Genomic DNA, 267,975 nt, shown 5'->3' on the forward strand with positions numbered 1-267,975 from the left:
CATGCCCCTGCACTAAGGACCAAGCCCACACCCCAGGCATGTGCCCTGACGGGGAATCAAACTGTGATCTCCTGCTTCATAGGTCAATGCTCAACCACTGAGCCACACTGGCCTGGCCCTGGCTGACATCTTGATGGCAACTTTGTGAGAGGCCCCAAGCCTGCGCCTAGGAAGCTAAATCACTCATGAATTCCTGAACCACAGGAACTGTGAAATCGTAAATACTTATTGTAAGCCACTAAGCTGCAGGGTCATTTGCTACATAGCAATAACTAACGAATACAATCACACAATCCCAGTACAAAGGAAAACATCTTGAATTTCTTTAAAAATCAAAACGTTATCATATGGCTCTCTCTGTCCTTTTTGGCACATGCGTTGGAAGAACTAACCAGTCCACGCAGACCATCCACTCGTGTGTGCTCACCTGGCCAAGTTCTCATGACTCTCTTACATTAAACTGTCAATTCCTCTGACTTATGGCAAGTTAACTGCCTTTGGGCAGCTTTTCTACAATGCAATTCAAACAAAAAGGAACAGCATATGCCCTGGCTTGTCATAAAAATGAACTTCATGCACCAGTAAAAACTCGGCGACACCTCTTGGAGGTCAGGAGACCAGAGCCCACTGTGCTAGGTGGCTTCATCAGTAGCTGAACAAGGGCATCTTCACCATCTTTGAGCACAAAGCCCTCCTGCCCAGGCCCCTCTGCCTTCTCCTCTAGGCCTCTCCGCTGGCTCCCCGCTGCACCAGCAGGAGAGGAGCCCCTCCTTCCTCCGTGAAATCTGTTTGTGGTGCAGATCAGGGCAGTTAGGCTTTGCAGTGACAACACTTCGGCTCTGATTCTCTTAGTTCGGTCACCCTGGGTAAGCTACTTAACATCAGCGTGCCTGACCTTCCTCTTCTCTGCTGGGCCGGATACTAGCATTTTCCTCATAGAGCTGTTGATGGGACCGAGTGAGAAAGCTGTCCAGGGCTTAGCACAGTGCCCAGCATTTAGTATGTGCTCGTTTGTATTTCATGGTTAATCAAGAATAATAGCAACAATGGTAGCTGTGATTTTTCAAGGACTCACTGCATGCCTAGCATCCTTCACATGTAATATGAATATGTATATATATATATATATATATATATATATATACTCTTTTTTTTTGAGAGTATGTTTATTAAAGCTGGGGACAGTGAAACAAGAAAGGACTTAGGATAGAAGATGCACAGGGGAGAGCCCAGGCGAGTCGCTTTGCCTTTCTAGAAATATGGGAGAGAAGTGAGCCCAGGCAGGGCTGCCATTAGCTCACGGGAGTCAGGGAAAAGGGGGGCTTGGGGACAGGTTCAGGGGGTTAGCCCAGGACAAGCTTCCCATTGCGCCCCTGGTTGCAAGTCACTTGGGGTCCCTTAGAGTTTAGGAGGTACACACCCGTGGGGAAAGAAAAAGGGGGAGAAAAAGGCACGGGCATGCTCCCAGGAGGGAGGGCTTGCTGTAGTATATCATTTAAGCCTGCCAGGTAGGGCCTCTCAGTACGCCCACTTTAGAAATGAAGAAGTCAAAGCACAGAGAGGTTAAGTGCCTTGCCCAAGATCACACAGACTCGGGTGAGGAGGTGCCAGAATCCTCCCCCTTAACGATTCTGCTCTGCAGCCCCACAAAAGGAATGGAGGGAGGCCCCTGCAAACTCCAGGGACACCGCAGGGAGCAGAGGGAGAGATGGCACAGCAAGGGAACACACAGTCAAGAGAAGAGAGTTCCCGGAGTAGCAGAGACAGGGGTGGCATGGAAGTCCCCTGTGGGCATTGTCGCCTGTGTCTTGTCTGTAGCAGGAGCCTCAGGCCTCCTGTGCATGAGGCAGGGCTACTGCACTCTTCTCCACCAGCTGCCCAGCCAAGGTGGCCGGCCCCACAGTGGACAGCCTGCGGGGACCTGGACATGCTGAGAGCCTGCGGCTGGCCCTGCCTTGCCCTTCCTGAGCACCTGCTCTGGCTACAACACCGCAGTTGCTCATGGCAATCAGGTTCTGCGGGTGAGGAAAGTCCATTTGCAAAGATGACACAGCAAAAGATGTAACAGCGTCAAACAGGCCCAGCTTTGGCCCAGCATGGTCGCATTGTGCTCTTCTCACTGAACTAGGAAAGCAAATTCGCAGAACCAGCAGCGTCCACAGATCTGGGCCAGAGAAGGTCGGCTGGCTGCAGGCCCCCTTCCCCCTGGCTCTGACCTCAGGGAACCCCTGTGACTCAGGATAACAGTAAGAGCTGTAAAGGTGTCTGCGAGACGTGGGGCCCTCTGCTTTCTTTGGCTGAGGCTCAGAGAAGCTGAGTCTCTGGGCAAGGTGGCCCAGCTGCTGACCCTTTTGTTTGTGCAAAGGCAAGGAGCTACCTGCGTGGAAGGGGGATCACTGTGAGAAGAGGGTGGCAAATCCCCTGGACAACGTGGAGATTGTAACATTTTTCAGGAAGGCAGGGGAGTCTAGCATGTGGTTCTCAGTCCAGGCGATTTTGTCTCCAGGGGACATGTGGAAATGCCTGGAGACATTTTGGGTGTCACAACTCGGGAGGGAGGTGCTACTGGCATCTAGGGGTAAGGCCAGGCATGCTGCCGAACATCCTACAGTGCACCGGACACAAGTGTCGTCGTGCTGAGGTTGTGAGACCCGGGTCTTGCAGGTGAGAGGGCGTGTAGCCTCTGGAGCCTGGGGAATAACCAGCTACATAACCAGGAACGGCCCTTTACGTCCTCACTTTCCCCTCTGTAAAATTAGGGGTGCCTTTTCTGGCTCCCAGAGCTGAGCCAATGCTGGTTAGGTGCTTTTCAGGGGTAGGCACACAGTAAGTGCTCATAAGGTTGCTACTGTTAATTACCAAGGACATGCCCTCTGCAGAGGAGCACTGACAAGGTAGGCCGAGAGCTGGGCTACGAGAAAAGTCAGCCAAGTGCTTAAAAGGGTGGAGAGGCCAGGGGAGGCCTGAGGAGGCTGTGACGAAGGTGTTCTGGCCTTTAAGGCCTGCCCTGGTCTTGCTTCAGCCGACATTGCCCACCCCATCTGCCACTGCTCTATATGGTCACTGGACTTTTTCCTCCCTCCATAACCCCCACTCCCCAAGGACATCTTGCTCTAAGAAATGCCTTGGCCAGCCAGTGTGGCTCAGTGGTTAAGCATAGACCAATGAATCATTGCCGTAGACCAATTCCAGCATGTCATAATTTCAAGAGTTTCATCAAAAGGTTGATGAGACTTCGGGACTCAACAGGGTTGAATCACACATGTAGTCACCTGTTGGGAATGGCTAAAGGCATTTCCCCAAACCCGAATAGGAAACTGATTGTGGCTGCCAGACAGTTAAAGGGCATCTTAATCTACATGTTATTGCCTCCTACTGGCCAAACACCTGAACAGCCATAGGCTATTCCCCCATTCTGACAATGGACTCTGTACCCTTTGAAACCTTACCCTTTGAAGTGTATTATCTCCACCTTGCCTTAGGACAAATTGTGTTAATAAAAGCAAGGGTCCTAGACAAGGAGGCAGTCTTCAGTTCCTTTAGCTGAAGGTCCTTTGACCCCCCAATGCCTTTCAAAATTATATCTTGTCCCTGGACTCTTTATTAGTCTCTGGATTCTTATGTCATCTACGTGCAGCCTTTTCCAGATTCCTGAACCCTTCTTGAAGATTCCTGAACCCTTCTTGATGCTGGAACATAAACCCCGGCAAATCATGAGGTCACTGATTCGATTCCAGGACAGAGCACATGCCTGGGTTTTGGGCTCCATCCCCAGTAGGGGATGTGAAGGAGGCAGCTGATGGATGTTTCTCTCACATCGATGTTTCTATCTATCCCTCTCCCTTCCTCTCTCTCTCTCTAAAAAAATCAATAAAAACATTTAAAAAATAAAAACGAAATGCCTTGACCAACCCTTAAGAATCATGTCCTCCTCATGACAGACTGAATCAATATGATGGCTGCCGATATACATCTAGATACATACAATGATAGCCACATGACTCAAAAAAACACCTACATTTTCATTTACGCACATACACATATGCAACCTCCAGACACACTCCACACACACACACACTCAAAACCAAAACCCTAAAGGAGGTTAACCCTGCCTGAAACAATCCTTTCTTTTCTTTTGCTAGAAACTTTGTTTCCCTCAGTTTCTGCCTATAAAAACCTTCCATATTGAACAGCTTCTCCAGCTCCTCTCTACTTGCCAGAGGGGATACCACCCAATTCAGGACTGGATCAATAAAGCCAATTAGGTCTTCAGATGTATTCATTGAATTTCTGTTTTTAACAATAAACATGCATATACATACATGCTCGAGACACGCAAATGCACTCCAATACATCATCCCAAACCTTCAAAAATACATGGAAAAACCCGCCTGTCCCCTCACGGCACGCTCCCATTCATCGATTCATTTATAAACAAAAACATTGCTAAGGAAACTTTCTCGGGGCACCTTCCAAATTCAAACTTGTGTTACCGCTACTGGTGTAGCCCAACAAAATGCGCCAGCAGATCATTTCTCCCTTTAAATTTCCGCGTGTGGCTAGCGCTGTGCGCTTTCTCCCTCCCCTGCAAGCCCCGGGGGCGGGGGGCGGGGGGCACTCGGTCTTGCTCCCCTCTGTCGCTTTCTAACGCCCAGGCCCGTCCCCAAGGCCTCCAACGCGAGGTGCTCACTGAAGATCCGCGTCTAGAGGTGCGTTCCCAGTTTGGCTCAAACAAACTATTATACAAAATTTCTTAAAAATAAACAAACAAGGGTGAGTCCCCCAGCACTAATCCGACCAGGGCAGGGTGGGCCTGTGGGTGTGGCTAGAAACCACGTGCTCACCCGGGAACAAGGGGATGGGGATGAATGGAGTCCTAGCATTCTCCCCTCCCATCTCCGCCCCAGCCCCACCCACTGCGCGGCTCTCCGACTCGCTTCCCCTTCCCTCTCTACCCCTCCACCCCTCCCCGGGTCCCCAAACCCGACCCAGCCCACGGCAGCGGGAGGAGGGAGGCGGCGGGCGGGGACGGGGGCGGGGGCTTCGGCCCCCCTAGCAGCGCCTCCCCTCCCCCCTCCCTCTCTCCCTCCGACCTTCCTCCTCCCTTTCCCCTCCCTCCGCCCCCCCCGTAGGCCCCTCCCCGTCCACCGCCCCACCTCGCTCCTCTCGGCCCTCCCCTGGCTCCTCCCCTCCCCGCCTGTGCGCCCCAGGCTGAGTCATCGCTGCGGAGCAGGCAGTGGATCTGGCCCGCAGGCTGGGAGGGTGGGAGACCCGTCCCCGCCGCCGCGAACCAGGCCGAGCCCCTGCGCACGGCCCTCGCCGGGAAAGGCCTGGGAGGGGCGCGGTGGGGAGGGGTCACGCCGCCCCTCGGCAGCGGCTTTGCCGCATTCTACAAGAGCTGAGAAATTAGGGTGGCATCACACACACCCCACATTAGGGTGACTCCTAGGCCAGGCATCACAAACCGGCGGCCCACGGGCAAATCTGGCCTGCACCTGATCTTTATCTGGCCCACGGAGTGTTTTTGTTTTTGTTTGTTTTTAAGTGTTAACTAGGTGCCAGTATTTAAAAGCCTTACGATATTTGCCACGGTCTCCACTTCTCCCTCTTACTCACCGAGGCCACTGAATTCCCTTTATGTTAGCTGCCAAGCCCTTGAGCCAGTGATCCTAACCTAGTCCATCCTGTCCTTTCCTCACATGGGGATGGGGAAGCGGATGTGGGTGTTTCCCAAAGTCACACAACATATGGCCTTACTGCTTACAGCTTTTCCTCATCTATCTTTTCTACCAAACCATTTTGCTTCCCTGTTACGCAACCAGGAAAGGGAATTGTCTTGTGAAGCTGAGCCCCAGAAGACGATCTGGTGATCAGAGTGGGCCCCAAATAGAAGATGATTTGGAGCAGTAATTAACCAGGAGACGGGTCAAACAGCTTTGTCCTTGGGTGAGGGCAGATTCATACTAAGACACTGAACAGAAAGAGTCTACAGCAGCCCTTCTCTGGAGTTGATGGTAGCTTCTCACAGCCTTACCCTTGGAGTTGCAATAGAAGACAAAATTGGGGCAGGCGGAGCCCTAACTGGTTTGGCTCGGTGGATAGAGCGTCGGCCTGAAGACTGAAGGGTCCCAGGTTTGATTCTGGTCAAGGGCACGTAACTTGGTTGCAGGCACATCCCCAGTGGGGGGTGTGCAGGACACTGATTGATGTTTCTCTCTCATAGATGTTTCTAGCTCTCTATCCCTCTCCCTTCCTCTCTATGACAAATCAATAAAATATTTTTTTTTTAAAAAGTTGGGGCAGGTGGATAGGTAGGACAGTTGGCAATTCTGGCAAATTTGACAATAAGTTGTTTTCAAGTCACTGGAGACTGGGCCTTTGAGACACTTGTATAAGGGCTGCAAAGGCAGTTATTGTTTGAATTATTCTCTACCATAGTGTTTCTCAGCCTGTAATGTCTACACAATTCTTGTAAAATGCAGATTCTGACTTGGTAGGACTGGGGTAGAATCTGAGATCCTATATTTCTGACAAGCTTCCAGGTGATGCTAGTGCAGGAAGCCCTCAGACTCCACTTTGAGCAGCAAGACTCTGGACTCCTCCTGCCTTCTGTTTATTCATGAGGGTCATTGCTACTTGGCAACCAAAAGGAGGGACTCAGGTCCCACAGACCTGGGCATGGTTCCCAGCGCCCCCCCTCCCACTCCCCCCCACACACACTTAATGCCAGGAAACCTTGGGTAATCTACTCATCCTCTCTGCCTCAATTTTCTCAGCTGTTCAATTGAAATAAAATACTTCCTTCCTTAGTAGGATGGGGAAGGAAGAAAGAACCCGACATGTTGCCCCAGCGGTGTGACTCATGGTAGGTGTTCTGTAAAGGTAGTTTCTGTTGTCGTGCACTCTCTGTGGGAGTGTCCATGGGCAATGACACCCATAGCAACATGGTTAGGGAGGGGAAATACAAGACATTTCAGGATAATAATTGAACCCCTTCATGTGGCCTTCCAGGTCATGTATGGCATGGTTACTACCCAGCCCACCCCTGGTCACTTATTAGCTCCTTCGGCCATGGTACTTTCTCTCCTCAGAGGCCGGGTACATGCTGTTCCTCATACGCCTACCGCCTGGCCCCTTCCTATCCTTCAGTCTCAGCTCCTATGTCACTTCCTCAGACATGGCTTCCTTGATCCCCAAGTCTATAGAGTAAGGATAGAAGGATTTAGGAGGTATATTCTGGTAAGGAGAGCAGGGGACATCTCTTGAGGCTATATATATATATATATATATATATAGAGAGAGAGAGAGAGAGAGAGAGAGAGAGAGAGATATCACTGTTTTTATTTAGATTCTAAGTTTATTTAGAGCAACATTTTTGGGGGGCCCTAGGGGTTCGGAGGAACTAAACACTGGCCCAGCCACTCTACAAATTAGAAAAAGGCACAGCTTGGGCAAGCAAGTAGGGCCTGGATTTCAGGTCTCGCCTGCCCTCTCAGCTGGTTACCTTTGTGCAGTATACAAACTGTGCAACCTTGTGTGGCCGCCCTAGAGCTAATGCTTCCCCAAGCTGCCTCGTGAGCTGCTTAATCCTCCTGCCTGGATTAGGCTCCTTTTATAAACTTCCTTAACTCCATAAAACTCATCACAATTGGAATTATTCTTTCTTGGGAATGATTTATTTAAAATCAGCCCCCAGCACCAGCTTTAAATAACATCAAGGCAAGAACTATTCATCTTGTTTGAGGCTGTTTCCCCAGTGCCTAGCCTGGTGCCTGCAACAAAGCAAGTGCTCCACAAGTATTTGTTGCATGTTTCAGGAGCTCATGGTCTATTGGTGGAGATAGGACTCATGACTATGGTATGAGATGGACAGGCTCGGAGCTAAAATGTTGGTGCGGGCAGAACCAAGATGGCGGCATAAGGTACAAACCTGTACGTGCTGCCCCCCACAACAACATTAAAACCACAGCTATAAGACAAAACAGCTATCATCCAGAACCACGGGAAAGCTGATCGAGTGGAAGTTCTACAACTAGAAGGAAAGAAAAAAGCGCATTGAGACCAAGTAGGAGGTAGAGGCGCCAAGAACAAAGGTACGGAGGCGCGCTCGAGGCTGCTGCACCTTGGTGCGAGGTTTATTTCAATCGGAAGGGGACAAGCTCTCAAACGCACTGAACTCATTTACGGCGAGACGCTGGGGTCCCAGGCTCCTACGGGGAGAAACGGGACTGTCTTGCAGCGGGTCGGAAAGCGAGGGTGACTTTCTCACAGAGCTGCTCGCAGGGACCATTGTTGCTGTGGGGGCGTGCGCAGCACTTGGGGAGACGCGGAGTCAGAGTCGCGGGGTCGCTGAGGACACCATTGCTGTTAGCCCCGCCCTGGGGACCCTCTGAGACCCTGCCTCACTCAATTTACATCCCCTCCCAAGCTGTGCTTGGTGGCACAAAGGATGCACCTGTGCTTTTGCAGCCTAACAAACTGCAGCTGGATCAGAGAGCTCCAAAACTTCCAAACTCCAAACAAAGAGGAGAAATCTGTTGATATTGCTGTAGCCCCTGCTGGGTGGACCCACACAGTGGTTGACTTGGAGATCCAGGAGCCAGGGCACTCCAGGTCAGATACTAGGTTTCAACTCTTCTCATCTATAAGGGTCACACTCAAGAAGCAGACTCAGTGAGCACCAAAGCCCCACTGAAGCAAGTCTTACCGCATAAGGGTGTCTCCAGCACAGCAGTTCTTCTTATAGACACAGTGGGTCCTCACAGTCAGCCAAAAAATGCGAAGACAAAGAAACATGTCACAAATGAAAGAAATGGAGGAAAGCAAACTAATGGAGGACATAGAGTTCAGAACCACAGTTATAAGATTATTCAAGAATCTTCTACGAACCACCGAGGAACTTAGTGAGACCTTCAAGGATCTTAATGAGAATGCCAAAAAAATGGAAAAGGAACAGTCAGAAATTAAACATACACTGACTGAAATAAAGAATAATATACAGAGATCCAACAGCAGACGAGAAGATCCCAAGAATCAAGTCAAAGATCTGAAATACGAAGAAGCAAAAAACACCTATCTGGAAAAGCAAAACGAAAAAAGAATCCAAAAATATGAAGATAGTGTAAGGAGCTTCTGGGACAACTTCAAACGTACCAACATCCAAATTATCGGGGTGCCAGAAGAAGAGAGAGAGCAAGATGCTGAAAGCCTATTTGAAGAAATCATGACAGAAAACTTCCCCTACCTGATGAAAGAAATAGACTTACAAGTCCAGGAAGCGCAGAGAACCCCAAACAAAAGAAATCCAAAGAGGACCACACCAAGACACAGCATAATTAAAATGCCAAAGGCTAAAGACAAAGAGAGAATCTTAAAAGCAGCAAGAGAAAAACAGTTAGTTACCTACAAGGGAGTACCCATATGACTGTCAGCTGACTTCTCAATAGAAACCATGCAGGCCAGAAGGGAGTGGCAAGAAATATTCAAAGTGATGAATAGCAAGAACCTACAACCAAGATTACTCTACCCAGGAAAGCTTTCATGTAGAATTGAAGGTCAGATAAAGAGCTTCACAGACAAGAAAAAGCTAAAGGAATTCATCATCACCAAACTAGGATTATATGAAATGCTGAAGGATATTCTTTAAGGGATAAATACCACATGATCTCACTCATTTGTGGAATATAATGAACAACATAAACTGATGAACAAGGACTGATCCAGAGACGGATAGGCATTGATTGGACTGTCAGGCCTTGGAGGGAAGGTAGGGGAGGGTGGGGGTAAGTGGGAAGAGATCAACCAAAGGACTTATATGCAAGCATATAGGCCTAACCAATGGACATGGACAACGGGGGGGGGGGGGGGAGAGCGGGTAGGGGATAACGTGGGGATAAGGACACATATGTAATATCTTAATCAATAAAAATATATATAAAAAAATAATAATAAAATAAAATATTGGTGCTGTCCCAAAAAGGGAGATGTCACTTCTGGCTGAGGTCATCCAGGGATGCTCATGGAAGAGATAGTGTTTGGACTGGGCCTGACAGAATAGGTGGAGTTCATTAGACCCAGATGACTGGGAGGGTGTTCTTGGCAGTGGGAACAGCAAAGGCAGAGGTACAGAGGGAGAAAAGTTCAATGTGTTCCTCTGACAAGTCTCAAATTTGATCAGCAGACTGGCCAAATGTCTTTGGCGAATTAGCAACCAGTATTTAAAAATCAGATTTCACATAAAAATCCAGATTTCCTAATTCTCTTGGGGAAAAAAATTGGAAGATCTCACCAGGCAGTAATTGACTGGCACTGAGAAGTGACAGTCCCTTTAGAAAGTCTGTGCATGCTCCATTTTGCCACAGTCCCCACCTTTCCCCATTGTATCCTTCCACCCAGCTCTCTTCATTCATTGTTGTCCCTTCCATCCTAGCTGTGCAGCTGGCTAACAAACAATTTGGTTGATACAGGAGTTGTCAGGAAAGTTGGTTCAGATTCTACAGACCCTTAAATGCCAGACTAAGGAAGTTGGCCAATACCCACCCTGCAGGAAATGAGCCATTGAAGGTTTTTGAGCTTCTAGGTGCAGTAAGGCTCTGGGGGATTCTAAGAAGGTCCTCATGAGAACATGCAGAAGAGGCAGATAACCCACAGCCAGTGGGCTCGAATGCCAGGCTTGTTTTTAGATTGGTAGATAACAGGCCTCCTCAGCTAAGTAAGGTGATAACTGCAGGGACTTCAAGGGTCTTCAGCTCCACAGAGCACTGCCCACTGCTCCCCTGGCCCAAAAGAGGAACTTCAGGCCAAGGAAGCTAGTGATGTTCTAGAAACCAGAGGAGTGGGGAGCGCTGCATGAGGCTTTCCAAGAGAAAAAAATCATGGACTGACCCCTGGTTTGGAGGGACAGGGTGCCTGTAAAAGGCATAATTTTAATCTTAAGGGTTTCTGATTATTCACACATAATTGACATCTAAGTTGCTTTTGCTGAGCCTTGAATGTTTTCAAGCACATTTTTAAAAAATATATTTTTATTGATTGCAGAAAGGAAGGGAAAGGGGGAGAGAGATAAGAACGTCAATGATGAGAGAGAATCATTGATCGGCTGCCTTCTGCACGTCCCCCACTGGGGACCAAGCCCGCAACCTGGGCATGTGCCCTTGACCGGAATCGAACCCGGGACCCTTCAGACCACAGGCCGGCTCTCTATCTATCGAGCCAAACCGGCTAGGGCAGCACACTGTTTTTCTTTAAATATAATTGTAAGTTTTTTCTGTGTATAAAATAATATGTCCTCATTAGAAATAATTGGAGAATATAGAAAAATAAAGATGAAGATCATAATCACTAGTAAGTCTACCATCCAGAAGTAACACCATTGGCATGTTGTGGGTTTCCTTATCTTTATTCTTTATTGGTGTATCTGTATTTCTTTAAAAATATTTTTTTTATTGATTTTTAGAGAGAAGAGAGAGAGAGAGAGAGAGAGAGAGAGAACCATCAATCGGTTGCCTCCTATATGCATCCCGACTGGTGATCAAATGCATAACCTGGGTATGTGCCCTGACTGGGAATGGTGCACAGGATGACTGACACGCAGCCAACTGAGCCACACTGACCAGGGCAGTGCACTTAAACTTTTTCAAAACAAATTGGGGGTCATATTTCATATACAATTTATTGCTTTTTTTGATTAACATTATACTGTGAGTCTTTTACCACAGGGAGGTATTATGCATCTTTTTATGTATGTATATTGGCATCATTTTTCCAGGTTATTTAATATGCTTTGCTAAACATTTGCTGGCATGTTTCCTTCCATTTTCAATGTAGTCAGGGGTCTGACTTTTTTCATCCTATTATCACCCCCTATTTTACCAAAGAAACTGAGGGACAAAGATGAAGGGATTTACCCAGAAGTGAGTAGCCAGTAGCTAGTAGCGAGCTGAGGGCTTGAGTACAACTCCTAGGCCTCTGCGTCTCGGTGAGTACTGTGGGGAGGGTTACACAAGCTGCTCTCTCCTGCCCCAGCTACAGTTAGTTTAGATAGTGCCAACTGTGCTTTAGAGTCTGGGAATCAAAGTAGGCTTTAAACTGTGTGCAGTTACTCCGGGAGGTCTTCATGGAAGAGGCAGGTTTTATGCAGGATCTGGAAGGTTTGTCCAATTAATTTTTAGGTAAGTTAGTGACAGGCACCCAGGCCTACTGACTCCTAGGTTAATAATACTAGTAAAAACCAGCCTTTATCATGTGGCATGTGCCTTATTATGCCCTAGAATACTACTTATGTTATGTAATCCTTACATCTAGTCTTCATACTTATTTTCACCAATTTAGAAATGAAGAAACAGAAGCACAGAGAGGAAAGTGACTAGCTCAAGGTTGCACAGCTAATGAGTACCTGACAGAGATTTGAATTTAGGTAGCCTGGCCCCAGAGCAGGGCTCCCCCTGCCCCCACACTGGTTAAAGGTGGGGGTAGGGGTGGGGAGATGCACAGGACCTGTGGGGATGAGGGACTGTGGGACAACAGCCAGCCCTGGAGGGCGCCCAGAACCACAGCTTCCTTCTTCCGCAGGGTCCTTCAGAGAAGACTCCCAAAGTGTGCAAATATGAATAAAAAAGGAAGGATTCCCCTGAGAATTCTGCATCCCAGTAGCCAGTCCTCAGTAAATGTGTCTCGATTCCTTTTCTTTACCAAATAATATCCATCTTGAAAGAAGAGCAGTCTTGGAATCAACAAGCACCACTGGATTCTAGTCCTGCCTCTGCCAACATCTCACTGTGTGATCTTGGGCCAGTCACGTCCCCTCTCTGGGCCTAGGAAGATTAAAGCTGGTCCTTTCACCTGCTCTTTGCAGCTCACAATCCACAGGGTGGCCCACAGGGTGCCTTCGGGATGACGTGGATGGAAATGGAGCTGATCACAGTGGCTGGGGTCTGTGGGTGCTGCGCCCAGGACCCCAGCCTCTTTGAGCACTGGAAGGCTTGGGGGTGTCCAGTGGGGAAACCAGGCCCACACCCCGTCAGGTCCACAGGCTGAAGGTCTGTGCAGAGGTTTGAGGAGGCACTGAATTCCTCCTTGGATCTCTGTTCCCTGGGGCCCAGCTTGCCAGAAGGGGCGCCCAGCCTTCACCTGCTGGGGTTAGCAGGGAGAGTTGCTGACCCCAGCAGTTCACAACCCCAGGGCAGTCAGTGAGAGCCCTCAGGCACCGTGCCTACCCCTCCCGCCACTGGAATAACACCCAACTCCTTAGAACGGCAGGGGAGGCTTGCCTCCACCTTCACCCAACCTGCCTTTCCAACTCATGTGCTTTGATATCTTAATGAAGACTGTGAATTTCCAAGCAGAGGCTCAGGAGTCAGGCATTCAGATTCAAATCCAAGTTTTCCTGTTTCCAGCTATATGACCTTAGCCAAGTTACCACATATCACTAAACCTTGATTTCCACACCCTTAAAACAGGGGTGGTAGCACCCACTCTATAGATCCATGTGAGGAATTACATGAGTCATTTAAGCATAGTTCCTGGAATATAGTAAAGTCACCCTAAGTGCCTGTTATTATAACAATTCTCAGCCACATTTGCCTACCACCTCCTACTTCCTAAAGCTCATTACACTCTTTCCCAACACTGTCTGCGTATACCTAGAAAACCCTTCCTCTTCCCTTTTCTCTACTCCATAGGCTCCTACACACCCTTGAAAGCCCAATTCAAACACATTGCCTGTGAAGCCTTTTCCATCCTTCCCAGTTCCTTCCTCCTCTATCTGTCACCACCTTAACCCAAGAACTACATTTAGCATCACCAATGGTGGCACAGACAGCCAAGCATCACGCTTGCCTCCGAATAGGATGCAGTAGTCTCCACAGCTTCACCTATTGTGGCTTCTGCCAGAAATGTTGAGTCTGAATCTAAGCAGGCCGTTAGAGGAATTTCAGAGGATAGAGAAGCACGTTAAATAATAGAAGCCCAGAATCTGGGACAGTGTATATGACAAGTCATTAATGTTTCTATCTCTCTTTCCATCTCCCTCTCTCTGAAATCAATAAAAAAATATTTTTAAAATTGTTTAAAAAAAGAAGGTGGCAGTATTTCAACTTTTCTTATGGCTGAGTAGTATTCCGCTGTATATATTTACCACATCTTCTTTATCCAATCATCTATCAAAGGACACTTTGATTGTTTCTGTTTCTTTGATTGTCTCAGCCACCATGAATAATGCTGCAATGAACCGAAGGATGCATATATCTTTGCAAATAAATGTTTTCATATTTTTCAGGTAGATACCCAGAAGAGGGATTGCTGGGTCATATAGTAACTCTAGTCTTAATTTTTTTGAAGAACCGCCATACTGTTTTCCACAGTGGCCCTACCAGTTTATATTCACACCAGCAGTGAATGAGGGTTCCTTTTTCTCCACAAATTTTCCAACACTTGTTATTGCCTGTTCTGTTGATAATAGCCATTCTAGCAAGTGTGCAGGGATATCTCGTTGTAGTTTGTTTGTTTGAGTTCAGCACCATTTATTCCCTCTATGCCCTCTTCCACCTACCCCCGCCCCCTATCATTGTAGTTTTGAGTTGATTTCCACAATAGCTAGTGAAGTTGAGCATCTTTTCAGATATCTGTTGGCCATTTGTATGTCTTCTTGAAAGAAGTGTCTGTTCAGGTCCTCTGCCCATTTTTTTAAATTGGATTGTTTGCTTGGTGTCGAGTTGCTGAGTTCTTTATATAGTATTTTGGATATTAACCCCCTATTGTTTATAAATATCATCTCCCATTCCATCAGTTGCCTTTTTGTTATGTTGGTGGTTTCTTTTCCTGTGCAGAAGCTTTTTAGTTTGATAGAGTCCCATTCATTTATTTTTGCCTTTACTTCCCTTGCCCTTGAGATCAAATTAATAAAATCTTCTCTAAGACTCAGATCTGTAAGTTTAGTACCTATGTTTTCTTCTATGTAATTTATTATTTCAGGTCTTATATTTAGGTCTTCGATTCATCTTGAATTAATTTTTGACATGAGGACAAACGGTAATCTAGTTTCATTCTTTTGCATCTAGTTTTCCAGTTTTCCCAGCATCATTTATTGAAGAGGCTTTCTTTTCCTCCATTGTATGTTTTCGGCCCCTTTGTCAAAAATTATTTGCCCGTATACATGTGCTTTTACTTTTGGGCTCTCATTTCTGTTCCATTGGTCTGTGTGTCTGTTTTTCTGTTAATACCATGCTGTTTTGATTATCGTTGCTCTGTAGTATAATTTGAAATCAGGTAGTGTGATACCTCCAGCTGCATTCTTTTTTCTCATGATTGCTTTGGCCATTTGAGGTCTGATGATTTTTTGTTGTGTTTCTTTTAAAAATGGCATTGGTATTTTGATGGGGGTTGCATTAAATTTATATGTTGCTTTGGGTAATATGGATATTTTACCTATGTTGATTCTTCTAATCCATGAACACAGAATACCTTTCCATTTCATTGTGTCTTTTTCAATCTCTTTTAATAATGCTTTATAGTTTTCAGTATATGAGTCCTTCACATACTGAAAACTTAACATCCTTTGTTAAGTTTATTCCTAGGAATTTTATTCTTTTTGTTGTAATTGCAAAAGGAATTGGTGTTTTATTTCATTTCTTTTTCTGAAATTTCATTGGGGTCAACTGTATTTTCAGGTGTGGTTGGAAATCCAAGTATGCAGAGGGTTAACTTAAATTATATTCAAATATTCAGCTGTGCAGGTGGTCAGTGCCCAGAGCCCCTATATTGTTCAAGAGTCAGCTGTGTATAGGATTCAATACTACTGTGGTTTCAGGCAACTATTGGGGGTCTTGGAACGTATCTCCTGCACATAAGGGGGGACTATACATGCTATAATATTGATGAACCCTGAAAACATTACTAAATGATTTCAAGGAAATGTCCAGAATAGGCAAACTCATAGAGACACAAAACAGATTAATGGTTGTTCAGGACTAAGGATTGGGGAGTGATGGCTAAAGGGTACAAAGATTCTTTTTGAGGTGATAAAAATATTCTAAAATTGATCATGGTGAAGGTTGCACACTCTTAATATACTAAAAACAATTGAATTTACATTTTAAATGGGTGAATTTTATGGTGCGTAAATTATATTTCAATAAAACTGGGGGGGTGGGCAGAGGAAATATCGTATGCACCCATGAATCTGCCAAGCTAGTTGAGTGGAGGAAAAACGAGCGAAAGAATGAATGGCTGTTTCCCTTGCAGTTGACAAGAACCTACCATATTTCCAAAGTAGAAAATGAATTCTCTTGACAGTTTTATGGGCAGGCTCACTCCTAGCTCCCAGGAACCCATTAATGTACTAATAAGAAACCTGATAATTCAATAAATAACCCCTGAGGTTACCAGCGCCACATCAGAAGAAAAGAAATGCACAAATGATTTCTTTTGGATACAAATTATGGGATTGCAGAGCAAGGGGCCACCAGGATGTACTGTCCCCGGAGATCTATCTCACTGTGATCTGTTTCCACTTTGCAAACCTTGATGCATTTATCTGGGCTTATCTGACTATTTCTGCGTTTGTTTTTCTTCTCACCCTGGTCATTTAGAAGGACAGTTGTAATGAAAGTTCCAGGATAAAATAATTCATGAGGTTCTGTGGGAATAACTGGGAGGACCCCAACACTGCGGTGGACGTCCACCAACTGGCAGGCAAGGTGCTTGTTGAACATGCTGAATCCTGGCCTTGGCCCTGGAGATTCTGACTCAGGAGGACTAGAGTGGGGCCATGGAAACAGCATCTATAATAATAAAAGGCTAATATGCAAATAGATGAACAGAGGAACAACCGAACAACCAGTCATTATGACATGCGCGGAACATGACGGGCATTAGCTGCGGTGGGATGGTGGAGCAAGTGAGCTGAGGCGCCAGACCAAGGTGGGGTGCTGGTGGCTGTCATCGGGGTGAGCCTCTGGTGGATACTGAAAATTCTTTGCTCTCGTGCACCACAGTCCCGCCAGGGGCTCACACCTGCTGCTAGCGCCTGGCGCCAGGTGGGGGCACAGAGGATGAGCTGAGACCTGCCCCTGTGCCCACCGCAGCCTCGCGGCCCACAGTTGCTTTCAAAGTGCACGAATTCATGCACTGGGCCCCTACTTTCAAATAAAGTAACTGTGGTATCCCCAAAACAAGGAAGTCCTGGCAATCTGAGAAACACCTGAATGAAGAAGAAACAGCAGGAATTGAAATGTGTACAGGCAGAAAAGTGGGTTTAGAGATCATTGAACGTAATGGTTTTCATACTGTACCCCCTGGAACTCCTTTAGGCTCCATGGGACACTTGGAGGGGGCTGTGGAGTTGGTGGAGGGACAGAAGTGTAGATGGGTCTCCATTTACATTTGTTATCTAATGGGGCATTAATTTCTATTGCTTGAAAACCACTAATCTTGCCCTGTACCTCATATGCAAGTGGAAAAACTGAGGATTAGAGAGGAAAACATTTTCCCAGGGTAACAGGGTGATGGCACACTGAGGGCAGAACCTGGCTCTTCCAGCCCAGGGCCCCTCCCACAGGGAAGACCCGTTTTGGAGCCATCTCTTCGTTTCAGGGTAGTTTTTCCTCTCTGCCTCCAGCAAATCCCACATAAGACAGCAGGGCCCAGACAAGGTACAGGGAGTGAGGCATCCACATCAGCACATTCAGGGTGGTGCCAAAAAATTTAGTGATCGTGACAAATAACATTTTAATGCAACCTTTTAAAAATCAAAATTAATGCCGAAAAATTCACCATGAACAACATACCAATATTTTAAAGAAAAGTGACATCAGTAGTTCCGATTTTTCATTTTGTTCCAAGCTACAATGTGGTGTCCGTGACACAATTACGCATCCTGCTTTTATTTAAAGTTTTGGTGTTTTGTTTATCATAGAGTTTTTGCATTAATTTTGATTTTTAAAATTCTGCATTCAAGTATTATTTCTCTAGGGTACTAAGTTTTTTTGTGCCTCCCTTAATTTAGTACCTGAGGCAAGTGCCTCACTTGCCTCACCCTAATCAGGTCTTTTGGCAGAACGCTGAGTAATGCCCCGTTGCCTTCTGGGAATCCCTCCAGATTCTATCACAGAATTTGTCTGACAGAATTAATGTTTGTTTGGTCTTCCTGTGACATTGCCCTTTTCACCTGACCTGCAGAGAGGTTTGCAATAGGCAATGGAAATTTGTTTTGCTGACCCCAGCAACATTCTCCCTTCTCTGGGGACAGCAACCTTACATTGCTTGGGGAATCTTTCCTCCCCATCTGAGAAGCTGACTCCAATCCTAAAGCTGGAGGTGGGCATGTGACTCAGCTCTGCCAATCAGAGCCTTGTATCCCCTGGCCATATGATTGGTTCAGGGGTGATCATGTGATTCAGTTACAGCCAATGAGACTCAATTCTGAGGGTTTGGTATGAACTTTGGGGAAGGGAAACTTCCTCTTTTCTGTGGTAGCTGAAAGGATAGGATGGAAGCCACCTTGGGGGACTGAGTCTCTCTGAGACAGAAGACAACAGGTGGAGAGATGGATTGAGCTCCTGGATCCAGCTGAGCAAAAAGCAAGTCTACTCTCTGGACTTAAGGGATGTGTGGGCTAACTTTTGCCTAAGTCAGTTTGAGTATTGTCTCTGACATTGAGGTGATTCACTCCCTCTTGCCTGCAGTCTTGCCAGGTTGGCCCCAGGAGGTGCCTTGGTGAAGCCTAGCACCTATCACCAGACTTCCACCCTGAAGATCTTCATCCAAGTGGCGGCGTCCAAGGTGCCCTTCATCCAAGGGCAGCCTTAGAAGGCAGAGTATTGATAGCAATAACAACTCGAGGCAGCATTAGTGAGCATTAGTGCCATTGTCAGGTCCTGCAGTAAATATTTGCACATCCACTAACAACACTACAGAGTAGATTCTGTTTCAGCTTTAGGCTGAAATTCCGTATATCTATCCCCAGGCCAAACATCCCAAATCACCAACTGGAGGCAAAGGGAAGGCCCTGGTTATCTAGCGGATGAGCCTGCTTCCCACTGTACCTTGTCTCTTTTGTAAACAGACAGGCTTTCTAGGAGGCAAACTCTTTCTAAGACCAGCTGAGCCCACACCCTTCCATCTCCCCACTTTCTGATGACACTGTCGGCATCTTGAAGTAAAAAAAACCATAGGCCAGCTTCCTTGGGCCTGGTAGTGGGGCAGTGCAGGCCTCCAAGATTGGCAGGTGGATTGGCCCACTGACCATCTTTGCCATTTATGCTTATTGATTCATTCAACAAACATTTATTGAGTGCCAGCTATGTGCCAAATCCCATTCTAAGCACTGGGGATACAACTTGTGAACAATACTAGAGGTAGTCCCTGTCAGGGAGACACACATCAAACAAATAATTACACGTGCAATTATTTAATTACAAGTATGATAAGCACCAAGAAGGAAAAATTCAGGCTGTTATGAGAATGTGCAATAGAAGCATCTAAACCTGTCTAACTAAGCAATATATATATATATATATATATATATATATATATACACATATATATATGTATATATATATTTCTTGATTTCAGAGAGAAAGGGAGATGGAGAAAGAGAAACATTAATGATGAGAGAGAATCATTGATCGGCTGCCTCCTGCCCACCCCCTGGTCTTGTGCCCTGACTGGGAATGGAACCATGACCTCCTGGTTCATAGGTTGATGCTCACCTACTGAGGCACGCCGGCCAGGCACTAAGCAGCAATATTCATTTGACAGATATGTTCGGAGTGAGCACTCGGTCCTAGGTGCTGGGCTTGGTGCTGAGTGCTGGTCAGAGTGGGCAACAGGGCATAGCCCCTGCCCGCAAAGAGCTCACTGAGCTCCCTGTGCACAACAAATAAACCATCTGACCAGCTGTCCCTGCATCCTGCAGCCTGTGGGCAGCTGCCCGTCTACAGCTCTGACACCGCGCGAAAGAACGCTGTGCTGCCTCCACAGGTGAGCCAAGTAGACAGGGAGGGCAAACGTAGGTTTATAGTTGTGAGGACGTGAAGCACAGCACTTATTCTGTATTGTTATTTATTGGTTACTGTATTATTTTCCACAGCAACAAGTGTAAACTCACTTTTGCTGTATTTAACTGGTTCCACTTGCCTCGCGTTGGTCTTACCGTGCATTCTCCTGACCTCAATGGCTTTTGCTCTCTGCCGTGGGAAGAATGGGGACAAACGGTCACTGGCCTGCTGAGAATGTCCTGCCGGGCTCTGTAAAATGGCCTCGTTGGAAGAAGAAGGCATCAGTAAAGGGAAAGAACTGGGTGTGACACTCCCTGGGCCACATGGCTCTAGTGTGCTGGCGACAGGAGCGTGGCTTTGAAGGACAGACCTTTTGTGGTATTTCTGGCTGCCTGGCCCCCAGGGCGCAGACCAGAGTGTGGTGCCTGGCTCTCCACAGGGAACTTTCTAGACGGCTTTATTAGAGCATATGATGCTTTGGCTTCAGCAGCCAGAGACATCCGGCAATTCCGCAGAGCTGGGAATGGGGTTCTCACCAGCAGAAGTGAGCATGTGGGTGGTTTCAGACGCACGGCGTTTGGCTCTGTGCTCCTTAGAGCCAGCCTCCCTGCAGAACAAGGCAGCCAGAATCATTGGACCCCTGGGCCCTGATCCAGGCCTGAAACGTGACGGCATGGGGTGAAATGGGAAGGATGCAGTGGCCTCTGACTGAGTCCTCACTGGACTGAAGCACTTTGAGGATGGGGAGCGTTGACCCTTTTCTGTACCTGCAGAGGCTGACACCCTGGGGCAGGTGTCTTATATCATCGGCATCATAGCTCCAATATGTTGAGGGCATACTGTATGCTAAGCATTAGTTCATTTAAAACTCACAACAATCCTATGAGATAGGTTCTGTTATCCTCACTTTATAGGGAGCTGAGTGAGGCTCAGGTTGGTAGAGCAGCATTAGATTATAGAGCTGTGCTACCCTGTCACGTCTTAGCAAGGGCCTCAGAGAGCAGTCAGAGTAGATTGGGAGGGTGGCGAGGAGTCCCTTAAACGTGCCTGCTTGGGGAAGGGCTGGGATAGAAAGCAGCTAACTGAGCCTGGCTAGTGTGGCTCAGCGGTTGAGCATCAACCCAGGAGCCAAGAGTTCACCGGTTCAATTCCAGGTCAGGGCACATGCCTGGGTTGCGGGCTTGATCCCCTACAGGGCTGCCAGGTGCAGGAGGCAGCTGACCAATGATTCTCTCTCATCATTGATGTTTCTATCTCTCTCTTCTCTGAAATCAATAAAAATATATTTTTAAAAAAGAAATAAATAAATAAAGCAGCTAACTGACCTGAGACAAGCTTTCAACTTCACACAGAGCCTTGTCCGTCCTGGCTCTAACAAGTGTGAGGTTAACTATTTTAAGAGCAACATAGAATGTAGCATTTTGTCCTTTCGCTAAAGACTTTACTCTGCATTAATAATAATAAGAGTGAATAATCTACCCATTGAGGTCTTATTCCTTTTCTGTCACATGGTCTAGGGCAGTGGTCGGCAAACTGCGGCCCCTTGAGTGTGGCTCTTCCACAAAATACCATGTGCGGGCGCGCACGTACAGTGCGATTGAAACTTCGTGGCCACACTCAAGAGGCCAAAGAGCCGCAGTTTGCCGACCACTGGTCTAGGGCTTTATTTAATCCTTAAATTTCATTTAATCCTCACATCAACCTATGAAGTAGGTATTATTGTCCTTTTTAGGAAAGAGACTTTAAAAACTTGGCCAAGGTCACAGCTAGTGAGTTACAGAGCCAGGATTCAACTTAAGAATGTATAGCTCCAAGATCTCCTGATTCTCTTAGCATCAGCAACCTAGCTCGACTGTTGGTTTAGTTCCTCCGTGAACCAAATGTGTGCCTTGGCGAGTCATTTAACTTCTCCGGGCCTCATTTTCCACATCTCTAAAATGGGTATGTTGGGCTAGATGATGTGTTAGTCCCCCTCCAGCTCTGATATCTAGACTTTGAACCCCTTGAGGGACATCACCTCTGGTCCCCAACATTTAGCGGAGGGCCTGGCCCAGAGTGGCACCAGGTGACATCTGCCGAGCTACATCTATCCTGATGGAGCCCCAGCTCCTAGCTCCAATGTAAGTGCCCTTTCCAAATGTCTGCATTTTAAAACCTCCCATCACCCCTATGGTTCAAATTTCCAATGTACTATAATTTCTCCATTTTGGTATTTTTAATTGTTCCTATTAAAAAATGCTTCTAGTCCTAGCTGGTTTGGCTCAGTGGATAGAGCATCAGCCTGTGGACTGAAGGGTCCTGGGTTCATTTTTCATTAAGGACACATGTCTGGGTGGTGGGCTCAGTCCCCAGTAGGGGGCGTGCAGTGGGCAGCCAACCAGTGATTCTCTCTCATCATTGATGTTCCTATCTCTCCCTCTCTCTTCCTTTCTGAAATCAATAAAAATTTATTTTTAAAAAATGCTTCTAAAAAAAAGTGTTTTTATTGATTATTAGAGGCCCGGTGCATGAATTTGTGCACAGGTGAGGTCCCTCAGCCTGGCCGGCGACCGAGGCCTATCCGAGGGCTGGCCAGCTGGGGGAGGGTCGGCAGGAGGTTGACTGTGGGAGTGCACTGACCACCAGGGGGAAGCTTCTGCGTTGACTGTCTGCCCCCTGGTGGTCAGTGCATGTCATAGTAACTGGTTGGCCGGTTGTTCCAGTTTGGTCGTAACAGTGTCTTTGGCTTTTATATATATACGTAAGAGAGAGGGGAAGGAAGAGGGATAGAGAGGTAGAAACATCAATGAGAGAGGAACATCATTGATAGGCTGCCTCCTGCATGTCCCCTACTGGTGGTGGAGCCTGCAACCCAGGCATGTGCCCTGACCAGGAACTGAACTTGCAACTTCTTGGTTCCTGGGTCAGTGCTCAACCATTGAGCCACACTGGCCAGGCTATATGCCTCTTAATGGACTAAATTTTCTCTCTTTTTTTTTTTAATATATTTTATTGATTTTTTACAGAGAGGAAAGGAGAGAGAGAGAGAGTCAGAAACATCGATGAGAGAGACACATCGATCAGCCGCCTCCTGCACATCCCCCTGGGGATGTGCCCGCAACCCAAGCACATGCCCCTGACCGGAATCGAACCTGGGACCCTTCAGTCCGCAGGCCGATGCTCTATCCACTGAGCCAAACTGGTTTCGGCCTAAATTTTCTCTTGAGTATATATCCAGATATGGAATTTTTGGAACATGAGGTGTGCACAAATTGCTCTCAAAAGTTGTTTTATGAATTAACATTCCCACCAGCCGTGACAGCTACCCTTTCCCCATTTCCTTTTTAAAATTTGAGTTTGTCATAGTTTCAAAATTCTATTAATTGTGTAATATTTTAATTTTTCATGGTGGAAATTTTCAAGTATTTACACAATAGAAGAGAAAATAGTATAATGAACTTCTATGCTTCTATCATCACCTTCACAGTTATCAACTCCTTTCCAATTTTGTTCCCTTTATATTCCACCACCCATTATTTTTAACGAAATTTCAGATATCATGCCATTTTATCTGTAAGTATTTTAGCAGATATCTCTAAAAGATAAGAATTCCCTTTTTTAAACATAACCCCAGTACATCATGAAACACCTCCAACTGTCAGCAATAATCCCTTAACATTATCAAATTTTTGGTCACATTTCTCCAATTATCCTATAATCTTTATCTTTTTATATTTGAGTTAGGATTTGAAAAAGTCTATACATTGTGATTGGTCAGTATTTCTTAAGTGTCTTTTAATCTATCCCCTGGGTGTCATTCTCTTTCTCTCTTTTTACAATCTTGCCATTCATTTGTTAAAGAAATCAGGTTGGTTTTCCTGTTAGGCTTCCCCCCAGTTTGGCTTTGCTTGTTTCATCCCTGTGATGTAATTTCATGTGCTCCTCAGTCCCTGCATTTCCTGTAAATTGGTAGCGAGATCAAACTATGGTCCTTGGGCCAAAACCAGCCCCACTCTTTTTTGTAAATAGGATTTTATTGGAACACAGCTATGCCCATTTGTTTAACTATTGTCTGTGGCTGCTTTTTTGGTGCTACAACACCAAGTTGAATAGTTGCAACAGAGACTGGATAGCCTGTGAAGTTTAAAATATTTATTACCTGGCTGTTAGTGAGAAAGTTTGTCAACTGCTGCTCTCAAGGCTTGCTCAGATTCCCGCTTGATTTGTGGGACATGATTTCTTCCTAGGAGGTGGTGTTTAGTTCCATCAAGAGGCCCATTATGTCTAATTCTTTCTCCTTTTGTAATATTGTCGGTTAGATCAGCCATTTCATAAGGCGTTGCAAAATGGTGATATTCCGAGTCAAAATGGTGATATTCTGAGTCAGTCCTTCATTCCGTTTCATGTAGTTTGTTGGAATGCTTATGTAAAGAGCAGCTTCCTCTCATCTACTATTTGGTTGCCTGAGGCACAGTTTTTACAGGAAAAATAATAAACGCTCAATTGTTTCCCTTTATTGCCAGTTTTCAAAATAATAAGTTGATTTCCTAATACCTTCCAAGATGATCACTGAGGTTTTTGTTTATTTTCATTACTGCTGGGATTTTTTAAAAAAATAGTTTATTTATTTTAGAGACAAAGGGAGAGGGGGAGAGAAAGAGAAACATTGATAGACTGCCTCCAGCACACCTCCCACCAGGGATCGAGCCCAAAACCCAGGCATCTGCCCTGACCAGGAATCAAACCTTTCATCATACAGGAAGATGCCCAACCCACTGAGGTACACTGGCTAGGGCTACTGCTGGGATTTTTAATACTATATTCTGTTGTTTGGGATCTTGTTCTTCAGTGTGATAAACTCTTAAAACCCTTACCCTCTGTGAGTTTACACATGTCTCCAGAGTTGAGAAGTAGGAGGTTATGGCATTGTAGGCGCATGGGCTGGTTGTTGGGCTGGTATGCCAGTGAGCTCCAGATTTCGGTCTCCCTCCCTCAAATATGAAGATAAAGAAAGGAAGGGGGTGGGGGAAGGCAGAAGAAGGTAAAGGGCAGATAAATGGTGATGGAAGGAGACTTGGCGTGGTGAACACACAATACAATATACAGATGATGTATTATAGAATTGCACACCTGAAACTTATATAGAATTTTATTAACCAATATCATCCCAATATATTCAATTTTTTAAAAAAAAAGGAAGGGGAAATTTGCAAGAGGGGATCCTGGGCAAGTCAACTCATCTCTCTGAATCACTTCCTTATATATTAAAAAAAGGGGTGGTGGGCCCTGGACGGGGTGGCTCTGTTGATTGGGCATCATCTCACACCCAAGAGGTTGCCAGTTATATTGCCTGTGAGATTGCCTGGGTTGCAGGCTCCATCCCCAGTAGGCATTCCCAGTAGGGGACATGCAGGAGGCAGGCGATCAACATTACCCTCTCACACAGATGTTTCTCTCCCCCCACCATTCCTCTCTAAAAATCAATAAAAATATTTAAATAAATAAATAAATTAGGGGTTCAGGGACTAGACTACACTGTAGCCACAGCAGCTTGCTTTCTGTTCTTCCAATACACCTGCCCCAGGGCCTTTGCACTTGCAGTTCTCAGTACCTAAAACACTCTTGCTCCACTTCTTCCAATGATTAGTTCCTTATCATAATTCAAGTCTCAGCTTCAGGATCACCTCCCAGACCACATAATCTAAAATAGTCACCACCACCCCAATCACTTTGTCATATCAGCCTATTTCATTTTTTCATGGTGCCTATCTAATCTGATTACTTGTTTATGTCTATCTCCCCTCTCTCCAGAGTGCAAATTCAGTAAGAGTAGGGTCTTTGACTTTCTTGTTCACTGATGTATCCCTGGGAACTAAAATAGGCCTGGCACATAACAGTTGCTGAATAACAATGCCTGCTGAATGAAAGAATTTCTGCTACCAGCAGTTCTCAACCTGTGGGTTGCAACCTCTTTGGCGGTCGAACGACCCTTTCACAGGGATCGCCTAAGACCATCCTGCATATCAGATATTTACATTACGATTCATAACAGTAGCAACATTACAGTTATGAAGTAGCAACGAAAATAATTTTATGGTTGGGTCACAACATGAGGAACTGTATTTAAAGGGCCAGAAGGTTGAGAACCACTGTGCTAAACGAAAGGATGGATGGATGAGATAATCTCCAAAGTCCTTTTTTGATCTGAGTCCAACAAGATCCCATGAGTGTAGACTCACATACAAGCATGACTGTACCACTTTACAGATGTGGAAACTGAGTCATGAGTGACAGCCAAAGGCTTCACAGAGAGGAAGGTGGTGTGGTCCAGTAGCACTCTTCGGGAAGTCAAAAGCAGTAGACTCGGTTTCGGATCCTCACACCATCCTACTCTGCCCACCTTCCTTCCTAGAGCTGTGTGAACTGGACGAGTCGTTTCACGCCTCCAGGGATGCCTGGCCAATGTGGCTCAGTGGTTGAGCATCGCCCCATGAACCAGGAGGTCATGATTCGATTCCTGGTCAGGGCACATGCCCAGGTTGTGGGCTCAATTCCCAGTGTGGGGCATGCAGAATGCAGCCAATCAATGATTCTCTCTCTTCATTGATGTGTCTATCTCTCTCTCCCTCTCCTTTCCTCTGATATCTATAAAAAAAATTTTTTTGTAAAAAGCACACAGTTTCTCCATCCCAAAGAAAAGGTATACTAATCACTCTGGTCTAGAGTTCCTGTGAGATAGTGAAGCTCTGTGAACTGAACAGCATTAGGCACTGTGCAGAATGTTTTGCCTTTTCTTTACTCCCAGATTGTCCCTGGAGGTGGGGGTGAGGAAGGAAGCTCAGGACCCGGCATGGAGGAGGGGAGAGCCAGCAGGTTGCCATGGTTTGTTTACTCACCTGAGTCCCTGGCCTCCCCCTAGCCTAGCTGCTCTCACCTGCTCAGGTAAAGAGGTAGGGGGAGCTTGGCTCAGCCAATGGACTGCGATCATTCTCTTAAAGGCACCCAGCAGCTGGCAAGAAAACCAGCCATGCAACCTAGAGAGCTCCCTGGATGCCAGGAGGCAGCTGTGCAAGCTTCGGTAACTCAGCCCTCCATGGCCACCCTGTGACCCCTAGGGCCTGGTCAGCCCGGGCATGAGAGGGTGCTTGCCCAGAGAGGCCTTCACCTCACCCAGAGCTGCCCCTCCAGGAGGCCTCAGGCCTAGCTGCCCTGGCAGACACCCAGGGAGGAAAGACAACGTGGCCTTGGCAGCTGCCCGCCAGGAAGGAGCCCACAGGTGCCAGGGAGAAGACGCTTCCAGGTCCTGGCCCCCTCAGCAGCCCTGGTGAGTCTGGATGCTCTGGCTTCTTGAACCTCAGCAGAGCAGGGTGTGGTGGGGAGATCCTCTCCCGGAGGGGGAGGGGGCAGACACTCTGGGTGCTGGTTCCAGCCCTGCTGTGTCACTCCAGCTCTCAGCCTCGTGCTCCCCAAACTTCCACGTCAGCTTTCCCTTTTATTATTTTCCCTTGTCACACCCCCTGGTTCTGAAAGATTTTTGACTGCCAAGCTGTACCTGTTATGTAATTAGTCATTAATTGGTTTTCCCCCTTGTATGTTAATTGGGGCCTTATGATAGCCAATCAGTGGTTTCTGGTCATCAGGAGCAAACCATGGTAATACTACAGAGCTGATGTAAGTTTAACCAAAAGCAAAGAAATGTGGTGTTTTAGTCCGTATGTGAGATCTTATCTAGAGTCAATATTTGGTTTTCATTTGGCCTTTAGAAATATGAGAAATAGAGCACTTGTGGGTAATTTCCAGATTATGGGGACTCTAGGTCGGGGAACCCTACATCTAGCTTGCATGGTTTATGGGGGCACTGGGCAGAAATACTCCTTCACACCCCAAACCCAGGTTTGGTCTCTACAATGCTGCCTCACACATGAGATGTATTCTTGAAAGTGGAAGCCTTTGACCTGAAAACTTTCTATGTGGGGCTGGACTGCTCCCAGGAGTCTCCACACAGGATTCCTCCCACCTCTGACTGAGGCTGGGACCTGGGTGGGGGATCTGCTGTCTCCCTCAGGCCTCTGCTGGAGGGTGGCGGCCAGGGGTGATGGGAATAGGTAGGTGTGAGTGCAGGGCCTGGAAGCCAGGAGTATATGGTGGACACAGCTTGTGCTGGGAATCAGGAGATGGGACTTGACCTCAGGCAAGTTGCCTAACCTCTTTTTTTTAAATATATTTTTTATTGATTTTTTACAGAGAGGAAGGGAGAAGGATAGAGAGTTAGAAACATCAATGAGAGAGAGAAACATCGATCAGCTGCCTCCTGCACACCCCCCCACTGGGGATGTGCCTGAAACCAAGGTACATGCCCTTGACCGGAATCGAACCTGGGACCCTTCTGTCCACAGGCCGACGCTCTATCCACTGAGCCAAACTGGTTAGGGCTGCCTAACCTCTTTGACGTCAGTTTTCCCAGCTGTGAAAGAGGGGTGGTGTAATTTTGGCAATGCTTTCCTACCAAAATTATTCTTAGGGCCAAATAAAATAGTGTATTTCATGGAAGCTTAGATTCTACAGATTTTGATGCATCCAGATTCAAAAACGTTTTAAATTCACAAACATGCATTTTAGAATCGATGAAACAGAGTAATGGATGGTCAGTGTGACCTCCATGATAAAGAATTATTCTGATTCTGATGGAATCATGGCTGCTTAGTAAATTATTTTACTTTTTGAAATACCATTTCTTGGGACGTTTTGAAATGTAGACACATATAAACAGAAAGCAGGGGAAACAGCTCCCTGAGTAGTGGTATTTCCTAATGATTCCTTGAACTGAAACCCAGGCCTGGAATGCGGCCCTGATGCATGAGGCAGTATAATAGATGCTTAAAGCATGCATTTTAGAGTCAGACCGACTGGTCACCTGGGGTGTAAATCACTTTTCTGTTTCAATCTCTTCCAAATTCTGCAGTGGGATGGCGGGTGGGGGAAATGTCAAAAGTGCTGGCGGCCTGGTAGCCCTTGTTGTTAAGTTGTTAAGCGTAGGACAGGAACTCAGAACCCACCTGCACGTTCCGCTAGAGATTCCCAGATCTTGGAGACCAGAGTGGGCTGGATAAACCGATTCAGAGCAAGACACCTGGGTCGGTTTCCTCCCCATGTGTAAAATGGGGCCCCTCACACCCCTGCCACCATCTGGGGCAGTAGGAGGCTCCAGGGCGACGTTGGATGAGTAAGTGCTTTGGAATCAGCGCTGTTCCCCAAGTACATGAAGCTGGTGCTCCTTGCTTCCAAGGGCCAGTCCAGGTACCCAGCACCTTTCATTCAGTCATTTGAACTCCCCCGGCACCCTCACCCCCCGTTTTTTTCCTCCCCAGCAGCTCCCTGCTGAGCACATCAATTTCAGGGAACACTGGTTCCCAGGACTGTGACAGTGAGCCCCCTTCCCACCCAGTGGGGCTGTGGGAAAATGAAATGGAATAAGAATTAGAACAGAAGTTTCCCAGAGCCCTGACCGGTTTGGCTCAGTGGGTAGAGCGTCAGCCTGTGGACTGAAGGGTCCCAGGTTCGATTCCGGTCAGGGGCATGTACCTTGGTTGCGGGCACATCCCCAGGAGGAGGTGTGCAGGAGGCAGCTGATTGACGTTTTTCTCTCATCGATGTTTCTAACTCTCTATCCCTCTCCCTTCCTCTCTGTAAAAAATCAATAAAATATATTTTAAAAGAAAAAAGAAGTTTCCCAGGAACAGAAGAGGCAGCCACTCTTGCCCAGGGCTTTGGGCACATGGTGTGTGTGTGCATGTGCGCAGGGGCTAACAAAATTAAAGTTGAAAAATTCTAATTCTGTAAAGACCCCCGGGAGGCCATGTTAGCCAGCCCTCTTCTCTGGGGGAGGCCTCTCTTCTAACCAACACTAGAAGGTTGCAGCTGTACCCTTGGGGAGCCTCTTAAACATCTTTCCTTGGTAACCAGCCTTGGCATCTCAAAAGTCTCCCAAGGGTGTGGCAGGGTGTGTGAGAGCATGTTTGAGGGCATTGGGTGTCTGAGTTCCATGGACATGGAGTACCCACAGCTTAGAGAAAAATAAGTTTGAGATAGATGGACTATGGATTATTCCTCCAACCACCATGAAGCTTAGAGGCTGTTTGGTGGAGGAACTAGATTTACTGAGAACCTACTATGGGCTAATGATTCTGCTAAGTGTTGTAAATTCATGACTTCATTGAATCATCACAGTCGCCCATTATATTATTCCCATTCTCCAGATGGGAGCACTGAGGCTTAGAGAGACTACAAATCTTGAGTAAGATTGTTCAGTTAACAAGTGGCTGAAATGGGATTCAGATCTTTATGTCTAAATCCAGAGCCTGGGCTCTTACCAATCCCACCAGAAGTTGCAAATCAAGCCAAATGCTAACGTCTCCAGATACGTTTTCTTTGGCCTACATAGTGTTTTAACAGTTTAAAAATTTAGATGCTGACATTTAAAATTTTGACATTTGAAAATGGAATTTTTAATGTAAAAATCTAGATTCTGACTTCTCTTTAAAAACCAGAAGGAAGATGTGGGTCCATCTTCTCAGGTGCCAACAATCAACTTGAACTGATTATAAGCTGTTGCCTTTAAATGGGACGTGTAACCTCTAGTTTGCCACAGTCCCCATCATTCCCTACTACCTCCTACCCAGCCCACTTTCTGTTTATACCAGCCTGGCCCTGAGGGCCTGTGGAGACCTGGACCCTGGTCCTAATACTGGCTCACACTGGCTGTGACTTTAGGTGAGTGATGGCACCTTTCCCGGCTTTCGCTGTAACCTGGAGTAGTTAGCACTCTGAAATCGCTTCCCTAGAGACTTTCTGGGCTGCTTGGGGGAGAAGCCACAGTCTCCAGCACGTCCTCATCCTGGCCACCTGGCTGTGTGTGATCAGAGTCTGTGTGAATGACACGAGGAGTCGGCCAGTGCTATCTGTTAAATGGCAGACCCTCACTCGTCACCATCCTTCCACTGCACTGATGTCTGATGTTTACTTGTGACACAAAACGCTTGGGGACAGGTTGGGCCTGGTGTAAAGCCCATTCCCAACACTTTGATCAGAGTCTAACTTCCATGTGCCTCTGTTCATCTCTTCCAGGATGCTGATTGAGGTTTCAGCAGCATCTGAGGGTCCTATTCTGACCTCATTTTTGCTGTAGGTGCAAGAGAGAAAATCTACAGCCCAGCTGAGAATGTTCTCTCTTTCTCTGTTACACACATATACACACACTCATGCATATGTCCACATGCAAGCATATGGCTCAGAAATAGCCATGTTTTATAGGTCTTCCCATCTACCTAGTGTCTTAATTGGGTTCCTGAGATCAGATCTTTAGAGCCCTGGAATTGTAGAGACAGAAATGCAGATGGTGCCTTAGATGTAGATCATTTAGTTCAATAATAGCAAATACATTTCACTTTATTTGCAATTCCAATCAATTGGTAGAGTGTTTAAAAGGCTTCTGAAGCTACAAAGGGCATGGAATGATCATACGCTGAGCTCTATCATCGATGTCTACCAGGGGCATGGCAAGTAATTGTAACAGTACTCGTGCCAAAAATTATACAGAAATGAAAAATGGTCTGGGAATGGGAGATGACTTGTCCAAAGTCACTCAGCAAGGCAAGGCAGAGTAAGATCCAGAAGCAGGGCCTCTCTTGACCTTGAAGCCACTGGTGCTTCACTATATTAGCCCAGAGAAGGAAACTGAGAATGGGAAGAGAAATGACAGAAGCAAGACCAGGACCCAGGAGTCCTGGCTCCCCTAAGAAGCCTGGCTGGGCTTGGGCTGAGGAATTCTGTTGTGCCCCAGTAGGCTGAGCCCTGCCAGCCTAGCCTGTTGGCTTCTGCTCCACTTCTTAGAATCCCTTTGCTCCTGCCCCAGTTTCCTGTCTCATTTTCCTCGGGCTCAGAGAGTGCACATCGGAGCATGGGGCCCCAGGGATCCTAGGCCCTACATACCCTCTTTTAGGCAGGTTTCAGCAAGCTCCCAGCCCCCTCTGTTCTGAAAGAGAAGTCCTAGAACAGGGGATCTTAACCTTATTGATGTCATGGACTCCTCTGGCAATCTGGTGAAGCCAGTGGACCCCTTCTGAGTATATTTTTAAATGCATAAAATAAAATATATAGGACTACAAAGGAAGCCAATCACATCAAAATACAGTTACCAAGATTTTAAAAAAAAATTTTTTTTTAATCCTCACCCAAGGAGTATATTTTTTCCATTGACTTTTAGAGAGAGTAAGAGGGAGGATGGAGGGGAAGAGAGAAACATCTATGTGAGATAGACACTGCGATTGGTTGCCTCCCACTCTTGCCCTGACTGGACCAGGGGTCAAGTCTGCAACCAAGGTACATGCCCTTGACTGGAAATTGAACCCGTGACCCTTTGGTCCAAGGGCCTATGCTCTAACCACTGAGAAAATTGTCCCGGGCTCAAGATTTTTTAAAAATGTTTATGATAGACTAATATATACCTTCTTTATTAATACATTTGAAAAGAGATCTGGCAGCAGGTAGAATAACTTGTAATTTTAAAGTAATGAGGAGCATAGATGATATTTTGAGAGAACTAAAATGACTAATATGATATGAAAATATTGGTGATTTCTCCGGGTGACAGAGTCATAGGACCTCAATATTACTGTGGCCACTGCCTACATTCATTATGGAACATAGTATTTAACTTGAGTTAAAGGCTAGTGAAAAAAGAGAGAGAATTTTTTCCATCCAAGTCCCTGAATCCTATCTGCAGAGCAGGCTGAGAGTTCCTCACTCTAGGATGTTCAAGCGGGAGTCTGCTAGTCCAGAGGTTTGCAAACTATGGGCCATGGAACCCCGGGGATTCTGGAAGTGTCATGAAGGTGCGACACGTTGGGGGCAAGTGAGATACCTCTTGAAGCAGATACCTCTGAGTCTACTGCCTCTGCTTCAGCTGGAGCAGGTTCTTTTCTTTATGAGTTCATCTTCATAATTTATATAAGATCCCTTTGCCCCCACCCACCTCTTCATATAACACAAAGCAAAGCCGAGGTGGAGAGTAGTGACGGTGTTAGAGAGCAGCGATCTTCAACCTTGTTGGACATAAACTAATTACTGAAATTCTGCAGCACGCCAAAAAACATATTGGTTTTCTTGCCAATCTGACAAAAAGAAAAGGTAAAATTTTGATTCATTCATACTGGATGGCTGTTGTTGTGTTGGCTGTTGTCATTTTTTTATTTGACAATCTAAGAAGTCAGTGCCCCTGACTAGTCAGGTATTGCATGTGTTAAAAATTCTTGCCGCACGCCAGTTGAAATCTCTGTGCGAGAGGCACACTGCCCTTTGGTGGCTGGGGTGGGGCTGTGGAGGAGGGAAGGGAACATCCCACTACCTCTGCCTGCCAACCATTCAGGGAAGCAGCCTTCTAAGGCCCAGTGTGGGCCCACAAGTCAGGGAGGCCTGAATTCAAGGTCCTAGTTCTGCCACTACCTCGAGTTTCTCATCCCCTAAACAGAGATGATAATACACGGGTGTTGAGAGGACCAAATAAGAGGAAGTCATAAGCAGTATACAGAACTGTTGAAGGGATTTTAATGTATTTGTCTCCTTGCCTGAGACCCTTTCTAGTTCTCCCCAGAGTCTTCCCACCCATACCAACAAACCAGACGGGCCTGTGACACCACAACAGGGTAATCCCAGTCCATCCCAGTGATCCAGTCAGACTGTGGCTGAACAGCCCATTGGTCAGTCACCCAATCTGCCGTTGACCTCCTAAATCCTCCTCTTTGCTGCCCCTACCGCCATGTCATCTGTCTGGCCTGCATTTCTCTACCAGCCCCTGAGCTCTAGCTCGCTGTGTGCTCCAGTCCGATTCCATGGAGGCCAAAGTCTTTCTGACTAAAGTCCAGCCTCTAGAGCAGCCGTGGGCAAACTACGGCCCGCGGGCCGGATCCGGCCCGTTTGAAATGAATAAAACTAAAAGAAAAAAAAGACCGTACCCTTTTATGTAATGATGTTTACTTTGAATTTATATTAGTTCACACAAACACTCCATCCATGCTTTTGTTCCGGTCCTCCGGTCCAGTTTAAGAACCCATTGTGGCCCTTGAGTCAAAAAGTTTGCCCACCCCTGCTCTAGAGCATGGCAACCCAGACTCCAGGCATCAGCCTCCAGCCTCTCTCCCTTCTCCTCCAGAGAGGCTGCCACGCTCCTGTTGCTCGAGTCCCCCTTGTCTTCTGCACGAGTGCAGACAGGAGCGCCAGCCCCCGGAGCTGTGGGAAGAGGATGATTCAGGAAACTAGGCATGCTCCTCTCTCAGAGTCTGATGGAGCGGCCTGGAGAAGCTGGACATGCAGAGGAAGGGGGAAGGGCACATGGCATGGGGTTATTTTCAGAGATCAGCCAGTGGAGAGAGCTGGGAGGACCTGCACTGTGGGGGCTGGGGGGTGGGGTGGGAGGAATCTACCATTTGCTACATTTTATGAACCAGAGGCGGGAATCAGGTCACCAGGAACAGGTTACGGCCAAGCAATGGGGAATTCATAGAATCCCGGATTCTTAGAATGTCAGAGCCAGAAGGGACGATGGGTATCTTTCCTTTAGTCTGACTCCTCTCTGCTTCAGATAGAAAAGTAAATCCCAGAAAAGGGGAATGACTTGCCGAAGATCACATGACTTTGAGGCACAGCCTGGACTGCAGTGAACATCAGATTGTCTTCCCAATTTTCGTGTTCTGGGCTCTGCCCTCTGGATTCCCACTAGGAGACTAAATAACTGGTCTGAGACTGATTTACCAACAATAGGTTAATGTGTCACTCTGGGTAGTACAGTGCTGGCTCTTACCAGAGTTTGTCAACACCTTAACCCAAAGGTCCCCAGCTAGAGGACAGTGACAAGTTACAAGTGTGTCGAGATCTAGAGCCCTCAGGTATCAAGTGGCCAGGTGGAGCCTGGGGTAGCCACAGCCCCCAACTCTGATGGGACAGTGACCTTCAGGCTTCAAACAATCTCATTAATTTAAACCAAAGGGTATCAAATCATGTACTGTAATGGGAAAAGTTGGAAGCACTGTCTTAATCCCAAAGCATGAATAATTTTAAGGATGATGTGAACAAAGGTGGAGTGAGGGGGAGTCAGAAGACACAGTTCTAGTTCTAGCTGTAATATTTCCTTCTGACTTGTATATTCCAGAGGGAAAATAACATGAGGAAAAGTGAGAGTTACCATTTGTTGTGCCTCATTTAATCTTTCCAACAGTTCTGTAATTAGGCACTGTTATCAACTCCATTATACAGATGAGGAAACTGAGTCAGGGAAATGAAGAGATTTGGCCAAAACCCAGTACTAGGAAGTGGTGGAGCGAGGACTTGAAACCAAGTTTATCTTTCTCTGGATTTTGTGCTCTTATCTACTCTGCTATATGGACTTGTGTGGGAACTAGTGGGAGAGAAAGATTTGCAGGTTTTCAGCCCTGCTCCCTTGACATCAGAGCTAGGGATTCTCCATCCGCTCTAGATTACCAGGTTTCAGGAAGGCCTCAGCAGGAGGGAAGCAGGCCGTGGGTTCCTGAAGACTCCTAAGAAGTAAGGACTACCCCCACCCTTGCCTTCATGGCTGAGAGATTATCAACAGGATTTAGGGTGGGTATTCTGCATAGAGAGAACCATAATCCCCCAGAAGTAGAGCCTCCTGCCCTCAAGGGAGAAAAAGATGGTGAGATATCACTGGTTGCTGCACTGAAATACGATAACTGAAATTAAGAACTCAATAGATGGATATAGTACCATATGTTAGCACAGCTAAAGATAAAATTAGTGAACTGAAAGACAGGTCAGTAGGAAGTACCCAGACTACAGCACATATAACACAGAAAAGAATCATGGGGAACATGTGAAAATCTAAATATTTATCATTTAAGTCCAAGGTGGGGTGTAGTAATGGAGAGGAAGAGGAAAGGACGAGGGAGAAGAAGGAGGAGAAAGAGGAGGAGAAGAAGAAGAGGAAGAGAAAGAAGAAGAGGGAGACGAGAGAGGAGGAAGAAGGAAGGACATAGGATAGTAAGGGGAAGGGGGAAGAAGAAAGAGAAAAGAATTGAAGAGAAATGAAGCAATATTTGATGGTGGTCAACAATTTTCCAAAGTTGGTGAAAGACATTAAGCCACCGATTTAAGAATCACTTTGAAACCCAAGCAGAAGAAATAAAGAGAAACCTGAACTAGGGCCTACTATGGTGTAACTGCTGAAATCCAAAGATAAGGGGAAAATCTTAAAGGAGCAATAATAACACTGACAGGTGCTCAGCCGAAATAATGAAAGCCAGAAGGCAATAGAAAGATATCTTCAGAGTGACGAATGAAAATAAATAGTACGTGAGCATAGATAGTTCTCAAGTTTTAATGCATATGGAATCAGCTGGGCTGAGGTTGGGAGAGGAGAAATGTTCAAGTTTTAGATTCCCAGATCCCACCCCAGATATTTGGATTTAGCAAGCTCTGGGAGTAGAGTCAAGGAATCTACTCTCAAATAGTCTCCTGCCCTTCTGATGCTGTGGGTCTGTGGTGGATGGTTTGCAGTGATGGCCGTAACAGTTCCTCCCATTCCTGTACCCATGCCCATTTGCAGTGTGACTTTGCCATCCCTCCAGTCATGAGATAGAGTCCATTTTTCCTCCTTTTGAATCTGGGCTTGCCCTATGGCTTACTTTGGTTAATAGGTATCAGTTGAAGTGATATTATGGGACATCTAAGCCTTGGCCTCAAGAGGCCTTGCATTTTCACCATTCACCCTTTTGGAACTCCGCTGCCATGCCAAAAAAAAAAAAAAAACCCACAAAAGCTGAGCCTGTCCTGCTGGAAACATATAGAGAGAAAGGCACAGACAGCACCAACCTTGAGTGAGGCATGGATCTGCTATTTCTTTCTTTAGAGCTCTCTTTACTCCTAGTGAGCCAGCCCACTGAAACCAGGAAGCAAAAACCCTTTCTTGCTTTAATGTCTCTCCAGCTCCCTCTATGGACAAAACGGAGCATCCTGCCAGCTGGCCAAAAAACCCATAACAGATTTGTAAAGGGCCCAGATCCATTTTCCTAGAGCAGGCAAAAAGGGTAAAGCACAGGCCATCCTAGACCACCCAGTGCATCCGTCTCAATGACTCCAACCACATGAGTGACCTTAGGTGAGACTAGCAGTGCTATCTAGCTGAGCCCAGCCCAAATTGCCAAGTCACAGTTATGAGCAACTAGATGTCATTGTCTTTAAGCCCTAAGTTTTGGGGTAGTTTGTTTATACAAAAAACTGTTAACGCCAATGTTGCAGGCTGGATTGTTTTCCACTTCCCACTTCTGAGACTTTTTCTGTGCTGTTCCTTCTGCCCAGAGTGACATTCCTGCCCCCTGTGCCTGATGGATGTATTTTCCTTACAACAACTTAACAGTTTCATTGACCAATATATAGCACATATATAAAAAGTGCACAAGTCATAAATGTATAGCTTGATACATTTCTCCAAGTGCTTATACAGCTGACCCCTGAACAACGCAGGGGTTAGGAGCACTGACCCCTGCACAGCTAATAGCCATGTATAACTTTTGACGCTCCAAAGACTTAACTATAGTCAGCCCTTTGCATCTGTGGATTTAACCCACCATGGATCAAAATGGTATTTTAGATCCACAGTTGGAAAAATACAGTTGGGAATGTGAAAATACTGTTTTCCCTTCGCAGTTGATTGAATCTGCAGGTTGCAGAAAATCTGCAAATCCAAAGGGCTAACAGTATTTAGTAAGAAAATTCATGTGTAAGTGGACCAGTGCCGTTCAAACTTGTATTGTTTAAAGGTCAGCTGTATGGTGTGACCTACAATCAGATACCTCCCCCCACATTCCCTCAACGTCCTTAGCCATGTCCCCAAGGGTATGCACTGTTCTGACATCTTATACCATGGTTAGTTTTGCATTTTGACATCAGTGGATGTAAAAGTTCTCTTCTGTGGCATTTTTTCTCTCTCAAAACCCTATTTGTGAGATTCATCCACATTGCCACATGTAGCTCTAGTTTATTTTCATCACAGTATAGTTTGCAGTTTTGTGTATATAACTCAATGTATTTATCCATTCTATTGACCAATACTGTAGTCAGGTTGTTTCCAGTTTGGGGCTATTACAGAAAGTGCTGCTTGCACATGCCTTTTTGGGAACATATGTACGTATGCATCTCTGTTGGTTACTCTAGGTAAGTTAAATTACTGGGTTAAGAGCACTCTTATGGTATATTAAAACTTTTAAAAAATCAAAATATAAAATGACATGCATAGAGTAACAACCACCATGTGAGAGGAGAAAAAAACTAAATACCTATGCATGGCGTAAAAGGATATTAGAAAAGAAAAATAAAACAAAACGTTGACATGGCTTATGGATCAAGGAAATAGGAGTGATTTTTCCTCTTGACCTTTTGTCTTTCCAAGTAATTATGTAATGACCATGTATTACTTTTATAATCAAAATAAACATTTAATCCTATTGATCTCCAAAGTTCTTGCTCAAATGCCACCTCCCAGTGGCCTTACCGTAGCCAGATCACCGTAGCCAGCCAATGTCTGGCTTCATTTTTATACTCTCTAGAGCAAAACCACGTTGCAGCAGCAGCAGCACAGTACCTTACCTGGGCAAGGTGCTTGCAAAACGTCTGATCCTTTGCCCATAGTCACAGAATTTTAAGCAGCAGACATTTCTCAAAAGAGCACTCCAATTTACTAGTAATAGAGCAGGAATATGAACCCGGATTTCCAGCTCCATTTTCAACTTGAAAACCACTGACGCTGAAGAGGTTAAGCAGTAGGCCCGTTGTCACTCAGCAAATCGCTCGTTCAAGAAAGAGGAGCCTGGTGCAAAGCATATCATCTAGCAAGTATATTTTGAACAGAGCCAAGAGTCGGGGTGGAGATTAAGATAAAAGCAGAAATTTGGAAACCTCAGCTTTGCATTGCTGACTGCGTAACTTGGAGCAAATTAATTTACCTCTCTGAACTTCAGTCTCCTCTCTGTCACATTGGAAAGAGGGGAGGAGACTAATTTTCAGGATGCAAATAGGGTTTGACTCTGATTGGGTGGTGGGGGCTGCCTAGAGTGCTACGTTGAGGATGATCTTGAGGACAAGTCTGGCCTTCGTGGGGAGGAGTCCTATAATTGATGGATAATGTCTGTATGAGCAGGGGATTTTAAAATGGTATTATGTTTATTAGATTATTTATTTGTTTTTCCTGGACAAATTGCTCTTCAAGACCTTTTCCAGCCCTCTGTTCAGAATTCTCAGGTTTAGATCTATTCATGTGTCTGGTGGGCATACCATCCCATAGACAATTATCTGAATTCCAAAGGGGAAGGAATTGTAATTATCTTCTAAAACTACAGACTTTGTCTCCAGCAATGTATGTGATCTGTATTTAAATAATCTGTAAGACACTCAGAGATCCTTGGTGATGAAAATGTCTGAATATAAAATGTTAATTACATAGTTGTAAATTCTTTTGTGATAAATCATATTATTACAGTTTCCATATTTGATAGCCCTTCCTGTCTGCCCATTGTCCTCCCCTCAGGTTGGAGTTGGTCCGGGGAGGTGTGTCCTGTGGTTGTAGTGTGCGGTGCAGTTAGTACACAGTTGAAGATGAATGTCCTGAGTACAGTCCCACAATCCCAGACCACTCCTACTCCCCAGGCTTGTGTCAATCATGAGCTGTCTGGACCCACCTGGAATGTTACATGACTTGGGATTTCTAAAGGAAGGGTGTCTTATCTTTAAAACAAATATTCTAAAGCCATCAGAGAGCAGTAGGGGTGCTGTTTGAACAATGTACGTAATATATAAGTTACATGTTTATAGTTTATGAAGGGAGCCACGAACAAGATGGCAGGTAAGTGCGTCACATTGGTTGAGCATAATAGCCAGGCTGTCAGCAACACAGGCTTTGGGATCAGACTGCCATGGATGTGAACATAGCTCTGACATATATAAATGAATTTGTACCATTTACCCTCTGCAGAATGGGTTTAATAATAGTACCTACTTCAGAGGGTTATTGTATGAGATAATTCATGAAAAACACAAGTGCCTGGCAGAGATTAAGCTTGCCCTAATATTACTGTTATTATGTTAAAGTCAATTATTAGCAGTGATTTCTAATTATTCTATATAATTAAGAGGGAAAATGCAAATTGACTGTCACTCTGCCACAAAATGGTGGCGCCCACAGCGGGGAGGGGGAGTTTTCTGTAACACAAGATGGCTGACCCACAGCAGAGGCTGAATTCCTGTAAGGAGCCTTAACGAGCTATGGGCAGGGACTTGAGGCTGCGCACCCCCCCTATACCCCCGTGGGGCTTGACAGGGGACCTCAGGCCATGCCCCCTTCCCGGCAGGGCTTAACAAGGGTGGGACCAGCCAGGTTTGGATCTAGCCCAATGAGGGGGTGGCGCTGACTGGGTCTGGGTCTCATGCAATTTTGAGACGCACGTGGGTGGGCGGGGACTTGACTCGTCCTGTGGTGCGCCCCAGACTCTGACAGGAGGAAGATTCTCATATACATTTTACTAATTTCTTTCATCTCTGACACTTCTATTATAGAGACAGGGCAAATAGCAATATTAAAATATTTCCTCTAATTAATCCCCTTTTAATGTGCACAAATTTCGTGCACTGGGCCTAGTATAGAAAATAAAACCTGAAAATATGAATTCAACTTACGTAGATTTTGTGGATATCAAGACAGGCTTGCATGGGCTAAAGGTTTTGTTGTTGTTTTAATAAGTAACAAAATGCACCCTTACAAAAACGTTAGAAAACACAGATTGGCAAAAAGAACAAAATCAGTACTCAGAGATAGCCACTGCTAATCGTTGGGGGCATATCCTAATGTAATAATGTACATATGTCAGAACAGAAATGACATTTGACAAAAGTAGAATCATACTATATAGGTTGTTTTGTAATCAGTGGTTTTTCAATGAGTAAAAGGAAGTCTACAGGCAAATGTATTCGTTTTTTGTTTTTAACTTTAATAAAAGACACCCAACATAAAATTTACCTTTTTAAAGTATACAATTAATGTGTTAATTTTATGCATATTGTTACAAAACAGATCTCCAGAGCGTTTTCATCTTGCAAATCTGAAACTCCACGCCCATTAAACAGCTCCCTCTTCCCCCACCCCCCAACCTCCGGCAACCCTCATTCTACTTTCTGTCTCTGTGAATCTGACTATTTTGTATAATCTGACCTTGATATAAGTGGAATTACACAGTATCTGCTGTTTGTGACGGACTTATTTCAGCATAACGTCCTCAAGGTTCATCCGTGTTGTAGCCCGGGGCAGGGTTTTCGTTTTTTAAGGCTGAATAGCATTTTATTGTGTGTGTATACCACAATTGTTCAGCCGCTCACCCACTGATGGACTTTTGGGTTGTTTCCACCTCTTGGCTATTGTGAATAACGCTATGAACATGACTGTGCAAGTATCTCTTCAAGACCCGGCTTTCATTTCCTTTGGATATATACCCAGAAGTGGGATTGCTAGATCATGTAGTTCTTTTTTAAAAAAAAATTTTTGAGAAAGATACATACTGTTTTCCATAATGGTTGCACCATTTCACATTCCCACCAACAGTGTACAAGATCCAATTTCTCCACATCCTCACCAATGCTTTTCTTTTCCTCTTCCTTTTTTTTTTTTATAGTAGCCATCCTAATGGTTGTGAGGTGAACAAATGTATTGTTTTAACACAATCCTAGAGAGAATGTTCAAAACCCTCAAAAGAACAAACCCCTTTGATACCAGGAAGATGGAATCTTCTTTTTTATTATAAATGACTAACACATTTTTTGAATCTTACCAAAATTTAATCTCATAAAGCATAGTCTGCTTTGTGGATAAGCCTCCCCCACTACGGTCACTCCAAATTTCAGGGTGTCTGCTTATCAAAGGACAGTTAGTTTGCAATGAGCCCGGTTCCCAGGTTATGAAGGCATTTCGGGGCCCCGGAGCGCGAGCCAGGCAAGGTTCAAGTGAAAACCCCTCTCTGGAGCCCTATTCTAGGTCCTGCTTCTGCAGTAGCAGCTGGGGAAAGTAAAGGGTGGTGTGGGTTGTCCCTGGTTTCCCCTCCCCACTCCCATGTTAAATGTTTGCAAGCACAAATCTAAAGTTGTAACAAAAGAATCGAATTTCCTTAATAAAGAATTGAATTACCAAAAAAAAGGAGCTCACCCTTCTCCAAAGCCAGCCTACCTCCAAACATCTCTTTTTGATCTGCGCTTTTACGGGTTTCCCGCCCTGCCCGCTCCTGTTGAATGGGGTGTTCTCTGTTGTTCCAGCTTTCCGGCTCTGTTCCAACACCCACCCCCTCAGCCCTCCCCCTCAGGGACCCTGAAATTCCCTGATTCCACCCGCACACTGGTTCCTAGGGACCCTCAGATCCTTGTCTCCCATTCCAGGCCCTCAGGCAACCTGTTCCAGCAATCTGCTCAGGGAGTTCAGTGAGTGCATGTGTGCATGTGTGTGTGTGTGTGTGTGTGTATGTGTGTCTGTCTGTCTGTCTGTCTGAGGTGGGATACTATAACCACCATTCCCTTAGCAGTCTTGGTTACCATATGTGCATCTCACCCTACTGAATACAACTCTGTTGTAGAAATTAATTATTTTTTCTTTTTCTTTTTTTAAAATAAATTTTTATTGATTATGGAGAGGAGAGGTGAGGAGAGGAGAGGAGAGGAGAGGAGAGGAGAGGAGAGGAGAGGAGAGGAGAGGAGAGGGAGAGGGAAAGATACAGAAACATCAATGATGAGAGGGGCCCTAACCAGTTTGGCTCAGTGGATAGAGCGCTGGCCTGTGGACCGAAGGGTCCCAGGTTTGATTCCACTCAAGGGCACATGCCCAGGTTGCAGGCTCGATCCCCAGTAGGGGATGTGCAGGAGGCAGCCAATGAATGGTTCACTCTCATCACTGATGTTTCTATCTCTCTCTCCCTCTACCTTTCTCTCTGAAATCAATAAAAATATATTTTTAAAAAATGATGAGAGACTGTCAAACTACAGCGGGAAGGCTGGGGAGGGTTCAAGGGTGTGAAGGGGGGGGCGGGTAAGGGATCAACCGAAGGACTTGTATGTATGCCTACGAGCATAACCAATGGACACAAGACACTGGGGTCATGGGAGGCTAGGGGAGGGTCAAGGGGGAAAAAAAGGAGACATATATAATACTCTTTGTAATACTTTAAGCAATAAAACAATTTAAAAAAAGAATAAATAATATCAAAATAAAAAAATTAAAAAAAATGATGAGAGGGAATCATTGATCGACTGCCTCCTGCACACCCCCTCACGGTTCATAGGTCAGCACAACCACTGAGCTACACTGGCCAGGTGAATTATTTTTTCTCACCAACTAACCTCTATATGCCAACCAGCATCTAATCTGGACCTCTGAAGAAAAGCAGGATATTCTCATGCCCACAGAAACACTGAGAGACTATTCTGGCTCCAAAGTGCTGCCGTCCTCAGCACAATCCTTAAACCCTTTAGATTATACATTACTTTTGCCCTAAATGCTGACCTCAGACACTGACCCTCTCATGAAATAGGACTCTGCCATACCATTTTATCACTTCTTTAAACTGAGCTAAATTTATAGCTTTTCACTGTCCAGCTCAATGAGTTTTGACAGATGTAAACCCCTCTGAATTATAAGATTTTGATACAAAATTAGCTAATTTAGATAAATTGAAAGATCCATACAACTGTTGGAAAGAGAATGGAGTTTGAAGTCAAGACAACTGGTTACCTAGCCTAGCCTCTGCCATTAACTAGCTGTGTGACTTTGGGCAAGTACCTTCCCCTCTCTGGACCTCGGTTTCTGATCTGTGCAATGAGAAAGCTGACTCTAGGAGCCTCCTCCAGCCTGAGGTCCACATGACATGACGGGCATTGAACAAAGGTCACACAAGACTTCCTGAAATTATGCAGCACTCCTATGTTCTGCTGACATTTGCAGAGTGAATGCACCTCACCCAGATCCTTCTAATCAAATTCCTGAAGGAGAGAAACTGAAGAAATAATAATTGTAACAATAAACAAAGATGGCAGAAATCAGCCAAGCCAAGCCCTGCATCCTGTAGGAATGTACCAAATGCTTACAAATAAACCCTTCCCAAATGTTTGCCCCGGTACATTAATGAAAGGAGCTTCTGAAGGGATTAGCTTCAAATTCACAACAAGTACCAAAAACACACTGTTTGCCAAATAGGTTGAGTTTAGCCGTTTTGCTGTTTGGAAGCTAATGCGCCTTGCTAAAAGAGGAAAGGATTTCTCCAATAAAATAAGATGAATCCCTCATATTTATATCACAGTGTTTACTTTTAAAAGCCTTCTTGTTCCATTCCTCACCTGATCTATGCATGGGTTCTATGGTAAAAAGCAAAACAGGGATATGTGCTCCTTTTTTCAGGTGAGGATCCTGAGGCCGGGAAAGAAGTGAAGTGAATGTTCTCACAGTCACTAGTGAGCTTACGCTTCTGAGTTCTCAGGCCTGTGTCTTTGGGCTGGATCCCACCACTGTGTTTTTACAAACCAACCAACCCAGAGAACAGAGGCCAAGAAGATCTGAATAAAATAATAAAAACAATAAGAACACTCATAGGCAGTAGTTAATGGTAACGGACATTTACTGCCTTCCTGCTAGGTATTTTCACTTGTAATACTCCCAACAGCCCAACAAGTGTTCCCCTCTTTTACAGAAGACGAAATCGAGGCACAGAGAGGATGCCCGTCTTGCTCAAGCAAACACAGCCAATAGGTTGCAGAGGTGGGATTCCACCCAGGCCGCCTGGCTCAGAGCCCAGGCCCTTTGCCCTATGCTGCACTGCCTCATGTTTCATGATGCTGCTGATTAAAGAACTTTCTAAACAAAGCTATTCATTGGCGAGGTGAGCCGCCAGAGAAGCAGTGAGGCCCTGACGGAGCACTTCAAGTGGATCACTGCTGGGCAACGTTTAGAGGGAAGTTAGGCTTAAGGCAGAGAGCTGGCCCACCATCCTGGAAGGTCCCTTCTAACCAGAGATTAGAGGATTTGGTGAAATGTCTCAAAAATTCCAGTGTTTCAGTTCAGGACAGTGACAAATCCTCCTCGCCCTTGGGTTTCCAGGTTGAACACCCTCTCCCAGCCCACCCTTCCTGCCAGCTGGGAGAACAGAATGGGTCATCCTGGAAATCTGACAGCGCGGTCCCTAGCCCGGGGACTGGGGACAGGGAACAGCAGAACACTAAATTACAGAGTGCCTGCTGCCTGATCAAATCAATGCACTGTGTGCAGTGCTGATGGAGATACAACTCAGCAGGCTCACTCCCGGGTCTGAGGCCCAGATGTTAGTCACAGAACCACAGTCAGAGCCCCAGGGGTTCTCAGCAGCACCGCCTCCAACCACCTCATTTCACACATGGGGAATACGAAGGCCCAGAGAAGGAGAGCAACTTGCCAGAGGATACACAGCATTCAGTCCACAAAATATTAAGTACCTACTGTGCCAAGCACTGTGCTTAGGACTGGGGACACTAAAGAGTGAACAAAATAGCCACAAGCTCAAGTTTCGCAGAGATTATACATTGTTGCAGAAATGGGCAAAAAGCAGGTAAACACATAAAATCAGAGATTCTGATCTGATATGAGGGACATGGAGAACATGAGGCAAGTTGATAAAGGGAGGTCTCTCTGAGAAGGGGCCATTCAAGCCGTTGAAGGATGAGAAGTATATGGTATTTGTGTGTGTGCATGTGTCGGGGGCTATGGCCCAGAGCCCTCAGGCTGGGATGAGCTCCATGTGTTTAAGGAGACAGCACATGGCAAGGATTGGGGAGAGGAGAAGAGAGGGGAGGTCGGAGGAGGGTGAGTCTGGAGCACAGAGGGTTTTGTGGGCAAGGAAAGAGGTCTGGAGTTTATTCTTGTTGCAATCTGAAGCTACTGGAGAGGTTTTGCAGAATAGTGCCCTGGCATGCAGGAGCAAATCACTGAACTTCTGTGGGGCTCAGTTCTTCAGCTGCCAACTGGGACAATCCCGTTTGTCCTGTCTCCATGAAAACTCTTTGAGAAATGTAATGTGATACAAATAGAAGGTGGGCTGCTGTGAGGTAAGACATACCATAGGTGCTTAATAGACGACACTTAACTGTATGGAGGGGATTTGCAATGATGTGGAGAAAGCACTCAGAATATAGAGTTGGGGGGGGGGCAGCAAAATATAAAACTGCTGAATGTGCAATATGACCTCAATTATGTAAAATATACATAGAAAGAAAGGCTAGAAGAAAATACTTCAACATATTGCCAGTGATTGCCTCTGAGTTGTGGCTTTTTTTGTTTTATTAATCCTTACCCGAGGATATTTTTCCATTGATTTTTAGAGAGAGTGGAAGGGAGGGGGAGAGAAACATCAATGTGAGAGAGACACATCAATTGGTTGCCTCCCACATGTACCCTTGACAAGGGCTGGGGATCCATTCTGCAACCAAGGTACATGCCCTTGACCAAACTCAAACCTGGGGCACCGAAGCCGGTTTGGCTCGGTGGATGGAGCGTCGGCCTGCGGACTGGGGGGTCCCGGGTTCGGTTCCGGTCGGGGTCATGTGCCTGGGTTGCGAGCATGTCCCCGGTGGGGGATGTGCAGGGGGCGGCTGATCGATGTTTCTCTCTCATCGATGTTTCTGACTCTCTATCTCTCTCCCTTCCTCTCTGTAAAAAAAAAAAAAAAAAAAAAAAATCAAACCTGGGACTCTTCAGTCCCCAAGCTGATGCTCTATCCACTGAGCCAAACCAGCCAAGGCAGTTGTGGGCTTTTATGTGGGTTTTGCTTAGCTAGACAACATTTTTTTTTTTTTGGCCCAGCTGGTGTGGTTGAGCGTCAACCTATGAACCAGGAGGTCACGGTTCGATTCCTGATCAGGGCACATGTCCAGGTTGCAAGCTTGATTCCCAGTAGGGGGCATGTAGGAGGCAGCGATCAATGATTCTCTCTCATCATTGATGTTTCTATCTCCCTTCTTCTATTTTTTAAAAAAAGTTATTGGAAATTAAAAATATTAAAAATATTTTGTTTGCTGAAATTAATATATTTTAATTTTATATTTTATCATTTAAAAGTACAGTGGAACTTCATTTCTCGAACATCTCCCATCTCGAACAATTCGCTTCTCAATCTGACAACCCTTTCATGCTGGTATCTATAGAAGTCTCTCAGGTGCCAAACAAAGGAGAGAATGCGCAAATATTAGTCAGTTTACCACTGTTAAAATCTCAGGATATTGTGCAGTGAATATTTTTTTTTTTTTGCTTTTGTTGCTGCTTATAATTATTGTTAAATTTTCATTTTTTACTGTACATATCCTTTCCTTTTTGTCAAATTTTCATTTACATTTCATGTCCTTTTTTTAAAAAAAATATATATTTTATTGATTTTTTGCAGAGAGGAAGGGAGAGGGATAGAGAGTTAGAAAAATCGATGAGAGAGAAACATCGATCAGCTGCCTCCTGCACACCCCCTACTGGGGATGTGCCCACAACCAAGGTATATGCCCTTGGCCGGAATCGAACCCGGGACACCTCAGTCCACAGGCCAACACTCTATCCACTGAGCCAAACCGGCCAGGGCATGTCCTTTTTGTTTTTAAAGTGTTTATTTATAGGTTAAACAGTACAATAGACATGTACTGTATATAAGAAAGGGTAAAACAGAATCATTTGGGGGTCTGGAACAGATTAATTCAATTTATATTATTTCTAATGGGAAAAAATGGTTCAGTTTTCCAACAGCCTTCCAGAATGAATTAAGTTTGAGAAACGAGGTTCCACTGTACATATATAATGTATATATTTATTACACCCATGGTTTCACCTTCCCTGGTTTCAGTTACCTGCGGTCAACCACAATCCGAATATATTAAACTAGGGGCCCAGTGCACGAATTCATACACCTTGAAAGGAACTGTGGGCTATGAGGCTACAGTGTGCACAGGGGTGGGTCTCGGCCCATCCTCCGCACCCCTGCCCGGCCACTCCCGCCCTGGCCCCGGTCCCAGCTGCTGGCAGCTCTGCTCCTGCCACCACATGGAGCGATTGGGGGCAGCGCCAGCAGCAGGTGTGAGCGGCTGCCGGCCCTGATTGCCTCTCAGGAGCAGGGGGAGGTGGAGAAGCCCTCAGGGGCCATCAGGGCCGGCAGCTGCCGCTTGCACCACTGACAGCACTGAGCGATCAGGGCAGCACTGGGCACCATCAGTGGGTGTGAGTGGAGCCGGCGCTGGCAGCAGGTGTGAGTGCTGGGTGAGACCACGGCACGCGGGAGCAAAGAATTTTCAGTAACCACCAGAGCCTCACCCCAGTGACAGTGACCTGCGCCCTGTCTTGGTCTGGTGCCCCGCCCCCACTCACCTGCTCCACCATCCCACCGTGGCCAACACCCGCCATGTTCCATGCGCACCCCCTGGTGGTCAGCACACGTCACGGCAACTGTTCGGGTGTTCTGCTGTTCGGTCTATTTGCATGTACATATATGGAAAGTTCTAAAAATAAGTCATACGTTTTAAACTGCGCACCATTCTGAGTGCAGGGTGGAATCTTGAGCTGTCCCACTAGGGATGTGACCCATCCTTTTGTCCAGCACATCCGCACTACATATGCTACCCAGCTGTCGGCCACTGAGTAGCTGTCTCAGTATCAGACTGGCTGTCACACACACAGGCACAGAACTTTTATTACAGCATAGTGTTATATTTTTCCATGTTATTATTAGTTATTGTTGTTAATCTCTTATTGTGCTTAATTTATAACTTAAACTCTATTTTAGGAGTGGATGTATAGAAAATAACAGTACATATGGGATTCAGCACGATCTGCATTTTCAGGCATCCACTGGGCGTCTTGGAACACATCATCCTTGTGTAAGGAGGAAGTACTGTGCATATATATGGCAGGGGGAACAATTAGTGGGAAGCTTATCATGACACCACCTGAAAAATGCAGGAATGCCAGGGAGGGTAGCAAGGCTGGGGAAAGAGGCTGCCTAGGTAGACAGGAGGAGAAGGGGGCTGGGCCGGTGCCTGTCTCTGACTCAGAGGAGTGAATGTGTGAAAAGTTAATTCTCCATCAGACCGTCTTCACTGCAGACCCATCCTGTTGCTTAACCAACTCCCTTGAGCAGCTTGGACTGTCTGAGTCTACCTCCTTATCTGTGAAATGGGGATGATCATACTTACAGAGAAGGGTTGCCCTGGGGGTTAACCAGGTATTATGGGAACAGTCAGCACCTTCCCTCCCTCCTCATCTTACCCGTTAACTATTACTGTCTGCATCTGCTTCCCAAGAGGAGATCGAGGCTGAGCCTCCTCCCATGAACTGAAGTAAGTTTCTTGGCATGTGCCAGAAAGCCCAAGAGTCCTTAGGGTTTGGAAAAACACTCCCCAGCTGGCACTGTTTGTTTTGGCCAAGGCCCCTGCCTTTGCTGACCCCACCCACTCCTCCATGTCAGTGTAAAGAGGCCTCCTGCCCAGGAGCCCCTCATATCAGAAGCAGATAAGTGACACAGCCCAAGTTCTCCCAGAGACACAAGGTCCTTTGGAAAATCAAACTCAAAGAGGAATAAAACTGCACATCCACGTGTGCTAAATTTTCCTTCCTAATAAGCACAGATAACTCATGCGTCCCCCCCCCCCCCAAAAAAAAGACAGAATAAAGTATTTTTCTTCACACTCATAAACCAGATGGACAGGTATTATGCTTTTCACTTTGTGGATGGGGCAGTGGTCAGCAAACCGCGGCTCTTTGGCCCCTTGAGTGTGGCTCTTCCACAAAATACCGGCTCTTCCACAAAATACTGACTTCTGGGCATGGGCCATGAAGTTTCAATCGCACTGTACGTGCACGCCCGCACGTGGTATTTTGTGGAAGAGTCACACTCAAGGGGCCAAAGAGCCGCATGTGGCTTGAGAGCCGCGGTTTGCCGACCACGGGAATAGAAGCCCAGGAAGGAGGCAAAGCCAGAGATGAGACCCAGGTTATAAACCAGGTCTCCCGGCTCTCTAATCTCTCATTTGGCTGCCTCTGTCTTTCCTTATGACGTTGCCAGGACCAGGAGCACAGGCACCTAATTTATTACAAATCGGTGTTTGGGCCTACTTTATCATTTGTATATTTCAGGTTTGATTTTTCTCACTCTGTGTGTCTATGTGTTTTCAGCACATGATGTGTCAAAGTCATGAGTACAGCACAAGTTAGTCTGATCCTTGTCCCTTTCTGCTTAAATAATATGCTGTCTTACCTCTTTTATGGGCCTGAGGTCACCTATTGCTTAATTAGTTGGTCCTTCCCCCCACCCCCACCCTGACCCTCCCCAATTAGAGTTTACCTTTTGGAGAGACAGGATTCAAGTTTTTCATTATCTTCCCCAGGCCTATGTATTTGATGGGTTCTTTATAAATGCCTGTGGATATGGCAACGGAGGGAAGAGAGACAGACCTTACAGTGATGTGGTGGGTAAGAAGGCCTGTGGAGTTAGAATGCCCTGAAAAAGCCCACTCTGATACCTGGCTGCTGCCTGTGACTCAGGCACTCACCTTACTTTCCTTTCTGAACTTTGTAGGTGTTTGTAACTGAAGGTAATTAACACCTTCAGGGCCTACCCTAGTGCCTAGCACAAAGTCAGAACTCAAATATCTGTAGAAAGAATTAATACCTATATCACTAGGTTATTGGGAAGATTAAAAGAGATAATGAATATCAAGTATTTTTCATAGAACCTGGCATATAGTAGCTACTAAATAAAAGCTACTCTTAACTATTTGGGTCATTACTAGTATTAGAACTAAACACATGCGTATAGAATGCTGCAGTGGGTTAGGAATGAATAAAGCCTGAATTCAAATCCCAATTCCATTATGCAGAAAAAGCTACTGGATTTAGGATCAGAATACTCAGGTGTGAGACCTGGTTCTGCCATGGACTAGTTATGCGACCTGGAATAAGTAACTGACTTCTCTCAACTTCAGTGTCATCATCAGCAAAGCGAGGAGACTGAGTAATCACTAAGATTCTTTTTTGCCCTAGCCAGTTTGGCTCAGTGGGTAGAGCATCCGCCTTCAGACCAAAGGGTCCCGGGCTCGGTTCCCGTCAAGGGCACATACCTTGGTTGCAGGTTCCTCCAAGGCCCAGGCCCTGGTCAGGGCTCATGCAGGAGGCAACAAATTGATGTGTTTCTCTCACATCAATGTTTCTCTCTGTCTTTCCCTCTTTTCCACTCGCCCTAAAAATCAATGGAAAAAAAATCCTCTGGTAAGGATTAACAACAAAAAGAGTCTCTTTTTTCTAGCTCTGACAGCCTCAGTGTAAGATGTGATCTCATGCAGGTCCCATTTTCTCTGGCCCCGTTTGCCCACCTGTAAAACGACACTCTGTTTAGAAGCCCCTTTCTAGGGCAGGGGAAGCCCCGGATGTGTAGATCCCAATGCCCTCCAGCCTCTACACAGCAGGTGCTGGCAGTACCTGTTCAGCTCAGACTGACTGCTGAGGGGTGTGAACCACTTACTTGTCCATACAGAGCCCTGGTCCCCTCATGAACTATAAGGGGCACCTTTCCCTCTCTACCTCCAATTATAGGAATATTAGAGGCCCAGTGCACAAAAATTCGTGCACTCGGGGGGAGTGGAGGGGCATCCCTCAGCTTGGCCTGTGCCCTCTTGCAGTCCGGGAGCCCTCAGGGGATGTCTGACTGTGGCCTAAGCCACAGTTGAACATCCTCAGCGCTGCCGTGGAGGTGGGATAGGCTCCCACCACTGGCACTGCACACCAACCTTCAGCTTGGCTTGTGGCTGAGCGGCACTCCCCCTGTGGGAGTGCACTGACCACCAGGGGGCAGCTCCAGCACCGCCCCCCCCCACCCCCTCCATTGCCCCTCCACTGCAGCCTGCTGCTGTCCCACACCCCTGTCGTTCCCCTGTTTGGTCAATTTGCATATTAGGCTTTTATTATATGGGATTGAAAAGAATGACCAACCATGACCATTATGTCCCATATTAACAAAGTTCAGAGAGGGCCTCATGTAAAGAACATCTTCAGAATTTATTTATCAATAAATACAATAAAAAATTATGCATTCCAGTCCTAACCGGTTTGGCTCAGCGGATAGAGCATCGGCCTGTGGACGGAAGGGTCCCAGGTTCGATCCCGGTCAAGGGCATGTACCTGGGTTGCGGGCACATCCCCAGAAGGGGGCGTGCAAGAGACAGCTGAATCAAGTTTCTCTCTCATCGATGTTTCTAACTCTCTATCCTTATCCCTCTCCCTTTCTCTCTGTAAAAAATCAATAAAATATATGTTTTTTAACACCTTCAGGGCCTACCCTAGTGCCTAGCACAAAGTCAGAACTCAAATATCTGTAGAAAGAATTAATACCTATATCACTAGGTTATTGGGAAGATTAAAAGAGATAATGAATATCAAGTATTTTTCATAGAACCTGGCATATAGTAGCTACTAAATAAAAGCTACTCTTAACTATTTGGGTCATTACTAGTATTAGAACTAAACACATGTGTATAGAATGCTGCAGTGGGTTAGGAATGAATAAAGCCTGAATTCAAATCCCAATTCCATTAGCATTTACCTTGGAATTAAAGGTATATATAATGCAATTATTAAAAATGGTGCTTAAATTCACTGAGATACCTTTAATCATTACCTTCTTTAGTACCTTTTTTTTGGGGGGGGGCAAAGAATTATGAATTTATTAGGTGATCTGGAAAACCAGATGGACTGAGCCCCCAAATGGTGCCAGCCTTTAGTACTTCTTTTGAAACACTGGCCTCAGTCTCTGTAATTTGCACAGCTCTTTGACTTACATTGTCTTACTTGACTCCCCACAAAAGCTCAGAGGGTAGAAGCAAGTCAGGCATTATTTACCCCCATTTTTTCCACCAGCAAAGGGGACCAAGGAAGGGTGAAGAGTTGGCCACCTTGCAGAGTTCAAGTTACGGGAGAGTTGGGATCAGACATCAGAGTGTCCCCACCAGCACCGCTCCTGGTTACAGCAGCCCTACAACCAGCCTTGGCCTGCGGGGCAGTTCCAGGAAGCTTTTCAATAAGCAGGTTGCGAGTTCTAACGGTCTGGGAGACTGCCAACACTTCCAGGCTGCTCTGTCTTGAGCAGGTGGGATCACAGCCTGATCCCAGTCAGAGGCCAGAACGTCTCCAAGTGAAGTGTGGGACCACCTGGTGGGTAAGCACCTAAGGAGTCTTATTAGACATGCAGATTTCTGGGTTCAATCCCAGATAGGCCTGATTCCAAATGCTGTGGAATCTGCGTTAAAAATTTCCCCTTATTGTCCAAACTAAAGTAGCTGAAATAGTCTAACCCTATTACTGTAGTCATTATTGTCTTCACAGATACCAGGCAAGAACTTGTTTATCACATATTTTTATTGTCTCTTTCTCCACCTTAAATGTACACTCCATGAGCATAGGGACTTTGTTAGCCTGGTTTATTGCTAAACCTGGGTTTCCTAGAACCCAAAGGCCCCCACAGTACGAGGTCTGTAAATATTGATTGAAATGAGCGCGCACTAAAATTCGAAACCAGTCATACCCACTCCTTCGTTGTACAATAGGGAAACTGAGGCCCGGTGAGTTAGTGACTGCTGCAGAGTCCGTCAGGGCCGGGATAAAATCTCAGACCTCAGGAGTCGCAATCACGAGTCGGTTTAACTCTGCCCCAAGCAATGTCTTAGAAAAAAAATGAAACCCGCTTGAAAGAAAAGACATTTCCTGCCCCCCAAAACCCAGTTTCGGGAGTTCAGCCGGGTTGGGAGCTGCTGGTGAGTCCATTCCCACTTCCTAGGCGCCCCAAGCCTTCGTCTAGGCTTCAGGACCCGCCTTCCGGACCCGGCGTGAAACCCACCTCCGTGCCCGCGGGGTCGGCGGGACCAGAGCACGGCCCGCGGAGGTGAGGGCGGCTCGCCCAAGGTCACCCGGGCGGGGCCCGGCCCGAGGGGTGCCAGGGAACCGGCGGCCTCGGCGCGTCTTTGGGGTAGAGGGGCACCCCCCCTCCATCATCCTGTAAGTCGAAGGTGACATTAATAGTTCCTTTCCCCGAGAGGAACCCTGGAGCACCCAACCTAAAAAGCGTGAGCAGGCCTGGCCAGCCGCGTGGCCCGCGCCCATGTGCTCCACCTGCGGCCGCTCTCAGGCGTTGGCCCTTTAAGACACCTCCCCTTTCCACCCGCCCCCCTCCCAGGCCTGCAGCCTCTCTCCTGACCGCCCCCCCTTCCGAATTGCATCAGGCACGTGCTCGCCCCCGTCGGGTCTGTGCACCCCGCACCCCCGAGCCGGGGAGGTGCTCCGAGGACTCGGAGGCGAGGGGCGGGGCCAGGGGCGGGCCCGCGAGGCCGTGCGCGCGCGCTCCCGCCGCCTTCGCCGCCCGCCCGTCGCCCGGGGTCGGCCCCAGCGGGCGCGCCCCCGCCGCGCCGTCCCTCCCCTCGCCCGCCGCGTCGCGAGGCGCGCGCCCGCCCGCCGCCTGCCGCGGATCGCGTGGTCGGCTCGGCTCGCCGCGCCTCTCCCCCGTCCGTCCATATTGCTGCAGCCCCCGAGCCGGGAAGCCCGGGCCGCCCCGGCGGCGGGGGGGAGGGAGGGACGGGACGAGAAGCCTGCCAGGCTCCGGGGGGTGCCTCGCGAGGAACGGGCGGGGGGGGACGCGCGCCAAGGAGGCCTGGACCGCAGAGTGGGGGGCCTTCCTCCCCCCCCCGCCCCGCCAGCGGGCCTCGGATCTACGGCGGCTGCATCCGACCGGGAGGGAGGCCGCGCCTAGCGTGAACCCCGACCCTTCTCCGCAGAGACTGGGGCCCAGCGCCCCGGAGGAAGGCGTCGCGGGCGCCCCGAGAGCCGAGTTCGAGGCGGGGGAGGCCGCCTCCGGCGCGCCCGGCTTCTCCGGGGGGGCGGGCGCGCAGATGGCCACTCAGGTGGAGCCGCTGCTGCCGGGAGGCGCTCCGCTGCTGCAGGCCGAGGAGCACGGGGGGCTGGTGAGGAAGAAGCCGCCGCCGCCGCCCGAGGGCCAGGGCGAGCCCGGGGCGAACGACGTCGGCGGGGGCGAGCCGGACGGCGGCGGCCGGAGACCGCGGCCCCCCTGCGCCAAGCCACACAAGGAGGGCAGCGGGCAGCTGGAGCGCGAGAGCCCGCGGCCGCCTCAGCCTCCCGGCGCCGAGGGCCTGGCCTTCAGCGACGGGGAGGAGGGCGGCGGGGAGCCGGGCGCTGGCGGAGGAGTGGCCGGAGCCGCGGGCGCCGGGCGCCGAGACTTCGTGGAGGCCCCTCCGCCCAAGGTGAACCCGTGGACGAAGAACGCGCTCCCGCCCGTGCTGGCCGCGGTGAACGGACAGCCTCTCCCAGGTGGGTCTCCCGCTGGCGGTCCTGGGTGCGGGGCCTCTTCCGGGGACACGGGCGTCCCCTCCCCCAGCGGCCTCCGGGGTCCGCCGCTGGTCGCGGTGACTCGGGGTTTTTATTTTTTATTGCTTCCTGGCTAATTCGGGTCGCCGAGCATTCCCCCCCGGGCGCGCTCGGGAGCCGGCCCCGCGGGAGGGCCGGGTCTCCGGGCCGCCGCGGTTAGTGGGCAACGGCGTGGCCCGGGCCTACCTCGCCGGGAGCGGGTGGCGCTGGTTTCGGTGAAAAGAGCTCTCGCCGCCGCGTGGTCTGAGAGAGACGGTTTCCAGCCCCGGCCTTCCTCCGGGAGCCCCCTCGCCCCACTCCGCCCCTTGCTCCCCGCTTCGGTAGCGTTGCGAGCCCCACGTTGTAGATGTTAAACGAGCTCATGTCACGGGCCGCAGAAGGGCCGGCGACGAGTTCACGGGCTCGGGATTGAAAAGTTAACAACTTTTGTTCTCGAGTGCATGGCATCAGGCAGTAGAATCGCCATTGGTGACGGCTTGCGGGGTCGGTGACGGCGAGAATGGAGAGAAGAGGAAACCCAACGTGTCATTGGAGTCGGGGGTTTCCCTCCTCGATCCCGGGGACCTTCCGCCTTGAGGGAGCCGGGCGGCCCGTGTCCGGGGAACCCAGTCAAGGGGCGGGCGGGAAATGCGGGGCGAGCGAGGGGGCTGGCGGTGCACGCGGGGCGTGGGGCGGCGGGGGAGGGAGTGGCCGGGCCGGGCGGGCGGGTGACAGTTGGGCGCCATGCGCCGCCGGCCCGCGGGCTGCTCGCGGCCGCCCGGCCTGTGCGTTCGGCGCCCGCCGCGACGCGGGGGGTGGAAGGCGGGTGCCGGCCGGAGGCGCGGTCGGGAGTGTGCTTGTGCGCGAGTGTGAGTGCGCGGCCCCCTTCCCGGCATTCCTCCGCAGCGGGACAACGTGGTGCCTTCCCGCGCGGGGAGCGGCATGTGGCCGCCGACCGGCGCGCTCCCGCTCCCTGGATTTCTGGGTCCTCTGGGGCCGGGCCCCCGGGGAGGCGGAGGTGCAGGGAATCCTCCGGGAGCCGTGTCGGCGCGGGGCTAGAGGCGGTGCTAACATGGAGGCTCGTCTGTGCCGAGAATAGCCGGCGTCTGGGCTGGGCGCACACCCTCTGCTCCCTTTGCCGTGCTGGCGCGGAGGGGCGTCGTGCAGGCGTCTGGATTCTTTGGTTTTGGGTCCTTTTGAAGTTGGCCAGGACCACAACCCGGTTGTAGCCGAATGATGGCCTGTGGCCGTGGCTCTAGTGCTGGTTCAAAACTCCTCCCCTCCTGCAGTCGCCGGTTGAGGCTGACGGGTTTCAGCCATCAGAATGGGGCAAATTGAAGGGATCTTAGTGCCTTCACATGCAAGGGAGTGGAATCACTGGTAGTCCTAGGAAAACCAGAGCAGGTAATTCTGAAAATGGCGTGTTGCAATTTTTATTTCTTTTAAGGTTGCTTCATTCGGAGGAGGGGACATTTGGGGTTTACTAAAGTACCTCAAACCGTGCTCTCTTCCTTCTGCCCCCTCCCCCCTTTCCCTCCAGAGCCCTCTTATGCAAAGGGCAGTGCTGAAACCTCCATTTTCTTGCATATCCCTCCTGATCCACCTACAGAGGGAGGGAGGGAGGGAGGGAGGGAGGGAGGGAAAGCAGCTTTAAGACACTCTTTGGTCCTTCCCCTCTTTAAATTCAAAGGGGTATAATCATCCCCAGGAGAGAGCACTCCTCAGAAGTTTAAATGGGGCTACTCACCCTGGCGGCTGCTGCTGCTTAGCCAATGGTGAACCTGCCTTGTGGGTTTTAAATCAGCCATGACATCAGGTGGTATTGTGTGCCTGAGCTGGTATTTTGTGCAAGTCCAGGGGCCCTTGAGAGGGTGCGTCACTGGGGTTATTGATCGTGGGAAGAAGACAGTTTGGCTGACATCTCATCCCACCTTTTCCTCCAAGTGGAGAAGACAACTTGCTTTAAATGCCCAAAACAAAATTCTGAGTCGGGTAGATTTGCTCGGTGCTTGTTTTTCTGAAATCTTAAGGCAAAAGATTGTCTACTCGTTGGGTTTGGAATAGTCTCTGACAGACTAACTGAATTAATTTATTAACTTCTGTTTAAGCCTGTAGTTAGGGCTCAGATGCTTTTTGAGGGAGAATTTTGTGATTGACTTGTCTGGTAAGGTTAGATGGGCCTTTCTTTGGCATCTACCTGGAACTCTAAGGCCCTTTTCCAGCCCTGATTTTATTTGCAGTTTGGACAAGTTTAAATGTGACACCAGTGGAGTGGCAGTGTGGTCTTGGGAATTTTGCGTTCTGTGATGCATGTTTTTGGGAGTCTACAGAATTGAGTCCCTCAGAAGCAGGCTAAAGGCTTTCCAAAGCTTGCTGCAAATGCCTATTTTTAGCTCTCCTTTTGGCTCAGATGCTAGTGTTTTAGTTCTTTAAGGGACACGTGCAGTAACTAGTAATGAAAGGTATTTTTCGATATTCCCCCCTTGTTTGGGTTTCTCTTTTCTGGCTTAAGCCTCTGTGTCTTATATTTGTTGTTTCAAATCTTGGGATTTGCATTTTGGCTTTTTATGTTTCCATCCCCTAGAATATTTTGAAAAAAATTATATACACACACACACACACATTTATATTTATCCTAGCCACAACTCTTTAAGTACAAGAGACACAGGATGTCTTAGTTAAAAGCAAAAATGATATATAGCAAAAGTTCTGGGGTCAAAACTGCATGGGTTCAAATGCCAGCTCTTACCATTTCTAGCTGTGTCTTCTTGAACAATAAGTTCCTTAACCATTCTGTGCCTCAGCTTCCCCATTTGTGTACTAGGGATTAAATCATGATTTATCTGCTTCTTGGGGCTGTTGTGAGCATTCACCGTGATATGTGTAAAGCATTTATTTAGCCCAGTGCCTGGCATGTAGCGGCTATACCATGTCTGGGAGGCGGAGACTATGGGACTTTCCGGGACTTTTTCTGGGTCTCCATTTTCTGCACTTGTAAAAAGAGGGAGTTGGAGAACACTTTCCCTTTCTGGTATTGTATCAGTACTCCAGGAAATATATGGGATCATCTCCTTAAATATGGACTTTTGTTTACAGACAAAAAGAGCATGGTGTGGATAATCTTAAATGTTGATTACCCAAAGAATTGGCTGTTTTTGCTTTGGAATGTGGTGTGATGACTTTTAAAAATAAGTTTTAACTTGTTTATTTGCCTTTCATTAAGATTATCTTTTGGGAGAGTGCACGTGTGCTCTCCGGTCTGTGGGGAAAAGGCCATTGTGACTGAAGTAAAAGTGTTCTAAATGCATGTTGAGACTTTGAGATGAGAATGTATCCTCATTCACTAGAAGCCTCCACTCACCCCAGTGTGGGAATCAGTGGGTTGGTTTTGTAGCACCTTTGACTTAAAACTAACCAATGCTGAAGTCTTTTTCTTGATTTCTCTTTAAAGGAAAGTCAGGGGCAGGGTCCGAGACTTGAGTGTTTATGTTCCGGGTATCACTTTTTTCTGTGTTCCTTTGAAGTATAGCTAACTGACGGTACAAAATAAAAAAGGGTTATATAATCTTGGCTAGCCCATGACAACCCCAGCGACCCTCCGCCCCACTGAACTGGCCTCAAATAAACCTTCTATTCCCTTTCTTTACTTTCCTCCCTGGATTTGGGCCCTTCCTCAGGTCTCCCACACCTCTGCATATCTGTGTGAAGACCTTCCTCATAGCCTCAGACCTACTTCAGCTCCTGGTTCCTCCTTCCCCACCATTAGCAGTAGACTGGATGCAAGGAAGAGCTTTGCCTGGAATCATACAGTCTGCACTTTTGAGCTCCAGCTGCTGCTGCTTTTTCTTTATTGAGATATAATTGCCATATAATATTATATTAGTTTCAGTTGTGCAAACTAATGATTCTATATTTGTATATATCCAGCTTTGCATTTAACTTGCTGTGCAATCCTGGGTGAATTACTCAGTCTCGCTGAGCCACTGATACTCTCAAAATGAGAAAATGATAGTTAACTATTTCAGAAGGTCATGAGAATTAAAGAAGGTGATATTAATAAAGCCCTTAGCATAGTGTCAAGCTCAGAGTATCTGTTAAGTGCTACTTACTTAATAATTGCAGTTTTAATTTTTTTTTTTTAATAATAAATGATCACCATTATTAGGATCTGTTCCACTTCTGATTCTGTTCATGGTCTGCATTTTGGAAACCAGCAACCCCCATGCTTTCTCTGTTTCTTCTGTAAAATGAAAGAATTGGATTAGGTCTAAATGTCAGGGTTTGTTTTGTTTTGTTTTTTTGTATCAAAAACACTTTTTACATAAAACCTCTACCCACAAAAGAAAGAAGCCAAAGCAGAGCTTTTCTTTGTGTTTTTTTTCTTTTTCTTTAAAATGTGTGTGTTTAAACCTCCTGTAGTGGGAAAAACTCCAGTTTTGAATCCAAACTCAGGGCTGGAGTGACACTTGTGCTCCAGGATCTTAGGCTGTTCACTTGGGGGTGCATATCAAACATTGTGGAAAACCAGACATTATGTGCCTTACAATGCTATAGTAGAAAATACACAGCACTGTCTATGAAAATCCTGCCTCCCCAAATAAAAATTGAACCTAAACCCAATAGAACCGTAGTTCTGTGGGGTTAGAGAAACACATTGATTGACCGTAAGGTAGAAGTTATCCTACTCCTGAATGTGTGGAATTGTACAGCACAGATTATTTTATCAGTCAGTAAATGGTATTTTAAAAAGCAACTGTTACAGATGAAAAGAGCTGAAACATCAGATATACTGTGTGGATCTTGTTTGGATCCCAATTCGAATAAACCAGTTATAAGACATTTTGGTGATGTTGAGGAGATCTGATCATAATATTGTATTAAAGAGTTATTTGTCAGGGATGATAGTGGTATTGTGATTGGTTTTTTTGTTTAAGCTCCATCACCGATTGTATAATACTAGAGGCCTGGTGCACGAATTCGTGCATGGGTGAGGTCCAGCTGGCTGGCTTGCCGAATTGGGCTGGGCCGGTGGAGAGTAGGGGCCTCAGGGGGTTGGCCACCGGCCCCATCCCTGATTGGGGCTTGATTGCGGCTCAATTGGGGCGGGGCCAGCAGGGGCGAGCAACCTTGGGCAGTTGGCCCAGCGGCCCCATCCCCAATCGGGATTGGGGGACTGATTGGGGGCAGTGCCAGCCAGGGGGAGGGGCTACGGGAGGTTGGTGTGCTCGCCCTGTCCAGATCCCGTGGGGTCGGCATCGGCCTGTTGGGGGGTGGAGGGAGTGGGCACTTGTCCCCCCAATTGACCCGTTGGCTGGCCACAGTGCGCGTCATAGGGACCAGTCCTTCTAGTCTTTCGGCGTTCTGGTCACTTGTCTTTTGTATATGTATATATAGTCAGTTCTTTTGGCTAAGAACTGCTGGGTTAGCCTAGAGCAGTGGTTCTCAACCTTTCTAATGCCGCAACCCTTTAATACAGTTCCTCATGTTGTGATGACCCCTAATTTCATTGTTACAAATTGAACATAATTAAAGCATAGTGATTAATCACAAAAACAATATGTAATTATATATGTGTTTTCAGATGGTCTTAGGCGACCCCTGTGAAAGGGTCGTTCGACCCCCAAAGGGGTCACGACCCACAGGTTGAGAACCGCTGGCCTAGATAAACGAGGGCTTACACCTCTTTTCCTGTAGTTCAGATCACTTTCTCCTTTTCTAAAGTATGCACACAATTAGGGAAGAGGTAGGGGAGGTCTTCACCTGCAGTCTCCAGCTCCCAGGCCCCCTCCCCTTCTGGGCAGGGAGTTTGAGTTTTACACCAGCTAGGAGGTGAGTGCCTGCTAGAGAGGAAGAGGTTAGGGGTGGTTAGGAGGTGGTTCCAGGCCCTTGGGAGGTGGTGGGTACTTTCATCTGTCTTGAACTCTGACTCTCCCAAGAGGCAGAGTCTCTTGGCTGACCCATCGCATTTGCAATGGGACCTAGGCAAGAGTTTTATAGCTGTTACTCAGCTCAGCACGGTTTCCCTCCCTTTGGGAGGTGGGTAGGGAGAAGAGGCGGAGCCCGGCCTGAAACCACAAAAACCTCTTTAAAATGGAGAGCTTGGCAGATGGGAGTGCCCCTGTTTGCAAAATCCAAGACAAGCTCAAAGGGGGTAATTAGAGTTTTGGGACCTCAAGAGGGCTCACAGGTGCCTCAGTCTGGGCTCACAAACCTCCCTGGCTGGTCCAGAGTGACCTAAGGGAGTGGCCAGGAGAGAGGACAGCCTTACTTTGCTGGGGGCTCATGATAGGAAACAAGTTTTGATACCTGGCTGGTGAAAATATTAGGAAACAGTGGGGCAAAGGGGGTAGGTGATGGAATTTAATTCAGAACATGGGCAGAATACTTCTCTCTGCTCTCACTTAGTGACCTTAGCTTGCCTCACCTCTCTTTTTTTATTCACAGAATGGAACTAACCCTTAATACTGAGATTCTTTTGAGAATCAAATTGATACTGAGTATGGGGGAGCTCAGTTCTGAAGTTAAAATGTCCCATACAAGGCCTGGCCAGTGTGGCTCAGTTGGTTGGAGCATCATCCTGTACTACACCAAAAAGTGCTGGGTTTGCCCTAGCTCGTTTGGCTCAGTGGATAGAGCGTTGGCCTGCAGACGGAAGGGTCCTGGGTTTGAGTCCGGTCAAGGGCACATACCTGGGTTTCAAGCTTGATCCCTGGTTAGGGGCATGCAGGAGACAGCCTATCAATGATTCTCTCTCATCATTGATGTTTCTTTCTCTCTCTCCTCTCCCTTCTCTGAAATCAATAAAAAAATACATTTTTTTAAAAAAAATCAAACCAAAACAAAAAGTGTCGGGTTCGATTCCCAATTAAGGCAAATACCAAGTTTATGGGTTCCATCCCCAGTTGCGCATGTGGAAGGCAACAGATCTTTCCCTCCCTCCCTCCCTCCCTCTCTTTCTTCCTCCCTCCTTCCCTCCCTCCCTCTCTCTAAAATCAATAAAAAGTAAAATGTTCCACACATATGTAAGTGATTTATATTCCAGAAGATGCATTCCCAAGCTAGATATGTCTAGTTAGAGGTAATCACCTATTCTGAGAGGTTATCCATGCCTTTCCTAAACGAGGATGGATAATCAGGAGTTAGCTTAATTTTTAAGTAGCATTATTTGTGATAGGTACTAGAACCAACTGGCTAACTTCCTGTGACAGATAGCTTAGGGCGTCTCTCTCCGGGAGTTTTTCAGAATCAGGACAGTCTTGACGTGGTACTTTTTTTTTTTTTTTTTGGCTGCCCCTTTGAATTAGCAAAGTCCTGATGGGGGTGGGTGGGTAGTGAGGAGTGTGGACCTTAACTGATGAATTTTGTACAGCTTGATGTATGAATGTCATGTGTGGTGAAGAGCTCCCCAATCTCAGTTTGGGTTACTGTTGGGAAAGTCAATGACCCATCCATCAGAAGCCTTGTTTATAGGATACTCTGTAATAACCTTCCAAAATTGTCCTCCAGACATAATGCTATTCAAGGTAGCCTTGTCTGCTTTAAAGTTAGGTTGCAAGCCTTTCAGAGGAACTGAAGTTCCACAGTGGCTGGGAGTCTCAGTTCCACCCCCTACACTCGGCTCCACTTCAGGCAAAACCCAAACCAGGCTACTGTTCCATCCATGTAATTGGTCTCTTTCCTCATATTGCTGTTAATATATATGCAGAAGAAAAGCAAAGAAACACAACCCAAAGTGGCAGAAAGACACCAAAGATGGAATGAGAGGGTTTCTGTACAAAGCACCGAGCCCATCTCTCACTGACATTCTATCACGGGCATTCCTAAGCACCGCATTGTGGGCTCCCCACTGCAGGACTGTACCCCCCAGTGATTCTTCAGTCCCCCCCACCCCCACCCCAACTCTAGAAATGCATGACAGCCCAGGGCAGGGTCAGAAGAGTTGGCTCTAAGAAGTAGCGTGGGCCACCTGGTGGATGATTCATCCACCTGGTCTGTGTATGGTTTTTGCTTTCCTTGTCACACACAGCTTATTGAAGCTCCTGAAAACTCTGAGATTAATAATGGTGATATCATAGTTAGCATTTACTGGGTGCTTTCCATGTTCTGTCCCCTGTAATCTCAGCAGGTGAGCTTTTTATGCCTACTTCACAGATCAGGAAAATAAGGCTCAGGAGAGGTTAACACATTAAGCACCAAGCCTGTTTTGTCTTCCTTTCTGTTTAGTCTGCGCTCCGATTTCATCAATATGCTGGCGGCCAGAGACTGATGAGGTCCAAACGGAAGGTATAGTGTCAGTCACCGGTGACTGACATGGCGCTTAACATGTTAATAAGCAGCTCTGTTCTTATATGATTTCTTAGACTAAGCCTTGGGCTCATCCTTGACTGTTTCTCTATTTCTCTATCACCTCACATCTAATTTACATCCCTTTGGCTCCCAAAAAAACCTGTACCCAAAGCTAAATGCTTCTTACCACCTCCTCTGTTGCCAGCCTGGTCCACACAGCATTGCTTTCCCATCAGAGGCCTCAGCATATCCTATAAGACTGCTTGATCTGGCTCCCCATACCATCCTTCTCCCCAAGCTCTGACATACCCCCCACTTTTACCTCCCAGCCACATTGCTTTCCCTGAGGCACATTCTCCTGCTTTATGGCTTTTGTTCTGGAATGCTCTTCCCCCTAGATAGCCACATGGCTCACACCCTCACTTTCTTCTGGTTCCTGTTCATATATCAATGTGATGGAGAGGTCTTCTCAGACCACCCTATATAAAATAACACACTGCCACCTCTTACTCCACAGCTCCTTCTCACTCCACAGCCCCATCTCTCTTACCCTGCTTCATCTTCCTTCTTAGCTATTATCACCATTGGGTCAGAGACTTTGGTATTTGACCACTGCTGTATTCTCAGCACCTACAACATACCAGACACAATAGTAGGCAGCTTGGTGAACATTTAATTAGGGAATGAATAGATGAATCTCACACTTTAACAGCAGCATTCAGCACATTTTGAGTCGCATACAGATGCCACAGTGAATAATAAAAGTCTGTGTTGGCAAGGAACATGCACACACGATCCAGTATGCAAGGTACTGTGTAAGAAAGGTTTGGGGCTCTTGGGAGTGCAGGAGGGGCACCCAAACAATGTAGGTCAGAGAAGTCTTCCTGGAGGAAGCAATGACTAAGCTGAAATGGGAAGAATGGGTAGGAGTTACCTGAGAAAAGGCCTGGAAGGAGAGCTCATTCTTGGTAGAGGAAAGGTCCTGGGGTTCAGGGAACTGAGTAATTCCCTGTGGTTGTAATTAGATGATTGGGAAGGTAAATTCTGATTTGAATAGGAAGGTAGTTGAGAGTCATTGAAGATTTTAAGTGGCATAGTCAGATATTTTCTTTTGAAAGATTACTCTGGCCATGTGGCAGAGCCTCTTAATTTAAGAATTAAGATGGCTTGGAGTTTCCTTCCTGATCCTTTGGGGCAATGTTCCCAGATTATAAAAGGGAACAGGCTTCTAAGTCATCCTGAATTGTAGTTCTTGAGCGATTATCAGCTGTCATCCTTAAGGGGTGTAGGGAGCGGCTCTGGTTTATGGGATTTCTCTGACCTTTCAGAAGGCCAGATTAGCTGTAATTCATCTCAGTTGCTGGAAGAAGCACAGTTGCTGAAGGACTGGCCTAGGCTGAGCTCATGCTTGAGGTTAGAGCCTCCAGTCTGCTTGTGTCTGCTGTAGAGGGCTAGCTAGACAGGAAGAGGTAGGTGGTGGCCTTGGAAGCAGTGGCAGGGAGACAGGCTTCCAGGTGGCAGTTCCCACCTCCACCAGGGGAGGCACCCGTGTGGCAGGACTCTGCATCCAGGCTGCCTGCTACCAGTCACTGCAATTTGGTCCTGCAGGTTGTTACACAGGTAGCAACGTGTACAAGGTTTCCTTCCATCAGAGCCACCTCCCCTAAGCTGACTTCAGCTGTTGTAGTGATTTCCTGAGAAAGTATAGAGAGTTAGGCTTCTGCAGCCCCATGTCCAGTTGTCAACTCTGTTCCTATTGCTGTGCCTTCAAGGGGCTTGGGTTTCCTTCCCCTCCTTTCAGAGAAGGAATATAGAGCTGGAAGGGACCCTGGAGATCATTGAATCTAAACCTCTCACAGTTTAGGTACTAAAGGCCCAGAAAGGAAATAGGATTTGTTCAAAATCAGTCAATTCAAAGCAAGGCTGAGACTTGAACCCAAGTCTCTTGGTTCCCACTCCAGTTCTATTTTCACTCCACCTCTGGAGGAAAAAGCAGAATGGGGTAGTTGAACATGAACTTTAAACTCAGTCAACCACAGTTTCAGTTAACCCAGCTGTTTACCAACTGAGTGCCCTTGGTGTAACTTCTGGGCTTCAGTAAATGGAGTTATATACAGTTGCCCACATAGTGGGATCATTGTTGAAAGTGAGTTAGGTGAATATGTGTGCTTAGCTGGAGTCTGGCAAAAAATAAATAAAAAGCGATAATTGTAAGAGTTTTGATGGTTTTCTTTTGAGACCTGAATTTGACCCGGGTCTTCAGTTTGCTAACAAAGATGGGTGCTAAAGCCAACTTCCCTGGCTTCCTGGGTCCTCTGCCTGATGATGATTCTTTCTGTGTGGTCCTGAGCCTACCGAGGAAGGCAGCCCATGCTGCTTCTTAGAGCCAGCTCTTCTGACCCTGCCCTGGGCTTCATGCAATCCGCAGTGGAGGGGAATTGAAGAATCACTGGGGGGTACAGTCCTGCAGTGGGGAGCCCACAGTGCGGTGCTTAGGAATGCCCGTGATAGAATGTCAGTGAGAGATGGGCTCGGTGCTTTGTATGGAAAACCTCCCATTCCATCTTTGGTGTCTTTCTGCCACTTTGGGTTGTGTCTCTGCTTTTCTTCTGTATATATATTAACAGCTATATGAGGGAAAGAGACCAATTACATGGATGGAATAGTAGCCTGAGTTTTGCCTGAAGTGGAGCCGAGTGTAGGGGGTGGAACTTAGATATGGTGAGAGCAAGGTTGCGTGTGGCAGCCCGGTGCTACTTCTAGGGAATGTGGGAGGGAGACAGGAAATCAGGAATACACAGAGGGGGTGGCTCACTGGGACACATGCACATTTCTGTGAGGAGGGTACGGTTGAGGGAACTGGGGTTATTTTGTCCAGAGAATCAAAGCTTGGGGTGGGTAAAAATGCCTGTTCTGAAATAAAGCATTTGAGTAGACCTACTGTAGCCCTATGGGTGAAGCTCTTGTGGGAGGTAGAACATTAGTAGGTTTTGGCTCTGGCCAAGTAGTAACTTTGGAAAAATCCCCCCCCCAAATGTATTCAGCTGCCACAGGAGATACTGAATTTCTTGATGTGGTGATAATATTTGAACAGTTTGGGTGGCCCTGCAGTTGCAGATTTGCAAAGTAATTTCCTAGACTTGCTCATTCAGAAAATATTGAGTTAGGTGTCAGGTCCCAGAATTCAGGGATAAACAAGACACATTCCTTCCATGGTTGGTTTTTATTTATTTATTGGGGTGCCATTGGTCAACATGAACATGTAGATTTCAGGTGTGGGTTTCTGTGTTACAAGATCTGTATATTGTTTCATGTGCCCACTACCCAGAGTTAAATCTCCTGTCACCATATGTCAGCTTGATTTGGTTTATATCCTGGAAGTCACAAATGGGCAGCTTACATCTTATCTCCGCAGGTCCAGTCCAGCCTACTGACAGATTTTGACCTTGCATTAAAAACAGTTTAAAGTGACCACCTATATTTTAAAATTAAGAAAATGCATCTGGAAACCTAGAGATTTTCAGTTTTTCTTTAAAAAGCCAAACTCTGAACATACTCTCCCCCCCCCCCCCCAAATACAGCAAAAACATTGAGTTGTATACTTTAAATGGGTGAGTAGCACAGTATATTAATAAAACTGTTACAGAAAAAAATGAGATGACCTGATCGAATGGCCTCTGTCCGACGCAGCCTACCTTTAAACAAGGATGCCAGCGTGAGGCCTATGGGCACAGACTTTCTGTGTTTTATTGTACAAAGGAAAGAGGACAGTGTCCAGCCCAGCCGTGGGCAAACTACGGCCTGCGGGCCGGATCCGGCCCGTTTGAAATGAATAAAACTAAAAAAAAAAAAAAAAAAAAAGACCGTACCCTTTTATGTAATGATGTTTACTTTGAATTTATATTAGTTCACACAAACACTCCATCCATGCTTTTGTTCCGGCCCTCCGGTCCAGTTTAAGAACCCATTGTGGCCCTCGAGTCAAAAAGTTTGCCCACCCCTGGTCCAGCCTATGAGCTGAGGAGCATACTCTGGGAGAAGAATTTGAGAGGAGAGGGTAGGGAAGACTTTAAGGCCTAAGGCAGGAATTGCAGTTCTAGAGCGAACTCCTTAACTACCTCTTTGAGGGAGAATAAATGTGATGGAGAGACAGGACACCTCTGGGCATTGTGGGCCTAAGGTTCTAGCAGTAAAAAGCTATCTGAGAGCTAAGGGTTGGAGCTGTAAGGGAAACGGTTATGTACGGCCTCAATGAGTCATTGTTCCCTTCACCCAGCTGTGAAATGGGTACAGTCTTTGATCTGTCTTTAAGGTCCCTTCCAGCTCAGACACCCTGTTAGACATGAGACCAGCAAAGGCAGATGTTATAGTGTCTTGGGCTAGAAAGGGGAAAGACCCTGGCTAGAAGCCTTGTGCATTATGGTCCTGCTTTCGGACCATTGGAACTAATTGGAGCATTACATTTTCTCTGGGGACCACAATCACTGGAAAGAGGCTTCTCCAAGGCAGGGCTGCTCCTCACAATTGTTGGTGTGGGCCCTGTAAGGGGAGGTGGGGAGGAGGAGTGGAGAATCTGGGCAGGAAAACTGGAGACCAGTCTTCTAGACCCAGGTGTTTGACTCACTTGCTAAGATACATTGGGTGATCACTTACTGAACCTTTTTGGACTTCCTTTCCCTTTACTGAAAATGAAGGTGGTTGAGCCAGACCTTTCAAGGTCCTTTCACACTAGAATTAAGTTTGATATGTCAAATTGAAGATCAAGACTGCAGTTGGTGAGAAAAGTTTCATCTAACGGGGATTGATTTCCCCACCCAATTGCACTGGCTTTGAGTGTCATCCCCAAGAGTTTGGCCAAGGCTATGGGATTCTTCTACCTAGGCATGGGGCATTCTGACATAGGCTTCTAGAAAATGCTGGGCTAAGATGGGCTGCCCCAAAAGGTTGTGGGTGCCCTCAGAAGTGTGGAGACAGGGGTGGCTCATCTCTTAGCAGGAATATTATTGAGAAGATTCTGACATATCCTGTACATGGTTAAGTTGGGTGGTTGCTGAGACCCACCTTCTGGCCCTGAGGTTTAGAACCTAGGATGGGAGGAGGCCAGAGTCAAAGTATTAACTGTCTCAGTAGAAGGGAAGTTGACCCATCTCAAGAAACTGAATTCAGAGACCTCAGGCTTATCTAGAGAACCACCAGGACTTGAGCTTACCCTTTGTGTGAAAGGAAGGAACTTGACTGCCACCAAAGTGAAAGTCATTCATCTCACATTTATTAAATTACCTACTAAGTGTTAGACCATGGGATTCTGATGGGAACAAGACTGAAGGAGCCTGCCCTCATAGTTTAAATTCTAATGGGGAGATACAGTAAACCAACAAGGCAGTTCTGCTTATCACTGCCAAGCAAATCACCCCAAAAGTTAGTGCAACCATTTTATTCACTGGTTTGTGGGTCAGCATTTGGACAGGGCTCAGCCAAGTGATTCTTTTCTACATAGCAGTGGTAAAGGTGGCAGGTGTCCTGATCTGTAAGGTCCACCACAGCTTCACTCACATGTTTGGTACCTTGGCGGAGGTGGCTGAAGGCTGACTTCAGCTGGAACTGGAGTGCCCTCTCCAGCATGATGGGTTAGCGTGGTAGTACTACATATGGCTTAGGGCTCTCAGAGGGTGTTCCAAGAGACAGGGAGTAAATGCTGTCAGTATCCTGAGGTCCTGGGCCTGCACACTGGCACAGCATCACCTTTACCATATTATGTTGATAGAGGTTACAGATTCTGCAGTGTGAAGGGAAGGGGACATGGGTTCTGCCTTTCCGTAGGAGAAGTGTTCATTTGCAGCCACCTTTAATAGTACATGGCAGTTTCTGATAGTGGTGAGTGCTTTGTGAAAGAGAGGCATTGTGATAGAACGTGTTGGGGCGGGCGGGTTTGACTGGGGCAGCTTCTATCAAGGTGTCAGGGAATAATGCCTCTAAGGATGAGCCAAGATGGCATTGATAGGTAGCCTGGTGATGAGCATTCTAGCCTAGAGGGACATCAAGTACTAGGTGGTAATGAGTTTAGAGTTCTCCAAGAAACGTAGAGGCCTGTGTGAGAGAGAGGAGAGGGGCTCAAAAAAGCAGAAAAGCAAGAGGCTTTTGGAGGCCAGCTTAGGAAGTTTGTGTCCTGTTCTGAAAACAGTGAGAGAGATGGTATGATCTTGTTTCTTCAGGATTACTCTGTTCTGTTGAGATTGAACTGGGGTCGGGGCAGCAGGAGGCCAGGTTGGAAACGGGGACCTCATTGGAGGCTTCTGCAGTAGTCCAGGAAAGAGATGAAAGGAATGGATAATGGCATAGTGACTTAGGTCTGATTTTTTTTTTTTTTTAAAGCTTTTCCCTCCCTGAGGCTAGGCCACTTGAACAGGAAGTGTTCTGGTTGCTATTTCTTAATTCCTCTCAAACTGTCCAGAAGCTTAGTTTGTCGAACTGTGCCCATTAATCAGAAGGGTGGCCTGAGGCAGGCAGATGTTTATTCTCCAGGTTCTCGGTCTCTTGGCCCCAGAGCTAAGGAACTTGGTGTTTCCTTGCCTGGACCAACTTCCCCTGGCCTATCCCAGGCTCCATGCCCCAGCATGGAGGTGGAGTGAGGTGATGAGTGAATAGCATGGGGGCACCAGCAGGAGCTGGAGCAAGGATGGTGGAACCTGGGCATGAATAATGATCCCGACCTGGCCTTTTTATGTCATAGTGTTCTATTCCTGACTTCTTGTCAGAAAGTGTGCTGGCTTTTTTATTTCAAGTAAGATATTCAGGGTGGGCAGGCTGGGGAACTGAGTGGTCAGAGCAGGCTGCCTGAGATCAGAGTGTAGGGACCCAGATTCTGATTGCAGCCCCGCTCCCTCATTTCTTCTGACTGGTCTTCATTTTTCATAACTTGTGTGATCCTGGGTGCAGTTGTTCATCCAGGAGTTCAGAGAGGTTCAGTAATTTGCTCAAGGCTGAGCGGTAGTTGGTAAGTAGCTGGGATTCCAGCCAATAGCAGGCTGCCTCTGGAATTCTTGCCTTACTTGTCATCTGGCTTCGCATTCTCCCAGACTACAGAAATATACAAACCCCAACCAGAAAAGTTCCTCACAAACCTTTAGACAGCAGGAATCTCTGTGCTCCCGGTGGCCCAGCCTGGAGGTCCCAGCTCTGGTCCTTTGACCACTCTGAGTGGGTATAAACCAGGCCCTGGCCTCTCTTCCCCCAGAAATGTTCGTTCCTCTTCACCTCTGTCAGGCCCTTGCAGCCTGTTGGAAAGAGCCATGCTGACCTTGTGGTTTCTCAGGCATGGCCTCCAGGCCAATGTGAGGGGGTTAGGAGGGTGGCTCTGGGTTACCAAAGCAGGGTGGGAAACACTATTGTGTGTTGGGCCTTTTAACTTCTTGTGAAGGGGAAATCTTTCCAACTTACTAAAACAACACCAATTCATTGTAGAAGATGTCCAAATATGTTTTAGCAAAGGAAACAAATTCCTATAATCTGTCCCACCAACTACCATTAATACTGTGAAGCAACCATATCATCCTTTTAGACCAGTGCTGCGTAATAGAAATACAGTGCAAGCCACATGTATAATCTTAAATTTTTTGGTAGCCATATTTTAAAAAGTAAAGATAGGTGAAATCCATTTATATATAACCCAAGGTGCTGTTTCAACATATAATAATAATAAAAAAAATTACTAGTGAAATCCTATATAATAAAAGGCTAATATGCAAATTGTCCCCACTGGTAAGTTCAACCGACTGGGAGTTAGGCGTGCACTGACCACCAGGGGGTGGCGCGGAACATGCGGGTGTTGGTGATGCAGCGCTGGCAGCGGGTGGCAGTGGAGGCACTGCCGGCCCCAATGGGCCCCAATGAGAGCTGGACTGCGGTGGGATGGTGGAGCAGGTGAGCGGGCAGCCAAGGCGGTGCGAGCGGAGGCCTCAATGCCCCACCAGTTGCCCCACAGAGGGTGATTGGAGGTGGCGGCAGGGGGCAGGGCCTGCGAGTGGGCAGCGCCAGGCCAAGGTGGGTGTGAGCAAGGGCCCCTATCGCCCTGCCGGTTGCCCCACAGATAGGCCCTGATCACCAGCCAGGCCTAGGGACCCTATACATGCATGAATTTTGTGCACCGGGCCTCTAGTATCTTATATTCTTTGTAATAAGTCTTTAAAATCTAGTGTCTTTTAAACTTAAAGCACTTCTCAGTTCGGACTAGCCACATTACAAGTGCTCAGTATCCACATGTGCTAGTGACTACTGTATTAGCACATTTCTAGAATGTGCGTGTGTGCATACACGTATATGTACACACATATTTTTTAAATATGGGATCATACTTTGTGAGCTATATATTTTTTTCCCTGCTTAGAAACATGCTGCCCAGCCAGAATAGCTCGGTTGGTTGAACATAGTCTCATAACCAAAAGGTTACTGGTTCAATTCCCAGTCAGGGCACATAACCTGGATTGCGGGTTTGATCCCTTATTGGGAAACATATGGAAAGCGACCAAGCAATGTTTCTTCTCTCCTTTCCTCTCTCTACATAAGCATGTCCTCAGGTGAGGAAACACAGGCTTCCAAAGGCACTTATCTTGTAACCCTTAAAGCAGCCTTGGGGGGAAAAGTAGTGCTTTCCTAAGAAAGATTAAGGAGCTGGCCAGTGCTACTTTACTAGGAGTGCAGGCATGCACTCCCCAGCTCTGCTGCCTGTGAGGACTCTGCTCCTTCACCCCCTCTTGCAGGCTCTTATTGATCTGAGACCACTGAGCCCGGTCCAGAATGCACGTGTCCCGTGTGCCCACGCCCCCACGTGCACCACTCTGCTGAGGGAAGAGGCTCGCCTTGGGAAAGCTCCTGACAGAGGCTGCCATCCGGGGTGCAGTGTTTAAAACAAGCACTCCTCTCCTGATGCCCAGCTCAGTACCCTTCCCATCACATTCAGCTGCCTTCCAAGAGCTTACTCTTGGGTTTGCAAGTAGCCAAGGTACAAAGAAGAAACCAGTGGAGGTGGGCAAAGGCCTCCACATGGGTTTGTCCTGGGTTGCACCTAAGTCCACCAGACGTTCTGGTAGAGGCTTGGCAGCAGTGGGGAAAGACCAGCTGGACCAGCATGGTTGCAGAAAGGGACATGGGTTGGCCTGGGTGAGGTTGGGACTAAAAATCTCTAAATGATAGTTTGTCCAACGGTCCTGCCCCCTGGTGCATGGACACATGCACTTTACACCAGGGCACTTTTGTGGCAAGAAACTCATTCCTTAGCAGGTCTGAGATTTGTGGGAGCCTGGCTTCACCACCCCACCCTCCACCCAAATCTGTGCCTTAGTTTTTCAGCCTGTAAAATAGTTACCTTCTAGGTATCACTAGCTTGCTGCTGCCTACCCCCTACCCCTTCATATGAGGGCTGAGGATGAACAGCAGACCTTGAATTAGCCTTCAGGTACTGAGGGCCCGCTCACTGATGGTTGGGGTTTTGAAGACTGGTGGATCCAGGGAAGGTGGTCTTCTCTCCAGTCACTGTTGCACCCAGCAGAACAGTTTCCACACTCTGGGAGGGGCCTGCTCCCAGAACAAGAAGGTGACTTGGTTTTTGCACTTTTGCCCTGAGGTGGACATTTGTCCCAGATGGTGGGGAGACCTGAGGAGTCTCAGACACCATCCTTTGATTTTTTTTTTTCCCCTGGGGTCTAATCTTATTCATCAAGCCCTTGGGTTGAAAGAGTTGGTACTGCCTTTGGGATAACCCTCAGAACCTAAGTAGAGTTTACAAAAACACTTTTTTATTCATATCTCGCTAGAGCCCTTGAGGTGGGTAGTAGTAGGCTCCCTTTTGTGGAGAAAGTTCTCCATAGGCTTATGGAGATTAAGGGTCAGAGTTAAAAACTGGCTGAGCCACTTCTCTCCCCACCTCCCCCTTTAAAGCATAACTAAGAAGAGAAAAAGTCAGAGTAAAAAGATAAGCATCAGTCTTTCTATTAGGTCGGATATTGCAAGGGAGGCACTTAGCATAGTGACAAATAATACTAAGGGCTCAGTAGTAGCTTCATAAACTTTTCAAAAAGATATTTGACTCTGTTGGCCTTCCTCTTCAGGACACAGCAGTTTGTCCATTGCGTGGGAGGCCCTCTTGCCGAGCATGGGAAAAGGGGTGTGAGGAGAACATGGGCAGCTTGGGAACGCCAGGCTGCAGAAGTTCCCCATTGGCTGCAGCTTGACGGTAGCTGCTCTAGGATATTCTGACATTCCAGGCTTTCTGGACCCTCCTGACTTGAATCATCACTGGCATTTCCCCTTTGCGGTAGCAGCTCCTGAGATCCACCAGAATCCCAAGGAGCTTTGGAAGCCATCTGGTTGCTTCTCATTTTATAGGAAACTGAGATAGTCTCTTAGCCAAAGTCTCCCAAGTGGCATCAAGGGGATCGTGATGCCCATGCTAGGTCTCACTTCATCCCACCTTGTTCCTGCCAGGAGAAAGAAACAGGAGCCCCTTTGAGTGGCAGTGCTGCAGGCATATAGACTAAAAGCGGACTTTGCCTGGCAGAACAAGCTCCAAGGCAGGACAGACCCATGGTCGCTCCTGGTCCTCTAGACACAAGCCTTCAGCTCTCTTCCCCTTTCCTCTAGCACTTCCCCGATCCACACTGGGCCAGCCATTGACACACCCTAAGAAGGCCTCTCCAAATGGAGAAGGTGTTGCCGGGAAATGCTCTAAATTTCCTGAAAACCGGCCCACCCTTCCACTATTCTGCCTTACTGATGAGCTGCTCAAAATGATTTTGGGAGAGAAGGGGGCACTAAGCAGACATCCAGGACTAGGTACATAATAGGGGTGGAATGAGATATTGGCGACATCTATAAACTTGGGAAATAATAGCTAATAAATATTGAGTGCTTACTAAGTGGGAGGCACTTTTTCAAGCACTTTAAATGATCCAGTCATTTAATTCTACAATCCATTAGTTTAGAAACATTCCTATTTACAGAAACCCAGGTCACCAAGGTAGAAGTAGCAGAGCCTGGACTGCAGGCCCTGGCCCTTAACCATTGCACCACTCAGCTGCTGGTTGTGTAGTTGAGTGATGCAGGCTGACCTTGGGGAAGTACACTGTTTTCCTGACTTCCAGCCCAGTGCTCTTTCCACAGAGGCATCTGTTCCATAATTTTCACTTGTGCTTGCATCTTGTTCTTCTTGGGCCTTGCCATAAACCCTCTGGAAGACTCTGGACCTAAGGTTTACAGACCTTGCCTGAGATGAGGACAGATTGGGTCCTGGAGGGAAAGTTAGCATTGAACCTACCACCACCCATGTCAGCTTTCACATCAGGTACTAGTTTCATGACTGGAACCTTGGCAATCTTATCTACTCTATGTATCCACAGTACACATATGGGTTAAATAGTTGAGATGATGAGCATTCTCAGTCATTGCCAAACTGGGAATATAAATATGTTTGTAGCTGCATCCTTTCTGCCCACAGCTGATATTGCTCATTGATCCCAGGCAGTCAAGATTAACCAGTCACAGGTGAAGTTTCAGTTTAAAGCCCTTATATAATCTGAACCCTCAGAGAATAGGGACTGTCTTGTTCTCCATCACTTCACCAGTGGCTAGCACACAGACCCCTCAATAACCAAGTTTGCCCATGACCATCAACTTTCATGATAGGTTGGCAGGAGCATAGGGCTGGGATCTCAGAAAGCAAGTTCATACTTTGGGGACAAGTCAGGAAACTCGCAGTTCTACACTCTGTAATATGGGGAGGACAACATCCACCCTTCCTAACTCAAACTTTTTTTTTTTTTTTTTGTGAGACTTAGGTGCCATGTTAGGTGAGGAAGTACCTTATGAGCTGATTTGCCATAGTCATCAAGGGTAAAGAAAGGTAATTTACCTAGATGGATGGTTTATGCTCTTCTTCAGCCCTCCCCTTGTGTGTTCCTCCTCCCCACAAGGCAGGGCCTATACAAAACCCCTCTTTTCCATCTCCTGTTCCCCTTTCCTGCCCGCCCTTTGTCCTACATATAGCTGTGTACTTCCTTTATCCTCTCCTTTCTGATCTGCTGGAGGAAGCACAGTTCTCCTAGGCTTGGTGCTGGGGCCTTTGGGTTGCAGGTGGCCCTAGCATTATCTTTGAAACTAGAGGCCCAGTGAACGAAATTTGTGCACTGGGGTGGGAGGAGGGGTGTCCCTCAGCCCCACCTGTGCCCTCTTGCAGTCCGGGAGCCCTCAGGTGATGTCTGACTGACAGCTTAGGCAGGGAGCAGGTCTAAGCCAGCAGTCGGACATCTTTAGTGCTGCTGCTGCAGAGGTGGGAGAGGCTCCCACCACTACCGCTGTGCTCGCCAGCCATGAGCCAGCTCAGGGCTTCTGGCTGAGCAGTGCTCCCCCTGTGGGAGTGCACTGACCACCAGAGGGCAGGCACCCGGGACCTGGGCTTCCCAGCTTCAGCCAGAATGACGTTGGTCTAATTAGCATATTATGCTTTTATTATTATAGATATTCAGTGCTTTGATTCCTGGCTCTACTTGCCCTTCTTCCCCTGTGCTGAGTGGTGTTATCCCCAGCTGGCAGGTGAGCTGATGGGCTCAGAGAAGTGGATTCTGGTGCCAGTGGCTACTCTGTAGGGAGTGTAGGCTTGAGCTGGAGCCCCTTGGGGACCTAAAGAACCTAGTGTTTGTCTCTGCAGAGCTGAGAGGTCTAGGGTAGTCTGGGATTTCATTTTGTGCCCTTTGGCTAGTCATTTAGCCTCTGACTCTCCTCTAGAACTGGAATAGCCTTTGTAAAGATTAAAAAACCTAATGCACAAAAGCCCCACAGCAGGAGGCCTGACAAATGCTTAGTAAGTGTAACTATTCTTTTTTTTTTTTTTTTAAGGGGAGAATGATGATTTTTATTTTTTTAAATATATTTTATTGATTTTTTTTTTTTTTACAGAGAGGAAGGGAGAGGGATAGAGAGTTAGAAACATCCATGAGAGAGAAACATCAATCAGCTGCCTCCTGCACACTCCCTACTGGGGATGTGCCTGCAACCAAGGTACATGCCCTTGACCAGATTCAAACTTGGGACCCTTGAGTCCGTAGGCTGACACTCTATCCACTGAGCCAAACTTGTTAGGGCAAGTGTAACTACTCTTATTTAAGGGACCCAGACATCAGAGCACTGGGTGAGCAAAAAGGCCTAGGGGTAAGAGTAGAGGCTCTTTGGCTGTAAGGATAAGGCAGACAGACAGTCTCTTCAGAGCCTTCATTCTTCTCCCTCTGGTATTGCCATAGTTTGGAGCTTGAAACTAAACCCTGAGCCCATCCCAGACCTATCCTTTGTTGACCTCATAGCTAATAGCTATCAAGACACTCAGCTAGTGGCTTCTTGACCTGACCAGTATTGGTTCCTGATGCTGGAGATTGGACTAGGGGTAAATGGAAGGGATGTGCTCCTCATGCACTCTTCCTGGCTGCTCTTTGTGTGTGTGATGGAAGCACTCCTGCTCTTGTGGGCCTGGTAATTCCTGCCTGTAAGCAGGGGGACTGGAGACCAGGGTCCTTCCCTGGTGGTCTCACTCATTGTCAGCTCAGTTCTCAAACATCAATTGGCATCAGCATTGCACAGGAATCTTGTTAAAGCCGCGGATAATCTAACTCTGCCCCTCTCCCCAACCTGATTTCTGGAGCGTGGGGGAAGACAGGAATCTGCATTTTAACCAAGGCTACCCCTCCCCCCATAACCCTCTACTCCCACCCCAGGTGTCCTTAGATTGCAGAAGTATGGTATTGCAAGCCTGCAGCTCACCAATCTGTGTTTTCACAGCTGTGAAGTGAGGAGCTTTGTTTTATATCAACTTCTGCACAGAAACTCTAGCTGAGTGGGAGATGAAGTGGCCAAGGGGCTTGGGCTCTGCCACTTATTTCTCTTTTCAAGAAACTATTAAATATTTAATACAAAAGAACATAGTGTAAAGAAAAAGATTAAAATGAGAATCTGTGCACCCACTATCAGTGTAAGAAGTGCAGCCTAGAAAGCTGGCTTCATCTGAAGTTGTGGTTCGAGTGATCAATGAGCATGAGATGACAGGCACCCTCTGCCCTGACCACAGGCCTCTGAATGAAGACACTGAAGACACCCTGATGGGACTTTCTGCCCAGCTCCCACTGCAAGGGCTGTAGATTCTGCGCCAGGACTGGCATCCCTGTTTGAGACTCCTTCTACTTGCTACCCCACTGTCAGGGAGCATGGGGCAATGGCCCTTCTTTCCTGTAGTAGCCAGATTTAGCAAATGATACAGGATGCATAAACTGAATAATAATATAAGGTATCCCAAATATTTCATGGGACATAACTTATTTTTAATAAGTTATTGCTGTTTGTCTGAAATTTATAATTGGATGTCCCTAGTTATTTGCTATGATCGTAGTTCTCCTTATATTTATTTTTAGCATCAGGTTCAAGTGTTGCCTCAAAGGAGACAAAAAGAATACTATCATACATTTATGCTAGTTCTGTGTTTAACTATGATTTAATTTAAGCTGCTTAAATCCTATGCACAAGCAGCTATCTTGAACCCCTTTCATAATTTCAGAAAACCAGAGTCTGACTCTTCTAAGAACGTCCATGTAAGGTGCCTTTTTGCTTCCTCACAAACCTGCTTGCTTGGCCTTTATCCTGTGTGGCCTAGATGGTGCCTACATGAACGGTGGCTCCTATTTGACCATCTCACCAGCCTTGTGAGTTACTTATTTGATGGTGGCTAGTATTGAGAAGTTCTTCGAGTGGACTTCAAAGTACATGCTGTTAAACTGTCCTGTCCTGCTTCTTAGCCCAGCAGCCTTGTAAAATGGTGGTGAGGTGGGTTTGGGGCAGGGGTTAAACCCCCCTCTACATTTGCTAAAGGAGAACGGTGTGAAATAGGGTACCTGCTGCCTTCTGCGAGCAGGGTTAGGAGTCTGCAGATGGGGCAGCTCCTGTCTCCACATCCGTAATGTCCAGGGCTCTGCTCCTTCCCCGTTGGGATGTAGCATGTGGCACTGAATCAGGGGCTTCTAGAGAGCAAGGCCAGCCTGGGTGGCCTGGATTTAAGGAACTAGTCTCTGCCCAAGACCTCTAGCTCCCCATCTGCTTCTGGGCACCGGCAAGGTTTTGATAACCGAGTGTCCCTGGCTTGCAGGGCTGGAGTTGTTAGAGACTGTTCATTTCAGAGAGCAAGAAACGGTTAGCGAGAGTACCCCACTGTCACACATTGGATAGATGGCTAGTCAGGCCTGCTTACACCGGGTCTTCCAGAGAGCTGCGGTCTGGCCTTCCCTGGAGAAGTCTGAAGAAGTCAAGTTGTGGGTGAAAGTGGGGCCTGCTCCCCAGATATACTTCACCCAGAACACCCCTCCTTTTCTGTCATGTATTCCAGTTTCATGTGAGAAGTCAGGTGTGTTTTTTTAAAATATATATTTGTTATTGATTTTTTAAAAACTTTTATTTCAGTGAAGGAGAGAGAGATGGAAACATCAGTGATGAGGGAGAATTTTTGATAGGCTGCCTCCTGCACGCCCCCTACTGGGAATCGAACCCAGGACTCTTCAGTCCACAGGCCAATTATCTACCGAGCCAAACCACCTAGGGCGAGAAGTCAGTTTTCTTAAAAACAGAGGGGCAGCCTGGCTGGTGTGGCTAAGAGGTTGACCTATGAACCAGGAGGTCACGGTTAGATTCCTGGTCAGGTCACATGCCAGGGTTGTGGGCTCAAGCCCCTATAGGGGGTGCACAGGAGCTCTGGGAAGTAGAGGTCATACAACACAGCACGAGGACTACCTGATCAGTGATTCTCTCTCATCATTGATGTTTCTATCTCCCTCTTCCTTCTTCTCTGAAATCAACAAAAATATATTTCAAAAACAAAAAAGCAGAGGGGCAGCTCCTCTACTGCTTGGGTCCCTGAGGCCCTACCCCAGGCGCTATGCATGGGTGCAGTGGTGCACAGAACGTATTTGTTGAGGGGGAATTGGCTTTCCTACCTGTGGGAAAGCTCTCGATCTGGAGGCAAGAACTCGATGTTGAGTGCCAGCTTCACAAAAATTCACAGGTCACTTTGGGCACAGCCTGGCCCTTCCTGGGCCTCAGTTTCCCTGTCCAAAAGTAATAGTAATCCAGAGTAATTTCTTGAATCTAGAAGCCTCTTCCAGCAGAGAATGCCCTACATACAGGTCAATAAGAATGAGGTTGCATTACCTGAGGTGGTGGGTGATCACTAGGAAGAGCGGAAAACCAGTTTAAGGGCATCGGCCTCCTGCATCAGAATAATGAGGTTGGGAGGGCAGCAGAACGTTGCATGTGCCTTGGAACCTTCCTGAGAGACTGGTTCCTGAAGTCAGGGCTCAGCCGCCTGGTGACTGGCCTGTCCCGCAGGCCTTCCTAGAGGAGTGGTTGCCAGCTGGTGGTCTGTGAGGTCCAGAAGGTTGGTGACCACGGACCTAGAGAGCCCATAGACTGAATATGTATGTAGAAGGGTTTTTTCAATGATAATTTGTTGACAGCATTTAGAAAGCAGGAAATTTCTTGTTGATACCTACTTTGTTTTTCTATTTTTCTTGAAAACTCAGAATCTCTGGCAACACTAAGCCTATGTTTGAGGGTGGTGCCTGTGCTTCCCAGCCCCGCGGTGTCGGCCAGCCTTGTGATTTATGGTCTGGTCTGGGACTCTGGGTAGTCCTTGTGCTGTGTTGTATGACCTCTACTTCCCAGAGCTGCCCCCTGGTGTTTGGATTGAAGCACACTGGTTCCTACTCAGGACAGAGCTTAGGTCTGGGCTCCAAAGGGGATTACAGCTGCCACGCTGCTCTGTCATGATGTAATGAGGTAAATAACCTTCCTTCCCAGAAGGGAATTTTCTGGGAAGTTGAGGAGCACCCATACCTATGTAAAGTCCTTCATTCAGTAAATATTTACTGTGGGCCTGCCATGCACAGGCTGCAGTCCTGGATTCCAGGGGCCAGTGGGCAGGTAGAAAAGATCCCTACCCTATGGAATTCCCAGTCATTCTCACTGAGGGATGGTACAAGCTGGTCAAGTCCAGGGTTGGGGGCAGGCTGTACCTGGGTTTCTAACGCCAGCTCTGCTACTTGCTAGCCTGGTGACCTTGAGCAAGGCAGATAGCCTATCTCAGGGGTGGGCAAACTTTTTGACTCGAGGGCCACAGTGGGTTCTTAAACTGGACCGGAGGGCCAGAACAAAAGCATGGATGGAGTGTTTGTGTGAACTAATATAAATTCAAAGTAAACATCATTACATAAAAGGGTACGGTCTTTTTTTTTTTTTTTAGTTTTATTCATTTCAAGCGGGCCGAATCCGGCCCGCGGGCCGTAGTTTGCCCACGGCTGGCCTATCTTCTGAGCCTCAGTGTCCTCACCTGTAATCTGGGAATCATCATCACACCTACCTCCTTGAGTTGTGGTGGAAAAATAACTGAGCTACTGCATGTAAAGAGCTTTGGCACCTTGCTGGGACCTAGTATGGGCTCAGTAATTGATTAGTGGGTTAGGATACACACAAATGCAACTATTTTGGGATGGTGAGTGCTCTGAAGACCCCAAATTATGGGCTGAATTGGAACTTGATTTAGAGTTGCTAGGAGGGCAGCACTTACATTGAACAGTCAGGGAGGACCTCCTTGGAAGGTTTACCCTGCAATCTGTGAATAATGTCACAAGGAATGTATATATACTGTGTGACCTTGGGCAAGTCCCTTCCCTCAGTTTCATTTTCTTAGCTAGAATAATAGTGGGTTTTATTTTAGGGCATTTTAGTGAAATGACACATAGGAAGCAACTTAGGCCAGTTTTTGATATATTCAGCACTCAGTAAAAGGTGGTTATTATTACTCTTTTAAACAGAACCAAAGGTGCTGTTTGGAAAGTCTGGGGTAGGGAGCTGGCACTTGGAGGCCAGGGACTTCACTGGCTGCTGACACATTTCAGCTGTGGTGACAGCATTTGGATAGGACTTTAGGGACTGGTACCAGCAGTGAGGTGATCACAGCCATCTGAGGGCAGCAGGGTCTATGTCTGCAGGGAGAGAGTGGACACCAGGCTGCTTGGGTCACCAGGGGCTAAAGATAGTTGACGAGAGCTGGTCCTGGGCCTAGCTGTGTGGCATCATGTGACTGGAGCCCTGCCCCTCCTCCCAAGTCTAGAGGCCTAGGCTCTGCAGTCCTGGGCTGGCTGCTGGTCCTTTGAGTGGAGCCTCAAGATGGTCTGACCTTCTGAAGGTTTCTCTCCCTCTCTCTGTCCATCCCTCCCCACAAGAGCACCCTTCAGCCCCCTCCTGTGTTTCATCTGCAAGTCTGGGGGGAATTTGTGGAGGGAGGGCTGGGCAGAGAGAGGCCTCGGAGGACTGGTGGCAACAGCAACTGCAGCGGGAGAACTGGTGGTCAAGGTGAGGAGGGTTAATCCAACATTCCTTTTGCTCTGTGGTAGAATGTTCCTGCGTAGGGTCAGTGGGGATGGGATGAAAGGCCTGTGGTCTCCGAGCTCCTCCTTTGTGACTCCACCCCATTCCCAGGCTGGATGACAGCTGAGAATACACCTGGCTTTTCAGATTCTGCCCTAGGCTGTCTGTAATGGAGCAAAAGGGTGTGGGCTGTAACCCAGACTCCCTTTCCTTGCCTACCTCAACCTCCTCTTGATGGCTCCACTGCCTTCCACAATCAGGGTCTGGACTGCAGCTCAGGCAGAGGGTGGAGGCACAATCCATGTCAGGTGAGCTGGAAGCGATGCCCCTTTCCTCCCATGGCTCCTGGGGTGCCAGAAGAAGGGACTTCAGCTGGGTATGCTTGGTGACAGTGTCCCTTGTCCTCTCTGGGTCGGGGAGAAGAGGGTTGTCAGGTTGCTAGCATTCGGTCCTGCGTGTCACTTGCCCTGCTCTGTGACGTTAGGTTTCTCTGCACGGGGCCTTGGTTTTCCCCAGTGTGTAGAGTGATACCTCTGCAGCCTGCCATGGAGTGCCCGCCCTGTTGGCCACTCGGAGGAGGTAACTTGGACCCTTCTCCTCTCTGTTAAGAGCACAGGTTTTACAGTCAGACTGCTTGGCTTCAAATCCTGTTCTGCTGCTTGCTGGCTGTGATCTTGGCAAAAGAACCCTTATACCATGTGCCTTGGTTTCCTTGTTTGTAAAATGAGACCAATTAGAGGAACTAACTCAATGTTAGAACAGGGCATGGCATCTGGTAAGTGGTCAGTACATATTATCTGCACTTGTTAATGTTATCACAACCACAGCTTGTTGCTAGCATCTCTTCTGCTTTGGTGAGAAGTCGCAGTGGTTGAGATCTTGCCTTCTCTCTCCTCATACCTCTAGACCTAATATTACCACCTTTTGTTCAGTTGAGGAAGGTGAGGCTCAGGGAGGGGGTGTTAGATAGTATCCCCGGGTGATAAAGTTGATGAATGGAGTCTGGCCAGGACCCAGCATTGATGATTGGTGAACTGAGTTAAGGCAGGTCTGGGGCCTGGTTCTAGCATTGCCTAGGATACTTCAGCCTGGGCAGGGCTCTCTGCTGAAGCCGGGGCGGGGGGTGGGGGGGGGGGCACCATAGCCTCAGGAATTGGCACTTGGAACCAAAGCCCTTGTTCTTCTCTGGTATGAGATGGTGTAGCTTAGAAGAGTGTGTGAACTTGCCGTTCTTTAAACAACTACATATCAACTGTGTTGCCAGGCCCTGAGCTAGACATTGGGGTTACTGCTGGGAAAGCAGCCTAGTTCCTGCCTTCAAGGATCGCATGGTGGGGGCAGGGTGGGGTTAGGTCTGTAACCAGCCAGTGAACACTTAAAGAAAAGCTGTGAGAGTGCCTAACAAGGGCACTTGGGGTCTACAAGGGCTCTGAGGTCTCCCTCCAAGGAGGTGGACCGAATGGCCAGGGATAGGGCAGCAGGTGAGTGAGTGTGAGCTCAAGCAAAGCCTAACAAATTACCTGCTCCCCAACATATAAGCTTTTTGTTTTTGCAATCAGGGTAAACTCCGCCTTTTCAGATGCCAATCTCCAGGAGATTGGTGCCAGCCCCAAAATAAACCTTTGGCCTTCTGTTCCCCTGGCAGTAAGGCCTGAAACCTAGTAGTCCTCTCGGGCCACCACTCTCAGTCCTACATGCTTTCTCCTTAGCCCAGACCTGTCTCACCTTTCACCCACACTTGGTCCCTCATTTTCAGTTCCAGCTTCTCCCTCTTGGCAATTCTTACCACAATCTGATTGATGAGTTTGATTCTCCTATGTACCTCTCTCCCTAAAAACCTTCACTAATTTCCCCTTGATTGACCAACTTCTTGCTCCTTAAGAAACTTCCTAGATCTGGCCCCTCTGGGTAGTTTTTATTTCAAAAGGTCAGCTTTAAGGATCTTTCTGGAACAAGGCAATGTAGGAGACATTTTGTCTTTCTATCTGGCTTTGTAACAGGTGTTAATGGGTTTAGCCCCCTTGTAGACTGAAAGAGACTATATGAGGCTCTCTATTCCTCTTCTGTGCTGAGTAAAAAATTGAGTGACTATATTTCAACTGAAACGGAACTCTAGACCTTCCCTATGCTCTTCCTTCCTCTCTAGCATGGCAAAGGTTTCTGCCAAAGCCTCCCTGGGGACTTGTGGTACTTTCCCCTTATTTCTTCCCTCTTTCCTGGGGAAATCTGCCCTGGAGCCCAGCCTGTGCCTGGAGGGCAGTATCTGGAAGAAGAGCCAGGTTTGGGAGAGGGCTCATTTGTAATCTGAATCAGTGAATTGAGCCAAGAGTTTTTTCACACATGCTCTGATTCTTTTCATGTTGATTATTTTATGGTTTCTTTACTGATGAGGATAGGGATGGCTTGAAAATATTAAACTTCCTTGGTGCATTTAAATTTTACTTAGCCTTTACATTTGACCCTTGAACAACACAGGTTTGAACTGCATGGGTCTACTTATACATGGATTTTTTTTTTTCCAATAAATACCTGTACTGTTTTGACCTGCAGATGCAGAGGGCCAACTATATGCATTGATCTATGCCATCTATAATAATAAAAGCGTGATATGCTAATTAGACTGGTCATCCTTCCGCATGACCCTCCAGACAAAGCCAGGGCTGCGAGGGAAGCCTGGGTCCTGGGTGCCAGAGGGAAGCCGGTGCCAGCAGCCGGGGGAAGGAAGGCCTACTCTTGCACTAATTTTGTGCATCGGGCCTCTAGTTTTATATAAGGGACTTGAGCAGCCATGGATTTTATCTGTGGGTGGTGCAGGGTCGGGGTGTAGGTCCTAGAACCAATCCCCTGTGGACACTAGGGACGACTAAGTTTTGGGGAAGTCAGAAGTCACGTGGATTTTCTACTGCACAGGGGTTGTTTAAGAGTCAGCTGTATTTTTAGCATTTGCTGTGTGCTGGGCACTCTTACTGGGCTCTGCTCATTTAACTGTCACAGTGGCCCTATGAGATAATTAAGACTCCAGTTTTACAGAAGAGGAAACTGGAGTTGCAAGGGGCAGAGTATGCAGGAATTCTGACCCAAGTGCATCACATAACAAAGTCTGTGTGCTAAAGGACTGCCTGTCCTACTTTCCTGATCAGTTTTTGAATAATGGGGTGTCACAGACTTGAAAGTTGAGGTGTAGAAAAGCAAGATCTCAGTGGTTCGTGGTCAGCTACCCCACTTTGCTGGGAAGCTGCCCTCCGCTCCCATCACCTCACTCATTAACCCCTCTGCCCAGCCATATCTCCCACCTACCCTCTCGTTTCCTGTCATTCTGCATTAGCTTCAGTGGTTAGCTCCCCTCTTCTCACCACTCTCAATAATGTTAGGTAAAAATAGTGACTTGGCCGTGCAGATACAGGATTGTCAAAAGTCTGCTGGTGCCCCCCCTCCTCGGCCCCCGCACATGGGAGTTTTGGTGTGCTGCATCTAATACACAGACTGTGAGGATTCAGGAAGCCCTTGGACCCCCTGGAACTAGAGCAGTGGTCGGCAAACTCATTAGTCAACAGAGCCAAATATCAGCAGTACTCAAAATAGACTCACCCAGGTCGAAAACTGACTTCTGCGCATGGGCCACGAAGTTTCAGTTGCACTGTATGCATGCCCGCACGTGGTATTTTGTGGAAGAGCCACACTCAAGGGGCCAAAGAGCCGCATGTGGCTCGCGAGCCGCAGTTTGCCGACCACGGAACTAGAGTCGTGCTGGCTCCTGGCTGATATGGGCCTATGGGACAGAAAGCAGCTTTGTCCTTTTCCGGGTGTTCATTAGCTCCTGACTTCCTTAGCAAGGAGGAAGACACTCCGATGGCCTCTGACTTCAGCTTCCTCCCCCTGTAGAATGGAGTCCCCATGTAAGGCCCACCTCACCACACTTCTCCCTCGCTGACTGAGAACCTCTCCCTACCCTCGGTGACCCTGTTGGCCAGGGAATACCAGCATAGTGCCCTAACATTGCACCAGGAAGGTTTGGGATCCTTTCTCCCACCAGTGGACACACAGGATTTCTGGTGAATTGAAGGAGCACTGGACAAAGGGGGTTGACTTCGAGTTGAGACTTCATCTCCCATCCTGGGGAAGCCCCTTCCCTTTTGGGGACCCCAGTTCCCTATCTGCATTAGAAACAGAGGGCATTAGAACTATGGTCCTTTTGCTGCTCAAACATTTTACAACTGTTTTTTAGGCAGGCACAGGGAGGTGACTTTAGTGTTTCCTGAGCACTGACTGGGTCAGGGCAGCTGTGCAAGTTTCAGAATTCAGAGGTGGGAGGGAGGGGCTGGTGCCTGTGCAAAGAATTGGTTTTCAGATTCAAGGCCCCATTGGGGACGCATGTGTGTTTGCCTGATAAAGGTAGGTAGGTGGCTGGGAGGGGACTCTGAAAGGGATGTGTCATTGAAGTCAGTAAGCTAGTCTTTTTTCCATCTTCCCACAGGGCTGGACAACAGCTCATCTGAGCCTTTCTGGGTTTCCCTAGGCCCCACAGGATTTGAACAGATCTAGGAATAGTGTTTAAAGGCAGTTGTAGTTCTCTCTCCATAGTGTGCTTTTTTTGGTCTCTTATGGAACTTAGTTCTTCCTTGGGGCAGGGCAGCTTGAGACCCTAGTTGGGAGCAGTACAAGACCAGGCCACTATGGGTTTTGGAACAGAAGGACATTACCTAGGGATGGAGCATTTTCAGCAAACTTCACACAAGACAAATTGAAGAATATTCCGTGTATGCCCACAACACTAGCCACATTCCCTTGGTCAGCTTGGGATTGGTGGGGGAGTAGGGAATCAGTGGGGTTTTTCAGTGGCAGAAGGGCTCTCCCCTTAACTGGAGACTGAACTTTCACTACTTTACCATGTCCCTTTGTGATCTTGGTGAACGAAATATCAGGCAGGGTGATCATAGGATCTGACTGCCCAATTTTGAAAGAGTTTTTATTAGAAGAAACGGACAATGACCTGAAAAACTTTGCCTTGCCTTTTCCCAGAAAGTCTTCAGGAATAATGCATCCACTGAACCTGATTCCCTCTTCCAACTTGTTAATGAACTTGATGTTGCAAGCCCTTGTTTTTCCTCCTGGTAGCATGCAAGGGGTATTGGGGCCAGGAGGAGGGATTACCACCATGGCTCAGGTGTCATGATCCTGTAATGAAATGGCTGCCTCTGCCAGGGTACTGGTTCGCAACAGCATAGTCAAGGCACTGGATGGTATTAGGCTTCTCTGGGTCAACCCATGATTAGTAAGGAAATCAGTGTGGAGTAAGGAGCTTTCTGGGCCTAAGAGTTCCATCCTATAGGCACTGAGATTTCTGGCTCTCTACTCCCAGCACTGGGGCAGAGGGATGCTGTGTGGGCCTGGGTTTCACAGCTTCATGTCTCAGAGGTGTGTGGGGTGTCTTGAGGGGCCAGTGGCTCTGGTATGGAGTAGAAGCCAAGAATGCAGTGACTTCACAGTTAGAGTCAGGGAAGCACTCTCTCTACTAATTAAGGGAACATAGGTCTGAACAAGGAGTAGAACATTCCTTTTGAGACCGGCCTTGCAAATTTCTTTGCTCAGAGACTGGGGGCAGTTCTTGCCCTGGCATGGCTAGCCAACAGTGGAGACAGAGTGATAGGAGAGAAGTGGGTGAGTAGAGTCCCGTGGGTCTGTCTGGGGGAGGAAGGGTTTAGAAACCCTTCAGAACTGTGTTGAGAAAACAAGTGTAGGAGTAGAAGGGACCAGGGCCACTTCCTTAACACACACACACACTTTATTTTTAAAAGCTCGTGTCTGTCTTTTTTGAAACTGCTGGAGAATGCCAAACAAAAAGAAATCACTAAGCTTACTACTTAACCCTGTAACGACATATGTCCTTCCAGTTTCTGCTGTGTGTGTGCATGTGCACATTTTTTGTTTTACCAAAATAGGATTGTAACTCTTCTCATTTATCATTTATCTCTTCATATCAGTAGAAATCATTGTCTTCCTAATGCCTATAAAAGTTGTTAAACTTTAATTGAGCCAGTTTACCACTGTCGGACATGTAGTTTGTTTTCAGCGGTTTGCAGTCATAAACAGCACTGTGGAGGACATCTTTGTACATAACTCCAAACACTTGTCTAGTTGGAAATATTAGGGTAAATTCCTAAAGGTAGAGCGATAAGTCAAATTGGGTCTCACTTTTTCTTTGGGAATTTGGAAGGCAGACAGAATTTTTCCTGGATGGCTAACTCTCCTATTTGGCTAGAGCTCATCGAGGACCGGGTTCTGGCCCTGGTATGTGAGGGCTGAGAAAGAGGTCCCTGGACTTCTTGATTGCCCAGTTAGGATTTTTATCTCGCCTTCTCGTGATTACTAGCCCCGATCTGCTCACACACAGATTTCTAGAATGTTAAGAGGTATAGGGCTGTGAGAGCCTTCCCCCTTCAGAGTCAGGTTCCTGAGGTCTTGCTGCTGATTGTCCTTACGAGCTCACTTTCCATGATTTCTTCAGAAAGGCTGGTAAAATTGTTAGAGTGCGCATCTTTTAACTCTCTATCATGTCTTCCTCCTTTGGGAGCCCACAGGTTGCTTGGTGGAGTGGGAGTGAGAAGCTGGTGGTGGCCCTCCCCCATAGGCTCTGCATAACCGTTTCTCCCTTCTGGTTCCCACAGAACACTCTGCTCCGGCAAAGGTGGTGAGGGCAGCAGTTCCTAAACAGCGCAAAGGCAGCAAGGTAAGGAACAGGAGTAGGCAGCCCAAGGAGACTTCCTGGGGTGGGGGGTGGGGCACCGGGGTGGCCTCTACCCTGTTCTAGCTGAGGCTTCTGAGCTGCCAGGTAGTTCAGGATCCTCTCTAAATCACAGGGGAACCCTTTCTGGGCCTCCAGTGTTGATGGTCCTAGTGGAAAGACTTATTTGGCCTCTGATCTCTGGATGGAGCTGTGTCTTGGGCGAGAGGTTGAAATGGCAGAGGCAGGGTCATCCCAGAGCCTTCATAGAATGTACCTTGCAGGTTGGTGACTTTGGAGATGCAATCAACTGGCCCACACCTGGAGAGATAGCCCACAAGAGTGTGCAGGTGAGTCTGAGGAAAGGGATGGGTAGGATGGAGCTCTGTCTACGTTTACACATTTGGCTTTTCAAGCTCTCAGAGCTTCAGGTCTTATCTTAAGAGGAATGGTTGGTACAATTTGGGCAGCACTGAGCTATCCAAGAGTCATCATTTAAGCCCTGGCTGTGTATTATAGACTGCCAACTGCTGTCTATTCATCATTTCAACTAACCCTCACAGTGACTCCGAAGTGGGTGCTTTAATCATTCCCGTGTTCAAGATGAGACCATAAGGCTGGGAGAGGTTCATTGGTACCCTTTGATGGCCAAGCGCAGATTGGAAGTGAGGTGTGCTGCATTATTCCAGAACCGGTGTTCTCCATCACGCTTGGGTTGCCAGAGTGGTTGGACTTTGACCGGGTATTCGCCTCTAGGGGAGCTTTATAGCTCTCTTTAGTCTCAGCAGAGGAGGGGCTCCTGGTCAGTCCTCTCCTTCCCTGGCTTTCATTCTAGGCTGACGGTCTAGGTCCCTCCCTGATGGTGGCCGCTGGCCTTCAGTTTGCAGACAGGGTTAGTATTAACAGGCCGAGGGCCAGCATCTCCTCCATCCCACAAACTACCTGAATGTGGTCCTGTTGCAGGGAGTAAATAAACATTTGGCTTCTGTGAGTCCCAGCCTTTTTGTCCTAGAGGTTCTCTTTCGCTTAGACTTGAAGAAGCCAGAGAGACAGGTTGTCTCCCACCTCCTGCCTGTTTGACCACGCTTCCCAATAAAAGCATCAGGCGTGAAAACAGGACCTTTAGAATGCATCCAGCCCAACCTGCCATCGCATGCTCCAGCTACTTCTGCCTGTCTTTCTAGTGATGGGGTTCCCTTCCATCCATCCTAAGAGACCTGCAGACTCACCACACCTCCCGGTTACTTTATTTCCTGCTGTAGCCACAGTCTCACAAGTCTCAGCCTGCCCGTAAGCTGCCACCCAAAAAGGACATGAAGGAACAGGAGAAAGGAGAAGGGAGCGATAGTAAGGAGAGCCCAAAAACCAAATCGGATGAATCAGGGGAGGAGAAGAATGGGGATGAGGACTGCCAGCGAGGGGGTCAGAAGAAGAAAGGTGAGTGACTTGGATTGGGGCCTGGGAGAAGGTGGCAGGGCAGCGCTTGGAAGTGGCAACGGAATTTCAGGGGCCCAAGGAGTCCCTAGGAACCTGGCTGGTCTAGGCTTCTGGACCAGCAGTCTTCACTTCAGTCATCGGTCTGTCAGATCCTTCTCTTATTAAACAAGCATTTGGTAAGCCCTCTTCTGAGCCGTGGGGCTCTAGCAGTGCACAAGACAGGTGAGGCCCCTGCCTCAGTATTTCTTGTGTGTCTTAGTGTGTTGCTGTCCCATGAAAGATTTGCTCTGCTCTGGCTGAAACTAAAGTTAGAGCATAAGTTCGGCTGCTCTAATAGAGATTCAAAGTAACAGTGATTAAACACGACGAAAGTTTCTTTCACCTGACACCTCAGTGTAAGTAGGCCAGGCCCAGAATGGCAACTCCAATTCCTTTTTATCTTGCTGTGGTGTGTTGGCACTTCTCATCCAGGACGGTTCGCTATTACCCTCTCCAGCTAGCAGGAAGGGGAACAGGAAAAGTGTCTCCCTTTTAGGGACTCAACCTGGAATTGACTACTTTTACTGAGCTCTCCTAGCCAGAACTTTGGCACAAGTGTAAGGAAGCCTGGAAAGTGCAGTCTTGGTTCTGGGCAACCATGTGTCTGACTCCAGAAGGGGGTTTCTTGAACCATGGAGAAATCGATGTTGAGAGTCACCCAGGAGTGTCCATCAAAGTGAGGTCCAGCATGGGAAAGGAATTTGCCCAAGGTCACCAGATTGTGATTCAGGCCTGAAGCCCTGGACAGGAGAAGAAAGTTGGGGGTAAGGATAGCTGGGAGAGACCTCCTCCAAGCCCTTCTCCTGTGCCTGTGCCATCTTCCAGGGAACAAACACAAGTGGGTCCCATTGCAAATAGACATGAAGACTGAAGTGTCGAGAGAGAAACTGGTTTCGCGCCCTGCTCGCCCACCAGAGCCACGACACACACCTGCCAACCGTGGGGAGATCAAAGGTATATGTCGCTTACTATGGAGGGCCTGGTCTTGGTGGTCACCTTCAGGCCTGACCCAAAGCCCTCTCTCTTTACAGGGTCTGAGCCTGCCACCTACGTGTCTGTGCCTGTGGCCCCCCCCACCTCAGCCTGGCAACCAGAGATCAAACCGGAGCCTGCCTGGCCCGACCAGGATGAGACATCGAGTGTGAAGAGTGATGGGGCTGGTGGGGCACGGGCTTCCTTCCGCGGCCGTGGACGGGGGCGTGGTCGTGGCCGCGGACGTGGACGGGGTGGCATTCGAAGTACGTGAGGCCCCTTTGGGCTCCGGGATGTCCCAGGGAGTGTGGCAGGGGCAGTTGGCTGGGATTGCCTATCCCTTATGGCACCAATTTTCCCTGTAGCCCATTTTGACTACCAGTTCAGCTACCGAAAGTTTGATGGTGCAGAGGGTCCTCGAACCCCGAAGTATATGAACAACATCACCTACTACTTTGACAATGTCAGCAGCACTGAGCTGTACAGTGTGGACCAGGAGCTGCTCAAGGACTACATCAAGCGCCAGATGTGAGTGGATGGAGCCTTCTTTCTGGAGAGATGAGATGGGGAGGGTTTGGGGGCTGCCTGAGTTTGGCAGCTGGGCAGAGTAGGACTGGACAGGCCCTTCCTTCCGTTGCTGCCCTGGCTAGAGCTAAGAAAGGTAACTTTCTCTCATCTCTTAAGCTAATTGTTCATAAAGTTACTGTTTAGTACAGGAGTGGTACCATATTTACCTTAAGAAAATTACAAATGGCCACTAACCAAATAGAGAAATGTTGAGACTACTTTCTCTATCCTTTTGTAATGGCTGTACTGCTGGAATGCTAGCAAACACTAAGTCCTCAGTATCGGTGAGGCTAAGTGCTTGACAGGCATTCTCTTATTTAAACCTGCAATTGTCAACTTAATTCCTCTGAGCTGGTTTTATCCCCATTTTATAGATGAGCAAACAGTCCCAGTACCTTGCCCAGTGTCTCAGTTAAGTAAGTGACAAGACACATAGTTGAGTCCATTTCTGTCTGATTGTAAAACCCTTGCTCCTGGCCACTGCAGTGTGTTGTCTCTCAGTTTAGTGAGGGAGCCATACAAGGAAATAGATCATGGCACGTAGAATGTGATAGGTATTTCAGGAGCAGAGAAGAAGGGAGTTTGCCAGGCATGCAAAGGGACTGAAGGACAGAAGGAATGGTTTGACGGAAGGTTAGGGAGCCAGGAGAGGATAACAACATTTCTTCCAGTTCGTGAGACCGTTGTATGTACACCAGGGTCCCAGAGGGAAGTCAGGCTGCATGAGGTCGCTGGGTGTGCAGCAGGACAGGAAAGGCATATTTGTCAACAATGCAGCAATCATTCCTGTTCTCCCTCCACCTAGTGAATACTACTTCAGCGTGGACAATTTAGAGCGCGACTTCTTCCTGCGACGGAAAATGGATGCTGACGGTTTCCTTCCCATCACTCTTATTGCTTCCTTCCACCGAGTTCAGGCCCTTACCACTGACATTTCACTCATCTTTGCGGTATGTCTTCTGGGGCTAAGGTGTGTGTGGGGGAGGGGGGTGAGGGGTGGAGATAGTCCTGACTTGCAAAGCTGAAGTTTGGGCCAAGGCAGGAAACCTTGGACGAACCCCCATTTGATTACTTCTGCTAAAGTTCTAAGGCTTACCCAGCTTCTCTCCTTGCCTCTGCCTTCCCTCCGTCCCCCTTTTATTATGGGAATTTTCTAACAGGTTCAAAAGTGTACGATGGTATGATGAACCCACATCACCCAGCCTCAGCAATTTGCAACTCATGGCCAATCTTACTCCCTCAACCCCCCAATTTGTTTCCTCTCCCAGATTACTTTGAAGAAAGTATTAGGTAACATGACATTTCATCCATGTTTCAGTACCTGCCTCTAAAAGATAAAGACCACGGTATCATCCCATGTAAAAGCATTAAAATTCCTTAAGGTCATCAAATACTTGGTCAGTTGCAAATCTGCTCCACTAGATAAAAAAAATTTCTTGCTTTAGTTGGCGTTGTTCAATGGTTAGAACGTCAGCTCAAGCACAAAGGGTCTTGGGTGTGATTGCTGGTTAAGAGCATGCACCTTGGTTGCAGATTCAATTACCCCCCCCCCCCCAGGCTCTTGCAGGAGACAACCAATTGATGTATCTGTCTCAAATTTATGTTTCTCTCCCTCCCTCCCTCCCTCCCTCCCTCCCTCCCACACTCTAAAAATCAATGGAAAAGAGATCCTTGGGTGAGGATTAATTTTTTCCTTTCAGTAGTTTATGAGACCCATGTGTTCTCTTAAGTTTCCCCTCCCCCCTGTTTTTCCTTGTAATTTATTTGAATAAAATGGGTTGTATATCTTATAGGACACTGTAGTCATTTAACGTGTTTTATACTCCAAATTTTTTATAAATTGGTGATCTAGAGGCCTGATCAGATTCAGGTTTGGGTCGTCCCCCCTTGTCAATCGAGAATTTAAATGTAGAGATAATTTGATTTTCCCTCTTGTGATCATTAGAAGTTTCTAATGATCATCATTGCCTGTTACTTCACTGGGGATTGCAAAATGCTGATAGTCAAATTCTGTGGTCCATCTTCATTTGTTACCCTGTAGGTAACCTGTTTGAATCCTTCTATTAAAAAATAAGCACATGCTTCCATATGTATTTGTCTCATTCCTCTTTCTCAGATGAGTGGTAACATCTAACACATGTATTTCTCTACTTGTTTTATGTTTTTACTTACTATATCTAAGAGCATAGTGGTATAGAATAAAAAGGAAGATACTCCCCTATCCTTTTCATAGTTGGATATGTATCTTTTCATAGTTTTGCCAGTGTGTCTTTGGTATAAATTTCTAGAAGAATGGCTGTACGCAAGGGCAAATGCATATGTAATTTTGCTAGCTATTGCCTAATTCTCTTTCCAGGGGTTGGGCCTTTTGCATTCTCATCAGCCATATGTGAGAGTTATCTCTTTCCCCAACCTCAGCAACAGAGGATGTTGTGACATGTTGAAATGTTTTCCTCGCCCATTTAAAAGGTTTTTAAAAGAAAACTCTTTATAAGCATAACCAATGGACATAAGACACTGTGGGGTAGGGGAAGCCAGGGGATTGTCAGGGTGGGGGGAGAAAAAGGAGACATATGTAATACTCTCTGTAACACTTTAAGCAATAAAACAATTAAAAAAAAAAAAAAAAGAAAGAAACCTCTTCCCCTCTCTACTCTTGACCATTTTTCCTAGAGACAAACACCTGTAAAAGTTGACCTATGAATCCTAGAAAAATTTGTATTTGTATGTTTTTACTTAAGCACCAGTAGGATCTTTTACTCAGTGACCTAGACCTGTTTTTTTGTGGCTCTTTCCACCTTAGCACATGTGAAGCTGTTTTTACTGAGTAATGTTCCCTTGAGTGAATGAGCCATAATTTATTTAAATTGCCTATATGGTGGCAAGTTAGGAAGTTTCCACATTTTTTCCTATTACACACAATGTTGGTATGAATGGCTTTTTATGTGTACCTTATACATATTGTCACCTGTTTGTGCAAGCATTTCTCTGGGGCAGATTACTGGATGTAGAATGGCAGCTGTGTTTTTCATGTTCGTGCCTCCTACGAGTTTGAACATCTCACTTGTCTACCAGGCATGGGAGATGGGGCCAGTGCTTTAATACACCTACCAGCACTGGACTCATACCTGAGCTCGTGGGGGCCCAGCCATCTATCCAAGTCTTTCCTCTGCATCCTCTCTCTTTTTCTCCCCTGCAGGCCCTAAAAGACAGCAAGGTGGTGGAGATTGTTGATGAGAAAGTCCGCAGGAGGGAGGAGCCCGAGAAATGGCCTCTTCCTGGTCCCCCAATAGTGGATTATTCCCAGACTGATTTCTCCCAGCTTCTCAACTGCCCTGAGTTTGTGCCCCGCCAGCACTACCAGAAGGAGACAGGTATGCACCCTTCGGGCATACGGGTGCCTCCCCTTACCCTTGTCCTCTGGCCAGCAGTCCTCAGGGCTGTCATCAGGAGGAGGACTGGAGGGATGAGGACCTTACCTTTCCACCCTTTAGAGTCGGCGCCTGGCTCTCCTCGTGCAGTCACCCCAGTGCCAACCAAAACGGAGGAGGTCAGCAACCTAAAGACACTGCCCAAGGGCCTGTCTGCCAGCCTGCCTGACCTAGATTCCGAGAACTGGATTGAAGTGAAGAAGAGGCCTCGGCCCTCCCCAGCACGGCCCAAGGTGGGTGAGGCCTGTCCTTCACCCTGGGTCCTAGGAGCCGGGTTGGAGTGCTTGGAGGGATATCACATGGGACTCTGAGCTATAAAGGGCTGTCAGGCAAGCTGTGGGGGGGGGGGGGGGGGGTAGGGGGCTCAAGGTATAATATGAGCTGTCACCAGTATCTGCAGGAGGTTCATGTATGTGGCTGTTTGCATTGTCATTGGTGACTGCCCTTCAGGATAATCCTAGCTGCATGTGTTCTGAGTAGCATTCTTTACCGGAGGAGATCATGCAGCTTCTGGCAGCAGTATTCCAAGTTTCTTGATGCTTGCTGTTGTTTTTGCCCTGTCTTAATCCCTGGGGCTGCATTTTAAGTGCTTTTCCCTGAATTTTCCCTCATTGCACCCGTATAAGCCCCCTAGACCCTCAGAAGAGGGAAGATTCATAGCCTGGATATAGAGTTAGAGTCTATGGACTAGAACACAGGTCTCCTGTCATTGATGGCCAGTGACTTTGGGACTCTTGTTTAATATCTCAGGGCTGTAGTTTCCCTTCCACATCTTCACATGAAGGAGGGATTCGACTGCTGTAGAAATAGTAAAGCAATATGTGAATAGTACAGATTGAGTCCGCTGTTAGAGAAGTGTTTCACTCTCAGACTGAAATTGCTGTTCCCCTTTCCAGGAGCAGACTTTTGCTCCTTCTACCTCCCCACTCTCCTACCCTCTTTGGTTCAGGGACCAACACCCTGGTGACTCTTTCCTCTTGGTTTGTTCCCATGGTAGAAGTCAGAGGAGCCCAGGTTAGTCCACCAGACCTCTGTGCCTCAGCAGCTGCCCTCTCAGCAGCTGATGTCCAAGGATCAGGATGAGCAAGAGGAACTGGATTTCCTGTTTGACGAGGAGATGGAGCAGATGGATGGACGGAAGAACACCTTTACTGCCTGGTCTGATGAGGATTCTGACTATGAAATTGATGACCGGGATGTCAACAAGATCCTCATTGTCACTCAGACGCCACCATACATGCGCCGGCACCCAGGGGGGGATCGCACAGGCAACCACACCTCCCGTGCCAAGATGAGCGCTGAGCTGGCCAAGATCATTAACGATGGACTCAACTACTATGAGCAGGACCTGTGGGCTTCAAAGTTCGAACCTGAGTACTCCCAGATCAAGGTAAGTTTGAATGTAGCAGTGTGGGTGGGGCCTGGGTGCCAATAACTAATGGAGGGGAAAGAAAGCTAATTAGCTGTGTGACCCTGGGCATAGAACCTCGATATGAAAGGAGGTGATAATTGGCTCCTGACTGGGACATTGACAGCAAAAAGAGATGTTAAACACTGTGTAAACTCTGCTAATGTGTGGGATGGTTACTGTGCCACCTGAACATCCATATTTAATGTCATAACAGTCAGCTAGACACTTTTGTGGGAACTAGAATAAGTACTAGGTTGTTGTTTTTATTCTTAAGTATTTAGGCAGTTGTAAAAGTTTAAAAGCCTTTTAAGGAGCTTACTTTGAATTGGAAGATGGAAAAAAGATAGATCTTTTTAAAATCATTGCTGCTTGGAAATAATCAACACCTCTGTTGTAGTTTTTACAGAGTGGATATATGTGGAGGTGGGTGGGCCTTTGGTGAGCCCATGTGGTGAGTAGCAGCATGTTTAATGGAGGTGAGGGGAGAGTAGCAGGAAGAGATTCGGGGGAGTCTGCATTTAGTTCCTGGGGAGCTGGAGTACTGATCTGTCTTGTTGCACATAGCGCTGGGCAAGTACTAGCCCCTTCTGGGTTAGCACACTTGTGCCCAGGTAACTGGGGTTGAGGGGGCAGCTGAGAGCCTGGGGACCAGAATTCCACGTATGTGGACGTGGGAGCTGTCCTCTCCAGCTTCCTGTACATCTTGATTCCTAAACAGGCTAGGGCAGTCCTCTTACTGACATCTTTCCCCACCCATCTTGTATCCTCTGCAGCAAGAAGTCGAGAACTTCAAGAAAGTCAACATGATCAGCCGGGAGCAGTTTGACACACTAACCCCTGAGCCCCCTGTGGATCCCAACCAGGAGGTCCCTCCCGGGCCACCCCGATTCCAACAAGGTGAGGGGTGACACTGGGATCCCTGGCCTGGGTTGGAGGGTCTAGATAGTCACGGCCTATCCCTGCTTGCTGACCCCGCTCTGCCTCTGCAGTTCCCACTGATGCCCTGGCCAACAAGTTGTTTGGTGCTCCCGAGCCTTCTACCATTGCCCGCTCTCTACCAACCACTGTCCCAGAGTCGCCAAACTACCGCAATGCCAGGACCCCCCGCACTCCCCGGACACCGCAGCTCAAAGATTCAAGCCAGACGTCACGGTTTTACCCAGTGGTGAAGGAAGGACGGACCCTAGATGCCAAGGTGAGGTGCTCCTGCCTGGCTGCTAGGAGTCTTAGACTCACTTTACGGCGTCCCAGTGCTTTGCTTCTCTCTCCAGCCTTGTCTAGACCAAGAAAGTACCCTGCTCTGTGTTCTTAGGCTGGTGGGTCCACCCTGGGGCTGAGTGACCACATCTACAAAATGAACTCTATGGGAGTGGTGGCCCCATGGACCCGTGATAAGACCCAAGGGGGACTGACCAGGTGCAGGTCCTTGGGCAAATCACTTCGCTCCCAAGCCTCAACTTCTTCTTTCGTGAAATAAGCATATCAGCTCCTAGCTGTGGACATTGTGAGACAATAAATTTGAAAATGATTTGTAAACTGTGTGATGACACACACATATGAGGGCAATCTTAATCCTACAAAACGCTTGATGCTCCTCACATTTGTATGAATACAATAAATAACAAGTTCCTGGACTGACCTTTACAGATGCCTCGGAAAAGGAAGACAAGACACAGCTCCAACCCACCCTTGGAGAGTCATGTGGGCTGGGTGATGGATTCCCGAGAGCACAGGCCCCGGACTTCTTCCATCAGGTGCGGGGCTGTGGGGAGGAGAGGCCAGGTTGAGGTGGGTGGAAGAGCCATAAAATCAATGGGACCAAGAAGATAGAACCTCTAAGTAAAAAACACATGAGTCGTCTAGAAAGCTTCATCCAGGGCCTGGGAAGAGGAAGCCTCTCTAAAGCAGCGGCGTCACTGCCTGGGACCAGGCTCTGGGAGGGCACTTGAGATGTCTTCAAACGAGAATATTTGCTGCCTACCTCAGGGTAGCCAGGTAGTTGAATAAAAATACAGGTTCCTGGACCCGGATGGGGTTAGGGCCCAGGTTCCTTTTTATTTATTTTTAGTAAAATAGCCCCAGTATTCTCTGTTCCAAAGCAAGGTTTGAGAGCTACTGATGTGTACTTTTTTTTTTTTTTAAATATATTTTATTGATTTTTTACAGAGAGGAAAGGAGAGAGATAGAGAGTTAGAAACATCGATGAGAGAGAAACATCGATCAGCTGCCTCCTGCACATCTCCTACTGGGGATGTGCCCGCAACCCAGGTACATGCCCTTGACCGGAATCGAACCTGGGACCTTTCAGTCCGCAGGGCGACGCTCTATCCACTGAGCCAAACCGGTTTTGGCCTGACGTGTACTCTTATTTCCTGCAAAGATGGTACAGGACCAAAAATAAACATGGTTTTCAAAAAATATAGGTGGATTAACCCATTACAGCTCATTCAGGGAAGGGTAAATGTTAATTCAGGATAAATAAATGGTTAAATAAAGGCTCGGGTTTGGGCAATGTGCAGATCTCAACCTTTAAATAGCTTCATGACCTAGGATGAGTGTCCCAGTCTCTATGAACCTAAGTGACCTCTTTGTAAAACTCTGAAGGTCAATAACAAAGAGCAAGTCATCTATCTATTATAAGTCAAGGGCCTTAACACAGTACCTGGGCCTCCTAGTTTGTTGCCCTGTGAGAGGCTGGATCTTGGCTGAAGGAAGAAACTAGAAGGGTTCCTGCTAACCTGATGGCCAGCTGCTCCGGGGAACCTGATGACACTGTCTCTTTTGTGGCCTCTGTAGCTCCAGCCCCTCAGAAGGGACGCCTACGGTTGGCAGCTATGGCTGCACCCCTCAGTCGCTACCCAAGTTTCAGCATCCTTCCCATGAGCTGCTCAAGGAAAATGGCTTCACACAACACGTCTACCACAAGTATCGTAGGCGCTGCCTTAATGGTAAGAAACACAGGGAAGGGGCTGAGCCTCTGGGGCTGCTTTTTAGAACCCAGATGGACTAGGTCAGTGGTCACCAACCGGTGGTCCATGAGGTCCGAAAGGTTGGCAACCGCTGGACTAGGTGACTATTTCCTCTGATCTCAAAACAAGAAGCGGGTGACATTATAGCAAGAAGGAATGAAATAGACTCAGGCAGGGTAGTTTCGGAATATAGGAACCTAAAAGAATCTGGTACTCAGAACATGCCTGCTCCTTGATCTTCCTCTATTGATATAAAAACTATTGAGTTTTCCTATTTCTGGTAAGACTACCAACTCAGCCATTGTCCAGTGTGGTCCACTGTCTATCTCCAAAGGTATGTGTGAGGCAGCATATATTCCTGAGAACAGGTTGTCTGATGATGGTGTGGGCCAAATCCAGCCAGCAGCCTATTTCTGTATAGCCCTTGAGCTAAGAATAGTTTTTACATTTTTAAGGGGGTTGGGGGGTGGGGGGGAAGAATTTATGATAGAACGGAACCCATTTGTGGCTTGCAGTGCCTAAAATATTTACTCTGTGACTCTTCACAGAAGAAAGTTTGCTAACCTTCCTTGAGAGTCTAGACCAGCCGTGGGCAAACTATGGCCCGCGGGCCAGATCCAGCCCGTCTGAAATGAATAAAATTTAAAAAAAAAAAAAAAAAAAGACCATACCCTTTTATGTAATGATGTTTACTTTGAATTTGTATTAGTTCACACAAACACTCCATCCATGCTTTTGTTCCGGCCCTCCAGTCCAGTTTAAGAACCCACTGTGGCCCTTGAGTCAAAAAGTTTGCCCACCCCTGGTCTAGACAATAGTCTAAGGAAAGACGTGCTCTAGGTGCTCTCATGAGTTTCTTTTTATAACAGAAATGAGGTACCTTTTAACTGTAGGTTTCTGTCAGGTTAGCTGTAAAGTGCTCAAAACCAATCGTAATATTGTAATTATTACCTCATCCGACCCCTTTTCATTCAGTAAAAAATGGCTGCTAAATGCTTGGTTCTTCACTCTTCCTCTGCACGCATGTGTGTGTGTAATATCTGCTTTATTGAGATATAATTTACATACCACACAATTCACCTATTTAAAATGTACAATGCAATCACCAGAACATTTTCATTCCCATAAAAAGAAACCCTGCCCATTACCAGTCACTCCCATCCCCTACCTCCTCCCAGGCTTATACAACCACCAATCTACTCTTTGTCTGTACATTTTTTTGCAATAATGGAATTGTACAGTATTTTCAAGGTTCCTCTATGGTGTAGCATGTATCGATACTTCATTTCTTTTCATTGCCAAATAACATTCCATTATATGGATATAGCACGTTTTGTTTAACCGTAATTGATGGGCATTTGTGTTTCCACTTTTCGTCTATCATGAAAAATGTTGCTTTGAACATTCATACACAAGTTTTTGTGTAGATGTAGGTTTTCATTTGTGTGGAAGAGTGGAATTGCGGGGTCTTATGGTAATTCTGTGTTTAACCTTTTGAGGAACTGCAAGATTGTTTTCAAAGTGTCGGCACCGTTTTATTTTCCTAACAGGAATTTCTCCATGTCCCCCCAACACTTGTTATTGTCTGTCTTTATCATAGCCATCCTGGTAGATATAAAGTGATGATTCCTTGTGGCTTTGATAGGCATTTCCCAGATAGCTAATGGTGTTGAATAGTTTTCATGTTGGCCATGTTTATATCTTCTTTGGAAAATTGTCTATGCAGAATCTTTATCTATTTTTTCCCTTTAGTTGCTTGTGCTTTGGTGTTGTATACTGTTTTTTATTGTTACTACTTTGTACTTGTTAATATTGTAGGACTCCTGAAATAATAATTGGTAATAAATATAAAGAATATAACTTGTTGGCATGTACAAATGATTTGTTCACGCCTTTGTTCTAACTACACTTGAGCGCAATACCTTTTGAGATGAAGAGCTAGACCAGGATGACCTGGTTCAGAAGCAGTGAGGCCCAGAACCAGAGTCTAGCAGCAGGGCCTGACCCAGAGTAGTTAGTGCTCCATAAATATCTTCTGAAAGACTGAGGGGCAGTGTGAGCAAGGTCCTTAAGCTTGGAGATCCATTTGTCCTCTGAGGCACCTGCAGCCTGGTCCTGACACGTCTTTCCTTCTTTTCCCCCCCATCAGAGCGGAAACGCTTGGGCATTGGCCAGTCTCAGGAGATGAACACTCTCTTTCGATTTTGGTCCTTCTTCCTCCGAGATCACTTTAACAAAAAGATGTATGAGGAGTTCAAGCAGCTGTCTCTGGAGGATGCCAAAGAAGGCTACAGGTGAGCGGGATTGGGGTGGGGCTCTGGCTGGTGCTTGGCAGGTGGTTAGGGGTCCCTGGTGGGTCTGCTTCCAGAACTGTACCTGGAGATCTCTTGTATATATACTTCATATTCTTTATTTAAAATATTTTGAATGAGCAATATATTCACATGGTTCAGAATTCAGAGAGTTCAAAGATTATATAGTGAGAAGTCTCCTTACCACTTTCTCCTGCCATCTATTTCATTTTCCCAGAGTGAACCAGTATTGTTAGAATCTTGCGGGTTCTTTCTGAAAATATTCTGCCCATGTAAGCAAGAACCTATGCAGTGTCTCCTACCCCCTTTGTTTACACAGAAGGTGGCCTCTATTATATATGCTCTTGCACCTTGATTTTCTACTTAATGCTATATTTTGAAGATCATTCCATATCCATCCATAAATAACATTCTTATTCCTTTTATAGTTTGTATAGTGTTATGTTACATTGAATGAATGTACTGTAATTGATTTAACAGTCTCCTACTAACAGATTCTTACATTGTTTTCAATGTTTTACTATTTAAAAAACTTTTCAGACTCTTCTCTCTTTTTCCCAAGTAAAATGTGTTCTCTAAGCAATTTGAGGAGGACAGAAATGCTTAAAGAATCTGGTGGAAAACATGATTCAGTCCAGTGTTAAAGCTCTGCCATATTTCATGTCTTTTAGATCATCCTGTGAATGCCTTCTTGTGTCTTTCTTATCATTTACAAGCATGAGCATTTTTCCATGTTAAAAGAATTGACTTTTTGGCCTTCTTACAGAAGTTATGTGTTTTTGCCTGAAAGCTTAGAAAATATAGATATGATCACTTGAAAAGTTTCAACTCCCAAAGATAACAAGTGTTAATATATTTAAGTGTGTGTCCTTCTAACTTTGTGTGCATATGTAGATGTAAAATTGACATATTTGTTTACAAAAATGGGTTCATTCTACATATAACACTTTGAAATGTGTATTTTTCACTTGATAATATCTCATAAGCATTTTTCAGTATCATGAGTGAATATTTACATGTAATTTTTAATAGCTTATATTATTCTGTTGAACAGATTTATCATGTTTTTCTTAACCACTTCTCTATTATTAGACATTTAGATTTTGTTGAATAATTCTGCTATGAACAGCTTTGATATATCTGTAAAATCTGAATCTGCATCTTTGGCCATTTCCCTGACATGTTCCTACAATTGGAATACCTAAGACAGATAAATGAACAGATAGCTTTGCAGAAAGTGTATCCCAGGTATTGGCAAGCTTTTCCTGTAAGGGGACAGACAATAAATATTTGATGCTTCGTGATCTCAGCTGCAACTACGCAGCTCTGCTGTTACAGAAGAAAGCAGGCAGTGACATTTCCACAAATGAATCGGAATAAACAAAGGGTACAGTTGGGAACTGCTATTCATTTGGCCAGAGTTTGCTGACCCCTGGCAGACTGTAAAGATTTAATGTTGGAGCCACTGAGACTAGCAAGAATTCACTGTTTCCTTGATAATCCATTGTGTTCAAACTCTTCCACAGTTCATCTATTATGAGGGTTCATTTCCCTATTTGAAGATGAAGAAACTGAGTCCTGATTTCACTGATTTGTGTTTTCCTATAGATATGGTTTGGAGTGCCTTTTCCGATACTACAGTTATGGCCTGGAAAAGAAGTTCCGGCTGGACATATTCAAGGATTTTCAGGAGGAAACCGTGAAAGACTATGAAGCCGGTGAGAGCCAGAGTTGGAGCTCTGGGAGCCCTGGTTATCTAGGCGTTCTTCCCCTCACTCCCCAGTTTGACCTGGGTCTGTCTGTCGCATCACACTTCACTCTCCCCCGAGCCTCTCACCACACCAGCCCAGCTTCTCTCTACCTTTCTCCTCTTTTCCCACAGGTCAGCTCTATGGGCTGGAGAAATTCTGGGCCTTCTTGAAATATTCCAAAGCCAAAAATTTGGACATTGACCCCAAACTTCAAGAATACCTCGGCAAATTCCGACGTCTCGAAGACTTCCGAGTGGATGTGAGTACAAGTCTCTCTCTCGTTCTGGGTTGTCCTGGAAAGACCATTGGACGGAGGTCAGGGAACCTGGGTTCTTGCTCCAGTTGTACTACCAGCCCAGGGATACAACCCGCCCAGTTTGGGCCTCGTGTCTTCCTCTGTAAAACCAAGGGTGAGAAGTGGACAGTGAGGGCTAATTGGAAGGGGCTATGGTTGCTACTCCCTCCTCTTCCCATGATAGAAATGGCTAAACTGTCATAATGCTCTTCCCCTTTTATCTCACAACCCTCCTTGTTACTGTGTTCTAGTTGATTGGGATGGGTATCCAAGGTAAAAATGGTTTTGCTCATTCTGGAAGAGGCTGTTTCTAACCCCAGTAATTTATTAATTATGTTCAATTTTTTCTCTGCTCCCACCCCAGCTCCCCTGTTTATTTATTTAGAGAGAAACATGGATGTGAAAGAGAAATATTGATTGGTTGCCTTCCCAAACTGGGATCAAACCCACCACCTTTCAATGTGTAGGAAGAGTGCTCCAACTATCTGAGCCACATGGGCCAGAGCGCCTGTCTTCTTGGAGCACTAAATCAACAGTGACATCCAGTGGTGGATCAGGGTTATCGCTACTAGGTTTTTCAATGACAGTGGTAGTTGGAGTTAATTCAATGTCTCTGTGCAAGGTGCTTCAGGGACTCCAGCAATGAGTGAAAGACTTTTTCCTCCAAATTGTTAATAATGTAGTAGGGATAAGCCAGTTATCTTATTCTATTAAAACCTTTTGGACACATATGTAATACCCTTTGTAATACTTTAAGCCATAAATTTAAAAAAAAAAATCAAAAAAAAACCTTTTAGGAAAAATGCAAATATAAGTAAAGAGCAATAATAGTTTATATTTTATTTTTAAAATTACCATTGATTGAGTGCTTACTATGTGTTGGACGAGGCAGTCCCCAGGAGCCTCTGGGGCTTCTGAGCGGAGACGTCTCAGCCTGTTGCATGCCTCATTCCATGTGTCATCTCCTGAGCAGTGATCCCTTCCCATAACCAGGACAGTGACTCCTGTGGATAAAAGCCTGGGCCTCAGCAGTACATGGGTCCAGTCCATATTTTGTCTTCACTGATGACCAGCTGTGGGACCCTGGGCAAATTATTTTTCTGTGCTTCAGTTTCCTCTTCAACAGTATCGATGATCTGCACCCATGTCTGCATCCAAGGGTGGTGCAGACCGCATGACAAAGTGCATAAAATAGCATGGTGCTGGCATCCTAGCATGGAGACATTCTCAGTAAAACTGGTAATTCATTTTTAGGGTTAAACCTGTTCATTATCTGCATAACATTTGGAGGTGGAAATAGGAGTGGCCTGTATAGCCCTGGCAGGATGGATGGTGCCTCCTAATCACCTGTGATTCCCTCCTCTGTTACAGCCCCCCATGGGTGAAGAGGGCAACCACAAGCGACACCCAGTGGCAGCAGGAGGTGGTGGCGGTGAGGGCAGGAAGCGGTGCCCCTCCCAGTCTTCCAGCAGGCCCACTACCGTGATCAGCCAATCCCCCACCCCACCTGCTGGCCCGCCCACCCGGGAAGATGCCAAATGGACAACCCAGCACTCAGCACACTGACTTTGGGAAAGTGAAAACCCCTTGGCCCTGGGGGCTTTGGGGGAAGGGGGATGGGCAAGAGTCCATGGGCAAGAGTCCACCCAGTCCCAGGAGAGGGGACAGAGAAGGGACAGGCCTCTAGTCATTAGGATGGGCCTTTGTGCTGAGTAGCAATGTGTACACCTTTGGGCTATCAGAGGTACCCTGGGCAGGAGCCTCCACACATTCCCTTCCCCCTCCTCTCTCCATGACTTCTTCACATCCTAGCTTCTAAGGGGGGAGGGAACAGGGGAGATTTTATATATATATATATATATATATATATACATACATATATATATCAAGTTTTAAATTATTGATAGTTCATTTGGATTACCAAAATCACTCTAGCCCTGCCCACGGCGGATAGGCCGCAACCCTAGCCCCCATCCCACAGCCTCCTGCTCCCCCTCAAGCCAACTATGCAGCCCACAAGAAGGCCCTGTGGGCCCCATTGCCCAGCACTGTTCCATGGAAGGCTGTGCAGCGCCCTGGGCCCCATGAGCACTGGCCCCTTTATCATCTGGGGCTTGCCATCATCATGTTCCCCTACTGCCCCGTGCCCTTCCGCCATCTTCCGGGAGAAGGAAACCAAAGGATCTAAAAGTGGAGGTGGGGGAGGTTTTGGCCTCTCCTCACTCCCCTCTTCCCATACCCCTTACTCCCCAGCCCAGAGAGACGCTGCTCATACCAGAAAAGACTATTGAAAGATGATTTATTTTATTTTTCTCTGACCTTATCATCCTTGGGGAAGAAGGAAAAAAAAAAAAAAAAAAAAGACAAAACCGACCATAAAAGACCAAAAAAAGAAAATCAGAAAACCCCCACCTAATCCACAGCAAGTGATGTTTTTCGCCTACCCTTGGAATTTGTTTTGTTTTGTTCTTTGAAATAATATTTTTTTAAAAATTGCCTTATTGTGGAGCGGGAATCTGAAATACCCAAATGCCTGTTTTCCTCGGTGGAGTCCACTCAGAGCTCTCACCTTCTCTGGATGTGCCTGGGCTGGATTGACTAGACTCTTCCTCTGGACTGAATTGCATGTACAGTGCCTCCTGCCTCGGAGGCGAGAGAGTCGGGGTGGCTCGGAGGAGAGCCACGCCCGAGTGTCCCTGCTGTCGCATCGTTTGAAGCTGACGTCCTGTGTCTACTGCTGCCACTGTCGTGTCCTCGCTCTGCTTGCTGTTGCTCACACTAGGCCCTGTCCCTGCTGTGATACCCTTCATTCTACCCTTGGAACCCCAAGGCCAAGTTTGCTTCAAACTGTTGGAGAAGAGCGTTGGCCTGGATCTGGAAGATGGTCCTCAGCTTGACCATCTTCCCACTTCAGAGGGGAAAGGTGAACACCTGGCAGCTGAGGCTTGGAAGTGTTTCTTAAGTTGCCCTGAAAGGTCTTTGAGACTCAAGGAGGCTTTGTCTCATAAAAGGTGGAGAAAAATGCCGTTCTCCTCCCTTGGGTCTGGTGGGGTCTCCCCATCTTGCATTCCCCTCTGCAAGCCATCTCTGCCCAGCCTCCAATTGACCCTGCCTGGGAACGAGGGACGAGGAGGAGTTGAGAGGGCTGGGGAGAACCCTGCCAGTTGGAGAAGCCCCATGGCAGGAAGGTATATGTGGACATAGAGTATACCTGACTTCTCCAGCCACTGACTGCTTGGGTTGGGCTGTGAAACAATGGAATGGCTGGAGTCTACAGGCATTTGGAGCTTGGGGGGTGGGGGTGATGAAGGACTGACCCACATGGACTGGGCTGTGTTGGGTGTGGGATGACAATGCATCCACCCCCAGTGGGGACCAGGCAGCACTGAAAAGTTTGTGGTAATGTTGCTCAGTTGCTGACACTTTCTTGGCCCTCTTTTTCAACTCCTTCTGTTGGGCCCAAAGGTTAGGAGTAGGGGACAGTACCCCAAGGCTTGCCTCTATCTTGGGCACGTCGTTGCTTTTGGCCTGCCCCCTCATCTCTGCCCTCCCAATGGTTAGTATGTTGGGAAACCCATCTCAGTTCCTGTGACCCGGTTGTCTCAAAAGCCACGGATGAGTGTCTGATCTCCGCTCTGACGGCGGGATCTGCAGCCTTTCCCTGCCCTGTCTGGTGCCCACCCTGTGTTGTACCAGACACTGGACTCCTGCACCCCGGTCTCCTTTGCTGTATCTCCCCTTTGCTTCAGGTTGCGCAGCCCTGTACTGTATCCAGCACCACAGAAACCTCAGTGTTTGTCCTCTGCTGGGTTTGGGGCACAAGGACGCCTTGAGGGTGTGGGGACAGGCTGTTCTGATCAGAGTTTATTCCCAGGCCAGGGGCTGGCTGCCATCTTCTCCCTGATCCCTCCCCACAGACACCCCAGAAAGAGGAAGGCCCTTTGAGGTGAGGACTTCATCTCAACATAGGCTGAGGATGGGGAGAAAGGAGACTTTTTTTCTTTCTTTTTACTTTCTTTTTCTTTTTTTTTTCTTTTTTTGTAACATGTTAGGAGTTGATGTTGCAAAGAGTAGTTTACATCTTCACTTTCTGAAGACACTTGAATTTAGGACCGATGTATCTGTGACAAGCATGCCAGGAGTGGCAGGGGCCATCAGGGCTTGCCACTTCACACCCACCATCCTCTCATGGGGATCCAAGATCTGAGACACAAAATAGCCTGCCCAGATCCTTCTGTTCATCCTGTATCCTTCCAGGATTGGTCCATGCCAACACACCCTTTGTGTGTCAGCCCCGCTCGGGGCAGGTTTCTCACCCTCTCCTGAACCTGGGAACAGGTGCACTACCAGCAGAGAGGGGCTGCCGGGCCGAGCCCCAGCCTGGACCCTGGGGCTCAGATCAAGATGCTGAGCCCCATGTCAAAGTTGTGTTCTGTTCTGTTCATTTGTAGCTTCCCTTCCCCCTTTCCTGGTGATTGATTTTAGAAAAGAAAGTAAGCTGCTCAGAAGGCCCTAGAAGTGGGGAGAGGGGCCAGGAAGGCGACCAGCGTTGGGGATTTTGCCAAAAGCCTGGGTAGAGCAGTCTGGATCATCTGGCACCCCCCTGAGTGGGACCCCATAGTGCCTCCTGTGTGGAGGGTCCCTGGACTTGCCCCAGCGCCACCCTCTCCTTCAGCCATGTTGACGGCAGCGGCAGAGAAGATAGGAACTTACAGCCCATTTCTCACTGGAGAGGAAAACATGTCACCTGGCTTTGCGGAGAAGGTTCCACCTTATGCTCATAGTACATTATCTCTACCATGTGCTAGGATATCACTTAAAAGGACAATGTAAAATACTTGAATGAGCTTGTATTATAACATTAATATTATTGAGAGTATCTGCTTTCCAGGCTGAAGTGATTCATTATTCTAGTCTGCTTTAGTCCTTTGTAATTTGTGGTAATTATGCTTTTCTTTTTAATACAAAAAAAACGTATAAAAATAAAAACTTGAAAAGGCACAATACTGGCTGGTCTCCCATCTGGGATACAACTGATGGTTGTGAGGGGTGGAGCTGGTGAGGGGAGAACCCTGCCTGGGCTTCTGGGGAGCCTGCCTGGAACAGGGGTCCCTTAGCTTCTAAGGCAGCATGAGAGCTGCCAGTCTTGAATTCACCCTGTGTCTTAAGTAAGATGTGGGAGCTACACCAGTGCCATAGAACAGACCAGTCCAACAGCCAGGGTTTCCTGCACCTGCTGTGGCCTGGCCCTGAGGGAAGAGACGGCCAGGAAGGAGAGGGGTGCTGATTTTTCACAGGAGGGTTGGCACTGCCCCTCACTGAACAGACCTGCTGGGGTGTCAAGTTCACCACTGGCCTTATGGAGTCCAGGTGAGCCAGTGAGCCTGAGGATTGGTGCTAGGCAGGAGCCCCCACCCGCATCGGGACTGGCCTCGGGGACTGTTGGTGGCTTTTCCCCAACCCGTGAGGCCAGCCTCGGGCAGTAGTATTCTGAATGCCAGTCGGTCCTAGATGTATAGTCACAAAACTAAAAATAAGTTCTGGCTTTATTTACTCATTCATCTGGCAACTGTGTCCCATGCCTGGTTTTTCAGAGAATTCCACCAGCCAGCAGGTGGGCAGGGAGCAGGAGATAGTGGCCAGCGTGTGCAGACTGGTTCAGACAGGAAGACGGTTAATGCAGCCTCACTCCCACACCTGTTGGGAATGCTTGCGAAAGAGGCCCGTAGCTCCGAGAAGCCATGTGATGGTGAGTTGTGCAGTGGTGAGAAAAACTGCAGTGGCTAATGGAGTTCAAAGGAGACCAGTTTATTTCCATGCTTCCTCCTCTCACACATTTTCTGCTGCAAATCTGAGACCTCAGCCTTTGCTGAGCCTTATTCATTTACCAACCTCAGGGCCCTTTAGTTTTATGCAGAAGAGGACAGGGCTGGCCCCCTCTGCCAGGGCCCACCCACTAGCCTGCCAAAAGCGGTGAAAGGTGGACTGCCTCTTACTCCCCAGGTGCCCCGCCGGAACTTCCGAATCTCAAGGTCTTAAAGGGGAAAAAACATTTCCACTCTTCCTCTTTCTCCAGGTTCCTCATTTCCTACCCTTTTTAAGGATATTGGAGGTGGGCTATTGTCCGAACGTTTATAAGTCCCAGGTTGTGGGTGCAGGCTAGTGGCTGTGAGGACTTAGCTGAGGATATAGGTCACCCGCCAGGTGCACCAGCTCCTGAGGCGGGTGAGTGGGTGGGGCTTTGCCAGGCCAGGGAAGACTCTACCTGGGAAGTGCCCAGTCAGCCCACTAGGCAGGTCCTCTGGATTCCTAGCGCTGATGGTTCTGCCTGGGGACTTGCCCTCATCAGATGTTTAAATATTTTATAAAGCTACTGTGGGTGGTTATCTTGACATATGAGAACTGAAAGTTCAGGAATAGACCCAATTATGTGGAAGCATTTGGTAAGTGATGATGGCGGCCTCTCGAATCAGAGTGGTCAGGTTGTTCTTGGGAGCCACCGGGCCCCTGGCAAGACCTCGGCTGCTGAGGGCAGGCAGGGTGGGGATTGCTCCCACCCCAGCAGCTCTGTGTTTTTGTTTCAGACAAGCTTCCTGGTAAGATTGCATTTGAAAAGTCATCACTGCTAAAACAACTGAGTAATCATTTGGGGGGGGGGGGGGATGAGGATTTTGCCCTTTGTTCAGCCATGTTTTTCGTGCCTTCTCATTGGAGAAAGAGGGTTCTAGCCTCTGACCCTGCTTCAGAGAGTCTAGTTAGGCACTTCAGTCAAGTGTCCCCAAATTTTGACCCTTCCCTCTGGATTAAAGGGCCCCAGTTTAGCAGGTCCACAGGGTTTGGCCTTTGGTTTCCAGGTTTGGCTGAAGGTACTGGCGTTTGGTCTGCACCCGTGGTGTCAGCTGTAATCAGGGAGGAGCTTCCATGTTATTTTTGTTTTCAGAGAGGGCTGACGTTTGTTTGCAATGGGTCAGAGGTAAAGGGGGCCTTTGTCACTGACTCTGTTTGGGAGGGGCAAGGGGGACTTGACCCCTACCACTATTGCCAGGCTGTCTGGCTCTGGCCTGAGTAGGGTATGAGAGAAGTTTGGGGGACAGAAAAGGGGGAAAGTGCTGTCTTCTGCCCCCCCCCCCCCCCAGCCCCTAGCAGCAGAAGGGGCTCTCTGGAGCCACGCAGGCTCCAGTGTGGCTGCCACCTGTCATTAGCTACATCTTGCCTACGCAGTCGTCCGGGCCCCTCTTTCCTTTCACAGCAGAGGACCGTAGGGACTGGTCATTGTGGGGAGCTGTTTCTTCCTCTAACTTAAGCTAACTCCTGGTCCCCTGGAGGGACAAAAGGGGCAGTTAGGGGAGCCTTGGCCCTGCATTTCCTGGAAGCCAGCCTGCCCCCGCCCTCGCGGTGCTATCTTTAGTGCCGGGCTGAAGAAGTAAGTTCCCAGGTGCGGTCAGGAGGCCTCAGGCCACCTTAGCAGTCCGCTGCTGAGGGGACAGCCAGGATGGCACTCAGGCCCTCTCTCACTCCATCTTTGGGGGGTCGGGGATGCTCTCAGAGAGTGGGGTGAAGCCTAACAGGAGGATGTGTCTCTCGTAGGCCTTGGTCTGCTTGAACACGGTGTCTGTCCCGTGGAGATGGTCTAGCACCCCCAGCACTCCATAGCACTGGTTGAACCTGGAGGAGAGAAGAGGATCCTGTGTGCTGGCCTCATTTGTGCCAGCCTCTCCCACATTTCTAAGCCCTCCTACACCCCCCTCCACCCCTCCCCTCCACGCTGACCACCTGCATCAGAAAACCCAGGGGAGATGGGGCACACTTGCCTGGGGCCACCCCAGACTGGAAATCTGTGAGCTTCCTTTGAAAAGCTCTTATTGTGATAGCTATGCACACAAGTCACAACCTGTGGCTGAATCAGAACCCCCTGGAACACCCTTTAAAATGCAGATTTCCACCCTAGCTGGTTTGGCTCAGTGGATAGAATGTCGGCCTGCAAACTGAAAGGTCCGAGGTTCGATTACGGTCAAGGGCACATGCCTGGGTTGTGGGCTCGATCCCCAGTGGGGGACCTGCAGGAGGCAGCCGACCCATGATTCTCATCATGGATGTTTCTCTCTCTCCCTCTTCCTTCGTCTCTGAAATCAATAAAAATATATATTTAAAAAAACAAACACACAAGCACAAATGTAAAAAAAAAAAGGCACATTTCCAAGCCCTGCTCCTCCCTCCCCCTAGACACTTTGATTCGGCGTATTCAGAGTGGAAACCAAGAGCCTGTACTTGTGAAGCACATCTCAGGTGATTCTGTGCAGGGGGCTCCCAGGCCACCCTGGAGAAAGCCTGGAAGCTTTCAGTGCACAAGTCCCCCCATTTTTCCGACAGTGCCCTAGCTTATATTGTATACTCAGAGGGGCCAGGACCTAGATCTACAGGTTAAAATCCCAGTTGCAGGAAGATCAAGTATCAGAAAGAAGGAATGAGCAAGGTGGCCTGGGGTCCAGCATGGTCATCCTCCCCACCTCCAGACCTCTGCCTCCACCAGCGCCACGTGTAAACGGAGAGAGACACCGGTGTCTGCCAGCAGAAGTAGAGGTGGAGGTTACTGACCCACAGGGGGCAAGGGAGCCTTACTTGAGATGGTGATAGTCATGGAATTCAGGTGAAGGCAGGAAGGGTAGGTGGTAGCCACAGTGGGAGATGGTGGTGACGATGAGAGTCAAGGAAAACCACACCATGATGGAGGACAAGTGGGAGCCCATGACGACGGGCCCCACCATCGCCGGCAGCATGTTGGAGACCTGCAAGGGAAGGGCTGTTGGAAGCTGGGCCCCAGGGAGATGGAGGGGACCTAGTTGGGTGTCCCCTTTGCCCCAGGGTGGTACCAGGAAGACTTCCTTGACTCAGGTCTGGAGAATCTGAAAGTTCCAAGACCCTGGTTTGCTGGAATCACTCACCTTTGTATCTTGGGACAAGCTATTAATGGTTTGAGCTTCAACGTCTTCATTAGTAAAACGAGGATTAAAAGGGTTCTTGGGAAGATTAAATGAGATAACTTACGATGGGCATCTAGGATAGCCTGGCATGTGCTAAGTCAACAGTAAGTGCTGGTTATTTAATGAATGGGGAGCGGGAGGGGCCGGTGCGGTCGGTTCTCGGCAGGAGGCCGAGGGAAGGTGGCTGGCCTGTGCCCTTGGTTCTGGGGCGCGCGATCTCTACTCACCACATGCTCCACCGGGTGGGCGTAGAGCGAGATCACGCCAATGGGAGCTGTCCACTCGTGGTGTTTCTTATGGATTTTCTTGTAGAACATTGGGTGGTGAAGGAGCCTGGAAAATAGTTCATAGTTCATAATCTGCCACCCTCCCTTCCCCTTTTTCCCACAGACCACGAGAAACCGAGGTGTGGGCCCCAGGCGTTACGTCTGTGGAGCAAGGCTGAAAACACACAGACCTGCCTTTGAGTTCAACCCCACCCCTGACGCCGCACACACAAGAGTGGGAGCGGCTCACTCTGCCTCTGTCCACCTCAGCTGTGTGAGCTGTAAAATGGGGATGATGCCCGGAAAGGGTTCACTAAGGAAGTGAATGCGAAAAGCCCCAGGATTGGAGAGGCTTTCTTTTCTGGACATTCTCGGTTGTCTCGGTCTCAGCTGTGGACAGATGTCTCCCTGTTAACTGCTGGGTGGGAGGCTTTGCGGGCAGGTGGTGGAGAGTGAGGTGCCAGCTGTGCCCGGCGGCCGCTCACCTGTGTGAGTAGTAGAACATGATCTCCTCGATCAGCGTGAAGATGGCCAGCTCCAGGAGGAACCAGTGGAAGGTGGGCAGCTCTCGGCGGCAGGGGTCCCTCCACAGCTTGAGGGTGGGGTAGAGGAGGACCACGATGGGCACGGAGATCAGGAACTGGTTGAGCAGAACCGTGCGGACGGACTGGCGCAGTTTCACAGGGTCCACCTGCCCGGGGAGGAAGGAGGGAGAAGGGACAGCGTGAGATGTAGGTCTTTTCCTTCTAGAAAAGCTCCACTGTGACCTGCTCACAGGAAGCCCTCATGCAGAGGTGGATGCTCGGGGTGATGTCCGGCCGTAGCTGGCAGCTCCTGACGGCTGCCCTGCCCTGGGTGGAACCAGCTGGCAGGGCCTCTCCCGCAGCCTCGGTCTCTGCCTGAACCTGCCTTCTTCCTGGTGCTGCACCTGTCAGCACAGTGGGGCTGCCTGAGCATCCTCTCCAAGGTCACTGACGGCAGCCAGCATTTCCCCAGAATCAGTAGCCCCAACACTCCCTTCCTCAGAGCACTGGGGGTCCCAGGAATAGCCCCATAACCACTGGCCACTTCCTGGGCTCTGATGAGCTGGTTTAGGATTGGCCAGAAGGGATTCCTCCTGAGTCCCCTCTGCAAGCTGTAGGGGCTGCTGCCCGAAGGGGAGCCTGGGTTCATGGTGGTCCTCAGACTTTAGGCCTTCCCCTTCCTCCAGCTTTTCCAGGTACTACATCATCAAGAGATGATGATCTGTGGTTATTTTAGGAGATGCAGCCTGAGGACTTAGGGTGAAATGTTATGATGTCTGGAACTTTCAAATGCTTAAGCAAAAAATTATAGAGGCATAGATATATACACTTTTATATATTGAAGAAGCAAATGTAAAATGTTTAAAACTGGTGATGTGTAAATGAGTGATTATTGTACTACTTTTGTATATATGTCTACATTTGTTCATAATTACACAGTGTTGGGGAGGGGGGGAGAGTGGACAGAGAGGAAGTAGAAACTGCAGACAAAGCCTTTGCTGCAAAGGAGAGCAAGAATGAGTGGTAGTGAGTGTAGAGATGGGGTCGAGGGTTTTTGTTTGGTTTGTGGGTGGGTTTTTTTTTTTTTAAATCCACCTGAGAATATATTTATTGATTTTAGAGAGGAAGAGAGAGAGAGAAACATCAATTGGTTGCCTCCCATATGCACCCCGACTGGGGATCGAACCAGCAACCTGGGGATGTGCCCTGATTAGGAATCGAACCCACGACCTTTTGGTGTACAGGAGGATGCCCCAACCCACTGACCCACCCTGCCAGGGCTGGTTTCGTGTTAAGATGGAAAAAATTACAGCATGTCAATAATAATCATGAGAGGGATAATCTAGGAAAGTAAGGGAACAGAAGATACATTGAGCCCTGGCGGGTAGCTCAGTTGGGAAGAGCATCATCCTGATACTCCAAAGCTGTGGCTCAGTCTCTGGTCAGGGCACATACAAGAAGCAGCCAATGAATGTATAAATAAGCGGAACAACGAACCGATGTTCCTCTCTCTCCCCCTATAAATCAATCAATAAAATAAATTTTTTTGAAAGAGAAGGGAGAAGGGAACAATTTCCTGGGGTGAGCAAGCGGTACTGTCTGTGGCTCACAGCTCCCGGGAGGACAGCTGTGACAGGAGCAAGGAGAGCTCCCGCGGTAGCAGGGGGAAGGCAGAGTGTGTGCCAGAGTCTGCGGAAGCTTCCCTCTGCTTAGTGAGGAGGGGGCAAGGCTGTCCTGCTCCAGGAGCTTAGAGGAGGAAAGAGGAGAGTGGGAGAGTAAGCAGATCAGGCCGGATCTCATGAATGGCTGCAGCATTCAGGCGGCACTGGAGGATCTGCTTCTGGTATCTTAAGTGAGGGATCAGGCCTTTCTGGAATCGGCCAAAGACTACATGGCCTCCGGGGCTTCCTTCTTACTGGTGTGTCTACCTGAGGAGGCGCACAGTGCAGGAGCGCGGGGCCTGGAGTCAGGGAAGAGGAGCCTGGCTCTGTTTCCTGGGAACAGTCTGACCTTGACCGAGTTGCCGCTCCTTTCTGAACCTCAGCTTCTGCTAAATGCGACACCTTCCCGTGGGCTGTGCGATCACTGTAGCCTGAGGTGTTGCGGGTTAGGTGATATTCCTGAGTGCTGATGCGGTCTGTGGTTAGCAGCATGAGCCGTGGTGTCAGAAAGCTTGAGTGTGGATCGTGGTTCTGCTCATGTCATGTCTCAAAGCCTCCGCTTTCTCATCTGAACCATGAAGGTTGTGAGAGTGCGTGGCCTGTCAACATGCGGGTGAGGAGACCCCCAGCACCTGACAGAGGAGGGGCTCTCAGTGGCCAAGCCCTGGCTTTGACATAGAGGCTCGCCCTGGCCACCGTCTCTCCGGGGCCAGCGGTGAGGATTTTGAGAGCGTGGCTTTAGCCCCCGCTTTCTGGGCTGTGACAGGGCGGAGCTGGGGCAACTCTTACCGGGTCGTTCTTGCCAGCCTGAATCCGGTAGCGGGAGATGAAGTTGGGTTTCCCGGTGGTGTCAACCACCAGTAGGAGCCCGTTGAAGGTCCAGAATGACAGGGCAGGCAGGTAGGTGGCACCTAAGGTTGAAAAGCAGAGGAGACAAGCAGGGTGACTTCAGGTTCTCAGGGCATGTGCATTAACTGACCACGCACGTGCCGGTGACCCAGGCGGCATGGTGGACAGTCACCTTTAGTGACAGACTAGCTGAGGGGAACTTGGACAGGCCACTTAAGAAGTGTCTTTAGCCCTAGCCGGTTTGGCTCGGTGGATAGAGCGTCGGCCTGCAGACCAAAGGGCCCCAGGTTGATTCCGGTGAAGGGCACATGCCTGGGTTGTGGGCTCAGTCCAAAGTGCAGGAGGCAGCCAGTCAATGATTCCCTCTCATCGCTGATGTTTCCATCTCTCTTCCTCTCCCTTCCTCTCTGAAATCAATTAAAAGAGAGAGAGAGAGAGAGAGAGAGAGAGAGAGAGAGAGAGAGGGGGAGAGAGAGAGAAGTGTCTTATTTTCTTAGTTTTACTACAGGGATAACAACCATCTAGACCAGTGATGGCGAACCTTTTGAGCTCGGCGTGTCAGCATTTTGAAAAACCTTAACTCTGGTGCCATGTCACATAGAGAAATTTTTTGATATTTGCAACCATTCTAAAACAAAGATTTATATTTTTGATATTTATTTTATATATTTAAATGCCATTTAACAAAGAAAAATCAACCAAAAAGATGAGTTCGCGTGTCACCTCTGACAGGCGTGTCATTAGGTTCGCCATCACTGGTCTAGGTTGTTAAAGACATTTATATACTCTAAAACAGGGGTCCTCAAACTACGGCCCGCGGGCCACATGCAAATACAAATATTGTATTTGTTCCGTTTTGTTTTTTTACTTCAAAACAAGATATGTGCAGTGTGCATAGGAATTTGTTCATAGTTTTTTTTTAAACTATAGTCCAGCCCTCCAACGGTCTGAGGGACAGTGAACTGGCCCCGTTTAAAAAGTTTGAGGACCCCTGCTCTAAAATATAAATCAATTTAGGTTGACATTTGAAAGTGTGGGCCCAATGAACTCTTTGTTTCCAAGGAAGAAAGCAGCAACGGAAGGAGGGTATGGTCCGGTCCCCGGTGAGCACTGGACTGGGAGTCCATCGAGGACCTAATCCCTGTTACCCTACTGACTGAGCAGTGCGACCTCAGGCGTCCGCCCAGTCAGCGTTTCCTAACGTGGAAAACCCCTCTCTCAGGGGCACCATGGTTACTCAGACTTCATAGCCTGCTCTCCTGGAGACTCAGGGTCCAGACTAGTGTGTTCACGGCTCTGACAATTCCTGCAGCAAAGAAACCTGATTGATTTTGCCAAACCCAACCTTCCCCCAGGCTTTTTTTTTTTTTTTTTTTTAACCCTAGAGCTTTGTCTTCTCTCAGGGCACCTAAGAATAAGCCCTGGTCGGTAGCTCAGTTGCTTAGAGTATCGTCCTGATATGCCAAGGTTGTGGGTTTGATCCCCGGTCAGGGCACACACAGGAAGCAACAATAAATAAGTGGAACAACATATGGATATTTCTCTCTCTTTTCCTCCCCCAATCCTCTCTCAGATCAATAAATTTTAAAAAATTTTAAAAACACAGTGAAATATTATTTTTAAAAAAAGAATGCCTAAGACCAGGATGGCCATGCATCCCAGTTTGTCCAGGACAGTTTTAATTGACATCTGTCATTCCAGCATAATTAATAAGACCTCATTCACTCTCACATCCTCTTTGAACCCCCCATATGCTATATGGCCACCCCACCAATCACCATCCCACAGCACTGATGTCGTGTAGGATATATTAGAAAATGATGTCCAAGACTTAAACTTTAGATACAGCTTTTTGCTCCACATCCCACTTCTCCACAAAGTCATTCCAAGTATCGCCAATGTACTACTGTGAACGGACAAGCACTCTGCCCACCCCAATGTTACCTAACCTTGTACTACCAACTTTACTTTTCCATGTTTTGCCTTGTCCTTTAAATTCAGTATCTAGCGGGGAGGACGTTGTACTTAATTCTGTGTCTCTGTATCCCTCCTCCATCAACCACAGTGCCTTGTAGCAGATGACACCTGAGAAATACTTAGCGGCTCTGAGGGGCCATGTGATGGGCACAAACAACCTGGAGGGCAATCTGGCAGTAAAAGAAAGAGACACAGAGACACAGACAGAGGGAAAGAGAAAAGGACATCAAGGAACACCACAGCATTGTTACAATCACAGAACATTTAAACAGCCTAAATCCCCATTAGGAGGAAATGGACTACACTGGGCAGCTTAAAATATTAAGTAAGTCTTATTAATTGACATGGAAAGATGTCCACAATCTAATGAAAAACAAGTTTTAAAAAAGTTGATGTCTTGCCCAGCCACTGTGACTCAGTAGTTGAGTGTTGACCTATAAACCAGGAGGTCATGGTTCAATTCCCAATCAGAGTACATGCCAGGGTTGCGGGCTTGATCCCCAGTAGGGGCCGCGCAGGAGGCAGCCGATCAATGAATCTCTCTCACCATTGATGTTTCTATCTCTCCCTCTCCCTTCCTCTCTGAAATTAATAAAAAAAAATATTAAAACAAAAACATTTTTGATGTCTTATAAATTCAACTATATATCTAATGTATGAGATTAATACTACTAATTTAAGAGTGGTTATTTCTTGGATATGGGAGAATGGGTGATTTTTCACCTTTATGATTATGCAAATTGTCTGATTTTTTTTTAGCAATGAGCATGTATTTACTTTATCTTTAATGACCAAGTCTTTTATTTTGGAAAAAAAAAAAATGCTGAGTTGGTGGTTGCCTAGTGGGCCATCCATCAGGGTGGCTACCTGTTTGAAGTCCAAGGGTTCCTTGAGGAATACAGAATGAAAACTCACAAGAGATGATCTTGAACTTTCTTAGCTCTAACATTTACAATTGCAAATATTTTCTGTCTGATATTTGCTTTTCGCCGAGGCGATAGCTGCGTTCTCGTCATTTTGACAGAAATACGTGAAATGTTTTCCCACCATTTTCCCTACAGACATTTGCAGTCCATACTGTTCTTTTCAATGACTGCTTAAGATCCCTTTGAACCAGTCATAGTTAACATCCAGCCCATTTTCAGATGAAAACAAGGGACATTTTATTTGTACTTTCGCTTTGTGACAACTGAGACTTTTTTTCATCTCCCCTTTCTAGGCTGTGAGGGCGGTTTTTGATGGGGTAGAGCAACACTGTATCTTAAATATCTCTACATCTTCCATACAAGTTTGGCACAGAGGAACATGAATAAGTCTTGTTTGATTGGACGGGGACATTCACTCTTGTAGATAATGCTGTGGTAAATCGCTGACATGGCTTTTCCTTCCACAGTGTTCTCTCAGGCTCGTTTTGAGTCATTCACACTGTCAGTAAATATTTGAGTGAGGCTTGCTCTCCAGCCCCAAGCTAGATGGCACCAAGTACAAGGACACAGCCTCACATGACATGGAGGAGCTGTCTGACATCTAAAAGCAGGAGTATTGCTCTGAACATGCCTTCATTTTCACACAAACTCTCTTTTCTATTTTCGGGGAGACGGAGGTCTCCTGTTAGATATCTGTGGACATCCATTCCAGATTCCCCGAGAGTTGAGTTCTCTTGGGGGTTACCACTGACTTAAACTTAAGTCCTTATTCCTTGTAATAATGAGCTGAGAAGTCCCAAAGCAGAGAACAAGACCATCGGAAAAGGAACAATAGTCGTGAAGCCAAGCTCTCGGGGCGGGTGGTCCGGGAAGCTCACCTGTCACGAAGAGGACCCACTCCTTCCCTTCGAAGGTGAGCAGCAGCCTCTCCCACTGGGCTTGCCAGAAGTGGCCAGAAGCACCCCAAAATCTCTGAAGATGCCTTGGGGGAAAAAAATCAGGTTCCTGGGTGAAGACTGGTGGGCGCTCTCACCCCAGACCTCCACCACCTGCCCTCAGGTCCGACAGACTCACCACGTGAGGGAGTTCCAGACGGCGACCAGCAAGAGAAGGCCGGAGCCCAGGATGAACGCGGTCCTCCTCATGGAGCCCCAGATGTGTCCCTCCTGGGGAGGGCAAGACAGCGTCAGGGCCCGGCAAGCCTGCGCCCGCACAGCCCGCTGCTGAAGCTGGCAGGAGTGAGCAGGATCTCCACCACGCCAGCGCCTCCGACCTTTTCCCACTTTCTAGGAGAGGCTCATCCTTATCAAGAGCCCTGCGCTATATATGGGTGTGTTTATGAAAATTAGAGCTCAAGGTTGGGGCGCAGGCGGGGAGGGAACCAACCTGACGGCAGAGAGACTGGCAGGCGATTCTGTCACCCAGAGGAAGGCAGGCGAGCCTTCCAGCAGCTGTGGGCTTTTGTCACCAGTCCTCCCGTGGAACAGAGATGCCCATTATGTAGGCATGGGAGTCACCTGGGAGCCCTTTAAAAATTCTAGGCCCCTCCCAACCCAGTTACGCAAGAGCCTCCCGGGTGGAGGCTGGGCCTCCAGGATTTTAAACGTTCCCCAGCCAATACCCAGGCCAGGAGGGTCACCCCAGAAGGCCCTGCAGAACCCTTAGTGAGGACACCGGGACTTCACTGTGCCAGGGCCTAGTTTCCCATCCCGTCACCCGCTTGCCCTGGAAGAAAAGAGTAAGTGAACATACGTTCTGACTCTTAACCCCTCGTCCTTCCAGCAAGACTAGCCAAAGTTGCCAGCTGGACAGGACAATGGGCAGTTCTAGGGGCAAAGAGCACGCCACTGGCAGCCACTGGGTCCTCAAGAGCCCAACGCGGGGATCGGGGATCGTGGCAAGCCTGATGCGCACACAAGAGGGTCCCAGACTTGGAGAGGAGGAGCACTGGCGCCAGGTGAGTCAGTTTCTCCGGCACCGAGGACAGGATTACAGACATCCCCCACATGCCATGCTGCTAAGCCCAGAGGCCTCTGCTCAGATCTTCCGTGGGGAGAACTGAGGAGCCGGCCCCGAGCACCTGGGCTCATCGGCGCTGTGTGGGCTGGGCCACCCACCAAGGGTCAGGGGGTGCTGTGGGGGAGGGAGGGTCGAATAGGACACTTCGTTTTCATCCAGACTTTGGGATCTAAAGGAGCAGATTGTTCTGATTGATCCATTCAGAGCAAGCTGAGTCTGCACTGAATCATTTCTTCTCCGCTTACCCATCCCACCTTTGATCAAAAGACCAAAAAACGAACAAACAAAACAGGTCATTGTCCAGGGCCAGTGAAGAGAGTTCAAGGGCTAGTGCTCATCAGGGACTTGAGCTCTGGAAGTGAGCTTTCCTCTAGCTCCCTCGCCCTCTCCCTCCGCGAGGGCTGGGCCCACAGGACCAGAAGGACTTGTTCTTTAGCACAGGTGCTCATTGCAAGGTCACCCGAGCTCCCAGGTGCTCATTGCGAGGTCACCCTGAGCTCGTCAGAAGGGTTGCCTGGGCTTTTGCAATGATTCCTTCTCTAGGACCCAGAGGACCCTTCTCATGAACTTCTCCAGACTCGCTAGGAATTGTTCATTTGAGTTTAATCAAATCAAGCTAAGTCAAACTGAAAACCTCAATTTCACATTCAGGATTAGCTGTTTTTTCCCAGGGATTGTGGCGGTTTCTCTCTCCAGCAGCCCAAGTGGAGGGACAGTAAACAGAAGCATGTAGTGCTGAAGTTTGCTGGGTTGAGAGCTGGTTCCCAGTTCCCGTTTCCAGTCCCCAGTGGGCCTCTCTCGTCCCCAGAGCGGTTCTAGAGAGGGTGGTTGCACAGGCCTGAGACATGGGACATTCTAAGGGCCAAGAGACAACGGGAGGGCAGCCATGGGGCTGGCAGTTCCCTCGGGCAGGCAAAGGGGCTTTGCTTATAAGGAAGCTTGCAGTCAAGTGCTTGCTCTTGGCTCAGCTACTGAAATGAGCTCATGGCCAATGTGTCAGTTCCCCCTAAACCTCGGGAGATGTCAGATATGAGCAAGTGCGGGGATGGAGAGGGCCCCTGGCTGCTTCCTCACCAGCGTGGTGGGTGGGTGCTGGCGTTTACCTGCTTCGGCTTCTCGTCATGGCGCTGACGTCCAGCTTCCCCCTTCATCTGCAATAAGAAAGCACCGGTGGGTCTGGATGTCATTTCACGTGCGGCCAAGGAAGCAGGGAACGGGAAAGTCAGGGGAATGGCTAGCGGTGATTTTTAATGCTGGCCACTCATTAAAATCACCTGGGGAGCTTTAAAAAGTTGCTCTGGGCTTTGGCCGGGTAGCTCAGTTGGTTAGAACACCGTCCCAATAAGCCAAGGTTGTGGGTTGGATAACCGGTCAGGGCAACATACAAGAATTAAACAATGCATAAATAAGCAGAACAACAAATTGAGGTCTCTCTCTCTCCAACCTTCCTCTCTCTCTAGAATCAATAAGTTAAAAAAAAGTTTTATAAGGTTGCTCTGGGCACCAGTAATATGAATCAGGGGGTTGCCAATGGGACTTTGCCTGGAATAGGCTTTCTCAGATACGGGCTGTGACAAATCCTTCTTTTTGAGTAGCTTCACTCTCTGCCTCAGTGTGACTCTCTCCCGTCCAGAAGAAATCTCTGTCCTTATCTGCCAATGACCCTAAGAGCCAGGGCTGAAGCCAGGGCTCTGACTCACTTGGACAGCTTCCTCAACATCTGGGAAGTCAGGTTACCACACATGGGCGGGGTTTGTCACAAGGAATAACAGTGAAGCATTCTGTAAGCTGTTCAACTGGGATTCAAACAGTAGGTGAACTTATACACAGAAATCGTTAAGACAGTGAGCCTTGACATCTTATACTTTTCTCAGGGTCACATCTCAGTTGTAGCCAGCACTTACTAGTTCTTGTGACCTTGGTCAGTTATCCTATCTGAGCCTTGGTTTCCTTAGCTATAAAATGGGAATAACACCAGTGTCTTTCAGCCATGTGATCTCTGCTGCGAGAGATGTGAGAGAGAAGCATCCATATGCACCCTGACCGGGGATTGAACCCACCACCTTTAGGTGTACCGGAAGACTCTCCCAACGCCTGAGCCACCTGGTCAGGGCCTCACAACACTTGTCATTGTCCCTATTGAATAGTGTCATAACCTGGTTGAAGAGGCGCATGAGTGATCACCTGGTCCCACCATGTGACCAGGATGAAGGAACCTCGTCAGAGGAGGCTAGGGGACCGCTCAGAGTTTACAGATGGCAAAGCCAAGATCGGGGTCCTGCTTCCCATATCTCTAAGGACATTTCATTCTTCCGTGTTTGATGATGGTACCTGGTTTTATTATCCTAGATCAGCAGTTCTCAACCTGTGGGTCGGGACCCCTTTGGGGGTCAAACGACCCTTTCACAGGGGTCGCTAAATACATCAGATATTTACATTATGATTCATAACAGTAGCAAAATTACAGTTATGAAGTAGCAACGAAAATAATTTTATGGTTGGGGGTCACCACAACATGAGGAACTGTATTAATTAAAGGGTCGCGGCAATTAGGAAGGTTGAGAACCACTGTCCTAGATGCATGTTCACCAGCTAGGACCTCAGGAAACAGCTTCCCTTGATCTTCATTTCTTATGTTACTTAGGCGGCAGGAAGGAAGAGAGAATGGGGACTTATAAAGTTAGGACAGCAGAGGAGGTGCCAGGCAAGCTCTCACCGTCTCCACGGTGAACACAGGCTGGCAGGAGGGACACAGGCAGCTCAGAGAGAAGCCCGTCAGGGAGAAGTGCTGGGACAGTGATGCCCAGCCAGGGAGATAGCATCTGATTTAAGAAAAGGCACCTGAATGTTTGGCCAGTGTTGGCCCAACTCCCACCTGAGCCCCCCACCCCAACCGAGCCCCACCTGGGCCTGCTTTTGCTCCCTCCTCCAGCTCCCTCTGTGGCCTGGAAGATAGCAGGGGGACCTGTTGTGGCTTGTAGCTGTGGAGTTCTGCCTCCCTGTGAGTTCTCATGAAAACCAACGAAAGAGCCCTGGCCAGTGTGGCTCAGTTGGCTGGGCGGTGATTGTCCTGGGCACCGAGAAGTCGCCAGTTCAGTTCCTGGTCAGGGCATATGCCCTGGTTGTGGGCTTGATCCCCGGTATGGGGTGTGCAGGAGGCAGCTGACCAATGATTCTCTCTCATCATTGAGGTTTCTCTCTCTCTCTCCCTCTGGTTCCGAGGTCGACACTCAACCACTGATCTCTAATGGCTGGGTGAGAAGTCTCCTTTGAATAACGATTTTTCTCCACCTCCACTGTCCAGAGCACTTCTGGTTGGCCCGATCCAGAGTCTGGCCCACATCGTCACGGTGGACAAGGCACTGTTCAGACAAGCCAAACTTTGTGCAGTGACAGGATTCTGGGATGAGTGAGGCAGATCACTTTCAATCCTGCCTTCTGCCTGCTGCCTGGGGGCCCCGAAGCACAGACCATTAGGCATGAGGAAGGCAGTGCTAGGCACCTGTGGGGATAAGCCTGTCAGATGTCTTCATAATAAGTTCGTAAATATTAAAGGAAACACCAAGTTGGAAGAGACATGGAGAATGAACATGTGCAAACCATCTGCAGGTAGCACGTTCACACCACATGGTTTCGCCCTCAGGGCTTGCTGGGAGTGGGAGCGGCTCTGTTGATCCTGTTTGGGCAGGAAGCTGAGGAGATTGTCTGTCTGTCTGTCTCTCTTAAGCGTCCAGGACTCTCTTGGCTATGCCACGCCATGGGAACTTCACCTAGAGTCAGACTCACTTCTAGTCTTTTCCCAGCGTCTTATCACCAATATCTTCGATAAGAGTTTTCGAAACAACTAAGACATGACCTTTGATCTTGTAGAAGCTCCTCTAATCCTTCTGAGATTATTTATGGAGCATTCACTCTGCAAGGAGCCCTGGAGCCCCCCCTATCGAGATGCATCAACCCGTCATTCCAACGTCCATATGAAAGCACTGGCCTCAAGGTCTGGGCCGCAGCTGAGAAAATGCTGAGAAGGGCAGGAGACCTGCACACCTCAGGAATCTTTAAAAAGGGCCATATACAGGCTTTCTCTGTGCCCTGGGAGACATGGTTTCAAATCTCAACACTGAACCTTTCCCTCCCAGATTGGGTTTTAGACCATACTTTTTTTTTTTTTTTTTTAAAGCAAGATAGATGTAGAATCTGCCATATGAATACAAAAACTGCAATGGAAGATCGTCCTTATTCCATTATTTAGTTCCCCCAAAGAAACTAGTGCACGTAAGTTTTTCTCTTTGGAAGAAGTGGTATGCTTTCTTGTGGAATGAAAAAAGAAATAGGCAGTCCTCCACCAACACCCCCCCTTTTTTTTTTATGAGGGAGAGAGAGAAACATTGATTTGTTGTTCTGCTTATTTATGCATTCGTTGGTTGCCTCTTGTATGTGCCCTGGCATTGGATCAAACCCCCAACCTTGGCATATTGGGATGACACTAATCAACTGAGCCACCTGGCCAAAACCCACCATCACCTGTTTTGCTTTGGCTGCTAGAGAGCTCAGAGTTAAATTTAATGCTCAATTATACTTCTTCAGATTTTTTTTCCCTATTTATAGGCCTGATGCACAAAATGCGTGCAAAAGGAGGCCTTCCTTTCCCCGGCTGCCGACACCAGCTTCCCTGTGGCACCCAGGACCCAGGCTTCCCTCGTAGCCCTAGCTTCGTCCAGAAGGTTGTCAGGAAGGACGTCCGGTCTAATTAGCACATTATGCTTTTATTATTATAGATTATTATAGATTATATAAAAATATATGTGCAAGGTGTTCATTGTGAAATTGTTTTTAATGGCTAGAGATTGGAAACTTACTCCTCAGCTTCTGTCAAGAGAGGATTGGTTAAATAAACTAGAGTACATCCAGTAATGATACATTCTGCAGCCATGGAAGAAATAAGGCAGTTTTGTGTGGGCTCTTCAGAAATATTAAGTGAAAAAAGCAATGTGTGGAACATATGCAACCGTGCATGAGTGTATTTGTATGCTGTTTATGTCCGTATAAAATAATACACGTAATATTAGACTAGCACTGGAAGAACAATGGTGGCTTCTGGTGAGGCGAACTGGGCAGCTGAGGGACAGGGCAGAAACAAGCCTATCTTTTTACCATTTTGAATTCTGTGCCATGAGTATCTTTTACCTGCTCAGAAAATTACAGAAACATTTAAACATTTTTAAACGAATTTAGTGCCCATTCACAGGAAACATTTTACTGAAGAGTCGTACAGTAATTTGCGTTCCCTTTACTCTAAATCAAGATTACTTTCAATTCCTGAAGGGCGCTGAGAAGTCTTTGTCTCCCTTGAAATTGAATGCCAGCTTCTCTGTGCTCATTTTTCAGGGTGGAAGGATCCACGGCTTTCCTTAGATTGTGGAAGGTAACTATGAAGATTAAGAGCCAGTGCAATAGTTTTCTTCTTCCTTCTATTCCTTCCCCTCCCCCTCCTTTTCCCTCTTCCCCTCCTCCCGCCTTCTTTTTGTTAACAAATTTAAGTTGTCTGAAAGCAAAGCATTAGCAGCAAAGCAACTGGTTCTTTTCTCTACGGAGCACAACGCCTTCCCACCCCCCTCAAAGCAATATGAAAGGTAGTTATTGAGTGCCTGATGGTTTCCGATCAGTTTTTATTTATTTGCAGTTCTGAGATATATATATATATATATATATAGCTTTTATTGTAAGCTATCACAACTTCTTTTGAAATGGACTTTTGAAACGGGAGCTGAGGAGTAAGTATAAATAAACAGGACCACATATTAAAATTAAGAACAAAACCTAAGGGAGACGAGAATGGTGCAAGTAGACTAAGACCTTCACCCCGGGAGGAGGCGCCGCAGCTCTGGCTGATGTCACAAGGCAGGGTGTGGGTGTTCGTCAAGTCCATGTTATGAAAACTGCGTGTTGCTGAGATGGAGTGATTAGGGGCTAAGTTATCAACGTGACCTTGGAACCCTCTGCTCCGCCCAAACCTTCTGGCCAGAGGGAAAGTGACTGCTTATCTTCGGATGGTGGAAGGCCCACTTGGCTGTGGGAGTCACAGCGATTATCTCTTGACATCTGATACCATCAGAAGGCAGCCACAGAGTATTTCCTAACCTGACATTTGTTCTCTGGCGAAGCCAACAGCCCACATGCTATCTCCCAAGAACCTTAGCTGGGTCGGGAACTCTTCTGAGCTACTCAATCCTATCATTCTGCTGAATATTTTATGCCGAGGCAGCTTGTTTTCCGTACCTCCCTACCTGTCTGCAGACATGTTTTCAGTTTTAAGTGAACAGAGTCAGAAAGATTCTAGGGGAGACCTCACAGTGGAGAGAGAAGTTCCTTAATATTGTTGGCCAATGGTAGTGCTCAAGTTAGAAACTTTGGAAAACGAAATCAACAACAATTATTAAATATTTAATATGTTAAGGTACTATAATCACATTTTTATTGTTTCCTCTCTGACTTTTTCTCTACTTTTTAAATTCTTTCAGATTCCCTCATCTAAGAACTAGAAGTTGTCTCAAGCTCATTTATTCTTATGCCCCCATTTTCCATGTGAAGAAAAGGAGGCCTCGAGATATTCAGCATTCAACTTCGGATCACTGTTATTTAGATCCAGTGCTCATTATACCAATGGAGTCTGCAAAAAGTATACAAAGTGCTGATGTGAGTGAATGTGGGGTAGGCATCAGGATTTTAAAGGGACGCAAAGGAATGAGATCAGCCCCTCTTAGCCATGAACAGTGTATTAGATATTGTGTGTCTTTAATACCAAAGGGAAAATAGAACATGTTTCTCTAAAATATTAACCATCCTTTTAAGAATCATTTATTGTGAGCTAGATACAATGCTAGGCACAGGAGATACAAAGATAAAGAAGACGTGCTTTGTGCCCTATTTAATAAAGTAACACTATATAACTTTGATTTTCCAAGTGATAAAGTATATCGGAGGAGATTATGAAATAGGATTTATAATGAGAATTCTTTCAGGGAAGAGAAAGAAATGAAATGCACTAAAAATAAGTATTCTGATACTCTATAACCATGAATTGATTCCTTCTTAAAAGGAACTGGATATGTATTGTGAGATTATCCAAATTAGGTACTTTTTAGTGTGGTTCTTTCAAAAGCAGATGATTCTGACTGTGCAAGCTTTTTACTGCAGAATCCCCCAATCTAGATAAAGGACACAGTGAGGCTGCAACTGATGTCCATGACCTGAGGGATCTGAACACAGGGCAGGGATGGGGTGAGGGTGGGAGGAGTAGAGAGAGTGTAGTTTTGTCTGTCTGTACCCTGATTCTTCCAGACCCTAGGTTCCTGATATTCTGCATGGTTAATAACGGTTCCCATTTCATAGCTATTGAGATTTGTTATATCTATGTGAAACTGCAAGGTTTCTCGTGTACATCTTGTGAAATTATTACAATTATTTACCTTAGAGGAAACAGAGAGAGAGAAAAAAGACCTTGTGGATCACCTTTCTGTAGCTAAGGAGATAGGCCCACACAGCACAACTGACTTGTTCGGAACTTCAGTTTCTGGCAAAATGCAGGCCTCCGCACGCTTTGCGTAGTGCTACATGTGATTTTGGAATAGCACAAATTTGTGTTTCGTAAGAGGGAAATGACACGGGGAGGGCTGCTGACATGGGGACTGGGACTCCTGGCATTATTTCAGGCTGTTTGCATTTTTTAAAAAATTTATTTTATTGATTTTTCACAGAGAGGACGGGAGAGGGATAGAGAGTTAGAAACATCGATGAGAGAGAAACATCAATCAGCTGCCTCCTGCACACCACCTACTGGGGATGTGCCCGCAACCAAGGTACATGCCCTTGACCGGAATCGAACCTGGGACCCTTCAGTCCGCAGGCCGACGCTCTATCCACTGAGCCAAACCAGTCAGGGCGGCTATTTGCATTCTTAGAACAAGCCCAGCAATGGGCTTCCAGGACTGAGACTGACCTGAAATGCGATTACATCGCTTAAAGCCTCTGGTGAAGAGGGTTTTCAGGAGCTGCTGTAACCATGGTCTGGGCCTAAGCGAGGCTTTTAAGGAAAAAGATATTCATTCAAGATGATGAAATGCATGAAGGGAAAGGCCAAACTCAGACAAAACAACTCCCTCTGGACAGCTTTAGCCATTACTGCCACCGACTGCGTGCCCGGGAGGCTGAACGCCTGCCCGTCATGTTTACTATATCTACAGCGCCAAGCACAGGCGCGGCCTGTAGCACGTACCCGGGAAGTAGGTGTTGAATAAATAAAAGAAGGAGAAATGAATGAAAAGCATTCCTTCTTTGCACTCAGAAGGTGTCCAACATTTGCTATTGGACATCTCAGGACCTTTCCCTGTACTAATGATTTTCGTTCCTAAGGTCAGAAGTTGCTGCTCAGAGCATTTCTGTTTTACCAAATGTCCCAGCAGCCACATGCAGAAGAATGAATCCAGACGACTGCCTTTCAACCATCCTCAAAAATTAACTCAAAATGGGTTAAAGCCTTGAATGTCACACCTGAAACCATAAAACACATGGAAGAATACAGATGCTAAGTTTCTGGACATCACTTAGTGATGATTTTGTGGATTTAATTCCAATGGCAAGGGAAACAAAAGCAAAAATAAACAAATGGGACTACATCAAACTAAAAAGCGTTTGTACAGCAAAGGAAACCATCAACAAATTGAAAAGGCAGCCTACGAATGGGAAAAGATATTTGCAAATCATATACCTGATAAGCAGTTAATATCAAAATATATAAGAATTCAAACATCTCAACAACAACCACCAAAAAACCCAATTAAAAAAATGGGCAAGGAGCTCTATCAGTGGATAGAGAGTCAGCTTGCAGATTGAAGGGTCCTGGGTTCGATTCCAGTCAAGGGCACATGCCTGGGTTGCGGGCTTGATCCCCAGTAGGGGGCATGCAGGAAGCAGCCAATCAATGATTCTCTCTCATCATTGATGTTTCTAACTCTTTCTCCTGTCCTCTCTGAAATCAATAAAAAAGTATTTTAAAAAAGGGCAAGGGATCTGAATAGGCACTTTTGCAAAGAAGACATACAGATAGCCAACAGGCACATGAAAAGATGTTCAACATCATTAATTATTAGGGAAATGTAAATCAAAACCACAATGAGAATCACTGCACACCTGTTGGAATGGCTATCATCAAAGAGACAAGAAATAACAAATGTTGTTGACGATGCAGAGAACAGAGAACGCTTGTGCACTGCTCGTGGGATTGTAAATGAGTGCAGCCACTATGGAAAACAGTATGAAGATGCCTCAAATTACCATATGACCCAGCTATTTCTCTTCTGTGTATTTACCTGGAGAATATGAAATACTAATTTGAAACGATATTTGCACACCTACGCTCATTGCAGCATTATTTACAATAGTCAAGATATGGAAATAGCCCTGGCTGGTTAGCTCAGTTGTTTAGAGTGTTGTCTCCATACACCAAGGTTGTGAGTTCCATCCCCGGTCAGGCACATACAAGAATCAACCAATGAATGCATAAGTGGAACAACACATCAATGTTTCTCTATTCCCTCTCTCTCTCAAATCAATAAATTAAAAATTTTTGTAAAAGATATGGAAATAACTTAAGTGCCCATCAACAACCAAAGATAAGCAAATGTGGTCTATATACTATTACTCAGCCATAAAAAAGTGAAATCCTGCCATTTATGACAACATGGATGGACCTTAAAAGTATTACACTTAAGTAAAAGAAGTCAGATAGGAAAAGACAAACACCATATGATTTCACTCATATGTGGGCTATATAACCAAAACCAAATGAGCAAACAACAAAACAAACGAAAAGCAAACTTACAGAGGCAGACAACAGATGGTGGTTACCCGAGGGGAAGGGGGTGGAGGAAGGGCAAAACGGAAAGGGGGTCCACTGCATGGTGCTGGGTGGAAGCTTGACTTTTGAGGTGAGCATGATGTAGTATATACAGATGTTGAAGTATAATGTTACACACCTGAAACAATGTTATAAACCAATCTTGCCTCAAACATTTTAAAAATTATTTAATTATAAAGAAGGAAGGAGGGAAGAAAGCATTCTGGGACATTGTTCAGACACAGATCTTGAGTGGAGAGGATAGGAGGTACCAGATGTAAGAATGTATTTTGCCTTTTTTTTTTTAAATTCTCACTTGAGGATATGTTTTTACTGGTTTTTAGAGAAAAACAGAGAGAGAGAAACATTGATATGAGAGATTACTGATCTCAATTGGTTGCCTCCCCTAGATACCCGGACCGGGATGGAACCTGAAACCTAGGTTTATGCCCTAACGAGGAATCAAATTTGCAACCTTTTTGGTGTATGGGACGACGCTCCAACCAACTGAGCCACACTGGTCAGGGCTTGCCTTTTCCTTCCTTTTTTAAAAATATAAATAAATTTTTTTATTGATTTCAGAGAGGAAGGAAAAGGGAGAGAAAGAAACATCAATGATGAGTCACTGATTGGCTGCCTCCTGCACGCCCCCTACTGGGGGTCCTGCAACCCAGGCAAGTGTCCTTGACTGGAATCAAACCTGGGACCCTTCAATCTGCAGGCGGGCGCTCTATCCACTGCGCATACCGGCTAGGGCGAGCTTGCCTTTTCTTTAAATGAACTTGGACTGGTCTTGACTTTGGCAAGAGCTTCCCTCCCCAGCAATTCCCACTCACCTCTGCAGTGGGCTGCTTCCCAGCTCCTCCAATGTCCCGGCCACAGCTCCGGGCTGCTTTCTCTTCCCCTTCAGCCCCTGCCCAGGCGGCTGCAGTCGCCTTACCCTGTTTTGTTACTGGAGTGGGTCAGGAGGCTGGCCTTGGAGATCACGTTACCCAGCAGCCCACTGGCTTGAGCCAGGCACGTGACAAGAGGAAAAAGCCTGCGTCTGTGTGGACAGGAGACAAAAAGTGCCCTTCTTGCCAAAGAACACCTCCTTAAAGCCCAGAGGAGATGGGTGGTCAGGCAGGAGCTTGAAAGAGGGCACTTGGCCAAACTTTGGGCTTTTGTTTTCTTTTTAAAAACTTTCTACATCTTCCTCATCTTAAGAAAATGTTGCTGTCCCATGGGAGGCAGTTTCAGTAAGAGATGTGGAAAGCAGAAGGCAGGCAGTCCAAGCAGATAAAAGGTTACATGGAGCAGAGAAGCTCACTCTCTCTCTCTCTTTTAATTTGTTGTTGCTGGGGAGGGCAGGCAAGGGAGAAGAGGTGCATGTGCTTATACTAGCGAGTCTGGAAGGGGTGCCTGGAGAGGTGAAGTTTACATGTTGATTGAAACAGGTGAAATTAGGATACAGGATCCATGACATGAACGGGTGAGCACCTTTGAAAAGGAACCGAGCTTTTATTTTTTTAAATTTCTAAAAATTTTTTTTGAATAGGCAATATGTGCATCTGATACGAAATACAAAAGGGGCAAAAGAGTGGACAGGAAAAAGTCTTTTTTCACTCCCTCTCCCCAACCCAGTGTTTTTTCTATCTGTCCGTGGCTTGTTTATGTAAATACAAACATGTCTGCCTCTCTTCTTTAGAAACCTTATACACAGGTGTTAGTTCTCCTTGCTTTTTCGATTTAACACTCAAACGTGGAAATTGTTTCATATAGTACCTTGAAGTGATAGCACATTCTTTTTAATGGCTGCATGCTGGCCCATTGTATAGGTGTGTCATGCTCTATTTGGCTAATAAAGGACCATGAATGCTTGGTCACTAATTACATTTTGTACAACTTGTTCATGTTTATCCTCATCTTTACTTTCAGAGGTACCCATATTGTTTTTCAATATTCCAGGTATTTATGTAATGTATATATTCCCTGGTTCAACAAGTCTATCTTGTGTACTGATCAAATTTTGCTACCTGATTTCCAAGGCCCACCTTAATCTAGTTGCTCTCATGTAACATTATTCCACACTTCTTTCTGCTTTATAATGCTCCAAGCATCACCGTCAAGCACAAACATTTACTGTTCACTAGCCATGTGCAGACATTTTTTTTTTTAACTTGGAAAGAGGAAGAAAGTGGGGTGGGGGGGAGAAACATTGATTCATTATTCCACTTATTTATGTATTCATTGGTTGATTTTTTAAAAAAATATATTTTATTGATTTTTTTACAGAGAGGAAGGGAGAGGGATAGAGAGTTAGAAACATCGATCAGCTGCCTCCTGCACACTCCCTACTGGGGTTGTGCCCGCAACCAAGGTACATGCCCTTGACCGGAATTGAACCTGGGGCCCTTGAGTCCGCAGGCTGATGCTCTATCCACTGAGCCAAACCGGTTAGGACAATTTGGTTGACTCCTGTATGTGCCCTGATCAGGGATCAAACCCATAACCTTGGCGTATGAGGGAATGCTCTAACCAACTGAGCAACCTGGCCACGTCCATGAAGTGCTCCTGAGGGGTCCTGAGACCCTGCAAGAGGCAGGTCTGAGTTCCACCTGAGAGCAGACACCACCATCTTTGTGAGCTCGGCCTCTCTCAGTCTGTTGCCTCATTTGTACAATGAGTGAGATGGGTGAGTGCAGTGGTTCTCAACCTTCCTAATGCCACGACCCTTTAATGCAGTTCCTCATGTTGTGGTGACCCCCAATTTCATTGTTACAAAATGGACATAATTAAAGCATAGTGATTAATCACAAAAACAATATGTAATTATATATGTGTTTTCCGATGGTCTCAGGCGACCCCTGTGAAAGGGTCGTTCAACTGCCAAAGGGGTCGCGACCCACAGGTTGAGAACCGATGGGTTAGTGGCTCTCTGAGGCCCCTCCCAGTTCTAATGTCTGATAATCTGGAGTTGAGATTTTAAACTGTTTAAATTTTCCTGGAATACATCCCCTATCCCAAGCCCCAAACACACACATCTGGTTAGAAACTTCCGAGATATTCTGAAGCCTTTGGGTCCCATTGTTTCTAGAACATTACAGAATGTTAGAGAAGTTCAAAAGAAGATTCTCAATACTGGTCATATAAAAACAATCACAGATCTGGCTGTAACAAGAGAGATGCTGGGGTTGATGTATGTAATACCAGGGACTGGGAGAGAGGAAGGGAAGAGAGGTTTAAAACTGACTACAGAGACCGACTACAGAGTCCCGAAAGACAAGTTTTACTTTTAACTCTTTGCACTGGCCTATATTTTTATTTGCCTATAGCAGGGATCAACTTTCTTCTTTGTAAAGTACTGAATATTCAGTTAGCAGCCTTGGAGAATTCCACAATAGCAATAATCAAAAGGATGTATTTGCCCTCACTGGTTTGGCTCAGTGCAGTGGTCGGCAAACTGCGGCTCGCGAGCCATGTGCGGCTCTTTGGCCCCTGGAGTGTGGCCACGACATTTCAATCGCACTGTACGTGCGCGCCCGCACATGGTATGTTGTGGAAGAGCCACACTCAAGGGGCTGCAGTTTGCCGACCACTTGCTCAGTGGATAGAGCACCAGCTTTGCAGGCTAAGGGCCCGGGGTTCGATTCCACTCAAGCTTGATCCCCAGGTGGGGGTGTGCTGGAGGCAGCTGATCAATGATTCTCTCTCATCATTGATGTTTCTTTCTCTCTTTCCCTCTCCCTTCCTCTCGGAAATTAATAATAATAATTAAAAAAAGGATGTAGTTAATTATTTCTCAATCAGAATCACCTAGTAAAATTACCTGAATTGTTACTTAATATTTCCATAAGCAACATTTACCATAACTGGGGGAGGCTAGCTTTCTTTTTAAAAAATCAAATTTAGTGTAATTTTAAAAAAAGTTAAATGTTTTTGCCTTTACTCCATTCTCTGTAAGAGTCAAAATAATCTTTAAAAACATAAACCAGGTCAGGAAAATCCTCCTGGGTTTCCCAGTGCCCTTTCAAGGGTATAATTCTAAAGCCCCCCACATCTTGGCTCACCTGGGGTCTGTTTTCCTCTCCAGCCTCACCTTGAACTACTTTGCCTTTGCTTCACCTCTCCGAAGCCGCCCGGGCCTCCCTTTACCTCTTACACATACAACTCAGTTTCCCTCTGCCTGAAACTTAATTGCTCCCATTCCTCATGCCCCCCTTTCTCTCTGATTTGGCCCTGATCTCTGCCTAAATGCATCTTCCTAGAGAGGTCTTCTTTGACCTAAGTAACTTCGCCTATCTTCCCCCAATCCAGTTATTGTCACTTCACCCCATTAGTTTCCTTCATGATAGTTATCAGTTTCTCATTATCCTTTCAATTGTTACTCAATGCTTATTTACTTGCTCTATTGTCCTCACTGACACCAAATGTCAAGTTGCACAAGGCCAAGAAATATGTCTATTTCATTCACCAGTGTATCCTCCAGTGTCAGCCTGGGGTTCTGCCCTGATCAAATGGCCCATAAACAAACTGGATAAACACCCAATCTCATATTAGAAGATTCAAATCCTGGTCTTATCTCTGGGAGCTGGGTGACCTTAAATTATTTAATTACTTTCCGTGAAATTAGGGGAATGCATTCTTCTTATTGCTAGTACATTCTGAAGTGTTACTTTAGAATAGTTTAACGTCAAAGAAAATCAAATGAGATATGAATAAAATAGATTTGATATCTATTTCTGGATTAAAAAATAAACTGATCTCATCAGAGATCTGAAGGTTTTCAGGTTGTAATCAAAAGATCAAAATAATACTCAAATGCATAGTCATGAAATACGATATTTGCCTTATATTCAGGAGAAGTTTGATGATGTGTTGATAATTTTCAAGTCAGAAGAAGGGTTTTCCATTATGTAGAAAAAACAGGGACAACATACTGAGAAAGCAGGACGTTAACCCCAAAGATACCAAGAAGAAAATGTCAGCTGGGTGCGTTTTTCAGTGGAATGTAAAGATAAATATATTATCTGATAAAGGACATTATACAAAGTGACAGACAGACCTGGTTAACTTTGGAGGCGGGGTGGAGGGAGCACTCTAACCGTGGGACTCGTCAACTGACTGGCATCTATAACACATGTGTGAGACTTGGCGCAGAGGGTGGTTTACAATGTACTGTACGCCTGGACGCATTTACCTTCTTACCCATTTCCAAAACATTCCAAACCTGTTTTTATTACATTTTATCTTGGCACACACATTACACTTTAAGAAACGCACCCTGTTAGATTTACTTCGGACTGGGAGTAACAGATATATATATATATATTTAAAATAAATATAACATTGTATTAGTGAAGATATTCCCCAACTGCCCTCCCATTTGTTTGGGGCCTTTCTCCCAAAGACCTTCAGTGACTTTGTTCTAATTTTGAACTAGCGTGAGTGCAACAAAAAAAAATCCATTGTTCACAACAAACACGCCAGCACCTCCTGCATACAAGCCACCTGTGTTTTTTGTTTTACATTTATCTTCAATAAATGACCTGAGAAATAAACACCATGTTCTAATCTAGGTGAAGGTGTGCGGGGGGTGGAGATGTTTCCGGTTTGATTGTTTCAGTGCACAACAGGCCTGAGCTGCAGGAAAAAACAAAATTCCAAGCAAGGACTGTGAAGCCTGCTCCTCCGCTCTCCTCTCCCGAGCCTCGCAAGCCGGCCAAAGGGCACCGGGACCCCGGGGACCAGGGCAGGGGGCGTCCCCGGCTGCTCCATCACGTCTGCAGCGCCGCCCACAGCCCGGCCCGGCCCGGGGTTAACAGACCACCAGGAACGGTCATTGAACACACACGTTTCCCATTTATTAATACAACCACCTTGCGAGATGTCTGTAACCCATCTCTGTTACAGACAAGGAGGCGACACTCACTCGCGGTGAAGGGTCCCGGAAGCGCCTGTGATCCTCCACCCTGGGGGCAGGGGGGCCGGGGCTCACCCCGGAGCACAGAGGGGAAACCCAGCCGGAAACGGCGGCTGAAGGCCCGCTCTGCGCCCGGCCTTGGAAACGGACGGAGGGTTCCGAGACTCCCCTGGGAGGGAAATGTTTACACGGGGAGGCCCGGTGGCTCGGTGGGTGTGAAGGCCTCCAGGACCAGCACGGGGCTTTGGCGTCCTCGTCTCCTCTCCGGAACCGGGAATGGTGGCCGCGGGCGGGATGTCAGCGCTTGGTCGTCCTGCCCCCGCTGGAGGCCACCGGCAGCGAGGCACCCCGGCCCCGCTAACCGCTCCCGGGGCCGGGCGTTAGCAAAGAGCCTTTCCAACGGGATTTATTGGGAATTCAGGGACCTCCTAGGCCAGGCCTGGGGCCCTCGCTCTCGCCACGGAAACCTGCGGAGTCTACCTCGCGTTCGCTGGCGACGCCGGGTCCGCCCCGGCTTCCCCCAGGGGAGTCCGCGTGCTCTCTGTAACTCGAGTGGGTCCCGGCGGGCCCGTTGCTATGGTAACGTTGCTCGCCCGGCTCCCATAGGCTGGGAGGAGGGAGGCGGGCCTCGGCGGACGTCGCCCACGCTCGGTTTGGGGGTGCTGCTCCACCCCTAATAACTGTTTGCCAGAAAGGAGACCGTAAGGTAGATCCTTTGTGAGGGGTTCAGGGAAGCCCATCAGTACAGAGTGAAACGCCAGGATCACGTCCCACCAACCTTCCCCCCCAAATCCGCTCCTACCAAAGATGTGAAGATCCTTCAAACTAGGGAGAAGTAAGCGTTGTAATTTGGGATGTGGTCTGGTGGGCCACCTCCTTTGGTCCATCCAGGTCCCGGCCACCAAGGAGGGGCTAATTCGAGACCACGCCCCTTCCCTGCTGCAGGGAAGGAGAACCAAAATGGAGGAGTTGGGATCAAGATTAAATTGAGTCAGCGCGACTAATCTCGCGAAGACCCGGGGCGGCTGTGTTCCGCACGCGTCCTCCCAGGCCACACCGCTCCGCCATTTTCTTAGCTTTGCGCCTGCGCGCTTGCTCCCGCGAGCTCAGCGGTTGGGCTGTAGCTGGGGCGCGCCGGAGGGGAGGAGAAGGCATTGCTAGGCGCGCGCGCGTCGGGAGTGACGCGAAGGGAGCAGGCGAGTTGGGAGGACCGGGTGGGTAGAGTGGCACAGCCAGGGTGTTTGGTGGGCGGTACGTAAGGCCGCTCTGCGTACGAGGGCGCCCATCTCGCTGGCCAGCTGGATCCTAGGAACAGATCCGGGGCAGAGGGAAGAGAGCGCCGGGTCAGGGGCCGCAACCGCCGCTCCCGCGGAGTCCGCCCGCCAGCCCGCCAGCTCTCGCGGGCCTGCCTGTGAGGGTAAGCGGGCCCGCGCCGACCGGAGAGGAACGGGCGGCCAGAGGGTGTGGGGGGGCCCTCTGGGCCTGTGGGAGGAAGGAGAACGGGGCGTGATGAGAGGCAGGGTGAGCGAGACCAGACAGAGGCCCATGGGATAGTAGTAATGTAAACAGCCTCTTCCGCAGGGCAATAATACTCCAGGGACGTGTGCCAGGACTTTACAAAGCACCTGAAATAGGCTCCTCCACTGCAGTCTGCCGAGGTGTATGCTGTTGTTAAAGCCATTTTACGGGGTAGGCAGACTGAGGCGTGCCGGAGGCTAAGCGGTTCATGCAGAGCCCCGTGGCTAGGGGTGGTGTGGCTTCGAACGTAGGTCTGTCTGCCCCTACGCTACGGCCTGCAGTTTGAATTCCTTTGCACAAAAAGCGGGGAGGGCTGAGGAGGAGGAGGAGGGGAGGGAGGAGTGTGAAGTGGGTGGGTCATCCAGAACCGGAGGCGAATGGTGACGGCCGTTGTGTAGAAGAAAGGACCGAGTTTGGAACCTTGCAGGCTGCCCCCCCCCCCCGCCCCCCTCGGGTTCCTGTGGTCCCGCCACCTTCCCGGCCGTGCTGTGGCTTTATGAGCCGGAGCTGTGGCTTTATGAGCCGACGCTCAGGCCTGGCCCCCGCGGGCGGTGTTACCGAGGTTCGGTTCAGGGTAGTGCCTTCCGACACTTGGGGGGAAGGCCGAGGAGGGCGGCGGCGGCGGCGGCCACCGACCGTGCGCGTTTATGGAGAGGACCCTCTTCCGCGTGGCTGCCATCTCTTCTAACGTGCTTCTGCTTCCTTTTCCATCGCAGGCAGAGGCCGCCAAGCCTTTGTTCAGCCTCTAGCAGGGGGGTGTGATGTTGATTGGTGTGTGTTTTTTTGCACACTTCGTCTTAAAACCAGAAAAACCAAACGTTCTTTTCCCAAGCTGGCGCTGGATTGCTTGCGGAGAAAGCTTTCAGGTGGCTGTATCATTAGCTGCTCTTCAGAGCTTTCCTGGGTAAACGAGCTTTGTTCTGGAGTTGTCTTAATGACTTACTCTGTAGGTCGTCAGGAACGATCTGAACAGATTGTACTACAGATCAGCACAGGGCAGGGACCTCAGTAAGTGTGTGTGTGTGTGTGTGTGTGTGTGTGTGTGTGTGTAAGAGAAAGAGGGGGACCTTTTATTCTTGTACAGTCTAGTGCTGGGAAACAACAGGTATCAATTAGTGCTTGTCCTGGCTTTTTTAGGGAGTGGAGTAGCTCATGTGGAGTCATTTTAAAGTCAGCCTATTGCATGCGATCAAATTCATCCTTAAAAATTGGTTAGGAAGTTGCAATTATGGAGATGGCAGGCCTGTTTCTCAGTAAATCCAGCAGACTCAGTCTTTCCTTTAGCTTCGAAATTCGTTACTCTTTCTTTGGTCCTAAACCAGACGAAGTACTTAGGTTACCTTTAGGGACTGTGTTGCACAAATAGATACTTGAAGAACGTAGTCATTGTGCACTGTGAAGTGTACTCTGTGAGAGGCAGGTACTGAGAGGCTTAAAAGGAGGAAGACTAACCGAGGGGAATATTGTGTCTGGTTCCCATCTTAGGCTCATTCAGGAGCAAGTCCTCACTGAATGGAAAGTGGCAAGCAGAATTGCTGGCACTATTTATTATTATTATTATTATTATTATTTCTCTTTTTGGCTAGCATACCCAATTATTTATACTAAGGTGAATGTGCATAATATGATTTCTCTTCAGTTTTTTAAAAATATATTTTTATTGATGTCAGAGAGGAAGGGAGAGGAAGAGATAGAAACATCAATGATGAGAGAGAATTATGGATCAGCTGCTTCCTGCATGCCCCACACTGGGGATCGATCCCACAATCCGGGCATGTGCCCTTGGCTGAAATCGAACCCGGGACCCTTCAGTCCACAGGCTGACGCTCTAACCACTGAGCCAAATCGGCTAGGGCTGATTCCTCTTCAATTTTTGAGTGGCACTACATTTAGGGGCTTACAAGCTATTTCCCAACAGTTTTTCTAGATGAAGGTTTGGTGAAGAATGTCTTAACATATTTTTTTGTCAATAGTCTGCTTTTGTGTTCCCCATTTGTCAGGTATGTATAACAATGTGGTTAGCTTATTTTTTTTTAATATATTTATTTATTGATTTCACAGAGGAAGAGAGAAGGAGAGAAAGAAACATCAGCGATGAGAGAGAATCATTGATCAGCTGCCTCCTGAACACCCCCTACTGGGGATCGAGCCCGCAATCCAGGCATGTGCCCTTGGCCGGAATCGAACCCGGAATCCTTCAGTCCGCAGGCCGACGCTCTATCCACTGAGCCAAGCCAGCTAGGGCGTTAGCTTATTTTATTTATTTAAAAATATATTTTATTGATTTTTTTACAGAGAGGAAGGGAGAGGGATAGAGAGTTAGAAACATGGATGAGAGAGAAACATTGATCAGCTGCCTCCTGTGCACCTCCTACTGGGGATGTGCCCGCAACCAAGGTACATGCCCTTGACCGGAATTGAACCTGGGACCTTTCAGTCCTCAGGCTAACGCTCTATCCACTGAGCCAAACCGATTAGGGCTGATTAGCTTTTTTAAAAAAATTCTCTTGCAAATGAAGTCATGCTGCTGCCTTTTTTTTTTTTTAATCCTCACCCGAGGATGTGCTTTCATTAATTTTTAGAGAGAGTGGAAGGGAGAGAGAAAGAAAGAGAGAGAAACATCGATGTGAGAGAAACATTGATTGGTTGCCTTCAACTGGGGAACCAGCCCACAAACTAGTTAGGTGCCCTAACTGGGAATCGAACCTGCAGCCTTTAGGTGTATGGGACAACGCTCCAATCAACTGAGCCACTCAACCAGGGCATGATGCTGCCTTTTTAAATTAATGTCTCTGAATTTCAGTTTCTTGTTTATAGAATGCATAGGAAGACAGCATTGTATAAAGTTGTGAGGAGCTTTCTCCATTGTTATTTTGAAACAGAACCCCGCATTTAGTATCAGTCATCTATATTTTGCATTATCTTTAAAAGATAAAGACTCATTTAAACATCATAGCCACAATTTAATGTAACCAAAAACGGGGGGTTGGGGGAACCCTCACAGGAACCCAAAACAAAAAAGTAAAACCAGCCCTGACGGGTTTGGCTCAGTGGATAGAGTATCGCCCTGCGGACTCAAGGGTCCCAGGTTCGATTCCGGTCAAGGGCATGTACTTTGTGGTTGCAGGCATGTACCCAGTGGGGAGTGTGCAGGAGGCAACTGATCGATGTTTCTCATCGATGTTTCCAACTCTCTATCCCTCTCCCTTCCTCTCTGTAAAAAATCAATAAAATATATTAAAAAAAAAAAAAAAAAAGTAAAACCAGCCAGTCATTGTTAAAACTTCTAAAGGTCTCAAAAATGTGAGAGCCCCCCCACAGCAATAGTTTAAAACTGGATCCAGCTAAGGCCTATACATTTTGATGGGTTGATAAGTCTCCTGAGAGTCTTTCACTATTAAAAAAAAATTTTTAGCCCTAGCTGGTTTGGCTCGGTGGATAGAGTATCGACCTGCGGAGTGAAGGGTCCCAGGTTCAATTCCGGTCAAGGGCACATACTTCAGTTGCAGGTTCCCCAGCCCTTGTCAGGCGTGTGTGCAGGAGGCAATACCTATTCGATGTGTCTCTCTCACATTGATGTTTCTCTCTGTCTCTTCTCCCTCCACTTTCTCTAAAAATCAATGGAAAAATATCCTCGGCTGAGGATTAAACAAACAAAAATTTTTTTCTAAAATTTATTTATTGATTTTAGAGAGGGGGAAGGAGAGAGAGAAACATGTATTTTTTTTAAAGTTTTTTTCCCCCCCCCAAGAAAAACGATTTTGAATATAATAATGTTACATGCAGTAAACCTTAATATTTCAAGAAAAATGGTTTTAAATATAATAATGTCACATGCAATAAACATTAATATTTCAAGAATAAAAGGATTTTAAGTACAATAATATTACCAAAACTGTAGTATGATATCAACATAGTATGATATCACAAAAGCTGTAGGAAATATTAAAAATCTGCAAATAACAGGATTACTTCTATTATATTTTAGAATATTTTCCCCCCCTCTGGCTCTATTTTTGTTCATCAGTTTATGTTGTTCATTATATTTCCCAAATGTTGTGGCACTTATTTATGGATTCATTGGTTGCTTTTTAAAATATATTTTTATTGATTTCAGAGAGGAAGGGAGAGGGAGAGAGAGTTAGGAACATCAGTGATGAGAGAATCACTGATTGGCTGCCTCCTGCAGGCCCTCTTCTGGGGATGAAGCCTGCAACCGGGCATGTGCCCTGGCAGGGAATTGAAACCTGACCTCCTGGTTCATAGGTTGACGCTCAGCCTCAGAGGTTGAACCACGCAGGCTGGGCATTGGTTACTTCTTGTATGTGCCCCCAGAGATTGAGCCTGCCATCTTGGCATATGGGGATGACGCTTAAACCAACTGAACTACCTGGCCAGGGCTATTCTCTTATTTTTATTTCTTGCAATTTGTTGAAGAAGTTGGATGGTTCTTTAGATTTCTATAGTGGTCCCTCCCTCCCTCCCTTTAAAAAACAACATTTCTATTGTAGAGAGGAAGGGAGAGGAAGAGAGAGAAACATCAATGATGAGAGAGAATCATCGATCAGCTGCTTCCTGCATGCCCCACACTGGGGATTGAGCCCGCAATCTGGGCATGTGCCCTGACTGGGAATTGAACAGTGACCTCCTGGTTCATAGGTTGATGCTCTAGGTCAAAGCTCAACCACTGAGCCATGCCGGCTGGGCTCCACAGTGGTTTCTGTATTTTGCTGATTGTATTTCTTTTTCTTTTAAACATCGATTTATTGTTGCCCTTATGCATTCATTGGCTGACTCTTGTATGTGCCCTGACTATCAAACCATAACCTTGCCGAAACCGGTTTGGCTCAGTGGATAGAGCATCGGCCTGTGGACTGAAAGGTCCTAGGTTCGATTCCGGTCAAGGGCACGTACCTGGGTTGCGGGCACATCCCCGGTAGGAGATGTGCAGGAGGCGGCTGATCGATGTTTCTCTCTCATTGATGTTTCTAACTCTCTATCTCTCTCCCTTCCTCTCTGTAAAAAATCAATAAAATATATTTAAAAAACAAAACAAAACCATAACCTTGGTGTATTGGGATGGCACTCCAACCAACTCAGCCACCCAGCCAGGGTGCTGATTGAACTTCTGTGGTCTTATTTAACTTGTTCCTTTGTCCCCTATAATTCCTGTAAATTGATAGTTAAATCTAGAGGTGTGGTCAGATTCAAATTAGATCCCCCCCCCCCCCGCCCCAAAACGACAGTCATATTTTGGTCAATGATAGATTGATGTACTATGGTGGTCCTATCTATAATAATAAAAGCGTAATATGCTAATTAGACCGCACATCCTTCTGGACAACCTTCTGGACGAAGCCAGGGCTATGAGGGAAGCCCGGGTCCCGGTGCCTGCTGGTGGCTGGAGGGAAGCCCGGGTGCCAGGTGCCAGAGGGAAGCTGGTGCCAGCAGCTGGTGGAAGGCCTACTCTTCCATGAATTTTGTGCATTGGGCCTCTAGTGAGATTATAAGTGAGCTGAAAAATTTCTACTGCCTAGTGATGTCATGGCTATCCTTACATTTAAGTGAAACACATTATTAATGGCTTTGAAGTGATACTGGTGTAAATCTACTGCACTGTCAATCATATAAAAATATAGCATATAACCCTGCCCCGGGGGGGCTCAGTTGGTTGGTGCATTGTCCCGCACACCAACAGGTTGCAGGTTCGATTCCTGGTCAGGGCACATACCTAGGTTTTGGGTTCTATCTCTGGTTGGGGCGCATATGGGAGGCAACTAATTGATGTTTCTCTCTCACATTGATGTGTCTGTCTGTCTGTCTCATGTAATAAAAACATATCCTTGGGTGAAGATTAAAAAAGTATGGCATACAATTATTATATACAGTACATAATACTTTACAATTATAATAAGTGACCGTGTTACTGGTTTATGTACTTACTTTTTGTGTTATTTTAGAGCAGTGATGGCGAACCTTTTGAGCTCGGCGTGTCAGCATTTTGAAAAACCCTAACTTAACTCTGGTGCCGTGTCACATATAGAAATTTGTTGATATTGCAACCATAGTAAAACAAAGATTTATATTTTTGATATTTATTTTATATATTTAAATGCCATTTAACAAAGAAAAATCAACCAAAAAAATGAGTTCGGGTGTCACCTCTGACTTGCGTGTCATAGGTTCGCCATCACTGTTTTAGAGGGTATTCTTTCTACTTACCAAAAAAGTTTGCTGTACAATAATATATCATGTTACACTTGCAACAGCCTCATACATCTGGTGCTTACTGAATCTCTTTCTTAATTGCATCCTTTTCTCTTGTGCTTGATTTATCTTGTGTTGTTTCGTACAATAACATTGCACAGGTTTGTAGCCTGAGAGCAATAGACTATATACTATGTAGCGAAGTGTGAAGTGGGCCATGTGCCATCTAGGTTTGTGTTCGTGCACTCTATGATGTTTTTTTTTTCTTGATTTTTTAAAGAGAGGAAGGAAGAGGGACAGAGAGCCAGAAACATCGATGAGAGAGAAACACTGATCAGCCGCCTCCTGCACACTCCCTACTGGTTATGTGCCTGCAACCAAGTTACATGCCCTTGACCGGAATCGAATCCGGGACTCTTGAGTCCGCAGGCCGACACTCTATCCACCGAGCCAAACTGGTCAGGGCTACGATGTTTTTTTTCGTGTGTGTGTGTGTGTGTGTGTGTGTGTGTGTGTTTTATTCCTCACCTGAGGATATTTTTCCATTGATTTTTAGGGAGAGTGGAAGAGAGAGGGAAAAACAGAGAAACATTGATGTGAGAGAAACACATTGATTGGTTGTTCGTATATTTGCCAGGACCAGGACCGGGGAGGAGCCTGCAACCAAAGTACGTGCCCCTTACCGGAATCGAACCCTGGACCTTTGGTCTGCAGGCCGACGCTCTATCCACTGAGCCAAACCAGCTAGGGCTGAATATATATTTTTACTGACTTCAGAGAGGAAGGGAGAGGGAGAGAGAGATAGAAACATCAATAATGAGAGAGAATCATTGATTGGCTGCCTCCTGCACGCCCCCCACTGGGGATCGAGCCCGCAACCCCGGCATGTGCCCTGACCAGGAATGGAACCGTGATCTCCTGGTTCATAAGTCAACACTCAGCCAACTGAGTAATACAGCTGGGCTGTGATGTTTGCACAAGAATGAAATTATGTAATGATGCATTTATTAGACGTAGTCTCTCCTTAAATGGTATGTGACTATTTCATAGCAGTGATGTGTTTTGTCAAGAGGCACATGATACCTTGTTGCTTTTTGTGATAACAGCCATTGTGATTATTTTAACAAGTTTCAAAGCTGAAGTATAATTTACATGTTATAAAATTTGCCCATTGTAATGTATAGTTTAATGATTTTTGCAAAATTTACTGAGTTCTGCAATCGTAGTTGAGTTGGGAGCATTTCCATCACTTCAGGAAGATACCTCACGCCCATTTTCCGTTAAACTCCTATCCCCATCCCACTACTGTAGCCTACTTTTCTGTCTTTATAGATTTGCCTTTTGTGCTTATCCCATGTAAATGCCATTATGATTATTCATTAGGAGTCACACAATAATGATGTTCTATCATTTTATATTCCCTTGTTAGCTGGATAACTTTTCTGAAGAGAAACCCTCAGCTATGTGATTGCTTCGAGGTACAGTTTATATCAGAAAGACAAGATACAATTTTAAAAATAAGTTGATTCACTACCATTCTTCACTGATGACCAATTAAGTTTATTTTCTTAGTTCATTATAAACTAATGGATATAAACCTCTCTGAGAAGTTTTAATACACTGTAGTAATTATTCATAATGATGTTCATACTGTCCTTGACTAGAGGGAGCCTCTTCAGATTGTTTCTTGAGTTATTTTGATACAATTATAAGAGTATCTTAGTTGGGGAGCCTGGTTCTAAGGGTTTAGTGTAAATACCTAATTATCCTCTTTTTAAGCTTGCTTTTTACTGCTTGTAGACCAAAGGCATTTTTTCCCTTGGGTCTCTTGGTTGCTTTTGCTTTTATGGAAGTGATACTTCCTCTACAGTGATTTACGGTTGTGTTTCAAATGGCACCAAAAAGGAAGTGAATTGTTTCAGTTAGGAAAATAAGGAAGCTAAGTGGTATTGGTTTAACATTAATGGGCGTAGAAATGGTTTAAAGCCCTTTTGCTGGGGAAAACCGTAAGCATAGTTTAGAGCAGTGATGGCGAACCTATGACATGTGTGTCAGAGGTGACACGCGAACTCATTTTTTTGGTTGATTTTTCTTTGTTAAATGGCATTTAAATATATAAAATAAATGTCAAAAATATAAATCTTTGTTTTACTATGGTTGCAAATATCAAAAAATTTTTATATGTGACACGGCACCAGAGTTAAGTTAGGGTTTTTCAAAATGCTGACACGCCGAGCTCAAAAGGTTCTTACTGTAATTTGAAAGTAGAAAGCAGAGATTTTCCTTGCTCTCTCCTTTGGAAGACAGACATGTGCATTTTACTATTTCTAGGAATTTCATTGTATATTCAGGGAGAAATTCCTAGAAACTAAAATGCACGTGACCGTCTTATATTGAGGATCCATGTGGTGGGGTTGCCTTTTAAGTAAATGCTTATATGGTAACTTCCTTAGTCTTTTTATAACTAAGCATCTTAAGTTGCATCGTTTGCTAAAATTAACAGCATACTCTGAGGCTGAACCATGTGGAGTTTTATCTTGCAGAATACTGTCCCCTCCCCAGTTTCCTCCCAGAATATACACCATTCTAGTTTTGGTAGAATTCATAACCTGCTATCTTCTCTATCTTGATTGTTGAATTGCTGCTTGGCTTCTTTTTTTAAATATGTATTTTATTGATTTTTTTACAGATAGGAAGGGAGAGGGATAGAGAGTTAGAAACATCGATGAGAGAGAAACATTAATCAGCTGCCTCCTGCACACTCCCTACTGGGCATGTTCCTGCAACCAAGGTACATGCTCTTGACCGGAGTTGAACCTGGGACCCTTCAGTCTGCAGGCCGACTCTCTATCCACTGAGGCGAACCGGTCAGGGCATTGCTTCGCTTCTTTAAAATATTATGTGTTTAAAAGTAGACATTAATAACTCAAATTCACATATTTCTTGTGATTGTTAAGGTTGAAATTAGCAAGTATTTTACAACTTAAATTACCATTTGCACAAATCTGAAGAGGCACTATAGCCTAGGTGTGGCTCAGTGGTTGAGCATCCACCTATGAACCAAGAGGTCACTGTTGGATTCCTGGTGAGGGCACATGCCCAGGTTGTGGGCTCGATTCCCAGTAGGGGGTGTACAGGAGGCAGCCGATCAACGATTCTCTCTCATCGATGTTTCCCTCTCCCTTCTTCTCTGAAATCAATAAAAAACATAAAGAGGCACTATATTAAGTTAGTTAATTGCTTCTACTTCTATTTGACTTTCAAATTGTAGGGGGAAAGAATTTCCCTGTTTTGGGGGTAGGGGGAGAGTCCCAGACCCATATTCATCATATAAGTGTAAAGACTTTAAGTGTGAGAATTTAGGTCCACATTCTTTCAGGCTTTCAAAGCATCCAGGTACATTTAAACTGGCTAAAGTTATTTTTTTAGAAAACTTCCCATTATGTGATCTCTGAGTAAAATGCTGTGAAAGTTACAGATAAGGGCATTTTTATGGTCACAGGACTATTTCAGTCTGTAGGTGTTGTAGAGAGAGCTGAAAGCTGGTGTAGGGTAATGATTTTTACTCCCCTTTTATTTAAAGGAAGCATGGGCAAAAGTTTCTTCAGGTTTCTTAATTTTAGTTTCTTTAGGTTAAAGAAATACGTGTGTGTGTGTGTGTGTGTGTGTGTGTAGTAAATAATATGCCAGTCTCAATGTTTTAGCTTAAACTGGTAAGTGATGATAAAATATTGTTTTGATGCCTTTGTTTTATTGACATCTTATGCCAGTGTGTAAATTTATGTGATTGCACAATGTGTTTTTGAATTTAGGTCAGATCAACCATTGGCTTGCCCTCTGTCATAGTCAGCTGAAAGTGACTTCTCAAGCTTCTTCAGGATGCCCGCAGCACTTGTGGAGAATAGCCAGGTTATCTGTGAAGTCTGGGCCAGCAATCTAGAAGAAGAGATGAGGAAGATTCGAGAAATTGTGCTCAGTTACAGTTATATTGCCATGGTAAAGAGCTCTACTCTACTCTTTTTGACTCACCTCTGGTATGGATTTAGGGAGTATTTAATTAAAGATTTTGAAATAATTGATCACACTGAAGTGGTGGCATATTAAACATGATAGAAGTTTATATTGCTTTTATGAAACAGCAAGGGTAGCCAATGTGTCTGAGAAGGATGTAACCTCTAACGTCTTGATGTTTTGTAATGTTACTTTGTGTTTGAAAGTCTTTAAAGCCATAGGGCATATCTGTCTCACAGATATGGTACATTTGTATAGTATTTAAAACAATTTTTAAAAATTGTTAGCATTTAAAAATCAAGGGACCTACTTAAATTCCAGATTTTTGCCATCTCTAGAAAAATTGGAAAGATCTGGCAGTATAGGGGCCGCATTCCTGCCTGACATTGAGTGGCTGACGAGGGACATGTGTGTATCATGGTGATATCCAGGGCCTCTTTTAGAGGAGGCATGGAAGCTCCCACAACTCCTAACCATTTTCATACCCAGTTTTGCTTTACTGCTTTTTTCTGATTGGCATTTTCACTTCCCTATTTCTATATTTTTATTTCTATATTGTTCTGAACTTAGAATGTTCTTAATTGCCTATATATCTACCTATAGTTTATCACCTACTTCTATTCATGTCCTGCTAGGATCTCCAAGTTGTTGTGTAAAGCTTTGTGATTTTCGTGCTTCTGTAGATGTCAACAAGATCAGTATTTTTTTTTTTTTTAAATATATTTTATTGATTTTTTACAGAGAGGAAGGGAGAGAGATAGAGAGTTAGAAATATCGATGAGAGAGAAACACCGATCAGCTGCCTCCTGCACATCTCCCACTGGGGATGTGCCCACAACCCAGGTACATGCCCTTGACCGGAATCGAACCTGGGACCCTTCAGTCCGCAGGCCGATGCTCTATCCACTGAGCCAAACCGGTTTCGGCAAGATCAGTATTTTAAGATAGATTTTTTTTTTTGCACAATCTTGGGGCTTGTCACATAACTTTTATAAATTGAGGTAAAAATATTGTTTATGAATGACCAATTCAGCATCCACTATTTTGTGAAACCTTATGTGTTTTTTTTTTTCCAGGACACAGAATTTCCAGGTGTTGTGGTGCGACCAATTGGTGAATTTCGTAGTTCCATAGATTACCAGTATCAGCTTTTGCGGTGCAATGTTGACCTTTTAAAAATTATCCAGCTGGGCCTTACATTCACGAATGAGAAGGGAGAATATCCTTCTGGAATCAACACTTGGCAGTTCAACTTCAAATTCAACCTTACGTAAGTGTCTGAGATACTTCTGAGTATTATTCTTAGGTCTGCAACATTTGTGCAGATTGTAATTTCTAATTGAATTTATTTTTTATTAAAAAATATATTTTTTTATTGATTACAGAGAGGAAGGGAGAGGGAGAGAACGATAGAAACATCATTGATGAGAGAGAATCATTGATCGGTTGCCTCCTGCAAGCCCCCTAATGGGGATCAAGCCCACAACCCAGGCATGAGCCCTTGACTGGGAATCGAACCAGGGACCTTTCAGTCTGTAGGCCGACGCTCTATCCACTGAGCCAAACCAGCTAGGGCTCTAATTGAATTTATTAATTTTAAGTTTTATTTCCACCAAACCCAGGTAAGGGTTGGACAGAGCAATCAAGCAGAGGATGAAATAAATAATCTCAAAGTAAAGTCCCCCTTAAAACTCTCACAAGTCAACAATAAAAAGACAAATAGTCCAATTAGAAATGGGCAAAATATCTGAATAGACATTTCTCCAATGAAGATATACAAACCTATCTATCTTCTATATATATAAAAGGCTAATATGTAAAGTGTCCCTTTGGGAGTTCGACCGGGAGTTCGATTGCTTGCTATGACATGTGCTAACCATCAGGGGGTGGTGGGGAATGAAGAAAGGCCCCGGCCAACAGCTGAAAGGCTCTGATTGGCCCTGATCGCTGGCCAGGCCTAGGAACCCTACCCATGCACAAATTTTGTGCACCGGGCCTCTGGTGGTTAATAAGCACATGACAAGTTGCTCATAATTATGTCATTAGAGAAATGCAAATCAAAACCACAGTGAGATACCACTTTATACCCCTAGATGGCTACAGTAAAAAGACAAATGTTGGGGAGGATGTGGAGAAATTAGAATATTCATACATTGTTAGGGGAAATGTAAAATGGCATAGCCTCTTTGGAAAACAGTCCAATTAGAAAGGCTGTTTCTCAAAAGGTTAAACAGTTACTATATGACCCAGCAATTCTACTCATAGGCATATGTCCAGGAGATTAGAAAACATATCCATGTAAAACCTTGTAGTGAATGTTTATAGCAGCATTATTCATGAAGGCCCAAAAGTTGAAGCAATCCAAATATCTGTGAACTGGCAAATGGATAAATTAAACAGTATATCCATGGAATTGAATGTTACGGAGCAGTAAAAAGGAATAAAGTACAGATATATACTATACATGGATGAACTTTGAAATCATGCTAAGGGGAAGGAGCCAGGCACAAAAGCCCACATATATGATTCTATTTATTTGAGATGTCCAAGATAGGCACATCTAGAATAAATTAGTGGTTCTAGAGTAGGGAATGGGGAGATTATGGGATAATGGGGAGTGATTGCTTAATGAGACAGGGTTTCTTTTTGAGGTGATGAAATGGTTTATAATTGGTGGTGATGATTGCAAATCTGTGCTTTGCGAAAAACTATTGAATTGTGTCCTTTAAATGAGTGAATTGTGTAGCATGGGAATTTTCCTATCTAATAAAAGAGAAACATGGTAATTGGTGTACGACCGCTACCCTTCCCATTGGCTAATCAGCGAGATATGCAAATTAACTGCCAGCCAAGATGGCGGCCGGCAGCCAGGCAGCTTGAAACTAACATGAGGCTTGCTTGCTTCAGTGATGGAGGACTCCAACATTCCCCGCCTGCCTTGCCGGCCTCTGAGCCTGCAGCTTAAGAAACATTGTAACAAATATAGAAGCTAAACAAAACCCCAGAAACCAGCTTTCAGCCCGCCGGGATCTCAGAGCTGGAGTTATACATTGTTTCGATTATAGAACCTAAACAAACCAGATACCTTCTTTCAGCAGCAGAGGCCTCAGAGCGGGAGCCAGAGCTAAAGCTGGCCCAGAATAAAAAAAGAAAAAGAAAAAAAGGAGCAGTTGGGAGCTTCAGTCCCAGCCTGAAAACAGCTCTCAGCCAGACTGGCCAGGCACCCCAGTGGGGACCCCCCACCCTGAAGGGTATGTGACCAGCTGCAAACAGCCATCATCCCCTCATCCAGGCTGGCCAGGCACCCCAGTGGGGACCCCCACACTGAAGGGTGTGTGACCAGCTGCAAACAGCCATCATCCCCTTATCCAGGCTGGCCAGGCACCCCAGTGGGGACCCCCACCCTGATCCAGGACACCCTTCAGGGCAAACCAGCCAGCCCCCACCCATGCAACAGGCCTCTATTCTATATAGTAAAAGGGTAATATGCCTCCCAGCACCGGGATCAGTGGAGCCGCGAGGCCTCCAGGCACCGGGATCAGTGTGACAGGGGCCAGCGCCCAAACCCCCTGATCGCCCTGCGGCTCTGTGTGTGACAGGGTGCAGCGCCCCAACCCCCCCCCCCCCCACGGGCCCTGCTCTGTGTGTGACAGGGTAGAGCCATAACCTCCCCATCGGCCCTGCCCTGAGTGTGAGAGTGGCGGCGCCCCAACCCCCTGATCGGCCCTGCTCTGTGGGTGATACAGGGCGGCGCCCCAATCCCCTGATCGGCCCTGCTCTGTGTGTGACGGGGCGGTGCTCCACTCCCCTATTGGCCCTACTCTGTGAGTGACGGGGGAGCTCCCCAATCCCTGATCGGCCCTGCTCTGTGTGTGACAGGGGGCGGTGCCCCAACTCCCCTATCGGCCCTACTCTGTGAGTGACGGGGAGCTCCCCAACCCCCTGACGGGCCCTGCTCTGTGTGTGACGGGGGGAGCTCCCCAACCCCCTGATAGACCCTGCTCTGTGTGTGACGGGGGAGTTCCCCAACCCCCTGATTGACCCTGCTCTGTGCGTGACGGGGTGGCGCCGCAACCTCCCCATTGACCCTGCCTTGAGTGTGACTGAGGGTGGCATTGCAACCTCCCAATCCGCCCTGCTCTGTGCATGACAGGGAGTGGCATCCCAACTCCCCAATCGGCCCTGCTCTGAGCCCGACCAGGGGCTGCACCTAGGGATTAGGCCTGCCCTCTGCCACCCGGGAGCAGGCCTAAGCCAGCAGGTCGTTATCTCCCGAGGGGTCCCAGACTGCGAGAGGGCACAGGCCGGGCTGAGGGACCCCCCCTCCCCCGCTAGTGCACAAATTTTTGTGCACCGGGCCTCTAGTCCTATATAATAAAAGGTTAATATGCAAATTGACTGAACAGTGGAACAACTGGGCGCTATGACACTCACTGACCACCAGGGGGCAGATGCTCAACGTAGGAGCTGCCCCCTGGTGGTCAGTGCGCTCCCACAGGGGGAGCTCCAATCAGCCAGAAGCCTGGCTCATGGCTGGCGAGCATAGCAGCAGAGGCAGGAGCCTGTCCCGCCTCTGCAGCAGTCAGACATCCCCCATGGGCTCTGGGACTGCGAGAGGGTCTAGGCCAGTGATGGCGAACCTATGACACGCGAACTCATTTTTTTGGTTGATTTTTCTTTGTTAAATGGCATTTAAATATATAAAATAAATGTCAAAAATATAAATCTTTGTTTTACTATGGTTGCAAATATCAAAAAATTTCTCTATGTGACACGGCACCAGAGTTAAGTTAGGGTTTTTCAAAATGCTGACACGCCGAGCTCAAAAGGTTCGCCATCACTGGTCTAGGCCAATGGTCAGCAAACTGCAGCTCGCGAGTCACATGCGGCTCTTTGGCCCCTTGAGTGTGGCTCTTCCACAAATTACCACGAGCGGGCGCGCATGTACAGTGCGATTGAAACTTCGTGGCCCATGCGCAAAAGTCAGTTTTTGGCCTGCGCCAGTCATTGTCATGATTTAATTTTATGGATATTGTAAGGAATTTAATTTTATCAATAAATAATATCATTATTAAGCATGATATCAAGTTTTATTCAACGTACCTATAGTTTAACTAAAACTTAAAACTTTAAGTAAAGTTTATTAAGTTAATTTTAGGGAACGGCGTGGAGTGAAAGATGTGTCGAGGATTGAGAAAGGTATGTTGAAATGGTTTGGACATATAGAGAGGATGAACGAAAGGAGATAGACCAAACAAATATACAAGACGAGTGTGGATGGGAGAGTTGGAAGGGGTTGACCTCAGCGAAGGTACCTCAGTCAGATTGAGGATGTTTTTAGCAAAGGCCAGCTTAGGAGTACCCTAATTAAGTTAATAACAATATACCTACCTATATAGTTTAAGTTTAAAAAATTTGGCTTTCAAAAGAAATTTCAATCATTGTACTGTTGATATTTGGCTCTGCTGACTAATGAGTTTGTCGACCACTGGTCTAGGCTGAGCTGAGGGATGCCCCCCCCCCCCCCCCCCGGTGCATGAATTTCATGGACTGGGCCTCTAGTATCTCAGTAAAGCTATTTAAAGTCAAGTCAGTTTCCCAGTTAAGAGATCAGTATTTGAATTTCTGCCATTTCTTTACTGGTTGACGTTGGGTCAGTTATTTTCCCTTTTGTAATTCAGTTTCCTTATCTGTAAAAGAGGGTTATTCGTATTTTTCATAATAAAAATAAGATATAGAGTGGGTGCTAATCAAAGGTAGTTGAAACAAGGCTATTTGGTAATGGGAAAATTTTGATGTAACTTAAAAAATGTGGTAAAAAATAAAATTTACTGTCTTTGCACTGTTGTGAAACAGACCTCCAGAACTTTCATTTGCAAGCCTGAAACTGTATACCTATTAAATAACAATTCCTTTTTTCCCTTCCCCTAGCTCTTGTTAACCACCATTCTACTTTCTGTTTAAGTGGGATCCTGTAGTATCTATCCTATCTTATAAAGAGGTAATAATGCAAATTGACCATCACTCCAACACACAAGATAGCCACCCCCATGTGGACACAAGATGGCCAGCAGGAGAGGGCAGTTGGGAGGGACCAGGCCTGCAAGGGAGGGCAGTTGGCGATCAGGCCTGCAGGAGCGGGCAGTTAGGGGTGACCGGGCCAGCAGAGGAGGGCAGTTGGGAGTGACCAGGCCTGCAGGAGAGGGCAGTTGGGGGTGACCAAGCCAGCTGGGGAGGGCAGTTAGGGGCAATTGGGCTGGCAGGGGAGCAGTTAGGCGTCGATCAGACTGGCAGGGTAGTGGTTAGGAGGTGGTCAGGCTGCCAGGCAGAAGCGGTTATGGGCAATCAGGCAGGCAGGCATGTTAGCGGTTGGGAGCCAGCAGTCCTGGATTGTGAGAGGGATGTCCAGCTGCCTGTTTAGGCCTGATCCCACTGGGCTGTCAGACATTTCTCAAGGGGTCCCAGATTGGAGAGGGTGCAGGCTGGGCTGAGGGACACCCCCTCCCCTCACATGCACGAATTTCATGCACCGGGCCTCTAGTTGTTTTATGAGTGGCTTATTTCACTTAGTATAAAGTCATCAAGGTTCATCCATGTTGTAGCATGTGGCAGGATTTCTTTCCTAAAACTGAGTAATACTGCATTGTATGTACTAGTATATGCCACATTTTGTTTAGCCATTCATCTGTGTTGATGGACATTTGGGTTGTTTTCGCCTCTTGACAATTGTAAATAGTATTGCTGTAAAGATAGATGTGCAAATGTCTCTTCAACACCCTGTTTGCAATTCTTTTTGATATATGCCCAGAAATGGGATTGCTGGATCATATGGTAATTGTCTTTTTCAGTTTTTGAGGGTGATGTAAATTTTAAGGGGCATATTGAGGGGACACTATTGTTTTGCTGATAGTTTGATGTAGTGTTTCTGTATTTCTTATTAGGCCCCAGTAATTTTAATTTTTAAAATGTTTTTATTGATTTTTAGAGAGAGTAAGGGAGAGGGGTAGAGAGATGGAAACATCAATGAGAAGGGAACAACAACAATCAGCTGCCCCTTACACCCCCCTCCTGGGGATTGAGCCTGTAACCTGGGCATGTGCCCTGAACTGGGAATCGAACAGGCCAGTTCTTGGTTCCTAGGTCAGTGCTCAATTACTGAGCAACACGGGCTGGGCAGCCCAGCTCTTTTTTTTTAATCCTCACCTGAGGATATATTTTCCATTGATTTTAGAGAGAGGAAGGGGGAAGAGGAGAAAGAGAAACATCTGTGTGAGAGAAACATCGATTGGCTGCCTCCCATACACAATCCCTGGGATTACACCTGCAACCTGGGTATGTGCCCTGACTAGTAATTGATTCCATCACCTTTCAGTGTATGGGACGATGCTCCAACCAGCTGAGCCACACTGGCCACGGCTAGGCTCCAACACTGCTTTGTTTAACTAGGCACCAAGAGCATTTGATGGCTCAGGAATCATTTTTTGATTGTTGTCCATGTGTTTTGAAGATTTCTTTGACTTTCAAAGAACTATTTTAGGAGATAATCTGGATTGTTCCTTTAACTGCATTTTTCTAGTCCATTGCCAAAGCCTGTTATTTGTAACATAATGATAATATAATATGCAAAATAATATAATAACTATATTGCAGGATTTGTATTTAAAATGTTTACATAAGGTAGAGCAAAAGATTGTAATTCAACACCAGTTTTAATTTAGTGAAAAAAATTAAAATTGTGGTGATTTTCTTGCCAGTTATATCACCTAAATTTATGTGAAAAACAAAAGAAAGGAAAACAGTGAAATCTGATGGAAAATGAGTTATTTCCCTCCTTTTGTGTTATTCTAAATATTCTTGTGTTTAAGGGATATATCTTTACAGTGAAATATTATGCCAGCGTTACAAAGACTGATATGTCTGAGTATTGATCTAGAAAGATGAATTGTGTTATAAAGGTGAAGGGATGGAGGTGTGTATGTGTAGGCAGAGAAAATAGTCTGCAAGGATATATAAACCTTTAGTTATATTTATTATTTCCATGGGGGAACATTATGAGAGTACTAGGGGCCCAGTGCACTAATTTGTGCACCTTGAAAGGAACTGTGGGCCACGAGGCTGAGGTGGGCACAGGGGCAGGTCTTGGCCCATCCTCTGTGCCCCCGCCTGGCCTCTCCCGCCATGGCCCCTGGTCCCCTGTCTGCCGGCAGCCCCGCTCCCGCCACCGTTCCCATGTGCTGACAGTGATGGCCCCGCTCGCACCTGCTGGCGGCGTGGAGCGATTGGGGCCGGCGCCAGCAGCAGGTGCAAGCGGGGCCAGCACCATCAGTGTGTGAGAGCAGCATCTGCTGCCCCGATCCTCCCTCAGGAGCAGGGGGAGGTAGAGAAGCCCTCAGGGGCGATCGGGGCTGGCGCTGGGTGCTGGCAGCGGGTGTGAGCGCCTAGCGGGACTGCGGCACACAGGAGCAAAGTATTTTCGGTAACCACCAGAGGCTCACCCCGATGATAGCGACTGGCACCCTGGTCTAGTGTCCCCGCTCAGTGCTCCACCATCCTGCCGCAGCCAATGCCCGCCACGTTCTGCACTCTTTTGCCTGCTGCTGACGCCCGCCGTGTTCCACGCGCACCCCGTGGTGATCAGTGCACGTCTTAGCAACCAGTTGTTTTGTTGTTCCACCGTTTGGTCTATTTGCATATTAGGGTATATATACATATATATATATGTATATATATATGTATGCATATATACATATATATGTATATGTATATATATGTATCTATATGTACATATATATGTGTGTGTGTGTGTGTGTGTATATATATATATATATAAATTTTTTTCATTTTCTTTGAGATTTTTCTTTTAAAAATTGGAAAATGTGGATATTTTATAATTAGGACATTTTATGGGAAAAATCACATTTTGTATCTGTTAGAGATAAGATCATCTACTTTTTATGCTTGCTGGAATACTGGAAAGAAGGAATTGTATTCTTAAATAATTAAAGATTTAAAGAAAACTTGTATGATATGCTGTTACCCACTGCTTTTGTTACATTATCCATCAACTAAGACGTGAACACCTTCTTTTTTAGAGAGGACATGTACTCTCAGGATTCCATAGATCTCCTTGCAAACTCAGGACTACAGTTTCAGAAGCACGAAGAGGAAGGGATTGACACACTGCACTTTGCGGAGCTGCTTATGACATCAGGGGTGGTTCTCTGTGACAATGTCAAATGGCTTTCATTTCACAGGTCAGCCCCAGAGAATGTGTAGCTCTCGGTTTGAGAGCAGGGAATTGAATTCTTACGCTCTCTTCTGTTGGTCACTAGCAGTTATGAAGTTGAAATGGTAACTATTACTCATGTTTGTTTTTCAAAAAATAATTTGGAGCTCATATTGGTTTGTGTTACACAGTAATGGGCTCTATCATGTAGCTGCCAGTGGGTGTATTCCAAGTGGAAAGTGGTGGGTGGAGAGGATCGAAGCACTTGGTTGTTTATTCTTACTATTTTTAAAATATATTTTTATTGATTTCAGAGAGGAAGGGAGAAGGAGAGACAGAAACATCAATGATGAGAGAGAATTATTGATTGGCTGCCTCCAGCATGCCCTCTACTGGGTTGAGCCCCCAACCCAGGCATGTACCCTGACCAGGAATTGAACCAGCAACCTTTTGGTGCACGGGATGATGCCTAGGCAACTGAACCATACTGGCCAGGTCTATCGGTTGATTCTTGTATGTGCCCTGAATTGGGGATGGAACTAGCAATCTTGGTGAATTGGGATGATGATCTAACCAACTTAGCTACCCAGCCAGGGCCAGTACTTCTGAATTTTTGATGAATAAAACACACATTTATCAACCTTTGAGTTTTCTTCCATATTAGTTTGTGTTGTTTTTTAATGGAATGTTCAGATCACAGTAGGGTAAACTCCTTTGGAATACTGAAAGGTGGTAACATCATGAATTTTGAGAAGGAATGTTGTTGAATGCGGGGGCCTAATAACTGCTGCTTTTTCACTTAGTGCCTCCTCCTCTCCTTGCAGTGGCTATGACTTTGGCTACATGGTAAAATTACTTACTGACTCTCGTTTGCCAGAAGAGGAACATGAATTCTTTCATATTCTGAACCTTTTCTTCCCATCCATTTATGATGTGAAATACCTGATGAAGAGTTGCAAAAATCTTAAGGTACAATATTTTTCTTAAAACTAGTAACAGCAAAAAAAAAGCAAACGTATCATCTTGCTTTGTTATTTGTTCAGCATGCATTCTTTTTTTTAAAATATATTTTATTGATTTTGTACAGAGAGGAAGGGAGAGAGAGAGTTAGAAACATCGATGAGAGAGAAACATCGATCAGCTGCCTCCTGCACATCTCCCACTGGGGATATGCCCGCAACCCAGGTACATGCCCTTGACCGGAATCGAACCTGGGACCTTTCAGTCCACAGGCCGACGCTCCATCCACTGAGCCAAACCGGTTTCAGCAGCATGCATTCTTGAGTACCTCCTAGATGCCAACATTATACTAGACAGGTTGTATATATAGCTAATTGCCACAGGAATTTGTGTGGCATGAAGGGAGTCCTCTGCTTCTCTCATAAGGCAGGCTTTCTTCACGTAAGGCCTATACTAGTTGGTAAAAGGAGGTGTATGTGCAGTTTGTCAGGAATGGGGTCTATAGCATACCAGACTCCGATCAGAGGAGTTCTTAACCCAACACCAGCAGTTTTCAGCTGTTGTGCTGCAAAACATGCAATACCTGACTATTTAGTTAAAGGCATTGACATTTTTTCCCTTAGACTATCAAATAAGAAAATAACAACAGCCAACACATAGCTTTCTGATGTGAATGCCCTGTCTTGAACCATAAATATATAGGTCATATAATAAACTTTGAGTTTTATTGGTCACGTCACATAATAAGGTTGTATCTGATTAACTCTTGGTACTTGATATCCTTACATATAATTATAAACACTTGATTTTTGAAAAAGTCACTTTGGAACAAAAAGGGTCAGATCGACAAAAAAATAGTATGCCGCATAATTTTGGCAGTTAATTTGTGTGCCATGAAATGGAAAAGGTGGAAAGTTGCTTCCCTAGATAGTTTAAGAACTCACTACCCTAAATATATTATTGATATAAGAGATTTGCTGTTTTGTATTAGATTGGCATTTACTACTACTTTTTTTATTTCTTTTAAAATAATTTTTATTTATTGACCTTAGAGAGAAAGAAGGGAGAGAGAGAGAGAGCAAGAGAAAGAGATAGAGACATCGATTTGTTGTTCAACCCACCAAGGCATTTACTGGTTGCTTCCTATATGTGCCCTGACCGAGGATTGAACCTGAAACCCTGGTTTATTGGGACGATGCTCCAACCAACTGAGCTACCCAGCCAGGGCTGGCATTTACTATTTCTTAAACCTTGTTTTATAGCAGTTAGTATTTTATGGAGCAAAGATCTGACAAAATTAATGATAAAGAGAAAAAAGAAGTGAAAAATGGAACATAACACAGTGTATCATTTGGAGGGCTGGGGTAAGGCCTGTTAAGTAAATGGCCTGTTCCATCACCAAAAGAAGTAAACTCAAGAATGGACTTCATTCACTTTAGTAGAGGACTGTTGGGTCTGTAATATTATCTGTTTTCCTTATATCTCCAGGGAGGTCTTCAGGAAGTTGCTGATCAGTTAGATTTGCAGAGAATTGGAAGGCAGCATCAGGCAGGCTCAGACTCACTGCTGACAGGAATGGCATTCTTCAGGATGAAAGAGGTAAGGCAAGGAGATGGATGACCTTTGTGGGCTGAGGTTTGTTGAAATTTATAGTGTCTATTGGAAGTTGATAACTACATTGAAAGCAGTTTTTTGTTTTTGTTTGTAATGATGTTCGATATATTAAATATAGTTTGGAAAGCAAAGAAGCATTCTGAAATGGAGGCCACTCAGCATGCCCAAATCTAAAAGTATATTTGGTGTTCCTAGCAGCTCTAATTGTAATTATTTGTTTTTCTTCCAATTTCTATTATGTGAACACGTTTGGTAGACCACCCACTTATCCTACAGCTGACATCACAATCAACAGCGCTAAGGTTAGGAACAAGACAAGGATGCCCACTCTTGCTACTTTTATTCAACACGGTATTGGCAGTTCTAGCTAGGACAGGTAGGCAAGAAAAATAAAAGGCATGTAGATCAAAAAAGAGGAAGTAAAGCTCTATTTACAGACGACATCATATTATCTATGGAAAACTTAAAGATTTCACTAAAAAACTGTTAGAACTAATAAATTCAGTAAAATTGTAGGATACTAGCCCTGGCAGGATAGCTCAGTTCATTTAGAGCATCGTCCTGATTCTTCAAGATTGCAAGTTCAATCTCTGGATAGGGCACATACAAAAAGCACCCAATAAATGCATAAGCAAGTGGAACAACAAATCAATGTCCCTCCTTCCCTCCTTCCCTTCCTCTCTCTCTCAAAATCAATTAAAAAAAAAGTTACAGGATGCAAAATCAATAATCAGAATTCTATTGTGTTTCTTTACACTAATGAAATATAAAGAAGTTAAAGAAAAAAAATCCCATTTATAATTGCATCACAAAAAATAAAATACCTTGGAATAAATTTAACCAAAGACCTGTACACTGAACACTATAAGACATTGATGAAAGAAATTGAAGATGACACAGATGAGTGAAAAAATAATCCGTGCTCATGGATTGGAAGAGTTAATATTGTTAAACTGTCCATACTACCCAAAGCAAAAATTCCAATGGCATTTTCCACAGAAATAGAGCAAACGATTCTAAAATTTACATGGAACCACAAAAAGATTCCAAATAGAGCAATCTTGAGAAAGAACAAAGCTGACAGCATCATTCTTCCTGATTTTGTCCCCCAAAGTACTGTTTGCAGTGTCTGGAGACATTTTGGTTGTCACAACCTGGGGGTTAGGCTTGAGGGGCAGTGTGCTACTGGCCAGGGATGCTGCTACACATCCTACACTGGACAAGCCCCCCTGCACCCCAACAAAGTCATTCTGCCCAGTTGTGCCAGGGTTGAAATGTCCTGTTATAAGTGGTTAATGTCCATTATCTCACTCATGACAACCTGTTACAGTATTACTGTTTTATAGATAGGGAACAGGGGCTTACGGAGAGTTGAAGTGACTTTCCTAAGGTCACACAGGAAGTCAGTCTGTAGAGCCCAAGCTCCTAACCATTGCACTGCCTGCTAAAGAGAAGGGACGAAATGGGACATTTGTACTTAAACAGCAGCAGCAGCACAGGGATCCTCGTAGTAAAAGAACTCATGGAAAATAGGTCCGTTCACAAAGGAGCATGGAAAGGTTTGGAACCTTTCTGTATGGAATTAATTTCTAGTTGGTTACATTTTGAGGGCTCTAAGAGAGCCGGGAAGTGCTGATGTGGTAGTATTGAGACTTGGCATGATTCTTAACCACGGGTTCTCTGTCCCATTCTGCAGTTGTTTTTTGAGGACAGTATTGATGATGCCAAATATTGTGGGCGGCTCTATGGCCTGGGCACGGGAGTGGCCCAGAAGCAGAATGAGGATGTGGACTCTGCCCAGGAGAAGATGAGCATCCTGGCGATCATCAACAACATGCAGCAGTGATGGTGGCGAGGCTCTGCGGAGCGGGCCCGCCCCAGAATGGTGCTCACTGTGCTGACTGTGTACTTACCTTCCTCCCGAGAAACCGCCACTTTTGAGCAAGCTGTACTTACCATCTTCACTGCGCAGAAAGACTTTTGTTTTACTAAAGACAAAGAAGTCTTTTAGATCCAGAAGAGGGCAGTTTTCTCTGAATTTGTAAACAAGTCTTATGTATTCCTCATCCCTAGGCCTCTTTTCCAGTTGCCTCCTGCCACCAGCATCCATGGCTCATTTGACACCTTTTTAAATACCCAGGACGAGTGAGAAACAAACTAGTAAAATGTATATAACTCTTACCTGTTGTCATTCTTTTTCTTTTAAATTTGTTGCTAATCTCTGAGGATGAAGACTTCTGATTCTCAGCTGAGCTGAGGGCTTCCAGGAAAAGTAGAACAAAATTGTATTCTTAAGTGTGGGTGATAGGTGTTGAGTCTTTTCCCTTTTTTTGACCCTTCTCCAGGACATTTGCTTTCCTCATGGAAATGAATTACATGCTCAGTGTTGAAATTTGAAGACCAGATGATAACTTACCTAAAAAAAAAAAATTCTACTGAACCTGTCTACTCTTTATTCATAAGGAACACCAGAGTGGGCATTAAGTTAACCACTTAAGTGTCTTTATATCCTATTGTGCCACTGAGATTTGCTATCACATGTGCATCATTTGAAATCACTTTATGTTTTCATATAACAAAATCACAGACTTGAGAAATTAGTTAAGATCAGATTTTTTAATCCTAGGTCTGTTGTGATTTCAGAATGGCATTTGTATTCCCCCACCTCTCTTCTCTGTTTTCAGCTTTTCCTTTTAGCAAACCTGAGAAGTTAGGGAGATGGATTAATGTGAGTACCAGAAATGTGAATCTTCAGAAAGTTTTAGTAGTTCATATAAACAGGGCAGTAAGGAATTTGTTTTACAGAGTTCTTGTGGAATAATATCCCACAACTGGGGTAGAAAGCTCAGGACTGTGATTTTTTCCCCCCCAAAACTAGTCATTTAAAAAGTACACTGTATTTTTTTTTTTTTAAATGACACTATGGACAATTTTGAAAACCCATTTGCAATGGTAGAAATGAAACTGGTAACTCAAGTGGATGAATAGTCTTGCATTTTAAAAGCTTATAGAAAACCCAATTTGAAATGATTCAAAAATGTCAAGTATTATAAGCTGGTATTTAAGATGCTTGTAAATATATTTATGTTTTTAATTTTGTATAATAAAGATTTCTTTTTAACTACTGGCATGCAGGTTTGATCTTTTATAGCTATGAATTCCTGGCTCTAGAAATGGCCATTAATGGTTGGTAACAGAGCATCTTGTCTATCCCCAAAGTCTTGCCTCCGTTTCCTACAAGTTGGCTCGCGTACAGAACCCTTTACTTTGAAGGAAGCTTTTAATGAGCAGCTGTGTAAGTGGAACACTTCACACTCGTCGCTGATTATTTGGCCTTACTTGGAAACCAGTTTTAACTCTGTTTCCTGGGACCACTCATTATATATGTGGTGATTTAGCTTGTTAGTGAAATTCTTGCAGAAAAGCCATGAATCAGTTCAGTTGTTGGGAAAGAGTGCTCCTCGTCAACCCCACCCAACTGTCTTCATTTTTATGTTCTAGCAACTGGGATATTATGGAAACATCTGTTCCTGACATTGTTCAACTATTTAACCAAAGAAAAGAACAGACCTCAAAAGACTTCTCATTAGTTTAAAAATAAATAAATACAAGAACAAGGGTTTGTAATTAATTAGTTTGTAGGGTCTATTATGCATGATCCAAAAGTCAAAATCCAATAATCCAAAACTTACATATAAAAAATTAGGAAGGAATATGCATTTTTCTTGGAAGATCATCTGTGGCTTCAGTCTAATTCTCCTGTGATCCAAAAAAGATTAAGAACAACTGAAACTAATTTCTTTCTGAGCTATTTTGATCACCATCAAAACTGAAGGGATAAGATTCATTTGAGTTATTTGTTCTTCTAACACTTTAGTAAATGATTTCAAACAAGCAATTACATGAAACAAAACCAAGTTTTTGACCTAGGATAGACTCAACATGATGGGTAAGGCCTGTTTCACATTCAGTAGAAGTGTAGTTAGTAGAGTAGAAGGGGAGAAGAGCCCAAGTTAACAAAATTTTTAAAATGATACCGATCGTCATGAACTACAGCAATTCTATCTCAAACAAGAACGACACTGTTTATGATCAGGGGAAGCATTTATAAAGGTAGTTGTGTATAAGAACATAACACTTGGACAATTAAAAGTTTCTCCTCTTTGGATGAAATCTACATAAGGCTTTAGAGATGACCAACAGTTACTCTTGCAGGTGTTCTAACAACTGCTGGCTTTTGATGATCCTTTAGTGGGAAACCACGACTGAATCCAAAGTCAGATTGTTTTTAAGGGTAGAGTTGATTCAAACTTGACCCTTGTTTTGTATTATTTGGATCACTGCAAAAACATCTAGGGATCAGAGCAAATGCCTGGCAGAGGTGAAAGGTGTCAAGACGTTTTGAATTTGATGCAATTTATTTTAAAGGTCCTTGAAAGTTCACGTGCAGAAGGTCTGGCAGTGTCTTTGGTAAACTTTAGTGCTGCCGTATTTCTGAAGCAGCTCTTGGGCCTGTTGCTGCATTTCCTGGGTCACGCTGCCAGGACACTGGGACCCGATGTGAAGCAGGACCAGGCAGCACTCCAGCACATCTGGGAAGGGCCAGGTCTGAAAGATGAGAGTGAAACAAGGAAGCATTTGCGAAAGAGCCACAAACACCTGCATAGAAGGCACCAGTAACTCAAAGTCTCAACTGACACTTCTCAGGCACAGCTGGGCCATTTCTCTCACGATGTTTTGTGAGAGAAGACAGGCAATGCCTTGTTCTTCATCAGTTACTCTAAGGAGAGATGATACTCAAAACTGGAATGTTTACTGGGACGTCCTTCTCCAACGAATACAATCTTCTAGAGCTCTACTCGAATTAATTTAAAAAGTGATGTTTCTATTACTACCAGGGCCACATCCAAATATACTTATCCATCTGTAAGCTATCAAATGTATGACACCAATTTTACTTTACCTCCCAGTTACAAAATTTGTTAGGTTTCTCTGAAGACTGAGGTATAAAATTGCTTGTGTTGTCAACAATTCTACTCTCACAAAACATTTTAGCTAACCAAAGGCAACTAGATCCTAACTTTTAAGCACATTCAAATGTGCAGAGATTTCAGAAACTGAAAAGTAGAGAATTTGGTATAGTCAACTGATATTACAAAAAGTAACGTTTTACCAAATGAACTGCTATAAATCTTACCTTAACACTCTCAGGAAACTTAGCTATTCTCTCATTCGCCTCCGTAAGCCTTTTGGTTAATTCAGGTAGAGAAAGTGGCTCATTTTTCTCTTCTTTACTGGTAAATAATAATAAAAAGTATAAGTCATATTTGTCTTGCCCTGGGTAACTTTTATTTCAATTGCCTATAAATAAAATTCCCTTATCACCGGGTCTTTATCTCCCATCTTTAAGAAAAGTTTAAGAGAGGGCAATTTAATATGATGTGACAAAGTTTTCAAAATGCAGTATTATTCCTTATCATATTCCAAATCCCCACTCCTTAGACACACAGCTCCAATGAAATACAGGACTCTTGGGGGATTCAATCTGCAGCCAAGAGCAGAGGGCCTACCTTCATTTGGGGAATGGGTAGAGTCGGGCTCTTACTCATCAGGTGTATGGACGCACATTTTTCCTGGGAGAGTGTGTTAAGCTTCTCAAAGGGGGTCCTGTGATCTACAGGTTAAGAGCTACTGGGTTAGAGAACTTTTCAGTGTTTTTCTTGTTATTAAAACCAAACCTAAAGCTGCTTAGAGTGTTGTAGTTTATTGGAGAAGTAATTTAGAATTCTAAATCAAGATTTCAGTGGGAGTATTTTTAGAGCAATTAACATAGGGACGTCAAAGCTTCTTAATTTTAATTTGTAAAGTTAATAACAGCTTTAAGTTGGTCAGTATTGTAATTGCTATGTTTTAGGCCCTGTGCTGGGGGGCATAAGGTAAAAGGCACTCATCAGAATAACGAATCAATAACTTGATCACTGCAAACACCCATAGCAAAGTGCCTTATAATAGTGCAAGCTCTGCTCTACAGTGCCTGGTGACGGGTTCCTGTCATCCATCTGGTCCCTCTTTTCAATGGAAGTGATTAGGATGCTACAGCATCCAATCATTTGATTTCTCTCAGTTCGTGAGCAGTTCTGTGCACTACCCTCTTTGTGTATTTTTTTGTGATAGTACAGAATTAAACAATGGTTTTCATTAGTGATGCAATACATCTCATTTTACTGATTAATTTTTGGGGGGGAACCTACTTAATGCACAAAAGTAATATTTACTATACTATTGTTATTAATAATTTTGTGATTTAATCCTTAAGCAAGGTAGGAGTTGGTACTCCCATTTATAGACAAGGGACCTAAAGCTCAGAGACATTGAGACTCTTGCCTGAGGTCACAGCAGGGCCAGGACTAGAACCCACGTTTGGCTCCAAAGCCTGTGTGCTCACCACTAACTCACGTTGCTTCCAAGTGTCCGGACCTATCCCGTCATGTACTGATTGTGCTGTGACGCTGTGAGAACCCAGGAGGGTATTTTTAATTCCATCGTGCACTGACTCAGTACTTACCCCAGGCTCTGAGGACTAGGGAGGGGCTGTTCGGCTTCCTGTTCAGGGTCATTTTTATCAGGACCATTCGCTGTGGGTTTGCAGAATTGACTCTTCTGGTGTCGGCGGATCATTTCTGCCAAGGTCTCCTGAACTTCAGCAACAGTTCTCTGTGAGTTTTGGAAACTGGCGTGCTTTTCTGAAAAAAGCTCCTTACAAGTGTTCAGCATTCGCTTACTTTCCTCTGTGAGTCTCATGTCTAGTTCTGGAGGCTTGCATGGCTCTGGCTGAGGAGCTTGGGTGTCAGTTTCTTCAGAGCCAGCATCATCCAACTGCTGGCTTTGTTCAACAGAGGTTGTCCTTCTATGAGCAGCCCTTACCCAGACACTAGATTCAGGGGAAGGCCTGGAGAGAGACCACCAGAATTCATACAGACGCCCATAGATAAAAAAGGCCTCCAAACTTTTGAAAGCTGGTGTGGCAGGGGACTGATGGTCACCCAGCTTGTCTCTTAGGTGATCACAGCCTAGGAAAAGAAGGAAAGGACTTGGGGTTGTGCATTTCTCTATCTGCCAGAAATCTGGCCTCCTACCTGCAGCATGTTGTTTCCTATCGCCTAAGAGACTCCAAGAAAAGACAGCAGTGATCTATGGGACCATATACCTCCCACCAAAAGCCAACCAAAGCTAAACATTTGGGGGAACCTACTTAATGCACAAAAGTAGTATTTTAGGACAATGTTCTTGTTACTACAGGCTAGCTAGTCGGTCATGATATAAAATGTATTCAATCTGACTGACGGCTCTGAGGATCCTATTGTGTCTATGAAAAAAATCACAGTGATATAGTTTAGTGACTATGCAACTCAAGTATGTCTATCTGTTGTTTTTTTTAATCTTCACACCAGGATATGTTATTGATTTTAGAGAGGGGGCGGGGCAGGAGAGAGAAACATTCATCAGTTGCCTCCTGTACATGCCCTAACTGGGGATCGAACCCACACCTAGGTATGTGCCCTGACTAGGAATGGAAGCTGCAACCTTTTTGGTGTGTGAGACGACACTCCAACAGAGCCACCCAGCCAAAGCAAAAAGTGCCTATCTTTTGTGCTTCTCCAGTCTTACTAATTTATGGTACAAGGCTACTTCTCTTGCTCTTAAACTGTGTAGAAAATAAGTACGAGGCATAAGGTAGGGCCAGGTAAAGGGCTCAGACATTCTGGCTATTCTCTTAGGAGCCTAGGTAAGAGAGCTCAAACTTTCTACTAAATGACACCACCAGCCAATAACCATCCCAGAGCCGTCTGTCAGTGGTGTGCGTGGGGTCGTTTACCCTCAGGAAGAAAGGCCGAGTGCACTTCCTGCATGACGGTGAAGTTCCCCGAGTCGTAGCTCCGGACCACAGCCCGAAGCAGAGCTTCCACAGCCTTGTCCCAGGAGGCCACCTGCTGGCTCAGCACTGCCAAAGTCAGGTCATGGCAAATGTGAAGCAGGAGCTGGAGGGAGAGGCCAGAGTCTGTTACACACCCTCCCGCAGAGAGCACTAGGAACACCACGATGTCCCTGATAACGGCGCTTGCACAGAAGTACACACCGTCTACATTTAAGAACGGCCCTCCTTCCACCATTCATTTTTGCTCCCCTGCCTGAAGCTTTCGTATCTAGTTACACAGCAACGTATCCTGTCTGAGTTAAATCTGCTCATGTTAAGAAAATGCCTTCACATTTGTGTTTAATTAAAACAAAAAGTGAATTTCTGGAACTAAAATCTAATTAAAAACAACTACAAGCAAATCTGAACTATAAGAAAATTATCAATTTTAAGTGAACAATTTGATGAGTTTGGATAAATATATACATATCTATATAGATATATGTGCTGTAACTACACAGAAATCAAAACAGGATGTTTTCATCATTGGAAAATATTTCCATGTGCCCTTTGCAGCCAGTTCGCTCTCCCCAGTCCCTGGCAACCATTGATCTGGTTTTTGCCACGACAGTTTTGTCTTTTCTAGAATTCATGTAAATGGAACCGTGGAGTATGTAGTCTTTTGTGTCTTGGTTCTTTCACATAATGCTCCTGAGCTTCACTGATATGTTTGTGTATCAGGAATCTGTTCCTTTTTACCGCTGCATAGTATAGTATTCCTCTGCATGGCGGTGCACAGCTTGCACATCCATTCACCAGCTGATGGACATCTGGGCGGTTTCTAGTTTTTGGCTGTTGTGACTAAGCTGTAATCATTTGTGCACAAGTCTGTGTGGACACCCTGTTTTGTTTCTTTTAATGAAGTATCTAGGCCAGCCGCAGGCAAACTACGGCCCGTGGGCCGGTTTGAAATGAATAAAACTAAAAAAAAAAAAAAAAAAGACCGTACCCTTTTATGTAATGATGTTTACTTTGAATTTATATTAGTTCACACAAACACTCCATCCATGCTTTTGTTCCGGCCCTCCGGTCCAGTTTAAGAACCCATTGTGGCCCTCGAGTCAAAAAGTTTGCCCACCCCTGGTCTAGGCAGTGATTGCTGGGTCACTGGGCACGTGAATGTTTATAAGAAACTGCCACACCGTTTTCCAAAGTGTTTATCATTTGAGGAAGTCTCGTTCATCAATAATATAATAATATCCCCTCATTTTTAAAAGAGAAATAGGTAAATTGAGATACATATTCATAGGACGGGTAGAATAGTTATAATGAATCAATTTGATCTCTGGATAGATTTTACAAACAATGGTTATTGCAACAAGCAACGAATAAAATGATACATATGGTCTGACATAGGGGCTGTGTTCGGTGCCTAGGAATGGGACTGAGGAATAGAACACAAGGGATTTCAACTGGATTGTATTTCCTTTGCCAAAAAACAAGAAAATACAAAACAACCCCCAAAATACTATGAAACAAAATGACAAATGTGAACATTTGTTAACTCTGGTTGAACATTTTCTCAGCTTTCCTATATGTTTAGACTTCTTTTTTCCTTTTAAAAGGGAATGCCAATAAATGGTGCCAGAAGATGTGACTTTGGGTGGTGGGCACACAGTGCAATATACAGATATTGTAACATAGAAACCTACACCTGAAACCTCTATGTTCATGTTGACCAATGTCACCCCATAAATTAAAAAAGAAAAGGGAAAGCCGATTTAAATTTAACTTCAAAGCTAAAGGGCTTTAGTCTGAAGGGATCTTTCCAGGTTGCCTGGGCCTGTCTTGGTCTTTTCTGAAATGCAAACTGGCATCGACTCGTTTCCTTACTATACTAGGCACCGATGAAGGAGAATTCCTACAACTGAGTGATGAATATGAGAAGCTCATGCGGACAGGTACCTGCTTGAAGGGAGTGTTATTTGTAGCAGATGGGTACTTGATCGTCTGCAGCTGCTGCAGCGCTGCCTGGTACTGCTCGGGGGTGTCCAGGCTGAAGGCGCTCTTCCATACTGCGGTCACCCTCCCCGGGAGGGGCCCAGCGATGCCGGTGGACCAGGTGTTGTAAGATGAGGAAGCGCTTTCGCCCTCTGACAGCTGCCTTTCCTCCCAGTGCTTAGAGAGCAGCTCATGAAGGCAAAACACCAGCCTCTGACCCTGGAACCCAACAAAGGAGAGGACTGTTATGCAGGCAAAGGGCTTGACTAGACAGCCTCCCTGTTCTCAGTGTCCCCCTTCGCGGCTGCCTGCCCGGCGTGAGCTGTACCCGAGGGGGAGAGTGACCCAGCAGACAGCTTTTCCAGATATCCTTCGGAGGAATTCCTTCCATAGCCCTTGGAGCCCAAACAACCATTTTTATAACATGAAACCCCAACTCCAGCCCTGCCTACTGCAATTTAAGACACACACAGATCAGCCAATATTTGTGCCCGTGTCTGAGAGAAGATGGTCTGGGCTCACCCAGTTCTTTCCCTTGCCCAGACCTGAGACAAGGGGAGTACAGAGAAGAGCCTAATGGGCAGAAGGTGCGGGAGCAGACAAACTGTAGATCTGAGCTGGAGCAGTGGGTAGGGGCCATGTCCAAACAGGTTTAACAGAGAGTCGCTGGAAGAGAACAGAAAGCCAGAGAAGGGCCTGGGAAACCTTGATGTTTGCTGGTTTTTAGTTGCCATGAGATTGCTTGTATGCCCCATAAACACTACTTCCTCAGTGACACGTGGGAAGGTCTGTGCCACTGCCAGAATACCATATCAGAACAACAGGCTGCATAAACTCACAGGTGCTGTTGAGGAGGACAAAGGTGATGCTAAATGACCATTCTGAAAACGTTTTGTTGTGAATAAATTAAAATTTCTCTAGATTTGGTCATTTTGTGAATTCTATACCAAGTGACACTATCTTTGAGGATATGTGCGCTACTTTTGCCTCCTTTTTATTTTGCAATTCTTGGAAAGCTACGTCCTTACTTAGCATTTGTCTTGGGCTTTGGATATCCAGCTAGGAGTTATTTTAAGGCTTGGTTACTCTACCAGGGAAAGAGGAACTGAAAAAGTTCATGTTAGTATCTGACAAAGCAAAGTTATCTAACACGGACCAAATGTTTATGTATTTTGGAAACTAGGTGAGAGTGCTGCCTCTAAAGTCATCTCAGTTTTGATGTGTCAAAAAAAGGCAGAGGGAACACACGAACACACACACACACACACACACACACACACACACACACGCGCGCGGCAGTGGAAGTCAGTCATCTTTAACCACATGGGCACAAACATTTACCAAAGGCTGCAGTCTCACAGTTGCTTACGGCATACAGCTGAGGGGTGCCACAGGCAGAGCACCACCATTTCTGTTGGAGCCAGTCCCTCTTCACTGATGTGCTGATGACGTCAACACACACCACTAGGCTGCCAGCCAGGCAGGGGCTCAGCTGGCTAGTCTATTTGTGGGTGTTGTACACAAACTGATACGCCATGGGAATTACTGTGAATGACCACGTTATCTCCTACTCTGCATATGGCAACTGACAGGCCAGGGTGTGTCAGTGGGATGGTATGTCCAGGACACCTGCCAAATCAGTACAGCTTGTGTAACTGAGTTGTTCACCCGGAGTTTGATGAGAAAAGGATTTGGGGCCCTTTCTCCTTAAATATCAGAAAATGCAATACCAGACTGACCTTCAGACTTTCATGGAGCTGCAGGGCTTGCTGGGCTCCCACCCAGTTCCTGGCCAGAAGCAGCTCCTGGGCACATCTGAGAGCCAGGGAAGCAGACAGCTCATCCTCTCCCCCGATGGAAGCCAACTCCGCGGCCGTTTTAAGCGACGCCGCATCCCCCTTTTTGGCCAGAACTTTGGCTGCATCATAAGCGGAAGAGGCCCCTAAATAGCTATAACACAAAACAAAACGCAAAGTGTCATAAACAGATCTCCTATTCCTCCCAGAGGGTCACATCATTTCTGTGGGCTTTTCCTTGCCCCTGTGCCTTCCTGTGGTCCTAGGTCGCCACTGTCGCCAGCTCTCCGCTGAGTCCAGCCAGCAGAGGAGATACGGCATTATATGGTCAAGGACATAAAAGAATCTCAATACTTGCTGAAATGAACCCAAGCAAAGGAGTCATTCTCTCCCATTTTTCTTATTCGATGGTGCAAGATGTCCCCAAAAGAGATTTCTTACTGCTACTGGGGTTTCTTGAATAGTTATGGCGATGTACATACCTACCAAGGAGGTAGATGTTGATGCGTCTTACCAAGCTGGATTAATACACATATGCTTTTTTGTTTTCTAGACACTTGACCTCCACCTCTATGCTGCTCACTCTCAGCCTGCTCTTCTAGGTTTGGTGCACTCCTGGCTCTCCAGGCTTACCATTTAGCAGCTACAGCATAATGGCCGTCTTTTTCAAGGATGGCTCCCCAGCTGAGGTACAGGTCCTTCAGGATCGGGTCCTCAGGGCGCAGGCGGGCCTTGGCAACTGCAATGGCCTCCCTAGAGGCAACAACAGATAATTAGCCAATCTGAAAAGAAAAGGCTTCTCGGTGAGGGGCCCCTAGGAGGGGCTGCCAGATAGGACAAACCATCCCCTTTGTGGTGTTCCTACTTCTTAAAAAAAACAAAGGTCCTACATACACAGGAAGAGGTGCTGCGCTCAATTCTTCTCCCAGGTCAGCAGATTCCTGGGGTCCCCAAGGCCCTTTCGGGTGGATGGTCTGCCTGTGGAGTGGCCTTACTCTCTGTCTCACTGCTTGCTTCACTAACAAACTCACTTTTATTCTAAACTCTAAAAAACAAACAAACAAACAAAACTCCACCTGTTTTAACAATGATGCTTAGGGGTTATTTGCCTTTTCTCGCTGTGTTGACATTTGCACTGGTTGTGCAAGAGCAAGGGAGGATAACTGCTGGCATCTGAGCAAGAATCAAGGTAGTGACCCTTGTAGTTTAAAAAGAGAAAGGTCCATGTCCTTGATGAAGCAGGAAAAATGAGTTAGAAGCGATGAAACAACTGGAACTTAAGGGGAAGGAAGAAGCTGTCCAGAGAAAGAGCTCCAGAACTTCCTTGAGGAACCAACCCTATTGAGTCTTTGGCTAAACACAAAGCCATGCCTGTGTGGGAACCTGCTTAAGGCAGGACCAAGAACAGTCGGGGAGTAAATCCCTGAGCTTACTCAGGGCTTGGGGACTTTTGAGTTTTGACCAGCCAGACATGAAAGTTCTGATTTACTGAACACATGAGGCACTCAGTAAAGACACCAGAAGGTAGGAGGACAGACTAATTCCAGAGTATGGATTTCTTTAACCTGTCCGAAGAAAAGCTTCAAAACAAGCCATGAAAAGATCAAGCTGATCCGCAAGCAACTTTACTGCTTGCCAAAACAGAGTTCAACACTCTAAAGCAGTGATGGCGAACCTTTTGAGCTCGGCGTGTCAGCATTTTGAAAAACCCTAACTTAACTCTGCTGCCGTGTCACATATAGAAATTTTTTGATATTTGCAACCATAGTAAAACAAAGTCTTATATTTTTGATATTTATTTTATATATTTAAATGCCATTTAACAAAGAAAAATCAACCAAAAAAATGAGTTCACGTGTCACCTCTGACACGCGTGTCATAGGTTTGCCATCACTGCTCTAAAGGAAGAAAAACAAAGAGGATAAACAGACGTCTCACCAAAGCCATCATATCAAATGGCTAAATATCAGTGATGGAGAAAGTACTGAAAATAGAGAAAAAATACATAGCTCCTATATAACAAAGATAAGGGGAAGATGAAGAGGGCAAAATGGGTCAAATATATGGTAATGCAAGAAACTTGAGTACATAATGGATGTGGTATTTGAAGTTGTATAGTTGGAATTTAATGTTATTAAGCAGTTACCTCAGTAAATTAAAAAAAAAAAAAAAGAATAAATGCAGTAGAGTCATGTCAAAAACAATGCAAGCCAAGAGAAAGACAACTTTTGAAGTACTGAAAGACAGAAGCAGTGGATGGAATCTGTCACCAGCAGAACCACACGACAGAAAAATGGTGAAGTTCTTTAGGTGAAGAAGGAATTGACAGCAACTGGAAACTCAGATCTACATAAAAGGATGAAAAGTGCTGGAAATAAGTATGTGGGTAAATGTAAACAAATGTTTAAAAATGATTAAAAAATGTTTCAACAGCAGAAAGAGTAGGAGGAAGGAAAGAAATGTGGTACTTGTAAGAAGTGGTATATTATTTAAAAGTAAACTATCATAAATTAAAAATGCTCATCCTAAACCAGGGGTGGGCAAACTTTTTGACTCGAGGGCCACAATGGGTTCTTAAACTGGACCGGAGGGCCGGAACAAAAGCATGGATGGAGTGTTTGTGTGAACTAATATAAATTCAAAGTAAACATCATTACATAAAAGGGTACGGTCTTTTTTTTCAATAGTTTTATTCATTTCAAACGGGCCGGATGCGGCCCGTGGGCCATAGTTTGCCCACGGCTGTCCTAAACCCTTGGGTAATCATTAAAAAACAACAAAGGAATCCTATTAATAAAAGCCTGTGTGGCAGTGACGCCCTCACACCATTAACAAGCGATCACCAGGAGGCTGCGTGCTCAGTGGGTGTGTGCGGGTGGGTGGGGGCTTGATGCTGTGTGCACGGTGTGGAGGCAGGTCCTGTGGCTCCACGTGGTGAGGCCGGGTGTCCCGTGGCTCCAGCCTACCTCTTTGGGGCAATCATTGAGGAGCCCCAGGTGGGTGGGCGGGGCCTACCTCTTTGGGGTGATTGATCACAGGGCTCCCACATTGTGAGAGAGTGCAGGCCAGGCGGGGGGATGCCGCCCCCCGCCCCCCCCCCCCCGACAGTGCACGAATTTCGTGCACCGGGGCTCTAGAATAATAAGCCAGTATGTCGGGTCATCCATTCAACCAATCAAAGTGTAATATGCTAATGATATGCTAAGGTTGCTCAAATGTTCGCTATGACATGCACTGACCACCAGGGGACAGTCAACTGATCGACCAGTCGCTATGACGTGCACTCACCACCAGGGGGCAGATGCTCTGACTGGTAGGTTAGCTTGCTGCTGGGGTCTGGCTGAGCAGGACTTAAGTGAGACAGGCCAGACACGCCCTGGAGCCCTCCCGCGGTCCCTACCCAGCTGGTCAACCTCCCGCGCCCCTCCACAGCCAAGATCATGCACCGGTGGGGTCCCTCGGCCTGGCCTGCGCCCTCTCGGGGAATGTCGAAGAGCCGGTTTCAGCCCGATCCCACAGGCCAGGCAGAGGGACAACCCCCCCCCGCCAACTGGTGTATGAATTCATGTACCGGGCCCCTAGTTAGGGATACAAACAATATTCAGTTGATCAAAAATTTAAAAAAGCAGGAGAAAATGAAGAAATAACAGACAGCACAAATAGCAAGATGGTAGATTTAAATCAATCATACCAATACTTATATTAAATGTAAATGGCTAAACATTCCGATTTAAGAGGCTATCTGACTTGATAAAAAAACAAGATCCAACTAGATGCTGTCTATAAGAAAGATTTTGCTCTTTTTGTTCACTGGCACTTATATATGTAGTCTTGCGCCCCATTATGATGTTTTAGTCGACGACGGACTGGATATATGATGGTGGTCCCATAGGACTATAATTGCCTAGTGACACGATAGCCCTTGTAAAGTCACAGTGCAATGTGTTACTCACATCTGTGGTGATGCTGGTGTCAACAGACCGGCACTGCCAGTTGTTTAAAGTATAGCACAAACAATCACGTGCAGTACATAATACTTGATAATGATAAATGGCTGTTCCTGGTTTATGTACTTACTGTACTTTTTATTACTTTAGTGTTCTCTTTCTACTTATAAAAAAGTTTGCTGTGAAACAGTATGCCACGTTATACCTGCAGAGGCCACACATCTGGTGCTTACCTCGTCTCTTGATTACACTATTTTCTGTGCTTGTGCTTGATTTAATGTCATGTTTTGCATAGTAATGTGCTATACAGGTTTGTAGCCTAGGCTATACCATACAGCCTAGTAGATGCGTAGTAGGCTATACCATCTAGGTTTGTGTACATGAACTTGATGTTCACAAAATGATGAAACTGCCTAATGACGCATGAATGTCTTCCCTGTTAAGCAGCATGACCTGGACAGGAAAGATTTATACCAATCTCAGGAAACTGGTTACTTCTAGAGAAGGGATGAAGATAGAATTGGGGAAGAGCAATTCAACTAAATCTTAAATATTATACTTAAACAACAACAACAACTGGGGCATATGGAGAGCTTTTGGGGTGTCTGGGAGATTCTGTCTCTTCATATATGGAGCTAAAGAAGGGAGTTCCTCTTTTAATAATCCATTAAGCTGTTCATTTGTCTTACGCTGTCTTCTCTATTTGTGTTAAAGTAACAAAGTAAAGAAGCTTACAAAAGTAAAGTTTAAAAAGATCAGTGGCGTATATTGATAAAAGTTAACATTTGTTAAGTACAGGTGGTAGGTGCATTGATGTTTGTTAAGCTAGTATACATATATTTCTGTATGTTTCACATGTTTAATTACTGTAAAGGTTTTATGCTAGAGCTGTTAAGTAGATTAATTTCACGGTATGTCCAACTATTAGTTCAACTATAGGATTGTACAGACCTGTAGAAATGGTGTGACTTGAGCAGCTCCACAGCTTCATACACTTTGTGAATAGAAAGTAGGTGAGAGGCAGCCTTGACATACTGTTCCTGAAAACACAACTGTTTGGCAAAAGCTTCTACAGCCCACAGCCACACATGGTAGCCAGCTTAAAAAAGAAAAAAAAAAAAGTGGTTAAATAAGCAACAAGTTTAAGGAAAAGCATGTACATAAGGGTTGAAAATGCCTTTTGTTACTGTATTAAGTAGAAAATTTAGATAATTCAATCGCCACTATAGATCATTTGCTTCACCTACTCTTCCCCACACCCACGTAAATTGTTTCTTTGATTATGTAATAACACAAAACTAAAAAGGTACCAAAAGTATGGAAGTCAGGGTAGTGGTTACTCTTGTTGGGGTGTGTGGATACTGATGGAAATAGAGCATGAGAGAAGGGTGCAAGTAATGTTATGTTTCTTGATATGGGTGCTGGTTACAAGGGTGTATTCAGTTTGTGAAATCCATGATACACTTATGTACACTCTGTGTGTGTGGTGTTGCATCTCTATATATAAAAGCCTAAGCGACCGGCCAACTGGCTGGTAGCTATGATGTGCACTGACCACAAGGGGGCAGACACTCAATGTAAATGTAGGAGCTGCCCAGTGACAACAACTTTGCAGAGTGCCCTCTTGCACTCCAGGATGCCTCAAGGGATGTCAGACTGCTGGTTTCAGCCCAATCCCTGCAGGCCAGGCCAAGGAACCCCACTGGTGCATGAATCCGTGCACTGGGCCTCAAGTATTGAATAAAAAGCTAAAAAGCTGGGCATGGCATAAAAGGTTTCCTTGTTATCCTAGCATCTTCCCATCTATATCGTCCAATCCTTTCCTCAGAGATAACCATTATTACTAGTTTCTTTTGAAACCTTTGGAAATATAGTCTATGAATACACAACCACACATGTATAAATATAAATGACAGAGTATTAAATGTTCTTTTGCGCATCTACACCTTGCTTCTCACTATACTCTGGAGTTCTGTTCTATATCAGAATGCATAGAGCTGCCTCATTCTTTTGGCATCTGTAGGAGTTTCTATTGTACAGATGTAACCAGTCTCACTGATGGACTCAGAGGTTGTTGTGATCTTTTGCTATTACAAATAATGCTGCAACAATAGTCCATGAATATTTATCATGTTGTACGTGTGCGTACAGTTCAATTCCTACAATTAGAACAGCTGAGTCAAGGGGGATATGCATTTTAAATTTATTAGAAATGGCCAAATTATCCTTCAAGACACTATCCATCTTTAGTGAGATCCTAGAGAGGACAGTGTTCGTTGTAAAGAACATACCCACGGGCGCCATCGCCACGAGATTGTCTGTCAGCTCCCCTCTGTCCGCTGCAGTCTGGAGAACACCTTTTAGGTCTCCTTTCCAAAGCATAAGCTGGTGATATAACTCAGGGTGGCCATTTTCCAAGTGACCCTTTCCTATATGGAAGAGAGAGAATGCTTGGAAGCTGTTCCAGAAACATCTGTCTGCATTAACTCCTACAAAAAGAAAGGCAGGATAAAGGAGCAACGAACTCCTAGAATACGCAGTCATTCGCTAATGGGAAGTCACCTCCCAGAGTGTTCACGATGGGGCCGGAAGCCCACTCAGTCACTCAGAGTGAGCACTGTATGTTATGTTTAGGGTCTTAGGACAGAAGCAAGGGATCTGTAAGTATGCAAACTGGGGAGCTCAAAACCTAGTTAGTTGGCATGTAAAACTAACCATGACAAGGCCCCAGGATGGTAGCCATAAAAAAGGTGTGTGCAAAGCATTAGGGAATCATAAAGCTGGAGGGGACTGTGTTGACTGAATGTGCCTCACCTTCAACCTCCATCATTCTGTACAGGGTAGCCCTGTCCGTGAACAGTCCCAGGTGAAATCTTTCCTCAAGATCGGCAGATACGTCCTCATTTAGCTCTGCTAATTCAAAAAGACCAAAAAAAAAATTTAAAAAATCAGATGAAGTGATTACTCAGGTTACTGTTTTCTGCCTAAATACTTCCGAATGTTATGCCCAGACCCCAAGATAGAGTCCTATGCCCTTGTTTACCCTAACAGAGACAAAGGTAGCAAAATAGGAAAATATATACAGTGTGTGAAACTCAGCTTGGGTCAATCCAATGAGACAATTTAGTTTATAGATTGTTCAAAGAAAGATTGGGGGGTGGGGGTGGGAGGAAGTAATGTAAAAAGCCAACCCAAAATTTCCTATGTATTTAAATGCAGTAAAAATAAAAAACTATCAAGTGAAGAAATGCCCTAATGATCACCAGGATCTACCACAAAGGAATTCAGTATTCATTCTCTGTTTTTAAAGAAGTCAACTGAGTAATTTCCCAATAAGGGAAATAATGTAAAACTTTATGGTTAAGCCCTAGCTGGTTTGGCTTAGTGGACAGAGCATTTGTCCCGGGTTTGATTCCAGTCAAGGGTACATGCCCGGGTTGCGAGCTCGATCCCCAGGAGGGGACGTGCAGGAGGCAGCCGATCCATGATTCTCTCTCATCATTGATGTTTCAATCTCTCCCTCCCTCTCCCTTCCTCTCTGAAATCAATAAAAATATATTTAAAACAATCAAAATAAAACAAACTATATGGTTAATTGTTTAAGTTATAAGAAATCATCATAAAGTTCCAAAATGGGGGCTATGTATATAATAAGAGCATAAAATATCTCTACAGGGAGACAAAATGATAGTAATGTGGCCTTGGGGAGAAATGGAGGAGTGGGTGTTAGAGGTGGAAGACAGGTTTACTTTCTATTCATACTGCGCATTCCTCTTTAACATGTAAAATTAAAAATTAAAAATATACAACTGCTGCAATATCAAAATAAAAGGCATTAGATGAGGCTTTGGAAAATTAAAACCAAAAAATACTCTGTAAAAAACTTCCATTGATTTTTCTTAAAGGAACTGCCATATTGTGATATTTCCAATAAGCAAATAATTTTGTTTTTACATGAAGATGCTGTTCGTTCATGCTGAGATATTTAAGCCATCATACCAATTCTAGCAGAGATGGCTGGTAACAATCCTATATAATAAAAGGCTAATATGCAAATCAACTGAACGGTGGAATGACCGGTCACTACGATGCACACTGACCACCAGGGGGCAGGCGCTCAGTGCAGGAGCTGCTCCCTGGTGGTCAGTGTGCTCCCATAGGGGGAGTGCCGCTCATCTAGAAGCCAGGCTCACAGTTGGTGAGCGCAGCGGCGGTGGCGGGAGCCTCTCCCACCTCCATGGCAGTGCTAAGGATGTCTGACTGTGGAAAAGCAGGCCTAAGCTGTCAGTTGGACATCCACCGAGGGCTCCTGGACTGCGAGAGGGCGTAGGCCAAACTCGAGGTCCATGCACTGGGCCTCTAGTCTGACTTATAACAGTAAAAGCAGAGCACTGGGGAGTGTTCACAGTGGTTAGGATTAGGGTTAGGGTCAGGGTCAGGAAAGGGAGCTTGGCAATGGGACGTGGGGGAGGGAAGAATGGAAAAGAAGGTAGAAATGCACACTATTTTGGATATTTGTTTACACATTCATTCAACAAATAAATAAGTGCCTCTCTGTGCCAGTTCCCAGAAGACCACGGATAGGCCGAGGAAGTGTATTTTTGTACCTTTGAAGTGTTTTGCAGTCGCTAGTACCAAACAGTCCTGATGAAGCTCCTCTTTGGACCTGTGGTCCAGGCTTGTGCTCAGGGGAAGCATGGAACGGGCTTTTCGCTTCTTGATTACTAAGGCTTCTGAAAGGTAACAGAAGTACAGGCTGTCTGAAGAACAGCATATCAGAAACACGAACTGAATGCCCAGTTGTGTGAATATAACCTACTGGAGGATACCGCTGGGCAAAGAAAGTCCCTACTATTATAAAGAAGCTTTCCAATTACATTAGCTCGAGGTAATGTCACAGCACACAAACATGACCCTGTGAGCATGTGTGAAGCAGTATCCACTGCAAAACGACACGTCATCAAGTACAAAAAATGTTCTAGAAAGTATGATCCTTTCTGGCTGGTGTGGCTCAGTGAGTTGGAGCATCATCCCGAAAACCAAAAGGTGGTTGGGTTCAATTCCCAGTCACTGCACGTGGAAGGGAGGCATGATCGATGTTTCTCTCTCTCAAATCAATAATCAATCAATCAATAAGCATGACTCAAGATTGAGATATAATCAAAACACAAGTGTTTAAAACTTAAAAGCAACAACTAAAACCCCACACTTCTGAGTTTCCAGCTGCAGGGACATCGGATTGAGGACGTTTTAACGAAGTGTTTTAATTAGTAAATACCAACCTGGCTTGTCTTTAGGTGGTTCCTTTTTCAGTAAAGTGACTTTATTATTAACGATGACTTTTGGCTTTTCCAAGCCTAAGGAAAGTGGAGGGCATATAACTGGTTCTCTAGAAACTAGATCAAGAAAAAAAGTTTGGATGAGGACAATGCGGAATCCAGTTCTTTTTGAAAATTAAGAACTATACCAGACTTAACAGTGCATTTTATCTATTACCCAAAATGTGAGACCAAATACTTTGCAAAGGCAGCATGGGTGGTTTTCGCTTTCTCAGCTCACACACTGTGTTCCAGAATTTTCTAAGTTTATTGCTTCTAACTTTGACTCATTAATCTAAGGAAAAGTTAAAAGCTTCCAGCTTCCACAACTTTACACCATAGGCTCAAAAAGTTCCCAAACTTTGCTCAGGTGACAAAGGATATTACATATTTAGATAACAAAGTACTAATTGCATATTTAATTACACAAATAAGGAACAACTTTACTAATAGAAAAGATTCAGGTATGTGATATGGAGTCACAATCCTGAGCCTACCACAACCATGAACTTAAAACCAAACAAGCTGCTGATCTACATGGGTAAAGGATGTTTCTTGTGCAGTCATTTTGTAATAAAAAGGTATTTTGATGAACCTAAAAAATAAATCCATTACGCTTTTAGTTCTTTATTTACCCAAACCACAGGTCCAACAGCCAAGCCTTGGGATGGAGAGGGTCAGGGATGACTTTGTACCATATATTTTAGCCACTTTAATGCTTTCACATCAAAATACTGTTTTAGAGTTAAACATGATTCACAGCTTCCATTTATATTGTTTGCTATTTAGTCATTCATTTCAACAGGTAACAGGCTCCAGAACTTGAAGGTAAATATATAAAGGAGTTAAAGGGTTAAAATTATATCCCTTGACCTTTCTTCCCGTCAGTATCTGTGGAAGACTGCTTTATTAGAAATTAGCGATGGAGCCTAGAAAAGCAGGTTTGTAAGAAATCTGAAAGCTGTCACTATAGTTTAACAGACTGAAAGAACATCATCATCATTCATAAATTTTTTTAGGAAAACACCACCAGGTGGAAACAAGTAGGAAGAGTGAAAGCTTGTAAGTTCCCAGAGCGGTGGTAGCTTCTAGGTCAGACATTTCTATCCGACAGTGGTTTTTCTTTTTTTTTTTTTTTTTACTGGTTTCTTTTAATACATGTGGATGACGATGTCAATTGTCAGAACTGTTCCCATGTAAGTTTCTATGTAAATACTCCCTGGCTCTGCTGTGTCCCACAGGCTTACCTGCCCAAGCTGAGCAGAAGTTACTCTACAGAACTTCGCTATTTCCACCCCAATCATCCACTAAATCCCCTCTCACACTTCAAAGGTGTTTAGAGGCTTAAAGATGCCCTTTGACAAACCTAACGTAATTTCCAAAAGCACCAAAAATACCACCCAAGTTAAGGAGTTGGGAACCAGGTAGGTCAGAGGCAGAGAAGTTTCCGGTCACGAATCTTTGGTCCTAGAGAGCGGGTGACGTGGGACTCGGGCACATACCTACGGAGGCGACACCACAGGGCAACTCTGGCTCCCGGGCTTCCTCTTCTCCCTCCTGCTCGGACACGCTGCCATTCTCAGCAGGCCCCGCGCTCTCCCTGATGCTCTCTTCTTCATTCCCATCGTACAGCTCCTGCTTGACAGACACTCGCGAGGTGAGCTTTTTCTTCTTCTTGGGCTTTGGCTTAGGTTGAGAGAGCCTTTTTTTCTCTAATTCAATACTTTTCTTGCCTAGAGGAATAGCAAAAAAAGAAAAAAATATATATATATGTATTTATTGCTGGTTAAAAGCACCCTAGGAGATCATCTCCAGACCCTCATTACCCTTTCTGGATAGCATTCTTACCCTCTCCCTTCCTTTACAATGAATGTTTAGTTACATTACCCAAATGTTAAGCAAACCCTTTTGGGATGTAATTAAATCAGAAATACTATGGTCAGTTAACCCTGAATACTTCAGTGTGTGTATCCCACAACCGTGGACATTCTCCTCCATCATCACAGCACAACCGCTCAAACCAGGAAGTTAACACTGATACGCTCCTCCTGTCCACTCCACACATTTTAGTCAGGTTTCACGAGTTTTGCCAAGCATGGCTCTTACAGCAAAAGGCATCCACACTGTACTTGCTTGTTATGGCTCTAGTTTCCTTCAGCTTGGAACAGGCTCGGATTTCGTCTGACTTCAAAGGGCTTTTTATTTTTAAAGGGCTTTTTATTTTTTAAAATATATTTTTATTGATTTCAGAGAGGAAGAGAGAGGGAGAGATAGAAACATCAATAATGAGAATCATTGATCAGCTACCTCCGTAACACCCCCTCCTGGGGATTGAGCCCAGAACCTGGGCACCTGCCCTGACTGAATTGAAACATGACCTCCAGTATTTAGAAATCAAGACCTGGGTGCCAGGAATACTTGTACTACTTGGGTGCTGTCCTCAGGCTCCCTGGGCTGCCTTCCTTGCATAGGCTCCAACGCCCTGCCACACGGCTGCAGCTGCCCTGCGTGAATGTCTTCCTCGCTTGCCCCTACTCAACTCAGTTACTGAGAAAGGGAGACAGGGAAGAAGGCAAGCATTTCTGGGCTCCAAGCTCTGACTGACCTTGGGGAGGCCGGGAATGTTCTTGCATGGAAGCGAGCCATTTATACACACAGAAGTCATCTGCCCCTGAGTAGATGCAGTCTGGATCCAAGGGGGACCATGCCACGCAAAGCAGCCGACCTCGATGTCCTCGGAAATTGCATAGAGGCTCTTCCTGGAGGGCATCCCACACCTAAAGCCAAAAATGACATGACAGAATAGGCAATTTCTGGTTATTCTATTATTCTGGGGGATAAGACAAATAATATTTTAAAGATCTGTACACACTTATTTCCTCTTGTGATTTGTAGTTTCCTCTTAAGAGTTCAATTTCATGCCGAAACCGGTTTGGCTCAGTGGATAGAGCGTTGGCCTGCGGACTCAAGGGTCCCAGGTTCGATTCCGGTCGAGGAAATGTACCTGGGTTGCGGGCATATCCCCAGTGGGAGATGTGCAGGAGGCGGCTGATCGATGTTTCTCTCCCATCGATGTTTCTAACTCTCTATCTCTCTCCCTTCCTCTCTGTAAAAAATCAATAAAATATATTAAAAAAAAAAAAAAGAGTTCAATTTCAGAGAGTGCTATTTCCGGTGGGGGTGATTTTGAGCGAGCTTCTAACGGTGGCCTATGGATTTCACCATCCTGGAGTAGTACTGTATGTCTATCTATATAAAACCCTAATATGCAAATCGACTGAATGGCAGAATGACCAGTTGCTATGACATGCACTGACCACCAGGGGGCAGACACTCAGTGCAGAAGCTGCCCCCAGCCTGCAGGCCCTTACTGTGCTGCAAGCAGCAGTGCCAGGCCAGCCAAGGCGGGTGCGAGCGGGGGCCCAGATTACCCTGTCAGCCACCCCACAGATCGGCCCTGGGTCTAGGGACCCTACCCATGCATGAATATCATGCACCAGGCCTCTTAGTTATTTATAAAGAGAATTCTAACTCAGCCTACCCTGCACGCGTGTGCATACTTGGGGTTCTAACTTCTCACAGGTGATTCTTTTGTCCCCAAGTACCTGGGCAACTGATTAGTGTCCTACCTGCTTCTTTCTTTAAAAATTTATTTCAGAGAGGAAGGGAGAGGGAGAGAGAAACAGAAACATCAATGATGAGAGAAAATCATTGACTGGCTGCCTTCTGCACACCCCCTACTGTCTCATGAGATAGACATCCACCATAGATACTGCCCTCCAGTTCCCAAGGTCTGTTTTGGTTCTGATACCTGAAACTCCTACCTCATAGTTCAGGCGTGGCAGCTCATCTTTATTTTTTAGAACTTGGAGATTTCTGACTTAGCATTTTATTATTAAAAATTGTTTTTCACATCAATTTATACTGACAGTGGTAAGTTAGAATGAAATCTTAAAGTCAGAGTTTAGCTAGTTTCTAGTAATACTTTCCTTTTCATTTAAGTAAAAAACAACAACCCAATCACAGCCCGACAAGGGCCTGGAATAAAACTAAGATGCCTCCTAGAACTCAGAAAATCCCTCTCTGTGAAAGGTAACAGTGAGGGAAGGGAAACGCACACAACTGGGGAAAAGAGGAAAGAGTTTACATTAGAGAACGCAGTGAGGAGCCCACTCCCAGAGACGCAACAGTACCTGAGCTGTGCCATCATAGGAAGCAGATACCAGCCTTCCATCATGGTGTGGGCTCCACGCCAGACTGGTAATCTTGGCTGTGTGCCCTGAGAGGGTCCGGTAGGGCTCTGTAATGGTCACTGGAGATTCAGGATTGCTCTCTACAAGGCGAGGGGAAAATGAGGATAAAAAAAGCTACCTCACGGAGAGGAGGACGCAGTGAAACGTGAATGGGATGGGCGTTGTGTGTAAAGTACTCAAACGCTACAGGAAGGTGGTGTAAACTGGAACAGTCTTTTTGGAGAGCCACTTGGCAATAACCAGTCTTTAAAAAATCTGGAGAAGCCCTGGCCACTATGGTTCAGTGGTTAGAGCGTCAGCCTGAGACTGAAGGGTGGCGGGTTCAATCCTTGGCCCCAGTTGGAAGGCAACCAATCAATGTGTCTCTCACATCAATGTTTCTCTCTTGCGCGCGTGCTCTCTCTCCCCTCTACCTCCGTCCCTTGTACTCTCTCTAAAAATTAATGGGAAAAATATCCTCCGGTGAGGATTAACAAAACAAAACAAAAAAACTGGAGAAAACACTCAGCAAACTGATAGCATGGATTATTATTGAGGGATGATATTACGGGAGGAACTTTATTTTCTTAGTTACCATATATGTCATATTTGAAATTTTTCTTATTTTAAATAAGATGAATATATTACTTTTGCAAACAGAAAAAAATAAGAATAACATTTATTTTAATAGTAAAAAGGTATAGAGACTGGAATGGAAAGTAGCTAAACAGAGGATCGCACCCCAGTATAGAAGAAACCAGTTACCTATGACAGCCTTCAGGTTGTGCACGTAAATGACGGCATTGTTAGACCCGGAGGCCATCAGATAGCTCAGCTCTGGCTGGCTGCTGTGCTCATGATGCCAGCTGATGGTATTCACGAGCTTGTGATGCTGCTGGATGGTGCAGATCAGTTTCAAGTTGGGAACCTGAAATATTTCTATTGATCTGAAATAAGAAACACATGAAGACATGGAAGATGGATAAGTTTACAGTTAACGCAAACAGGCATCTCCTTCGCTCCCTCAGTCGAGGAAAGGTGAAGTGGAATAGGATAACCCTACCTGTCACTCTCTTAGAACCAGGGGCAAAAGGTTGTCTCTCAAACAAGTATTTCAGCTTTAAAAAAAAAATCCCCAAACTTTGAAAAGCGTTTACCAGGCTCTTGTAATAGACAGTGCTAGAGAGAAGCTGACGGAAGAAGGAATGAGCCAGTGGCTGAATTAGGATTATGTTACTATGAACAGCGTGGAAAGGGCACGGTGAGACCTAAGGAGGACTTATGCCTGGACTTCATTTAAAAACTGACGGGGAATTTAGGCAGTTCAGTGCGGGAGATGAGCATTTTGTAAAGCATCAAACAGCCAAACTGAGTAGGCAAACACTCCTTGGAAAAAAAATATCCAATTTATTTTGTAATTTTCAAAGATACAGAGAGCTCCTGGATCATTCACAGACATCAAGGATAAATCAGAATATCAAATACAACTGGGCTTCCCCAGCTAACATTACAGATGGCATCAGCCAGCTTGCAATCAAATATATGTGCAGTTACAAAGTGGTGTTTTTTTTTAAAGAAACAAACACATACCCGTCTTCATTGCCAAGAGCCATGATTTTGCCATCTGCTTTCCAGCTGATCTCTGTGTGTACAGGCAGTTTGTACTAGAAAGCAAAATAAACCAATCTTGACTAAAAACATTGTTCCTCTCTGCATATAGCTTATAAACCAATGATGACAGCACTAGAGAAAAAATCCCTAGAGTTTAAAAATCTTCTAATTATACAATAGTCATTCTTATAAATAATCTATATAATAACCAAAGAATTACTAAGAGAAAGTGTATAATTTCTTTTAAAAATATATTTTTATTGATTTCAGAGAGGAAGGGAGAGGGAGAGAGAGAAACATCAATGATGAGAGAGAATCATTGATTGGCTACCTCCTGCACGCCCCCCCCCCCCCCCCCCCCCCCCCCCCCCGCCGGGGATCAAGCCTGCAACCCGGGCATGTGCCCTTGACTGGAACGGAACCTGGGACCCTTCAGTCCGCAGGCTGACTCTATCCACTGAGTCAAACCAGCTAGGGCTAATTATAATTTCTTAGTTGGGACAAAAAGAGGCCAGTAAATACTAAATGTCTACAATGTCTAACCTTGTGAATTGAGCTTCATTAAAAACAATTTTATCCCACAATGAAGAATGAAACATATCTGCTGGCTTGGACGACATAGGGGTCATAGTCTCCTTAACAAAAACCATACACCCTGCCCTTGCTTTCTTCTATCCCTTTCGTTTCTTTTCATGTTGGTCGCCAAGGCTGCTGGGTCCTCTTCTTGTCTTTTTAGACCAACTCATACATGCCCACAGCTGCTTTTTTTTTTCTTTTTAAGTATGTTTTTATGAATTTTTAAAAAAATATATTTTATTGATTTTTTATAGAGAGGAAGGGAGAGGGATAGAGAGTTAGAAACATCGATGAGAGAGAAACATCGATCAGCTGCCTCCTGCACACCCACTACTGGGGATGTGCCTGCAACCCAGGTACATGCCCTTGACAGGAATCGAATCCGGGACCCTTCAGTCCGCAGGGCGATGCCCTATCCACTGAGCCAAACCGGTCAGGGCTTTTGAATTTTTTAGAAGGGAGAGGGATAGAGAGAGAGAGAAACATTGATGAAAAAGGAACATTATCGATCCGCTGCTTCCCACACGCCCCCTACTGGGGATCAAGCCCACAACCCGGGCATGTGCCCTGACTGCGAAGCGAACCAATGACCTCAACCACTGCGCCACACGGGCCAGGCACCCACAGCTTTTTTAGCTACCATAAAGGGATTCTAAATTTCCATCTGCAGCCCAAACTCCTTGTATGAGTTTCTGATCCATACATTCAGCTGCTACAAAATGCAAAGCTCACTGGGAACAGGAATCTGGTCTCTATAATCATTGTAGAATGTTAATGTGCAGATAATATACAGAGACAATGGAGGAATGTAGTCAATAAAAATAATTCAGTTTATGATTAAATGTTATTTTTATGCTAGCCATACAAGAATAATGAGCAACAATAAAAAATGCTCATTTGAAAGAATAAGGAAATCTCAGCATTTAAGATTTCACTTCAAAAGATAGTTCTGGCATACAGACATACTGATAAGATATAAAGCAAATGTGATTAAATGCAGGAATCTGGGTCAAAGATAACAGGGAATTACTTTTGCAGCTTTTTAATAAATCTATAATTACTTCATTAAAAAATTAAAAACAAATCACAATTCTATCTTGAGCAAAATACCCCGCAGCCACACGTGGATGCCATCTTACCAAGTTATTTTACCAAGGCCTCACTCTGGAGGAACTGGCTGGTTGGAAAAGAATGCTCTATATCCAAGATCTAAAAGTTTACAATAAATCACCAATGCAACTGAGATAAAACATTTTTGTTGTTAAGTTCCTTGCTTTACTCAAGGATAAAGAATTGTAAGATATGTGTGATTACTTATTAATTCACTGAGTTTTTAAAGAACATCTCAGAAGTCTGAGCATAACAGATATCTCTAATAATGGCATTTATTATGTAAGATGGAAAATAAAGATACAGAGATCAAGAGAAGACTTTAAACCACAAGAACTTACTTTGATTGAATTGGTGTCCCTGATGAGTTTGTTGATGTCAAAAGCCTCTCCATTAAGCTTCCAGGGATTATGCTGTAAGACAAGCCCCTCTCCTCCACAGCTGTATAAGGTAAGGGAAGGTCTGTCTCCTTCTCCTCCTATATGAGACAAGAAAGCTGATCAGTTCTGCTTCTACCAGCCAAAGCACCACCATATCATACTATCAATTGTTTAATACACTGTAATAAAGCCACAGTTCTTTGCATCTGAACCTAGTTGGTGGGAGTAAAAGTAACAACGGTATACTAATAATTCTACATTAATATCTATAATGTAACATATTTGTTTTAAGCATTCTTCTGTCATTCAAAATAGTATGGGGTGCCAAAGCTGGAATCAGAAAATATGTTCTCAAAGTTTTTGAATTTTTATGTTTTCTTTCAGAAATAAGTACTCTACTCTTTGGGCATTTAAATATATGGAGCTGCAGGAATGTCTATGACTAACTAGAAGGAGCAAACTTCCTTTGTGTTACAGCAATCCTCTTGTTGATTTTTAAGAAGCAAACAGTAGTTGTGATGGCTTTCTGTAAGGGCAAGTTTTACTCTCACCACTGTTAGAACTCTGCCTCACACAAATCAAGGATCCAGTAAACATTTGTTAAGTGAATGGATGAAAGATGATTGCAATGCTGTTTAAGTTCTGATGATTTTACACCATCCTCTCTATGTAATGCAGTTACTATGGAAATTTACAGATGTTTCATTATAGAGGAGTAAGAAAACAAAAGATTTTGCTGAACACACTCATTTTGAAAGATATTCTGAAGGAACTATCACTTTAGGAATAAGAAAGAGGAGGACAAGGCTGAGGAAAAGCCTAGAAGAGGAAAAGCGTCAGAATACAATGAAAGGCAAAAAGAGGTCACTTGAGAATCTGTTTGCTTTAGAGTTTAGGGAGGCTTGTTCTGGGCGAATGGTTTCTGACCTTTCACCGAGCACGTCTGCCCTCACACACCCCTGGCTACATAGCAGCCAGCATAAGCAGTCACTGCACTGGAATATTTAGGACTCTTGAATATCCTAGGGTTAAACTTAAGAAAGAGAATACTCTTGCATTTGTAAGAAAATGGCTCCGACACTTACCAAGTGACAGGGAAGGTATTGGTGGCCCCCAGGCTAAACTATACACAGTCTTCTTATGGTATGTGCTGGAAATCTGTGGAGGCCTAAGAGAAGGGGGATTACAAACAGAAAGATTTAAACAAAACGGCATAGTGGAAACAAACACTTTTTCCTTGTAAAAGGTTCCTATTATAAACTTATTTGCTGATATTAGAGAAAAGCAATTTAACAGTACCCTTCTCCAAACAGCTGATTTGTAAAGAAGCAAATACTTAAATGACATACTATGTAATGATATCTACTAACAAAATCAGTAAGTTTCAAATACACTTTAAACACAGAAAAAATGTTACCTCCCTCTCCCCACCCAACCCGCTCATCTGGTCAGTTTATAAACATTTTCCCATCTCTCCCTCTGAGTTGCCTACTTTACTTAAATGTCAAATATGTTAATATTACTGTAGTTATACAGCAGTGTAAAGGCTATCCCAGTGAGAGGCAGATGGACTAGATAGAAAATGCAAACTGCTTAGCACAGAACTAAAGCTACTGCTAAGCATACACTATCACCATGCAAATGTCTCCACCTCATAGTCCAGTAAAAGACTAATGTAGTTTTAGGTTTACCCTGTCGTTAATACCACATTCTTAAACTAAGAGAAGATTTTAGATAGACTTTAAATAGGGTTTTTTATTGTTTCTTTTTTAAAGAAACCTTGGTCTTAAAAGTGTTTCTTACGGTTCCTGTGGTGGTTAATAATATGTGAGGTGTCAGTCAAAGGCAGGGTGGTTATTACCTTCAGTGCATACTATATTCTTTGTATGACTTTAGAATTCCAAGATTCTGGAACCTATGGCTGAACTAGCTGTTGACTTATTTACTTCCATGTGTCTGACATATTGTTATTATTCTAGACAATAAACGAAAATTTCTTTGGCTAAAGGAAACAGAATAGCAGCTCTGGCTGAATGCCTAAGAAGAATTTGTCCACAGCAACATCCTTCCCCCTAATCATACCTTTTCTAGTGTTATATAGTTTTATTTTCTTAGATGTTTCTTTGAAATAGTTTTTTGAGAATTAAAAATGCGGGGAAGGGGAATTGGAGCCCTGGCTGGCGTTGCCCAGTGGTTAGAGCATCGGCCTGCACACCAGAGGGGGTCACAGGTTGGATTCTGCAGGTTTGAGCCCCACCCCCAGTCAGGGTAAGTGCCGGAGGCAGCCAATCGACATCTCTCTCTCACATCCATGTTTCTCTCTTCTCTCTCTCCTCCCCCTCCTCACTATACTGCCCCCTCCCCTCCCACTCTCTCTAAAAATCAATGGAAAAAATATCCTCGCTCTTTGGGTGAGGAAAAAGAAAGGAGAAAAATAGTTAACTACATGTAGATTACACATAAGTACTTAAATAATCGCAAAAAGGTTAGCACCGCAGTATAATAATTCTCACTTGAAGCAAATAATGTACAACAGAGGTAGGCAAACTTATCCTGCAAAGGGCCAGACAGTGAACATTTTAGGCTTTCTGAGCCATGCTATCTCCGTCACAACTGGTCCACTCTGCTGTGGTACTATGAAAGCAGCCCCAGACAAGATATAAACCAACGAGGATGGCTGGGTTCCAATAAAACTTAATTTAATTTAATTTGTATATGGCTGGACACTAGGTCATACTATAGAACTACTATTTAAAAAATCGAGGGAAAAGGAAATACTTTATATTCCCACAAGTCAGAACCACCATAACCTGAAAATTATTTATTTACTTATTTTTAAAAGAGAGAGAGGAAGGGAAAGGGAGAGAAAGGAGAAACATCGATGTGAGAGAGAAACATCAATTGGTTGCCTCTAGTATACACCCCAACAGGGGACCGAACCAGCAACTTGGGCATGTGCCCTGAGTGGGAATCGCACAGGTGACCTTTTTGTGCACAGGACGATGCTCAACCCACTGAACCACACTGGCCAGAGCTGAAAAATACATTTTTAAAATTAAACCTCGAGTTTTAAGCCTCAGTTTCAGAGCCACACACTCTCACACACACACACTCTCTCTCTCTTAATATAAAATAGTATATAGTAAAGATTGTTCTTATTATAATGGCAAATTCTGAAAACTGTAACAAATAATAGTCATTGAAGAGTCAAACGGTTATATTCCTAATCAGGAAGAAGTTCAGAACCAGACTCCTAAAGATGCTTCCAGGCCAATTTTGATGCATGTCCGGGTTTCTGAACTCAAACTCCATCACTGACATTTTGGTCAATGGCCTAAACAAAGAATCATCTCTTTCTCTTACTTGTTGGAGTAGGTGTCATACAATCCCACTTTTCCGTCATCAGTTCCAAAAGCTAAGCAGCCTTCCTTGGTTGGGTGCCAGCACAGCTACAAAAAATAACATGAGGAAAGAGACAGACTGTAATGGGAATTCTCAGATTATCCTTCAGGCGTTTAAATGGAAAACGTTCTTGCTCTTGGTGTCTTCTAATTTTACAAATTCTCGTTATTTAAAAGAGAAACAAAGAAGTATTAAAAACAAAGTGAGAATTACCGGTAATGTCACCCCCAAAACACCCCATTGCCAGTATTGAACTTTTTGGTGAATAATCTTACAATATATACAACTGAAAAAAACAAAAATAGGTTCAAACATATAAATGATGTACATGATACACTGTTGAGTGGGGATAAAAATGCCAGAACAATTTAGAAAATATGATCCTAATATTAAAATTTTGAAAGACACATCACAAATTGTCAACAGTAGTTCAATGGATTATGGAAATGGGTGAATGGAGTGGAGAAACATTTATTGCTTTTAGACTAAATGGCCACAACAGAGGTCTCACTTTAGAAAAAACAAAAAAATTTATACATGTGGTTTTATAATGTGCTTTCTGTGTTTTGTCATTTGCATTCTTCGTGAGTTATTACCATCTTTTCACATAAAATAAAGATCTGCATTGTTATTTCTAATAGTTTGATACCATTCCATGTGGTTATAATAATTATCTTCCATGAATGCACATCCAGATTATTTCTAATTTCTTACTATTAGAAAACATGGTAACTTGAACAAAGCTTTAACTTTAAATCCTAAATTTGGAGATAATGGGTTTGTTTGGAGAGAATCCTTCACTTTCCCCAGTTGCAAACTCTATTGAAAATACCCTTGAACAACCTGTGATTCTCAACAGAATTCATTTAAATGAAAAGGTATTCTCTAAAAGAGAATTACTGACTTGAAAATAAGTTCACAGTAAGCTCAAAGAGAGCATCCGTACCGCTGTAACCTTGGACTTGACACCCTGCCAGAAATTTTTCACATCATAGTTGTTCTTTATGGAGATTGTATTCCATACACGGATCATGCCATCTCCAACGCCTATGGCCAAACAGCCTGTGTCCACAGGAGAGAAAGCCAGGCTGTAGGCAAAGCCACCGAGGGAAGGCAGGGTCCAGCAGCACTCCAGGGTGGCCATGTCCCAGCATTTTACCTGAAAAGATGAAGAGTTAAGGCCTAAATATAAAAAAGATCAGAGAAACAAGAAAAGGAATCAACATTTCAAATAGGATGGGTTTAGAGAGTAAACAAAGATAGTGTAATTTAACTATTCTAATAGGAATTGGAAAAAGCATGCCTTAGAAAACACACACCCAAAAAACCAATAATAAATTGTAGAGCTCAGAGGGATCTTAGCATACATTTATTCCCAGAGATGTCACGTGAATTCTGAGCCATACAATTAATAAACCAGAACAGGCCTGCCACTTACAAGGTCAGGGGCCTTTCTACTCTATTGTATTAGCACATCAGTGATTTGCTCATTTGGCAAACTCTAAGCCAGGGGTCCTCAAACTATGGCCCGCGGGCCACATGCAAATACAAATATTGTATTTGTTCCTGTTTGTTTTTTTACTTCAAAATAAGATATGTGCAGTGTGCATAGGAATTTGTTCATAGTTTTTTTTTAAACTGTAGTCCGACCCTCCAACGGTCTGAGGGACAGTGAACTGGCCCATTTAAAAAGTTTGAGGACCCCTGCTCTAAGCAATAAAGATGGTCTCAAGATACTGGAAAAAAATCAGTGTCATCTCAAAAAGCAAAATATCAGTATCATACCGATGAGAAGAGCAGTGCTAAGTTTTTAACTGTAACTTGTGTAACAGAGGGACTTGGGAGAAAAAGTTTATCAAATAAGCCTAGCTTAACGGCAAAAGAGTAAGGCCATAGCCTCTTAAAGCCAATTCTCCCTTAGAGAGATTTCACCAAGAGCAGATGATTCTGCTACCGAACTATAGACAAGGATATAATAAAGCCAAAGCACGATGATCTCACATATCCTTCCCTGGACACATCTACTCTTCTTTATCACATCTGCTTCAACAAAAAGGCATCTTGGTGGTTCCTCCCCTGCCCCTACCTCTCTGCTGTTACTGTATTTAGTGCCAATCGGTAACAGTAACTGAAATAGGAACTGGAGGTAAGGTGGGGTATGAATGGAACTGACGGCTGGTTTGAAAAAGCCCTCTAATCCCATGTAAGCCATAAATCACCGCTTTTCCATGCTGAACACAGGAATAAGCTGTCCTTACATCTCTGTCCATCGATGTGGAAAGCAGCAGCTGTTTGTCATCCTCAGTTTGCAACGGACATAAATTAAACACAATTCTTGAATGATTCTGCCCTTCCGCTGAGGCACTAAAGAGGGTATATTTCCGTCTCCAAGACTGAGTGAGATCCCACAGCAGCAGTTCACCTCTGCGAAGGAAAGACAGGCATTAGTTCTCTTTCACAAGCCCTTTGAAAAGAAGAGATTCTGGGCCAGAGCGTGGGCCCAGTTGCAAAATAATTTCTGTTCATTGTTCCTATAAGTAGAGAACAACTCTGAAGTATGCACAGGATATCTCTGGAAGCACACGCAAAAACAAGGAGTCAGTCCTACGGGGAGAGGAACCAAGTAGCTGGAGGAATCAGAGGCAGGACGGTACTTTATCATAGCTTTCCTTCTTTCTGGACCATAGGGCTATACTGGACTACCTTTTGAACAGATTTTCCTAACAGCTTTAATTAGGAAATGCCAAAGGCATTAAGATATAATATCTCTTTTTTGGGTCAGTGAGGGTGGCAGAGGGTAGGGCCATGACTAATGTTTTGGTAAGATTTCTATATGCTTTACCTGTATTATTTCATTTAAAAGCAGGGCCTTTTCGGTTAAATTCACTTTATTATCTCAAGCAACTAAAAGCTGATACTCAAATTTTGTTTACTGAATGGCTCTAATCATCCTAAGAGATAGGAGATCCTATAACCTCCTCTTTTTATATGTGAAGTAATTGAAGCTCAGAAAAGTGAAGGGTCTTGCTCATGAATACACAGCAGGTAAGTCATGGACTGATTCTGAAATTCAATTCTGCCTGAATTCAGAGTCCATTCTTACCCACCAGGCTATACTTATTTGATCTTTTCACAACTCTCTTATTACACAACACAGATATTGATCCCATGATTTTTCCAATACAAATGGCCTATCATAATATAAGCCTCAGCCACTGCTTTTTCCATCTGCAAGTCCAGGAATTCCTGAGGCTAGAGAAGAAAACAAAACATGACAAAGGGCACGACCAGGAAAAAGACTTACCCAAAACAGCTAGATACCAGCTGTGTTGGCTGATCCCTGGGCCAGTGGAGTGTCAACCAAAGGCGCTCCTTAACAGTTGGGTCTACCCCTCCTCTTCTCTTCAGAAAGGGCAATTTCAAAGTCATCACACCTGCAGATTGGCATAAAGTCATTAGCAGCTCACAATGCAGTAACCCCCTCTATCTGCGGCTTCAGTAACCTGTGGGCAGCCATGGTCCAAAAACATTAAATGGAAAATTCAAGAAATAACAATTCCTGTTTTAAATCGCACACTGTTCTGAGTAGTGTGATGAAATCTTGTGCTGTCCTGCTCTGAACACGAATCATCCCTTTGTCCAATGTATCCATGTCGTATGTGCTTCCCACCCGTTAGTCACTTAGGCGATCAGACAGACTACTGTGGTCTCACAGTGCTTGTGTTCAGGTAATCCATTTTACTTAATAATGGCCTCAAAGTCATTCACATACTTATTACAGTATGTCATAATAATTGTTATACTTAATTATTATTATTTTAAATCTCTTATTGTGCCTAATTTATAAATTAAACTTTATTACAGGTATGTATGGATAGGAAAAAACATAAGTCTATATAGGGTTCGGTGCTATCTGAGGTTTCAGGCATCCCGTGGAGCTCCTGGGATGTATTCCTCTCAGATAAGAGGGAAGTACTGTATGTTTGTGGTTTAGAAGTTTGTTAGTTGGTTACTTAGGATTCAGACCTCATTTTCTCTTGGTGACACTATTATGCTTAGTGGTTAATACTAGTCTAGCTAATTTAAGTCAAAGCTTTTACAGGCCGAGGAAGTGAGTTTCCAACTAGAACTGAGCACCCAGGTGGTAGCACAATCTGATTCTCCAAAGTTGGCGGGACAGAGGGTGGGGTTCCTTCTCCTAGCTGTGAAGAAATCCAACGAAGGGGACAAAGCTGGCATTGACATGTGACAGGGAAGTCCCTCCACCCCTGATGCTACTAACCGGTGGCTCTTAGTTTCTACGGAGTATCAGAACCACTGGTGGAATTTCTAAAATTCATAAGTTGGGGCCCAACCCCAAGAGATTCTGATTCAGAAAAATTGAAGACAGTTGTCCCTAAGTGTATTATTTATTTTTTTATTCCTCAGCATCATTAAAGTTTAGAAGTTACCCTTTTGGATGGATTCTTAGCCTGATGTTATCCCTACTTGGGAGAATCAGCCAATGTCCAAAAGCCATCCACAAATCCTAAAACATTCTGTTTCCCCAAATTATGCGAATAGCTACCACTGACTAAGCCCTAACTATGCTACTTGCTTTACAGGCACAAATGCATTTGGACAGATGATAAAACTTCTATGGTTTAAGTAGAGAAAATAGACTGCTATAAAGTGAAAGGTTTGTGTTTACTATACAGGTAACATCCACTCTGCCTGGATCTTCTCTCAATCTTACGGTAAAAGTTCTGCTCAAAGAAATGCTTAGGAAAGCTGAATGACGGAGCTTCTACATTTAAATATGCACGTTTCTAGTGGGTGTATATTATTTATTCTGCATCTGTGCATTAAAAGTTCTTACTCTAGCCCTAGCTGATTTGGCTCAGTGGATAGAGCATCAGCCTACGGACTGAAGGGTCCCAGGTTCGATTCCTGTCAAGGGCACTTGCCCAGGTTGTGGGCTCGATCCCCAGTATGGGGCATGTAGGAGGCAGTTAATCAATGATTCTTTCTCATCATTGGTATTTCTATCTTTCCCTCTCCCTTCCTCTCTGAAATAAATAAAAATATGTATTATTTTAAAAAGTTCTAACTCTAGTGATCTTTTCCATTCCTCTGATCAAGGCCTTGCCAAGTTCCAATATTCCCAGCCTCAGCAAACATCTTATCTCCCATGCCACAGAACGACCCTTATATGAATGTAACAGAAACCCTCACCTCCAACACCAAAGCCGGATGTTAGGAGCACAGAGTTCTAGTCTAGGCTAGGTTGGGAAACAACTTTCTGCATAGAAAAGTAAAGGAACCGCGTTTGACAGATGACATACTCTCAGTACAAGGCAGAATAAACAACTTATGCCTCTCCTGGACCAATCTAGGTTATATCGCAAAAGAAATGATCAAACATCAATCTTACCTCGACCTCGAGAGCAACTCCAGATTCGAATGGTCTGATCTTTGCTTCCAGTGGCTAAGTAGCAGCCTTTTGTTACTGGAGTTTGTGCTATAACTTTCCCATTAGGAAGTTCAGGTTCTTCTAGGATAGAGATGGTAATTTTGTTACACGAAACAGGCACTTATCTCAAAGAAAAAATAGTTTGCAAGGGTTCCAGGATCTTAGCTATCAGCTTTCATATATCTGATCTGCAAAAGTCACATTTTAAATATAATTCAAACGATACAATTCTACACATTGTGTTCCTTAGCTCTAAAGAATACAGAACCCTTCCTTAAATGACGGCTACCTGAATTTTCCTCTTGATTTATGGGTAAACAGTCTTCCCCAGGCAGAGGACACCAGGCTATGGAGTGGATCTCATCATCATGGCCCCGAAGCCTGTGAATAACTTCTCCTTTCTTGCTGATGTCAATTATAACCACTATGCCATCCTTGTAGCTGAAAAACAAGTTGGAAAACATTTTTTTTCGAGTAAAATTTTGCCTGAGGAGTTATTGTGCATTTTTAAAAGTTAAGTCCATTGGGAGTTGGGGAGAAGAAGACAAGAAATGATTAACTTTGTCCTTTTTCTAAAGTGTTCATTTCATGCTTCCTGATTTTTCAAATCCTCCTCCATGATCAATCTTGTAATAGTAATAGTGCACGTTACCTCGCACAAAGCTCAAACGGAAGTGTGCTTAGTTCCAAGTTCTTTTAGGGGCCCAGCAGTTCCTCTAATTACACTCAAAAAACTCCTTCTTTATACCAGCAATCCTGCTTTTCCAACTAGAAATTTAACAAAAGCTGCAGAACTCTTAATTCTAGATCTGGGTATTCCAAGGCTCTATCATTCAGTGAGTTCAAAAGAGGCTGAGAAATTCTAACAGCTTTTTTTTTTTAAGTGGGAAAGTATTTCAGACACAAAGTATCTACCACTCAGACTAAGGAAAAAACAATTATCAATACAGTTGAAGTCCTCTGAAGTCCTCACCCAAACTCTGTCCCTCTCTTCCCTAGAGGGAAATTGCTATTTGTGAATTTTGTGTTACATCATTCCTAGCCTTTCTTTATTTACATTCCTAAATAAAATACAGAATTATTTTATACTAGAGGTCCGGTGCACAAAAATTTGTGCACTCGGGGGGGAGGGGGGTCCCTCAGCCCAGCCTGTGCCCTCTCGCATTCTGGGACCCCTCGGGAGATAACGCCCTGCTGGCTTAGGCCTGCTCCCGGGTGGCAGAGGGCAGGCCCAATCCCTAGGTGCAGCCCCTGGTCGGGCTCAGAGCAGGGCCGATTGGGGAGTTGGAGCGCCGTCCCCTGTCATGCACAGAGCAGGATGATCGGGAGGTTGTGATGCCACCCTCAGTCACGCTCAGGGTAGGGCCGATTGGGGGGTTGGGGCACCGTCCCCTGTCACACTCAAGGCAGGGTCGATGGGGAGGTTGCGGCGCCACCCCCTGTCGCCCACAGAGCAGGGCCAATCAGGGGGTTGGGGCACTGCCCCCTATCACTCACAGAGCAGGGCCCATCAGGGGGGTTGGGGCTCTGTACCCTGTCACGCACAGAGCAGGGCCCATCAGGGGGTTGGGGCACTGGCCCATCAGGGGGTTGGGGCGCTGCCCCATCACGCACAGAGCAGGGCCCATCAGGGGGTTGGGGCGCTGCCCTCTATCACCCACAGAGCAGGGCCCATCAGGGGGTTGGGGCGCCGCCACTCTCATACTCAGGGCAGGGCCGATGGGGAGGTTATGGCTCTACCCTGTCACACACAGAGCAGGGCCGGGGGGGGGGGGGGGGGATTGGGGCGCCGCACCCTGTCACACACAGAGCCGCAGGGCGATCAGGGGGTTTGGGCGCTGCTCCCTGTCATGCTGATCCTGGTGCCGGGAGGCCTCGCGGCTCCGCTGATCCCGGTGCTGGGAGGCATATTACCCTTTTACTATATAGGGTAGAGGCCTGGTGCACGGGTGGGTGCCGGCTGGTTTGCCCTGAAGGGTGTCCTGGATCAGGGTGGGGATCCCCACTGGGGTGCCTGGCCAGCCTAGGTGAGGGGATGATGGCTGTTTGTAGCTGGTCACACATCCTTCAGGGTGGGGGTCCCCACTGGGGTGCCTGGCCAGTCTGGGTGAGGGGCTTAGGGCTGTTTTCAGGCTGGGAGTGACTGAAGCTCCCAACCGCTCCTTTTATTCTTTTTTTTATTTTTTATTCTGGGCCAGCTTTAGCTCTGAGGCTTGGCTCCAGCTCTTAGGCCTCCGCTGCTGAAAGTAGGTTTCTGGCCTTTGCTTACAATGTTGCGATTCTGCTGGCTGAAGCCCGGGACTAAAGCAGGTTTCTGGGGTTTTGTTTAGCTTCTATATTTGTTACATAGTTGCTTAGAGTTGCAGCTCAGAGGCCTGCAGTGGCAGGCGGGGAACGTTGGAGTCCTCCGTCACTGAAGCAAGCAAGCCTCATGTTAGTTTCAAGCTGCCTGGCTTCCGGCTGCCATCTTGGCTGGCAGTTAATTTGCATATTGCACTGATTAGCCAATGGGAAGGGTAGCGGTTGTATGCCAATTACCATGTTTCTTTTATTAGATAGGATACTAGAGGCCTGGTGCACGAATTTGTGCATGGGTGGGTCCCTCAGCCCCGGCAGGCCGTGGGGGGGGGGGGTGGGGAGGAAGGCGGGCGGGACTGGCTGTGGGAGCGTACTGGGGTAGACGCTCAACACAGGAGCTGCCTGCTGGTGGTCAGTGCACGTCATAGCAACTGGTCATTTAGGCTTTTATATATGTAGATTTTAAAACTTCATATAAATATCATGTGGTCTCTTTATGCAGCTTGCTTCCTTAACTCATTCTATTTGTGAGTCAGCCATGATGGCACATGTGACTGTTCCTGGCCAGCCATTTATACTGTTGTGTAGTCCTCCATCATCTGAATATACCTCAACTTTTTTATTCCTTTTCCTTTTGAAGGGCTTAAATTTTTAGCTATTAGAAACAAAAAATGCTGCCATTAATGTTCTTATACAAACCTAACACAATATCTGGTTTGATGCCTAGTAATGAAACTATCAGGATGTAAGATATGCACCTCTTTGCTTTACTAAGAAATGCAAAGCTGCCCTCCAAAGTGTGTGCACCTATTTGCATTTCCTACCTAACAGATACTTCTACAGGGAAAAATACCACTGACAGCTTTATTTCCTTAGTTTTCTCCTTTTATAAAATTTTCCCTCATTACAGCTTTATTAAAAAATGCAATCCTAGAATATATCAATCTTCAAAGAATATGGACTTTGAAAACCACCAAGTTCTGTAACCTAATAGTCAGGCAATCAAGCTCTCAAGAAATAATCACCATTTTGAAGGTCCTTGGAAAACAATCATTCTCATTCAATACTGTGTCTGACTGTACCTGACTCTTCTCTTCTTGTGAATTCCAGCTCATCTTTCAAGATCAGTGTGGTTTAACCTTCTCTGACCCCTGCCTACCACCCTTTCTGCTCCCTCTCTAGTGCCCCCCACTGCACAGAGACTGCCGATCCACAGACCCCTTCCATTTGCACTATTATTCATTCCTTTAAAAACCCTTATCTTCTTGTCCCTCTCTCTCAGGGGTATTTACTCCACAAAACCTCAAACCTGGTTGAATTCAACCATCTTCTTTCTTAACCAGTGTGAATAGTTTAAAGTCATGACCATGATCCTTAGCTTGGCACTCAACAGGGACTACAATTTCCCTCGGTAAGTTCATTTTCCTATTCTCTGAGATGACTTTTCATACCTTCTTCCTGCATCCAGTCCCATCCCCACCGTGAACTTGACTCCATCTCCTCTCTGACTTACGCCTCACTGAGAAAATCAGAAGCCATCAGAATGAAGCACCCGCCCCTTCCAACAGATCTACAAACCTACCCGCACTATTTCCACAGTCTCAGCTGCTCTTTCTACTTGTGACCAATACAGATACAACAGTACTGACCAATGGCTAAGTCTTATCACAGTTCACCCCTGCAACAAGCTCTCCCTCTTCTGCCTCATTTTCATCAGCATAAAAGCACGCCCTTGCTATCTTCTGTCTAATACTCCCTTGACCCCCAGATACCTCTTGGCTTCATGTCTATGCACATTTTTGGGAAACAAACTGTGGCAACGTTGTCTCCATGTATACTTTACTACCTTATACGCCCCTCCCCCGCCTCTTGAATCCTCTCCACTCAGACTTTCTAGTGCTTATCCAGTCTTCAAATCTGAGTGAATGGACATCTTTGGGAGAGAACTAAATAGAGTGGTGAGGGAAGGGGAAGCCCACTCAGGCAGCTCGTGTGAAACCACCTTGGTGACCAATAAGGAGACAGATCCCAATGCCAGGTCACTTTCCCAACCTAGAGGGAGAGCTGAGAACCAGAGAGACAGAGCTGAGCCATTTGATTCTCTGGGAGTAAATGTTACATCCAAGGGCAAGTAAAGACAGAGAAAAAAGTGAAGATGTGAAGAATGAGGGAAGGAAGCTATCCTAGACACCGAGGAATTAACAACAGAGAGTGGAAGAGATTGTAGGACCTGGAGGTCACAGGACTAAAGGACACCAAGGGGTCAGGGGAAGTGGTTAACACCTATAAATGGTTTCCTCTAAGGAGTAAAGGGACAGGAGAGGGGAAAGCAAAGCAATATATGAGCATAAGCACAGATAAATGATCAATACAGATAGAACACTACTTACCCAATGGCTACTAAGTCTTCATGATGAGGTGAGCAAGTAAGGCAGAAAATGGTCCTGGGCTCTACAAAGAGGTGCTGGCTGTCATTTCTGTTAAGCCAGTAACAGAAAACCACTCCTTTTTCATCTCCAGATACTATCAGGTCCTTTACCCGAGGAGACCAATGCAATGCTGATACTGTATGCTTTAAAACAAAACAAATATATTTGCTTCTCACTTGTCAATGCTGAATTTCCACTTAGTTTTTAACCAGTATGAGGCACATTATAGGTACCTAATAAATACTATTAGTACCACTTGTGTAGCAAGACTATACTAACCAAATGGTAGGAGAATTTAGGCTATTGAGGATCAAAGAACCATTTGAAATAATTTCTTTAACAGCTTAATGCAGAGTTCTTACTAAGTTACTAAGTAAGTTAACTGTGTTCCTTTCCAACATTCTCTCAAAAGACAGGTAAATCAAGTTTCATTTACTGACTTATAGTTTATACCAGCAGCCTAAGCAGACAGTAAATACTTTAGATTTTGTGGGCCACATTTTCTCTGACGCAACTATTCCACTCTGCGAATGCAGCATGCAGGCAGCCAATACTGAAGCTGTGAACAATCCTTAAATGAACGACTGGCTGTATTACAGTAAAACAATTTGCAAATACAGGCAGCAGTGTAGTTTGCTGACCTTCGGTTTATAAGTCTTGCCTTCCAAAAATGTCTCTTACAACACAGAGCTCCTTATTTACTTTATGAACACAACTGTAAAAGTTAACTTGCACAAACGAGCTAGCAAAACTAGAAACAAAAGAACGCTTGGCACAGATACGTGACAGTCTGAGAAACCAGTAAGCCGTGGTACCTGATGGAGTGCATGTTCTGCCACAACTGCTTTTGTCTCCACATCCCAGATTTTCACAGTCCCATCATCAGAGCTGGTGGCACAAAGGTTGTATTGACCCGGATGATGAGAAAACGTGAAGCCGGAGACTCTCTCGGTGTGTCCCACCAGCTCCCCTATGACTTCAAGCAAAACCAGACTCCGGGTTAAAGGGCTACCTGAGATTTCTGGCTGAATCAGGCTGTTGTTAGATGCTGAGTGGGATCGCACTTGTTCCATGACATAACAAAAATATCCGGGGACTCACAGTCAAAAACTCCCAAGTGCGGGTACCGGCTCTGCCACGTGACTTTAGACAAGTCATTTTATTTCCTGGGGCATCAGTCCTCTCAACTGTAAAAGGCTGTTGATATTCCCTGATGTGCCCAGCTCACAGGCCGAGGAGCAGCCCAAATGAAGAATGGGAGCCCTAGCTGGTTTGGCTCAGCGGATAGAGCGTTGGCCTGTGGATTGGAGGGTCCTGGGTTTGATTCTGGTCAAGGGCACGCACCCTGGTTGCAGGCTCCTGGCCTTGGTCAGGGGCATGTGGGAGGCAACCAATCGATGTATCTCTCTCACATCGGTGTTTCTCTCTGTCTCTCTCTCCCTTCCACTCTCACTAAAAATCAATGGAAAAAATGTCCTTGGGTGAGGATTTAAAAATAAAATAATAAAAAAATCATTTAAAAAAAATGGGATTCTTACTTAGATCTGGCCAGAGATCGTTTGGAGTAGAATAGCTGGCATGCCATATCCCAAGGTATAATCAAGACCTAGTTTGGAGCCTAACAGCACCTGGCTCCATGCGTTCATCTCACAGAAATGAGTATCATATTTGTAGGATCTTGCTTAGGGCCTGGAGCTGAAGGCAACCCCAACCCCAAGAAGGCTCCTAAGGGATCCACGTGCAATGGGTCGGGGACGGGGGAGGCCATAGATGTTAAAAATTCCTGGGTCTGGACAGAGATAACTTCCTGGGGAAGCGAGCAGTCCCTCGTGAGGGCGCCGGGAGGCGGGACCGCTCATCCACAGCGCAGTGTAGCTCAGTCTTGGAGATCGGGACGCGACTCCGTTTAGGGGCTGTGAGCAGACGCTTCTCCCTGCCGGGGCCTGTTTCCCCTTCTGTAGAAGGGGGTGGCTGAAGGCGCATACTCGGCGCCTCCAGGGAACGCTAGACGTGCAGGAAAGGTGGGGGCAGGGGCAGGGAGTTACCTCGAAATGGGGGCGTCCCAGGGATCGCGCCTGCGCCCGGGCCCACGCGGACAAGGAAGACGGAGGTCCGCGCCGCGAACCCGAAGAGGCCCCCGGGGACCGCATCGCTGCAGCGGGCGCAGTACCAGTTGGGGGAGGGCGGCAGCGTGCGCGGCTCCTGGCCCATGATCACGAGCCACCGGGGAGGAGGTAAGAAACCACTGGGACAAACCGTTTGCAGCCCCACGCCGTGGCCGGGAAGGGGGCGGGGCCAGCTCGGAGCCCCGCCTCCCAGGCCGCTGCTGCTACGGCGCGCGCCGAGGCCCAGGCCGCACCGCGCGCTCGCTGCCGCCGCCGCCGCGGGGTCTGTCGCTGCCTGAGCCCAGCCCCGGGGTTAGGCTTTCTCACTTCCTACAGTCGAGGTACATAATTAAGGGGTTAGACGAGTGGAGACATCTTCCCGTTCCGCCGGTTTAACGCCGCCCCAAGGAATTTTTGAACGCTTCGTGCCAGGGCACTTCGCTAGCTCTGGAGATGCTTTTTAAAGCAGAGATTTTCCACTGGTGTGCCGCCGAGACAGCAAGAATTTTTAAAACACGCAATACCTGGCTACTTAGTGAGGGGCATTGACCCCGTTTCCCTTAGATTGTCAAATAAAAAAATAAGGACAGCCAACACAACAATAGCGGCTCGGTATGAATGAATCAAAATTATGCCCCCCCCCCTTTTTTTTTTGCTCAGATTGGCAAAAAAAATACATTTTTTGGTGTGCCACAGGATTTTAGTAATTAGTTTATGTGTACCATGAGACGAAAAGGTTGAAAGATAGCTACAAGGATATATCCAAAGATATCTAAAAAATAGATAAATGTTCCAATCAGAACTCAAAAAAAAAAAAAAGAGTTTGTGCTCTTGGGTGGAAATTCTGGCTTCGGGTTCTTGGTAACTCAGGGAGAAGAAGAGTAGAGTGACTCCATTTGACTGAGTGCCAGCTCCGTGAAACTATGTGCTAAGTGCTGCGGAGGAAAAGAATGCAAGTTTCCTTCCAACGCAAACGGGCAGGTGCTCACACTGCTGCACTACACTCTCCTGCCCCGGTATTGCTTGCATTGGGTAGCTGGCACTCCCGTATGTAGCAAACGAAACCCGAGATATCTATCTTAACACAGGCAAAACGCATATCTTTGGATATGGGTAGGGCTACTAATTTTGGAGGCATAACGCCTTAGATGGACTACTGGTTTTTGCCAGTTGTTATCTAAGAGACTTTAGCTTATCCTAAGCCTCTTTCTTCATTTGAAGAAGGAACATGATAATCTGTGCCTTGTTGCATTGCTCTGAGGAATACTGAGATTTAGTGAAATGCTCGCTGGACATAGACAGTAGCAAGTGCCCGATGGTAATTAACTTCTATCGCTTGTAGGTCAACCTGGAGATTAATAGGGATTAGGACATCATACTTTATATTTGAACTGTTTTATAAAAGATCTTTCCACGTGATCTCCAGTGGAGCTCTTAAAACAAAACTGCTGTAAGGATAATTATTCTATTTCACTAGCTAGAACCCTGAGGCCCACCCAGGTTAGGTGGCTTGTTCGAGGTCTCTGCTCCCCTAATCCTTTCAGACCATTTGTGAGGTGAGGTTTCGTAATTTTTCTGGATCCCGATGAATTTCCGGAAACTGACTACTTTTCGGCCTTTGTTAAGTCATTCATTCCTTAGCAAGGTTGGGCTGACCACGCCTTAAGCGCTGGCACCGCTGGCAGCGTCTTGGTGGTCTCCATGACAACACCGCAGGTGTCGGTACTGACGGGTTTTCCCCGGGGGGCGGGGGAAGGAAAGCGGAGAATCGCGCATGCGTCCTGTCCAGAGCTGACTGAGCTCGGAGGCTTCCGTAGAGGGGAGGAGCAAGATGGCGGCGGCAGTACTGGACCGTCTGGGTGAGGATTGTGGCGGTTAAGGGGCGGTAGAAGGGAGAGGAGGTGGGAGTCTGAGTTGACGGCTTGTGTTGCTGTTGCAGGTGCGTTCTGGATGCAGAGTCTGAGGCGGAAGCTGGCCCTGGGGTAAGTGGCCTCGGAGTTGCAGAAGGGCCACGGCCTTACTAGCCCTTCAGTTACTAGGAGCCTCTGTGCGGCTCCGTTTTAGGCTCTGGGGCCACCATTCCGCCGCCTTATTACGTAGCCCTCGGGGGATCAGAATTAGGATTACCTGCAATGTCTCTTTTCTTTCTTCTTTTTAAAAAAATTGATTTCAGAGAGGAAGGAGGGGGTGGGGGAGAGAAACATCAATGATGAGAGAGAATCATTGATCGGCACTGGGGATCGAGCCTGCAATTTAGGCATATGCCCTTGGCGGGAATCGAACCTGGGACCCTTCAATCAACGCTCTACCCACTGAGCCAAACCATGTAGGGCTGCAATGGCTTTTCTGATCTTTCTGAACACGGTCAAATTCTCCCAACCTCACCGCAGCGTCCCGCCTTGCTGGTTCCCGCTCCAGTGCCTGCTTACACCTGCAGGGCCCGCGTTGCAGACAGCGCGGCTGACCTCGCCTGGGGTTGTGTTGCTCGCTTTTTATGCATTCTCTCGTTCTCGTACCATCATCCTGTGTAGTGTACGTCCCCATTTTTCAGAGAAGGAATTTAGAGCCCTCCAAAGTAAAAACTTGCCTAAGGTCCCTCAGATATAGGACGTTTTGAAGCTTTATACTATACTCTCCAGAGCAGGGGTCCTCAAACTTTTTAAACAGGGGGCCAGTTCACTGTCCCTCAGACCGTTGGAGGGCCGGACTAAAACGGGAACAAATACAATATTTGTATTTGCATGTGGCCCGCGGGCGGTAGTTTGAGGACCCCTGCTCCAGAGCGTCCTTTGACCTCAGGAACAAAGCATTCCTTAAGGTTAGGGGATGCAGTTGGGTCAGGACTGGCAAGAAGCCTACCCCCTCTCCTTTCTAATTGCCCCCCCCCCCACCTTTTTTTCAGTACAGCGATTGCTATTTGGAGATTAATAATCTGATTGTAAAATTTCTGATCAGCCTTTACTTTTGTTTATATAGGCTTTGGAGACAGAAAAGTTGGGTGCAAATCTTTTTAAGTGTGTGATTTGGGGGAAGTTACTTATTTTTCTAAGTTTCAGTTCTCATGCTATAAGAGAAATAGTAGTACTTACCTCATAGATTATTTTATGAGGATTGAGATAATGTATATGAAATGTTTAGGACAGTACATGTTATATAATAATCCACCCTAAATTTTAACTGCCATTGCTGCTTTTACCATTATAAATGACTAGAGGCCCGGTGCACAAAATTTGTGCACTCTAGGGGGGTCCCTTAGCCCAGCCTGTGCCCTCTCATAGTCCCAGAGCCTTTGGGGGCTGTCAGTTGGACATCCTTAGCACTGCAGCCAGGGGGAGAGGCTCCTTCCACCGCCACTGTGCTGGCCAGCTGTGAGCCCAGCCTCTGGCTGAGCAGTGCTCCCCTGTGGGAGCACACTGACCACCAGGGGAGCAGCTCCTGCATTGAGCATATGCCCCCTGGTGGTCAGTGTGTGTCATAGCGACAGGTTGTTCTGCCATTCAGTCTATTTGCATATTAGCCTTTCATTATATAGGATTACTGATTTCCCGTTTTTTGTTGTTGTTTGTTTTGTTTTGTTTTTTGCTCCATCCTAGGCTCTTGGTTCAAGAGGATGAAGAGGTGGGCTAACAAAGAAAATAGGGGGCACAGCCCTTAGGGTTTGCCTACACTTTGCTTTCTTAGGTTCCTTCTCTCTACTGCAGCCATGCTGATTAACTTACTGTCTTCTGAATATGTTGTGCATACACTTGCCTCTTGGCTTTTTCATGCTGTGCCCTCACTTCCTGTCTTCAACAGCAGTCCTACTTGTTATTTAACCCCCTATTCAAAATGTTTCACCTTCAGAAGCTTTTCTTGGGTCTCACTAAAAATGAAAGGCATTAATTTCTCCTTCCTTTTAGCGTGTGTGCCTTGAGTAGTCACTTCATGTGCATGTGTCTGGCCCTTTACTAGCTGTGAACCCTGGACAGATAGGGTCAGTTCTTGTTTCTCTTGTAGCTCCAGCGTTGGGTCCTGAACAAAGTAAAGACTTTGTTAATGTTTGTTGATTTAAATTGTCCTGCAGTGATTTATATTGGGAAGATCTGAGCCAAATAACTTAGTTTGGCTTCAGTTTTTTCATCAATGTCATACAAGATGGTTGGAATTTTCTAGATAATCTTGTAAGACTCTTTCCAGTTCTGAAATTATGTAATTCTCTGAATCCCTATTCTGGACTTTCTAATGGGGAAATGATCAGATGAAAACTAAGTGGAAAAGGTATAAATCAGGGGTGGGCAAACTTTTTGACTCGAGGGCCACAATGGGTTCTTAAACTGGACCGGAGGGCCGGAACAAAAGCATGGATGGAGTGTTTGTGTGAACTAATATAAATTCAAAGTAAACATCATTACATAAAAGGGTGCGGTCTTTTTTTTTTTTTTAGTTTGCCCACGGCTGGTATAAATACTGCCCGTGATAACTGTAAAATCTTAGGGATCATCTAATTCAGTGTTTGGGAACTAATTGCATATAGGTGCTAGAAATAAATTAATTAGGAGAAGTGGTTTTTGTAAAATGAGAGAGTGTGTTAGGGCCTGTGTCAATTTAGAGTGCATTCCTCATCTGAAGGCTTTGAATTGGGCTAAGACCAGATGAAACCTTTCCATAGGCTGTATTTGGTTGCAGACAGACATTTTCCAACCTTTGAATTCCAAGTCTCCCATTTCACTGATGGATGCATTTGAGAAATTTTGTGACCTACTGAAAGTTATACAGTTAATACGTGGCAAGTCTAGGATCTAAACAAAAAATCCTCTGGCTTTAAATAGTGTCCTGTCACACTATGGAGGGACAGAGTGTTGGGCACAGAAGAGGGAAATTTTTTGGGAAGAGGTGACAAGTTTAAAGTGAAGAGTACATTTTGGTGGTTTAGAAAATATCTCTAAATCTGATTGTAAATTTTCTGATCAGAGTACATTTTGGTGGTTTAGGAAATATCTCCGGTTTTTATTCATCTCTGCTTTCAAGTGTTCTGATTGCATGACCAGCAAGATTTGACAACCACATTGATTTTGTGCTCTCTTAATTAAATCTTACCTTGTGATCTGAGAGATTGTGGTTTCTTGCTTTTTAAGACAATGGTTCTTAATTGGAGTCACAGACCCCTTTGAGAATATGAGGAAAGCCACAAAGCATCTTCCTAGAAAAACACATATTATAGTCATAGTTGTTTGTAATTTAATAGTCCTCAAGCTAGGAATCTGCACTGGGACATCACACCTAAACACAGGCATCTGTTTGTGATGCGTGAGGTGCTGTAATGCTCACTCTGCAATGAGGACACAATCATGACTAGTGCAGTACACAGTAGAGCTTTGCGGCTGTAGTTAGAGGACTTGGTTAGGGGAGGGTTGGTTTTAAGTTGGGAGACTATTTGAGTTTATTTGTTTGCTGATGGGAATGATCCAATAGAGATGAAAACATTGCTGATAGGAAGAGGGAAGAAAGAAATGCCTGAGCAATGTACTTGAATAGTGGGAAGGAATGGGATCTAGGGAGAAGGGATGAGAGTGGTACTAGCTAGGGCCTAGACATTTCATGCATAATAATGAGAGAAGGTATGTGGCTAGGTATATGGATTAGGTGGTGGGAGCTTGTGGAAATTATCTTCCAATTGTTTGCTTTTTCTTAGCTAAATAAGCATTGTTAACAGTTGAGATTGAGAGTGAGAGAGGTGATATGGGAGGCTTGACTAGCAAGAAAAGGTATGATATTTGTTTGTAGGGGCTAGGACAGTGATGGCGAACCTATGACACGTGTGTCAGGTGACACGCAAACTCATTCTTTTGGTTGATTTTTCTTTGTTAAATGGCATTTAAATATATAAAATAAATATCAAAAATATAAATCTTTGTTTTACTATGGTTGCAAATATCAAAAAGTTTCTCTATATGACATGGCACCAGAGTTAAGTTAGGGTTTTTCAAAATGCTGACATGCCGAGCTCAAAAGGTTCCCCATCACTGGGCTAGGAGATGAAATGGACAAGGGGAATAAAATAGGAATGCCAGGCAGCCTTCAGGGTCCACTTGGGGTTTATGAATAAAAATGTAAAAATTGATGTTTCTATCTCCCTCTCCCTCTCTGTCTCTGAAATCAATTAAAAAAAATATATTTTTTAAATATAAAATTTAGCCCTAACCGGTTTGCCTCGGTTCTGGTCAGGGGCATGTACCTTGGTTGTGGGCACATCCCCAGTGGGAGGTGTGCAGGAGGCAGCTGATGGATGTTTGTCTCTCATCGATGTTTCTAACTCTCTATCCCTCTCCCTTCCTCTCTATAAAAAATCAATAAAATATATTTTAAAAATATATATATATAAAATTTAGCCTGGCCAGTGTGGCTCAGTTGGTTGGAGCATCGTCTCATACACTGAAAGACCAAGGTTCAGTAACAGGTGAGGACACATACCCAGGTTGCAGGTTCGAGTCCCGGTTGGGGTGTGTATGGGAAGCAGCTGATTGATATTTATCTCTCACATCAATGTTTCTCTCCCTCCTTCCCTCTCCCTTTTTCTCTCTCTCTCTAAAATAAATTTTAAAAACCTAAAAGACATATCCTCGGTTGAAGAATGTAAAATTTAGGCATTTAGCTAACCTTGGCTTACATAGAAAATCTGGCTTATTAACCACCCACATATGTATGACATAGTAACAGGAACCTTTTGGAACAGAGAGCTCATGTTCTGCAAGAATTAACTGTTTGTTTGTTTGTTTGTTTTTGACGGTCACTTTAGCTAATAGTGTCTTTCTACTGCGGGCAGTTTTGCCACCCAGGGGACATTTGTCAATTTCTGGAGACATTTTTGTTTCTTACAGCTGAGGCAGGGTTGTTACTGGCATCTGGTGGGTAGAGGTGAGGGATGCTACTGTACATCCTGTAAGGCACAGGACAGCCCTCCACAACAAAGGCCCAAAATGTCAGTAGTGCAGAGGTTGGAAAACTTGGAAAGTTGCTGGAATTTTACTTTTTTCGTTTGCTAAGCTGTTTCCTTGTTTGATTGTCCTTGACTTTGACAAAGTAAGATTATATTGAGTTATGAGAATATGCATATCACTTCAGCCCTTTATTTTAGATTTTAAATGAGGCAAGGGGGAGACAGTTCTTTTATTCAGTCTCAAGTGCAGGATTAACTTAATGTTATCAGAAGTAAATTTGGAACAAAGAATTTTTTCCTTGATGCATATAGAATGATATTATCAAGATTGAGCCCGAGGCCAGTATTATCTTCGCTTGGGACTTGGGTATATCTTGTTCTGAATTTCAAAATGAACTTTGAATAATAAATAGGAAGTATTAGTTCTTTCAATTGTGACTTTGGAAAGTTTCAGAGTCTCTGTCTTATCGGAATTAACTCTTAATTCTAAAGTTTGGCTTTTATCTACTACTCCCCAATGCCTAAAGAATGTGGGTAGACTTTAAAAAGTGATACTTAAATGTAATCCTTGAGTATCGGTAGACAGGAAACACCAGAATCATGAGAGTAAGGAAATGCTTCATGTGCCAGTTTTAGTCTGCCACCTGCTTTCTGCGTGCCTCTGGCATCTCACCTTTCTGCGGGCCACCTGTGTGCATGTTGTGTGTACAAGCACTCTGGAGCGTTGGTTCACCTACTTACAGTGAAGTTAACAGGATTTCGGATTCCTAGTAAATGAAAAGCTATTGTTAGTGATGATACTTGAATTTCAAAATGATAAAAGTTGATTCTAGATGTCCTTTACTGGTTAAAAAAAAAAAAAGGTTTAACAGTCCTAGCTGGTGTGGCTCAGTGGTTGAGCACAGTCCCATGCACTGAGAGGTCACAGAGGTCACAGGTTCAATTCCCAGTCAGGGTACATGCCTGGGTTTGGGGCTCAATCCCCAGTGCCCCCCATGCAGGAGGCAGCTGATCTATGTTACTCTCCACATCCATGTTTCTCTCTCTCCCTCTTCCTCTCTCTCTAAAATCAATAGTAAAAACAAGTTAAAGAAAAAAAGATTTAGCTTACTTTGGTTCTTTAGAATGCTAACAGTAAACTGGACCTCCAGGCAAACTTAAAATTTAATGTTTGCCCTGGCCGTATAGTTCGGTTGGAGCGTGATCCCGTACACAGAAAAGTTGTTGGTTTGATTTCCAGTCAGGGCATATACCCAGCTTCAGTCCCTGGTCTGGGTGTGTACAGAAGGCAATTGGTTGATGATTCTCTATCACATCGATGTTTCTCTCTCTCTAAAATGAATTTAAAAAAAATGAATGTTTGTTGGAAAACAATAGCAATAACCTATGCCATTGTTTTTAATTCCAGCAACTTCCTTTTCTTGAGTTTGTTTTTTCAAGTGACCCTTCATAGGCTTTCTCACATAAAAAGGTGTTATAAAAGCTTCAATTTTGAATTAGTTTTATTTTCAATTCTACCTTATGATTACATTTTATTTTTTTGATTTAGTGTTATTCTAACAGCTGGCCAGGAGAGGGCACATAAGAACTTTGGATTTAATACACTTCTGAATTAGTACCCAATTTGGAATAATGATTTAATTTGATTACAGTAGTTTTGTTTTTACTTGATAATTCATCTTATGAACCATTTGAGTCCTGAAAGTATTGTAGGTATTCAGAAAACTTTGTCATTATTAATTTATAATGTGTTTAATTTATTTTGGTCATCTAAATGACCAGATGTATATTTACTATGTATATTTGGACTGGAAGCAGAATTAAGGTTTGGAGAGACCCTAGAGATGACATAGTCCAATTGCTCTTTTCATAGATAAAGAAAATGAAGCCCAAAGAGGTGACAAACTTAGTGTGCCCATAGTTAATTACAACTTTGTAGAAACATAAATGATATGACTTAAACGTGAGAAGATTTGAAAGGGTGTAATATGAAGTTTACAGTTCACAGGATTTATTTTTTCAGAGAACAGGAAAGAACTGCTCAGAGGGCCTAATTTAAAATTAATACTAGCTATCAGTGCTTATCATCATCTCCTTGATACTGTAAGATACAGCACATTAATTACTAATTTACCAACAACCAAGTGAGGTAAGTGTTCTCCTCAATCTAAAAATAATACCTACAATTTATTGAGCCCTATGAAGTGTCAGGTTAAGTATTTAACTTACAGTATCTCATTTGAGCTACTGAAGAAGCCTATGAAGTAATTACTATTATTACTCCTTTTCCTGCTGAGAAACCAGAGATCTAGAAAGTTATGTGGCTTCCCCAAGGCCATTCTCTTAGTAAATTAGAGTTAGAATTTAGACCCAGGTCTGCGTGACTCCATACTCTCTGCCCTCCTCACCTGGCTTATAGTTGCATTAGGAAATCCTGCCCTCTAACATCATGTATCCTACTTTTGTACTTTTCATGTAAAACATTGGAACCTAAATGTATTGTGTGAGAATCTGCCGATATACAACAACTTTGAATATGAAAGTCTGGGTTAAGTATTTACTCATTATCCCTAGGCCAGGTGTTGCCCTTGGAGCTGGAACAGAAAGGATGCCAGGCTTGCCCTCGATGCTCAGATCTGTTCCTTACTACAGGAACTCATTGTTCCACAGGTACAGTAGTCCGGCTCCTTGCTGAGTGGCTGGCAAGAGCCAAGTACGGAGATCATTGAGGGAACGGTTGTCTGGGAGATGGACTAAGTAACTTTTGAGGTGGAACTTTAAACAGGATAAGCATTTCTCAGGAGATCAGGGAGGAGAAAACAATATTAACACAAGTGTAGAGATATGAAAGTGTGTGCCTTATTCAGGGAACAAAGCATGTCTCTGTGGCTAGGCCATACAGTGGGTAAGCTGAAAGGCCTGGTTGGGGTTAGGCTATAAAAGGCCTTATAATGTGGGACTCTATACTACAGGCAGTAGGGAAACATCTAAGTTTGTTGTGCTACTTGGATATATCCAGATATACACAAAAGTAGACAATATGATGAGCCCATCACCCAACTTCAGCAGTTATTAACACATGGCTAATCTTGTTTTATCTATAGACTCTACTCTCGCCCATCATATTTTGAAACAGATCTTAGCCCAGTGATGACACGCGAACTCATTTTTTTGGTTGATTTTTCTGTTAAATGGCATTTAAATATATAAAATAAATATCAAAAATATAAATCTTTGTTTTACTATGGTTGCAAATATCAAAAAATTTCTCTATGTGACACGGCACCAGAGTTAAGTTAGGGTTTTTCAAAATGCTGACACGCCGAGCTCAAAAGGTTTGCCATCACTGTCTTAGCCACTATATTATTTCATCCACAAACATTTCACTACATATCTCTTTAAGAATCAAATGTCCATTTAATGTTTAAATTTCCAATAATGGTTAAGTAGCTGTCATATTTTTGAAATAATAGTCCACGCATTGAAATTAATTGTTTCTGTTACATCTTTAATATGTAGGTTCTTAATTCAGCTCTCTTTTTCCCCTTACAGTTTATCTATTGAAGAAAATGGGTTGTTTGTCTTGTAGAGTTTTGTACAGCTTGGATTTTGCTGAGTGCATTCTCTTGATGTTGTTTGATATGATCTCTCTATGTATTTCCTGTATTGAATCTAGAGGCTTTATCAGTTTAGGTTAATTTTGTGGAAAGACTACTTCATGGATGGAGGGCGGCATGCTCTTTTATCAGGAGACACATCATGCCAACTTTATCCATTAATTTCTTAGTGTTTATAAAATAATGTTATTTGTCTTCTTACCCAACAAAGTTGAGGAAATCTACACATCAGGTCAGCAATGCATTATGTCTTTAAATCTGCTTTAGGACTGGGCTGCCTTATAATACAGAGTCAATATTTATTGGTCAGTGAGAGCAAGAGATCTTGGGTGAATATTTATTATTTGACTTTATTCAAATTATTAACTTTTCATTCTTCCTAGCCTTTGATAAACTAGCTCTTTGAGCTTTTTTATGTAAAAGAAGTCTCTATTAATGAATATGTCTGGAATGTTTCCATTTGTGATCCTTAAATAGTTTCTGTCAAAATGGAACCGATATGGCTCAGAAGACATGTAGGCTCTGCGAAAAGATGCTAAGTGTCTGTTGTTTTACAGGCTTCTTCCATCTCAGAGTGTTTTACCCCAATCACACATCCACACAAGTGCTTCTCTTGACATTTCTCGAAGATGGGAGAAGAAGAATAAAATTGTTTATCCTCCACAACTGCCTGGAGAACCTCGGAGACCAGCAGTAAGTTTGTGATAGAACCAATTTCTAAATTTTGATAAAGCTCTGGCACTCTTCTGTGGCCCGCAATGATTTATTATTCCATGTTAAGAAAAGAAAAAAATATACAGCAGTTGGCATAATCCTTTAATTGATAAAGAAAATGTACTGGGTTTATCCCTTTGGAAGTTTTAAAAGATGGTATTTGTTGTTCCTTTTTGTTTGCCTTACATTATTAACCTCCCAGATAGGGGCCTTAACTCTAAGCTAGTAGTTTGAGATTTACTGATTTTTTTATTTTAAGGGGTTTGCTAATGAATTCTTGATAATGGAGCATGAGGAGTGGGCAAGAATGACTTAAACTATTGACCAATACTTAAATCATATATGATTTTCCAATGTTTTATATTTGAATATGGGCACACTTGGTTGTTTTATAATTCACAAATTTTTGAACATAAGGTTTGAATTTTTGTCTTAATCTTTAGCTGCTCAGAATTCTTTTACCCTCTTCAAATTGCTTGTGATTACTCGTCTGAGATTTGACTGATATCAGCGTAATGTGAATTTACTGTGGAATATATTTACATCTGTTTAAAAGGTTATGCCTGGCCGGTGTCTCTCAGTGGTTGAGTGTCAACCTATGAACTAGGAGGTCATAGTTCAGTTCCCAACGTGGGGTGTGTAGGAGCCAGCCAATCAGTGATTTGCTCTCATTGATGTTTTTCTGTCTCCCTCTCCTTACCTCTCTGAAATTGAAAAAAAAAAAAGTTTAAGCAAGTAGTGATAGCATAAACAAGAAGGGAACATTGGAATCCTTAAGTAAATAAACTGGTAAATACTATAGAAATAGAATTACTGTGTTAATTATAAATCATTCAGTTCAGCAAACATCTTTTAAAGGCCTTTGGGATTAAGGCTCCTGGATAATCCATATGGTCTAAATAATGTTATTTGCTTATTTTTTATATGAACTTGACCACATACATTTTGTTAAGGTTCAGTTGCTAAGTATTGGTCTGAATTAATACAGTTTTATGTTTTCTTTTTATTTTCTCATTTAAGGGAGTTAATTTATTGATTTAAAGAATTCCCACCTGATTGGGAAATCTGAGGAGAAAGAGATGCTAATAGTTTAAACACATTTTTAATTTTCATATTTTATCATGCCATCAAAATTTAAAATTAGATTTGTAACAATCTATACTATTAAGAATTTTTCTTCCTTTATTTTTATCACCATTTATCCCCTCTATACCCTCCTCCATCTCTATTACTGTACTATTAAGTATTGACTCCATTTTGTAATTAAAAAAAATTTAGAAAATGTTACACATTTGCACAGTTTATTATAAATCACATATTTCCTAGAATTAATGAGCTTTCTTTACTTCTTACTTGAGCTCTTTGAACTTATATATTAATTGGAAGTAAATAAATCATAATAGTATTTGTCAGGTCCAGAATCTAAGAGCAAAATTTTATATTTTGTAGCATTAGTCTGTTTTGGTTGTTAAAAAAAAAATGTATTCCAGGATTCATACCAAATGTCAAAATTAAAATAGTTAACTGTAGGTCATTTAATTAACTTTAGCAAAGGAAGAACAATGCCACTCCAATCATTTGTTATATATTGTATTTCCTGAAACTATTTTGATTAACTTTTTTAATATCATTTATACTCATTATACAAGTGCCTGTATGAAAATATTTGGCTTGATTTTATATAGGCACTTTGAGAAACCTAATTTAATTTTCTATGTTGTACAGATTTTGTTTGAGAGAGTAATCCTTTTGGGACTTTGGTGTATCACTAATACCTATTATGACTGAAATATTAATGCCCTTCATAAATACCTACCTTATTAATAGGGGATAATTTGCTCATCTAGCCACATAGTTCATGCACTGTGACATTATGTGCAGTGTCCCTTAGGCTTACCAATCTGCTGGCTGCAAACATTTTAAAAATTAGTTTTATTTCTAATTTAACAGAGGGAGAGATATTATTTCCCATTCTACATCATTCTGATCTTCAGCATTGGAATATGTAGTTAAACAAATCATAGTGAATGGGGTATTGAGTACATCCTATAGCAGTAAGTTAAAAAGAATGTCACTAAGTTAGGCATGTTTTCGGTCACTCCTGTTATTTTAAGACTACCCGCCTAATTAAATTAGCACAAATTTACAAACAATATAGTTTCCTATGTAGACTTTATCTTATGTGTGGGTTTATCGTGGTAAAGAAAATGAGCCAGAAAGAAATTAATACAGTTTCCTTATAATAGTCATACTTTGTTAATTTGGGATTAAGTTTACTTTTGTAGTATCTTTGATAAAAGCTATTTTAAGTAAATTAAAGGTATAGTGAGACTACAAGATGGGGCAAAGTGGGTTTACAGTTGTGAATATTGGAAACAGCTTATTCTTGTTTTATTTATTAATTATTGTGTTATTTGCCCCACCCTGTAGATCATAACTGTTTAAGAAACCATTTCTATAAGAGCCATATCTTATTGGTAAAAAGTCATGCTTATATATTATTAATGTGGGTTCACATAGGCTCTTGTAAGGACTTTTATTAGGTGACACTTTTTCATCATCTTTAAAAGTTCCTGGTTTTGATGTTTCATAATTTAGACTTACTTTTACTTCATTGGATAACTATTTTGTGCATTATATCCTAACTTTACCTCATTTACCATATGGTTAATTAATATCAGTGATGTTTAACCAGATTTATAGTAACACTTGGTTTATCTTAAGAAAGTATCCTTAGGCATGGCACCTGCCTAAGGTAAATGTAGAGCTTTTTAGTTTTAGAAGAGGAGGATTGAATAACTTTCCCCTTTTTTGTAAACTCCTGAGTCCTCTTTTCCCATGCCCTTGCCAGGATTACATCTTTTTTACAAAATTTGAAGATAATTATCTACAATTCAGGTTTATAGAGAGCCCACCATGGGGTACCAAGAATTGAAATGTTTTTATATAAAGTATTTTTTTGAGTGTATTAATTTTTGCAAATTAATATTATCAGTCACGACAGTTCTTCTTTCCTCTCCTGTGCTCCCCAGAACACTTTATTGCTGAAAATGTAATTAGGGGATTGCTCCAGTTTTCAGCCTGTCAGCTTCTATTGCAACTGAAATGAAATGTGCTACAGGTTAAAAGATGGCCACTTGAGAAAATTGCTGTTTCTGAGGCATTTGAAAATTTCCTGCAGGAGTCGATGTTAGAAAATTCTCATGTCTCCTTGTTATCGCTTGCCTTGACAAATGTTTCCTACATTTTTTAAAGTGGCAGTATGTAGCTGCTGGCTTACGTGTTTCATAATTTAGACCTCCTTTTGCTTCATTCAAATAACTCTTTTGCACATTATATCCTGTATAGGTGAGTTAATAGCATATAGTGGTGGAAATAATGCGGGTTTTAGAGTCAGAAGGGGAACTTCGGAGATATAGCTACCAGACATTGTATTTCTCTGGTTTTCACTTTGTAAAAGGATTGTAAAATGTTTACTCTCCCGACCCATAGAGTTAGATCAAATAAAATTTGATGATTGCTTTGTGAGTTATAAATTACTTAATGGATTATTGATTTAAAAAAATTAAACGGGGGAGGAGGGAGGAAATGGGAGATATCTGTAATACCATCAACAATAAAAAATATATTTAAGAAAATTAAATAGGATGTACCTACCACTGTAAATAGAAGGTAACAAAACTAACATTTACTAAGATCTTACCATGTGCTAGGCAATGTAAAGTGCTTTTTAAACATGTTATTTTATTTCATTCTTATGGTTTTATGATGTAGGTAATGTTATCTTCATTTTAAAGAAGTAGGAATTTAGGCCCAGAGAGGTTAAGGAGCTTGGGTTCTGTGGTTAGTACATGGTAGAGCTAGGGTTCCAGCCCAGGCGGCTTGATCTTAGAACCTATGCTGTTGACTAAACACCTGGCAGACTGGTGAGAACAGTTATTCTGTCCATTTCAAAGTTGTTCTCTTCACTAACAGGAAACGTTTTTTCTTGTTATTCTTTTTTTTTTTTGTCCTTTAGCCAACTAAATGTTTTAAAAATACTTTCATTTAATTTCATTAAATCTTTCACTATTCCTCTGGATAAAAATATAGCACACATTAGCACAAACTGGTCATTTTGTAATTTCTATTTTTCCCTTAGCAATTTTTTTTTTAATATAGTGAGACTTTGGAAAATATATAATCTTGTGTAGGGAAGAAGAATCTACAAATATTAATAATGTTTTTATTTCTTATGACAGAATTTTCATTAGGCATAGAAAGTCAAAACTTTATTAACACTATGTTACTGTCATTTAAAAAATTATTTTTTTTATTTCAGAGAGGAAGGGAGAGGGAGAGAGAGAGAGAGAGAGAGAGAGAGAGAGAGAGAGAGAGAGAGAGAACACCCTTCATTGGGTTTTGAGGCTGCAATCCAGGCATGTGCCCTGACCTGGAATCAGGAATCGAACTGTGACCTCCTGGTTCAACCACTGAGCAAAACCATTATTGCTATTTTGGTATAAACTTGCTAAAGTTTTTTTTTCTTTCTATTTGTAAGGAAATCTACCATTGTCGAAGACAAATAAAGTACAGCAGAGACAAGATGTGGTATTTGGCAAAATTGGTAAGCTAAAATAACTATTACCGTGTAATATTTAGTTAAAGAAGCTAGCCTATGACTTCCCCCCAGGATTTGAAAAATCAAAAGAATTTGCCTCTAAAAAGTGAGGAATATAATTGCATTTTCAGACAGTTGGTAGGTAATTCAAAAATGATTGCTCAGAGATGAGTGATTTTGCTTAATTTTTACCTTTCTTCTGAGAAACCGTGTCACATTGGATACATAGATATTTAGAAAAAGGCATCAGGAACCTGGCTATAACCAGAGATTCCAGAAAGCAAGTTTATTCACCTGTAAGAGTTGATTCAACCTGTTTCAAAACTGTTGCTTTCTATGTTTTTTCTCTGGAAAATGAAATGTAGGTATGAGAGGCGACAAAAGCAGCAAATATACATGTAATGCATTTGTCCTGTAGGAGAAAGAGATGCCTTTATTGCCTAGTGTGGTCCTAGCCCACTGTGATCTCTCTGTCATGTGTGCTCTCTTTTAATATTATTGAAACTATTAACAACCTAGGTTTTATGGTTAACATGTTTAAGCTTGATCTTGACAGTGGCATTCCTTCTCAAACTTTTCTTTTGCCTGCATTTAGTTAGCTATCTATATATATCTATATATATAAAAGGCTAAGTGACTGACTGGCCGGCCAGTTGGTACATATGACACGCACTGGCAATTTAAAAATAAAAATAAACGTTGACTCCAGCATGCGCTGTATTTGTCTCTGTCTGACACTGGCCTCCCACTTAAATTAACTCAAAGACAGTTTCCTGTGATGCCAGCATTTGCAATGACTATTAATAAATCACAAGGACAAATTCTAGACAGAGTGGGAATATTCCTATCTGAATCTGTTTTCGGACATGGTTTATATGTTGCTTTCTCTTCAGTTCCAAGGGCTTGTGATATTAAAGTTGTAAATACTTCATTGCAAGGGAAATTAGACAAGCACTCTGAAAGTGTTTTTACTCTTAATGTGGTATACAGGGAGATACTAGAATAAGTTTAATCAATTTATCAGTCATTGTTTTTATCAATGTTTTTATATCATGTTTTTGTTGTTTTTATGTCATGTTTTTGTTTTTATATCATGTGTTGTTTTTATATCATGTGTTTGTTATTATATCATGTTATTGTTTGTTTATTAATCAATATATTTCATGTACATTTTACTAATTTTCTTTGATCTCTGACACTTCTATTATAGAGAAAGGGCAAATAGTGATATTAAAATATTTCTTCTAATTTCCTTTCAATGTGCACAAATCCATGCACTGGGCCACTAGTTTTATTTAAAATTTTTCCCCCAGTTTTATTGAGATATAATCAGCGTGTAACTACTTAGCTATTTTTATGAGTTATTTAGATTATGTAAGACTTGAAGGACTTGTATGCATGCATATAAGCATAACCAATGGACACAGACAGTAGGAGGATGAGGACCTGTGCTGGGGAGTGGGAGCGGGTGGGGAGAGGTCAATGGGGGAAAAGGAGACATATGTAATACTTTCAACAATAAAGAATTTTAAAAAAAGAGACTTTGCTTTTCGTTGAAATGAGAACATTGGTTTTGTAAGTTAATTTTCTCTTGTTTCTCACTCCTTAATTCTAGATTCGAGGAATGTCCATTGACCAGGCTTTGGCTCAATTGGAATTCAGTGACAAAAAAGGAGCCCAAATAATTAAAGAGGTAAACTAAGATTTGAGGTGAGGGGTGCATAGCTGTCTTGCAAGTGTTAGTAAGCTCAGCCTAAATTCTGAATTCCCTGGTGTTAATGCCTAGTGTATATAATACAGATTTAGGATGCTCAGTTTCATTAATGCCCTTATACCTTCGGAATGTCATGTGCTTTAAGCATTTTTTCTTGTGATGCTTTTATTTGCACCAGACATTTATATTTGAAGTGATAGTGATAGATGTTATTTTTAATGATTTGGGGCTTGATATATCTTTTAGAATATTTTTTTTTTATCAATTCCACAACTGAGAGTTTATGATTTTCTAATTAGTTGAGTGGAAAGAGCATTGGACTGGGATTCCAGAGACTTGGAGTCTAGTCCTTTTTCTCATATTTCTATTGTGATAATCTGTCTGGTCCCATTTTTCTTGTTTGTAAAATAGGTGGGATTGGATTAGATGATCTTTAAAGACCCGGCTCTAAGTGTAGCTGATTTACTATGTATAAATGGACTGATGGGAAATTCACTGACTCGTGTTTCAAAAAGCCGGTTTGAGGATATCCAGGGATATCAGCATTATTTTCTATACTTCAGTTAAGTCTCTCACCTGAAGTTAGATCTTATATTTTCAGTTTAGTTGGTGAATAGTTAACGATTGATGGACTCAGACTTCTCAGAGGTTCCATATAATCCAATGCCTATATTCAATCCAATTCAGAATGCAATTACTGAATGTCTGTTGTGTACCAGCTTTGTACTATATTCTTTATCTAAAGGAGTGAAAGATCTGATTTCTGTTATTTCTGACAATTTTCTTGTTTCTAAAAATGTGGTCTGGAGGAAGTTAATTTAAAATATGTATGGAGTTTAAATGTAGTAATTCTTAAAAGGAAAATTTCAAGTATGTTTTTTTCTACTTGTCTGATATTGTTAATGGTTACTGTGGATATGAAGTTTAAGTATTTTCAATAAGATTTAGTTCTTGAGCTTCTTGAACTTTTTGGCAAGTCTCAGACTCAAAGACATGCTATTCATTACGAAGGGTACTGCTGCAAGGGCTGCTATCTGCTCCTTCACAGCTCACACATTCCAGTTAAAACCTGGCCTGATGGACTGTATTCCTTGCATTTGCAGTTCTTGTCTGAGAAAGGAAAGCTCACTCACTGTACCCCTTCTCCTTGGTACTGTTATCAGTTGATATTATCTTATTAAAATTGACTGTAAACTGGAGGCATGTGACTAGCGGTCATAGAGAGAGCAACAAGAAATGACAAATTTAGTTTCATTTTAGTTCAGGGTCAGTCATATGACTGCCTTTCTTTTCCTTGTTTAAGATTCTTTTAGAAGCACAAGAAATGGCAGTGCGAGACCACAATGTGGAATTCAGATCCAATTTATACATAGGTAAGATCTTTAACATTTTTAGTGTTGGAAATCTCTTCTGATAGTGATGTCAGGTTCTTTATCTAACAGTAGTCTTTGATATCTAATTACTTAGGGCTGGGTTTGCCAGTGAAAATTGCTGGTAATAGCTCTTCAGTCTTCAGCGTGCTTATGTTAACCTGTTGTAAATGGTAATAACCTTACTGCTTTCTTGTTACCTGTTCTATAATGAGACTGAGATTATGAAACCTATTGCCAATAATTATTGAGTAATGGATATCAAGGTAGTACATAGAGTGGTCCTTTAATCATAATAAAACTAAGAAAGAACATAACTGATTTTGTTTCAAATGAATCATTTGTCAACCCAAAGGATCATAGGTCTTTATTCATAATGTGCCAAGCCAGGTGCCTAACCCATAAAGGTGTCCTGTAGATTAACCTTCCAGTGACCAGAGTGGAAAGTCTGTTGAATTGTAGAAGCCAAGGGCCTTAGAAGACTCGGATGACCCAGGAGTGTTAGTTTCCCTTTGGTATTACATCCTGAAGCATTATCTTTGGTTCTGCATACTTTTTCCACATCAAATTAAACTCATGTAAGTTAAATGCTTTGGGAAGCATTTTACAAAGTGTGAGGGATTTTTTTGTAGTGTACCTTCACACAGCTCTTTTTCCAGAAAGAGATCAATGATTATTACAAAGTCCTCTTGCCTCCTCCCAACACCACAGTAAAGTGGAGCAGTAGCTGGAGTTAATGTTTTTCTCTCACTTCAGCAGCAGTTACTCCTAACTTCAGCAGTTTTGTAATCAAACAAAGATGCTGATGTCTAAGCAAAATTTTCTCCATCTGCTAAACCTACATATAGGGAGGATTCTTTTTTTCTTTTTTTTTAAAAATATATTTTATTGATTTTTTACAGAGAGGAAAGGAGAGGGATAGAGAAGTTAGAAACATCGATGAGAGAGAAACATCGATCAGCTGCCTCCTGCACACTCCCCACCGAGGATGTGCCCGCAACCAAGGTACATGTCCTTGACTGGAATCGAACTCGGGACCCTTGAGTCCACAGTCCGACGCTCTATCCACTGAGCCAAACCGGTCAGGGCGGGAGGATTCTTTTATCTAAAGATTAGAGGCCCGATGCACGAAATTCGTGCAACAGTAGGCCTTCCTTCCCCCGGCTGCCAGCACCGGCTTCCCTCTGGCACCTGGGACCCGGGCTTCTCTTGCAGCCCTGGCTTCTTCCGGAAGGTTGTCCAGAAGGATGTCCAGTCTAATTAGCATATTACGCTTTTATTATTATAGATATTTTAATTTCACGATATGGGCTAACTGCTACTCTTCAAATAGAGGGAAAAGGGCTGGATTATTATGGGGGAAATTTGTTGTACCTTAGAGAATTTTTCAACAATTAGAGTAGAAAAAAAGTCATCTGAATTCTTCTTTGTCACATAACCTTTGTCCTAGTGGAGATACTTATTCTGGTTCAGTTGAAATCTCACGTCAGCTCATCTGGAATTGATGCTGCAACCACACCTACTTCTAAAATTCAAATGAGTTAAGATTCTCAATGGAAATATTTTAAAGCTGAAATTTTAAAATATATTCTGATAACATGCATGGATGCAGAAGGAAATCAATCTGGTAACTCAGAAGATACAGGGCTGCAGCAGTTAATCATAAGCATTTTCTTCTGGGAGCAGCATGAATAAAAAATACTGGGAGGGCCCAGAATTATTGGAAGAGGTGAAATGGATGAAGAGTAAGACCATTTGCTTAAAACCTCTTGGTGACCTTTCCTGTGCTATGCTGAATATAAAATCAGATTTAATTAATGTTATTCAATTTCATAGGAATGTGTGGGCTTCTTAGCTGATAGACAACACTTTGTAATGGAATTCAGGTACAAATGAAATAGAATTTGTCTTTAAATCCATTTTAATAATTGTAGTAGAGATAGGGTGAGGAGCTTAATCCTGTCCCCCCAAATGAATGAGCAAAGTCCATTGTTGCCATTGAGCAAAAATAAACATAATCCATCTACGTGAATGGGCCTTTAATTCATTGGTCTCATTATGCACATTTCTGTTGAAAAACCTCTGCCGTACCTGCACCCTCTTTTCATCTAATTCTGTGTAAAAAACTTTTAATTAGGGCTGGTAGTTTGGATTTGTTTTATAATTTTCTTTTCTTATTTTTTTGTTAATCTTTACCCGAGGATATTTTTCCCATTGATTTTTAGAGAGAGTGGAAGGGAGGAAGGGAAGAAGAGAGAGAGAGAGAGAGAGAGAGAGAGAGAGAGAGAGAGAGAGAGAGAGAGAGAGAAAGAAAGAGAGAGAGAGAGAGAGAGAAACATACATCGATATGAGAGAGACACATTGATTGGTTGGCTCCTGCACGTGTTGTGTGTGACCAGGACCAGGGATTGAACCTGCAACCCAGGTATGTGCCCTTGATTGGGAATCGAACTCAAGACTCTTCAGTGCACAGGCCAGTGCTCTAACCACTCAGGAACATTGGCCAGGGCAGGATTTGTTTTATGATTTAAAAAACTCATTTGTTAAGTATTTTATTGCCTAATTCCATTAGGAATGAAAAGAGGTGAGTGGAAAATGAACTATCTTACCATGACATATCAGGCACTGTATCCTCGTATTTGCCAAATTTCCCCGGTAAGAATCACCTGAGGTTCTTAGTAGAAATACAGATTTGTAGGCCTCACCACAGACTCACTGGATCTAAACCGTAGGGGAGAGGCCTGGGTAAGTACCCTAGTGATTCTTACTGATAAAATGTGGGAAACTGATTTATTTTATTGTATTTTTTGAAAAGGCTTAGACATTTTAATCCATAGACTTCTTTTAAGATTTGAAAGACTAACTACTTGTTGGCTACCATTTCATGTCAGCAGTCACCTAGAATAGGTAAGGATAGGTATTTATTTATTTGTTTATTTTAATATATTTTATTGATTTTTTACAGAGAGGAAGGGAGAGAGATAGTTAGAAACATCGATCAGCCGCCTCCTTCACATCTCCTACAGGGTATGTGCCCGCAACCTAGGTACATGCCCTTGACCGGAATCGAACCTGGGACCTTTCAGTCTGCAGGCTGACGCTCTATCCACTGAGCCAAACCGGTTTCGGCAAGGATAGGTATTTAAAGGAAGTGCTTTTGGGTAGCATATGTTCTCATTATACAGTAATTCCTTCAGATGCCTGACATCCGTCTAAAGCTAATACCCGGTGTTGCATGACCACAGACTTTGAAAGTTCATTTCCCCTTCAAACTTATAATGATGACTAATGACACTGTGAATAGCCTTAACAAGTGGACATGGACTAATAAAATGTCACTGCTTAATGATTCATGGCATCTAAAGTGATTCACTAGACACAAGTGATCGACTGACTTTGTAAATCAGTCTTCTGGGCTAAGAGTGATGAAGTGGGGAAGGGAGAGTTTCTAATGTTAAAATGTCAAGGTTCTCAATTACCTAAATGCTAGTGATTGGAAATATTGACATTATTTTAACTACATGGTACCTATTGGACATTACCTTTAGAAGGTTGTCCCTATTTTTGAGATGTCTTAATGTTTTCTCTTTCATTCAAAAAGCATTCGAGTACCTTCCATGTTCACTCTACACACACCGGTGATGGGATGTAGCAGTTTGAAACCTTTAGCGCCTGTCCTTTGTTCTTATGCAGTAGTAGCACTTTGGAAGGGTACATGGATTGTTCTGAACTGGAACAAAACTGTGTACTGTTAGTATTATATGTTCTTGGAAAACTTTGAATCTTATTTTATAATTTGAGCAAACTTATCAGAGATGTCTGTATTGGAAATATTATATTAGTTAGCAGAGGATGTATTATAAAATCATTTCTATTTCTTGTGCAGCATGAATTTCTGGGGCATTACAAAAGGAGTAGAAGTTTGGTTGAAGAAGTGATTTTACAGGGGAAACGTGAACACTTACACAAGATAGCATATGGTTGGGACCAAAAGGAGTAATACAGATAAATGTATTGCAGTAGAGAAGAAGAGGTCAGTATGGGTTAGAATAGTCATGGAGATTTTCTAGAAAAATTACATTTTGAAGATAGGCTTTTGAAAGAGTGTTCATGAGAAAAGATTGTCAAGCTGAGGTAATTGCATAAGCAAAGGCACCTGGGTTGTCAAGTGCATACTTTGATATAGTCCCTGTATCGAAAAAGTTATGTCACAGTAAGAATATGCAAATGGAAAGTACTGAAGTGGGTGAATTTTATATGTAGTCTATAGATTTTGCCTTCTTAAAAGGCTTATTAAATTAACTAAAAAAAGTAATTAAGTAAATTCAGAAAATAGTAGGAGGTGGTTACTACTCTGATTTACTATGGGTGAACAGATTTCCTTTTATGGACTATTTAAAAGTTTTCTTCAAATTTGCCATGCAGAGTGGGAAATGGGAGTTGAGGGGCAGCTGCAATGCAGGAGTTCTTAAAACTGTCTGGAAATCAGAATGGGGCCTGTGGGAGTGTTGGTGTTTGCTCAGGATGTGATTTCCAAGCCCACCTCAAATGTACTAAATTAGAATCTCCAGGGGTGGGGTCTTAGCATTAGCATTTAAAATATAGTCCGTAGGTTAGTTTGATCTGGCTAGCCCAAGAACCAGCATTTGGGAACTGTTGGTTCCAGGGGCTTTCATCACAATTAGAATAAAATAAAAACTCCTTACCTCAATCTACAGGGCTGTATGTAATGTTGCCTTCATCTGATCTCTTTCCCTTGTTTGTACCACTTGTCACCTTACTTACTGTGCTCCAACAGGCTGGTCTCTCTGTTCCTAAAACAGCCCAAACCCAGTGCCACGATTGGGCCTTTGCACGTGCTATTCCCTCTGCCTGGAACACTTCACCCATAGACATTTGCCTGGATGATTCATTCTGATCTTAGATCAAATGTTTCTTCTTCAAGGGTGCCCCTTGACACCCCCTTATCTAAAGTTGCCCCCAACACCCCATCAGTTTTATTTTGCTCATAGCACCTGTCACTAACGGAAGTGAGCATGTTTACTTTCTGTCTCCTCTAGTGTACACTGCATGGAGGCAGGGTCCTTGCTAGTCTCATCCACTCTGTTTCTCCAACACCTAGAAGACAGCCTGGTCCTTAGTGAGTGCTCAGGAGATACTTGCTTTGAGACAAGCCTACTCTAGCCAGCCAGAAAGCTCATGTAGTCTTAGAATCCAGTCAAGGAAAGGACAGAAATTGCTCAACTGATCAAGCTCGAGTCTCGTGAGCACAGTCATTTCCCGTAATTCTCTTTTTTCTTCCCTGTCTAGCTGTGTCCACCTCAGGCCGAGGCCAGTACCTGAAACGCATTCGATACCATGGCAGAGGTCGCTTTGGGATCATGGAGAAGGTTTATTGCCATTATTTTGTGAAGCTGGTAGAAGGCCCTCCACCTTTACCTGAACCACCAAAGACAGCGGTCACCCACGCCAAAGAATACCTTCAGCAGCTTCGAAACCGGACGATCATTCACACTCTATGATGGCGGCATTCAGACTCCACAGTGTGTATAGTTTGCCATTTATTTCCTGAAAACAAACAGTGATTAAAGACAGATGCTTTTTATGACTTGTCATTGAGTTATTGAAATACGAAGTACAACTGCTTTTTGTCTGTGTATGAGATTGCCTGTCTCTTTGAGCCTCTGGATATATTTTATGCATTTGCAACTTGGAAGGGGAAATCTGCCTTAGACATAGTAACAGACTGGAATTCACTAGGCTTTTTGAAGGGAATATTAACTTTCCAACTAGTGTCCTGCAGGTGGAAGTTTGATACTGAACATGAGTAGATTACAGGATAAGAAAGCTTATCCTTATTTCTCTTTTTCCCTTGGGAATGGAGGGAGTGTGGAGCTGAGCATACCTGCATGTTGTTTTATTGCAGTATTTTAGGGCATCCTCTGGTTCTGTTTTTCCTTTCACTGTTGGTATAGGCCAGTGGTCGGCAAAGTCATTAGTCAACAGAGCCAAATCTCAACAGTACAACGATTGAAATTTCTTTTGAAAGCCAAATTTTTTACACTTAAACTATATAGGTAGGTACATTGTTATTAACTTAATTAGGGTACTCCTAAGGCTTAGGAAGAGCCACACTCAAGGGGCCAAAGAGCCGCATGTGGCTCGAGAGCTGCAGTTTGCTGACCACGGGTATAGGCCAATGGATGAGGGATTATATGTTCCTTTACTGTTTTAGTAGTAACTTGAAATTACAGGAGTTTATTACATATATTTAACATAAAACTTCAAAAACCCTTAACTCAGAAAGTTTTCTCCTAGGTATCAATACTGTTTTCATGTTCCATTCTAACAATGCTTTCTAGAGGTTGGATATCTTATTTAGGATTGATTCATTTTTTCAGAGTAAATTCAATTACTGAGAGGAATTGAAGCAATCTCAGCATTGCATTCTAAGCGGGGCAGTAGGTGGTGCTCACTTACTTTTGTTAGCAGAACATTGTTAGTATTAAATTAGTGCTCAGCACTTCCTGGCTGTCAGTGATATACCTGTTTCATTGACAGGAAGCTGCTCTGTCCACAGCCCTAGTTCAGTGTTTCTCAGACTTTCGTATGCAGAGGAAGTCTGGGTGTTTGCTCGTTAATGTAGAGTCTCAGTTTTGTTCCAGTGATTCTGATTCACTTGATCTTGTTAACTTTTTAAAATTAAAAACAATTTTTTTATTGTCAGTGTCCTCCAGCCGGAGACCACCATGAACACAACTGCAGCTGAACAGGTTCCGGTTGTTGTTGTGTCGAGGGAGAACACACACCGTGGGGAGCCATGTTGCCTCAACAAGAAGGTGTTAGAACTGCTGGGTTGGATGATTTGTGGACAGTCCAGCGAAACAAGGGGCTGCTCTAGGCTGGGTGCTGCTGGAAAGTGTGTGTGGCAGTGAGAATTCTGTGGTGATCTCAATACATTTTATATATTGGGAGGGCAAGCTAGGGTGAGAAAAAAGGCATAATTGGTAAAGAATTACTAGTCACTCGTTTTAACCAAGAGGGGGATGTTTGGTATTTGTGGGTGGCACAGTGACCCTGTTTTTGTCTGTGCTTGGACAAAGTTATGGACGGTATGGACTCGCTTTACCTCATTTACTCACGGCCTCAGAGTGGCCTTGTCCGAGCTGGCGTTCTGTGAGACGTGTATGTCCAGCACGGAGGACTGCGTGGCCTAGTTGCGAGGGCTTTTTTTCTTTCTCACACGAAAAGGGGGTTGGAGTATCTGTTGAGTAAGAGAATTTATTGTACCTGCCTCAGGTATCCTCATACTTAACGGTAAAGCTCTGGTGTTTTCTACCAAAGTCAGGTAAGGTCAGGTGTGCCCACTATCCATGGCCATTTAATATTTCCTGAAAGTTTAGTCAACACAGCAAGTCAAAATGAAATAAGAGAAAAATCTTTGGCAAGGAGGAGACAAAGTATTACTTGTATATACTTGTCTACCAAGGAACTCAAGAAAATAAACTGAAAAATTATTAGAAGTAAGGAGAGTTCAATAAAGCAGTTGGGTACAAAATCACTATATAAAAATCAGTGCCTATCCTTAAGACAACAAATATAAGCAAATAAAATTTTTTTAAAGGCATTAAAATAAAGAAAATATAAAAAATATCTAGGAATAAACTTGACATAAGAAATGTATATAGGACCCATATAAATAAAACTGTAAAACTTTACTGGGGAAATTGAAGATTTAAATAAGTGGTAGAGCATACCACATTATTGGATGGCACAACTCAATAATTCAGCTGGTTCAATTCTAATAAAAATGTCGAAAATGAGGAGTTCCGGATGTCGCATGGTCTGTTGACCCGGGGCGGGGCATAAAAAAAATGTCGAAAGTATTTTTTTTTAACTAGACAATATAATTCTAGGGTCACCTGGGGAGCTTAATAAAAGACTGAAGAATTTTTGGGAGGTTGAGGGGTGATTTACACTGCTAGAAAGAGATTTATCAAAGCAGCATGATTCCTGTGGAAGAATAAAAATAGCTTCATACAGGTTCAGGTGTACATTTGCTATGGGATACAGGTGGAATTTAATGCTCATATGCTTCTTAGGATATGGCATGCTGCTCAGCACATCCTTCCGGCCCTACCATGAGAAAATGATAAACTGCAAAATCATTACTTTTGTTCAGCCCATGAGAAAGGTGAGTTTGTGAGGCAACCAAAGAGAGGCCCCTCGGAGGAGAGGAGCTACACAGACTGTCTCCTCTGGCCGAGCACAGGAGCAGAGGCACCACCACTGTCCACAGGGGTGAGAAGAGATGGCTACCCTGTGACAGACTAAAAACCCACACGTGGGGTCTGGAATAGCTGAGAGAGTGCAGGAGATCGCACTCAGCTGCAAACTTCTCTCCAGACTCCCAACGGGTCAGGCAGGAGACTGGTTCTCCAGCTCTCTTCTGAGGCACAGGCCAGGGGGGACAGTCAATGGTTCTGAGCACAAATGCCATGGAATTCCCTGGATTCTTAGGAAATCAGTGGATGAAAATATCAGTGGAGAGCAGCTATTTAGAATGACACTCAGTGATGGTAGTGTGAGTGACGTCAGGATGTCTAAACGAGATAAGGTTCATGACATGGGCCAGCCTTGGTGAGCAGGTTCTAATCTGAGCAAAACTTCTCTGACCCAGCCCTGCTCATCACAGAAGCTATGGGTCCAAAGAGCTCGGCACAGGCAGGGCACAGAGGAGAGCGCAGTGGGGAGCTTTGGTTAAGTCACAGGAGCCTGGTAAGCCCCGCTAGCCCTTCCCAGTGATGAGAGTGGAGGTGAGGGAGCGGCCCCTCTGGAGTTGGTGCAGAAGCAGAGCTTGACTTGAGTAAGCAGCTGGACACATTATATCCAGTTCCCTGTCCTGAGAAGGAAGGTGTTGGTGCAATGGAAGTGTTAATGTGGCATTTCCTTTAATGACTGGTTTTCCCTTAAGCCAATGGTGTTAATTATTTGTGTTAATGGAGAGGAGAAAGCCCACTACTGAGTGAAATATACGGACATCTATGGGCCTAAAACCATATAGCTCAGTGTGTACCCCTCTCCCATCTCTGCCACCTTCTCTAATATTTTCTCCCACGGGTTACAACCCTCCAGTGACCTTCCACAGGCTTCAGGACATAGTTCTAGCTAGGGACCCCAGAGAATTTGAGTGGCTTATTTCACTCTGCTTACTGTCTCCAAGGTTCATCCATGCTGTAGCAGGTGTCAGAACTCCCTTCCTAAGGCGGAAGAATATTTCATTGTAGGCACCTACCACATTTTATCTGCTCCTTCGTCCATCGATGGACATGGCGGGTGCTTCCTTCTGGTGGCTGTTGTGAATAATAGTTACAAACTTGGGAGTACAAATACCTGTTCCGGTCCCTGCTGTCATTTCTTTTGGGTATAGACGCAGAAGTGGAATTGCTGGATCACGTCGTAATGCTACGTGAAGTCTTTTGAAGGACGACCAAACGGTTTTCCCCAGTGGCTGCACCATTTTATGTTCCCATCCACAGTGCACGAGTGTCCGCATTTTTCCACACCCTCACCAACACTTGTTTATTTGTTTTATAATCGCCAGCCTAATGGGTGTGAAGTGGTATCTCGTTGTGGCAAAACTGGTTTTTAGGTGAGAGATATTCACATGGCACTGCCAAGTAGATGCTCGGCTACATCAGGCAGGATTTCCAAAGAGGTCTTTCTAGCCCACTGGCCAGGGGTCAGGCCCACAGCGGGTCCTAGTGAATGCCTGGCCCTGTGGACCTCCTGTGCTCCTTAAGGTGTGTCCCCCCCCCCCCCCCCCCCCCTTGCAGGCCTACTATTTGAGGATGTGAGCGGCTGGGCTTTTGAGTTCACTTTTGGTGAACAAATACCATCTTGTACCTGGTTCTCTCTAATCCATATTGCAGCTCCAGTCAAAATTAACCAAGAATAACTAAATCTGAGCCTCAAATAGAAGTGGTGGAAGACCTCCAAAAGTGGGAATTTATTGTCAGGGTTTTGGAAGGTTATCCAGCTGAAATCAAATAGATTCGATGATCTTTTAGAGTGAACGGGAGGCATTTTTGTTTGTTTTCCCTCTTAACAAAGAAAATGCAGCTTTAAAGTGTTTTTCAATTTCGTTCTCAGCTCCCTTTCATTCTCTGGTTTCTTTACTCTTAATGGGATAACATAAACCAGCTTTCTGTCATCTCTTATTCATCAAAGCTGTCGATTTAGCCTGAACAGAAAGAAGGCAAGGATGTTATTAAAATAAAACAACTTCCAATTGAGCTGCTAATGCTGAAATGCATCCACATTTCTCCTATTGATTATCTCCCACCGACAAAGGCAGACACAAGCTTGCATCTCACGCTGCCCGTGGAAATGAAAGATTTAATTAGATGAAAACCAAAGGAGCTGGAAGATGAACTGCACGCGGCCATCCGATGATTGTTATTCATAATTGGCTGTTTGCTACGCCCTGCTTCTTGAGCCTTTTTTACTTAAAAAAGTTCCCTGCAGTGCACGAAGATGAGCACAGTCATTAGTAAGCCCCCCACCCACCCCCATTCCCTGTGCATTTCACAAGCTCAAGGTTTTGGGCTACACTGAGCCCTATCGGGCCATAAATCAGGTGTAATAGAACGTCTTGAAATTGAGAATTAGCTAGCAAGAACAGGAAGGCAGCAAATGCTGAAGGTAGGAAAAGAGGTGCTTGCTGATGGGGAGGACGGAAGAAGAGGCCCATAAGCTCGGAGTGGAATTGTTTAGAACTCACCAGCTCTGACGTGTGTGCATGTAAAGTTTAATGTCTGGTAATAAATACACTGATGTTTAGTGATGGGAGTGTATTAAAAAGTTGGTATTGCCCAGCCAGTGGTGCTCAGTGGTCGAGCATTGATTTATGAACCAGGAGGTCACGGTTCGATTCCTAGTCAGGGCACATGCCTGGGTTTGGGCTCAATCCCCAGTGGGCAACCAATCAATGATTCTCTCTCATCATTGATGTTTTTCTCTCTCCCGCTCTCCCTTTCTCTCTCTGAAATCAATAAAAACATTTTTTAATATGTTGATATTTACTTTTTTAAAGTTGGTATTCACTTTGCCAGGAATGTTGCAAGCACCTGTCAGGTGACTTTTTTAAGACACGGGGACCAAGGGAAGATGGACAGAAATCACTGCCTTCGGCAGCACGTGGCAGTTAGCCTAGAAGGTATTTCTTTTTCGAAGCCTGAGCAGGTGTTACCATTAGAAGATTTTATTTTCTCATTTGCACAGTGGGATATTAATTGTACCCATTTTATTGATTTGTTAGGTGGATTAAATGAGATAATGTAGACAAAGCTTTTAGCACAGTGACTGGGCACACGGTCTTCCCTAAATGAATATGAGCTGTTAGCAATAATAATTCACCTTCCACGTCTGCAAGGCACTGAAGGGAAGACATCGTGTCTTCTATTGTATTTCCTAGTATCTAGCTCAGTGCCTAGCACCCTGCTCTCAATAAAACTTTTAGTCTGAATTAAAAGAAGTGTCAATATCTCAGTCGTGAGGTTCTTAGAAATTTAGAGGGGAGTTGACAGTCATTCAATCCATGTGTATTTAACATCTTAAATTGCTTTAAAAATAATATTTTGTTTTTCGATTACAAAAGAAGTAACACCTACTCCTTGGCTGAGGCGGCGACGAGAGTGGCTCAGAGGGCAGGTGCTGGGGCCACACTGCCTGGGTGCACGCTCCTGCTCCCCCAGCCCCGGCATGATCCTACTCTGTGTGGATTAGATGAGTGAAGACACCTACAACACTTGCAACAGGGCCTCGCACATAATATGTTCTCAATAATACTGCTTAGTACTAATAAAATACAGGAAGAAACAACTAGAAGGCCACTCATTCTATCACCCCAGGATAACCACTAAGAAATACTTCTTGAAAGTGTGCTTAGTGATTCACACAGTGGCAGGCATTGTGGGCATCCTATATAATAAAGAGGTAATATGCAAATTAACCCTCATGCTCTCACAAGATGGCTGCCTATGACCAGGCTAGCAGGGGTGCTGGTGAGGGACAACCAGATGACAACAAGCAGGCTGCTGGTGAGGGACAACCAGATGACAACAAGCAGGCTGCATGGGGCAACCAGGCCAGTGGGGGGGGGGGCTGTGAGGGGTGACTAGGCCAGCAGAGGGGGGCAGTTGGTGGTGACCAGGTTGGTGGGGGGGGGGCAGTAAGAGGCGACCAGGCCGGTGGGGGAGGGGGTCAGTTGGGGGCGACCAGGCAGGCAGGCAGGTGAGCGATTAGGAGCCAGTGGTCCAGGATTGTAAGAGGGATGTCCGACTGCCGGTTTAGGCCCAATCCCCCGAGGGATCCTGGATTGGAGTGGGTGCAGGCTGGGCTGAGGGGACCCCTCCCCCGCCCCCCCCCCCCCCCCCGCACGAATTTCATGCACCGGGCCTCTAGTCTACAATAATAGCCCATTTATGGAACCCTTGTTGCCACCAGGCACTGCACCTAGTGCTTGGCACATACTCTCTCATTTAATTCACACGACAGTCTTACAAGGTGGGCGATATCATTATCCCCTTTTGAGATGAGAAAACAAGACCAGTGATGTTAGCTAACTTCCCAAGGTCACACAAGTGGTCAGGGATGAGCTGTTTCCAACACAGGTCTCTGGTTCCAAGTTAACCTTTATGCTGCCCTACCTCAGGAAGCCCGATGAATCGACACCAGGCAGCCCATACGAAAGAGGCAGGCAGGATCTAAGTGAGGCGGGAGAGCGGGTGGAGGGCAAGAATAGGGGACTATAATTTGCTCTGTGCTGTGACTGGGACTCTTCTAACCAAGCCTCCGACTCTTTCTCAACCCAGTGGTTTGGACATTGGCACCAAGCTGGCACATGAGGCAAAACCCTTCTGCACCCCTAGCACAATGCTGCCATTAAACAGGCCCTCCCCCCCCCCCCCCCCCCCCCCCGCCCATGTGTGTTTCCAAGGCTTTATTGCGCTCCGACTTGCTGGGGCCTGATTCTTGATGTCATATTGCACTGAGTTTATGCTGCACCAGAATCTCAGGCTAGACACTTCCTTTACCATCTGGCCCTCTGTGGTCACCGCTTCTGTTTAAAAATACTGTGGTGTGTTCCTGTTTCTCAGGTGTCATTTGGAGTCAATTCGAATAGATAAACACTGTCAATAAAAATATCTTGTAGACACTGCTAGGACTTATCTGTGTAGAAACGAAGAGATAAAGGACACATCAATGTCTAATTTTTCTTTGCGTGTCAATCTAACCACTGAACACCCTTGGTCCCCAAGCAAATTAATTGTCACCAAAGGAGTAAATGACACGTATCTGTGCTGAGCTGTCGAAGCAGCCACCCCTCGGCGTGTGGCTGTGGAAGAGGCGGGTCTCTGCGGGCGCAGCTGAGCTGCATCACGCGATTAGAAGACTCCTCAGGAAACTCCGGGCGCTGGTCTAGCCTGAGGTTGGTTCTCGGCGTGTTTGGAGCCAAGGCTCCCTGTCCCTTGCGGAGGAGGAGGAGGCCAGGGCTGGTCTCAGAAGTCCCCACGTGGAGGCGAGCTTCTCCAGTGAGTCACAGCCGCTCTGAGCGTTACTTGGTTCATATGCAAAGTAGAGCTGTGGCTAGGATATATGTAAAAATTAGCCACACATTTTCTGTGGATAGAATTTTACTTTTCAATTGTGCCTGCTGCGTAGTGGATGCAAGAGTGGAGGGAGGGAGTTAGGTGGCTAGGCAGGGGGTTGGACTTGGAGAGGCCTGGAGTGGAGGGAGGGAGACTGGTTGGGATTCAGAGTGTAAATGAAGTAGGTCTGACTATCGCCCTCACCTACAGGTGAGCGAGGCTTGTGGAGGCAGGACGGCAAGTTTGGCCTGCATGACCCTGGTGCTCTGCTCAAGGGCGAGGGGCAGGTGGGCGAGGGGCAGGTGGGCCAGGGGCAGGTGGGCCAGGGGCAGGTGGGCGAGGGGCAGGTGGGCGAGGGGCAGGTGGGCCAGGGGCAGGTGGGCGAGGGGCAGGTGGGCGAGGGGCAGGTGGGCCAGGGGCAGGTGGGCCAGGGGCAGGTGGGCGAGGGGCAGGTGGGCTAGGGGCAGGTGGGCGAGGGGCAGGTGGGCCAGGGGCAGGTGGGCCAGGGGCAGGTGGGCGAGGGGCAGGTGGGCCAGGGGCAGGTGGGCCAGGGGCAGGTGGGCGAGGGGCAGGTGGGCTAGGGGCAAGTGGGCTAGGGGCAGGTGGGCGAGGGGCAAGTGGGCCAGGGGCAGGTGGGCCAGGGGCAAGTGGGCTAGAGGCAAGTGGGTCAGGGGCAGGTCTTGACCTTTGGGACTGCAGAGGTCAGCCCCTGATTCTGACTCTGCAGCGGGGGCAGGAGGGAGGAGAGCCCAGGATGAAGAGGCCACCTTCTCCCCTCCCTCCTGCATTCTTCCCCAGCACTGATTCTGCCTGGGACTCGGCACCTTAGATAATCTTACTCGTCCCTGGTTTTATTTGGGTAAAAATCTTGTCTCCTCCATACAAAAAAATATTAAAAAAAGAGTACGTGCTCTTGTAAGTTGGCAGCTGTGACACCAATAGCGACGTAAACTCTAGAAAGAGGGGGTGACCTTTGTTCTGTGTGATCCTTGGGCCCCTGGGTTTGAGGAAAGAGGCTTTGGAATCAGCCACACCTGGCCCTGAACCTCATTCACAGCTGAGCCTTGTTTTGTTTGCAGAATTCGCCTGCATATTTGCTGAGAGCTTTACAAAGCTGAGGGCATTGCAAGGGAAAATGTGCCTGAGGCTAGTAGCGTCCAATACATGTGATTCCTTTTAGGGCAGTGGTTCTCAACCTTCTGGCCCTTTAAATACAGTTCGTCATGTTGTGACCCAACCATAAAATTATTTTTGTTGCTACTTCATAACTGTAATATTGCCACTGTTATGAATCATAATGTAAATATCTGATATGCAGGATGGCCTTAGGCAACCCCTGTGAAAGGGTCATTCGACCACCAGAGGGGTCGCGACCCACAGGTTGAGAACCGCTGTTTTAGGGTTTGTGGGTCATTTAGGCTCCAGCCGGCTCTTAGCGCTGCCCTTTCACCAGTTAGGGTCACCTACTGACCCTGATCTTCCCTACATGCCCCACCGCCTCCCCTTGCCTGCTTCTGTCCTGCCCCGTGTCCAGAGCCCACATCTGGGCCTGGAGGGGAAACTCCGGGAGGAGGGATCAGAAAGGCTCTTCCATCCGAGAACCTGTTCTCTGGAACTGGACGATGAAATAGTCGTTTACGTCCAGTGAAAGACACTGCAAACTGGATGCTGGCTTAGTTCCAGAAGCACCTGCTGATAAGAAACAGATTAGAAATGCCAGTGTTTCCCCAAGTGCTGTAAGATGCGTGTCGGTGGTGCAGCTGGCCTTTCCCGTGGGTCAGTTAGGCTCTCCCTGAAGCATAAATGCAGATACGAATGGTCGCTGCTTCTGATGAGGCCGTCAGAGCTCTGTATCAGAAATTTGGGAAAGGTATTTGAAGTCCTACTTATTGGAATCTTTCATAAACACACTCTGTTAGATGTCTGGTTGCTCTTGGGGAGGGTTGAGGGAGGGAGCAGGTTTTTCTGGGTGGATTTCAAATGTAGGAAGGACTGATAAGGCCATGAATTCACAGCAGAAGAGCCCTTGGAAACCTAGGGGAACTGTTGTTTTAATTTTTTATTTATTTATTTATTTATTTATTTATTTATTTTATTGCTTAAAGTAATACAAAGGGTATTACATATGTGTCCATTTTCCCCCCCTGCCCTAGACAGTCCCCTAGCCTCCCCTATCCCCCAGTGTCTTATGTCCATTGGTTATGCTTATATGCATGCATACAAGTCCTTTAGTTGATCTCTTACCCCCCTACCTACTGCCCCCCAACCCTCCCCGGCCTTCCCGCTGCAGTTTGACAATCTGTTTGAGGCAGCTCTGCCTCTGTATCTATTATTGTTCAAAAGTTTATAATGGTCTCTATTACCCATGAATGAGTGAGATCATGTGGTATTTTTCCTTCATTGACTGGCTTATTTCACTTAGCATAATGCTCTCCAGTTCCATCCATTACGTTGCAAATGGTAAGAGTTCCTTCCTTTTTAGAGCAGCATAGTATTCCATCGTGTAGATGTACCACAGTTTTCTAATCCATTCATCTACTGATGGGCACTTAGGCTGCTTCCAGATCTTAGCTATGGTGAATTGTGCTGCTATGAACATAGGGGTGCATATATCCTTTCTGATTGGTGTTTCTGGTTTCTTGGGATATATTCCTAGAAGTGGGATCACCAGGTCAAATGGGAGTTCCATTTTCAGTTTTTTGAGGAAACTCCATACTGTCTTCCATAGTGGCTGCACCAGTCTGCATTCCCACCAGCAGTGCACAAGTGTTCCTTTTTCTCCACATCCTCTCCAGCACTTGTCGTTTATTGATTTGTTGATGATAGCCATTCTGACAGGTGTGAGATGGTACCTCATTGTTGTTTTGAATTGCATCTCTCGGATGATTAGTGACTTTGAGCATGTTTTCATATGTCTCTTGGCTTTCTGAATGTCCTCTTTTGAAAGGTATCTATTTAGGTCCTTTGCCCATTTTTTGATTGGATTGTTTATCTTCCTTTTGTTAAGTTGTATGAGTTCCCTATAAATTTTGGAGATTAGGCCCTTATCAGATATGACATTGGCAAATATGTTTTCCCACACAGTGGGTTTTCTTGTTGTTTTGTTGATGGTTTCTTTTGCTGTGCAGAAGCTTTTTATTTTGATGTAGTCCCATTTGTTCATTTTCTCTTTAGTTTCAAGTGCCCTAGCAGCTGTATCAGTGAAGAAATTGCTTCGGCATATGTCTGAGATTTTGTTGCCCTTGGATTCTTCTAGAATTTTTATGGTTTCCTGTCGTACATTTAAGTCCTTTATCCATTTTGAGTTTATTTTTGGGTATGGTGTAAGTTGGTGGTCTAGTTTCATTTTCTTGCATATATCTGTCCAATTTTCCCAACACCATTTATTGAAGAGACTATCTTGGCTCCATTGTATGTTCTTGCCTCCTTTGTCAAATATTAATTGAGCATATTGGTTCGGGCCGATTTCTGGGCTCTCTATTCTATTCCATTGATCTATATGCCTATTCTTGTGCCAGTACCAGGCAGTTTTGAGAACTGTGGCTTTGTAATACATCTTGATATCTGGTATTGAGATCCCACCTACTTTGTTCTTTTTCAGGATTGCTGCAGCTATTCGGGGTCTTTTTTTATTCCAGATGAATTTTTGGAGAGTTCGTTCTAGATCTATGAAGTATGCCGTTGGTATTTTAATGGGAAGTGCATTGAATTTATAGATTGCTTTGGGTAGTATGGACATTTTAATGATGTTGATTCTACCAATCCATGAACATGGTATGTTCTTCCATCTGTTTATGTCTTCCTCTATATCTTTTTTCAACGTCCTGTAGTTTTCTGAGTAGAGGTCTTTTACCTCTTTAGTTAAGTTTATTCCCAGGTAGCTTAATTTTTTTGGTGCGATGGTAAACGGGATTGTTTTTATAATCTCTCGTTCTGAAAGTTCACTATTGGTGTATAGAAATGCCTCAGATTTCTTGGGGTTAATTTTGTATCCTGCTACATTGCCAAATTCATGGAGTCTCTAGGAACTGTTGTTTTAATTTTTAAAAAAATATATATTTTATTGATTTTTTACAGAGAGGAAGGGAGAGGGATAGAGAGTTAGAAACATTGATGAGAGAGAAACATCGATCAGCTGCCTCCTGCAACTCCCTACTGGAGATGTACCCGCAACCCAGGTACATGCCCTTGACTGGAATCAAACCTGGGACCCCTGAGTTCACAGGCTGACGCTCTATCCACTGAGCCATACCGGTTAGAGCTGTTTTAATTTTTTTTAATCCTCACCCAAGGATATGTATTTTTTTAAAATTGATTTTAGAGAAAGAGAAAGGGAGGAAGGGAGGGAGGGAGGATGAGAGAGGGAGGGAGGGGGAGAGAGAGAGAGAGAGAGAGAGAGAGAGAGAGAGAGAGAGAGAAAGAGAAATATCGATGTGAGAGAAACGTAGATTGGTTGTCTCCCGTACACCCTCATCAGGGATTGAATCTGAAACCCAGGTATGTGCCCTGACCAGGAATCAAATCTGCAACCTTTTGGTGTACAGGATGATGCTCGTTAACCCACTGAGCCACCCGGCCAGGGCAGGAACTGTTGTTTTTAGAGATAAGGATACTGAAGCCCAGAGAGGGGTGCTTACTCGCCCAAAGTCACACAGCTTAGCTCAAAGGTAAAGTATGGAAGAACTTGGGTGGGCATTGGGGTCAGAGAGAGTTCGGTTCAAATCTTGGATCTATATTGGGTAAGTTACTTAATTTTCTGGAGCTTCAATTTCCTCACTTGTAATATGGGGGCAATAATAGTTCCTACTTCATAGAGTGAATATGAGGATTAACAAGAAAATTCACATAAAATAGTTAGCACAGACCTTGGCACTTTGTAAGTGCTCAGTAAATATTGGTATTTTGTGGTGTTGATGATAATATATATTTTGGGGTCCCAGGAACTGACAGGAGGAAAATCTTCCTGTTGTGAACATGCCACGGGCTTCTGGTCAGGCCCTCATTAGAGGGTGTGGTGGGCTGAATTGTGTTATCCCCAAAGATGTGGTCCAGTATTCACTCCCAGCACCTGTGCGTGTGACCTTCCTTGGAAATGGGGTCTTTGCAGATGTAATCAGTGAAAGTGAGGACCTACTGGAGGACGGTGGGCTCTGATCCAGTGATTGGTGTCCTTATAGGAAGAGGGCGGTGTGTTCAGACACACAGGGAGGACCACGTGAATAGAGGCAGAGGCTGGAGTGGTTCCACCACAAATCAAGAGCCATCAAGGCAACCATTCAAAGCTAGAAGAGAAAAAAAAAAAAAAAAAAAAGCTAGAAGAGGCAAAGGGTTCTTTCCTAGCCTTCGGCGGGAGCGTGGCCTTGCCAATGCCGTGGTTTGGGGATTTGAGCCTCCAGTGCTGTTGTAAGCCTCCCAGTTTGTGGTAACTTGTCAGCACAGCCCCAGGATACTACCACAGAGGATGTCAGTGGAGGGGAGCTCTGGGCGTCCAGGTGCGTATCTAAGGGGAGGGTTGGTAGCTAGACAACATCCTGATTTAGGAACGGCACCACTGAATAATAACCTCCCAAAGAGATCCTGGGTCTTCGCCTACTGACTCCGTGATGCTGGCGGTGTGCGTGTGTATTGGGGTGGGGACCACAGGAACCACGACTGAGGAGAGCCAGGATTCCTCTTGATCACGTGTGGATGTACAAGACGACAGAATGCCCAGAGCACACTCGGGAGAGACAGGAGGGATCGAGGTTGGACAGAGGGCAGAGGCTGTGTCTCATTGGTCCTGTCCGGCGTCCTCCTTCTGCCCTGTCATGTGAATGTAGGTAGTTTTCTTGTTGGGCTGAGATGCAGAGATTGGAACAGACTTGGGAAACGGGTTTCTAAGTCCTTGGTGAGTATCTCTTTCTTCAGGTCAGGGAGGGCCCAGGGAATAAGGCCAGGGATGTGCCGCGTGTCCATATCGTTTCCCAAAGGCCGCAGGTGGTCTCCGTCTTCTCCGTGTTTCTGCAGGATGGTCCTGAGACAGGAGAAGTCCTTTTCCAGCCCCGAAGCCCTGCATCTCCGGTTAATCTCTTTGGTCCTGCCTCCCCATCAGTCCTTCCTCCTCCGCCTCTCCCGCCCTGCACCCTGGCAGCGTCATTTGGGGTAGCTCTGAGGTTCTCCGCCATCTCCAACCAGAAGGGAAAACACTCACAGGCAGAAGTGATAACTCAGTCTCGCTGCTCACGACCGTAGGGGTTACGGGAGGTACTAGAATTTGTTTGCAGAGGAGAGAGCATACATTATAAGGATGTACGCAGTTTTCAGGACTCCCACGCCCAGGTGAAGGCTAATGGGGATGGGAGTGGAGGCAACAGTTTCAATCATGTGATTGATAGCGGATCCCTGTGCCCAGGCTACAAGCCGCTGTTTGGACTGCCGGGCCCTCTGGAGCCAAGACAGAAGGGGTCGAATCATTGGATTGCCTAGGCCACCTGCTCAGGAGGAGGCACAGTTCCCAGCTCATTGGTTGGGAAGGTGTTTTTGTTGTTGTTGTTTTTGTTTGTTTTGTTTTTAGAGTGAATGTGAAAGGGAAAGTAGTGGGGGGGGGGGACTGGCCAGCCAAGAGGCAGCACAATGGCAACATGGGAAGTCAGGGGAGGATGTAGAAGAACTCCCCCTACTCTGCTCTGAGAACGCCTTTATCTACAAAATGCAGGAGTTGTGAGAGTTGCTGTCACCTGGAGAGAGCTCCTAGCGGTGACCCCATCTAAATAAAATATTCAGAACAGGTAAATCCTAGAGACTCAAAGCAGATTAGCGATTGCCAGGGGCTGGGGAGGGGTGGAGAGTGGGGAGTGACTGCTCAATGGGGTTTCCTTTTGGAGTGATAGAAATGTTCTGGACATAGACCAGTGATGGCGAACCTTTTGAGCTCGGCGTGTCAGCATTTTGAAAAACCCTAACTTAACTCTGGTGCCGTGTCACATCCACAAATTTTTTGATATTTGCAACCATAGTAAAACAAAGACTTATATTTTTGATATTTATTTTATATATTTAAATGCCATTTAACAAAGAAAAATCAACCAAAAAAGTGAGTTCACGTGTCACCTCTGACACGCGTGTCACAGGTTCGCCATCACTGAACTAGACAAAGGTGGAGGATGCACAACATTGTGACTGTTCCAAATGCCACTGAACTGTACATGGTAGAGTGTTGCATTTTACCTCAGAAAACAGAAGCCATGTACCCACTCCCCCATGGCTGCTCTTCCTCCTGCCCCCCCCCCTCCCGTCCCCCCATCCCTTTCAACCACACTGATGCCCTTGAGGTGCCCTCTGGAAAGATAATGATTGGCTGGGCTCTGAGCCTGGCGGCATCACCCGAATGGGAGCGTGGGGCTCCTCACTCCCTCTGGCCTGCCCCCTCCTGGCCTCTCAGAGGAACCTGGCCTTTCTGAGCCCACCCTCAGGGCAGGCACTCCATCTCCAGGGGAGAGAAGCCAGTGGAACTCCTCCCAAATGGAAGAAAAGTCAGAGGGGGACAGAGGTGGCTTAACATTGGTAGCTACAGGGCCCATAAGAGTTGTCTCCGTGGTGCCTTGGCCAGTGTCTCAGTTGGTTAGAGCCTTGTCCCGATATGCCAAGGTTTTGGGTTTAATCCCTGGTCAGGGCACATGCAAGAATTATTCAATGAATGTATAAATAAGTGGAACAACAAATCCATATCTGTCTCTCCACCCCCCCCCCCCATTCCTCTCTTCCTCTAAAATCTATAAACAACAAATTTTAAAAAGGGTTATCTCCATGGCAAACAGACTTCCCCAGGGCCAGAGGCATTCTCACCTCCTCCCCACAAGGTCTGACACTGTGATGGGCACTCGGCTGGTGTCTTCTCCTTTGCATTCAGCAAGGAGTCCTTTGTTACAAAAGAAATATAATAGCAAAACAACCAAGCAAACAAAGAAAAACCCCTGGATGCAGCCTCATTTCATCTAACTGGTAAATTATAGAATATCCATTCAATGGAATGTTAAGCCATTTTAAAAGGCTGTTTACAAAGGATTTGAAATGATGTGGGAATTAATTATATGGTAATGTCAGGTGGAAAACATGATACAAAATTGCACATATAATATGAACTCAGCTATATTAAAACCTCCCAAAGATTATGCATAGAAAAATGAAAAATTTAAGAGGAAATTTCCAAAACATTAACAATGGTAGTCTTTCTGTTTAGTTTTTTTCTTAGAGTTTACAAATTTTCCGCAATGAGTATGTATTTCTTTTGTAATGGGAAAACTCACCTTTATTAAAAAATAAAACTATTTTACTATGGTGAAGGTTACACATTACCAATCAAACCAACAATTTTAGAACCTTATAGATTCATATGATTACAGAATGCTAATGCTGCAAGGGACTTCAGAGATTTTTCTAGTTTAAGGATTTTAAATCTTTTTTTTGGGGTCACAGATGCATTTGAAGATTTCCCAGAATCTGTGGCTTCTCTCCTGAGAACATTTCACAAATAAACATACTATCACTTAAGCTGCTCTTTGTTTTAAGTTATAGAAAGCCCCATTCAGAGCATCTTAAACAGTGGAGGAAATGTACTGGTTCATGTAACAAAAATCTTCACGGTGGTCCGGTAGTGTTTGATGCAGCACTTTAACAATTTCATCAAGACTCATTTCTTTGTTATTTATTTATTTATTTATTTAAATCCTCACCCAAGGATCTTTTTCCATTGAATTTTTTTAGAGATAGTGGAAGAGAGAGGGAAAGACAGACAGAAATATCGACGTGAGAGAAACACATCGATTGGTTGCCTCCTGCACACGCCCGGACCAGGGCCTGGGCCGGGGAGGAGCCTGCAACCAAGGTATGTGCCCTTGACCTGAACTGAACCTGGTCCACAGGCTGATGCTCTATCCATTGAGCCAAACAGGCTAGGCTTCTCATTTCTTTAAAAAAAAAAATAATGTTTTTATTGATTTTTAGAGAGAGAGGAAGGGAGAAGGATAGAGAGACAGAAACGTCAAAGAGAGAGAAACATCACTGATTGGGACTCCTCATGGGGATCGAGCCCGAAGCCCCCGCATATGCCCTGACCAGGAATCGAACCATGACCTCCTGGTTCATAGATGGCATGACCTCCTGGTTCATAGATGGATGCTCAACCACTGAGCCACTGCAACCTGGCAAGGCTCTCATTTCTTGATGTCTCTCTGCTCTGCCTCCTACAATGTCAACTTCAGCCCACGGCTGTCTGCCCTGTGGCCTCTGAGGCAGCTGGTGGAAGGTTGTAGCACTTCGCTCTTACTTGCTTCTGTCTAGCAGGAAAGAGAGGCTCTGTTTCAGCATCCCCAGCAAAGGTGATCAGATTTGACCTGAATGTGAGGTGAAGGCACATGATCATCTCTGAACCAATACCTTGGCCGGGAAACCAAGAGCACTGGTTGTCTTCGTTGGGCCACCTGCTCTGCCATGGAGTTGACATGGAGTGAGCGTCTCTGGGACCACATTATTCTCTCAATAGAAACTGGGGGCACGAGTGTCCCTCACACGACTTACTGCATGTGATCTAGGCTTTGCTGAAATTCCCCAAGGCTTGCCATGTGCCCCAAGTTAAGAATTCCTGGTTTAGTCCCAACCCCTTACTTTAGAGATGGGGTTTCAGAGGCCAGGAGGTCACAGATGCTCAAAGCCACTCCGTTGCCTCTGTCAGTCTCCTGCATAGCACCCTGCCAGACTCCCTCCCACGTCTCGTGCAGCGGTAAGCAAGTCAGAGATGAGTAATAAATCGGACCCTTAGAAAACCCCTACGCTCCTCTAGGACCCAGGACAGATGTGTTTGGATGAAAAGACGGAGACAGGGAGGAAGGGCCTTCTCTCGAGGGGACAAAGGTGGCTGCGCTGAGTCACTCCTGGCTAGAAGCCCGCCTCTGAGAGCGCATGTAAGGGGGCCGGGGAGAGGAGGGATGGTTATATTATTCACGTCTGTATCTTGAAGATAATCATCGTAATTTCCCCTCTAAAAGCCCCGCTTGCTTGGAGGAAACGACTGTATTCTAATAAGCTCTTGTTTCTGAAACTCGCGGTAATCGGATCGGAATGTGAATTATTAAACTGAATGTGGGGCGGCATTTCGCGCCAGGTGTTTAATGATTACGCTCCAACGTGTGGGGCTGGCCTGTCGACTGGGAAGATAATACTCCCAGGAAGGAAACAGCTTAACTCCGAGTCAGGGCGAGGGTGTCCTCACAGACAGAATTCTGAAAGAGCTGGCCTGCCGAGGCCCTTGCAAATCACATTGTTCGGTTGCCTCATTTCACAGATGGGGAAACGGAGCCTCAGCACATGATGGCACTTGCTGAAGGCTGGGCGGGGGCTGCACTGACAACCAATTCTTCCTTTATCATATTCGTCATAGTCATTCAGCCCTTGGGGGCTTGCTCAACTGCCATTTCCTCTTCCTTCTACTCGAGAGATTGGCAGGCTAACCTGTCTTCCTTGCAGTTCGGGTTTCAGATACAAGAAAGTTCCACCAGTTAGTTGCCCTTGCATGAGCTCCCTCTGCAGTGGGGCTGTGGGGAGACAAGGTGGTGGCGATGTGTTAGGAGGCAGCATTCCAATGGCAGGCCATCAGCCTCCAGGGTTTAAGGGACAGTGGTGGCAGGAGCTTCCTGACCTTGGGATTGCATCTATGGTGGCATGTCCTTGAGCTCCACAGTCTAAGGGGAGACCGCGCTCCCCCCCCCCACCCCCCCGCCACTCCTGTGCCTCCTAGCCTTCAGTGCTATTTTTTTTTTTTTGAGTAATTCCCTGTATTAAACCTCTTTCTGCTTGACATACCTAGAGTGGCCTCTGTTTCTTGCACTGAACTCACACATCCCTCTATGTCAGCACCCATCACACGATAGGTAATAATTTTTCTCCCCTGGATCCTGATCTTGTTTCCTGTGTCCTATAGAATATAGCTCCATTCATGTCAACCTAAAATATTAAGCTCAAGAAACCCAAAACTAACCTCATTTTTCCTCCAAAACATGCTTTTCCTATAGATTTCCCTTTGTCCATTCTCGTGCCTACTTCCTCCCAATAACTCAGGTTCGGGGGTAGCTCTGGTTTTCCTCTTACTGCTGTCACATACTTTTAAAATCTTATTGATTTTGCTTTCTTTGTTTGTTAGGGCTATTGATTTTAAATGATCCAATTATATTGGATTAATAAATAGAATGTAGTAATTTGCATAACTAGAAAGTGCAGCATCAGGCATGGTTGGATCCAGGAGTTTGGAGAATGCCATCAGTACTTGTTCTCTCCTTCTTCAGGCTCTGCCTTCTGCAAGTCCCTTTCTAATGGTGGGCTGGGGGGCCCTGACAGTTTTCGGTTTATATACTTTTTTAACATCAAAACATGTGGGTATAAGGCTTATCTTTTCCATTATTTCCAGAAAAAGTTCTAAAAAGAGTCTTTTTGGGAAAAATTAAATCAACTGTGTACTCTAAAAAGATATGTTGAAGTCCTCACCTCTGCACCTCAGAATGTGGACTTATTTGGAAATAGTGTTGTTGTTGCTATAATTAGTTATGATGAGGACATCCTGGCATAGGATGGGCCATTAGCCCAGTGTGATTGGTGTCCTTGTAAGAGGAGGAAGCGAAGAGACACAGAGACATGGAGAAGGTGGCCATGAGGCAGAAATGGAGTGATGCTGCCAACACTGGGGGTACAGACTCCAACATATACTTTGGTGCGGGAGGCACAGCTCAGTCCTTAGGAGCACTTAAAACTTTCTATTGTGTTGTACTGATATCTGTGTGCTTATTTTTAACTCTCTTAGAAGACAGTAAGCTGCTTGAAGGTAGGAAGTACAGTGGGGCCTTGACTTACAAGTTTAATTCGTTCTGAGACTGAGCTCATTAAGGAGCTCGTTAGGGAGCTCGTTAACTCAAATTACTCTATCAACTCAATGCATGCCGAAACCGGTTTGGCTCGGTGGATAGAGCTTCGGCCTGCGGACTGAAAGGTCCCAGGTTCGATTCCGGTCAAGGGCATGTACCTTGGTTGTGGGCATATCCCCAGTAGGGAGTGTGCAGGAGGCAGCTGATCAATGTTTCTCTCTCACCGATGTTTCTAACTCTCTATCTCTCTCCCTTCCTCTCTGTAAAAAATCAATAAAATACATTAAAAAAAAATATCGGCCAAGAGACAGCTGGTATCTCAAAAAACTCGTTAGTCGGGACACTCGTAAGTCAAGGCCCCACTGTATATCTTGTTCACATCCTTTTATCTACCATAGTGTTTAAATACTATGTAGACTTAGTAAGTGCTCAGAACTTTCACTGAATGAATCAGTGGTACAGGACGTAATTCTTGATCATGAGACTGTCTCATTTCCCACACTCTTGGTGTTAAGAACGCTGGGTGGGGCAGGCAGCATCGGACTTGATGTCAAAGGCCCAGGATCTTTTCCCACTCTCACTTTCTAGCTGCGAGACCTTGAGCAAGTCCCTTACTCTCTCTGGGTCTCACCTGTAAAAGGGGAATAATCACGCCTTCCTGTTGGTTTCACAAGGCTGTTTATGAGGACTAAGGAAGTAGTTCAGTCATTCAGAAAATACTGCGCGACACCTGCTGCTCCGGGCGCGGGGCGTGGAATGGTGAGCAAGTTAGGCAAGCGTCCTGTCCTCACGGTTCTTTCTGGGACAGTGACCGAGACCACGAACACAGAACACAGTTTCGGGAAGTGCTATGTAGTCGGTAAATTGTCTACGTGGACAATAAAGCAAGAGATGTCAGAGTGATGGGTGGTTAGGGAAGGCCTCTCTGAGGAGGTGACGTCTGAGCTGGGATGTGAATCACCAGAAAGAAGTGGCTATTCCTGGGGGAAGAGCAGCCCCGGCCTCGGGAGGAGCGAGACCCCGACAGGGAGACAGGGAGCGCGATGCTCACCGAGCTAGCAGAGTCGTGACATTTAGAACGTGAGGCTCCTGTATCGTGGAAATGTACAGGTCAATCCTACATTAACCAGTCACTTCAATAAAGTTGATAAAAAATAAAATGCGAGGCTCAGTCACTATGCAAGGTTTCTCGGGCATCGTAGGAAGGTCCTGGAAGTTGGGGTTTCACCTCTGGCTCAGACACAGTGTACAGTTGGGACATCGCTTGGCATGTGTGCAGCCCTGGGCGCAGCACCGCCTCCGGTGCCAGCGCCGGGAGAGGGGCACCTGGGACCACGCAGGTGCAGGCACGTGGAAAATGCAAGGTGCGGTACTGTTCCCAGGTGGCATCGTCATTTGAAAACATGTTTCCCGTGATTAAGGGATTTGGACATTGAGTTTAGCAACTAGCTTGCTGATCAAATTTTCGAGCTGCAGTCATCCCTGTTTAGGGCTCAAAAATGCTTGTGTCAGGCTTTTCTAAGCAAATTGATAAGAATTAAGTAGGTGCTGCAGCCGTGATCTGCAAGCTGTGTTTGTAGGGGTCGAATTCCAATTTTCTTTCCTACCGAGGCTCTGTAATACGGCCTGGGATGGCCAGTCACCTTGTTGGGCTTTGGGTGCCTATGAAACTACCGTGGGGTCTGGTTGCTCACAGTGTGTGTATGTGTGTGTGTGTGTTTTGCACACACACACACACACACACACACATTGTTTTGCATTGCAATAGAATATTCCAGAAAAGAGTCTTGTCTTCTACTCAGCTCGTCAGCACTCCCCTCCTGCCAGAGTGGTGTGATTGAAACACTGCACACATATTTCTTGAGAGTGAAATTGCACCCAAGACACCTATAGATGCCACCGTAACAGAGCATTCTTTTAAGAAGAGCTGATTACTTCAAAGTTCTTGGTAGTCAAGTCGATTTCCTTTGAACTTGTTCCCAGTCCTCCCCCCCCCGCCCCCACCCCCGAGAACCACCTCCCTCTGCCTCCTTCCCCCCATTCTCACCAACCTTCATGACTTCAGCATCCGCAAGGGCACAGCGCCTCCCTTTAGCTCACCCTGAAGGGTGCGGGGTGCCGAGGCCTTTAGGGTAATGGGTAAGGCGATGGGATGGGAAGGTCATGGATGCTGGGCAGCACACGGCTTCCTATTTTTACCTGTGCTGAAGGAAGTAGGAAGTGCCTAAGGATTTGACCACGTCTGAGTTTAGAAAACAGGCAGGACTGTGTGAAAACTGTCCTGGCTGCAGCGGTGGCTGTTAGAGGTTTGAAGAACTCATTCTCCCTCTGTGTCTGTTGGTGGGACTCTCTGTCTCCATCCCCTCCCCCCCCCACCAACCGGCCTCCCCATCCCTTAATGATTCGCCTCATTGGAATAGAGTTCTGTTCAACCAGTGGGGTTTCCATAATTGCAGCTTTGGGGCATTGCAAATGGGACAGCTAATGGTGACTTTCTTTTTTCAAGGCAGGTTATCAATTAAGAATGGCCCGGCAATCAGAGATCAAAAGAGGCCTGTTTCCCCAAATGAATTAGTGGGTTTTAGAATGAAATGAAATGGAGTTTTTTCTTTTTCTTTCTTTTTTTTTTAGAAGGCTGAGGGATTTGGAGCTAGAGGTATGAAGCTCAGACTCCTGGAGGCTGCTTGCTCTGGTTCCAGAGTCTGGGCAGCCTGTGTGCAAGGGTATGTCCCGGAGGGGGAGGGTGCTGGAGTGACCAGGAGCCGAGGCGCGGGACGGTCAGCAGGCCAGCGGCTGTGAGAATGGGCCTTGCAGTCTAACGGGCTGACAGGAACCTGGCATCAGGGCTGGGACTGGTTCTTTCTAGGCCTCATCTCCACGCTACCCCAGCGGCCCTGGACTTGCGATTTCCAGAAGAGAGTGATGCTGGGAAGGTTTTCCAGACACACCCCAGGAGGAAGCATTATTCGAATGGTGTTATCGTTGCTGCTTCCCTGGGTTTACTGGTCCAGGGATTTGGGCAGCTGTTGTGATTATTCTCTGTCTCTGTCTGTCTGTCTCTCTCCCTGTATTTGCCCACTCTGTCTGTCTGTCTCTCCCTCCCTTCTCTCTCTCTCTCTCTCTCTCTCTCTCTCTCTCTCTCTCTCTCTTTCACACACACACACACACACACACACACACACACACACACTGCACAGTGGCTTCCTTTCCCAGCGTGGCTAGAAGGCCATGTATTCTTAGCTATAGGGACAGAAAACCCGTGGAGGCACATGGGGCTAATTAATAAGTGAAAGCGATTGCTTCCCGTACATTCCATAACTTTTTTATGACTTTACTAGAGGTGAATTTTTAAAAAGTCACTAAATAATACATATTCAACATAGAAAATTTAGAAACTACAGATAAAAAGGAAAATGAAATTTACTCAGTGTATAAGGAAGTTCTTTTTCATTAAATGCTAGTGTTTTTTTTAAAAGGAACCTGTAACACTAAAAAATGTTCAAAGGTTTCAGAAGGGCATGAATTAGAGTAAGATTCCCTTCTCACTGGGTCCCCAGAAAGACAGGACACACCAGACGTTTACTACGGCTGCGGAGATGTGTATCTCTATGCGTGAGAACTAGAAGGAAACGGGACCATAAGGTACCTGCCATCCTGCACCTTATTTCTTTACCTAATACATTTTGGCCATCTTTCCATGACTGTCCATACAGATGAATTGTTTAATATGGCAAACATTCCTTAGTCACCGTCTGTGATTATGAATACCATGCTCGTCTGTACAGATCCTGAATAACATCGGAAAAAGAGAAGCAAAAAAAATGGACACTCAGCACTGCTGGGATGGGAAACGATGCTTCGATATTCAAGAATCTATCCCACTTATGCTATCTCGGTGGAAGGATTAGACAAATTAATTAACTTGTCTTTTCTCTGACGAGTCACTCGCTCTCCACAAACGCTCCGCGCACTCTGCATCACTGTCCGTCTCTCATAGCAGCAGAGGCGCGGCCCACAGACCTCACGGCATTCAGTCTCGGCATCTTCTTTTCAAGGACTCAGGGCAAGAGCCGAGCAGCCCCACTTCCCTGGGCCCGAGTGGAGTTGGAATGAGAGCAGGTGGTTAGGGAATAGGCCAGGGGTGGGCAAACTTTTTGACTCCAGGGCCACAATGGGTTCTTAAACTGGACCGGAGGGCCGGAACAAAAGCATGGATGGAGTGTTTGTGTGAACTAATATAAATTCAAAGTAAACATCATTACATAAAAGGGTACGGTCTTTTTTTTTTTTTTTTAGTTTTATTCATTTCAAACGGGCCAGATCCGGCCCGCGGACCGTAGTTTGCCCACGGCTGGAATAGGCCATGCGTGCTAGTGTTGCACACTGGCCAACAAAGGTGCCTATATTTAATAAACATAATGAATCATATTTTTGTGACATGTGAGGCCTTCCAAAATGTAGGGGCCAGAGTAAGGACCCCTCCTGCCCAGGTTGCGGGCTCGATCCCCAGTGTGGGGTGTGCAGAAGGCAGCCGATCCACGATTCTCTCTCATCCTCTCTGAAATCAATAAAAAAATATTTTTTAAAAAAGTCTGACTTCTATACAGGGAAAGCCCTCCTGAGAATGACTCCAGCACAGAGGGACTGGGCACAGCCAACAGGTCAGCAGAGGTGACTCCTGCTGAGGTCACAGAGCACCCAGGCCGTCAGCTGCATGAGAATGGAGACCTCTGCCTGCTTCGCCCACTGCTGTGCCCCGGTGCCTGGAACCCGCCCGCCAGGCTGGGCGTGGCCTTTTCCCTGCGGAACCACACTCGTTCCTGCTGGAGTTCCCTCATAAAGTCCCAGAACTACATCACTGCACGTTCTCCAGCTGCAGATGCACAGCCCCAGCTCTGTGCAGAGGAAGAAAAACAAAGCACCCAGTACATCTTTCCGAAGAATCGAGTTTATTACAAAACTTGAGAGAACGAAATACTTCAATAAGAAGCCCCGCAAACATAGGAGCAGAGGAGCAGGGGCGGGAGAAGGGCCCTAAGAAAAACAGTCCAGCCTCTGAAGTCTCATGCAGGTGGGGGCAGAGGGGTGGACGCACAGCGAGGGCAGCCTCTCCCCTAGACCTGCAGGGGGCTCCGGCTCCAGGCAGTCTTCCAAGCTCAGCAGGCATTTGGGATAAGAGGCTTCTGAAGGTCATGGTGCTGCCGGAGACCCTCCTGATGTGAATCCCGTGCAGAGAACCCCTCGGCAGTTCGCACACCTCCATCACCCGCCGGACCAAGTCCTCTCACCTTCGCACACAGCGTGTGCTTCTGGCACCGCTCTCACCCGCGGCTGTTTGTGTCCAGCCTCTGGCTCACCTCCCCCGTATCACATGGTTGGCCTCCCTGAACTCAGCACCTTCCAGTTTGAGTGCAAGGAGTGTGGCTGGATCGCCCCAGCAACTTTGACTGTGGCCCTGCCTTCGCCATTCACAATTTTAAATTGATCTTTAATTTTAAATTTATCCTTATTACAGATGTCCTCCTTTCCCCCCCTCATTGACCCCTTCCACCATACCCTCTCCCCAGGCCTTCCCCGCACTATTGTCTGTCCATGGGCTATGCATATATTCATATAAATTCATTGGTTAATTTCTTCCCCCTTCCCCCACTTCCCTCTGAAATATGTCAATCTGTGGCATGCTTCAGTGTCTCTGAATCTTTTTGTTCATCAGTTTATTTTGCTCATTAGATTCCACATAGGAGTGAGATCCTGTGATACTTGTCTTTCTCTGACTGGCTTATTTCACTTAGCGTGATACTCTCCATGTCCCTCCAGGCTGTCTCAAAGGGTAAGAGATCCTTCTTTTTTTACAGCTGCATAGTATTCCATTGTGCAAATGTACCACAGCTTTTTATTTTTTACTTTATTATTATTTTTAAAAATATATTTTATTGATTTTTTACAGAGAGGAAGGGAGAGGGATAGAGAGCCAGAATCATCGATGAGAGAGAAGCATCGATCAGCTGTCTCCTGCACACCCTGAACCGGGGATGTGCCTGCAACCAAGGTACATGCCCATGACTGGAATCGAACCTGGGACCCTTCAGTCCGCAGGCTAACGCTCTATCCACTGAGCCAAACCAGTTAGGGCCACAGCCTAAAAAAAAAAAAAAAAAAAAAAAAATGCATTCATCTACTGATGGGCATTTGAGCTGATTCCAAATCTCCGGAGGAAAGATTTTCTGCAGAGGAACAAAGGGCGAGGTAACAATATCAACAAAATAGAACACGTTCTGCTCTCTTTCCGCAAGGTAAATACAGACTCAAAGATAAGGCAAAAACCGAGCTCCGGACAACTCTAATTTGAGATCTTCTACGCGCTGGAATGTTCAATCATGTGAATGAGGTGCAAGTTCGAGGGCTCTTTAAAATGAAAAACATAAATCAATACCTTTTAACCTGGCAACTCAGGGATTAGTTAGCAACACCCGGTACGGCCCACCCAGCAAGGCTGGAGGGAGTCCTTGTGGAGATGTTTTCTGACGGACCACGCATCCGGTTGTGGCAGGACGCTCAGTGTCTTTGTCTCCTGGAAGTGAGTTATGGAGAGATCGCCCCATGGACTTGTGTTAATTTCAAGAGCCTTTGTAAGTTCTTAGCAATGAGTTAAAAACTCTCCTTAATAAGGCAAGTTTGCACATTCCCTCATCTAACCTCACAGGATAGGCCTTCCGGTAAGAATTTCAGAAGGGGGCAGTCGATGTATACAAATAGGAATTAATCTTAAGTTAAGCAATACCAAGGGAAAGATAGCCAAGGCAGATGAAAAGATTCAACATGTTTTACCATTTGAATTTCACCTATCTGTTCAGTTTGTTCTACGAAACCAGCGAACTGGGGTGATACATGCAAAGGAAATGCTACAGTATCGGCCAAGATTGGCACCCCTGGTGTGGAATTTGTCTAGTGAAATGGGTTCCCCGATCCCTATGGGACTCCATGAGGATTTCCCAAGCAGCAAAAATCCTTTCGGGAAGTGTTTTAGTAACTGCTGTGGCCGTAGCCCCACCCAATGAAATACATATGGATCATCATTATCACATTTTTATCCTTGGAGGGGGCTGTGATTGGATTGAAAGTCACTTTCCAAACATCAAATAGGCCTAATTAGTTTTATTTTTCCCTTTTGTAAAGAGAGATTCCCTCATTTTAGTTATGCCTTTACTCATTCACTTAAAAAACTTCACAAGGAATTATAGAAAGTTAAATGGTTAATAGGAAAACCCAGCTCTTTAGATATTAAGGTTTGGTTTACTAAGCACTCACAGACCTGATGATGCAGAGTGCATCTTTACTCTCTTTTATAATTTTCTATTAAGAGCATACCAAGAATATAGAAAAAGAAACCTTTTGTCCTTTCAACAGAGAGAGAAATCTAAATCCCAATTCTGGATCAGCGTACTTTAACTTAAATGAATCCATTCCAAACTTAGTTTGACCATACATAAGATTTCTTTTTCAAGACTCCTTTTCCATGAACCTTCTGCATCATACGCAGACTTTCTGTAACTTTCATAAGCATTTCATCTTTTGTTCTACTTTTCCCCTTTTTTATTGTAGAGCATCATGTACTTTAGGACAAGATTGCTTTATTTTTCTTCAATAAAAATGTGTTCCGTTACTTGTAAGTTCTTTTACCAAGCATACATCTTATTCTCTATACGCAATCATTTTCAATCACCCTAACAACCTAGTCGGGCTTTGTCACAAATGCCTGGGTCTTCATCTGAGGCATCTTGTGCTCTTCTAGCCTTGTAAAATGCTAGACTCCAAATTTATTACCCTCACTTCCCATCTGGTCGGTTAGGTCCAAAGCTACAGAGTAGTGGTCAACTGTGTGTCCTTAATTAAACCAACATCCTCAAGCTAGTTCTTACTTACTAAAGATTGATCCTAGATCATGCGCACTTTACAAGCAGTTATGCTAGCTTCCATTATTTCTCCAATTTGTATGAGCGCTCATTTGTTTTAAACCAACTGAATAGAGAGCCCTTTTACAATCTAAATTTGAATTTACCAATCAATTTTTGGCAGTACCATCTAGTACTGGTAATATACTATGTAGAGCTATACCAAACATACATAGATAGCACAATACAAAACACAAAAAAAAATAAAAATTATGGATCCAAATATGTTTTCTGGCAGCTGGACTAGGCTGAAGTTCTGATCAGATCGTCAAAGTTTTTGCACGCTGTAAGAATTCCTTTAAAGCTTTTTAAAAAAATATTTAAATAAATAAACAAATAAATAAAAGAATGTACTTCTGGTCAAGAAGGTGGAGTACGAAAATGTGGTACTCGAATCCTCCCTTTGAAATTTTAACCCCGATAGTATGCCTTCTGTAAATGCTTACTTGCTTAAATAATAAGGAAAATAAGACTCCTCCCATTCCAGAGAGGCCATAAACTATGCCCCGACAGAGTTGTCAGTGCTGACACCAGGCCAGGCCTTGAGATATGGTCTCATGGCCCCTTCCTAGCACACAGGCCTTCTTTCTCAGAAGGCCCAAAGTATCATTCCACATTTGGGAGACAAAGGACTGGAAAAAGTATAAATAGAGTTTCCTCCATGTTGGGGGCCCAGAATTTGAAAGACACATTTTATTCTGGCTCTGCGCAGAATTTATAAATAAAATGTAACTCGCTTTCTCTAAGCGTGGCTTGGTTTTTCTCCGGTCTTCTGCAACACTAGGGTTCTTGAAAGTAATGTGCAAATGCATCCAGCACAGTGCCTGGGCTCAGCAAATGGAACCTGCTTCTAGGGGGGGGCAGATTGGAGGTTCCTGGCGTCACAGATGAGGAAGCTGAGGTGCACACACCCTGTCTCTGCACCCCACTTCCCTGTTCTCTCTTGCCTCTTACAATCTGGGGTCCTTCCCAGGCTCTGCAGGCTTGGAGCCTTGGCCAGCCTTGGAATGCTTCGCTCGCCCACACTGAGCGGGATAGGCTGTTGGCAGGGACTATCCACACCATCCGGATCAGAGCTGCTCGCTGCTCCCCCAGCCTGGTGGGGAGCGGAGGGGGTGGAACTGAAAGGGAACTGAATGGGGTTCCCGGGGAAGCATCCGCAGGTAAGTGCCGACCCGCTGGTGGAAAGCACTTAAAGTGATTTCTGGAATTTCCCTAAAAGCATTCATATGCCATCCAGGGAGGGCATGTGTTCTGAAAGGCAGGTGGAAATGCGTCCTGCTGTTCTCAGGAGGCTGCATTTGGAAGGCTCTCGTCCAATTAAAGTATTACCGAGCCCAACTGCTCCTTGAGGTTGTTTCCGAAGAGGGAGGGGCTGATTTTTGCCTCCTTATGGGGTGGAGGTGAAGCTGAGAGGCAGCACCTGACACAGAATGAAAGGATGCCTGTCTGTACTGATATGGCTGGCCCGAATTCTCCCTCTCTGTGTGAGTGTAAATGTGTGTGTATCTTCCCTCATTGTTTGCCTTTGTTCTGGAACTTTCTCTCTCTCTGGTCTCTTAGTGGCTCTCAAGATTCGGACTATGTAGGTGTGACTTCTGTCTGTCCTTGAACAAATGTAGTACCTGCCTCATAGGGCTATTGTGAGAGAAGGTGCATGTAAAGCACTTAGCAGTGTGCCTGGCACGTAGTAGATGCTCAATAAACTGGATATATTTTCCTACAACTTTTCTTTCTGTGTGTGCATTTCTCTACATTGTGGCAGGTGTAAGGACTACCGTGGTGTCCTGGGTTGAGGATAACAGAGCTGGTTGCCCGTAAGCTCCAAGGGATCAGGAATGCGTGTTGTGTTCACTGCTGTTTCTTCAGCACCAAGGACAGCACCCGGCTCAGCGTGGATGCTCAAACTACCCGATAACGGAATGAACGAGAGATTCTGACTAGAGCTAGCTAACGTAAAAAGAGGAAATGATGATGAGGACGTAAAGTGTCACATGGAACTCAAGGGGGAGGGGAGGAGGAAGGCCCCAGGGAGGCCTCAGGAAGAGATAGAAGCTGGGGTCTGGGATGCCACAGGGCTATGCTTGTCATCTCTGCACCTGATTGCTGTCACTCTGTTCTTCCCTCCCCAGTTTAGTTTCTTCTGCTTGTCAGGTGCATTCTGGCAATGATCAGTTCGGCCAATTTCAGATGCTGACTAGATGTCTCTGAATCCCAATGTCAAATTCCCAGGAGTGAATCTGATTGGCTGATCTTTGGTCAAGTCTACTTATCAGAAATGGCAGGAAGCAGGGGCCCATGGCCCCCACCCCTCCCATGGGCCGGGGGAACTTTCGAAAGAAGGGGCTTGGGAGTGGCAGGTGCCCAGTCTAGTGGCTGCCTTGCTTTCCCAAGTTTGTGGGAGAGGGAGCCAATCCACAAGAGGGCGAGAGTGATCTGGGGCATCATCTTTGTTGTCGGAGCATGGCTGGGGGGAATGTGCATGTCATGGATTCCCTGGTCCTGGCCAGGTGGCTTATGCTGGAGTGGTATTTGGGTATTGGAGTTGAAGGGAATTTTTTCCAATGAGGCCTGAAATTTTCTAGACACCTTCCACGTCATATTTTCCATGTGTTAATATATATTTTTATTGATTTCAGAGAAGGAGGGGGAGAGAGAGATAGAAACATCAATGATGAGAGAGAATCATTGGTCAGATTATTTTTCATTTTAATGGGAAAAATGAGTGCTGACAAATGTGAGACTGAGCGAGGTATGCCCAATACCAGCACATGCTTCCCTGTGCGATACCTGTATGCTTACCCCAGGGGGAATGAATTACGTGGCAAATCTCTGACTTAGAGTCCCCCTTGGCCCTTCCCACTGAGCTGTGTTTCACCTCATCCTGTGCTTCTCAGAGAATGGTCTCCCATCGACCACCATGGAGGCCTTCCTAGGGGACCTGTTAGAAACGCAAGTTCACAGCCCTTCCTGCAGGCCTGCAGCCTCAGTGCTGGGGCAGCGTGTGTGTGTGGGGGGCGGGTTGGGGGGGAGTCCAGCACGCTGTTTTGATGCTGTTAAAGCTGGGAAAACCAGTGCCTTCACCGGTCCAGGGACAGATTTGTTCCTTGGTTCAAGGCTTCATAGCATCCAGATGTGTGAAGGCTTTTCCGAGAAAAGTCTTGGAGAGGAAGCCCTGAGAAGGCGTTGAGCAGAGGTTGCCATTAGCTCCAACCAGCTCCGGCTTTGGGCAAAGTTACAATTCCTGAAGAGCTATTGGCCTGGGAGCTCCGGGTAGAGGCTGAGCTGATGAGGGTGACACTACTCTCTGGCCTCACCCTCCGGAGAGTAAGTGGTAGCAGTGTGAAGTTCAAGTTCAGACCTTCAGGCAGAGGGCGCTGTATAGGGCACTCTGGATTGAATTATGGTGGACCAGTGACCATTTTGGTCTTGATTTGTAAGCAAAATGGAAAGGAGCAAGACTGATTCAGTGTCTGCATCCTTCTGTCTCCTTCCACTCCTACAACGACCCCTGATGTGGATACTGTTGTCCTTGAAGTAGTTTGATCTCTCCCGGTGATTTAAACCCAGGCAAGTATATGCCCTTTACCAATCATTCACACATGGCATGTCAGCCTCTTCTCTTTCCCACTTGTATTCCAGCCTCCCCGCCCCTCCCCCCGGCCCTGGGTAGCGCCCTACTTGGCCCTGTACCATGTTCCCTCGTCTCCTCTCAGGGAGGCTGGGCAGGACTGTGGGCTTGTCATGCTCCCACCAGCCATCTTTACGAGTGTGGAAGGCAGAGGGTTTATAACGCCCGCAGCCCTGTCCGGACTCGTCAAAGAGCCCTGTGTGCAGAGGAGTGCTGAGATGGAGGGTGAGAGCCTTTCACTTCGTGGACCTGGGAGAGAGGGACCCCCTGTCCTGCCCTGGGCTCAGCACCAGAAAGAAGCAGAAGAAAAAGGGGTGTGGCTGGTCTCAGAGGGAGCCAAGTGCAAAGGCACAGGGGCATCTGACAGCAGCCTGTGTGGACCTAACCCCATTCCCAGCACAGGGGCACCCAGACACCCTACCTGTGAACTTGGACACATCCTGGTATAACAGTGAATGCGAGTATTGGGAGTGGGGTGGGAATAGAGCCGGCTGTACTGTGTTGACTGAAAATAAGTTTCCTCCATCCTGGCAGAATAAGAACTCCAAGTAGAGGCTTAGCTGAGTTGTAACAAATAAGAGAAATTGTGTTTCTTTGCACAAGTAAGTGTGCAAACTGGGAGTCTTAGCCTCTGTACATACTCGGCTCATTCACTCCTCACAGCCAACTGCGAGGTCAGTGGGGCTCCCGAGGACCCTGGTTCGTCGCTAGTATTTTGCAGCATTTAGCCATGCAGCCCATCACCTCCTCTCCTTTTGCAAAAACAATGTATTTCCCTACTCCCAGTTTTGGTGTCTGAAATTCACCTGTTGGCCACTAGGTGGGGTTATAAATTGCAAGATGCTTGGGGGCTTGCAGGACAGGTTGGAGCTCATAGGAAAAACACGTTAAAAAGAGGAGAAGTGAAGGGTGACTAACTCTTGCTTGTGCTCAGAAATAGCACTCTCTCCTCCCCCATCCGGTCATTTCATAATCCTTATTTGCTAACCTGGGTTTTGAAAATTACAACAGTAAAGTGACTTTGCAAATAGTTTAGAAGTTTATCAATTTCAACCACCACCATCCCATTCCTGAGAGATTCCCTGGTAACAGTTTGGTCTGTATCTTTTCTAACTTTTTCCTGTGACTCTAAATCCATATCACATACATGCCCACATGTGCTTACATAGGTGTAGCTCCATGTCCCCATATTAGATATTAGAAACCACATGCATTGTTTCCCAGCTTGCTCGTTTTCACTTAGCATATTTCATAAATGTTTTCCCATCAGTACAGATAGATCTCTCTCATATATTTATTGAGCTCATAATACTCTACAGTGTGAGTGTACCATAATTTTAAAAACTATATTCCTCCATCCTTCATTCTCTTCCCCTGCCTTTGTTTTGCTATTACTAACAAAATTGAAACAAATGTTTTCACATCTATAACTTTCTGCCCTTGCTTTAGTATCTGATGTTTTAGTTCCGTTTGTTTTGTTTCACTTTTGCATCTGCTGGGTTCTAACTGATGCACATTTAAAATTTTTATAGCTATGGCTAGAATTGCTCTTCATAAAGGTTGTACTACTTGTTTAAAAATATATTAATTGGTTTCAGAGAGGAAGGGAGAGGGAGAGGGAGAGGGAGAAAGAAACATCAGTGATGAGAGAGAGCTATTGATTGGCTACCTCCTGCATGCCACCTATTGGGGATCGAGCCTGCAACCTGGGCATGTGCGCTGACCAGGAATTAAACCATGTCTTCCTGACTCATGGTCAGTGCTCAACCACTGAGCCACGCCAGCCAGGCATAAAGGTTGTACTATTTTAAACTCCCACCAACACCAAGAACCATGTTTCTAAATTGTTCAATAACCGTGTCATCCTGCAGACTGCAGAACCCCTGCGGGCAGGACTCTGCCTGCCTGGCCTCAGCTGACTCCTGGGCACTTAGCCCAGCATCTGGCCACCTGAGGTGCTCAGTGAGTACTTGTTGAGTAAAACAAAAGGTCTAGAATGAATACCTGCCAAGCATTCATTCTTAGAGGGATGCCTGGGAGAGTTTTAAAGCAAGAACTTGGATAAGAAAAGTATTCAGGCTTGGAGGACCCTAATTTCCTAAATTTACTTGAGACAGTGAAGGTAAAAACACAAACAAAAAACCTGGCTGGCGTGGCTTAGTGGTTGAGGTTCAACCTGTGAACCAGAAGGTCAGGGTTCAACCCCAGGTCAGCGCACATGCCAGGGTCGTGGGCTTGATACCCAGTGGGGGGCGTGCAGGAGGCAGCCAATCAATGATTCTCTCTCATCATTGATGTTTCTATCTCTCTCTCCCTCTCCCTTCCTCTCTGAAATGGATAAAAACATATATTAAAAACAAACAAACAAACCCATGTTATTTTATTCCAAAACTTCAATCTGTTGCTTTGGCTAGATGGTAATACAAAGAGGAAAACCCCTTTGGCTTCTCTAGGTGTGCTCGGCATGGGCAATATATTTGCACATAAGTGCAGACACGGGGCACCTGGGAAGCTGAATCCCCTGCCTCTCACCCTGTCCTACACATTGCCAATGCATGGCCTGGCCCCTGTGGCTGAGAGGCAGTGCGGGGGGGCGGGGGGTGGGGGGATGGGGGGTTGGGGTGCTAGTTTGTGGCGCAGGAGGCCTGGCTTCTGTCCTGCCTTTTGCTCTGGGGCCTTGGGCATCGCTCTGCCTCTCTGGGCTTCTGAGTGCTCATCTCCAGAGCAGATGTGCTCATTTCTGCTGTGCCTGCCTCTTGGTGGGGGAGGCCCAGAAGCAGGTCCGAAACAGTAGTGTGCCATGTAAATGTGAAATGTTGCTACCTTCTTGAGAAGACAAGACATAAAACAGGTGAGAAGGTCACTGAGAAAAGCAAAAGCAGAACAATGCTTGAGGGCCCCCAGGGAGAAGGAGAGGATGAGAGGAGTGAGGCGGGAGAGGAGGAGGAGGAGGTGGGGAGGGCTCTAGTACTGCAGCTGAGAGTGGAAAGCAGCCAAGCCTTCCATGGATGCTAAGGCAGAGGGTGCTCTCTCCCCACCAGCAGGCACCTGCCTGTCTCCTGGGGCTGCTGCTGCCTGCTTGGCTGTGCAGTTCACCTTTGCTCAGCCCCAGGCTGAGGTTAACTTGGGGCCATGGGCAGGGGGGGAAGGTCACAACAGATTTAGTGGGAGGCATTTTAAGTACCTAAAGCAATAAATCCTCCTGTACCTCGAGCCTGCCCAGGCTTCCCCAACCCTGGGAATTCAATTCCGTGCAGCACATACCGCTGGCCGGGCCCGCCCAGTCACCGGGAGAAACGCTGAATGTATGGCGGTGGGGAAAACCTGCATCGTCCCTTTCTTCACTCGCATGAACACCTTTTCACACTGGCCGACAGGTGACTGGTCACCTGATAATATATCCCGGCTCCAAGTGATTTGATACCTCTTCCTCCTGTGTTTCCCTGACTTTATTTTTATGCCTTAAAACGTCAAGAGAAAACATTATTATTGTTGCTACAGACTCAGTACCTGTTTCTCATCCATAAGCCGCGGGGCCTGGCATATGGCAGGCATTAATAAATGCTGAATAAATGACTAGGTTGGGTTGATGTCTGCAGACCGCCCTGTTTCCCTCCGAGAGGGTTGAAGGAAGCTTTTGCTTTGTTGTGTGTGTGTGTGTGTGTGTGTGTGGGGGGGGGGGGGGGGTGGTGGTGGTGGTGGTGATGGTGGTGGTGGCTGTTGTATGCAGGACATGTGTGCACTGCTCCGAGGCCCCTGTGCTGGAGGGCTTGTCTGGCTTCTGGGAACGCTGGTGGCCACGAGGGACTGGCCGAGCTGCTGGGAACCCCCTTCCCCAAGGTCAGTCCTTCAGGGTGGCCTGCATCCAACGGCTGGCCCTGTGGTTGTGAAGTCCTGCCTTCCCAGTCCTGGGTCATGCCTGAAGGGTGGTTTCACTTCAGATGTCCACCTGGGGGCACTGTCCTAGGGCTGCATCACAGCTCAGCTTTCTCTCTCCCTTCCCTTCCCTTCCCTTCCCTTCCCTTCCCTTCCCTTCCCTTCCCTTCCCTTCCCTTCCCTTCCCTTCCCTTCCCTTCTCCCATGTTGACCTCAAGAGCACTCCTTAGGCGACCTCCTGCATGCTGAACTTCACATGGGAGTCTGCTTTCTGAGGAGCCTACCCGGCGGCCTTTTGCTCTGTGTTTAAATACATCCCACTCGGACTTGTGCTCTTGGGCAGTAATATCAGCGAACATTCCCGAGGGCTCACGTGAGCTGGACACTCTGCCGCTCTGTCTCCCTCGGTCCTCAAGGGCAACCCTGTGAGTTAGGCCCCGTTGGAATCTGCGTGTTACAGGCAGGGATGCGGAGGAGGCTGGAGCAGGTGACTCCTCGCAGGCCCCGGCCAGTGAGTGCTAGAGCCAGAACTTGAACCCATGGGGCTTCTAGAGCCCAGGCTCCTAACTACTCTGCTGCCCCCGCTGGTAACTTCAGATGAGTGTGAGGACAGGAGTTTGATGAGCACTTTTGTCTAAAGGGGTTCTGGAGTCAAAGAGGTCAGAAATATTTCATGTCGAGGGCTCTCAGTGCAGCTCACCAGGCGCATTCATGTGGTAGAAGCTCTGAGAAGTCCTACCATAGGATAACCTGTGGATATTTCCCAAACTTGGTTTTTTAAAAATATGTTTTTATTGATTTTAGAAAGAGAGGGAGAGAGAGACACTGATGAGAGAGAAACACCAACGTCGATTGGCTGCTTCCTGCACGCTTCCTGATCGAGCCCGGAACCCCGGCGTGTGCCCTGACGGGGAATAGAGCCATGGCCTCCTGGTTCATGGGTCGTTGCTCAGCTATTGCACCACACCAGCTGGACCCAAACTCCTTTATCCACAATAAAAACATGGGGTGGCCCCAGAAAAGTCCTGATGCTCTGTGGGAAAATAACCATAGGAGACACTGGCCTCGACCTTAAGTGACGATTAGACTTGGTAAATATTTGTGCTACTAACAAGTTGTTTCAAATCTGTAAAATGGAAGTAAGCTTTTACCTCATGAAAGGTAGGTAGAAATCAATGAGCTACTAGTTACAGAAATGCTGAAAATCATTAAAAACCATAGCACTGGGAGTTAAGAAGCCATTCATATTTTCAGATTCAGAAAAGGTGGCTGGTGTGTCAAAAACATATAAACTCTAGCTTTGGAAACATTTCTGGTGGGAGTCAGGGCTACACATCTGTGTGTTAGGGGCTGTTCGAAGGAATCATAATTAGAACACATATGATTCATACATTAGAGTTAGGTCATTGTGAAAATATTTAGTCATCAGATAATATTTGAGCATGCATTGTGTGTCTATGCAAATATTCCTGGGAATACAAGGAAGGGAGTGTTATGGACCCTGTCTTTGAAGAATTTATATACCATACTTTTTTTTTTTTTAAATCTGTCCATGCCCACTGCAGACTTTGCTAATCAATCACTCTACTCTTAACACTATAGCACTCTAGACAGCCACCACTCATTCACCAGAGTTGGCCCATGAGATGAGACCTATTTCTATAAGAAACATGATCTGCAGAGTCTGGACATACAAATCTAAAGAGCAGGGAGAAGGTGACAAGTGCCAAAGAAATGGTAAAGTCAGAGCATACAGTGTATGGCACAGGTGAGAGTGGTCAGGGAGGCCTTGAAGGATGGGAGGGACTTGGATGGGGGAGGACACCTCAAAGGTGAGGTAAGTCCCAAATAAGGGTTTTTAGGCTGGGTCTGAAATCTTTGCTGCGTGTGGACACTGATGTTTCCTTACCCTAGATTCTAGAAGACCTGACTCCTTTCAGAGTCACTGTGACCTTCCGATTGGCTGCCAGCATCCAGCCTGTAATTTCAGTCTATCGCCCAGTCAGAGACAGAGAACCCGAATTCCAGGTGCCCGTAAATTACTTCTAGTTATTGCAATGACAAAGGCCGCTCCGAAGGTGACCTGCGCACTCCCTGTTTTAGAGCCTCATACATCAAACGGGAAGATGGAGCAGAGTCAGTTTCTACGAGGAGACCCAGACTGCAGCGGGGATGGGTGGCAACTGTCTGCGAAATTGAGCACTTTCTGTCAAAACTTAATTAAATTAGCCCTGATTCTATAAATAATAGAGCAGAGTCACCCTCCCGCATCCCTCCAGAACCCTCATGCCTTCTCCCTCTAGCTCCTGAGAAAACCGAGTACTGAGTGCACTGTACCAGGAGTCAGTTTGTGAGAATTAGGCAATGACTAGTTTAATCCAGCCTTAGCCACTGATTTACAGAAGTGGAATGTGCTTCGGCTTAGAAGGGACAGAGACTTGCAAGATGTGTGGGATGTCCAGCGAGGTAGAGGGGCGGGTACGAGGGGGGTGCCAGAGACTGGGCTTCTTGCCCCTCACTGCCCCCAGGCGGCCAGCTCTGTGGTGTTGGGCTGATCGCTCCCTTTTCGGCTCCTCAGTTTCCCCATGCAGGTCATATTTAAGGCCTTGTATAGGCAGGCTTACTTCGCATTCACGCCGCGTGCCCAGTGAGTTAGCTGGGGTCTTGTCTCCAGGTCCTCTTGGGCCGGGTCTCGGGGTGATAGAGATTGCGAGGACAGAAGGAAAGAGTGCTGCCGAGGGTCTCTCACTGGCAATCAATGGACCTAGGAGTGACATATGTCACGTCCTCTCACAATTCATTGGACAGACCTCCTCCTACAGCCCC

At 45.4% G+C, this 267,975-nt stretch overlaps 5 protein-coding genes across 11 annotated transcripts; 3 read left to right on the forward strand and 2 right to left on the reverse strand.

Moving 5' to 3' along the window:
• Window positions 1-55,007: 55,007 nt before the first annotated feature.
• Window positions 55,008-105,837, forward strand: LARP1 (La ribonucleoprotein 1, translational regulator; the record flags this gene model as incomplete). Its single annotated transcript, XM_081091532.1, is given in 20 exon segments — window positions 55,008-55,443; window positions 88,875-88,936; window positions 89,215-89,280; window positions 90,193-90,367; window positions 91,232-91,360; window positions 91,438-91,644; window positions 91,744-91,906; window positions 92,751-92,895; window positions 95,145-95,319; window positions 95,440-95,609; window positions 96,374-96,766; window positions 97,561-97,684; window positions 97,777-97,982; window positions 98,435-98,541; window positions 99,584-99,735; window positions 101,906-102,050; window positions 103,677-103,786; window positions 103,951-104,078; window positions 105,486-105,669; window positions 105,672-105,837. Coding segments are annotated over 20 exon segments (3,300 nt in total). The 3' UTR covers window positions 105,695-105,837.
• A 4,065-nt stretch (window positions 105,838-109,902) lies between these two features.
• On the reverse strand, window positions 109,903-132,122 carry FAXDC2 (fatty acid hydroxylase domain containing 2). Its single transcript, XM_081091531.1, has 9 exons — window positions 132,046-132,122; window positions 122,421-122,468; window positions 120,373-120,464; window positions 120,177-120,280; window positions 116,336-116,457; window positions 113,847-114,052; window positions 113,323-113,428; window positions 112,734-112,900; window positions 109,903-111,779 (listed from the first exon to the last, which is right to left on the reverse strand). The coding sequence occupies exons 2-9, from the start codon at window positions 122,466-122,468 to the stop codon at window positions 111,626-111,628; spliced, it is 999 nt and encodes a 332-aa protein (XP_080947657.1). The 5' UTR covers window positions 132,046-132,122; the 3' UTR covers window positions 109,903-111,625.
• A 6,128-nt stretch (window positions 132,123-138,250) lies between these two features.
• On the forward strand, window positions 138,251-163,771 carry CNOT8 (CCR4-NOT transcription complex subunit 8). Of its 5 annotated transcripts, none has more exons than XM_081092158.1 (8): window positions 138,431-138,528; window positions 145,474-145,504; window positions 148,649-148,832; window positions 149,924-150,117; window positions 157,940-158,198; window positions 158,898-159,042; window positions 160,522-160,632; window positions 162,344-163,771. In XM_081092158.1, the coding sequence occupies exons 5-8, from the start codon at window positions 158,077-158,079 to the stop codon at window positions 162,491-162,493; spliced, it is 528 nt and encodes a 175-aa protein (XP_080948284.1). In that variant the 5' UTR covers window positions 138,431-138,528; window positions 145,474-145,504; window positions 148,649-148,832; window positions 149,924-150,117; window positions 157,940-158,076; the 3' UTR covers window positions 162,494-163,771. The 5 variants fall into 5 exon arrangements, with proteins under 5 accessions (XP_080948280.1, XP_080948284.1, XP_080948283.1 ...); XM_081092155.1 differs by having other exon boundaries at window positions 138,450-138,528; window positions 157,940-158,101; XM_081092154.1 differs by lacking the exon at window positions 145,474-145,504 and having other exon boundaries at window positions 138,251-138,528; window positions 157,940-158,101.
• A 504-nt stretch (window positions 163,772-164,275) lies between these two features.
• GEMIN5 (gem nuclear organelle associated protein 5) lies at window positions 164,276-205,384 on the reverse strand. 2 transcript variants are annotated; one of them, XM_081092153.1, is made up of 28 exons: window positions 205,160-205,384; window positions 203,930-204,090; window positions 203,076-203,257; window positions 198,677-198,828; window positions 198,349-198,468; window positions 196,240-196,369; window positions 195,194-195,359; window positions 193,882-194,094; window positions 192,897-192,982; window positions 190,619-190,701; window positions 189,495-189,631; window positions 187,447-187,520; window positions 186,622-186,803; window positions 185,818-185,957; window positions 184,230-184,401; window positions 183,127-183,357; window positions 181,589-181,702; window positions 180,914-181,039; window positions 179,121-179,216; window positions 178,598-178,735; window positions 177,258-177,405; window positions 172,993-173,112; window positions 172,303-172,513; window positions 170,528-170,782; window positions 168,524-168,686; window positions 167,213-167,717; window positions 165,845-165,941; window positions 164,276-165,255 (listed from the first exon to the last, which is right to left on the reverse strand). In XM_081092153.1, exons 1-28 carry the CDS (start codon window positions 205,323-205,325, stop codon window positions 165,088-165,090), a joined length of 4,536 nt encoding a protein of 1,511 aa, XP_080948279.1. In that variant the 5' UTR covers window positions 205,326-205,384; the 3' UTR covers window positions 164,276-165,087. The 2 variants fall into 2 exon arrangements, with proteins under 2 accessions (XP_080948279.1, XP_080948278.1); XM_081092152.1 differs by having other exon boundaries at window positions 179,121-179,219.
• Window positions 205,002-229,758, forward strand: MRPL22 (mitochondrial ribosomal protein L22). 2 transcript variants are annotated; one of them, XM_081092159.1, is made up of 8 exons: window positions 205,002-205,348; window positions 206,976-207,078; window positions 207,159-207,201; window positions 216,310-216,445; window positions 221,007-221,072; window positions 222,682-222,759; window positions 224,084-224,153; window positions 229,461-229,758. In XM_081092159.1, the coding sequence occupies exons 2-8, from the start codon at window positions 207,051-207,053 to the stop codon at window positions 229,670-229,672; spliced, it is 633 nt and encodes a 210-aa protein (XP_080948285.1). In that variant the 5' UTR covers window positions 205,002-205,348; window positions 206,976-207,050; the 3' UTR covers window positions 229,673-229,758. The 2 variants fall into 2 exon arrangements, with proteins under 2 accessions (XP_080948285.1, XP_080948286.1); XM_081092160.1 differs by lacking the exon at window positions 205,002-205,348 and adding an exon at window positions 214,710-214,805 and having other exon boundaries at window positions 207,039-207,078.
• Window positions 229,759-267,975: the final 38,217 nt, after the last annotated feature.

This window comes from Myotis nattereri (assembly GCF_964212035.1).
Source record: "Myotis nattereri genome assembly, chromosome: 5".
Taxonomy (NCBI): domain Eukaryota; kingdom Metazoa; phylum Chordata; class Mammalia; order Chiroptera; family Vespertilionidae; genus Myotis; species Myotis nattereri.

Excerpts from the sequence above, each read along its gene's own strand:
- FAXDC2 (XM_081091531.1), bottom strand. The coding sequence starts at position 122,468 with ATGAAGGGGGAAGCTGGACGTCAGCGCCATGACGAGAAGCCGAAGCAG. Across the intron at positions 120,465-122,420 it reads ATGACGAGAAGCCGAAGCAG|GAGGGACACATCTGGGGCTC; the intron begins GTAAACGCCAGC and ends TGCCCTCCCCAG. Across the intron at positions 116,458-120,176 it reads GTGGGTCCTCTTCGTGACAG|GTGCCACCTACCTGCCTGCC; the intron begins GTGAGCTTCCCG and ends TTTCAACCTTAG.
- CNOT8 (XM_081092154.1), top strand. The coding sequence starts at position 148,716 with ATGCCCGCAGCACTTGTGGAGAATAGCCAGGTTATCTGTGAAGTCTGG. Across the intron at positions 148,833-149,923 it reads GTTACAGTTATATTGCCATG|GACACAGAATTTCCAGGTGT; the intron begins GTAAAGAGCTCT and ends TTTTTTTTCCAG. Across the intron at positions 150,118-157,939 it reads AACTTCAAATTCAACCTTAC|AGAGGACATGTACTCTCAGG; the intron begins GTAAGTGTCTGA and ends CTTCTTTTTTAG.
- GEMIN5 (XM_081092152.1), bottom strand. The coding sequence starts at position 205,325 with ATGGGCCAGGAGCCGCGCACGCTGCCGCCCTCCCCCAACTGGTACTGC. Across the intron at positions 204,091-205,159 it reads TGGGACGCCCCCATTTCGAG|TCATAGGGGAGCTGGTGGGA; the intron begins GTAACTCCCTGC and ends TTTTGCTTGAAG. Across the intron at positions 195,360-196,239 it reads CTGGTATCTAGCTGTTTTGG|AGGTGAACTGCTGCTGTGGG; the intron begins GTAAGTCTTTTT and ends TTTCCTTCGCAG.
- MRPL22 (XM_081092160.1), top strand. The coding sequence starts at position 207,051 with ATGGCGGCGGCAGTACTGGACCGTCTGG. Across the intron at positions 216,446-221,006 it reads GAGAACCTCGGAGACCAGCA|GAAATCTACCATTGTCGAAG; the intron begins GTAAGTTTGTGA and ends TCTATTTGTAAG. Across the intron at positions 222,760-224,083 it reads GAGCCCAAATAATTAAAGAG|ATTCTTTTAGAAGCACAAGA; the intron begins GTAAACTAAGAT and ends TCCTTGTTTAAG.